At 39.7% G+C, this 240,814-nt stretch overlaps 1 protein-coding gene across 4 annotated transcripts; it reads left to right on the top strand.

The window, feature by feature from the left end:
- The first annotated feature begins 17,199 nt into the window (after positions 1 to 17,199).
- On the top strand, positions 17,200 to 215,788 carry GRM1 (glutamate metabotropic receptor 1). Of its 4 annotated transcripts, none has more exons than XM_074862920.1 (10): positions 17,200 to 17,933; positions 19,560 to 20,457; positions 55,892 to 56,141; positions 143,673 to 143,908; positions 169,223 to 169,469; positions 175,444 to 175,612; positions 177,480 to 177,606; positions 183,080 to 184,010; positions 201,260 to 201,344; positions 212,011 to 212,137. In XM_074862920.1, exons 2-9 carry the CDS (start codon positions 19,695 to 19,697, stop codon positions 201,318 to 201,320), a joined length of 2,784 nt encoding a protein of 927 aa, XP_074719021.1. In that variant the 5' UTR covers positions 17,200 to 17,933; positions 19,560 to 19,694; the 3' UTR covers positions 201,321 to 201,344; positions 212,011 to 212,137. The 4 variants fall into 4 exon arrangements, with proteins under 4 accessions (XP_074719021.1, XP_074719023.1, XP_074719019.1 ...); XM_074862922.1 differs by lacking the exon at positions 212,011 to 212,137 and adding an exon at positions 201,679 to 201,870; XM_074862918.1 differs by lacking the exon at positions 201,260 to 201,344 and having other exon boundaries at positions 212,011 to 215,788.
- Positions 215,789 to 240,814: the final 25,026 nt, after the last annotated feature.

Genomic DNA, 240,814 nt, shown 5'->3' with positions numbered 1-240,814 from the left:
CACTGGTAATGGGAATAATAGCGACCAAAGGGATGAAGAGTGAGCAAACTTTTTCATGGGGAGGCTCCTGGGCCTGCGGCTCGGTGGGCCTGTGGCTGGCAGGGCTGTGGGGAGCTGGAGACCGTCCCTGCTGTGGCATTGCTGGGACAGCAGCTGACAGCTCCAGGGGCTGATGCGGGGTGCTGGGCCGTGGGGGAGCACCAGGGGCAGGGACAGTCAGGGCTGGTGGTGCCCTGAGGATGCTGATGCTGGTGAGTATTTGCTGGTGCTGCAAGCACAGCTTTACTGCTAGCAAGTTTTCTGGTGACTGTATGAAGAAATTGTTGGGGAGGTGGCAAAAAAGCCAGTTTTGCTCGAAGTAGGAAGAAGGTCCTATTAGTTCAAAAAGCTTAAGGCCAGACCCAGATCACCCTGGGGCATCTCACCACAGGTCCCCGTGCTATGATCCCACCCCGGTGGTCCACGCCTCTGGGTGTGCTGTGTCCTGGCACACCAGGTCTGCGCGTTACAGCCTGCGCTGCCAAGCTGGTGGCTTGGGGTTGCCTTGGGAAGCTTTCTGTCTTCCTCCTAACGAGAAGGTCTTATTAAAAGATCCTCATCCTTTTTTTAATGGAGGCCTTTTATTTCTGGATGTGCCTTTTGGGATATAGCTGTTGACTCAGTAAGATAGTGAGCAGCTGAAATTATGTACATCTCTAGGAATTTATGAAGCTACCATGTTTCACTCCCACCTCCTGGCATGCAGCCATATGCCTGGGTAGGCAGCTCCCTTTAAAGGGATGACACCCAGGTTCATGTTGCAAGATGTGAACATCAGATTTTACCATCCTGAACTGGCTTTCTTGATGACAGGAGTCAGTGCAGACAGAGGACTACAACTCCTGTCATGGTTACTGAGGAGAGGGGGTCATAAAAGTGGTATGCTGTCAGTCTGAAGCAGCATCGTTTCCCCCCATGTGGGGCCTCAAATGTGGGGCTCTTCATGCAAGTGTCCTGCACCTACTGTTGACCTGATGCTGTGAGAAAGGCCCACCAGCGACTGCTGCTCATCCTTCTCCACTTGAAGCCTGGGCTCTACCAGCAATGGGAAACAGGAAAGAAAAGGGAAGTCTGCCAGGAGGAACAATCCCCCTTGCCTGCAGTGTCTAACCACGAGTACTGGGGAATATAGACTTCACCTAGTCCATTGTGGATTGCTTGCCTTTTTATTTTGGCTTTGGATGGCTCTGAAGACAGGTCTCTGCTGTAAAGTTTCCCCAGGAATACTAGCACCCATGGCAATGCATTGCATGACTGTCCAATTATTGTGATGAGATACTCAAGAGGTATGTCAGGCCAGTGACTTTATAAAGGGTATGGAGCGCTCATCACAGACATATGTGAAATGGGGCGAAACACAAAAGGTTTCTAGATTCTTGTCATGCTGAAGGTCAGTCCTGCTTAAATGCAGACTGGGCACAGCTCCTTCCAAAAGGCCTTAGATACAATACAGGCTGTGCCCCTTGCCCAGGAACTAGCCTGTATCCAGTGGCATGACTGATAGAGGCTACACAGGTGTAGCCTGAAAGGCTCCCTCTAAGGATCCATAATTGCTGTCAAATCTGATCCTAAGGTTAGTAATAGAAAACAGCTTTATTAATGTCCTGGGATCTACAACTAGCAACAAAGCTAGCAAGGAACACTGTGGTCTACTACCTCATTATAAATCTGTAAATCCTGCTTAAATGTGATGGATCTACCCCGACAACAACTTACAGTTTTCCAGTTCAGAACTGTGAGCCTCCCAAAAGCTCTTTGTGAGAGTGACTATTCTGAATTTCTGAAGGAGCGCTAAACTTTTGGCACAGGCTCCACCCACTTCTGAATCTAGTAGCTGATGAATCATCGAGAGAAATTTTCCCGATCTCCTTCAAACTGAAAAACACATTACAGATGTCATATTCTATCAGGAACTATCTTATCTAGCCCGTACCCTAGCTTCCCCAGGAACTGGTGACCATCAAAACATTAGCCCTTTCCCACTAAAAGCCTGAAGAACACTTTTTTGACTCAGGCTTCTCCAATACAAATACATGGCAGCACAAAAAAGAACAGACAAAAGTGACTGAACCAAAACATTACTTCGCATATCCTCCTGCGGGAAAAGAATGAAAGAAAAACACATGACAGATGGTAATCAAATCACTCACCCATTAGAAACTGCTCCAACAGCATACACTTCAAGAATCCATATAGAAATAGCAGACAGCAATCCATGCTTCAGCGAGCTCTGTTCACAGGCTAAGGATGGTGAATCTCTTAATAAATCCTTGTCTTTTAGTTAACTTTCGTATTTCTGTATTGCGCATGCCTTCTATTTAACCATTTCTTCTTCAGGGTTGTAATTTGTGCTTTCTTTGGGAGTGATGGTGTTTTTTTAAGACTTTTAATGTAAAGGACTTGTGAAAATGAATTTTATTTTCTCATCTGGATGTCATAAAAATAAATAAGCAAGATAGGAACCTTTCTGCTTTCAGAAGAGGGGAGAATAAAATGGCACCAGGAGGATGCCTGTTCTGCATAATGATTTCTGTCTGAGCCTCTCTTTTTCTCTCACCCCCATTCTGTAGGAAAAATCTTCCTTAGTTCTCAGGATAAATGAGCTGTATTTTGAAATAAGGGTCAAGAGCAGGTGGAAGAATGCCCATTTCTATTCAGCAGCTAATGACTAAGGATCCTAGTGATTAGTACCTAGTAATTTCCCTCCCATTCTAAAGAACTTGAATGCATGAAAGAAGATAATTGCAATTTAATTTAACAAAATAGAAAGGAACAGTATAAAGAGAAGAGAATATGACATAAAATGAGACCATGTGTTTTTTTTGACCACACTTGAGAACATATCCTCACTTGCCTATGGATAAAAATTCCCCTTTGCTCTCAGTAGCAACTCTTAAATACCAGAAAGAGTAAGCAAATAAAAGCAGGAGATATGCTACTTTGCAAAGGGTTTCTTTTTTTGAGGGAGGATGGAGAAGAGAAAACAGCATGTTAGTAGACTGGTATTTTAGAGTCCTTTCCACCGATATTTTAGCTGCAAATGTAAGCAGAAGTTTTCTAAAGAAAATGAAAATTGTATTTGTCTCCAGATTGGTTCTTGTGGCAGGAAATGTGAACGGTTGCAGCAACAGAATAGAACTGAGGGCAGATAGATTATATTCCCGGCACTACAATGATTATACATTGTGCTGAAGAGCTGAGCATCTGTGTACCTCAGCAAACTAGGTAGAAAACCACTCACTGTGTTAATCGGTTAGTTAACTAGTAGGAAAAATCTTTTGAGTTCTGTAGATAAAAATCACCATGGGATAGACATGAAAAGATAGACCCCGGCAGAGGCATAATATGGCTCCAGTCTACTGCAGATGAATAAACTCATGGTCAGTCTCCTGAGCCCTGGTAGGAAATTATGTTTGTAGGTTCAGTTCTACCCAACTTCCTTAGCGTTTGGTGTTTTAAAATAATTTAGCTATCATAGTGGGACTTTTAAACTGTTACCATATAATTGCTACCATTCACAGTGCATAATACTGCTTCAGACAAAAGAGTAGAAGATTTAAATATTTTTCAGAGAGCTACAAAGAGCATTTTTGTGTGCCAAAAGCAATCATGTAAGCCAGTAGGCTAACTCTTCGGCACACAGGGAACAATACCATGGAGCCACGGGATGGCAAGCCTCTCTTTTTTCACTTCTTCAGGGCTTCAGTTCTGTTTCTTCAAAATAGGGAAGTTCAATATATGACTTGTGCCTTTCTGCCTCTTAACACAGCATCTCCTGAAGGAAGCTATCTACACCCCAGTCTTCAGGCCATCTGTCTCAGCTCACGTGTATGCACAATTCTTATACACCCTTGTCCATCTGCCACTCAGCTGAGCTACGTGCTGGTTTTGTGAAAACCAGGTGATACACCTGACCTCAGGACTGACAATAGCAGCTGATCAGTCACTGGTGGGAGTTAAGCCCATCTCCCTTTTTCCAAGAGAAAAGGACAGTTAAAAAGACTACCTAAATATAGAGCAGAAAAAAAAATAACCATGTCATTGCATCTAGGACATCGTCTAGAGTTACTATGTAGGATTTGGAATCCAGTTCTTGGAGTTATTTAATAAAATAAGGTGTTTTCATTGCTTTAATATTGTTTTTATGAGCCTCTTTTTTTTTTTTTTTTTTTTTTTTTTTTTTTTTTAGAGCAAAAATGTGTAAAGGATAAGTTTCTGAGAAAAAGCAGGCCCTCTAATAAACCTGGAATTAAGTAAATAAAATGTTTCTTATAAAATCAGTAAAAGCTTTTGGAAATTTAGGCTCAAAATATAGACGTTTATAACATAATGCATGGCACAGTGGTTTGGAGGAGAACTGAAGGACAGTCACAAAAGATATTTCAGACATATTTCAGATATTTCAGACATGATCTATTAGAGATACCTTTCTTGGTGGTGAAAAATCTATTTTCACATTCTGGCAAGAGAAGATTTGAATTCATAGCTGCCTCTCTAATATAAAAATTAAGCAAAGCAAAACTTCATGCAGAATTATTATATGTGGTTCGCACTATGGATAAAAAGGCAATTTGAACTGAAATTGAAACAAAAATGTGCAGTCTTCTGGGACAATTTTCTTCTGGCCACTTTCCTCATAAAGAAGTGAGAAGCAGTCTTTGTATTTTCTGTCAAAGAAAATATGAACTTCATCAAGGATGTTATTTCTTTGATTTATAAAATCAGAAGTACAGAAGGATCTGCAGTACTCAAGCCACAAACCAATGTATTTATTTAACACAGATGAAAATCTGCCTCCAAAGATGTTTTCTTCAAGTTTAACAGGCTTTGATGTTAAAATTAGTTCATAAAGATTGATGTAGCTTCATGGCAGAAGATTAATAATTGTTTTCTTTAGAGGAGTGTCAATTTAATTATCTGTCCAAAATTCACCTTCAAGCCCACCTGGGTTATTACACTGACTCAGAGAAAGCACCTGGTTTTACACGGGGGTAGGATGTGTACTCTGCACCGCCCAGCCTTTGTTCTGATGCTGAGCTGAGGGAACAGGCAGTGCTGAATCACAGACTGCACAGGGCATGAAACAGCCAGGGAGACATCATGAAGCTGTCAGGCAACTACCCGGTGCTTCAGGGTAGTTAAAACTTACCTGGATGCTGCTAGAGCCAGATAGCATTTCTGGTAGAAGACAGGGATGTATCTATGTGCAGTATATGAGGTGGTTAGATACTACACCACAAGGGAATTTTGGCGAGGCAGTGCTCAGCTGGGCAGCAGAACTGGCTGCTTTGTGCTGCTGATGCAATGGGATCTGGTCCCTGATAACTTCTTTTCTCTGAAAGGCACAGTAAATCTGGAACAGGAGAGGCCCCGGTGTGGTAGTACGAGGCTGATGCTGCTGTTCAGGGAGAAATGTTAAGAGACCAGAAGCCTCTAGACCCCCAGCCATCTGGGGCATTGTGAATCCCTGGAGCAAGCTTCTGGTAGAGAGGAGCCTGAAGCATCTCTGAGCTGTCCTTTTACTTTGGCCTGGAGCATTAACTCACTAAGGCAGCAACGTTAACTAATGAGAAAGAATATTTTCTCTGAATATAAATGTCGTTGTACTTCCAATAATAATTACACCTACACTTTTATTAATCAAACTATGGGTTTGCATGTCTTTGGCCTAAATCTTACGAATTCCATGAGCAACGAGAAGTTGGTTTGGGGCCCCAAATGTGTGTTTGGTTTTGTTTTTCTACATGGTACCACAGGGAGCCCAGCCTAGTGGGGACTGATGGAACAGCCCAAGTAAATGAGCAGCTCTAGTTCGTGGTTCATAACCAACACAAGTGGTGCAAGCAATTTAAGTACTTTATTTTGGTACTTCCATACCTAGTCGCCTTTTTCCAGTTACAGAAATTTAATGTTTTTCTTTAATCTAGAGTATCTGTAGATATGCTCTTTTCATTAGTCTCTACTTTGTCTTTCCCCATCCAACCAAACCCAGCTGCATGGATTGTGTCCTAGCTGTAAGTAACAAAAAATAATTCCATGTCTACTGTACTCTCACCAGGGTAGATGCATAATCTGTTCTGTAGCACTACAGTTACCAAGTTTGCACACAAATTTCAACAATAAACCATGCTTCAACCTGATCTCCTTACTGCTCTCAGTTCTCTGAGGGTTTTTTTCCACTTGTTTTGTTCTAAGGCATTTTTCTACACAGTGTCCCATCCGTGTGCCACAGGACTGGTGATGCTGCTTAACTGAGGTTGGTAGCATCCACCTTCTCTGACTGGGGAGGTGAGTCAGCAGAAATGACTGCATCACTGAACACAGTCTCAGGGATAAAAAACACCTTGTCACACAATAAAACAATGAAATATTACACAACCCTGCTTGAGCAAAAATAAACTTTTTTAATTGAGGAGGTAATTGGGAAGTGAAAAGAGATGAGAGAACAAGCTTTTATTTGAAATATGATTGTGAGAGAAAGTAATGAGGTCAGAGCAAAATAAATCCTTTCCTCTTTTTCCAACCAAGTATTACTTTTCATTAACTTCAGCTTGTTTCTCTAGGCAATAGGAACAGAATACAAAACCGTTGCAAAAAATATTCTCCTAGGATGCTTATGGACTTGCAGATGTTCCTAATAGATGAAGTCCTAGGTCTGCAGCACAGATGGGATGTGATAAATGATTAAGATGTTGTAGCATATAAATAACAATACTATGATGTTGTGTGTAGAGATATCAGCAAAACAAGGAATGCTTATCTTCTGGCTTGATAAACGTCTTCTTTATGGCTTATCACAAATTGCAACAGTTCTGGCTCCTGCCCAAAGCATAAGTCAGTGTATTTCTGTCAGGGCCCTGGGGGCACCACCAGCCCTGACTGTCCCTGCCCAGCCACACCCCAGGGCTCTGCCCCTGGCTGCCCCACTCCTGGCTGGGGTGGTGGGACCAGTCCTGGCTGCCAGGCCCTGCCCCAGCGGACCCCTCTGGGGACTTCTCACTGCCACCGGCCCCCAGGAAGCCCTATGACACCTGCTCCACAGGGAGAGCAACAATGATGCTTGTACCACAGGCCAAGGATGATTTTTTCTTTCTCCTGTATTTGGAAACAGCATTTGTCAGGAAGTCTTCCAGAAAAGATTAGCCCAGTGGGAAATACCCACGATATCCAGTTTTAATCCAGATGCTTAGAAATGTGGCAGCGCTGTGCACAGTTGTTGGTGGGGTTCAACAAAGAGAAAAGGGTCAGGCAAAATTCCTGCATTTGCTGCTGCCCTACAGGTCAGTGTGTTGTTAATGAGCATGGTGTCAGGTGACCTGAAGGTAGACATTGCTGGTAACACAAGAAAGGTGAGATTATTTCCAGAGAACCAGCCATGTACTATTATTTGTAAATTATCCACTGAAAGTAATTTGACCCTGGATGCCAAGTTTTGTTTTGCTTTGCTACTCTGCTAACTCTGGAAGAATTATCTGCAGCTGCTAGTCTTGTTTCAAAACTCTGCTCCTTGTTCTTAAGACAAATAAACACCATCGTCTGAGATGGGAAAACAGGTAGCGTCTACACAAAGCAAACTCTCAGGGATTTTTTGTCCCAGCTTCTTGCAACTTCAGAGCCTTCCTAGGAGGGTCCTGCCCAGGCAGTTACATTTTCCAGTTCTGCATGAATAGGCCCAGCTGAAATTGTTCAGGTTTGAGTTTGGTTCACCAGATGAAAGTTTGGTGTGGTTTGACTTTTCGGTGCCACCTTTCCCAGGCAATACACACCTTCCACATATGCTTCTGCACAAGCAAGGTAGTTCCCTGATGAGCCAAGCTGATTCTTCGCCTTTCATGCCCTGCATTTCTGAGGGATTCTGGTGAAGTTAACATTGTTTGGTGCAAGGTATCTTCAATTGGAGTGATCATTAAGGTGTGTGTAATGTAAAGTAACATAAAAGACAATCTGCTCTAAAGTGGTCTTTATTCTTTATTCTTCAAATGCAGACACTTCCCTGTCTCAAAGCCCTAAAGTATTATATGCTAAACAAATAGCTTTCTCCTGAATAGCCAACTTCAGATATACAATTACCATAATTATTATAGGTATTATATGCTTGTGTCCACAGAGTAAGAACTGCAACTAATCAAAATTATCCCATAAATTATATAAAGATGTGATACTCTTTAACAGCGTTGAATGCAGATTGCCTTCAAAGAAAAGGTTTCTGAATGCATTATCTACACTGTAAAATTAAAAATAGCATCAAACTGAATAACAGCTTCCTCTCACCAACTTCTCATATCTCCAATCAAGACAGTTAAAATGGGCAAAGAGATAAGACAGTTTAATCTCAGCATCCGAAAAAGTACAATTTACAACCATAAAATGTTAAAAGACTCTTTTCTAACATCACTTAGAGCTCTTCCACGCTTTCATATGTACCCTGCAACCTCAAGGAGCCAGTGTGAACTCTAGTCTTCCAGCATCAGGTCTTTCTTGCAGCAACAAATAGCCCAGGATATCTCTCTCCTCAGCTGTGGGGGTCTTGAACCACAAAATATATACACGGGTGGAAATCATAGCTGTGATGCATGGGAAACATGTGGTGCTCCCTTCATAGAATAGTAGTTCCTCTGATTGTTTACTGGGCAGACCTTTCTTATTTATTTATTCATGAGGCTTTTACTGCATTAGAAATGAATAAACAAAATTAAAAATGAACTAGACAACTGAAGCTGAAGGCGGTCTTCTCACCACATATCCCTGAATTCCTCTCCTTACCCTCCTCAATTTCTAAAAAGAAAATTGTGAGGGTACAAACTTAAAAGCTGCATTAAATGAGGGTGGAGTTAAGTATATGTCCAAATACTCTTTGGGATTATGTTCTATACGTATGTCACCAGTCTATTTTCATGTAGCCACAAAATGAAAGCAAATGGGGAAGACTTTTCACACAGATCTAGGCTGAACATCCAAATTTTTAGATAATTTAGAAAGTAGGCTGAAAATGTTGTATAAATGACTTGAGTGACACTTACTACATTGTCTGGTAAAGGAGACTAAGAAGAAAGAACGATGTGCAGATTTGCTTCCTCTGTTGACAGTGGTCGGAATTTAGAGAAAAATAAAAGCCAGCTAGGACATCATATGTTCAATTAGGCTGAGAGATCTAACAATAGATTTGAAAAAAACAGTTTCCTGAGATTTGAACAAAAGGCAAAGAAGACAAACTAAGTGCAGGTACCATTTAGAAATCAGAAACACAATAGGAACTAAGGTGTTTATATGCAGCACTAGCAAGTGTCTGTTGAATTTAAATAAAGACATGGAAATCAATAGCTGCCTATTACAGTAGTGACAGCAGCTGTCAAATCAGTTGAGCTGGTTTGGGGTAATTTATTGGGGACTTACGGTTTGCAGTTAAAGAAAAAGTGCAATGATGATGAAAAAGAGTCTTTTTAGAATCTATTGCCAAGAAAAGGGAAAACAAAAACAAAACCAAGCATATGCTATAAAAACAAGCACATGCTATAGTTATCAAGAAAATATCCTCTAGAACAAAAATAAAAGGCTATGCCATTAAATTAATATGTGTTTATGCACCAGGCTTGTACAGATAATTTGAAAACCACAATGACACTTTGTTTTAAACTCATCAAAGTGAGTATTCGGATATTCTCTAAACAATACAACTAACTGCTATTTAGAAATTTTCCCATAAGTGAGTTCTCTTAATTTAGCAAAGCAAGTGTTGATTGCCTATGCGCTTTATTCACAGTATGGTGACACAGCACCTCAGACATGTGTTATTCCTGTCCCTTCATCCACTCATTGCTAATAAAGTTTCAAGAATCACCTTGTGAGTTCCAATTAATAATCTATACATGCGATTTACGTACGAGGGGATTAGTGGTTCCATGAGCAGCCCACTTTCCTACCCAATCCTGGTAATATGCACATACAATCATTCTGCCTAATGATCACTCCATCCTCCACCTCTGAAAATCATCCCTCTCTAGTACCCAGTTGTACCTCCCCAGGGCAGAGGCACACTGTTCTGCGGCTGGCCCAGACCTGCGCTGGCTGGGCACCTGGTTGCCACTGCAGGTTATTTCACCTGCCTCTCTTCCTGGGTGGGTATTTATGTAGGCCTACTTCTTCTAGTCAACTGCTGACCTTCAAGAACTTGAACAAATATATTTCTCTTCAAGACTTTTTTCAGATTTCAGTGATTTTTTTTCCCCAGCTGCAGACTGAATAGTTTTTGGTATTTTGTCAGGGGGGCTGTGGAGACAGTAGGCGCAATAAACACAGTGGCTTTATTTCCTTAGGCAACCAAGATAAAAGCGTTCTTTAATTAAGACTATGTGAGGTTGTTCTCTTTGGGTTTTGTTCACTGCATCTGGCCTTCGTTTTTGATCATTTTCAGTTCAACCCCATGGCTACAGAGAGTAAGTAAGATTTTTCAAAGAAACTAACGGTTTTAGGTGCATCCTTTTTCTTAATGTCCAGTTCAAAGCATATGAGAGGGTCTGGTATTTCAGAACATTGTTACTCCAATGTTTGTAGAACATCAGGATCTGTTAGTATCTTGTAACTATGTTTTGCTCAGCAAGAGCCAAAAAATTTGTAACAGCATTTAAGGAAGATATATGGGAGAGCAAACATCCAAGTATTATGTTTGAAGCTCTGTTATCTAATGCATGAACCAAACGTGAGCCATTAATCCTAAGTGGTCTGGAGATATAAATGAAGTACTACCTAGTTAGCGAATGACTGCAAAAGTCAAATAGCTGATGGAAATGCGAGACAGAAAGCATCTGAATAGACTTACTGAGGACCAGCATTCACAGTCAATTAATTCAAGCTGCTGTATCAGCTGGACCTCAGCCATTTCATCACCAAGGGTGGTGTTCTGCTTGATGTTTGTTTTCCTGCCTTAACAAAGTCAAATGTTTATGATAAATCCAGTGTTAAGTCAAGTAGAGTTGCGTAGCTGGACAAGAGTAAGAAAGTCTGATTCTGGATGGAGTTTGCAATACCCTAAGGACCAGCCAGTTATAGTGAGTGGTTGAGGAGCCAGACACCCCAGGTGAGGATCAAGGTCTTGGTATCCCTGAAATGGCAGTGGGCCAGTGAGACAGTGCAGCCGCTTCACCAGAAGGAAATCACAGAGGAAAAGCAATTAATGTGTCACCAAAACCACAGCAGCATACTGTCAGGGAATTGAGAGGCAAGAGAGTTATAACAATGATTCTAATAGATCCTGAAGTAATGAAATGCTTCCAGAAATGCTTTGACTGGATAAAAAGTCAAAATGATAAAGTCTGTGTGCAAATTCTGTTATCAAGGCAATTCCTCATGAGGAGTATAAATAAAAGAAGTACTTTAAAGAAACATATGTACTCCCGTACTGTTCTTGGATTTATTATAATACAGAAGATGTCAGAACGTGTAAACACTTAGTGCAACCTATGTTTTTACATGCTCTGAACTAGCCTCTCATTTTGTAGTTGTGGTGCTTTTGTGCATCAAGGTTTTGAACAAATACATCAAGCCATTTGCAAATAGTTGGAGGAGTGAAGTTTGTATGCCATATCTTCATGCCATTTCCGAGTATCAGATTTTTATTCTGTATGTCTTGCTTTAAGTAATACCTATGTATTAAAAATAAATACAGTATTAACTAGTATTTTATGTCATGTTTGCTGGACTGAACCATTGGATTCAGACCAAAGCATGAGAAGTGTGTAAACTGCAGAGGTATAAATATGTAAGCAGTGTTATAAAAATACGTATCTGCTCCCTTTTCCTTTTTCAGTGTGGAATATTTTTCTACGGCTGTTTACAGGATGCAGGGCATTGCCAATACCTTTTTATCTCTCATTCAGCATGGTATGAATCTAGACAGGTTTCCTTCGGTCTGTGCACCCATTGGTTCACTTTGCTCAGCCCATAGTGCTTATACACTATATAATCCAGGCAAGACCAATAAAATCTGAAAGAGGGCAAAGCCATGGCACCTCAGTCCCTTTGAAATCACTCATGCACAGCTCTGCAGCTCGATGTATCTCAAACCACAGCTCCATTTTGAGATGTATCTTTTCTTCTAAACCCCTTTAAACCATGTGTCTTCCATTATTTTATTAACTATGCAATGATGTGCTATTCTGTCACGTTACTTACATTTAGAAATACAATCAAAATAATGATTGTGAAGCTAGAACAATAGGCCTGAAGTTCCCCTGCTTGACACCTCTGAGTTCATTTACACCCATGTACAGTGAGAGCAAAGTGGATAAAACCCAACCAGGCTGATGGCAGTGATTTTAAGGCATCCTTTCCATCCATCCTGAACAAATGGAAATGCATAAAGAAGGTGCAGGGTAGAAAATGAGATCATTTCTGTTAAAGGTCACCACAAAGTCCTACTGTTCTTTATTTGCTATGCAGACTTCAAAAATAGGTATATATGGAAGCTGATAAAGTATCTGGTATACAGTGTTACATAAACAGCAATAGACTGTAAATGGGAAAAGTAATATTCCGGGGTATTCAACATAAGTTACATTTTTGATCCATTAATTTGGTCTTTTTTTTGAGCATTGGAAAGGTTCTTTAAAATGTGTTGGATATTTGTTACACATGGTTTGATTGCTAAAGTGATATTCGTAAAACCTCCATTGATTCTTTAGTCATGTGTAAAGCATTCCCATTTTGGAAAGACTGCTAGCCTTTTCCATCTCTGACATTTATGATTTTTAATATGATTTTTTTTGCTTTGTTTTGTTTTACAAAATATCTAGAAGGGGAATATGTGGTGAAATGAATGTTACAAATAATGGCCAGTAAATACAGAGCTGTTTTTTTCAGTGCTAACTGTAGTCATTGGGGAAATTTCAGAAATTACTAGGTACTTTCAGGTTTCCCTCTGAGCGGTAGAGAGATGTGTTGTTTCATAGTACAGTCTGAGAGTAAACTTTCTTTCTTCCCAAGTTACTTGTTCCTTTTGTAACTGAAATGTGCAGCGTAAGGGGTTACTGACCCACAGCTCCAGCCTGAAAGCTGAGATGGCAGGAGGGAGCAGGAACACCTTTCCCTCATCTACACAGCAAGGACTTCCTTTCCATATGTAGGTGTTACCAGTTTTCTATTGTACCAGACTGGATTCCTGGAGATCGTGGATTTACACAGAGCTGTCCTTGAAAATCACTAGGAAATTCCAGCTAGAGGGTGCTTTAGCTGCCATATTTTCCACAAACAGACCACCAAATCTTTCTCCATAGGGTGCAGTGACTTCTAGTTAAATTTCTTGTCCTGTTTGTTAGTTACAATCTAATTAAGTAGACTTATCTAGTTGATCTGTATTAAATCACATATATCCAAGATACCGTCTCCTCACACTTACATAAGTCCCTGTCTGTCGAGTTCAGCCAGAGTGATTCAGACTGACATTTCTGAATTAAATTAGAAGTCTGAGGACTTTAAATTGAGAGTCTGAAGCTCAGAAACTGTGGAATTTTGACTTTGGAATGCACTTTTCTCTTTGGCCTGATGTAGCGTAAGCTTGTTGGTATGCAAGTCCCAGCACAGATTTATCTATTTATTCAGGTTGTTTCTTAGGGGATGATTTCAGGGAAATCAGGGGATTTCAGGGCAAGAGAGTTTTATCAAAATTAATCGAGCTGGATAGAATTGGTGTGTGTAAGAGCATGTTGTAAATATTGTATAGCATTTTGGCCTAGAGGGCACCCTAAGTACATTTTTGCAGTTAAGAAATAAATAAATACAGGAATGATTTGAAACATTATACAGGACTGAACAGTCATGTTGTTTAGCAAAGGAGACATTCAGCTGACTTCTCGTTTGCTCTTTGGGAGCATCTCCATGGCCATCAGAGCACCAAAATTCGTTACTGAGTTTCACCAGAGTGGGTGCCAGGGAAATCTCCACTTTGAGACGTGCCCTTTCTGTAACGAAAGGAAACCAGGTGCTTTTGGCTATCGCGTGTCATTGCTTAGATGGCGCGGGTTTGTGGCAAAGAAACCATTTGTGAGATGAGTTTCCCTTGAGGAGAGGCCAGACCCTTTCTGTTCTGGAGCATGCTCTTCCGGGCTCTCTCCTTAACAGTCAGCATGAAGCACTTCTGCTGAGAGTTTTTTAATATGGTGTTACAAAAGCAATCACTTACTTATTTTAAAATGTAGAAAGAATTAATCTTACCTTATCAACAGCTCTGCTAGCCAGAGATGGAAACTGCTGAACGTCTGAATAAATCTAGTCTATTCATCACTTCGTGGAGTCTATAATCCTTAGAGAGTGTAAAAAATTTACAAGACATCCCCGAATGCTGAATTTTGCATTGATTTGGATCTCACACTTATTTGAAAGACATTTGAAATCATAACCGAGCAGGCAGTTTCCTCCTGACTAAATCTCTGAGGAGGGATTTTCATTATTTTAAAAGGATGTGAAATCTCCTAAGCCTGTAAAATATGCTTAAGATACTGTGACTTGAGACAGCGGACAAGAGACTTTTCGATGACTAGCAATGGAAGCTTTCAAATTTCTGGGGATCCTTGTGGTCAAGAGGTGCCTGTCAAAAAAGAAGAGCAGAGGAGAGTAACCCCATATAATCCCAGATTTGTGTAGAAGCTAATTGCTAGTTTCTAAGTATCGCAGAAGTGAGGCCTAAATTTCATGCATTAATCCTATTTAATTTTAATGGGTCTACTAGTACAAGGAACAGCTGAGCAATCAGACCTTTATGAAGCTCCATATATACTGACATCGATCCATTAATGTTGATTTCCTAGCAGATGCAGCAAGTAAGTGTAAGTAATCAAAACTGTTAAAAATGATGTTTCTTTCTTTCTTAACAGACAGGGTGACTTAAGAGCTTAGATAGAAGAAAGGGGGTGAGAATGATGTAGCTGGCACATATTTTAAATGAAAACCTATGAGGAACATTTGCTTTGCTAAGAGAAAAGGAGAAAATATATTGAATATATTAGGAAGATTAAAATCCCTGTTTTACCTGACCGAGCCTGCCAGATGATGAGATGACTCTAAATCCTTGTTCATGAGCAAACATTTCAGTATCTGCTACAGAGAGCTACCTATGCATGTTTTGCATGCACTGTTTATATATAGTAAGTGGCTTTTGTAAATCATGAGAGGAAAGCATCTGAGTGAGCAGAATAGGAAGGACTCTTGCCAATTTATAAAATAGCTGGTATATGTTTTAACTGATTTCAGAAAGGAACACATGAGCTTTCTACTTGTTTCCAAGGCGGAAAAAAAATGTATAATTTTAGTGTCATTGATCCTTGCAGAATAGCTTTCAATCTCCCCAATAATTTATCCAAAAAGTCTGCATGACTAGATAGTCCACCTGACTTTTCTCTCTTCATAGGAAGTAGAGGAGGAAGGAGCATGTTTGGGAAACAAAAAGTGGGGTGTCAGTAAACCAGGTTTCCAAGCTGCAGTCTTTGCTACTCCAAACCACACCCCACCACCCCACCACCCTTCAAACTGTTTTCTACAATGCACTGGCTTCTCTCATTACAGCTGACCAGAAGTTTTCCAATGGAAGATTTTCTGTTGAAAGAGGTCACTTTGATGAAGTAGAAATATTTAACTGGAGTATGCCTGTTGTAGCAAAAAGAAGGAAAAAAAATCTTTTGAAGAAATACTGGAACAGAATTTCCATTTTAAGATGATGATTGATTTCATCTGAAGTAAAAATAATGATACACTGTGCTACACTGTATAAAATGTTTAAATGGGAAACAGAACAAAACATTTTTGATGCCATCAAAATAGAATATTTCAATCAACCTCCAAGGGATTTTTAAATTGTGTTTCATGGGAGACTGAAAATTGTTCACTTTTCCTTCATTTCAGGAAAGAAAAGTATTCAACATCAGGTAATTTCTCACAGAAAACAAACATTGCTTACAAGCCAGCTCCAGCTCCTTCTCTGTTCTTGCCCTGATCCTCTGTTTGTCTGATGGCAGCTCATACCTGTGCAGCAATGCAGTCCTGTGCAGCGCCCCAAGGACGGTTACCAGATGACGAAGGTACCCCATGTGTTAAGAATTTTGGGAAGGCTGTAGGGATGTTTCTGAGGGGAGAAGCGTTAGATCCGTGGTCAGGGGCAGGATCACGATGTGTAGGAGACAGGGGCAGAAGGCAGTGGGGTGACTCTGGCCTCTTTGGGGGGACAAGGACAGCAGGATCACATGCTGCTCTTTCCCCATGGGGGAAGCCTTTGTTTCTCCCGTGACCACTGGGGAAGATTGAAGCCCCTGCAGTCCCAGTGCCCTCTTTCCCTAGCCCTTCCAAGAGCCTCCTGACATCCCAGATATCTTCTAATGGGTCCCAGACCTCTGCCAGTTCTCACCTGCTCCCACCTGCTGCTGCAGGGATTGGAGGGGCAGCAGTTGAACCTATGGCTGGGCATCAGGACCTGGTGACCTGCTCTCCAGTCTCAGCAAACTCAGGCCATCACAGGAGGGAGAACAGCTCTGTGTGGCAGCCGTGCATGAGCCTCAGCAGAAAGACCTGCTGTCTTTGTGAGTGCCAGGGTGGAGGGGATGAAGGCTACAGGGCGTTAAATGTTGGGAGGAACCAATGGGAGCTTTTGCAAACACTTTGTCCGCCAGAGCCAGCGGAGCAAACTTTTCACTTAACCGTTGGAATAATTTGCTGGCATGTTGCAGGTTCATTGTGTCAAGGGCAGAGACTAAAGTTTCCTTATTAAAGCATGGATGAAGGGGAATTTGTTCCCCCTTTATGTGCACATGGGGATGCCCCTCCAGATCTGCTGCCCTGACCTGGGTCTGCGGCGCCCTGGGGGAGCTTCATGCCCGGAGGCAGAGGACAGGCAGAGCCCCTCCGACCCTGGCTCCCTCTTTGGGAAACACGACCTGCGAGGAAAGTGGGCACCGGCAAACCCCTGGGCTGAGTCTTCCATAATGAACATGCCTCATGGATAAACACACAATGCAGGCAAACAACTAGCTGCGTGACAGTGAAAAAACCACAAATATTGACGCAGGGAGAAGACACCCCTGAGGCAGCATTCACTGCAAACCCTTCTCTGAATGAGCAATAGTTAAATGTTTGTCCTTGCCTCTTTCTTTCAAAAGTAGGGCAAATATCTATAGAGTTCCCAGTGGGGAGGTAATCTAACTTTAACTTTCATACAGTCAAGTAAAACACCCGAGACCTTGTGTTAGGGATGCAAGCAGGTCGTCTGAATTATGATTATTCAATCTGGTATTATTTTAATCTGACATGCCTCTCACGTGCTTCATTTAGATTCATCTTGACCTGAAAACTGTAATCTCGATGCCTTTATCCTTACAGGTGATTTCTCTTGTTGCAGTATCTTTTTTTTTCTTTTTCTTTTTCTTTTTTTTTTTTTTTTTAATATATAGATATTTATTGTAATAGCGAAACCCTGCCCGTGAGGCAGACCGGCACATTTCACTATCTCGGGTCTCCCAAGCGTGGTCTGGGTCCCCTTCGAGCAGCAGCCTCTTGCCTTTGCTCTCGCTCTTGCTAATTGTGGCAAGAAGATAATGAATTAAGAGCCGCGGGAGGTGAGACCAGACACCTCCCCTGCGGCCGCTGCGTGCTCCGGGCGATGCTTCCTTGCCGGCTTACAAGACAATAGCCGAAGAAATTAAGGAGGGGGAGAAAATGACTGATCCTTCTGTATGAGATAATGGATGAGCCCGGGATAACCTGTTTTTTTCCTTGCGCTGGAGCGGTGCTGAAGACAGAGGGCACCCGCGCCCAGCCCAGCGCCGTCGCCCCGCCGCCAGCGCGCCAGCTCGGGGCGGCCGGAGAAGCCGCCGGTGCCGGCTCCGCGCAGGCAAGGAGCCGCTGCCTCACCCGGCCAGGTACGTCCCGGGGGTGGCCTCCGAACGGATCGCGGGGCTCGGCCGTGGGGCTGCCCGAGGGGCAGGCGGTGCCGGCGAAAGGCACGGGGCGGGGGGGGGGGGGGGCGTCGGGCTCCGGGGCTGCCCGGGGGAGGCTACTTCAGGCGGTTGTGCCCGCCTGCCCCCGCGGTCGTGCCGCCGGGACAGCGGCTCCCCGCGGAGCTTCGCCTTTCCCGGGACCGCCCCCAGCCCTCCGCGCCGCCCGCCGGCGGCCCCGCCGCGGCCCCGGCCCCGGCCCCGGCCCCCTGCCCGCCGCCGGGGAGGCACGGGGGAGCGGCGGCCAGTCTGGGGCGGTGCGTGCCGCGGCCGGTCTCCGCGCCTGCGGAGGGGTGTGCGTGTGTCTGTGTGTCTGTGTGTCTGTGTGTGTGTGTGTCTGTGTGTGTGTGCCTGTGTGTGTGTGTGTGTCTGTGTCTGTGTGTGTGTGCGTGTGCGTGTGTGCGGGCGGGGAAACCGCGGCAGCAGCGCCGGGCGGAGGCCAGAAGTTTGGGGGAAAGCGCCCAGGGGTGCTGGCGGGCTGCCGAGCCGGCGGTGGCGGGGCCAGGACAGCGGGACAGCGGGGCAGGGGGGCGACGGGGCACCGGGGGCGATGGGGCACCGGGGAGGGGAGCAGTGGGGCAGGGGCCGGCGGACAGGGGACAGGGGACAGGGGGCCCGAGGGCCGCCGGCGGCTGCCGGGCGCTGTCCCGGGTGCTGACGCCGCCGCCGTGCAACAGGGGCCCGGCCCGGCCCGGCCGCGCTCCCGCCTCCCCGGGCGGTGGCGGCGGCGGCGGCGGTGGCGGTGGCAGCCGCGCCGCCCACCCCCTTCCCACCACGGCGTTTCAAGGCTGCAAGCCCAGCCGCCGGGCTGGCCGCCTCTCCCCGCCCGAAGCCTGCATGCAAGGCAGGCGTGCCGGTAAGGCACGTCAGGACTTTGCCCGCCGTTGCCTTAGTAACTAATATGTATTTTCCCCCGCTTGCATGTGTGTGTCCCTGGCTGAATTACAGTTTTGCCCCCTACACACGGAAAAGTTAATCTAAACTGTCAAGTGGCTCCTTTCTTCCTCCCTTCGGTGACCTTTAAATGACATTTCCCGTGGCTGGCAGGGCAGATTGCTCGCTCTCTTTTCGCCGCCTTTCTGTATTGGGAAAGGAAATTCCTGAGCTGCGAAGGATGCCTTCAGGTAGCCAGAACGCGAGAAGAGAAGCACTTGTCACCCCGCTTTCAGGGCTGGGGCCGCTGGGGCCAGGCTAGGGCGCGTCTCCCGTGAGCTACCGACCTCGTGAAACTTTGCGAACTTCCCGGGGGCGGAGGGGAGGGTGTGTGCGCCGGGGGGTGCGGGAGGCAGCCGCCTCGGCTAGGAGAGCGGCTGCAGAGAGGAGCATATGAACTAACGTATGTGAGCATGCATGATCGTACGTCAAGCCAAATAAACGCATCTTTTAATCCGTCTTGAAACTTCCTCTCGAGAGGCTCACGGAAGCAAATTGCCCTGGGCATTTGCGAAAGCGGTCAGCTCGAACTGTGCGGGGGAGGGTTGCTTTCTCGAGCTCTGGTTTGACATCGATTTCCCGATTAGCCTGTTTTATCCCTTATTTCTATGCCACCAGGTTAAAAGTCACTAGGATGACGGCTGCCCTGGCACCCTCGAGAGCGATGCTGTGAGGCTTCGCTGTGATGGTATTTGGAGCAACTTGGGCGCTGGCGGGGGGAAACGGATGCCATTTCCTACATGTCCTTAAACCATGTGCAGGCAAGAGGAGCCCATGAAATTCGTAACCTGGGTCTGGATGACATCGTGCAACAAAATGATTGGCGTCCTGCTTGTCTTTTTTCCTGCTCTGCTCCTGGAGATGGACGTGCTGCCCAGGAGCGCCGGGCGGAGGGTGCTCCTCTCCGCCGCCTCCTCGCAGCGGTCGGTGGCTCGGATGGACGGGGATGTCATCATCGGGGCCCTCTTCTCTGTCCATCACCAGCCGCCGGCTGAGAAAGTGCCCGAGAGGAAGTGCGGGGAAATCCGGGAGCAATACGGCATCCAGAGGGTCGAAGCCATGTTTCACACTTTGGATAAAATCAACGCCGACCCGGTCCTGCTACCCAACATCACCCTGGGCAGCGAGATCCGAGACTCCTGCTGGCACTCCTCGGTGGCCCTGGAGCAGAGCATCGAGTTCATCCGGGACTCCCTCATCTCCATCAGGGACGACAGGGACGGAGGCACCCGCTGCGTTTCCGACGCGCAGCCCCAGCCCCAGACCAGGGTGAAAAAGCCCATCGCGGGGGTCATCGGCCCCGGCTCCAGCTCGGTTGCTATCCAAGTCCAAAATCTGCTCCAGCTCTTCGACATCCCCCAGATCGCTTACTCCGCCACCAGCATCGACCTGAGCGACAAAACGCTGTACAAATACTTCCTCCGGGTGGTCCCCTCCGACACGCTGCAAGCCAGGGCCATGCTCGACATCGTCAAGCGCTACAACTGGACCTACGTCTCCGCCGTCCACACGGAAGGTAGGTATGGGGGGAAGCCCACAGCCTCCCCCGGGAGCCCCCGGCCGCCCCCGGGGCGCTGCGCCCTCGGCGGGGGCTCCGCAAGGACGCGCCGGCGCCGGGTTACCCGTCGGGACCGCGGGGGGCCGGGCCGCCTTCTCCCCAGGGACCGCCGGCCGCCGCCACCGAGGAGGCTCTGAGGTCATCGGGGGAATGTGTGTGCGGTTTCCCGCGGCGCGGAGGAGCCCCCCCCCACCCCCCACCCCCGTCCCGGCCGCGGGCGCCGCGGCTGCGGGCAACGGGAGGGTCTTCAGCAGCGCGGGAATCCGGCGTCTCCCCGGCGGTGCCGTCCTCCGTCCTCATGCACACGCACGAACAGGGCGGGTCGTGGATTTCCGAGCAAAAAGTGAAGGGGATCTGGAGCTGACAGCGGTCTCGGCTGCGCCGCGGTGGAGTGGGGGGGTTGCCCGTGGCGCTGGGGAGCGGGTGCCACTCGCGGGCGCGGCCGCCGCCGCCGCGGCAAGTTGGTGTGTTCTGCCCCAGCCACGCCGCGTCCCGCCGCGGAGGGGGCGCCTGGGTCAGCTGTTGGCTCCGCTGCGTGGGAAGTAATTTTCTGGGGGCTGCGAACGCAGAGCAAAGAAACCTGAAAATCCCTCGGTAGCCCCTGCAAAGCCACGTCCCGTGGGAAAGAAAGGGCCGCGGCTAGTTTGTCCGCAGGTCTGGGCAAGCGCGTTTTCATGCAGCTTGAGCAATAGTAAAACACCTTGCTCTGTACACTCTCTTCGTAGTCAACAGGTTTTATTAATTTTAAATATCAGACGAAAAATGTCCAGAGTAAGGTTTACAGGCAGGCGAGGTGGACCAACATAAATTACAGAAATGACTGCATTTGACAGAAAGCAAACTCTTGTGATGTATTATTGTGACGCTCCTATAGTCCAGGTATGGTCCTCCAAACGGGATTTTTCAGTACAAAATTGCAAACCCGACCGCATTATCGCTATAGTTTTGCAGCTGTTCTGTTTACCTGACTGTATCTCTTGGATGGATTTGATTTATGATTCCCTCTGGTTACTGAGCTGACTCCACACCTTTCATTCTCACAGAGATGACTAAGTAAAAAGAGTTAAGGACATATATTATGATGAATAAATAAAAGAATCTCCAGGAAGAATTGCATATACAACATTGAAAGGTGGATTGGATTAAACTGGACACCTGAAACATGAAAGTGCTGCAATTGGGGGGGGGGGGTGGGGGGTGGGGGGGAGAAAATAAGAGCAGGAAGCAATGACCTGACATTTGCAGTTCATTTGTGCCCTGTTCAGATGAGCAAACGAACTGCTAACAAGAGTTGGACATGAGCTATTAAGATTCTCTACTGCTGACAGATACGATTAGATCTTGTGGAAGGCCGAAAAATAAACATGAAAGGGGTAAATTCTTTGTTGGTGTAAATCATCACCTCGCCCTTCAAGGCACTTCGGGCAGCTGTGCTAACGCACAGTGTCCGAGGAGCTGCCTCAAGGGACCTGCTCTCGCTCCCTCTCGCTGTAGATGTAACTCGTGTTAACGTTAGTGGGATTTACCTCTCCTGGAAAAGACAACAGCTTATGAAGGTTATTTGTTCATTCATTTTTAAAAGATCATTATAAGGAGTAATTTCAGTTATTGCTTGTGGGAAATTTTAATTAAATATCTATTTTTATGAATATGTTACTGACTGATGAAATATGCTTGTTGCAAGGTATTTTTATAGACTTTGAAGTGATACTTTTGAAAACAGTAGATCAGTTCTACCCCACAAGGCAATGGTCTCCTCTTAGGAAACACCCCACGGATTTTATAGATTATGCAGCTCGAGATTCGTATTTGCTTTCTGAAATTGTTATTAATCTGTATCTGCCGTACCTTTTTTGTTAGATTCAAGCTACAAATTCCACTGGAAATACGTAGCAAGCTTCAACTTCTGTTTTTCTTTCCAGAAAGACAAGTTATTAACCCCATCCCAACTGCTGTTGGGTGGATTCCAGAGACCTTTTTTTTCCTATTCTATTCATACTCATGAAAACTGGTGTAAACTGTTACATTTGTGTTGTTTCAAACCCCATGCATTCACTGTGAGAGATCTGCTTTCTGGTTTCTTCGCAGACAACACAAAGCCACTCTGAATAATAGTCTCTGTGAACAGGAGCTGCTCCATCCGTGCTATGTTTGGAAATACAGGGATAAAGTGTAGTTAGAAACATTCCTCCTCCACGCTTACTCATAGGCCTCTACGCTGTCTTTACGGTGGGCTGCAAAATGTGCTGGGAGGAATTCTAGGGTATCATGGGTTGGAGAATTATTTCAGCAGGGACTGTGAGAAATGGGCATGTTTCTAGGAAATGCACATGTTGACACTGTGAAGACATTAACTGTTTCTTTCACCTTCCGAGTATTCCAGATCCAGTCTGGTCATCTCTTGAGAGCAGAAAAGCTGCGCAGGTCCTACCCAACCCCTTGTTCTCATGGGGATGGACAATCCTCAGCTCTTGGAGCCACCCAACCACAAGGGGATGCAATGAGACCACTGAGCCGACTGACTGACTACTTGTGTCAGCTAGCCATGCTCCTCAGCCTACACTGGCCCAGGGCAGGGTCACAGAAAAAGCCCAGGGGTGATGAGCCCTTTCTCAGACAGTCTGAACCATCCAAGTCCTCTGTTTACCCTTCTTCTACTCCTGTACTCTAGCTGGAGTTATTTAAAGGTCCCAAACAATATCAGTCTGCACAGTTATACCTTTAATGAAAATTGGAAATAAATACCACACAATTCAGTGCCCACGTTTCTTAACATGAAGCCTACACATGTCATGAGAATGAAGATCCACGACGTCACCCATGAAGCACAATGTCTTTAAGTAGTCCTCAATATCCTACTTTGCATTTGACATGAAAGTTTGTTATTCATGTCTTAATGTGATAATTAGTGTTAATTAGTGGTGACGACATTTAACTATATACAGTCTCTACACACTAGTACATGAAGTTGCATGGAGGTATGCCATCCCCGTTGGGGTTTTTTGCACAGTTGTTTATTAAGAAGTATAAACATTGGGTAGAAACTTCTTAGCTAGTGAATAAAATATGTTTTCAGAGGCCATGTAGCACATTGCTTCTTTTAGATTAAAATTGACACATAAAGCTTCACATTAAAGAACAAAGAAAGATGAGTTACTATGTTTGGTGATTTTATTATGTATCTCAGTTGAGCATAGTTGCACATCATGAGAGTGCATTTTTCCCCGAGTGGGCAGCAGTCATTAGATGATGTGCGAAATCTGTGCATCTGCTGGCGGAAGGCTGTGTGACTGTATTTCAAGGCATTTTCAAGGCTATTATTTTTTTAAGGATTCCTCAAAGGTAATTCAGTGTTGGAGTTCTTCACACGTGTACATCTCGGCTCTTAGGCTTGGAAGTCATTCTTATCTGGAAATGCACATAAGTGGATGCCAAGGCTTCCTATGGAAATCAAAGGCACGAAAAGCACGTTTGTGAAATTGGGCACAATCCCAAGGGTGATAAGAGCAGAAGGAGCTACACTTGCTAAGGGTTACTTTCCAAGTGAGATATTCTGATCTTCAGTGAGATAACTTCACTGAAGGTATTATTCTCCACTTACTAAGCAGCCACTGGTTATTTGGTAAAACTGTGAAGAACTACAAGGGGGCACTTTCTTCCTTGCCTGGAGAACAGACCCTGGGCTGCCTCTGGGATGAGGCAAGAAATGCTGAGCAGAGGTGGTGGGCACCACCTCTGCGCTGGTGTGATGCTGAAGGGACAGAAGTTAATAGGCTTGTCTCCAGAAAATGCAGAGCGGTTGTGAGATTGCTGTCTGCTATACCAACTTCCAGAACCCACAGGACACCTGCACCCTGGCTAGTGATCAGCACGGAGTCTCCACCAAATCCCTCACTTTTAGCTGTTCATCTTACACATGAAGCAGGAGAGATGATGGTGTAAGAAGCCTTGTTATCACCTCATCTTCCAAATATATCACTTCCGAATAAGTGAATAGAAATACTTAGTGGCTGTGCCTGGCTTTTCTTTTAAATTGTTGCTATGTGTTAGCCTTATAAAATGTATGTGAGATTTTTCATTCTGTGAAAACAAAATCTGAACATGCAGAACAGAACTGCTTGGGTGCCGTTTGTGATTTATGGACCACTCTTACACTTTAGAGTACAAATACCCCTTTATAAATACAATTTCCATTCCAACAGATTAACATGCAGACTTTGTGGAAACAGCTTTGTAAATGGAATGATTAAGTTAATTGGAATGAATAAGTTAATTTGGTAGTTTATAGATTAGTTTTACTAAGAGCGCTGAGATGTTTCTGGTCTTGATCAGTTTTGTCAGATTTGTATTGCCAGGCTGTTCCTTTTGCTTGAGTATAAAGCTTAAAATGAACTATGATGAAGCAGATGGCACAACTGTAAAGACTTTAAATCAAAGTTGGTGGTAGGTAGATTACCTTCACAATGATTTTTGATAACTTGACTGCCACATGCTCTCCATTATAGTAATGTACAGGAAACTCACAAGCATGGCTATACATGTTGGAAAGAGGATGGAAGGGAGTGAAGCTTACACTTTATTGCAAATTTCACAGGAAATAAGTTCTTTCAGTAGAACTCACTAAAGTAGCTTTAGAGGTGCTAAAAAATAATGCTTCTGTTTAAAGATAAGCAGGGCAATATCCATCAAATAGCTCAAAGGAATAATTTTCATACAATTGTGTTTAATTTCTCATAAGGTGTTCCTACAGCTGTTTCTAAGAATGTTGTATTATTAATTCTATGGTGTCACTCGATGACTGATACTTTCTGATAAAATTATGACCAGGAAATAGAGAAAAGCAGCTCCAATTCAGATGTTTGAAATTTCAGAGTTTACAAATATTTCTATAGGTAACAACAGTTACAAAGATGCTCTTAAAGGTTAATCTCATGAAGTGTTGTGAATTGTGCCTGAGATGTGTGTTCACAAATGCATATTCCAATCTATTATTTTTATAGTTTCTCTAGAGAGATATGTCCCAAGGAAGGCAGAAATTAATTTGAAAACAAGTTGGGACTAGAATATTCCCTGCATTGGACGCATGAATTACATTTATTAGAAGGTGGTGGAAGAATCATTTACATTGATTGAAGTTGACAAAATTATTGTGGGTGACAAACACCATGGAGAGCAAGAGAAATTATTTCTTGAAAATATATTGTTCTGCAGTACTCCTAAATTCACAAATAGTCTAGCTTTTCAACTACAAAACTGGCAGCTGCATGAGTTAAATCAACTCAAAAGACTCATCTAACCTCTGTGCCTGCCTTCTCAGCAATATTGCTAGAGTTCATATTTATCAGTCAATACCATGGATTCATTTGTGCTTTGCTTCTATTTTTTCTGCACCATGCCCTTGCTTTCAGATTTGTATGTCCCATGATCCTTGTAAACTCCTGCAGGATTCTTGTCTCACTGAGACTGTTTTAAAAATTTAAATGATCTTGGCTTTCTCAAAAATCTGTGTGAAAATGCCTCTAAAATATTCCTTTGAACATATGGTTCATAGCATGAAGGTGCTTGTGCTTAGGTTTCTCAGACAGAAAACCAAAAGCTATGTGAAGTGAGATCATATAACTAGAAGTAGTGTCACCCATTGAGAAAGATTCTTCAGGGGTCTGATGAATTAGTGAGCTGGTAACTGCAATGTGAGACCAGAAGCATTGCACCTGCCACACACAACCCAGAAAAGTACTGATCAAAGTCATTACTAACTGGTGCTCACTGACCCATGTGAAATGAAGCAGGGATTTCAGTATATTTTCTGGGTGGCAGGTGTTTGCCGCATAAGCCACCATCACAGATGGCCGTAATTAACACCTGTGCTGGCAGTCCGAATGGGAGGGCCAGAAACTGACTGAACATGAACTACAATAGTGTTTCACCTAAAGAGACCATTCCTTCACCTATGGGTATTTAAGGGATGCTAAGGGATAGCACCAGACATGGGTGGAGAGAGGTGTGCAACAAATGAGTGCCACGCAGTGGGTAACCAGCTCGGGTTTGCTGGCTAATTTTTCAGACTGGATCTTTTCCCAAACACTAATACTGCTATAATTGTTATTATTACTATTAATGTACAGCTTAAAGAACAACTTCTAGATCTTGTTTGCCTATCAACACAGCACAAAATTGGCTGTTGAGGGAGGTGGCTGGAATCTTGTGATCTTTGAAGCCAATGTAGCCATTGCTGCCTGTTGGGCTGTGGCCCCAGTTCCTGTCCAGTACAAAAGAGTGCTCACAAATGGCTGTTCGTGGACCCCAGAGCATCATAAAGTCACTGAATCAACTGAGTTTACATCAGTCTTAGTTCTTTACCAGTGGACAAACACTTACAGGATGAAGGCCATTTTTTAAAACCCTGTCCTGATTAGGATACCTCTCACTGTAGGCAAACGGCGTGCAAGAAGTATGCCTAAGAATGGTATGTATATAAAGGCTCTTCATAGCAATTGTTTTATGTGAAAAATAAACTGACTTTGGCTGAGGAAAGGAAATAAAAATTAAAGAGATATTAAAACTGCCCTACTGATCCTTCAACAGCCGGCTGAATATTAAAAGAAGCAAGAACTGGGCATGTACAGAGCATACCGTCACAGCTCCAGTATGTAGCAACTTCCCAAATACTAGGGCTATCAGCCACCAATGGACCTTTGCTTTATAAATTTGTCTAATCTTTTTTCGTATCTATTTATACTTCAGTCTCCATAGTACCCTAACAATGAATTCTATAATTTAATTGTATGTTGTGTGAACAAGTGTTTCCTGTTATTTACTTAAAACTATTCCTTGATGACTGCATTACCTTCATACATTCATGCAAAACTCTCATTGTTTGTTAATCCTGATCATTATACTGTACTTCTAATTTCAGCATGAAATGTGGGGAAACAGAGCTATATTCAGTATTGAGGATGGGGGTACGCCACAGTTAAACTTACTCGTGAAGTAACAGTCTCAGTATTGCTCTCAGACTTTTCCTAATAAGCTTCCAGTAGTCCATTACCTTTTTAGTTACCACCATGCACTGAATGGATGTTGTCAGAAAATACTTTTAAATTACTACAAAACCTTTTTCGTAAATGGTAAAGCCTACTTCAGAGGCCATTATACATGGGGTTTTCCTCATGTGTGTTACTCTTCATTAATTGACACAAAATTTATTTCCTAGATTTAGTTCCTATTTGTTAGGCAATTATTAATCCAGGACCTTCTGTCTTATCCCATATTACCTTTATTTCTCTGAGAGCCTTTAATAAGGGACCACATGAAAAGCTTTCTTAAATTCCAAGTACTCTGTAGTGATTGTATCATTCATATGGTTACCTGCTCTAACAAAAAAGGCTAATAAACTCCTGAGGTACATATTTTATCTGCAAAAGCTGTGTTGGTTCTTCACTAATATGGCATATTTTTTAATTTATGCGTTAATACTGCTTTTGTTATGGTTCCTACCAATTAGCTTTGTGCAGAAATATCTTGTCTGCCGAAATATCATGTCTGTTGTTCATTGGATTACCCTCTATGCCTCTGTACTGTCTATAAATTCTGTTAAAAAATGAAAACTGATATATGAAAATATAAAATTACTTTTTCCACTTCACTGCTTCCATCTGTTTTGGTACTAAGGCCAGTTTAACTGGTGGTAACGTACCATAACAGAAAATTAGCTGGTATTGGCAATTTGTTAAAGTCCGTCTTCTGGATTTGTTCTAAAATACTGACACTCTGAGACAACGGTTCAGTCTTATTCTACATAAGGAATGACCTTTGTATGAGAACCACCCTATCCGCCTTCATTGGCAGTGTAGACTGAGAGAATTAATTTAATGTTTCTGTTATGGTTTTATCTTTCCTGAGTGCTCTTTTTATATAACTGGTTATCACCGAATATCAGGCAAGTTTCTCATTTCTGGAATTTTTGAAGAATGGTGGGTATTAGATTCTATGCCTTTATGTCTCAACATTGTTTCTTCTTGTTTTATTGTGGTTTTGTATTTCATTTGTCAAGGTATATACGGTTCTCTTTCTGTCATTAGGTCACAACTTAGAGTTTTTAAAGTTTTTTTTTTTTATTTTATTGTGTTTTATTTTAATAGCTTTAGGAAATTTACTTTTCTGCTTTATCATGCTGGTTTTTTTGATCCTTTTGGAGGTTTGGTTTTCAGCCTCTCATATATTTCTGAGTAGTCTCCATGTAATTTGTTAGTATTTCACTCTTTTGCCTGTGACTTTTAATGTCCTTGAAATGAACTTTCTCATTTTTATATAATTTATTTTGCTTTAAATTAAATATTACTGTTACTGAATTTTTGTTTCACATACAGCTTTTTCTGTCCAAATATGACTAAAGTACACTCACAATTGCAGACTATTTTTTGGATAGTTAGGGCTTAATAAGCCTTGTATACTGCTCAAGACTAAATCAAGAGCTGTTTCTTCTTTTGTGAGTTCAGTGACCAGATGAATAACACACATGAAAAATAAATCAATACACATTATGTAAGATTTGCTTTCATCTTCCATTATCTAACCTACAGTCTGGCAGTAGTACCTACAGAACCAAGGTGTGTTAATAGTGTTTTGTGACACGTGGGGTGATTTTTAATGAAAAGTACTGTGCATCACAAACTGTCCTTTCCTCTTGTGATGTGCCACTGCCTAGATGGCTTGTGTCTATCAAAAACCAGTGTGACAGATATTTCATTTTACTGAAAAGTCACAGTTTGTTATACAGTTCCATGGTCTGAACAATTTCCATTTGTATTCTTTCTTGAATGTTTTTAAACAAATGAATTTCTTAAAGTGTATTTGGATTATATTAACAGCCAGCAATGATTTATAAGTCCCTTTGAAATTTGATAAAAATGTTGTAAAGATAGGCATTTGGCAGTTCTGGTTGACAAAGCAGAGAAGGTCATATCCCGTGCCAGTGCAGAGAGCAAGTGTAGCTGTAAAGCTCTTGATCCAATGCTCATTGAAGTTAGCTGATGGTCCTCTGTTGAGTCCAGTGGATCCTGAGTGGGGCTCAGCATGGCCATCACATGTTATTTTTTCAGGTTATGGAGCTGGCATTCCTCAGAAAGCACTAAAAATCCACAGGGCCTGTGAATCCCACAGCTAGAAGGATCTTGTAATTGAAAATAGTGTAAAATTGGTGTGAAGGCAAACGTTGTTTGTTGGATTTGCATAGATATTAGAGGATATTCATATACATAGTTTTTTCCTTCCAACTAGGAGAAGGCTGAAACTAGTTCACCTCTTCCCATGCAAATTTCCCAGTGAATTTAACTCTTGTTTCTCTTTGCAAATTGTTTGAGGAGCAAACTTTCATTTTCTTAAATGCAGAAACAATTTGCAGTTGTTTGACCAGCAACTTTCATCCTTATTCATCTGTGGATACAGATGTATTTGTACAAGCTAGTAATTTCCCAAACATTTATTCAAACAAAACTCATCCTGGCAAACAGCAATAAGAACCAGGCATGAATATTGCTGAAGTGACAGCTATTTGAAATCTGAATAAGTGTTCATAAATGCTTTCTTAAAATGTCTGGCCAGGCTCCATTGAACATTGAATGTATCCTCCTATGTGGAGTAGAATATAAATTTGTAATTAATTGTCAGGAAGTGAGAAAACCTTTCATGCTTATTTATGTAAGCCTTTCTTACCCGCATGGTGCTGTAGAGAGGCTTTAGCAAATGGAAATTTGGCATGTAGATCATTGTGCTGGGTACTGAAAGATGGTGATCCTCCTAGCGAGAATGTATTGCTCTGACTGCAGGCTCCACATGCGTAAATCTCAGTCTCTTGTCTGACCAGCAAATATGTGAAGCTGAATATTGACAGTGCTGTAAAGGAATGCTATATTATCAGCATTGCTAAAACTGGTAGGATGATTTGAGAGACTGGAAAGTTAAAATCCACTCCTACTGAACTGTTCAGAATGGGTTACAGCAGTGGGCCGACAGCACTCTCTCAGAGGATGCCCTTATTTGCAAGGCCATATTTCCCTGGAAGGGTAAACTCATATTCAGGATCAGATTAAAAACTCTACAGCTATATGAAGCAAAGTGCTGAGCAGAGACAGTCTTTCTGCTGGAACAAAAGTGTTCAAGATTTTGAGAAGGGGGAATGAGCCGGGCAGCAGCCCTGGTACCCTGGGTATCACAGTCCTTTCTTGTTCCATTCCTCCTTTAGGCACTACAGTTGTGGTCCTCAGGTGTCACTGCATTCCCTCGTAAAGAGGCTCAGACTTCCTCTTTCATGTGGATACCTGCCACCTCAAACCATTCTTTGTCCACTGTCAAGTTCTGTCAAATCTGTCAAATCTGACAGCTCAGTCTGTGCATACTAAGTGACACGGTGCCAGTCACCCAGCGCCTGAATTCGTCCTCCCTCCCACACAGTGCCAACCTCCAGGTGAAATTACAAAGAGTGACAGGAAGGTTTTCCAGGAGGTCCTTCTGGATTTGTCACTGACCTCAGAAAGAGATGGCCAATATTCTGTTAAACACATGCCTCTAACCATGCCTGCAATGGTGTCCTCCAGTGTTGGCATCCTACAAAAGGGTAAGATAAGGATGTAGTAAAAGTCTGCAGCGTGAGGACAGTAATGTGAAAAACTGATGTTATAAAGTTGAGTGAGGTGATAAATATTGATTTCAGTATATTATGGAACAGCCAAAACTGGACAGTGTTGAGTTATGTCAAAAATCCAAGTGCAAAAGACAAATGAGCTATGCCAGATAGCTCTGGCTACCAAGGCAGCAATCCCCAGAAAAATAATAAGATGATGATTCAGGATTCAGCTGACAAAAAAATTGTAATTAAATTAAAACCAATCAGTGTGACTCTACAGAATATAGGTCTTCTCAAACCAACCTGATTTTATTCCCTGATGAAAGTGCAAACTTGTTAGCTACAGATAATAGTGCGGATAAAATATCTTGGATTTCTGTAATGCACTGAATTAGAATTACAGGATATTTTTATTAAAATGCACTGTGCAATGTCAGGAAAACAGACGTTGTATAAATTAAAACTCAGCACGCTGACCTCAGCAAGTAAAGAATGAACATCAGATGAGATTATGTCAACTGCATTGCACAGAGCCTGACAAAGGGTCTAATGCATCACCGTCTTCATCAATGATATACAAAGCATAATTGCTGACAAGATATGCAGATTTGTGAAATGGCAATTAATGGGCAGAAAAGGGAAGATTCAGATCTCTTGGTAAGATAGGCCCAGTCTAAGAAAATGCATGCTAATACAGTTGAATGTCAACTATAAATACAGGAATAAAGCACCTATGCAACTTACATAGGAGAATTGTGTCCCTGAAAGAAGTCTTAAATATATTATATGGTTGTAGAGGAGCTGCATCAGAAAAACTCTAACCCAAGATACAAAAAGCTAATGTCATCCTTGAGAGAGTGGAAACTTTATCTCTGTCTAAGGATTATTAGTATTAATTTTGCTATTCTTTGTTCAGTTCTGTTGTCAACATTTTAAAAATAAAGTTAAACTATTTAAAAGAGAGAGGGATAAAACTCCAAATGATTTGAGGACTGAAAAAAATACCTTATAGCAGGAATCTACACCAGCTTAGTCTCTCTGGTTTGTCAAAAAGAGATACAGCTTGATTTATGAAAAAAATGTTTCATTTCCTCCAGGCAAACAAAACCAGGAGGAACTACAGGGCTCTGTATCCTAATGGTTAGATGCGTAACAAGTACCTCTTACTGGTGAGCCAACAAATTCCAATTAGAAAAAAGACAAACATTTTTACTTGTGACAGTGATTAACCACTGGGACAAATGACTGAGGAAAGTGATACGTTTTCAGACTTTTGATGTTGTCTATTCAAAATTTGCTGCAGATGTTCCAGAACAGTTTTATTCGAAATGCAAGTCACTGGACACCGCGCAGTGGGATCTGGAGTGAATGTATGGGCTGGCTTTTATAGAGGTGGTCAGATATGAAGAGCTGATGGTTCTTTCTGGCATTAAATCTTACTCATTTATGAATGGTTTTGATTATGTAAGCAGGCAGGAAAAATTTTAATTTAAAGAGTAGCTTAACATTCATGTGTTCACTCATCTGCTCAGCTGCCTTGGAAAATTCAAAGTATTCAGGGCTGTTGATACTGATTGTAGAGGAAGAGAAACTCAGGATGAAAAAATCCTCTCAGTCAAATTCAGTCCGCTGTTGCAGTTTACATGCATTAATTTAAGTCAGTATTTGTTCCCTTACCAGCCGTTGGTGCTTGTTATGCATTTTACCGTTAGATGACAGACCCCTTTAGTTCCTACTATTTTTGTCTGCTTGGGGGCAATTTTCAGTTTCATGCAGATTTTATACTGCACTTATTCCCTTACTTGTGACATAAATGTTGGCCCCTGTGACCAAAGGAAACAGCAAGTTTTCAAAAAGGATGCAGTTGACATTTTTCTATGGTTTCATTAATTGGAATACTCCTTTGTCCCTAAAATGATATAGTTCATCTGACAGCCCATGCAAAATAAATTAAAAAAACCCACTATGGAAGAAAATAAGAAGTTAGAGGCTAGGGTAATTAACATTTTTACTTAGCAGTTTTTCTAGAAGGGAATTCAGTCATGAATTTTGTGAATATTTGTTTTAACAGAAAATATGGGCATCGATATTTTCTGGTTGTTTCAGAACACAGCATGTTATAGATGCTATCCCTTCATGCAGTGAACATCTTAATGTCCTCTTGCAAGGCAATTTAGAGTATAGTCATGTTTGAAAAGCCATTGTCCTTGTCACACCTACTTCTGCCTTTTCTACTGAGTCCAAATCCATGTGAAATAATGTATTCCACTTTTATCATAGCTGTGGTGTTGCCTGTGAATTGTGAAGCAGAAATGTGCTGGTACCACAAATATCCAAAGTCACATCGCTGCTTTTTATAGTTCATATCCTGAGGACATACGAATAATAAAATGCTCTTTAAAATTCTGGCAATACATCTGTGTTTACATTCAGAACTATGATTCGGCTTTAATGAAGTCAGTGGGAGCTATTGACTGAAATTTAGCCATACATCTGACTCTATGGAAAGATCCTTTGAGGTGCAGAATACTCTTGCTTGCTCCCAGAAGGCATGTGAACACTAGCTTAACTTTAAGCACTAGAATTATGGAGGACAAGAATTAACCACACACTTACAGGACACAGTTTCTGGGGATTGCCCACATCACAGCAGTGTCCAGTGCCTTACAAGATTCGGTATGATGTGCTTATCTCACATTAAAGACAGACTTTCTACTGATAAAACTAGCATTTATAAGCCTTGTAAAGGTCTGTGTAGTGGGTTAGGCTAGGGGGGAACCAAACAGCCTCAGAACTGTGTATATCAGAGGATTATGAAAACTGATGAGTGAGTTGACTAAAGAAAGGCTGCAGCTGGCTGGAGAAAAAGGGGAGAATTTTGGATGTGCTGCTTTGAAGAGACAGGTAAAAGTTAGTTGCTGCTGTCTTTCTTAAAGTGGAATGCTGAAATAATTGATTAGCTTAGCTAGAAGCTGGACTACACTAGGGTAAATGTCACCTGGATTTTTTTCCTCTCTCTTTTTTAATGAATACTTTTAGAGTGCTGATTTTTATGTGCTTAAATTCACAAGCTCAGACAGTTCTTTTATCATAACACATGCAGGAAAATAACACAAAAAGCATAAGAAGAAAGGAACTACTTCTGTGTCTCCATCACACAAAGACTTCTCATGTAAAAGGCTACTGGCTTTTGGTGTTGCCAGCCTCCTTATAGTAGTACAAACTTTAACTTCCAAGGAAGCTATCTTAAGTTGTCTAGCCTCTAACAGATACTAACTTAAATTTCAGAATACACAATATTTTGTGAAACAGAAATTTAAAATAAAAATACAAATTACAGCTCATATTCAGAATAAGCACTATGTATGTTTCATTGCTTAGTAGGCATTCATTGTGTGATAGACAGCAGAACACAGAAGGTGACTGGGAGCTGCCATGAAACAGCACTGGGCTGCCTTCTTTTGGGGATAAATGTGTTGAAATGAAAGGATTCTTGTAGAATCATTCAATTTCACTGAATCAGCACCTTCCAAAGGAGGAAACATCCTATAGGAATCTTCTAACTGGCTTTTCCTCTAACTCTGGGTCTCATCACCCCATCACCTAATAATCACAGCCTGTACCTTTCTGTACCAAGTTCTTCTAGTCTTTCCTATAGCGCCCTCTCCCAGGCCTCTGTCTCAGAATCTATATTAATACCTAGAACAGTTTCTAAAAAGCTCAGTTGACTATTTATTTATTTATTTATTTATTTATTTATTGCCTTCTGGAAAACTACACGTTGCTAAACCACTCTTCTTCAGTACTGTTCTTTTCATGTTTTTACTATAAGTCACCACATTTTGGTAATTTGAACAACCAGGTGTAAGCATCTGTGGACCATACAGAACTGATGATCATGCCCTCAGTCACTGGGAAGTACATTTTCTTTATGCTGAAAAAAAAATAACCTGTCTGGGCTGACCTGCAAGCTTAGTTTTTAGACAGGCAAAGAATTTGAAAAAGGCTTTGTAGTCATTACAATTAGATCATAATTAGCCTTTTATTATTGTAAATTATTTTAATCTATAAATAGAATTGACTTTCAGCCTGATTCCACTGATGTCAGTGGAAAATTTGCCACTGATTTCTGTAGGAAGAAGTTTTGGGTATAATTATTACCTAATTTCAGTGAAAAAGTACATACATATGAGGAAAATGTACATTTATATGAGGAAAGAGGCTTATAAAATAGGGGAGCTAAGGGAAAGCCTGTACATCTTACTAATAGAAACAACATTTCTTCAGTTTGCTGTATTTTTATTTAGAAAGATTTCAGGGATACATTCTAAAAATGTAAATCTTTATAAAGAATTGCTTCATGGTAATGTACATTTGAATTTCAGTCTCAGGGAAACTAGGCTTTATGCTGCTACTAATTATCTTTGTGGTGACAAAGGCCATTGTTATTTAGGATAAAGGGAAAAGGATGTTCTCCATACTGTAATCAGGAGCAGCAATAGGCAAAGGCATACATTTTAATGAACAGGAGGGTGGGGATGATGCACACCTGCAAGCACAGATGTTTTACCCTTAATTTCTGCAACTATGATTTTATTCAGAACATTTAAGTTCTGCACGGATCAAGGAGTTCTGCTTCACTGCTAATTAGGAATAGATCCAGTAGACAAGAGGGATCCAAATATGTTTCACAGTCACATGAAGTAAACAAAAAAAATGGGGACATTCTACCTTAATCCTATCTCACCTTGAAACGGTGATTGGCTACAGCTCAGCTGTAGAGATAGGTGATTCATTTCTGTATTTATTATGGAAAAAGTGCTTTGGATATCCGAAAAGAAGTTATTTCAAGATTAAAAAATTGGTTTATTCTGTGGCACTGTTAATAAGAGCCAAGGAGGGAAACATGATGGTGGTTCTTATTTTATGTATTATCTCACTGATCACACTAACTGGAAGAGATTCTGGATCATCTTTTCCTCTGAGAAGACAGGAATACCATTTTGTGAAGCATTACTGTCAAATGTTACACTGCTGTATTTTGCAAGACCTTTTTATGTGTTCATTGTTCCAAGTGGTGGGTTGACCCTGGCCAGCAGCCAACCACCCACCCAGAGACTCGCTCACTCCTCCCTACTCTGTACCAATGGGATAAGGAGAGAAAATAGGAAGAACAAGAGTGGCAAAACTTGTGTCTTGAGGTAAATCCAGCTTAATAGATGCAGGAAGGGGGGAAAAAAAACCCATGTGAAACAAAGGAAATTGCTCACCCCATCTGACAGGCAGACATATGCCCAGTCAGTCTCCAAACAATGACCCCCTTGGAAGCCCAAACCCTGCTTCTACCTCATTTTTTATTGCTGAGCACATTGTCGTAGTAATGCACCGGCCAGTTTGGGTCAGCTGTCCTGGTTGTGTCCCCATTCCAGTTTCTTGCCCATCCCCAGCCTACTCACTGTGGGGGAAGGAGGAGGCGGAGTGGGAAAAAGAGAAAGCCTTGGTGCTGTGTGTGAGCACTGTTCATCTGTAACCAAAACACTGGTGTGTTATCAGCTGGTTATTGCACCAGTTTTAGCCACAAATCCAAAGCACAGCCCCATACAGGCTGCTATGAAGAAAGTTAACTCCCTTGCAGCCAGATCCAGTAGGGTCTAGCTCCAGAAACACTGTATTTCAGTGATTAAGTCACTGTCCTGTGTGAAGGATGTAGTTTCTTATCCTCTCATGTTGAAACTGAAGCTGTATTGCCCACTTCTCTGATGAGAGCTCTAAATGTTGAACCGCTTGACCTGAACTGCAGAGGCCTCGTTGAGTTTGTAATGTTGGCATACTGAAGCTTTCACAACTAACACATTAGAGATAACGGCATTAGCATTTCAAACTGTAACTAGTCAAGTGCTTAGAAGTGTAATATTATTTAATCTAGATTTACAGCCTAGAGCACTGTAGGGGACAGTTCCCAGGTTGGATGCTTCGTGCTTAAGTAGCCTGGATATCTGTGTGACCAACTGTGCAGACAAGTTATAAGGACATGTTACAGATTAATGACATTTTTAAGACATTCTCAAGTGTTCTAGAAGCTGTGATTTTACAAGAACTTCAACTGTTTGAAATAGGAAACATATTTTAGGAATGCAGAGTTGAGGCAGAGGTCCAGCTCTGGTGCCGTTTGAGCAGAAGTTTCCCAAGATACAGTCCAACTCAAAATCACACGGTTCTTCAAGCACCTTCTTCATGGACTCCCCACATTGTATAATTGTATGCGTACACTTAACCCATTTTAAAATCCAGCCCGGTAAGTTCCTTAATACCAATAGTTCTTTTGGAATGTTCTAGAATTTAATTCCTTCTACAATTAAAAGCTGCTTAATGCTTTGCTTTTGGTTGTTCCTTTGGAGGTATGTTTTTTATCCGAGAAGGAGATTGAGCCCTTGGAGAGCTCACTTCAAGTTACATCTTCCTGTCTTTCATGATCTTTGAAACTTCACCAGTTTTCCAATAACTTGTAGTACTGGATATTGCTGCAGAAGCAGCCATAATGATGTGAAATAGAATTAAATTAATATTATCTCTCTGTTACTACAGTATCACACTTACTTACATAACTAAACCCCCATTCTATTATTTTTTTAGCCACAGCATTACCCTCAGTGCTTATCTGTTATAATCCCCATGCCAGTAATTGCATCCTGTGATGGAGTCCAAAATCCTGTATGTGCAGCATTTGTAGTTCCTGAGAGTTTAAATTTATGTGTCTATTTAACTGCGTATTTCTTTGTCTATGCCCAGTTTACTGAATTACCTAGATCATACTGGATTAATAACTTGTCTCCCAACCTTTCTGTCATTTGCAAATGTTATTGGTAATGCTTTTCTATTTTTGTTTTTTCAGGTCACTGATTAATGTTAACTAGTAAAATCTAAGAACAGATCCTTATGGGACACAATAAAGAGACACCCATTCAATGAGTGTTCTTTCACTGCAAGTATATGTTGAAACTTACCAGCCAGATTTTAATCTATTTTATGTACGCAATACTGATTCTTATCATTCCAGGTTCATAGCCAAAATGTCATGCAAGATGAAGGTAGATGTCTTGTGGAAATCTCACTCTATTGCGTTGACAGTATTATTTTTAATAAGTAAGCTTGTAAATCCATTGATAAAAGATATTTTGGATAACTGAATTTGAAAGATCTAGTTTCCACATACACATAACAATTGGCACCTGTTATATTGCCCCACTCCCTTAATTTTTTTTTCTACTCAAGTTCCATGTCAGCTCCTGAGTTATTTTGTCTAAAATGGATGTCAGGCTGACAGACCTGTAATTACTCAGGTTACCTCACTTATCCTTGTAAAGTATTGCACAACCCTGCCTTTATTGCAGTCCTCTGGCACTTTACAACTTCCGACAGCTATTGAAAATCATTTCTAGTAGTTCAGAGAGCTCGTCAGCAACTTCTGTGGGAAGTTATCTGAACACATCCATTTTAAAATGCCTGCCTTTTGGAGCTGCCACTTGATTTCCTTCTGATTTGGAAAGGGAAATTGCCATTCATCATCACCATCAACACCGTCATCATCTTCTGGTATGTATACATTATGTGTCTGTTTCCCAAAATACAGAACATAAAAACTTATTAAATGCTTCTTCCTGTTCTGCAGAATCCCTTCTAGCACTGACCCATCATCATTATCCTTTATCAGTATCCTTTCTTCCTTTTCTTTTCTGAAGTTTCCAGCTTCTAATGTTTCTCTATTACCTTTTGGACTCCTATACCACTGACTGTAGCCAAAAGGCATAATTTCATTTTTTCCAAGACAGGAAGGCCAGTTCACATCTAAGCAAAGAACGTGTCTGGGAGGGTTTACTGGAAGAGGCAGAGGAAGGCACAGCTCTGCTGCCCAGTTTGTCTGTGCTTAGTCGGGCAGGCAGGGCTGGTTGGTGTCATTAAGGGCAAGAGATGATGTAAGAGACAGTAGCTGCTGCTGCTGTGGGAGTGACAGCTCCCAAGAGCAGCGGTCAGGGCTCCCAGTCTCTGCATCTTGGGAACTGCCAGGAATGACCAACCTACTGCTCCAGAGCTTTCACCCAGCCCTGCATCCCAGGGCCCCTCCTCCCTTCTGCTCCTGCTTTTGACAAACTTTGAGTCAGCTCCAGTGACACAGCTCCCTGTGGAGCAGATGGCTGTTGCTGTGTGTGTTCAGAAGATGGCAAATCTCTGATGGTGTTGCTCAGAAAGGTTGCCCAGTCAACATTTGGGCCACTTGAGCAATTGTTGTGCCTTCAGTTGTGCCTACAGTTGAGTTTTGCATTGAAGAAAGCCATAGTTTGTTTCTCAAGGATAGTAAGTACAGCAGATGTTTTAGGGGAAGTGTCTATTCCCAGTGTAGCATTATGATGGATCTCGACTTTGAGAAATGAAAGAAAAACAGTCATTTGTGATTAAAAAAATTTTTTTACAGCACCCCATAGGTAAGATACAAAATCATTCATTCCCCTCTTCTTGTGTATACATACATGAACATACAGAAGTGCTTTGGATGTTTTTCATTGACATACTGTTTTGTGTTCATTAATCTCTGCTAATACGGATATCCACTCAAAATAAAACATTATTTAGGAGGGGAGGAAAAAAACAACTAATCCACTGAAATCAAGTCATCAAGATGAAAATAGATTGCAGAGATCTCAAGAATTGTTAAGAAAACCAGAAAGCTTTGTGCCTTTGACTTTCTTTAGGTTTATTAGATTGAAGTGCAGGCATCATGTCAGAAGAGTAGCAGAGCTTGTGAAAGAGCATTTATCAAGTGCTAACAAGAACATGAAGGAAAATTGAAATGCTATTACAATCTTATTCTTCATTAAAAGTGAAGTACTGAATTTTCCACTAATTCGTTTTGACAGATGATGTTCTGACAGAGTTGACATCTATAACAAAATGTGACTAAAGTGGATGAAATTCAGGAAGTGATGTTTCTTTTTTTTTTTTTTTTTTTCCCTAGCACTGTGATTTCAGTGTAATAGATAATTCAGATTTGGATTTTTTAATTAAATCCATTTATCTTTGACCAGCAATACTTTTGTTATAGGCAGATATCTACCTACAAAAATAGCAAAACCATTAGCTTCTTAGATTCTAAGCAAAATGAAGTAACTAATCTGATTAACATTGCCAAGGAAAACTGTAGCATCTAACCTCTTTTCCCAGGCAATGTGTGAGGTGACATTTTAAAGCATGACTTTGTTAACAGTCTTTTCTGTCTCAAGTTGGATTTTTTTTCATTGGAAATGCAAACATTATTTTATTATAGCTGTTGATGAGATTTAACAGAAAATGGAGTGCTATGAGGGGAACTCTTGCAAGTTACTTTCTTGTAAAACTTCAGTTGCGGCTGTCTTTGGGATGTAGGGTTGAAAGCAAGGCTGGCAGTTGTGTTCCAACAAGATATTGCAGAGGTATTTTGGCAATGTATTTCAGACATAATTATTAGTCATGATATTTGTTTGCTGGTTATTGAGATAGACTCTAATCTGTGGCTGAGAGGTGCCAAGTGAAACTCATCACAACAGGATTTAAGTCTTGATAAAGGTCCTGCTGTTCCTGAGCTTTTCTTTAGATGTTATCATGAGTCTTCTCTAACACCTAGTGAAAGTGATTCCAAGGAAAGCATCAACCACAACTACTTTTAGCAAGCAGTACAGGGCAAAAAACATCAAAGCCACTGCACTAGTTGAGGCTGTTGAGTGCTTCCATGAGGAGAGGTGATCCTCCCTGGGCAGGTGTATGGCAGTATGCCACCAAACAAGGTCTCAGTGCCACTGAGAACCTAGCTGCTCAGTTGTCTTTCTGAGTGTGTTTCTTTGCCCACAATTGAATGACGAATAAACTTAGGGAGCAGAGAACAGAGAGGACAAAAAGAATTATCAGATACAGTTCCTTTGGCTGCAGGCTGCTATGCAATAAATTACTTCAGAAGGTTCCTGTATATTAATTCAGTAAATAAACATTTTACCTGGTTTTCCTTTTTTAAATAATTGCAGTAAGGTGTCAGACAATGTCTTAAAAATGCTATCTTTAAATAAGAAGTTAAATTTACCTCCAGCAGAGTCTAGTCATTTACATTTTTTATCAGATCCTGGTTTGTTTGCCAGGATGTTGTTTGTCTCTTCATTTTGTTTTTAGGCTGTCTTATTGGTTTGATAGGCCCTCTTTGTAAGCTAAAGAAGATGCAATAAAACAGTTTGGAAATATTGCCATTCTATATTGTAAGAATGCTCAGAGGTATAGTATAAGTCTGCAACCCTCAATTTTTTCAACAATTATTTGCTTGAGCCTCTGATTTTTAGAAATAAAATCAATAGAAATTCAGTCCAGATAATTTCTGACTTTTTTTTAAAGGAGCACCATTTAAAAGTTTGGTTTTAAGTTAATAAGAGCTTGGAATGTCTCAAAAAGCGCTGACCTAAGATTAGGGCAGGCAAACTACTTAGCTAAAAATGGAAATCCTTATGCAAAAATACTATACCAATAGTCATCAGTCAAAATAAAGTCTTTTCAGGGGTCAGAAAAAATAAAACAGTTATATACCTTTCACTTCAACTGACCTTTAGCAAACTTCAGAAGCTTCTTGCAGGACCATTTGTCTTTTCTAATTCCTTGGTAATCTTGACTTGGCTGTTTCACTCACTAATAAGATGTACTCGATGGTCCTCCAGAGTTCAGTAACGATTTCTGTGGTTTTTATACAGCTCTCAGCTTTTCCCATTCTGTACACTGAGGTTTTTTAAAATTTATTTCTCTCAGAAGAGGTAATCAGTTTATCTCCTAGGCTCCCAAAATCCTATAAGCATGCATTGTCAACTATGCATTTTTGCTTTTAAACATGGCCCTTCTGTACTGCTGTAACTATCCTGGCAACAGTTTCCTTGCCTCTATATAGACAGTGAGCACCAAAAGAATATATAGAGAAATGTTGGAACCAAGAAAGGCAAAATCTGGAAGACAGGTGTTGCTAATATTTATTAAAACACAGCTTTCATCTCTTGGCCTTTCTCTGCATCGAGTTGCAACAGCATTTTTAAAAATGTCAAAAATATAAGCCCTAAGTGCCTGGTTTTGTACTCATGTGTGCACGTAACTTCTGATTCAATCAGTGACATCCCCATCCTCAAAACAGTAGATTTTGGCCCTCACTGTGTCATTTAATGTGCTTTCCAACAGCATATAAGTAGTCAAGTTATTGAAGTTGAAAATTGAGATCTGCCTAAAGCATCTTCTTCTCATAATATGTTAATATGCATAACCATATGCTTTTATGATTATATTAAAACCTGGACAGATGTACATGGTAAGATTGTAGGTTTTTTGAAAATACCATAGCAATGTGGGATATGTTTTTAAGGATAAAACTAATCTTAGACACAAAATCTCATACACATAAAATACAAAACCTAACTGTTGTTATGGAGGAGGGAGGACCATAGAAAAGCCTAACAAATGTCCAAAGGAGTATATGTTCATACAAATTCTGTCTATGATTTTGAGGTTCTTTGTTGCCAAAGATTTTGCAGGAATGAGCTTGTGCACAGTTGTGCCAGTAATTCCTGTCATCAGGCTGACATTTCAAGAGCAGCCTTCTGCATTTGTACTCACCTTCCCAGATGCATCAAAAATGCAACCACCCCCTCTGTGTGGGGCTGCAGTGGCAGTGGAAGAGAAGCCATCACATTAACACAATAGAGCAAAGGCCAGACAGCCCTTGGTGGGCACCTTTCACTCTCTGTCCATATGGGAGAGTAACAGCTTGGAATGAGCTGTTTTGCATTGCTCATGGAAGTTGTTCATATTGCATACATGAGGGAGCTTCTTATTTTCTTATTCCTCTGGGTAAGCATCCTAGAGGGGTTTGAGCTGAATCCATAAAGGAAATATGCTGAAATCTGTGACAACAGTTTGTGTATGATTTTAATTATCACTAGCAGACTTTTCTCCCTCCCTTCGCCATTGATATTTTGCCTGTGCAACCAGGAAGTCTTGAGCTGGATCCCAATGGCACCAAAGGAAATGAGCAGTGGCTAATTTCAGTATTACCTTCTGAGGCTCCAAATAGTTTCAAAGAAGATAGAGAAAACTTTGCATTCAGATCATATTTTAAATAAAACCACTGTTCACTATTTATTGAACACATGGATGGGGAAAAATATTGCATCATTTTAGAAACAGAGAAATCCTGCTGATAATGAAACAACTAAACACTTCTGCGCCATTTAATTCCCCTAGCCTGTAAGTGGGATTTGCCCAGTCCCTGAACACCTCTGCTCTCATGTAGTGCAGACTCACAGATGCCCTGAACTTCCCTCTTCCTAGCAGATGTGGGTTTGTTTCTGTATGCAGTCACGTACAGAAACATCACTTGTTTAATCCAATCTAATCATAGCATCTAATAGAAGAGGGCTCTTCGAAATAGGTTAAGATAAATCTTATTTACTTAAAGATGCCCTGTAGGATCACTGCATCATGATCAACTTCTCAAATAGGCAAGTGAATGCAAACCATACAAACAAATGATTCAGTTGCATGACAAAGAGTGCTAGGAAAGAAAACATTTAAAATTAATTAAAGGGACATATCAGTGCCATCCAGACTGTATGTGACTGGTGTATCTCTTAATTATGTCTTAAGAAGAATCGTTAGCTTCTTTCTACAACAGTAAGTGTCAAGGTTTTTTATGTTCTCTTGGGAAAATCTTGGTTCTGTACTAACAATCATCAAATCTAACTTAAATATCTTGCTTACTATGGATGAGAGGAGATTATGTGGGACTTGTACAAAGGACACCCGGTCTTCACTTAAGTGCCAGAAATACTTTGTTGGAGAAGTTTATGTGAGACCTCAGTGGTATACAGAATTTGCAGTGACCTTTGCACTACTGATTTTTTTCTCAAGACCCATTTCTCCTCTCCAGCTATTTAACGCTTTTATGAACCTTTTATGAACTTGCTGTCATAAATAGCCTCAATGTTTTATTTTGTTCTTTTAACACTTGGCCAATTTAACACCTATGCTTAATAACAATTTGTGCTTCTGAAGCTTAATGGCAATTAAATTAATTAAAAGAGAAAATGAACTTTTCAGCCCATCTGAAAAAAATTAAATTGTCCAGTATAATTAGAAGCTGAAAATTTGTTTATTTTTGAATCTCACATGTGTTTTGGTATCAGCACCAGTTCAGTTGATTGTGATTGGATTAGATACAAGAAACAGATGATGTGTGGCCTGAAAGCATTCTACGCATCTGAAGGATTCAGTATCTTCTCACTTTACGTTGCTTACATCTTGTCATAGAACATTATGTTATTTCATACCAGAGGCATGTTAGTGCTGCTAGGTTATACAATGCCAAAATAGAATTTGTAGTGTCTTGTGCTTTTGGATCATACCCCATGGTGCTTGGTCAGGACTTCAGGGACTGATTTTCTAACACTCCCAGTTGTAGAAGCGTATTTGTTGAACTGCTAAACTCCTCTGTCAAAAATAGAGCTACTTGTTGCTGGAGAGAAATACATGGAGTATTTTAGTGCACAAGATTAAGAGGCATACACGTAGTCATTTATTGATTCAGTCAAGGCAGAAACATAGAACACCCTGAAAAGCCCCATTGCTCCTCTAAACCCTTGATGGAGACCCTCATCAAAAACCCTGGCACATGGTGAGGCTATGCTGTCTCACAGCACTGGAGCAACAACACATATGGCCAAGGAGTCCCTTGTAATGTTTTCGCCAAGAAGGTCACATCTGCACAGCTGCAGATGGATTGTTCCTGGCTCTCACAGCTGTGAGATCAGAGCCAGCCACGCCGATGCTGCCCTTTGGCTGCTGTCGAGGCCAAAAGCCTTGCTTTTATGCTGCCAGCAAAGTGCCAAAGCTGCAGCTGGTAGGCCACCCAAATCTGCCTCACAGTCTGCCATCTCACAGCCTGTTTTGACAACGGTTAATTACATTGTTCCTGGAGAGCTTGTACATGGCAAAGTGTATAAGCATAGCTGTCTTGCCCTCAGTGGCTGCTGCATTTGGATGTGCTCAATATATGCATGGCCTCAGCCTCTCTCCTCCTATTTCCCACCTGCCACCGCACCCACTGAGGGTCACCCACCTCCTCATGCTCTCCCTCTCACTCTCCCTCTCCCTTTCCCCCCCTTTCCCTCTCTGCCTGAGTTCCCATGTCAATAAACCAGACACGGCCTGGCAGAGATGCCTGCCCTGCCATCAGCTGCCTCTGGGAGCTCAGGCAGCCCAGCTGCCAGGGCACCAGCTCCTGCCTTGCGGGGCCTGCACCCCTGCTCTGCCCTGTCTCCAGGGCCTGTTGCCTGTGCCCTCTCAGCTTGCCTGCTTCACTGGTGCCTGGTTTCTCTGAGTGCTTTGGCCCTCACAGTTGCAATTTGGGAAAAGACAAGGTGGTGGGAGCAAGCAGGGCTGTACCTGTCTTCCCTGGTGCTTGCAGGAGGCTGTAGTTATTTCGTGGGCCTTTGGCGAAGGGTTGATCCCTTCCCCAGCACATCTTCCCAGGAGTATTTATTTATCTGAGGACTGATCTGTGGAATCCATGCTGGGATGACATGCTCAGGCTCAGATGGTTTTGAGCTGGGAACAGGAGGCTGCTGGGACCTTCTGGATGACCATGCAACTTGTGAGTACCCAGATGTCATTCCTCAGGAGCTATCTGTAAGCCACAAGGCTGTGGGTGTGGAGAAAGCAAAATTTCAATGTCTGGAAAGAAAAACACTGATCTTTTTTTCTTCCTCCAAGAACTGTCTTTTCTTCTGTTTCTTAACATAGCAAAGGGTCCTTCTTTTCTCCCTCCAATGAGCCATTTTACAGGTCTGAATAGCAGCGTTGCATAGATCACCCCAAGGATGCACAGTGCATGAAGAACTGCATCAGGAGTGCTGCAAGGGCATCTTGCCCCTGAGGCCTCCTACATTCGGTCCAGAAAGGGTGGGAGGTGATCTGGGAGCGCTCGCGGTGCAGGTGCAGACGCAGGTGTGGATGTGGGTGTGGGCACAGGGGCGGGTGCAGGAGGACTCAGGCTGTCTGAGGCGTCATCCCTGGGGTGCAGCCTGCAAAGCCATGTGGATGCAGAACTGCCACACTTCTCAGTCACTGTGCAACGTGCTGGCGGACGGAGTTGGTCGCTCCTGGCTTGTGAGGTCAGATAACAGTTGCTATCTGTTTTGTGAAATAGTTTTGTGACAGTTGTGGTGACAGTTTTGTTCTTTTTGGGCTTGGATAACTCAATACCTATGCTCAGTCTCAGTTTGTGCTTCTGTAGCTTCATTGCAATTCAAAGAAGAGAAGATAAACTCTTAATTTTGCTCTTACTTCACAAGCAGTATTTTTAAGTGCTCTACAGTATCTCATGTTCTCAGGCTTATCACTTTGTCCTACTTGCATTTGGCCATTTTTTTCTATCTCACAAGTGTGCCCTTCTAAAGTTCACTCTTTTATATTACCTCTGTGGGAGCTATGCAAAGTAAACTAATAATATGTTCTTTGCTTGTGGTAATCCAGCTTTTACATTCATTTCCTGTGCTAGCTCTGCCTGGATTCTCAGCATTAAGTCACCTTTTCATCTGCAGATACTACAGTAGCCTGTGGGGAAAGGTATTTCAAATGTTTCACCAACCAACATCAGATATGTTTTTTAACATTGTGTAATTCAGACATTTATATTGTGTTAATCCTTGAGGTTATGAACTCATTTGGAAATGCAGGCATGAATATCTCACCTCAACTTTATTGTTGAGATAACCACTCAAAATTAGGATTTTTTTTGTTTGTTTTGAATTTATTTCTGTCAGTCTCAAATCCTACAAACGCTTGTGCTGTGTATATAACTTTTCTGCTGTAAGTCTCTTAAAGCATCACTGTGAGTATTCTGCAGTGTTTGCAGAACTGGGACTTCAGCTTAGGGGTGAATGGAAATATTTTGACTAAATGCTTTGGGGAGGGATGTTACTGAAAAAATATTTATAAAGTTAAATTCAATCTTTTTGAAAGTGTTGATTCTGTGAAAATGAAACACTTAGATACATTTTATTTTTTCTTATGGATTCCAGTTCTCTTTTCCTAGACCTTGTTCTTAAATTGTTAAAAATGTGGTTTTGCTTACCCCTGGCTTTCAGACTCAGCATCTAAACATTTCTGGCTTTCTTTCTTTCTTCTTGTATCAACCCAAGAGGCAGAATTGTTTAATATGTTATTCCATTTTCTTCCAGCTGTGATGATATAATTGCTTAAAGATGATTGGTCATAATAGTAAAAATCAAAAGTAGGCTGTGAGTGAGGGTAGACAGTTCAGATAATATTATGAAATTATATCTATTTTCATCAAAATCTTTAATAGATATGTAAAGCAAAGCAGTCACTGTCTTTCTTAAACATATTTAAATTAAAGCACAATTTGTTCTAAAATCAATAATTTTCTTCTGAATAGTAAGATTACAATATCCAGGGATTTGGTAAAGCATACATCAAAAAGTCTATCTTAGCATTTGCAACAAAACCCAGAAGTTTACTTCATCTAGATGAACGGTTTCTCTGGTGATGGATAAGCTCTGATGAGGTATATATAGTCTTTTAGACAGAAGACTAAGATTTATTACTTAGATGTTATTCTAAACCTGATATAATTCACACCTGGAGCTGTGGCTCACATAAACAGAAAATATTGGTGTCTAAAAATCATATATAAAAGAAATTGCCGTAAAGTCCATGAACGTTTAGCTCTGGGTTTATAGTTCAGGTCAGTAGTTTTTTGAATATTTGTTTCAATGATGCATGTTAACAGACAGTAAGGAACAAAATTTAATAGTTCCTTTGGTACTTTTAAAAATTAATGAATAACTGATAGTGTAACCACTGAAATCAAGGACTTCAGTGGGAATAGGTCCAAGCACTAACTTCTCTTTAATGAGAAAATGAGTAGAAAATACAGTTCAAAAAGCAATCTCATTTCTAACATACTTTCCAGATACCTCCTAAAGCCATTGATAATGTAGGTTATCAGGAAGTGTTCATATCTTCCTGACTCTTTATGGAACATCTCATGAAGTTGCAGCCCATGAAAACATGATTTGTGAGTATCTTGGTTCACAAAAATAAAATAGCCATTTTTATCTCTCAGAACTGTAGGGAAAGATCAGAAACTGATCTCTCCTGTGCCCTCAGTTTCAGAAACCAGATAACCAGTAGAAATATGTTTTAAAATTTCCATTCATTCCATTATCTTCAAACCTTGATTCATAGTAGTACTTGTGTGCATGAGTTTTGATTGCTCAAGGTTGGCATCAATGTTTTACATCTTGTGCTTGAAATGTGAGCTAACCTAATTGCATAATTGCCAAAGTGTGAACAGAACTAAGCATATACTTCATTCCTTCCTTTTGAAATGTCTGCTCATATTAAAAAAGAATATTGTTCTCTTACTTTGATGTCCCTTCTGGGTATTCTTTCTATAACTATTTTTGTAAATGATTTTACTAACTGTAATATTCACAGCAAGCTTAAAAAAAATAGGGATTATTCATAGGAGAGTGTTGAAACTTAATTCTTATGTTTACTTTCTCCAGCCTCAATCAAGAAACATTAAAAAAAATCTGTGGCCCTTTGTTCAACCAATGCCAATCAAGAGAACTAACCAACAGTTAATGTTAGGCATCACTAGATTATTTTTAATACATTCTGAAGAAAACTGGAAGCTCCTTACTGATAAGTCATGAACAGAAAGACTAAGTTCAGCAAGTAAATTTGTTACAAGTACTGTATATCAGCCAGGGTTGGAGCTGAAATAGTTCCAGTAGAATATAACACTCTAGAGCTCCTTGTTAGACACATAATAAATAAGCAGCGAGTGTAGTCTTTGAATATATTTAGGAAAAAAAAATACTGGAATAAGACCACGTTTTGGCATTTCTCTTATTAGGGAAGTGTCATTTAGCACTAATACTCTCATTACTTCAGGACTGACTTCACCTGTGCTTGTATTTCTGACAAGAATATCAATTAGTTGTGCAAGATGATTCACCTGCCTTATTCAGGATGAAGGCTTAAATATAACCACTTTATTCAGTAGCAGAGTTTCACTTTTGTTTGGGTCTTTACTGAGATAATACATTGCTATGGTGAGCTGTTGGCAAAATGTGCATACTTTGTAATTAATGACAAAAAGGAACCTAGCATTTAATAAAATCATGTGGATTTTCTTATTTGAAATATAGTTTAATTTCTTTGAAAAGTTGGGTTATGGAAGGAGTAGTGTATTGTTCAATGGCTATAATGATCATTGAAGTTCATCTTTTCCTTTCCTGTTTTTACTTTCTTCCTTGTGCTCAGTTTTACTTGACTTCAGAAAATAAAAAGACTGGTCTGGTCTCAACAGCTCACTTTCTATATTTCTAAAAAGGCCTTAAGTTCTGAAGAAAATAGGCTGTGAGCACAGATGGCAGAGATCTGTAGTGTACCAAACATGACTCAGTTCATTCATTTAACACATCCTCCTTGGTTTTGTAATGCTAGAGTGCAGTTGCTTGGAAATCTCTGGTGAACCCAGAAAACTTTGCTAAGATAGTTTAAAAGAAGACAGAGTGTTTACAGTGCTATTTCAATTTCTAATAATGAGTTGTCCTCTCCCTAATAAGGACAGTGAAGCCTCTACCCCATGCAAAGTCTCCCCAGCAATGTCAAAATAAAATAGCTAGGGAAATGTAAAGGAAATGCTGACTTCCACAGAGCCATGAGTTAGCCTGGGAGGCAAACTGGTGGTGGTAAGGAGGTCTGTGATACCTATGGGCAGTAGCAGGCTAAAAGCCACTTTAGAACTGAAGCACTTGGGTGGCTGAACTTGATCCGAGCAACAGGGAACAGTGGATGATCCAGCTGGTCTCCAGGAGAGGAACACCTGTAGTGAGTATCTGTGGTGTTCAACCTCTATTAAAATGTTCTTAGGGGTCAATGTTGGTAGGACTTGTTTCTCTCTTTTTTAAAGCCATTGTACTTAGAGAAATTGAAATAGCTGCTTCAGAATTCTTTGTAAAGCAGGGGTTTTTTGATCATTTATCTGAGAACTACTTAGAATAAAATAAGAGGTAGTCTTCCTTTTAAGCTTTGCAGTTAGACTGGGATTTTAGATCTAGTGAAATTTTTTATTTTGGTATTTTCTTCACTGTTTTGTCCTGACTGATAACAGAAGTGGAGCCCACATCCATGCAGAAGTCTTCTTACTGTAAAGTGGCCAGTGCTTTAGGGTTTGTGAAGTACTCTCATAGCCTAAATCACCTGCTTTGAAGTTGTCCCTTAAAAACACCTGAGATGAGAGATACTCAGTGAAGAAGGAAAATTATATTGAGAAAGCTATCTGAACTCTAAAAAGAAGCTGTGTTGTAAAGGGCTTTAGATGGCAAAGTCAACATTAAGTGAAGAGAGTTCACTGAAAAAGGAAACACAAATCCTATTTGGAATAGATGATGACTAGTAAAATGCAATCCTGCCTGTCATCGGTGTGATTTTAGCCTTGAAAAAGGTATTCTAAGGAAACATGGAAGTATTTGATCTTTGCCTGTTCCAAAGTGTCAAAGTCTGGTAAAGGAGGGATGGTGTCAGTTCAATGGTCCTGGAAGCCATGTACCAAGAGCTTCTTTCCATGAGTGTAGTATTTATGCTTGGGATATACCAAAATAACATGCATGGGCAGATCCATTTCTACAACTTTTCATTTTTTGTCAGTCTGCTACTTTCAGGGAATAAATGTAGACTTTGGCTTTTATTTTTAACTCTCCTAGTCAAAGGTGTGGACAAATGGATGTAAATGGTTAAATTATTACAGTTTAGAAACTGACTGCTTGCCATCAGAGAGACACATTAGCTGATCATATATGTGTTGCTAACCTGTTACTAACATACTAGTTTAAATCTGATGGTTGAAGTTTTAAATTTTAGTTTGCAATGGACTAAGAGTATGCACATGATTATTTAATATGGTTCAACTGATAAGAAATACGTTAAAATTCGATAACTCAGTAATTTTCTTATTCACTGACCCTATTCAAAGATGCCCTTGTGGCATAAGGAAACATAGGATGTTACAGGAGAGAAAACTGGCACTCTTTTTTGCTTTTTCTTTTTTTCTGCACAGTGGTCCAAAACCTTCTAGTCTTCCTAGACTTGTATTTGATAACTCTACAGTTACTGAAATATTTAATATTATCACTAGTTTTTACAAATTAGTTGTTGCAACATACCAGCAAGTATCTTGATAATCAGATCATATCCTTGCTCTGCTCTTCCCAAATAATCTGCGTTTGCAGTAGAAGTTATTCCTTGCTGTTATGTCATGCAGTCCTCTTGTTCTCCTCTTATTTTCTCTCTGCCAAAAGCAGCTGAGGAAAAGAGATGTTTTACAGTGAATCAATACTGAACACTGAAGCAAACTTCATACCTCCAGCAATGTATCTACAAGCTGAGGAGCGGTGAACAAACAGATTGAGGAAAGAAGAGGACAGGGATTAGTTTCTTGCTTGTTATTGGTGAAGAGGGGAACCTTCCTGCAATATGACTTGCTTCTGCAGTATTCTGCAGTGAAGCTAGATTTTGTGGTTGTCTTATTGGTGCACTTCCTTCACTGTGTGTTTGCAGGGTATATGTTTTTTTGTGTTCACCTTTCATCTGGATTGTGGTTACTGCTGCTGATTAGAGGAATAAATGCATCAAATAAGCCCCTAATGGCAAAGAATATTGCCATTGCTCATGGCCCAGGTAGATGAAGTATCTCTTGCTCCCTGCCTTTTGTTATTTAAGTCCACCGGGACATTGTTCCAGGCACAGTCCTCTGCTGTGGGTTTTTGTTGTTGTTTTTGTATGTGTGTCTATAAAGGCATCTCTAAATATATAGGTGATATTTCCTATTGACACTGAAAGCAGAGTGAGAGAGAACAGTCTTAGTCTTCCTCTTCAGCATTATGCTTTTCTTTCTCTTTAAGATTTTTTTTTTTTAAACAAGTGCTAACCTGTATTTCAAGGGGATGTTCTCTGCAGCACAAATATTAACAGTTCATATATCCTTATGCTGCCCCCCAAATAATCCCTATCCTTGAATGAAATCAGACGTTGATTTATGCAGGACACACTGTTTTGGTTATAAGCCCCCTGAAAAAACAGCACTTTCTGTCATGTGGCTTGGGAAGACCCACACAGCAGCTCTGTGCATCCCTTAAGAAGACAATCTCCAGGGTTCTCATAAGCATCTCATTGCTAAGGCTACATTTCCGCTCCATTTCATAATGAAAAATAAATGGTTCTCTTGACAAAGAGAATGGGGCCGAATTTGCCAAACAGCTATAATAAAAAGAAGAGTATAAACCTTTTAGATGGAGCTCATGGGTTCTGCTCCCCACACTGCTCAAGTGTTAATACAAGCAAATAGTGTTACTTCCCATGTAGCTGTGGCACAAATGTAATACTTACTGTCTCACAGGAGCAATTTATGAGGCTAAATTTTTGGTACTTTCTTCTTTTGTCTGCCTTCTGTTGATCAGGATAATATCCTTGATTTTTAATACAGCATCTTAATGTTTTTGTTAAGATATTTAATGCATGCAATGCAATGAGTGAGAATAATTCCCACTACATGTAGCTTTTGCCAGCATCTTCAAATACGTGGATCTCTTTCAGGAACGGCCTCATCTAAGATTTTTACAGTGGTGAAGCAAAGCTGTCTTTGGCACTGAGAGAAGAGTGTAATGAAAATCCTCTTAGTAAAATTGCAGCCATGACAGGGTTAGAATTTAACTTTATACTGCTGTACAGACTCTGCTTGAAGCATATAAGGAAAAGATCTGGTTCTCTGAATAGGGTACGAGTTGAACACAGCTAAAAAAAAGACGAAAAAAATTTTTAAAAATTAGCAAGCTATTGTGGGTCTCAAAGTATGTTACTGGTTCACCTAGTTTTGGGTACAGGTCAGAACAAAAATCATCATGTTTGTAGCCTCACAATAATGAATGCTTATGCTTTTCACAGCTGATCCTGGTAACAAAAAACAGTTGCAGATAAGATTGGATCTTTTCTTCAATGGGTCTTTCAAAGGAAAAATGGTCCTCAGCCTGTGACCCTGTTGTAACTCTTCACTGACTACCATCTTGCAGAGATTTCTTTCATTACATGTTTCCTCTCTCAGCTGTTGCATGCTTATGGATTGAAATGGATGTACCCACCAAGCTGGTACAGATGGATATGTTCTTGGCTGTTGCTCAGAATTAATTAGCGTTTTCTGTTCTATATATGCCCTTACCTTGTGCATACCCCAGTAGCTGAGTGCATTGAACAATGTATCTAACATCTGTCACATGTTCATTTTCTCTCTGATCCTTTCCCCTGGAGAGGGAAGGTGTGCATCATGCTGTCTTGCTTTGGGAGCATGGCAAACAGACTTTGAGAGGACCTCCTGGGTCATCAAGTCTTGTCTCTGGCTGTTGGAGGCATCTATGTTATATAATGCTCCTGTGAGCTGAGCAAGCTCCGGTCTAACATCAGATTTCTTTCTTTGCGCTGCTGCTGGAAAGCTGTTCCACTAGTTTTGTATGGGCTAGAAAGCTTTCATTTTCAGCTTCAGATTGTTTCTGCCTGTTTCTTGCTTGTTTCATCTTGGTCAAAGTTGTTCTTGATCTTAATTAACTTTTTTCCTTCTAAGTTCCTTATCACACTTACTGAATTTATAGTCAACAGTCTTGCTTGCTCTTAGCCTATATTTTGGTAGGCTGTTGTATTGTTAGTACAGGTGTGACTATGAGATAATTGTTATTCCATCAAAATTAAAGCTGAGAAAAATAATTCCAAGTGGATTTAATTTTTCATTTCTCGAAATCATTAACTTGAATTACAGCAGAGTTAGTGCTGTACTGATGTGTGAGAAAATCCTATCCTACCTTAATATTTAGGTAGGAAACCTACTACATTTGTTTTCTAAAATGTATAGCCTAAACATCTAAGAGGATTCAGTTTAGTCCCCTGGCTCTCCTTAGATAAGACTTTAAGAATAATCCTACTGGTTTCAAATGAGTCTGTTTTGGAAAAAGTTCTACATGAAATTGGGAAATATATCCTGATTTCCTTCCAAAGCATAAGGTATTTGCTAATGGCAAATCAGTAATGAGGGTGTCCTGCCTCAGTGTGGGACCTGAGGCAAGTCATAAAAGTAGTACGGCTCAAACCACCCAGCTTAGGTCCTGGGGTAAATCCCCTGGTGACTGCAGGTTATGGCCTATAAATACATGGAAATTTCTCGACCTGTGTCCTTCTCAGCATATGACAATATGACAACATATGGCATCGAGTCACAGACTGGAAAAGAGGCCATTCTGCTGCGCTGCAAATTTGTGAGAAACTAGGGCAGTTTAGTGCAAAAGGCTGGGGAACTTGAGTTTTGTGTTTGGCACTAGACCTGGCAGGTTTGGCTGCATCCTAGTATGACTATGACTGTCATAGTGTGTCTGCATAGTGTGTCTGATCTGTGGCAAACAGTCCATGTTTCTGGAAAAATGAACTTATTTCTACTGGATTTATAAAGAATGCCTGAACTGTCTTTTGCTGAATTTTTCCTCTGGTGGTTACACCTTTTGAGTTGTGATTTTTTTGGGGAGGAGGTTAGGCTGATTCAGAAGTCTTCCTCTTTCCAATTTGCTATTTTAAACTATTGCTGCAAAGGGTGAAGATGGACCTCTTCAGTCACCCTTTGCTTGAAAAGGTCTGGGTCTAGAAGTGATCAGCATATCTGATGTTACTCCCTCAATAAGTTAATCAAACATTATGGATGTAGATAGCATAAAATTAATGCTTCTCTTCTGAACCATTTCTTGTTACTGTTCATAGATGGTTTTTTTGTAATCCATCTGCTCCTCTTTTCTGACTGATGTTCATCATAAATCCTGTGCTCATGGCAGGCATAAAATATTCAAAGAAAACTTGAGATTTCACCTGTCTCCATAGTTGAAGGCAGTTAAGAGTTTTGTAAAGCTGTTGATTTGGTTTCCTAAATGTATAAATAGAAAAGTGAAGGGAATTTGAGAATCAGTTTTGATATTGTCTGAACCACAAAGTTCAAATATTCCTATATTGGGAAGAGTTATTTCTGAAGTACTTACAGGTAGAAAGTCTCCTATTCCAAGAGAACACCTAAATTTTAGCTGTCATGAACACTGGTCAGCCAAATTAGTGTAAGTGGCTTTTAAAATACTACCACATCAGTGTGTTTTAAATTTACATCCCTCTTTCATTCACTTTTATGAGTGTGGACTGCATGTGGTACAGAACAGCTTGGAATGAAGTCCTTTTTTCTCTTCACCGTGACTGTTTTTCTGGACTAGCACAACTGTGATTTTTGCCATAGAAATGTTAATCAAACTTTATTCTTACTGTCTGAGCTGTCTTTGTCCCCTTTTCTACTTATCCATCCTTTGTTTGCCTTTAATATCCACTAGTAAATCCATGTAAGAAAAGAAACTTGCAGTCTCCAGGTCAGTTAAGACCTACTGATACGTGGATATCTTGTTGCTTCACTGAACTCTGAGTATGTTCACTTTTGTGGATCTCCTTTGTTCTTTCTTCTGCTAATGCTAGTTGATTTTTTGGAGGAAAACTATCCCGTTCTCATCACAGCCCCACTTAGTTGTTTAAATGCATGATATAATATAAACCTTTTTTTTTAAACAGGAAATTATGGGGAAAGTGGAATGGAAGCCTTCAAAGAGCTGGCTGCCCAAGAGGGTCTCTGCATTGCTCACTCTGACAAGATCTACAGCAACGCTGGGGAAAAGAGCTTTGATCGCCTGCTCCGCAAGCTGCGAGAAAGGTTACCCAAGGCTAGAGTGGTGGTTTGCTTCTGCGAGGGAATGACAGTGAGGGGGATCCTCATTGCCATGAGGCGCCTGGGAGTGCTTGGGGAGTTCCTGCTAATTGGAAGGTAAGGCTCTGAGTGTGATTTCTCTGCCTGTCCTCTCCCTCTTGTCCTGCAGGCAGTCCTTTCATTTCAGAACCCTGCAACTCAGGCTACCTGTAATTTCCATATTTACGTTTCTAATGAATGAAAAGAAGTGGCAAGATAGTAGAGCAGATGTCAGGAAGGGGATATGAAGACGTATGTCAACTTAATCGGTGGTGTTAACTATTGCTGAAGTAAATGTTAACTACTAACTCCTTTATACGGATATATAACATCAGTGCTTTTGTGCTTTTGCTCTTTTGCACACTCTAAGGAATGTTTCATATGCAGATTTTAGAACCAAAGTAGGGAGTGAAGAATTCTGGTTTCAGAATGTGATCTGGAAGTGTGACAGGTGACAAAATTTCATCTGTTTCAATAAAGAAGACTCCTGATAATTTGAAACCCCAAATTATTGAATGGTTTTGGTTACTTGAACTTTTTTCCAGTTTTATGATTACAACCTGGCATTCTTAGTTGTACACTTTGTTCTGCTCTTTGCTGTTGAAAGTTCAAGCACTGATATTACACAGACTTGTCTGTTTTTGAAAACATCAAACTTGCTGATGGCCAAGTCAGTATGTATGTGTGTTTTTATAATACCAGAGTAACAGTGCAGATGTGCATATTGGACAGGCAAAGACTGTCTTTATCAAAATGAGAACAGTTGCTTTTTTCTTCCAGAATTTATCTTTGTAGATATTCACTGAAATATGATCATTTTGGTTCTATCACATATAGTCTAAGCACATTTCCATTTTTGTGATAGTTCTTATTTTGAGGCTTCTTTGTCTTTCACCTTGATTTTTGCAGTATCTTTATGTCTGCTTTTCTGTTTTGATGAATCTTGTTCAAATGGTGAGGACTGACATTTTCTGTCTTCTCTGTTAGATTGATAATGTCTTTTTTAATCCTTCTATTTGCTTTTTGTTTCTTTCTTATCTATTATTTAAACACCATTCCTTCAAGGCCTTTAATAGTTGTTTCCGTACCTATTTAGCTTCTGATGCCTTTTTATTCTCATCTATCAGACTTCTTTTTGTCCCTCTTTCCCTGAAGTCTTTGTGTCTGTCAATGTCATGACTGGGATGCTCTCCTTTTGCCCTGTGCTATAATATTTGTCTTTCCCTGACTGTATTGTTCCTTAAAGCCCACAATTATGTTTTCTGTAAGTCAGTTAATCTGGCCTAAGTAATCATGTGAAAGCAATCAATGGCTCTCCTTTCACCATTAATTTTTGTTGCAGTCTTTGATTGCAATCTATTTGGAGCAGAGACTGTATCTCTAGAAGGGTGTATAGGTACGATATAACACAGGTAGAAGGGTGTGTAGATAAGATAGCACATTTGGAAAACCATCAGCACTAAAATGAAACAAAGACTAAGGCTGTATTGAAAATGGTATTATGTGCTAAATTTATGCATGTGTTTTTCATCAGCATCATTCAATACACATCATTTTAAATGAGTAACGAAACGTTTCAGGACTGACGTTTTATGTAGGTTTTTTTAGTGAATAGAAGAAACTGACTATAATAAAATTAGTCTGGGTGATAGCATCCCTGGTCTTTTTGTAAATGCCCAGCAGCTTTAGGCAATGCTGTGCTTTCTTCATGTATTGTTGCCATTCTGTACTGGTGTCTTATAGTTCACCTGACTTTGGTGCTCTCTCTTGATGCTGTCCATGTAGAGAGCCAAAGGAAATCAGTCTCCTACATTAAGCACCAAAACTAGGTACTTTGGTGGTAAAAACCTTAGTTTTCTATTAGGCCGTTTACTCGATCCCCTACTCCATGGATGTGTGGAACATTTCAGCTTGAAATTTTGACTACAAGCCTTTACCAAGCGCTATGCTACTCTATTTAGTTCAGTTGTTTGTCTCAGAATCTGCCAAACAGCGTTGCTCTGAGCTTTTTGTCAGAAATTCTCACCTATTAAATGCTAATAATGGAATTTCTTTGGAAATCACAGTGTGTTTTTCAGATAGGTTTTCACATATCCTTCTTTTATGTTGGTAATTGACTATGGGAGACCCCTTTTTAGGGCTGGGTGGTCTGTTCCGATTGTAAAACAGACTGGCTAGTGCTTTGCATAGCCTGGATTATGCCCAACAGCTGGTTGAAATAAAAAGTACTATAGGGCTTGCACATGTTTTATATGTGCTTGTGGAACTAAAAGAAAAGACATTTTCTTTGAATTGTCCTAATTGATTTTAAAAAATGGCAAATCTAGCAAACTTATTCACAAGTAAGTTGCAGAGAAACTGCAGTGCTATGAATTTGGTCATCTATATACAAACAGGAACCAAGGCACGCATTAGCATCGTTCTGACATGCTGTTTAGTCTTTTTTATTCAAGTACCCAACTAAGCAAAAAACCAAAAGCCTTTTAAGAATATTCTTTTAATTGAGGGAAGTGGGAGTGAATGTGAAATCAAGATATTTTTGCAATAATGAGCTAAACAAAGCATTTAATTTACCCACAGGTTTATTATCAGTCGCACTGTATCAACCCTGTACTCTGCTCTGACTCACTGTAAAGAGGAAGCCTTTACAAAGGAACACCTGGCTAAATAGCTCTCTTCCTGCTGTATCTTCAATATTGCTATTGATCAAAGCAGACAGGAACAGCTTAGCTTAACTAAATTCAAGGTATCGGAAAGAGAGCTGGGAATTAATTCGACTTCAGTTTAATCTGGGAATGATACATTGGGAATTATAGGGGGTTACACTGACCCAGGACTGGGTCATCAGATACTGGGGACTTTTCTGGGATGAGCTGACTCTTCTCAGGCATGGAGTTAGGACCTTATTTATGCTGTGTCTAAACAAGTGTTCCCAAAGTCCAATTGGAGATCTAACTAGAAGTCCAGTCTCCTTTGCTACTGAAAGTGGGAGTCTGTTGTATTAGTGAGAATAAAAAGAATTCCTATTTCTGAAACTGGAGGGAAGCTGGGATTAAGACAGGACAGGAGAAGTTACAATCCTGCCTCAGGGATAATGGCAGATGTTCTGAAATCAATACAATATCCAAATGTAGTGGAGAGTTCAGTGAGAAAATTTATTAAGCAATGAGATTAAGGATGATAAAGCTTTAAAAAGTGGCTGATAATCAAAAGAAAAGGAGAAGGTAAAATTTGATCATGACTTTGTATAAAAACAATGGTTGGAATAGTATTGGGGTAACCAAAGGCAAAAATTATGCTAAGAAAATAGACTGTACTCTTAAGGGAATTCAGGTGATAGCTCTTTTAGCAGAAATTAGTTTTGATGTGAAGAGATTATGTAGAAAGATGCTCAACATCATGTGTCTAATCACATTTATGCAGGCCATTGGGTTTTATAGTACTTAATAAGCATCAGTTAGGCTTTGTGAGAATCTTGCAAGATGGATGAGTCTCCTATATATCCCCTGGGATGATGCATCAAAACAAGGCATGTAAGTGACTTTCCAGCATCTGTGTGGCTAATGCAAAGCAAATTAAAGATACAAACAAAATTCCCAGTTTTAAGAGTTACTCTGAGATCATTGGAGAAGAGACATGTTAGATAAATAGTTGGAAATGAAAACGCTCTTTTGCAATTTGACGATCTCTCAAACTCCTACACACAATGGTTTGTGTAAACATATGAAGAAATTTAAGAAGGAAGGGATATATTAGTGCACTGTTTTTCAATATAACACTTGGTAATGGACTCTTTACTGCTTTACTTCCGTAGGCTTTCCAATGTTTTATGCTCTCGAATAATACGCTCTATGGGCTGTTGTAGAAGTATGAATTTTAAATGTTGGTAGGGTGACCTCTTCTGAAGGTTTGGACACTTGGCAGTGAAGATAGAGTTGGATTCTCTGCTGTGAACCCAGTGCATGACAGACGGCAAGTCAGTTCTTTTTCTATATCTAATAAAACCCTTTTAGTATAGGGTGACAGCTTTCAGTATGCATAGTGTGATGAATTTTTTCCTGAATGCCCTCCCTTCACAAGCCAATATTAATAATGGTGGCTTTGGTATTTAATTTCACACTTTCTAAAATATTGACAAGGCATTGTCAACATAAGCTGTTTGGTCTTGTTATCTGACATTGTTGGACATGTGGAACCTGATTTCATCCAGGTGAAAGAGTAAACAACTTGTTGGTGAGTTGACAGAGAAATGTACCTTGACACTGTCAATCACTGGATGGCAGGGTGTGTTGGACAATTTGGGCAGGTGCCTAGCACAGTTATCACCTTCCAAAGCCTCAGATTTTATGCCTGAACAGGCACATAATCCTGTTGACTTGGTACATCACTTGACAGAAGTGCCTTGCCTACTTGAATGAGACCCATCAGTTCCTAGCACTGTGACTACTAAGCTCCATCAGAGCAGAGGAAGGAGGGCCTCTAAATCTGTGGACATCATGGTTAAGACAGGGACCCAAGCCCTACCTATACTAATCACCGCAGTAGTCAAAAAGAAAAACTGGAAGCAGAAATTGTCAAGTCCATAACATCAATTAGTAAAGGAAGAAGAGTCTGATCAGGAAGCTGGTCCTTCAGCACGAAAACAGAAGAAGGAGGTGACAGAAATAACCTGGTCCCTTAGTGAACTTTGAGATATGTGGAAAGATCATGTCTGCCAGCCAGGTGAATGGATTGCTGCCTGATTGCTCAGATGCTGGGATACTGAGACTGACAGTCAGGAATTAGAAAGCAAGGAAGCCCAGAAGCTGAGATACCTTGCTAGGGACCAGGAAATAGACAAAGAAATTGGAAGGGAGGCAACAACCCAAAATCTCTGGAGGTGGCTCTTGTTGAGCGTGAAGGCAAGGCATCTTCTCAGGGATGACCTTGTAAATTTCCGAGGGAAGCAGATCACCACAGAGAAAGGTGGTGTTTTAATTTGTCTTTCTTTCTCACTATCCAAACCTATTTTAATTGACAAGAAATTGAATTCATTTGTCCCAAGTTGAGTCTCTTTTGCCTGTCATGGTAACTGTTAAGCAATCTCCCTGTCTTTGTTTTGACCCATGAGACTTTTTCATCCTGTTTTTTACCCCCGTTCTGCTGGGTGGGGATAGTTGGCAAGTGTCTGGGTGGGCATTTGGCTGCTGATCAAGGCTAACTCAGCACAGATGACATAGGTTGCACTGCTAACAGCACGATGAGAGGTACTTCTCTTTCTTTCATTCAGCTCTGACATCACAAATATCATAAATAACACAGAGTAACACAAACACCACCTCCGTATCTGGCTAAGAAGACTGCCTGCCTCTTCCTCCCAGATGAGTCCCTGGTACCAGTGGCTCATGCATTACTTACAATTTGGCTAAGAATATTCTGCTGCTAGACTGGGATGTTTTTCATAAAGAAGATGACCATCAGAGGATGTTACTGTTATTTTAAGTTGGACTAGCTGAAAGAAAGGTACTGTACTCTGCCTCCAATGCAGTGTCTTATTTACCACAGAGGCTGCCCCACATTTATGAAAAATCAATGAGAAATATCCATATTCTCCAAAGGAGCTGAAGTGCTTTGCAAGGCCAATGTGTTTAAATCCATCTCCAAAAAATACAATTAGCTATTTTTAAGTACATAAGAGATTATAAAGAAATCAGTAAGAGCCAACAGTATGTTATCAATGGGGAAAAAAGCTGCCTTGTGCTAGCCTAGGTTATCCAGGATGGGTTTGGTCTTTGTAAATCAGGCAGAAATAGTAGATATCACACAGTGTTGCTCGTGATAGTGTTTTATGCCAGCTTTCTATGAGTGGAATTGTGGTGTTAAGAAAACTGGTAGTAATCCAGCATTGCCAAATGGATGCGATAGAACCCAAGCCACTAGGATACCATGTGCTGTTTTGTTGGGAGGGTAGTCTGAGTGGTAAAACTCACAGTGATTTGAAAGCCTAAAATAAAGATGACAACACAAGTGGCATGCTGACAAATAGGAAGATAGTCATTTAAGCAGCAAAAGGTTTACTTTTCATGCTGTTTACAGCAGGAAGAGGACTGTTTCATCTGTCTGGTACCTCCATGGCCAAAGATGCTCAGAATGACTGTTACTAATGAGTCTGGTGCTGTTGATACTTCAAGTTAGTGGAAGACTCTGTATTTAAATAGGTGTTTAGATGTAATCAGAGGTTTAGCTGGGTCTGGATTCAAACTGCTGAATTAAAATTCAGGTAAATTCTGTGAAATGCTGAAACAATTCATGATCAATGTTCAAATACTTTCAAAGTCTAACTGAAGTTGGCAGTTAAGCAAAATATTGTCAATGAAGATAGTCTGACCTGCCAACATCAGCCAATTTCCTGAACATTATTAATGTTGGTAATAGGATCCATTGCTAATTTTAAATTTGAACCTCAGCACATGTCAGTCTCTACAAATTTATATTACTTATTCATTCATGATTCAACTTGTAGTTGCAGTCTAGCACTTGTTAACTATGGTGAGAATTTATAATCAGTGTGGATGAAAACAGCATTACATGATACAAGAAGACTATGAATAAGCATGTTTTGTTTACCCTCTAACCTAAAATAACATCACTTTGTGTTAAAATTGGATTAAATAGGCATATATTAGAGCAGAACTGCATTTGATTTGAGTTTATCTATAGTTTGCATTTAGAGCTTACCAATAGCCATTCCATGTCTGTTTCTTGTTGATAGTGATGATGAATTAGATATAAGATTAACATTTACTTAACTGGGATTCTAGAGAGCACTTCTGTGCTGATCTTAACAACAGGAACAATGTTCATGTATTTAGAGAAAGAGACAAGAAAATACAGGAAATGTACCTACTGGTTTTGATGGTAAAATGGGATTTAAGTATTACAGTGGGCAATTTTAAAGTTTGGTTTTTTTTTTTTTTTGTCTTTTCACTTCCTCTCCCTTCTATGTGACATGAGCTAAACTAGGTTTTGGGTATAATATATTATATTATATATAATATCTTTCTCTTTCATATGGGCATCCAGACTTAGTTTCAAAATCATATATTAACCCTTAGATATTTCTGTGGATACACTCAGTGTTTATAATGAGGGTGACATTTTCAAAAGTTGTAGGTGAGATGTTGGTGCTTTTGTAAATGTTACTCAATTTTACTAAACCTCCCTTTTTCTTGTAATGCAAAATAAGATAGTTTCTTCTTTATGCAATAAAAATAGGTACAAAATAGTAAATCTCAGCCATAGTCTCTTTGTGCTATTCCTAGTTCTTCACAGAAGACTTTAACACATAATTTCCAGTATGATGCTTGCTAAAGTGAATCCACTTTAGAGGAAACAGATCGCATCATCAATGATTATGAGACTGTGTTCCAGCAGTCCATGTAAATTCCTGCCCCAGATTGTCCAAGAGCAGTCCCATATTGACAGACATGAAATACTAGGTCTCCAATAGCTGGAAGACATAGGAAAAAGCCCATACCCTTCATCAGTATTTCCAGGTTGATTTTCCCATATGATCTTTAGAATTGTCAGTCCTTACGTGCCTAGGTACCCAAAGACTTCCTGAAAGGATTAAGTTTATAGGGATTTAAGGTTGTAGGCCACACAGATGTGAAATGGTATGTTTAAACTGTACTTGAGTACTTGCAGACTATCTGTGATAAGAAATAATTCACAGAAGATAATATTTAGATTAGATGCAGCTTTGCGTGTCTTTTGTTCTTGAGCAATGGTCATAGATCACGTCTTTGATTTCTATACAGGAGTTTGAAAGAAAAACAATATCCAGGGTATTATTCACAAGAAGACTAGATATCTTTGTATGGATTGTTAATATAAACATTACAAAAAATAAATACAACACTTTACCAAAACCTGAATACATGTGTAAGACTAATTAAAGTGGAAGCAGTATTGACTACTAAAATACAAATGTATAAGTTAAAATATTTTAATAAAGTAAATACTTACACAGCTTTTTAAAGTGATATGAAAAGTTGCTAATTTAACGAACAGGACATGTGAAAACGTGTTTGAAGGCAATGTACACTTTTTAATGGTAGTCATTAATGTACCTTTTTCATAAATGTTGATTGCAATGAGAGGAGAAAAGGGACTGCGATCTTCCAGTTTCTGAATGTGTAGTGCAATTGATTATCAAGGGAAAATAATGTTATCTTTCACTTGCTTAAGTCACTGGAATAGGAGAGGAGACAAAAGCATACAACTAAGTATCTTGAAGTGCCATACCAAATGTGACACTTAAACCTCATGATGGTAAAACTTGTGGGGACAAAATCCTCTTGTTTCTGGATTTCTGGTAAAAACTTCCATGATTCTAAGGCAGCTTATGCTTCTTACTTAACAAAGGAAAGCTAAGACTTGGTTCAGTGTTTTCAAATTGTCTTGGCATGGATTCTGTGTGGAGAGTTATCTAAGCTAGTAATATCCAAAACAGAATGCAAGGAAAGAACAACCTTTACAGAAATAATTAATCTTTAAATTTTCTGCAAAGTCTTCCAACACTGAAAAAGTGCAACAGTTCAATGTCTGCTTGTTGTCTATGAATTAAGATGGACATTAGAATCACTGAGTTATTACATAGTGCTATGTGTTGTTGATGGATTGTTTATTAGGCAGTATATGTTTTATCATGCCTCTGTAGAAAACAGTAGCTGGACAGCTGCTGCTCACCTGGAGTAATATGCTGTACTTTTATGTGAATGAATCATACTGAATGATGTTACTTCAAGGGTCTTTGCATAATTTACTTAGGGCCAGAATTTTTTGAGCATGTCTGTGTGAGCCTCGGATTCTTCATAAATGGTTAGGAAACAAAGCATTTTTTATTTTTACTAACAACAGTTAAAATAAGACCCTACTACTGTGAACTGTGGAATTTCTGCAGTTTACTTATGGTACTTTTCAGTGCTCAAATAGAAATGTAACTTAATGCAATTCTAGTAAAACCATGTGCAAAAGCCTCCCTCAAAATATAAAGCTCTATAATTTTTTTCCAGGTTTAATTTTTTAATTCTAAATGGTAAATTAATCACCTAATTTTTTCAAGAAAAACAAAAATTAAAAAGTAACCTTTCCTGGAATACTTCACTAATTTTATTGTTATTTAAGAATAATTATTTTAATGTTTCCTGCCAAGTCTTGGATAAAAATAGGTTTTCCTGCTCCAGTATAGAAATATATGTTATCACTGCTAATAGCTGTTCCAGTCCTTGGATCACCAGAAAATGTTGCCATTAGTGATAAGTTATTGACTGAAGGTAATCAGAAGTGCCTGAGCTGTGTTCATACAAACAACATATGTTTTGACAGGAACAATCACATCAAGGAAAAAATAATTTAGGTTGCAATTTAAACACCTTTCTACTGAATCCTGGAAAGCAACGACTGAAAAGTTTTAGAGTTCCTGTGAATAATCAGCTGGCTGCAATTTCAGTACATCAATTTACTGCTTGTTTAAGCCTTTGGCTCATTGACCAGAGGTGGTAAAATCAAGAGCAGGCTACAATGTTGTGGGGAAAGCCGATATATTTCCATATGCTACCTGATTTTCATTCATTTTTCCCTTTCCTTTCATAAATGCCCTCAACCTAATGGCCTTTCAGGAGAACCCCAGGTACCTTTCCAAGGCTGGAAAATGCTCTCAGCATTCAGCAGTCTGAGGAGCTGAATACATCTGAAGGGAGGCTAGCCCTGAAGCATCTGTATAAACATACACTGTGGAAGTTTTAGGTCATGCAAAGGTTGCAATCTGACAGACAAATACATAATGTTTCTAAAGTTGAAATTAAATTGGAATCAAGACAACTAGCCCATGGTGGTAGATCCTTAGTCTGTTGCTTTTCTGATGGAATTTTCAGCCAAGACAAATCCTTTCCATTTCTGAGGCACAGTAGTGCTTCAGGACCTGACATGATGTCAAGAACTCATTTCACAAAGTCAAAACTAGCTCTTTCATGTTACTATCGCCTCTTCAGCACCACCAGTCTGTTCTGATGTTGGACTGAAAGGCTGGCCAGCTCTTCACGCATTTCACTTCAGTCATTACTATCTGCATCTTAGTTCAGTTATTTGTACCTCAGAGAGGGAGAATCAAAAAAAAGAATTTTGTTTCAAAGCCTTGCAAACTGCTGCCTGATAACTGACCTGGCACTTATTTTACCTTACTTGAAACCCTATGCATTATTCACTATGAGCTATTTGTGGGTAAGCTTTGGTACCTAGGGCTCATACAGTTATTTTCCATGCTGGTGATTTGGCTGTATTTATTCGTTCTGTGCGGAGTAAGTTTAAGTTTTTTCCTCCTGGCCCTCTTTTTGTCAAAGACTGGAGGGATGAAATACAAGTCAGAGTTAGAAGGAAAAATATACTATTGTTGTTTAGTTTAGTAGAAATGGAATATGTTATTTTTCTGCTTTACAGAATAAAACTGAATTCTTTGGTTTCAATCCAAAGAAGCCATTGCTAAGAAGAGGCTGAATATCAGCTCTTGCATGTTAACATGTGGATTAGGAAAGCTGCATAATAGGTCAGATTAAGCACTTCTGTATGTAGAAATGACAACCTGCATGTGACTCCAGTTATGGTTTTTGCTGATTTCTCACAGCAGATTGAATCATTGTAAGTTGCTATTTCTAATGGGAAATCTCTAAATTTTCTCTACTCTTCCTCTAATACAACTCTGAATATACACTTTTATCTGCCTTGTTATTGTTATATATTGTTTGCATTCTTTATTTATTCCTTGCATCTTCATCCATCCTTTCTTTGTCTTCCTGTTCCCATTTATCTGAGTCTCAAGATCTTGCCAATTAACATACTGAACTCTTCAGCACCTACTACCATTATGGTGCTTTTATTTTTTGTAATAAAAAGTCCTCCTGTTGGCATAATTTCCTTTCTGTGAAGTCAGAAGGAGTTTTAGCATTTTCTTAATCAGAAATGGAGATAAGCAAAACGTGCTCTTGAAAATCCTACTCCTATTACAGAGATATTTGAGGAACAGGTTAATTTCACAACTCTTCTGCCTTATCTGTTTGCTCCTATTATGTTACGCAGATTGGTGCTCCACACCCTTTTTTTGGAAATCTCACCCAAAGCCATAATTAAATAAAGCTAGCAATTTAGGAATGATGTATCCTCTTTTTGTTTGTGATATATGATAACAGTCAAAAAACAAGAGGATGCCCCAGCTACCTCAAAAGTAGCTATGCAGCTATGTAAGACTGGCTCTTTTAGTGTTTTCGACTGTTCTTGATGGGACTTTGCACCACTATTGCCATTAAAAAATACAATATGAAACATTTGTTGTATTAGTAACTATTGCCTTTACAGACCTGAAATACTGTAAAGGTAATTGACTTGAATCTGGTCTCACATGTTATCATCAAAAATTTAAAACTAAATTATGAGGATAGGCAATGGTATAATGAGAAAAACTGAGCAGGTGTTCTGACTTTAAAGGCTGGCAGTTGATCATTTTCAGAGTTGCAAACTGAGTAAATGTGAGGACTCACTAAGAGGTAACATAATGTAAGCAAATGAACCAGACGCTGAAGTCTATTGAAAGTACCACTGCTAAGGCCAGTGCCCAGACTGATTTACAGCGGAACACCTAGAGTACAAAATTAGATGTGTTAATCTGCATGCATTTCAAATTAATTTGTCTCAGCAGTGTGATTACAATGTATGTTAAATGAATCCAGAATGGGAATGGAGAGTTTGAAGTCTCCATAAGAAACTTGCCACCATCTCTCTGGTAAACATGAGAATAGAAATAGGGGGTAATAGAGCACAATAATGTCTCTTGAGAGCTCTGTTATCCAAGTATGACTGATTTCTTTTTTCTGTTTGCCATTATATTTATGGGAAAACTTCTTAGATGGGAAGACTTGAGTCAAGTAATTGCACAACCTGCTACTCCAGCAGGGTAAGAGTTGCCATTGTAGAGAGATGCAGGCAGAATTATGAAGTAGGAAAGGTAAAAGGTTAAGAAAAGAGAAGAGGTGGTGCTAAATTGTGACAAGTTAAAACATTAGTTATAGGAAGAAGGCAGATAGAATGGGGAAGTGGGAGAGGATGAATTATAAGGGTCTGTATGTAAGAAAGAGATGGTAAATGATAGAGATTTGCTTTCGGGCAATGATTATTTTTTCTGATTCAGATTGAGATGTGTTAAGATACATGAAACAAGCTGTCTCTATAAATTGCACAAATGTAATGGAAGCAGAATCATGACTCCAAAGTGGAGAAAGTGGTGGACTGCTAGCCCATCAGAATTCAATACAAGAATGCTTCTGTTGTTACTGAAGCTCTCCAGTAAAACACCAAGGGCTGCATTCTGTTTTCTTGGTGCTGTGAATCATGAATAACCCTCTGGACAACAGTGCTGTTAAAGTGTGTGTGAAATGAGAATAACTTTCTAATACAAAGTGCTTGCCTGTTAAAACAGAAAAATGTCCATGTGTTCTGGGATTGTGTTTCTGTTTCTGTCAGTGGTGAACATCCAGTGCCTGCAATTCAAATGAAGATCTTCAATTTTTTTCTCCTCTGTGAAGAAATGTATCTCCTGGGAGTATCTGCTGACTAGCTGATTTGTTTCAAGCCAGATAATTGACATTCCTTGTAATTTTCCTCCCTGGTATGGAAATTACAGATGTTGTGCTTGTTTGTTAATGTCCGATTCTTGTTTAAAGCTTCCTAAGCTATTTACTTCCACAAAAACTCAGTGGCGTCTGTGAGTTCCACACATTAGTCTGAATATAAGAGGATGTCTTCTGTGTACATTTTCTGGCTTTTAATTGAATCAAGTCTTCCTAATGGAAAGCGAACAGGACTTTCCCTGGATTCATTTTCATCATTTATGTTGGACATAACATCATGTTTGTCCTCATGTCTCTGTCTAACTAAACCCACTGTTTTTAAGGTTCTGCAGACTACAAATGCTTTGGGGAGGGGACAATCTTTTAGGTCTGTGCAGTACCATACACATAGAGGGGACCTTGGCTCATAACTGGGTTTGCTGGTTACTACTGCAACTCATGCAAATAGTAATAATATTTTAAAACTGAGCAAAAATGATCTAGGAAAGAATGTACAGGAAAGACCAAACACCAAGCAGAAGAGAGGGATTTTTTTCCCCCTTTTTTTTAAAAAGAGACTTGCTGCGGTGTTTAGGATAAAATATATGTACTTACTAATGCCCCGTTTTGACATTGTATTGGAGCCATGACCTCACTGCTGAAGTGGAGGTGTTCAGGATCAGCAGGAGCAGCTGTGCCAGTTGTCCCAATGACCATGGAAAGAGGTTGTCTGGGAGCCTGGAGGGGAAAGTGTCTGTATCGAAGTCCTGTAGTTCTTTCAGATTGTATGGGCACACTGACCTTCTCTGAAAATTCCAAAAACAGATACTGCAAAGTGATGGAGACCTATCTCAAGTCGTGCTCCATCTTTTCTGGCTTGAGCCAATGAAAGTTGTAATACAGAATCTAGCCCTTCACCTTTTAAAAGCTTAGGTTTTCCTTAAGCCAGAATAGAGAAAACTATTTTTGTGAGCCATTTGTAATATTCAGAGTTCCATGTAATCTATGACTTTGAGATTGCAGTTCCCACTGCAGAACTAGGCTTTAGAGTCTAAGAGCTGCTGTTTCATTGCCAGGTATTTTACCAGATTCAAATTTACTTTTCCTGTTAACCCCAAATCACTTTTTGTGTCTCCAGGCAAGCAGAGCTTCATGTTCCTGCCCCTCACCTGTCCAGATTCTCTCTGCTCCCGGCAGTCTCTAAAATAAACTCCACACATTGTTAATGCCTAAGTCTTCAGCATAGTGAAAGCTGAAATAGTGGAGACATTGTAAGAATAAATTGAATTTAACATAAAAATAAGACATCAACTGTTGTATTGACTGCATTTTTCATGTTGTATGTAACTTAATATAAAGCTCTGTGATTCATTTAAATGAAACTGCCACAAATTTTCAAATTGAGAAGCAGAAGGAGCCTTGCTGTGTAACTGAAATTCCCCCATAAGGTAGGTAGTGATTTACATCCCTCTTGAAGGATCCAGGGTCTATTGACCATTATGGAGTATATGGGGAGCTAAATGATAGGGACAGATGTACAGAGGGAGAAACAGTGCTGTAGGTGATATGTATCTGCTTATCTTGGGTTTCCAACATAGGAAGTCAGTTTATGCTTCAGTGGGTAGCAGTCAAGGAAAAACAAACCTCAGAACTAAGGTCTTTGAAAGGTATGCATCTCCAGTTGCTTTTTTCCCCTCTTTTTTCAAAAAGCTGTAGGAATGAAAATTTTGTCATCTTTTTGAAAGTTTAGTGGCTGAACTAAACATTCTGGAGACAATGCTTGTAACAAGCTAAAACAACTTTTAATGACTTTAATAGTTTGTTTTCTTTTCTCAGCAGGAAGAAATATTTTATTGTTTGCCAACCTGAAACATTTTTGTTAAATCCAGAGCAATGTTGTGTCAATTTCAAAACAAATATGCTATTTCAAAATAGAAAGTCAGAATGTTCCTATTTTGAAAATATTGAAACTATTTCTTCTAAAGAATGTCAAAATAAATTGTCATAATATTTAATCCTTCATGCTTTCCAAATTGGTGAATAATTTTAATCTCCCCACAAGTGTAATTTCCAGAAGATGTATTATTCATCCGTTTCTTTGTAGCTTTAGTAATGCTTTTGAAATCCCTGCGGATAGTGACTCCACAAATCAAAATCTCCCACTATTTGCAGTAGTCTGAGACTCCATCCCGTTCTCATGGATAATGATAGCAATACAAACCTTTTTTTTTTTTCTTCTTCTCTGTGAACTACACAAACACAATATAATAATTATATAGACTCAAATCCTTAGGAGCATGGGACACTGCAACATGCTTTCTCAGTAACATGGGATACTCTGAGTACCTCAAATCCACCATCTGTTTGCATTGGCTCCCTGTAGAACAGTGACTTGCCTTCAAAATCCTTACTCAAGATCAGCTTTCCCTTTATCCTTAAGGAATGTGCAAAATACAAAGCTTCTGTCTGAGACTGGTCTTAGGATGTAGAGTTTAAGGTATGCAACTTAAGTGCTGGCTTATCTATACTCATAAAAATATATGCATGAGAGGAACGCAGAGTGAACACTCCCTAAACAAAAAACTCCTTAGCAAGCAGCTGCAAACATGCATTACAACAGAAAAGCTCCATGATATAGACAATGTTCTATCAGCAAGAGGACAAGAGAACCAGAGTGGAGGTTGTTCAGGCTCACAGTCCTCCCGTTAGAGGTTAGGTTCTTCCTGCAGTACCTGAGAAAGGAGAGCAGTCACCCTGAACTCTCTACAGATGGCTGAGTTACCTTCTGAAGGCACCTGTCTGTCTGTCCATCCCTCCATCTCCCTGCTCCCCTGGCTAGAGGGACAACACATATCCTAAGTCATGCAAGAGAAATCCAGACCTATAATTCCAGCATCAGACATGGAGGTTTGAAAACATTTATATATAGAGAAAGAAACAGGTTTTCTGTGAAACACTTCTGCCTTTCAGGGCAGAAAAATATCCTGTGCTGACAGCATCAGGTCTGTTGCTGAGGAAGGAAGGAATTTTGTCAGTAAAGAGGGAACAACCTCATTTCTCCTACCCCCTGGTAACAGAGGGGTCCCTGGTAAAGTAGATGAGAGCTGGAGGTCACCTTTTGGTGTAGATTTGCTTATTTTGGATCACTTTGGTCTTCTGGGAAATGTGGTGGTTCCTCCCATGTGGGCTTCCCACTTCTGTCCTCGCTTTTCTTATTGGGGTTATACAGGCTGGAGCAGGGACAATGTTCTTGTTTGCACAGATTTGTTTAAAAAGCACAACAAAGAGTAAGAAGTCATGTTAGGATGTCGGTAAATGATCTTGCACACCTTCGCACTTAAACATTGTATCCAGTCTTTCATTCTGCTGAATCTCCTCATGCTCTCTTTTTCTTACTTTTGTTGGCTATGGGCGTGTGTGTGTGTGCGCATCTCCTTTGTTGACGTGATCATTTTCACGTTATGCTTACTCACTTTGTTCTCCTTCACCAACTTATTTTTTCCCTCAGATTCTTGTATTTTGCCTCCTCTGTGTTACAGCTGCCTTTTTTCCACCCTAGCTTCTCTCTGCTTCACAAAATCCAGCTTACTGAATTGTGTACCCTGCACACCGAAACCTTCCCATTCATTCACAGTTCAGTTGTGAGATGATTACAGCCACTGCAGTACAAACACCTGTGGAGACCATTGATAGGCAAAGCTAGTGTCCCTCTTGTATAATTCTTGCAGTCTTATCCTAGTGATGTTTAAATGAAGTCAGAGTGTATCTGGCATGAAATAAGGTATAGAGCACTTCTTTCCTGGAGGCTCTGGTACTATGAAACTAGTCATGCATAGTCTTTGGCCCTTTGAAGGCATTAACTGAATTTTGAATCATAGTTCCTTCAAAAAAACCCGGATTCCATTTCTAGTAATTTTAAACCAGCTTGTACATCATATAAATTATTTTTGATGTTATGTTTTTAAACATTTTTTTTAGATTAGAATAAAATGCAGAGGGACACTGTTCTGAGCAGTGGAAGGACCAGTGACATCGGAAATATTTATTTCAAAAATGTTGAATCACAAAAAAAAAAATAATATTCTTAAATCTGAACTTGAATTAGGCTCTGGTTTTTAATGATTATTCCAATATTTGACATTTATCTCTTGACAGCTGTTATACTTGAGGTGTGATAGGAAAAGGTAAAGATTTTCCCATTACCAGATCTTCATAGTAAATAATGAAATTTAAGTTGATACTGTCCCTCAGTTTTGACCTGGCTGGCTGGTTATTTTGTTTACTGTTATCCTCACATCTAATGGTGAATTTACACTCCAATCCTCTAGCTGCATAACACAGAAAAGTAGTGACCATTCATAGAAATGGAGCTCCTTTGGGAACAGATGAGATCACTTGGCTGCTTACCACAGCTGCCACAAAATAAGTGTTTGGAAAGCAAAAGAAGCAGATTAGTCCCAGGTTTAAAAAAATCTGTTTTGACACCAACCATTTTCAGAGAAGCCACTTATTGTGAACTTCATGGTGTTTGTATTGGGTTTGCATGGCAAGATTTTGGTAGTGGCTACAGGCATGGCTGCTGTGAGAAGCTGCTAGAAGCTTTCCCTGTGTCTGATAGAGCCAATGCCAGCTGACTCCAAGATGGACCCACTGCTGGTCAAGGCTGAGCCCATCAGTGATGGTGGTAGCACCTCCGTGAGAACATATTTAAGAGGGGGGAACAACAACTACAGCTGAAGAGACAAGTGAGAATATATGAGAGCAACAACTCTGCCGACACCAAGGCCAGTGAAGAAGGAGGGGGAGGAGGTGCTCCAGGTGCCAGAGCAGAGATTCCCCTGCAGCCCATGGTGAAGCCCATGGTGAGGCAGGCTGTGCCCCTGCAGCCCATGGAGGTTAATGGTGGAGCAGATACCCATCTGCAGCCCATGGAGGGTCCCATGCCAGAGCAGGTGGATGCCCAAAGGAGGCTGTGACCCTGTGGAAAGCCCACACTGGAGCAGGCTCCTGGCAGGACCTGTGGGCCTAAAGGAAGAGAGGAGCCCACACTGGAGCAGGTTTGCTGGCAGGACTTGTGACCCCATGGGGGACTCACGCTGGAGCAGTGAGTCTGAATTTGTGATTGCCAAGACAGCATTTGATTTTGGTCTAATCTTTTTCTTTCTCTTACATTGTCTTATAATCACATATTTCATACTGCTGACATATGTGATCTCGTTGTAAGAGGCTGTTGTATTTCATTGTTCTTTATCTATTCACTCTTTGCTATGTTTAAGGTTTTATTTAAATTCTTTTTTGCCTCATGCTTTAAGAACTAATCTTTCTGAATGGTAAATTAATTGCACTTTCACAGTTTCTCTTATCATTTCCAGAGTATAACTTGTGGCCAAAAAAGCCAGTGATGGTTTGAGAGGAGAGGGCATGTCTGTACAGCAAAATATTTGTTAGCCAGCAGTTAAATTTATGTCAATAGAATATCCAGCCAAACCCTCTGAAGTGAGAAGGTGGCCATTTAGCATGTGCTTCCTTGTCATTGCTCCAGTCTTATACTTCATATTATCTACATTTTCATGCCCCTTCAGAAAATAAGTTTAATGTTGGAAAAGATGTACTTGTATAATTGACATACCTTCTTTGTTAGAAGTGGCACACAAGCTCTTTACTGGTACATAAGCAGAAGGTAGATTTGTGATGTTGAGACATTTTTGTTCTGGCTAAGCTTAAATTTACTTGTGAGATGGGAATATTTTTTCCAAAGACACAAGAGCCTCTAGGAGATGAAGGTGTACTTGACAATCCCTGAAAAAATCTGAAGATGGGACTCAGGGAAAGCAAAGCCTGAAGTTGTCTTTAGTTAGTTTCTTTCTCAACACTGTTGGAGTGGGAACTACTGGCCCAAGGGTGGGGATTCAAGAAGCTCTGGTTCATAGCTAGGTCCAACAAGTGTTGGAGGCTTTGCTGACCTCACAGAAGCTCAAGAGGGGATCTCTTGAGTGGTTGGTGTATCTCTGGGGCCTTGGGCAACTGTTTTGATACCTCTGGACTCCTTTTTGGTTTTTGGTTTCTGTTGAGTGGCACAGAAAAACTGACTTCTCTTATGTTAAAAGCTAGAGTGCTCCTGAAGCTTGCAAGCCTGCAGAGATAGAACCTGTCGCCGATGTGGTGTGTTAAACTTTCCTTTATTTTTTTTTCACTTGAAAAGTGTTAGACATTTTATACCAGCTTCTAAAATTTAGTATTTGAAGTTTCTCAAAGGGAACAAATGTCAGAAGTAATCTTGGGGCTATTTTAGAGAGACAACATGACCTAGATTTTTGATTAGGCTTTTATCTATATCGAAGTTAATGACTGGTGTCATATTTGTGGTAATAGAAAAGTAATTTGGCTTCACATCGACAATCAGCTGTGGTATGAATACACATTTTCACAGAACAGTGTCCTAACTTTTCAATTTAGAATATGACTAATTTCCTGAATCTATTGTTTGTATTAGAAAATTAGATGATGTACTTTTCTTTTACACCAGCATACAAACTATGCATACTTGATGCAATTAATACAGCTAGATGAAAGGAGGATGTATTTTGATACAAAGGCAGATGTGAATCAGTGATTTTCTGTCATAAAAGTATGTAATTAAGTAATCTTCTGCTCTGACCTACAGGAGAAACTGAACCTTGGCTGCAACAAAGATGTAAATAGCAGCCCTGTATTTTGAGGAACAAAGGGTGATATTTACAGCAAAGACAGCATATTATCAGTGTCATCATCTCTCTGTAGTTAGCAGCAACTGTTTCCGAAGGGTACCCCAATGTTACAATTTTACCTGGAAAACACTGAAGTTTTGCTTTCATTTTTTTTTTTTTTTTTTTTTTTTTTTTTGGTATAGAAAGACTTAGTGTACAATCATATATTTCAGGCTACCATTTGCAGAAAATCTGCCGATACCATTTAAAATATCAATGGCTCAGGTGGTGTTGGCCAGATAGAGCCTGCCCAAGTCTCACATCCTCTAGGCAAGGTCTCCTTGCCCCTGCACTGGGATTCTCTGCAGGGCACAATGCACAGTCCCCTCTGATGCACTGCTTGAGCCAAAAGATACGTTTGGTAAGTACATGTGGCTGTCTCGTAAATACTTCTAAATAATTCTCTTCTACCTTGAGAAGGAAAGTCGTAACTTTTCCTTCCTTTTCTTTCCATTTAACCAGTGTCACACCAGTTCGGATTTTAGCTGTGTAGGAGAGATTTCAGAACTGCTCAGCATCCCTAGCGATAGGTTTTCTCTGTGTGCTTAGCTCAGGGCTTCTGATCTACTGATCAGCAAGAATTTCCTTTCTTACATCTTCTTCCTTCTTGGTTTGTCTCTCATCAGACACCTCCCGTCTCTGTTGGAATTCACTGAAAGTAAGAAAATCTTACTAAGCATTTCCTTGATTACCAGTTGACACTCCATAGTTGCATCAAAATGAAAAACTCTCTTCATCAACACATTATGACTGTGATATTTGATACAAGATTCTTACTGGCTGACAATTTCACATAGCTATGAGGCTAGGGTTTGGTTTTTGAAGTGTTATGAAGTTAGCCAAACTGAAAATAATCAAACAGCACTTCCCCATTGTGTATGTGTTAATTTATAAGGTGAATTAACACTTTCAACTTTTTTTTCTATGTGCCAAGAACAGTACCAGAGAGAAAATCAGAGAGCATATACTAATTAACATGTTCTAATAATGGAGTGAGCCTGCCAGTCTCAAGCACAGAGGTTTAGATAACTATCAGTTTCTTCTGCAGTTGTGATTATTCCACATCAGTTGTTCCCTAACTTTCCTTTTTCACCAGATCATCATGTAGAAGCAGGACCTGATGCAAGGCTTGCTGAGCCCAGAGAATGCATTTGGCATGTCAGTGTTTGTGGTGAGGGAGGGATTGCAGTGCTGTGCTGGGGATACAGACATAGAGTTGTTATCATGGTAGGTTATGGCAAGGTAAGGACTATTTACCATGCTTTGCTGACCATGATTCAGCAACAACTGCTGACAATGATTAGGCCTGGCTTGTTTGCATGTTTGCTTCATAAGAAAGAATCTTTATGCCTTGCAATCTGGCATCTGTTTCATTTATGGCAGTGTAGAGTGCTTACATATGTAAAGGAGAACACATGCAATCAAACCACTTTTTTTTTTTTACAGCTTTTAATACATCAGAATACACATACCTCAGAGATTGTTTTTTAGGGTGTGTTCACACTCCATGGCTTCTACTTGCTTAAAAGGTTAAAAAACTGTGGCAAACGTGGTTTTTATTATTTCAGATAAGACTGAGTCCTGAGACCAACTTTCTGAATCCTGAATTTTGTGTTTGTGGTCAGCTGCTACTGCATTAATAGTGAATGTTTTTTGAATCACTGCTTGACATTTCTAGCACAGCTGACTTTCAGAAGATTTAGTGTCATTAAGATTGGACACCAGAAATCATGGATTAAGGGTTATTAAGAGAACAGAAACAAGTGTTGGATTTCATCCTTATTCCCATCAGCACAAACACCTGTTTTTTGTTTTTTCCAGCACCTTTTGGAGAAATAACCTTCAATGACTCTAGCTGTATCAGGCTATGGGCTACATTATTGACCTATTTTTCCTCAGAGGTTTTACAATTGTATTGCTACATCTCTTTGACTAATTTTTCTGAGTGCAGGCTGGGGACTGTATGTTGTTTCCAGTTTAGAGAAGGAAGATGGTCATCTTTAGCTGATAGGAAGCTTGATAGGAAGAAAATACTGATTTATCATTATTTCTACTTTGTGGCCCTGAGCAAATCACTCCTGCAAATGCCTGGTCTTTTTGCAGTCTGTGAAATGGGCATAGTAATGCTTTCTTGTCTTTGTTTCTCTGCAGGAGTGTTGTGAGAATTGATGTGTTTAGTGCTTTGCTCTTGATTTATAGATAGAAGAGCTGTGCTTTCAGGTGTTATCTATTATACTGATTGCATCTGTATATTTCCCTCAGTTGTCCTGAAGCTAAAACATGCTGAAAGTCAAACAATACTTTGGTTATATAAGGAAGATCACAGGGAACAAATGTGTGCTATCTAACTGGAGTGTATTAATAATTTTTTAAATTATTTTTGGAAAAAAATTAAAGCTAGTTTTCACATAGCATACTAGAGGGAAAATAGCAGAAATCTATGTCCTTTATGGGCTGAACAGATATACTGTAACACCCAACAATATAATGTTCCCAGTGAAAGAAGACAACCATATCTGGCCTCCTGAATAGTGATACCAAATGATATGCCAACATTTGTGTTCCAATGGCACTGCTTTTTTTTTTCACAAGGAACTGGATTCATATCAGTAAACAGTCAATAACAGACATACTTTGGTGTGGTGATCTACTCAACAAGTTTCAACTTTCAGTAATAAGGCTGGACCTGAATACTGATAGAAGTCTTCATATCTCATCACCAATTATATAAACACTTCAGTTCTTATAGAAACTGATTTTTTTAAAAAAAGATTATTTGAAAACACTAAGACTACTTTGTCTCTTACATCAGCGTGTAAGGATTTCCCAGTCATTATATGTTTGTTTTTACTTAAAAAAACTCTGTCATCAAAGTAAAAAAATGGGGAGAGAGGACAAAATATGGATATACAACATGGTTCCAAATTGAAGTACCTGGTATTGGCAAGAAATGTACCATCAGTCAGTAATAAGAAATGCTGTGTAAAATAATTCTGTAAAAGGCTGTTATGGATAGTGGTGAAAGAGATGCAAATCGAAAAATAGACATCTAGCATCCATTTGTCCTTAAAAATAAAAAGTAATAATAATAAAAAAGCAGTTGACTGTGTCCTTGGGAAGCTTAAGGATCTGGGACATTTCCTTGGTAAGAACTATTGCATTTATAAGCTTGCTGAAGTTCTTATTTCACAGCCTTGATGGAATGCCCTTACATGTAACACACATTTCCCCTTCACAAGGAAAAAAAAAACCAAACAACCAAATTCTGAGTACATTCTTTAATAACATAGTGTAACTTTTACTTCATGGACATTCACACTTTCTACTGGCAAAGCTAGATCCGGAAGAGATGAGCATCTGAATACTTGGTTATTAAAATTTTAGTTCTAAAAATGAATGTGAGAGGGAGTGAATTCAGCTGAAATTCACTCTTTTTCCTACCCTAACGTCTACAGGAAAAAACACCCTATATGATCAGGCCATCTGCCTGCCAATCAGGCAGCCTAGAATAAGTATTGAGCCTTTTGGCCAATTTCAAAAAGATTTGGCAGACAAGTAAAGTTCTTCAGGATTAAAGTTCCTACCAGTCTTACAATCAGCATCTGTGCAGAGGGGAAACCCCAAAGCAGTGTTCTTCAGCTCCGTGAAAGCTAAAGTTACCTCTTCTGTCTCCTGGCTCACCAAGCAGCACCTCTTCCCTGGCCAGGCAATCAACAGGGATGGGACCAGAGGTACTTCTGTTGAGTCTGAGGTCAAAGAAAAGAAGGGGCTAGCAGAGGCTCTGTGGTTATTCACTGGGGGACTATGTAGAAATGCAGAAACCAACTAGACAGGGAATCAGTGCTTATTAGTTGTGGTGTTTCTGGAATTAATTTGTTACTGAAATAAATTTGTGTAAATGACTTAGTACTGAATGCCCATTAGGAAAAGAGTTCGTTACTGCGTGACAACTGAAAAATGTAGTGAATTCAGGTGTAATGAGGATATAAGAAAAGATAAAAGTGATATTGTTCTTTAATGCAAGACAATTAGCATTGCAAATGGAGTTTATTATTTCTTCAGCTTTCCAGCATAGTATTTGCACTCAAAAAAAGTGGATACTGATCTTGGTTGGAAATATTTTTAACTCTTAAAAAAAGTTGGCGATTTCTTTCTTTTTACAGTTAGTATTTAAAGACCTTGGTAAGACCTGTTAAATTGGAAGGACATTCATTGCTGGACATGCAGACTGACAGAAAGAGAAGTCAAATACAGTAACAGCCTTGGCCAAAGTGAGGTGACAGATGGATGTTTTGGTTCAAAATAGAAAATATGACCTTGGCCACAATAAATGAGATTTGCTGACTGCCCAGAAATGGTGTCTACCCACTATGGCATAACAGGGTTAAAACAGGATTTAATAAAGCAAGAGGTCTTGTGTCAGAGAATTCTAGTTAAGGATTTGTCTAAATTGCAGAGTGTAGTGTCAACTGATGCTTAAGGCAGAATTCACCAGAAAACATACATACACACTTCTATACTGAATCTATACAGGAATTGGAATTAAATTCCCTTGAGCTAGTGAATTCTGAAAGTGATTAAATGCCTGTTGATTTGTTTGTTTTCTCTGAAGATGCGTTGCCTTCACATACTGTGTTATCTTGCCAAGTACCACAAACTACATCTTTTGCCAGTTTTCTTGGAGCATTTCCATTACTAGAGTAGGCTACAAAGCAAATTCACATTGACTGCTTGATCTACCGTGCTTTAGTAACATATCAGTGAAGTAAGACATCTTTACATTGAATGAAAATGAGCTGGACAGTGAATGGTGATGTGTGATGAACATGAGGTTACCTTTCATGGCACTGATAATGCTTTCAGTAAGAGTAGCTTGATTAGCATATGTTAGGAGCAACACTGGGCTTTTGCTTCTGTAAAGAGGATGGATGACAGTTTTGGGATTCCTTTTACCAGCATACAAGATGCACCTCACAGATTTAATCATTTGGCCATACTCTCTCAGTAGAACTCAGATGTTGGATTTTGTATTTTATGCTTACAACTGCTTCTCATGCATTAAGAAAAGGTAGTGATCCAGATGGCACCAGCCTTTTGGACTATTCTTAAAAATGGCATAGTATAGTTTCAGCCAAGCAGGATGCTGGATGCCCTCTGCTCAGGACTGGTGGGTGTTATTGGCCAAGATAATCATGTAGAGTGCATCAGAGAGATGTGCCTTTTAATTTTGTATGGCAAAAATGAGCACAACTTCCTAAGCATCTGTCAGTATGTATTCTTGGTACAGCTATAAGCAATAAAATGCTCAGCGTTCTTCAGTGTGAGAGGGCTAAATGATACCTTGATGACATTTCTGACATCTTGTAGTTCAGCATGTTCAAGACATGAATGAGTAAGCTAAATAGATGAATGGAATACGAAGGAGATGACTCCCTCATGTGTCATGTATCTCAGGGAACATCTAGATGAGCCTTTTGCTTTATCATATCAAAAGAATTTTGCATGTCAGGCTATAACTGATGCTAATTCAAGGTGAGGGCTGGTTTTCATAAATACCATTCTTGTTTGATACTTAAAATTACACTTAGAAGGTATCGGTGTTTGTGTTGCATCTGATAATTTGTTACTTCAATGTCAGAATCCCCTGCAGTGACATTTCAGAAACTGTGCCAAATACAGAAGCAAAACCAATATACAAATTCTGTTCACAAACATGAGCAACTTAAATTATGTGGGAGTGGTCAGAAAACTGTTTTTCTAACTGCTTTTGGGGAGCAGTAGTCATTTACAATCATTTATTGGAAGAATTTTATTGGATCTATTTGGCTTGGAAGATATATACCAAGGAACATCTGTCTTTAATCAAATAACAGAGGCTTCAAAATGTATTTTTGAATGTGAATACACAGAGTTGTGTGAATACACAATAAATCCCACAGTTCTATCTCTGAACTATGAATGGTTTTTGTTGCCATGCCAACAGTTTGTTTGAAAGTTCAAATGTGCTAGACATGACTGTCTTGGATGTGAAGGGCTTTTCCTTTCAATATTTTTGTCTTCCTATTCACTTTTCATAAGATCACCTTCTGTGAAATCTTGTATTATAAAGGACAATACCACAATGTGAAAATAAACTGATTCTTTCATATAGTACAAAGAGAGTAAGGAACAATTTGATACAGTAAGTTGGAGCCTTTGGCAGTGGACACTTTCTCTTTTTTTTTTTTTTTTTTTTTTTTTTTTTTTTTTTTTTTTTTTTTTTACAACCAGGCTTCCCCTGAATTTAAACAGAAAGCTTTCATGTAACTTAGAATAAATTATTCTTACTTGATGACCTATGAGTTTCCTTTCTACAAGGATTGCATCTTCGTGAAAGCTTTCCTGCAGTCATGCAGCCTATAATGGAAAAGATGCTTCTTTCCTTAGCAACCTGTTGGATATATAAATCACAGCTTACCTTTTTTGTTCCCATGGCACCTATGTGATGTTCATAAATATTTTAATCACAGACCTAGCCTAATATGGGCATGTTTTAAAATTTCATAGGTAAACAATGAAACTAGAAATGGACATAGATGGAAGGGGATGCAAACAGCAGGAAGGAAGTACTCCTATATGGAAGAAGTCACATGATGGTGTTAACAACATACTGCAATCAAGATAAGAAAAATCTTGCATGAAAAATTGTAGATCTTACCTGTCACACTGTAAAATGAAAAAATTTACATCATTCAAGTGTCATCTTGCAGTGAAATGAATTGTTTTGGGTTTGTGGTGACTATATAGGACCAAATAGAATATTAGAAGAGCAAGTTGTCTTTGAGATTTCTGAAACAAGAGTTCAAAATCTCTTTTAGACAGTTCCTTTGGTATTTGATCTGTTGGCTTGTTCGGCTGAGCAGATGGGACAGAAAGGGTTAGGGAAAGACTGGTATGTGTTTGTAAATATTATACATGTGCACCTTATTACTCTGAAGTATAATGTAGACAATTAGACATACAAATATATCCTTGTGTGTATATCAGTAAACAGGCATGACTCTTATGTCATTTCCTTGATCTTACACGGATACATAACTCAACCTCAGTAGACTTAACTTCAAGCATGATATTCTGTCAGCTTTATCTCACATATGGTGTTCAGAGGTAGATTCCAGATCTACTTTTGCTACAGAAATCTGTCACTGAATTTTTTCTATCCTAGAAACCACCAGCTAAGATTATCTTTGTCCTTTCAGATGACATATGTAACGCTGTAGCCCAGTAAATTTGGTGGTGTTATTGCTTGTAACAGGCCACAGGCTTTCTGCTAGGCTTTGTCTTGGCCTTCCTGGAGATTTGTTTTAGCTTGCAGCACCAATTTTCCAATGACCAGGTGACTACTACCTACTTTGTTTAGCTTTTGTTTAGCTCTCTATAATTGTGTGGTTGTGTTTATTATTATTTCTGCAACTAGTAGATAATAAAAAGTGCTTATTGTATGTAGAATGAACTACTTGTAAGTCTAGAATAAACTGCAGCACAGAGCAGTAAAGGCATGGGGTGATGGCAGAGGTCTTAAAAGTACAGGTGTACTGGATACATACTGGAGGCTCCAGTGCTATAAGCAACTCACCAGTGGCCAGCAACCTTGGGAGCTTGGTAAAACCTGCTTGAGGCTGTCTTGGTTTCAGCTGGGATAGAGTTAATTTTCTTCCTAGTAGCTGGTACAGTGCTGTGTTTTGGATTTAAGATGAGAATAATGTTGATAACACAGTGATATCTTAGTTATTGCTAAACAGTGCTTACACTAAGTCAAGGACTTTTCAGCTTCTCATTCCACCAGTGAGTAGGCTGCAGGGCACAAGAAGCTGGGAGAAGGCACAGCCAGGACAGCTGACCCCAACTGGCCAAAGGGATATTCCATACAATATGACACCATGCTTAGTATATAAACTAGGGGAGAGCTGGCCAGGGGCCGCTGCTTAGCAACTGGCATCTGTTAGCGGGTGGTGAGCAACTGCATTGTGCATCTCCTGTTTTGTGTATTCTAATTATTTTATCATTATTATAGTTATTATTTTCCCTTCCTTTTCTGTCCTATCAAACTATCTTTATCTCATGATTTTACCCGTGAATTTTACTTTTTTAACCCAATAATTTTTCTTTTTTTTCTGATTCTCTCCCCATCCACTGGCTGTGTGGTGTTTAGCTGCCTGCTGGGTTAAACCACAACACAGGCATAACAAAAAGAACAAAGAACAGTAAGAAAAAAAATATAATGGGAGTTTACTTGTAATGTGGACTTGCTGACCAATGAAGAAAAAACAAGGTGTAGAGTATGTTAACAAACATAAAAATTACTCTGAGTGAGGGGAAAGAAACCATCATCATCACTCTCCTCCTGGAAAAGTTCTCTGGATACTGAAGACTCCCATTCTTTTCTCCCCTCCCCTGCATCCTCTCATTGCTTTCCAAGCTTTTGACATTAAGAAGGCGGGCAAAACATCAAAGGCAGGCATGAATGTCTGGATATAAATAATTTAAGCTGTATATAATTATAGATATACAATAAATTATCCTATGTTTCATGCTATATTATGTATGTAATATAATTTTAGTATTATTGTGACTAGATTAAAAATAATTGATCAGGCTGTTAAGACTAATTAAACTGACAATAAATTATTGGGTTTGCATATAAGGTGTTCCTTTTGCCCATAACAAAATTTTTAGTGTAAGTGATGGGAATTAAAAAATCTGTAACTTGGAAACAACAAGTGGGCAACACACATCTATGATGAACATGGTATAACTGGTAGCACTCTCTGCATCTGAACCCTCTTTTAAAAGGAAGAGCTAAGTGCCATGATTAAGGTCACAGCTCAAAGATTCATTGCATTCGAGTGGGATCCGGGTGACTTCAGTTGAGCTCTCTATGGACATAGGTGATCTCACGCACAATTCACTGCTGGTTCAGTTAAATAATCTCTTTCATAAATAAATTACTGCACAACCCTGTATAAATAAAAGATTTCAGCATTAAATAAATCATGTGAACAAATCAAAAAAAGGAAATATTGGAATTTGGATGGTTTTAATTGAACTAGAAAGGAAACATATTTTGCAAAAGGATTTCGAAGGGAGAATTAATTATTTTTCACTGTGTTCTGCTAAGCCATTCTGTGCTATTCATTTTGGGAGGTTGCATTGCTTTAAATGCCATAGTAAATGCATGGATACACCGGGATGGCATCACTGCAATCACATATGAGTTGGCATTTTCTCTAAATCCTTCTTTAGAAGACACTTAGAATTTCCAGAAATGTTTGTTTTTCGTTTGACAAAATTTCTTACCTTTGGTGTCTAACCAAAACTGCTTATATTGTTAATTTTCATTGTAGCAAAGTCTGATAGAATATTAACCAACAGCCTTTACTTGTATTAATGTAAAAAAAAGAAAATTAAATTGTACAGTCTCTCTCTTACTCATCTAGCTGAACACTTCATTACTGAAGTTGGCATGATGACTTCAGTAGAAATATTCATGTAATTGTTCACCAGTGCAAGAATAACACATTCTAACCAAGAGAATATAGGATATTTTAATTTGCATTTATTTGAATAAAAAGTCATATATAATCTCCTTAAGCAAGGGAAATAATTACCTGATTGATTTTGCAGAATGTCTTAAAACTTGGTAGTCCTTAATAAACCATTAAGGACTACTACACATGTATGCAAATCATACTTTAAAATGTTTTTTTCATTTGAAAATACTGATAAGCTGCTTTCTAGTAGCTCGGTGATTAAAGAAATGTGATGCTGCTTGTTCAGTCTCAAACTCAAGTGTTTAAACCTGGTAATATAAAAGGAAATGTAGTCTTTCCTTTTGACATTTCTGAGCTAAATAAAGATAGTGCAGATGTGCTAGGTTGGTTGTTGCTTGTAATTACTGAATGGTTTCTGTGGGTTTAGGATCCATTTCTGGAACAGACAAAAGCCAGCATCTGCACTGGAACTGTATTCCTTCCTCAGAAAAGAAATATGCACTTGGAAAGTCTGTTTAACAGTTCTAGGAAAATAGTGAGTTTGAATATTGTCATGACGTAGAAGTGTGAAATATAGTGCTTGATTTTCTACTGTTCCTTTTTAAACTAAATTGAGCTGTGGGAGTAAATGAATATACTTGACGTTCAACTAAGCTGGTCAGAGCTGTTAGAGGGGGATGTAAGGATGGGAAGGCTCTTCAGTAGCTCATTCATTGCATGACACAAATTTCTTTAAGAGCACACTCAAGTTAGGCATTTTGCCCAGTAAAGCCACCCCTAAGTTCACTCCTTTGTAGGAGGCCACGCCAAGACCCTTCTTTTACAGACTTCTGTGTGTGAGCACTCAGCTGAATTTTCATATACTCAAACCCAAGTTTTGCCTTTCCAGATGAAAACATAATGCATTATTGTGTAAGAGAGGAATAATACCCAAGCATAACACCTGTGTTTGCTCCTACTGCCTTTACAACTGCCCCCTTTATTATGTTGTTTTAATATGGAATGATTAAATGCTACTTTTCAGCTATATGGTTGAGATGTATCTACAGATTAAGACATCTAAACTGAAGTGTCTCAGTTTAGGTCTCTACATGTATGTCATATGACCAAGATCCCACTATAGTTACCGAAGAGCAAGTCAACACAACCTAAAAAGCAGTTTGGTCTCCCTAAAGCAGAAACATGCTGCCCAGACATCTGAACCACTGTTTTGTCTCTGTTGCCTGCATTTGATTAAATTTCTTTGACTGTAACGGCAACTTCGACATCTAGTTCACATACAGGCATATAAGTAAACATGCCCCCTTGTACACACATAAATTAAGGTTTTGTACTGTGAGACTGAATCACAACCACTATATCTGTTTTGAGGTTTTGTAGCATCCAGTACAATGTGTGGAATTTAAGTTGCACTGGTTTTAATGAAAGTGTTTCTGAAAGATTTTTGGAGAGACTAACAGTAGTGAAATTATACTTTTAGACCTATGAGACAATGGAGTCTTACTTTCTCTTTTCAAAACAACTTAAAAAATTTAAATAACAGTTTGCTACAAAATACTAAACAAAAATGAAAAAAAAAAAATTGTATAACATCATTTTCCTCAAAAGAGGAAAGTTTCAAAATGTTTTTTCACAGAGAACTTTCGTGTTTTTAAGTTTCAAACCTGCATAGCTCAGAACTAAATTCTGAAATCCCCTCTATAATTGCCTTCTCTCATAACTGTGATGACAATTTCTATACAGAACCATGCAAGCATAAAAATGTGCTTTCATTTATAAACGTATCTTAAAAGGGGCCAAACCAGGTCTTACAGTTTCTTTACTGTGTCTCCTCTCCTGAACTGCAAATATCAAATGTTGCATACTCAAAAAATGTAGCATGCTCAGGGAGTATAGCCCCAGAGAATGTGAGCTTTACAGAAATTCAGGGTGTAGTGGCAGAGTCAAATCCACAACGGTCTCTTAGGTATTTTCACTTTCATGTGAGATTTAAATAGGAGTATGTCTGTCTGAATGCTCACTTGCTGGCTTGGGGTTTTGTAAGAAATGGGAAAGTATGTGAGCAGCCGATAACATCTAAACGCAAATGGAATGGAGAGGCATAAAAACCATGACTTGGACTTTCTCATTTAAGCCACTGTGAAGGTGCCCACATGTAAGAACACTCTGCTCACTTCAGATATAAGAGTAAGTCCTTCACTAGTTGGTGTAATGATCTGTTTATATGTGTTGAACCACAGGAAAAGAAGACAGTGATCTTATGAAATCCACTCTTCTTAGAATATAGATAACTGACTCTCTGCTACTTCTAGACTCCAGAAGGTAAAAGGTATTAGGAGTTTACACTTTGGCTGACAAGCTATTTATCAAAATTAGAAACAAGCAGATCTCTAAAGCTTTTCAGTTGCCTGGCCTATGAAAAATCCAGTTGTGTTTCCATAGCAACTGCAATGGGCCAGTAATGATGTCATCACTCAACAACCAGCTAAAATGCATATCACCTTATTGCAAATACTGGATCCAAATAAACATTGAATCATCTAATTACTAGTATGAATAATGTTCCCACCTTTACTACAAAGAAGAAAAGGACTCATATCTGACTGGTCAAAATAGTAACCACACGCAGTAATTTGAAAGAGGGAGGAAATGTCTTTGTTGTCAAACTCTGTTCTTTTCAAGCATGTATAATGTAGATAACTACTGAAAATATTTTTGATGTTTGTAGTCAACTTGGAAAACTTTCTGTGGTGCTAGATGTAAATTCTGGGACATATCTGTACTTTTGCTGAAAATAATCACTCAGACTGAGTCATTGGCACACCAGCACCTGGCTGGCTCTGTAGAGTGGAGCTCTGTGAATGATGTGTAAGCCCAACACTGGATACAACAGCTGCTGCTTGATATTCTCTGCCGGCTACCCTTGAAAGAAAGGACTTGTTTTATCTCCAAATTTTGGAAGGAGCTGTTTTCTTATGGGAGATGGAACTATCATTTTTCTTTAATTATTTTCCATAAATCAATGGACAAGTGCAAAGAGTCAATTAAAATTTGAAGCAATGTTTATCATGCTTTTTTAATTTATTATCAAGATGATTGAATATTTTTCTGCTGAGTTTGTATAGAAGAGCTGCATAACACTTCTGGTAGGAATACTTCATTCTACCCCCAAATTACGGGCTTCATTGTTAGTTGTATCTTGCTGTCTGGTATGATTTCCACTGGGCTGAATATCTGCAGGCCTCCATTTTCAAGCAGAGACTAAGACAAAGTTTTAGTTCTTCTGGCAGGAATTGTTCACTGCCATATGCCTATAATTCTCCTGTATCTGAAAAATTACCATCTTTTTCTCAGTTATTTCCATAAATCTGCTAAGAAAAATCTTGGTGTTCATGATCAAAGTCTGCTTGACTCTTCCAGACCCTTTTGTTTGTGTATTCATTTCTGAAAAATTAATTTGTTAGTTAATCAGTAGTACTATTAGCCTGTTTGGTGACTGTAAGTATTTGAAGAGGTATGTGGCTCCTATTTGGACAGACTTTCTGTCTCATTCAAAGAACTCTGGTTTCTTTCACAGTGGGGAAGGAGAAATGCGAGTTCCTCGTCTTTTTGTATTTCTGTTGACTCTCCCAGAGAAGAGGTTTGGACAAGCTGTAATGCAAGGTGGTACATAGGCTTTCCTCTGACCACTGCAAGGTGTCTGCCCACTATTCCTTCTTCCTTGCTTCCATTTTTGTCCTTAACTTCCTGATCTTGCTGTTTCTTTGTTCCTGCCTTCAATCTCTGCTTTGAACTTGCCTCATCTCCACAGCTCTTTGCTTCTGTTCTAGTCCTAGGTATAAGTCAGCAATTTTCTCCACCTTGGCTTTTCAGTGTCTTTCTCTAGCCCTGCCTTGGCTTCCTAGCTGCCTGATCTAGTCCTGCCTCGGTTTCTTTCTCTTAATATCAAATGCAACAACTACTGCCCTCTACACCCTAACATTGTGATTCAGAACTTTTTCTTTATGGCTACCTCAGCATTCCCATTATTGCATTAGTCTGGGGAAGAGAATACAAGCAGAATGGCAAACTGCAAGTATAATGATGTGATCTTTGATGTAAAGGGCTTATTAAAAAAGAAAAAAATGCTATAATGTAGAAGGTAACCAGAAGAATGGAGATGATACACAGAGAAGATGATATATCTGTAAAATTACAGTTTGCTTATCAAAGTCATAGCATAGCGAGAGAGCTGTCTTTTTTCCTGTATCCTAAGAATGCTGTGATTTGCTCTGTGCATTTGACAAGCTGTAGATGGGCTTTTGTGAACACACGAGTGGCAAAGATAACATACTTGCAGAAGGATGAGCCTTGGGGAGAAAAGCAGAGAACAGGATGTGGGAAAGCAGGGTACTGAGTCTGTTGAAGAGGAAAGAACTAGCTAATATGACAAAGGACAGTCAGAAAAAAATGGCTGCAGTGTAGAGGAACTGGTAGAGGAACTGAGTCTAACACGATTAAATCAACCAACTAGTAAGGTTGTGTTGTACATTTTTGATTGAGCAGGGCAAAGGAAAAGTTAAGCAGCAGCTGGATCAGGATTTGAGCTCTGTGGGCAGATATGAACTGAATCCTTAGGAATGTTGTGTGAGCAGTGAAATAAATACAGGGGAAAGTTGAAAATGAACATAGACTGGGGACTGGGGCAGCAAAGAAGTGTTGAAGTACTAGACACCTTGTGTCTTCAAAATCTAAATTGTAACCTTGCTTTAGTCTTTTGTAGTCACAAGAACTGCTGCTTACAGCATGTCCCTGACCAAAACTCTGAAACGAATGTCATTAGTGTTTGATCCATTACAGTACATCTCATGACTTCTGCCTCCTTTTTCATAGTTTTTATTTGAAACCAGATGTTTTCCCTAGATGAAATCCATTACACTTGCTCTTACCTTAAGCTGAAAATAGGTAAGAGACCTTATTATTCCTAGTATTGACATTTTAATTCGACCCTCATAATTGCTTCAGCAAGTTAAACATTTTTCTGGCTAAGCATCGGAGCCAGCTGTTAGAAGAGTCTTCAGTATTAGACAGCCAAAGCATAAATTGTCTGTATTGGTTTTACAGTTTCAGCTAAAGCTATTGTCTGTCTTTTAGCAGATGCTTTATGCCTTTTTCTCCATGGGATATCATGGGAGATACTGATACATGTTCTCCCTCACTGCTGATATCTGCTCAGGATGAGCCTTTGTCTCTCTTTGAGAGGCATATAATACTAGAAATCCCAGGTTAAAGGTTTTATGAGTCAGAGCACAAATTCAAATGAGAAAAGTTTTATGTGCTTATTTGGAAATTTTCATTGACACAGTGAACAGCTCACAAATCTGCCCCACTCTGAAGAAAAATAGATCATCTAGAGATTGGACTTGTTGACGTGTGCCAGAATTTTCTATGTGTGCAGTCAGATACGTTGTTGTTCTAACCTGGAGCAGAGTTAACCTAGTTGGTAAATTGGGAATGATTCTACCTATGTTAATTTCTTCAGCTAATGAGTATTTCAGTATTTGGGGTTAAAGCACTTGCAGCAATATTGCTATGTTATTGTATTGTTGTGGACTGTATTGCTTGAATTTTTTTTTTCAGGTACACTTTCTTATTCTGTTCTCTGGTAAAAAATTAAAATAATGAAAAGCCACACACACATCAAATATCCACAACATGTGACATTTCCCATATGTTCCTAAATCAAAAAAAGCTATTAATTATGCCTCTAGTAACTCATAACCACCAGTGAGGTCCTTTAATTCCTGCTTATTCCAGAAATTCTCTTGACTTAGCATGATTAAACATACAAAGTGAAAGGTCACAGCTTACAATGTTCCAGAAGAGTTTAAAGTAGAAATAAGGACAAATGCTAGTTTGATCAAAAACTATAGAGAAAGGTGTGAAGAGGCAATATGCATCTGCCATGTTTACAACTGGACAAGAGAAGTAAAACATCAAGGATGTTTCAGAAAAACCCCAAACTGATAATGCAAAAAGTTATCCAAAGAATGATAACAACTATATGATACATTATAATAGCTATGAAACATTTTTTCAGGAAAAATATTTGAATTTTGGATATTTCTGCTTATTCACATGCTAAACATCTGTATTTCTCAAAGCAGCCAGATTCTGCTGGGAAGTTCTGTGGAGCTCCTGAAGATGCTGAGATAATTTCTCCCTCCAGTCATTCACTTCAGGGAGAATTAAGGTGTTCACCAGGCCTAGGAAATGTCAGACATGTCAAATACCAGTCAATATTGTTTTCATACCTTCCAATAGGCTGAGACTTATGGGTTCTCTTCATATTTGTTACCAACACAGACCAGGCAATAATAATACTTTTAATGTCATCTAGCACTTTATATTTTCAAAGAAGCTTATATTACCATTAGTTATAAGAAGTTGCCTTCCTTCTGGTGACTAAGAAATGGAGGTCATGAAATACTTCCTCAACATTTATTTATATGACATTCCTTCTCATTAATTCAATAATTTTACACCTCTAAATTGGCTAAATGTCTTCCTCAGAGAAGAAAAGTTTATAAGGTCCCCCATAAGTTTAAAAGGCTTTTTAAAGGTTAGGGTATTTTCATCAAACAATGGTATAGCTTTGTTGGACTTTCAGGGCTGTATGTTTTATCACAGAATTTAGAGCTGAAAAACCTTCATAAATCATGCAGTGTCTCTTCCTGCTAGGGCAAGGAAATGTTCCTTACAGCACATTTTCTGCATTTGCCAAACCTTGACGCATTGCAAGCAATGGTATTGCTGGTTTCTGCCATTTCCTTTGAGCTGTTCCACAGCCAGATGGACTGAACTGTCAGAGAGGCCCATGGTATACATCTCAAACTTTCTTTTTGCCAGTTCCTTTCCACTGCTTGATATCACTACATTTTTTAACTATTATTTCTGTTTAGTATATTTTTTGTTTATATATTTGGTTTGTTCTTGAGCCTTTCCACATGACTATAGCTATCTCAGTCTAGCTGTTCATAGGCAATTATTTATTCTTTCCTCATAATTAATCCAGTATAGGCTTGTTGGTTTCCCTTCAGCCCTCCAGTTATCCCAATTGTCCTCCAGTTCTTTGGTCTTTCTGATGATAAGGTTAAATGCCAGAGATCAAGGGATAGATCTAATTAGAGCTGAAGCAGGAGACTCTTCAATTTTCTGCCTGCTCTGAAAATGTGACATCCACTGATTTGTTTGTTGTCAAAAGCTTGTTACAGTGGTGAAATTCCCACTGGTAATGGTGGACTTGTGCTGCTTCCACTTTCACCTCTATTTCTTCTTTCCTGATCTCTCTAGTTTTGAAATTGCTGTTAAGTTTTGGAATGCTGTATCCTTTTAAAATCCTTTTTTTCTTCTCTAAATAGATTAACAACTTCATTTTGCACTGCTGTTTTCTATTCATGTTTTAATAACTCTAGTTCAGTTTGTATTATTTTTCTATCTTCACTAGTATGCATGACTTCTCCTACTTTGTTACCATTTTCAATTTTCATTAGCAAGTTCTTGACCTTATCTCCAGGGTTGTTAGTGAATATGATGATTAACACTGTTTTTTGAGTTATGCAGAACTCTCCTCTTACATCATGCTCGGTAAACTGTTTGTCATTATTCTTTGGGCAATCCCTCAGCTTTTAATCAAAGGAACAGCAAATAATGAGCCATGGAGCACCCTGATATTGAAAAAAAAAAAAAAAAAAAAAAAAAAAACCAAAAAACACACAGGAAAGAGAGAAAAAAAACTTGCTGACTTAGGTGAGAAGATAAAAGTAACAAAGTTGCTCTGTAAGTCTGTGCTCTGAAGTCTATTACATTTAAAGCTACAATGCTTGTATAAGTTCCCTTGCTCTCAGAACTCTAACCTCTAAAATAATTTAATTGGATTTTAACGCATAAAAGTATTTCTAGCATTGCAGCTCTCTTTACCTGAAGAAAAAAAGTTTTGAAAGGTGAAGTATGTTAGAATTTCCAGTTGTTCTGTAAACATTTCCTGAATGTTTTTGTACTATGCAGTAAGTGTGATTTCTGTTATATCAAGTATCCTGAATATAAATACTGCAAAATGAAAGCTAAGCACAACTGTATGTTGTTCTAAAAATGTGTAAAAACATTAAAATGCAATGACCTCTGTATATATATATAAGTATACATTTATAGACTTATTGAAGTTAATTGATTGCATAGTTCTAAAAGTCATCCCTAGCATTCCATAAGGTTGCTTACTATTTAAGGACTTAAATACAATTCACAAATCTCTGGCAGAGCAATTTTAGGAAATGCTGAATAACCAAGGTGGTGAATCTTCACTCTTTTCAAAATGAAATAAACCGAAATTTAAATGATTTTTCTCCTTTGCTATTACCAGCTGAACCTGTTGCACAATTATGTTCTTTCACCTTACAGTCTCATTAGTCGTAAGGGAAGAGATTAAAGGGTCATAACAATTTTTTGACTTACCACTTTTAAGAGCTTCTGAATTACAGGTTTCTGAATTAAAGAGATAGGAGTCACTATAAAAACTGTGTCATATTTGTTGCCTTTTCACAATGAAAAGGTTAGAAACTCCTTGCTGTCATGAATGCTACATTCATCATAACTGAGCCAAGAATGAATCCTTGTCTGCAAAAAAAGTGAACATAACAATTTTAGGATTATTTATTCAGGCAATTCCTCACATTAGTCTAAGCCAGAAGCAGAAAAGCAAAATGGCAAAGGAAATCTTGTCCTTGAAACAACTGAAATATGGTGTTGAAATGGGTGACAGGGACCATCCAGCCATTTCTTTTGCACTTATAAATTTTGCGATCTCTGACGTATTTTTATCTGGTGGTGCTTAGAAACCTTCAGTGAAAGAAATTCCATGACTTCCTGAGTTGATTTGCTCCATTTTATTTTTTACAACACTTATTATTTAAGAGTATTTTCCTAGTACTTAATCTATGTTGCAGAAATTAAGCTGACTACTTCTCCTTACTCCTCTGGATATGGAACAAATTTCTGTGCTATGCTTTTACTAGCAGATTTTACATATGGGACATTGCTAACATGTCTCTCTAACCCTTAGTCTTCAAGAGATTAAGTAAACCATTACCTTTAACCACTGATCATAGGTTATAATCTGTATTTTTGCTCTTGCTCTGCCCTGGAATGCTAGAATTTTTGACACTTCCTAACATTATGGTCATGACTGGATGAGTACGTTGGTTAGAGCTTCAGAGTAGCAAGTTGACTGCAGTAATTATTTGTGGTGTCTTACATACAACATGTCAATTAATATGTCCCAGAAAGTTTTATCCTATCACTTGATATTGTTGTCTCATTTTCAGTCTTTCATTTAATATTCACTAGGTTCCTTTGCAATACATTTTTCCCCCAGTTTATTACTCTGACTTTTGATTTCTCCCTGGGGATGCTACTTTCAGTTTGTTGTTAGTAAACTGATTTTTTTTTTCAAGATTACTGTGGATTCTGATTCTGCTTTCCAGTGTGTGTGCAATCCTTCTCAGTTTGGGGTAGCCATAAATTACAGACCTATTTTCTCTTTGCCAGACTAAATTAAGATAGATAATAATAATAAAAAAAGGAGTATCACAGAATTATCAACAAACATATTTGGATCCCTCCACAGCAGACACACTAAGTGCTGTTTGAATTAATTTTATATAGTCTGTACAATAATGTCAACTGGACCATATTTTGTAATTTGCATACATGAATCTCACACAGGAGACTGCCAAAAGCATAATTAAAGTTAATATATCTCACATGTGGTACTTCATTCTAACACACTGATATATCTAACCTGACAAAGTAGGAAATTGATTAAAGAACTTTTGCTCCTAAAAAATATGCAGTCTGTTCTGATTACTTTGTTATCTCTTTGTGCTTATAAATGGGCCATTTAATAATTTGTTCAAGTGTCTTTTGGGGTCAGTTTGACAGTTCTGTAATTCCCTAATTCTCCTTTTTTTCCCCTCCTTTTCAAAATAGGCGCTGTGTTCATCCTTCTTCAGTCCCCTGAGACTTCCCGTGTTCTTTCATGGGGTCTTCAAGACAACTGTTAACAGTGCAGGGACTGCCTCCATCCATGAATTTCATCACACTTTGTAACAGGAATACCCATAGTTTAATTTACAGTTCCAGAAGCTACTCTTTCCTTGGCACCAACTTTTCTTATTTCCTTTTGTTAAAATTGTGGTCAGCACTGATTAATCCTTTGCTGAAGACAGAGGTCAGAAAAATATTAGGTGACACATCATTTATTAGTTCTCCTATCCTGTTTAAATAATAGTCTTAATCTTCATTCAAATGGACCTGCATAATCTTTTCATTCCTTTATGGTTTTTTTCAATTTGAGTTTTATCCCTTCATACCTGCACTGCTCTTTATATTTCCATATTTGACACATGCCATTTATCTACAACTTCTGCTCAATTTTTCTTGTTATTGGAGAGTTGTGAGATTTTTACCATTTTCCACAACACCAGAAGGTTGTGCCATTCTGCATTTAACACTGTCTCTCTCAGTAAATGGCACTTTTCACACTCTTTTATACATTACATTATCCTATCAATATACCTATCTGTTCCCTGAGTTGATTTAAGCTCATTCAATGAGAGCGGCAGCTCTCATTCCATCCTTTGTGTTATGATAGTACTTTGTATCAATTCATGAATGCTTGGGCACAAATTTATATCTCTGCAGTCTCAAACAATTCTTCATTATTAGCTGGAAACAACTTTAAAATGACATTTGTTGAGTGACTTCATCCACCTTCCCAAGAAAAGAATACTATCAGTATCTGTCTCCACCCTCCATAAGTGTCTCAGCCACCACCTTTGGATCAAATGGTTTCTAGTCAGTAGGCTATATATGTATTGTTCTAATTCCTTTTATATCGATGCAAAATATTGGACAAGTCTTCCTCTTACCACTTCCTGAATTTTACATACTGTTCTCAGCCTGGCCAGAAATAGGAATTGTCTGTTGCTGTGAGATTTGCAGATCATTCCTGTATATTTTACAGGTTTGAGATTCAGCCATACAACATCTTGACTATAAATAGTAAAAAAAAAAATATTTAAAAAAATATTGAGATTTTTATTAGTTGATCCATTATTTTTAAGTTTCACTCGCATCACAGTGTCCATATGCATAGGTATATTTGTTTACAGGATATAATAACACAGAGTAAGAAATATCTCTGTCATCTCTGGACTACATTTTTCATCATATTCCCAAATCTGTCTCCATCAGAAATGTGAGATGGGACAAAACTGATCAGATGTCACCTGTCATAATAGTTTAAATAAATTATAGTTTCCCTTTCTCTAGAATATACAAACAAAACAAAACAAAATCCCTAATTTTGAACAGACTGTTATACTATCTTTTAATAGTTTTCTGTAAATATCCAAACTTGTTAGTGCAGAAGCTTTAGTGAGTGTGTTAAGTTCCTGTATGTCAATGACATTTATTCTAATCTAATATAATTTGATAGTTATATGAGCCTCAACACAGTGCCAGTCAGTGCCAGTTCTATATTCTCATGTAAATGCTCTTGTCAACAGGAGAAATCATTGAAAAGAGAAGCAGAAGCAGGATGCTCTTGAATGGCTCATCCTGAAAAGGCAACAGACACAGTTAAGAAAAGCTAGTAAGGTCCTTTTGCTGTACTACCTAACAGCATTTCCAGCAATTAGCTTTACAATGGGGATCTGAAAGAGGAGAAATTCTGTTTCTCTGAGCACTTTAGTAACCCTTTATTCCAGGCAGGAATAGAAAATGAGCAGCAACTGTTTTCTGTTTTACTTCATGTTGATCAAAGGCCTGTGCTTTGACAAGTATTTAATTTTGATTTAAACTCCTTTAAAGATATTTTCCTAATCTAGGTGCTTTCACTCAATCATACTGTTGTCTACTTTACAATGGGAATACTGGAGAAAGTTTCTGTAGCTTGTTTCATGCTAGAAAACCAGTGAAAATTTCTGATCTGGAAAGGAGGACTGCAGAAAAGAACAGGCACCCACAAAAGAGACAGCGAGGGAAACTCTGATTGTCAGTATTTTGAAACTATACTTACTTTAGATCATAACTCATGCATGGTGTTGACTCAAGCATCTTTTTTCATTACATGTGTTTTTCCATTATCAACAGATAATGCTAGTTACTACCTTTTACTTAAACTGGAGTATAAATCAGAATAGTCTGTTACTGGAAAGATAACAAATTCAACTGTCAGCTTACAGTCAGGGATGGTACATCACTAAAAGATCTCTAATTTAAAGTCCAAATATTATCCAAAAGTCAAAACAGTATCAAAACACAAGTTCTTTATTTAAGCCTCAGATAGAATTGCTGAAGTAGTACAGAATGTGTTTGCTAATAGATATGCCTCCGATTGTAGGAAGGTTAAGTTAGCCAGAGGTAATTAATAATTTTATATAAATATTAATGTTTTGGAGCTGATATGTAGTACAAATTGAGGTCATATTTTAATGTCAAAGATGGTATTTTATAATTTTACTGCTACAGCTTAGCTGCAATCCTTAGAACTATGGAAGCCCCAAATGTTGATTGATGATGTCACTTGAGAGGTAATTGAGTTTTTAAGCAGACATAAAACACTGCCCAAAGAGAATGAAAAAAAGTTTATGGAAGCTCAAGTGACTACCACTTTGTAATGTTTTTATTTAATCTGTTCTGAGACTAGAAAAAATCTTACATCCAGACACATTTTCCACCTTCTAAAAATGTGCCTGAAATCTCATGGTATAGAGAGTTCCATAATTTTTCTGATTTTCTTGCTCTGCTTTAGTGAATATGCAATTGGAAAGTTCAGTGCTGAATAGTTTCAATTAAGAATTTCCTGGCTTGTTTCATTCTTTGTTTAAAAAAAAAAAAAAAGGAAAAGGTCATGTAAAATGCATAAGCAATCCAGGAAACAATGAGTGAAAGCTAGAAGTCTTTTCCCTCACCTTGTAGCCTGATTCCAGGCTACAGAAATGGACTCCACTGCATGCTCTCCTTTTTACTTTCTTTTCCACACTTCTGTCTAGCGGAGGCTACTAAAATTGAGAGTGCCCATTGGCTTCACCCATGGCTTGAGACACACCTGAGAAGGAATGTGGGCTTTTCAAATCTCTTAGACTGAGAAAGGACATGAACCCATGCTTCTGTCACTGCCTGCATGAACAGCTTTACCAGTAGGTTAGTGTGCAAAGGTGGATGATGCCTCTGCTTAATCAGATTCTGCTGTCCAAGTGCCTCCTGCCTGCCTAGAGAGGCCTGAAGCAGGTATCCTCTGAGAAGACCAGGTTGACTCAGGATGCACTGAGGAGCCATCAACTGCCCAGCGGAGATGTTTACACCTCTCTTGACTACATACAGAGACTAACTTCAGAACTCAGAACCACTCTAATGATGTTTTCTTTCCTTTCTTCTTTTCCTCTGCAGTACAGAATTTGAATGACCGCTATCAGTGCTCTGAATTTGGCCCTTATTATAACACACATGTGCTATAAAGGGCTGAGCAGTCTAAAGAGATGCATATTTACTCTAATTCCAGCTCTGGGAAAGAGCTCTAACTTGTTCAAGCTGATTCTGGCAATAATTGAAGTCTGGAATATAAATTGCTTTCTGAAAAAGTAGCTGCTGCACATATTACACTTTTCTTAATGTTACTGACAGTTTTATGGAGAAAAAACATGTTGGAGACTAAGGTGCCTGACACCTGATTGACTGACACTAGGACCACCTGATGAAACATTGCTGGCTTTATTGGAGTCAGTTATGACTTGCACAGAAGGAAAAGCAGTTCATTACTTCTCACCACAGTCCCTCGTGCACCTCCCTTGCATATTGCTTTAGATTGAGACAAAATTGAATTGAAATGTCCTTGCAACTTTACTACTGCTGTGTTTAGAGGTCTGGCAGCCAGCCAGCTGCTCAGTTGCCCATCTGATGCATATGCACCACTAAATTTTCCTAATGTCTGTACAGTCATTAAGTTCTTACAAAACACCCCAACAAATTAAGAGTTGGCTGTAATGATTACTGTTTCTACACTATTAACAGTGGCTATAAAAAGCTTTTCTAGTGATACTACTGCTGGCTCTCGCTGACAGGGCAATGACAAAACTGTATAGGAACACAGCTGTATAACTCCACGCATCTACATTTGCTGTTATCTCTTATAGTCCCATGAAACATTTTTCTGTAGAGAGAGTTATAGAAAATAATTTCTGAATGACAAGCAAAAAAAAAAAAAAGAAAACCCCCACCTTTCTGGAATAAAATTACATGTTTTACACGACTTTGTCTTTGGTAGTGCTGTTGTGCATTCTTTATATAATTTCTTTATCATTTACAGTTTTTATAAAATGTGAAGAAAAATCTCTAGGTCTATTCATTTAAGAACTGTTTTTAATGTATATCAGAAAATATGTTTCTTCTTTTACTGTTGGAACCAGATCAGAAAAGACATTTCACGTAATCCATTTTCTGAGGTGAGTGCATCTTAGTTCCCTTCTGCAGAAGAAAATTTTATCCTAAAATGTCATCTCACAATGTGGTTTGAGAATATGTGGGAATCAAGCTCTGTTTTGTTGACCATCAAAGAAACTGCAAAATGTTTAAGGCATTATAGTTAGAATTGCAGTCTTACATAGGAAAATTAATTAAAAAAACCCCACCATAAATCCACATGCAGTCAAAGTGACCTGTGCTGCAGTGGCTCAGCTTTGGACTTGAAAGAGATAGACGTCCATCATTTGAATACAGATTTTCTATGGTGCAACTCAATTGGTATACTTGATGAAGCAAAGTATTCAGACAGGCCTCTATATTGACTTATACCTATGTCACCACTATTACTTTTTTTTTTTCCTAGATAGCAGTTATTAAAATTCACTGTGTACAAAGCTTTCCAGGCAGATTAAATGAAATCTGCTAACTCTAGCCGTACCGTGGTTTCAAGCGACTTAATCTTTCAGAAGACTAGCTGAGCTAGTCATTGTGTTTTGACTTGGGAACTTTCACTGTCTGCAGGGTATTCTTGACAGAAACATGATTACTATTAACCTATAGTCATTTGTTAGTATTAGAAGAATATTAAGCTGCTGCATATTCCTTCTCATATATTTAAGAGCTGTAGCCTGCAATTTTAAAGCTTTCTAATGTATTTACTCAAACATACAAATTAATTTTTATTAGCAATTCTCCTCCTTTCTATTTGTTCTGCAGAGACACTCAGCTGACGCTTACCTGCTCAGAGCAGACAAAATATATATACATATATACCCTTGAGTTGAAGGCCAGTTGAAGACATGTGTGTACCTTAGGTGCTTTCTTTTGAAATATTAGCCTCTGTAGTGTGAATTGGACCTTTGCTCTGCATAGATTTTCCTCCAAGAGAAATAAGGCTGTTTGTTTTATAAACTGCAGATTCTGTCATGCCAAGTTGCAACCCAAACTGCACATATATGCAAAGCTTCAAATATGTTATTTAAATCACTTTATGGTCCCTTCAGCATGCCTGTTTTCTGCAAGCTATCTCTCTTTTTGCACAGCAAAATAATAGCCAATATTAGTGCTGCTATGATGCAATAGAATGCTCACTGAGCAAAACTAAACCATGCAGAATTCAGCTAAGGCAGTTTTAAGATGTCATTTACTTGCTAAGGAGGAAAAGGGAGGCAGACGGAAGTGGTGGAACCTATGGACATCTTTGTCTTGAGTAGTCATTGCTAGTTCATTTTTCTGGGCTTCAGTTCAGGTGATATTTTGTTGGGCATAATCTGAGCACAAGGAATAGGACAAAGATTCAGGTTTCACAAATTCTCCAGCAGCAACACAGCAGTGATGAAAGTATGATGCAATAGCAGGGTCTTTTCAAACCCAGTAATGTGCCACAATGGTTTCTGCCACAAAGGAGGACGTTCAATCTCCATAAAACAAACAATCATTGGGATTCCTACTAAATGGTCAGAAAGGTGTAGTTACAAAACTAGTGCTAGCAACACTGACACCAGTGACTTATAATTCATTTTTCAGCTGTCCAAATAGTGATGGTATTAGGCCTGGTGCAAACCATAAATGTTAAAGATGTGCCATTACCAGCCTCCTTTAGTGTTCAGCAAATTATAAGCAGTGAATAATGCACAGGAAAGAGCAGTTTCAGTCAACCCAAAATTAATTTAGGTTTGATTTAAGTTTGGTGAGCTAAATTTCATTGATAATTTCAGGTTGAATAAAGTGTTTGGGGACTTAGATATCATTCACAAAGCTAGCTAGGATGAACTGATAAGACTGCTTATAACTCAGACATCAGATCACTCATCTACGGTTAACCAGACTGCTGCTACACACATTAGAGTTAGAGGAAGGATGTGAACTGAAGTTCTCCACTCTTCTTGTACTGGGGCATTTTGCTCCTGTTGGAGATGAAATTCGTCAGTGTAAAAATCTGGATGTTGTGTCCTACAGGCAATGGAATGGCCCAGCCTATCATCTTCTGCTGAGATTGTTTCACTTTGTATAAACACCTAAAAAAATCATTAGTAGGGAGCCTGATGTGCAGTCATGATTACCATGCTTTAAAGCAAATCTCATTTACTCAGTGAACATTTACTTTTAATGTTTAACTGCATATTATAAACAGTGTGAGTTAAAAAAAGAAAAAACTAGCACAGTAATTAAATTTCTTTCTGTACATGGCAGCATCCTAATCGCCACTTCAGATTCCTGCTCTGAATTGGGAGGGGTGAGGTTCCGAATATGTCTTCCTATGGCAAGTAAGTGCCGTTATCATATACAGGCATCTTTGTAATGTTACATAAGTCCTCTTCTGCATCCAACATTTTGCGTTTAGTAAGAAGATCCAAAACCAAGTAATGTTTCACTCAAAAATATCATTTAAAGTTTTATGATATTCCTGAAAAGTTTCTTTTTCTGCTTTAAAATTTTTCTTCTTGATGTTGAGTACAATTAGGACACATCCTTGTCAGTTATTCCTCACTAAAGTAAGAAGCTACGTGACCTCCAAGAAAAGGGCCAAAGATGACTAAAAATTAATAAAGATGAAAGAGCATTTTAATAGAAACATTTTAAAGTATGCTTACATTTTAGTAGCTTTCCTTTATTTCTACAATACCACATGTGCCAAACCTCAAGTACAGTCTTTGAGTTATTTTAACGAGAAGCCAGGAAACAGTTATCCATCTACTACACTTTAAATCAAGCCAGGAACTGCTACTTTGGCTTGAGGCTGACAACATTGGTGGATACCGGGATTTGATATACAACTGGTAGCTGCTGCTCCTTTAAATGCATTACCTGCATACTGTTTGTGTCTGCTGTGGCAGGGTTGGGGCCATCTCCACAGCAATGCTTGGAGGAGGGAAGGAGAAAAACTGCTTTATACTCTGCTTACACTTGAAATATTTTTACTGTGTAGAAACAGATGTGTAAATAAGGAGTGGATACAAAGAATGTCTGAGAAGGTGTGAAAACTTTCCAGATTGGGGTGTCCTCCTCAGGGAGCCCAGTGATCCGGTCACTTGTAATGCTGCTGTAGAGAGCACCCGTGCTGGGGCTGCAAATGCCACATGGGGGGCTGGGGGGGCATTTGGGATTGGGATGGGCTAATTCTGCTCTGAGGCTGCACTGTGAGCTCTGCAGGCTGGGCATTCGAGTGGTGCTGAGCACGCCACCTCTTCACAGTCTCTTCTAAACTGGGGATTAAACAACTGAGTGGGGGTACACGGGGAGAGTTACAGCTTTTCCTGCAGCAGCTGCTGTCAAGCACTGTTAAAAAATAAAATTTTGAGCTGGTTTAACCTTGCTCTCTAACAGATCTTTTTTTTTTTCCTGTGAGATACATTGTCTTGCATGTAATTTATTTTTCTGAGTTGGTATGAGATGTCAGTTCCACTTGACTGCACTTCTTGTAGAAAACAACTTCTTTGCTGCAGGTTCTCTGTTGGAAATCATATGGTGGTAACAAGGAAGACCTTGCACATCACCACTGTGTGCATATAATGGAGCCATTTACACTATTAGCTGGTGAAGTAATTACGTTTTTCCTTTTTTTTTTTTTGGTCTCATTTTTTTCTTCTTTTATGTTTTTGTTTTAAAAGGAAAGAAATAACAGCTTGTCTCTTTGAGAGCAAATAACACTCTTTAAAAGCAGTTGCCAAGCAACCTACGTTTACAGTTTTGGTGGGCTGCTGCATGTGCACTAAGCTCTGAACAGCAATGAACCCTCCCCTTCCAGCCCCCAAATAAAATAAAGTTGAAATAACAGCGATACAGAAGACCAGCCATTCTAGGGCTCAACACATTTTTGGTACCACAGAGTGTCTCTTTTACAGTGATATTTGCAGTGGAGCAACCTGTTAATGTTGTGGAACAACACGTTCAGGTCAATGAAGGAGGGTTATTTTTTCATCCTAAATTCACTTGTTTACCACAAGTTTGAGAGTGGAATCAGCAAAACTGTTGATATTTTGCCAGTCAAACACACAGAAGATAAAAATTGCATACCAATCCCCAAGAAACGCTGTGAATCACGACTCCTCCTGGGAGGTGTAAGTACTTGTAGACTCCAAGCAGCTCTCAGCATTTCAGCCTGTATCTCTGGGTCACACATTTTTCCCCAACAGCCAATCTGAGCACCTTGCACACTCTAGGGCGCTACGAGGGTGCTGGCTGGGAGCCACCTGGGATAGGGAACTGCTTCTCCCACTCTTTCGCATGTTTTTTGGCATGTGAATTCTTTTAGCAGAGCTCTAGATGGAAATATGAATAGATGAGAAGTGAATAATGTGAGAAAAGTGTCCGACTATGGCAGTGCCAAGAGAACCAACACAGAAATTGTTGAGGTAGATGTGCATGTACACACAAAATTCCTGTATTCAGTCGTGTAATTGTGGTGATTTACCTCTGTGCATCGCGGAGACATCAGAATATGAGCAACAAATGTTAGTATACATCATTTTGCTTTTCCAAAGGGCAGAGCAGAAGGACTAAAGATAGCTGTTAAGGTCCATCCTAGGCCTTGTCCCCACTACAGAGCTGGACACAAGCAGAACATTCACCTGAGCTCTGGAGCTTGAAGGCACTCCAGGATCTTGGAGTTCAGGTGGAGCTATAAGTGTCCCAGATTTATACTCTTATCTACCATTTCTCTGCAGAGTAATATAAGCCTGTACAGAGTCCATAGAGTCTCCTTTGAACCCTCTACATGAATTGCAACGTTTTGTGTAACTATATCATATACCTTTGAAATGTTGTCATGGAGTGTAATTTCCCTTTGTTTTCTCTTTTAAACTGCTGTATAGTCCTTCTGTGTACGACTAAAACTGTCTGTTGTATCCTAGAAGTACATTTCAGTTAGGAGGGAGTTTATTACAGTTCCTGGCAGGTTCTTAGCCATTCTGGACTGACTAAGCAGTGAGCTATTCAAAGATGATTGTTTTCAAGGCCTTGAGTCTTCAGACTACCAGAAAGAAGACAATGAAATATAAAGATCGTAGAAGACTAAAAGGGTCTTGTTTCCTTTGGCTGCCGAGTGCTCTCTATTGATGTCAGTAGTGTTCTTTGTTGAACATATCCTTTCTTAATTTCATTTTATTATCAGTTCCCCCTGCTCTCTTTTCCACAAGAGGAAGGCACACAAAACTGCACAGATTTTAGTTCTTCGTTGGATTGCTTTTGCCAACATTGAAGCCGAGGGGCTCATGGCCTCTATTTGACATATTTTAAGACTAACAAATCCTTAGGCCAGGGGGACCAGATAGACATAGCTCATTGCCTTTCTTTCTTTTGAGGCAGGTTTTTGTCTGTAAAATACAAGAAGCAGAAGCACATCGTTGTCATGTTACCTCCTTGTGGTTCTGTCAAGGGGCATGAAGACTGTTGTTTTTGCAGTCGCTTCAAGGTAAACTACATTTTGCACAAACCCCTCAAGCCTGTCATTGATGCCTTCTCCAAATGATTTCTACACATGACAAATAACAATGGGGATGGATCCAGATGTGAGCCTGATAAAATATTTGAGCTCACATGGCAATCCGGAGCACCCAGAAAGCGCTGTGCTAGTGTGCCTCCTGGTGTCAGCAGTGCAAAAGCAGTTTAAGAGACAGGGTCCCACATTCTTCATGGTATCTGTAGGCTTAGTCTGCTTTCTGCTCAGTGGACAGAGGAGGTCATGAAATAGTAACCAAAGACTGAATTTGTATTGCATCAATAGGTTTTTGTCCAAGAACATTTCAGAAAAGGCTAGTGGAATAGTAATAGTTAAAGAGGGGAATAAGAAATTCAAATTCAGAGTTAGTACAGAATCACAGAGTTGATGAGGTTGGAAGGGACCTCTGAAGATCATCTGGTCCAAAGCTCCTGCTCAAGCAGGGCCACCTAAGAACAGGTTGCCCAGGACTGCATCCAGACAACTTTTGAGTATCTCCAAGGATGGAGACTCCAGAACATCCCTGCACAACCTGTGCCAGTGCTCGGTCAAACTTATATAGCACAGCTCAAACTTATATAGCACAGCTGAAGAGACAACTCAGTGATGAATTTGTTAAAAACTGTTGAATGGCACTTTTAACAACTACACAGTCTTGCTAATGTAAAGGTTTGGAAGTATGGAGAGCCTCTTAGAATTTCTTCTATCAATTGTTTGGTTTCTTCCTATATGTTATAACAACACTTACAAAAAAATCAAAAAAAACCCAAGGTCTTCTGGGAAGTCACATAGTTAAGACAGATCAATTACTATTACTTTTTAAAAACCATGTTTCTTCTGTGTCTGTAACACTAAGTATTCTATAATGATGCATTCACAGAAACCTCAAAATAAATTAAGTAGTGTTTTGGGTTTTTTTGAAAGACTTTTATGCCAGTTTTATGTTAAAAATGATCAGTGGATATGGAACTTTGTCTTCTGAGGGTTAAATCAAATGTTACTATCTAGTTTTTCAGCCACTGAGACTACTTTTATCTCAGTTAGGTTTCTTCAGTTCTGGTAAGGCTGCCATAAGCACTGGAGGAATCCTGTTGTCCTCAGTGGTGCTTGTAAACACCTAGATACTGCTTTGGAGAACAGAGCCTGAACTTTGAACTGCTTCGCTTTTGCTATTAACGTTATTTAAGATAAACTAAGGGTTTATCCTCTGCTGTGAGTATAACATTGGCTAGAAAATCTGGTCTCTTCATGACATTTCAGCTGTACCTGCAGACTGCAAAGCTGATAATTAACTCTGTTCAAGCTTGCAGGGGTGGAAAGGTAATCACAGGGGCTGTGTTCTTTGCAAAGTCTGCATACTGTTCATTGTTTTGCAAACACTGAAGTGTACTGTCCTAATGTATAAGTGCAATCTACTAACATATCTGTTCTGTGGAAGGGGAAACAGCAGTTGCAGATACCCACACAGCAATGTATGATGAGATGCTGGTGGGGTTTCCTTCTGGCTGCTTGTAAGTGCTTATTGTACAGACCCCTTGTATCTTGCTCAGATGCAACTATCATGCCAGTTTGTTACACCACAAGCAGGAGACATGAGAATATGAGAACCTTCAAGATGCTTTAACTAGTTATGGGCCTTAGCGGTTTTAAAATTATTTTTTTCCAGCTATTTCAACTGTTCCAAATACTATGTTAGGGTGTTGTAGCAGTACCAGGCACTTGTAGTTCTGTGTATTATTTACTACTGCGACTACCACTGCAACTGACATACCATCAAAACAATCAAAATGCTGACAATTCTAAATGAAGTGTTACAGAATTAAAAAGAGACATTGAAATGCTGACACAGATTTTATGAGTCTGGCAACTATTTCACTGGAAAGTTTTTAGTATGACGAGATGAAACTGGCCTTTGATTTATGCTGTGATTGATGCAACTGATTTTTGTAGAGACTTCAGCTGATTACATAAAGGAGCATAACTGCTTTTGACGTTTATTTTGAACAAAGGACAGTTGTTTTACTTTGCACTGCAGTTTTATTCAATTTGTAACGGTCATATTAAACTCAAAGACTCCTTCATTTTTAGTAGTTTGTGGATTATTTGTTTTGACAAGTTCTTGTATTTTTTGCTCTGTCTTCCCAAAGGTCTTTCTATTTTGCAGACTGATACAGCATCCTTATCCTCTGGCTGCAAACCAATTGCATTAAAAATATATAAACCACAAAATAAATTTTGTGGTATTTTGTGTATCTTCCACTTCCCTTACCAATAGAAATGTCTTATTTTAAAGACATTCTGTGGGTAACTTTTTTATAGCAACCTTTTCCAAAGTGCTCATATGAAAAATTAAAATGAGAGATTTCACCTTTTTTTATTCAGTATTTAGCTAGTCCTGGAAAGGCTTTCAAATTAACAGTTCTAATTGTACTCTATTTGCAGCCCCAGGTATTCCATTGTTCTCAGAACAGTTACTAAGACAGAGTAAGTCACTATTGAATCAGCTTAAAATATCCTGTTTCAAATTTATTCCATTTTTAAATTATTTCCATGTACATTTGTCTGAATAAATTTTGAGAACTGGTGTTTCTTTTAAAGTGGTTAGTGAAAATAGATGGGTCATCCTGGGTCATCTTTTCATTTGTTTCTAGCAAATTTGTCTGAAACAGCAATGCAATAGCAAACTTTGTCATACTGAAGTCCTGTGAAAAATGCCACAGAAATGCTGTTTTAGACTTATGTTTCCAACAAACTTTTTGGAAGGTAAAAATATAAATGTATTAGGTCAAATATAATCTGACAATTTTTAACCAAATCCAACAATTTAGCAGTAGTATGAGTCACAATGAATATTCCATATTCCTAGCTACAGAAGAGAAATGTGATGTACTGGCATATACAGCCAATGTCCCAACTGAAATATCTACCCATAGTCAGTAAAGCATTTAACTCATATTGATTCTGGAGGGGCTTGAGTACATGCCTAGAGTTGAGTGCTCTGATGAGTAAGTATGGATTTAAGTGTGCTCTTATATATTCTGCTGAGCACAGACCTGAACTTGTAATGTAATAGTGATCTATTGAATATGCCTGTAGAGAAACCACTGAAATCAGCGAGTCTCTGCAAGGCCATAAAGGTCTGTCCATGTGGAGGTTTTTTGCAGAATTAGACCAATATCAGAAGTAACAAGTATTCATCTTCAAAACTCCTCAATTACATGCAAAGATGTCTTAATATTCATAGTTGGAAATGTGTTTAAAATTTCCTGTAGTAATAAAAAACTATACTTGGAGCAAATTCTGCAACAGAATTCCTTAAAATTATACACATATGCTAATATTTTCCAACTCTTAAATTTTTTGGTGTAGGGTAGGATACCAGTTGCAGCTGTGGCGTTCCATGATTCAGCAGAGGTCTCTTTTTGGTTTTAGTATCCAGCTTTTATTTTTACAATCAACAGTTGTTAAAAGAGGAATGTGATATAAATACATCTATTTTTTAAACTATAATAACTATAGTTTAAAATTTTTAGATTATGATTTTTTTACCTTCCTTTCCAACTTTCCTTGGTATTGATTTCTTTTACTTCATTCCATGCACTTTACCAGCAGCTGTGTAATCTGAATGTCACTTTCTATTCATTAGTCCTAGGTAGTTTCTGCTTTCTCAGGCTGATCCAGACCTCTCTCAAATCAATAGGAAAACTCACATGGGCTTTGAATCCAGTCCCATATCTTCATACTCACAGAATCACAGAATTGTCTAGGTTGGAAAAGACCTTGAAGATCATCTAGTCCAACCATTAACCTAACACTGACAGTTCCCAACTACACCATGTCCCTAAGCTCTATGTCGACCCCACTCTTAAACACCTCCAGGGATGGGGACTCCACCACCTCCCTGGGCAGCCCATTCCAATGCCTAACAACCCGTTCTGTAAAGAAATGCTTCCTAATATCCAGTCTAAATGTTCCCTGGCGCAACTTGAGGCCATCACCTCTTGTTCTATCGCTTATTACTTGGTTAAAGAGACTCGTCCCCAGCTCTCTGCAACCTCCTGTCAGACAGCTGTAGAGGGCGATGAGGTCTCCCCTCAGCCTCCTCTTCTCCAGACTAAACAACCCCAGTTCCCTCAGCCGCTCCTCGTATGACATGTGCTCCAGACCCTTCACCAGCTTCGTTGCCCTTCTCTGGACACGCTCGAGTAATTCAATGTCCTTTTTGTAGTGAGGGGCCCAAAACTGAACACAGGAATAGAGGTGCGGCCTCACCAGTGCCGAGTACAGGGGTAAGATCACTTCCCTGTCCCTGCTGGCCACGCTATTTCTGATACAAGCCAGGATGCCATTGGCCTTCTTGGCCACCTGGGCACACTGCTGGCTCCTGTTCAGCTGGCTGTCAATCAACACCCCCAGGTCCCTCTCTGACTGGCAGGTGTCCAGCCACTCCTCCCCAAGCCTGTAGCGCTGCTGGGGGTTGTTGTGGCCCAAGTGCAGCACCCGGCATTTGGCCTTATTGAAACTCCTACAGTTGGCCTTAGCCCATCGCTCCAGCCTGTCCAGATCTCTCTGCAGAGCCTCCCTACCCTCGAGCAGATCAACACTCCCACCCAACTTGGTGTCATCTGCAAACTTACTGAGGGTGCACTCGATACCCTCGTCTAGATCATCAATAAAGATGTTAAACAGGAGTGGCCCCAAAAGCGAGCCATGGGGGACACCACTCGTGACCGGCCACCAACCGGATTTAACTCCGTTCACCACAACTCTTTGGGTACGGCCATCCAGCCAGTTTTTTACCCAGCAAAGCGTGTGCCCATCCAAGCCTCGAGCAGCCAGTTTCGCCAGGAGAATGCTGTGGGAAACAGTGTCAAAGGCCTTACTAAAGACAAGGTAAACAACATCCACAGCCTTTCCCTCATCCAATAAGCAGGTCGCCCTGTCGTAGAAGGAGATCAGGTTTGTCAAGCAGGACCTGCCTTTCATAAACCCATGCTGACTGGGCCTGATCATCTGGTTGTCCCACATGTGTTGTGTGATGGTACTCACGATCAGCTGCTCCATCAGCTTCCCAGGCACCGAAGTCAAGCTGACAGGCCTGTAATTTCCTGGATCATCCTTCCGACCCTTCTTATAGATGGGCGTCACATTGGCCAATTTCCAATCTGTTGGGACCTCCCCGGTCAGCCAGGACTGCTGGTAAATGATGGAAAGCGGCTTGGCGAGCACCCCAGCCAGCTCCTTCAGCACCCTTGGGCATATCCCATCCAGTCCTATAGACTTGTGTATGTCTATGTGATGCAGTAGGTCACTGACTATCTCCTCCTGGAATGCAGGTGGGTTGTTCTCCCAGTCTCTGTCTTCTGGCTGAGGAGGCTGGATTCCCTCAGTACAACTAGTCTTGCTATTAAAGACTGAGGCAAAGAAGGCATTAAGCACCTCAGCCTTTTCCTCATCACTTGTTACCATGTTTCCTCCCGCATCTAGCAAGGGATGGAGGCTCTCTCTGGTCTTTCTTTTGCGGCTCACATACTTAATAGAAACATTTCTTGTTGTCCTTGATTGCTGAAGCCAGGGTAATTTCCAGATGGGCTTTAGACCTCCTGATTTCCACCCTGCACAGCCTCACAGTCTCTTTGTAATCACTGTGAGTGGCTAGCCCCCTCTTCCAAAAGCTGTAAACTCTCCTTTTCTCCCTGTGTTTCAACCAAAGCTCCCTGTTCAGCCAGGGTGGTTTTCTCTGTCACCGGCTTCTCTTACAGCACCTGGGGACAGCCTGCTCCTGTGCCATTAAGACTTTCTTCTTAAAGAGTGCTCAGCCTTCCTGGACACCTATACCCTTCAGGACCGTCTCCCAAGCGATCCTGTCAAGCAGGTATTTTCTCCTGATTAGGTGCTACTTTCCAGTTAAGATTGCCTCAAATATGGGTTGTTGCTAGTCAGTTTTAAAAATTCATTACTTGTATAAATTAGGGAAGAACATCTGTCCAAGAGAGATATCTAATTTTCTCTCTATGAGGAAAGTCTAGAAAATGTCTATTTAAGCCACAGATTTTATAGATTCCAGCATTTCTATGATTAATGTGTTAAAACAGCTAATAGAAAGTCTTACTTCTCCCTTACTTCTTTGTAAGACAGGCAGACCAGGCATAATTATTCTCCTTATATTGCAGAACTTCACCCAGCTGCATTATTTATTTATTGATATATGGCACTTTCAAACCTTGCACAAGGTATAGTTTGTAGGTGCTCTAGAGCTTCATTATTGCTCACTTCTGTATATTCCTCATGCATTATATTGTTTGCCAGCATGTACAATGAGAGCATTCCAAGGGACAAGCAATCTCCTTACAACTATAGGACCATCTCAGCTTTCAACATGTCCAAATTCAACCAGAAGCAGATGCTGCAGGCTTCTCTCTCACGTACAAAAAGCAATTTCCAGTTTTTCATGTAACAAAAGTTCGCAAGGGTAAGTCCTCCTTGGAAATCACTCTGTAATATTTCCTGGGACTTCATTTTCAATTTGTTCTTTCCCCGGATAAAGAAAGGAACAGCTAGCAATAAATATCTCTCTGTACTGGTATTATCCAGAAATCATTCTCATCAACTATTCTGTACACTTATTCCATTTGATAAATTGATTGTGGCTCACAAAGACCACTGCAGACACTATAACGGTGCTACATATTTTAGCCATTTGATTGCCAAGTGGCGAGGGCAGTTCACAGAGAAAAGAGCTCATACACAGGGGATTGTCCTAAAAGCTAATTTTGAGGGATGACTGTTGCACTGGATGATCTTTGATTTTACCCACTGTAATTTAGTGTTGTGAGAACTCATGCTGTCTCAGTAACCTTGAAATCCAGATCCTATGCCAGTACTGCCCAGGCAATTGATTCTCACCCCAACATTTTCAAAGCAGTGCCCAAGGTATTAGATCTTTGACTCCTGCTGATTTTAATATAAGTACAATAGCTTAATTTCTCTTTATTGTCCATGTGTTATTTTGAAAATCCATCCCCACAACTGAATGATAAACATAGGAAGAACCCTATTTGCTAGACAATAGGCTATTCAAATCGCTGGATTTTGTTATTCTTGTTAGCAAGAGTTGCTTTGTAGTAAGAAAAAGAAAAGGTCAGTGTGAGAAAAAAAATCTTAAACTCTTTTCTGAGTGGTGTATAAGCATTTCAGCCTGATAATCATATCCTTTCCTGACTTGTATCCGCTTCAAATGTTTCCTAAAATAAAAAAAAAATATGCATATTGTCACTGTTAGGTATTATATGCACTGTCAGATAGTGTCAATATTTTTGCTTAGGAAAAAGTTAAACACATTCTGAAGCTGATTACCATGCCTGGAAGCTGACACAGTCACCATTTAGCATGCAGAAAGTGCTTGGATTTTTTTTAACTTTGGTTAATAATAACAAACAGAAAAAAATAAATAAATTTTGCAGTTTTTAACGATTTCACTTACACACTTCACCTGAGAATCAATTTCTTTAACATAGCCATAAGCCATATGTCAAAGGTGTTTATTTATCAGCTGTAATTTCCTGTTGAGTCCCTTCCTTAAATATCCCTGTATTGATGAAAGCAGCTGGAATTTGATTTTCTTCTCACAATATTAGTATGAGTCAAGACCAGCAACTTTAAATTTGTGCTGAGGAGGTGGAAGTACATAGCAACAAAGTCATGCAAACAGCCTGTAGCAGTCAATATGGAAAATGGAAATGGAAAAATATTTCTGGACATTGCTATTTATTAATTAGTTGGTATGAGTTTGTGAAATTATCATGCAACTTTATTAGCCTAAGCATAATATCTATTTTGCTGTCATTTACTAAAGCAAGCATTTTACTCATTCATATAAAAAATTTACTCATTAAGGACAGACAAAGCAGCAGAAAATGGTAGTAAGGCATCAGTAGATGCTGTAGAGAAAAATCTGAAGTGAACTTCCTAATGTCATGGACTGTTCCAATGCATATGTCCTATTAAAAAGAAGAATCTGCTCATTACCATCTGTGGTAGTCGGATTTGATCTGAATGAGATAGGGCCTTATCGCATTATCAACTCTAAGTTGATAAAAAAGACTGTAACCTACATAAAAGATTGAAATGCTGGGGGTTTTTTCTCCCTTACTGCACTTTGAAGAAAATGGTTGTTTAATTTTTTAATGAGAATCAAAATTCAACAATGAAAAGGAAGTCAAAAGAAGAAAACAAATAAAACCCAACACCGTCCTTTTCCTAATTGCTATACCCTAAGCAATACTTTATTTTCTCTGTATTTCTCACATGAATAATTAGAAACGTTTTCCTAAACTGAGTAGATTTTCAGGGAAAAAAAAAATTATGCTTCCTTTAGAATTTTGATGTCTAACTCAGAACATGAAACTAAATCTCCTGAGCTTAAGACCTGCATTTTACTTCTGCATAGCACGGTTTTCCCATTTCATTTCACTTACATTTTCCAAGCTTGCTCATCCTTGTCATCCATGGCAGTCAGCACTGAACTTTTCTTCCACACTATAGTGTTGTGAGTTTTGAAGGTGTTTCATGGTACAAGCAAAGAAATAAAAAGATGATTAGATCTGAGAATAGTAGATGCCCTTAGATAACATGGAGCAATAAGCAATCACCTCATAATGGCAGATAAGGGACTTATTTCAATGATGTGAAGCATAGAGGGCACTACTAACACCAAGAGAACCTGCGTTTATGTAGGACTTGTCTTCCTATAGGGAACATACAACTGTAGGCAGGCAGTGTATTCAAGGCTGGAAAGAATCCTTAGGAAACAACATATGACAACATGTTACATAAGACCAAATTAATGCACTTATACATAAGAATACTTAGTTAATAATGCTAGCATGGAACAATCTGTCTGCCCAGTGAACAATAAAACCAAAGCAAACCCAACCCCAACACCTGCTCCTTGCTGGTCAGTGGGCAGTTGCTATCCATCAAGGTAGGGATCAACTACCACCTACACCTTCTCCCAAGCATATCACTACCTGTCAGCACCCTGGGAGACATTTCATTCATGCAGAAACTTGAGCAAAGATAAGAGATTATTTTTTTATCCTGATAGACGTTTTCATAGTAAATGGGCTTTCCATTTTAATTTTCTGAACTGTCAAAACTCATGTTGTTCACCAAATGATTATATTTACAGATCAAATGGATTCCCCATGGAATATGGGACAAAATCTACATATTCAATGTCATATACTTATTTATGCTGGCCTGCATATACTTGGCCTGATTTCTTGTTATGAGGATCCTTACTTATCGGTGTAAAAATAATGAAAGCACGAAAAGGATCTGGAACGTAACTGTGCAGGAATAGAAAGATGCATGAATCATCAAAGCTGTGTTCAAATCCTTAATTTATTTCTTGCCTGATATGGTTTCACAAGAGGAGAAAGCATACAGCTTATTGTATTCTATTACAGGGGGTTGCTGGGAAATATTTTCTTAAAAAGAATGGCAGAAGAGGATATCCATGATGCGCAGGTTCACACACACAGAGATGCACGCACAGAGAACTCCTTCAAACATTTATTTCTTAAGTTATGAAGTAAATCACTTGGAAGTTAAGAATGCAAACAAGCACTATTTAATTACTTAACCACAAGGTTCTTTCTCCATAAGACACTGCCTTACTCAGTACATGCTCCAGACCTCCTCTGGGTACAGGCCAGGCTGTGTCAGAAGGCTACTGCTGTTTGGAATAACTCTGCCACGGGGAATACTGAAATAACATGGGTATAGTAAACAAAACAGAGGACGATAGGACAAGGAGGGAGAGTCAGTTGCTTAAGACAGTTCAATGCCACCATTTATAATAAAGTTTTTTTTAAAAATCTCTGTCTCTGCCACAACATCACACTTCCATCACATTTCTGTGTGATGCTGACCAAGTCATTCAGAATAAGATTTTAGCAGGTGGCCAGGCTTTGAAGCCTTGTGATTTGCAAAAATGCTGAATGCATTACGTTGTAATAAAAATCAATGCAAAACATATACAGAGCATATTAAAAAAAAAATTTAAAATTCTATGTAGTCTGAAAGATTGGGTCCTAGGTGTCTCTATTGGACATCTAAATTAATCTGTATTTACTGTCTTACTCTCTCTTATGTATCAGTTCAGCTTCTATTAAGAAGAAACAACTAAATGCCCCTCATCTTCCAAGGGCGTTGTGAAGGTAAATTCACTGTTAAGAAATTCTTCATACCCTGTAGCTATGCAAATGAGAAAAATGCATGAGTAATGTTGGAAGGGGTTTTTTTTAAATTTTTAATACTGAAGCTGGTATTTTGGGGGAACCAAAAATATATAGAAATTTCTGAAGGTTTGTTGAACACCATTAGGTAATGTTTACTTTGAAGACATAAAAGTAAATATTTTTGACTTTTCTAACTGAAATGTTTTCTCTATGAAATACTGAATTATTTTAATTCAAGATTCTTCTAAATTAAACTTCTGTCTTTTGTATCTGAGAGGAATTAGTGTTTTAAAATTGATCCTAGAAGGAAAAATGATTAATAAAAATGTTAACCTAAAACTGAAACAAAACATTTTGATTTGAAAAGCATTTTAAGTTGACATCACATAAGAATTTCTGTCTTTTTGGTATCCTGTAAAATCTGAGAACTGGGAGCAGGGGATGATCTCTTTTTAAGATTTAGACACAACTGAAAAATGCATTTTGTTGCCTATGCCTAACCATTGGAAAAGTCCCCATTCTGTCTTCAGAGTGGGATTTAGTAGTGCATCCTGAAAGGGGCAGTGATGTGTTCAAGAACTTGTAACTCATTACCGAATTGATGCCCTGATTTTGCTGTTCTTTTACAAATTCTTTTTCTGGGAGAAGGGAATGTAATTCTTAGGTGTCTATACCAGCAAACCCTAGAAGCAGATACCACCTACATAAATAACAGTGACACTTTTGGAGGTGACTGTTTGGACTGAGGAGCATTTTGAGCTACCACAGAAGTGTCCTGTTTGAACTCCCCGCTCTGCCCCTGATTCCAGCACTTCTTAGTGTGGGCCACAGCCTGGTCTGACCTCAGAGCTGACCCTGTTCTGGCCCCTCCCCTGGCCTCTGCCCACTTGAGAGACTTTATGAGCATCAGCTGCAGAAGGATTTTGAGACAACTGTCTAACAAAAATGTTGTACGCCCTCACAAATTTCAAGGTGGAGTTTGCAAAAGCTTTTCAGAAGAAGGTTATCAGAGAATTTTTGCAAAGGCGAAACTATCTTTTTCTGAAGCCATTATAGTAGAAATTACAGAATTGTTCTGAATGACATTTAAAGATAAATAAATAAATAAGAAAGCCTGAGGTAAACAGCAGACAAAGAGAATTTCCATTCACACAGGTATTTTTCCAAGTTACAAATTACTGTAAACAAAATCTTATTCTAAGAAGTAACGGGCAATTTTAGTAATAAACAGAGATATCAGCCCAAGTTTTAGTAAGTGTCTGGGATGTGCTAGCTGGAGAAAAGGATTTGGTGGAAGCTATTACCAGTGGGATTAAAAAGTGTGAGATAATTCAAGCAATCTGTATTTTTCAATGGTGACCAAATTAGGAGGGTTTTCTCATGTTAAGTCTGGATGTGTTGGTTGGTTTATTTACTAATTTTTATTCAATTTTCTTATCTGGACAGTTTGCCAGATTTTTCGTTGAAGTCTGCTCAAAATGAGACCTTGTTGACTGGGGAAGATTACCTGTGACTGATTCAGAGAGAAAATGAACTTGACCTTCAGGAGAGAAGTGTCAGAAATGAGAGCAAAGAGTTAAATAAAGATTTGTTCCTAATCTTAATACTGATGCACATGTGATCTGGTGAAACTGTTAGGAGGTGCAGACAGGAAGCCCTTTCAAGTGTGTAATCACAAGAACTTTGCTGTGATTACATCTTGATAAATTCAGCAAATGTTACACTTTCATATTCCACTTGTTAGCTATCTTCATACATACTGGCTAGTGTGTATCTATACACACACCACATTGCATAAAGTCCCCTGGTACACATGCCCAGGGAAGCATACTGAACAGGGAAGACTTTTTTCATAAACTATTATTGAAATGACCAAAGACAAAATAGAATCAAATGAACTGAAGTATAAAAGATGTGGAATTTTTGTTCTGTAATTTGAAAATACATCATTATGGTACAAAAATGATGAGATTGATTTTCTTTGGATTCTTCTTTCCCTCGGTACTCAATGTGATGGAAAAGTACTTGTTTTCCAATGCTTGTAGGTGGCATTTTTTTTATATGGCTGTAGACCATTATTTTTATAATCCAGTGTTATTATGATTTACTTGCATCCTGTGTGTTTCATGGGCTTGATATAGGTTGGATGCATCTCAGGTTCTGAGATCCTTGCTCTACTTTGCAACTTGCCAAGAAGTTTGTACTTTGGCATGCCCTTCTCCTTTGCTTCTGTATGATGCTATCAGATTCAGCTATGCAGCATTAAAAATATCATTAATGTCACAATTTCTCTAGCTGGGCCACATCAAGGTTTTATTATGATGGATTTGGATGGTGAGCTTTCATTATGTTAAGCTATGAGTGTCCCATAGTTTTATAACATTAAAACAGAAATAATGTTACTCATCTCTAAATACATGCGAGGCTTTTCCTCTAGCATTTCTCTCTATGCATGATTTCTTCTTCAGATGTTACTAGTCTAATCATGTTTTGCTAACCTTGAATCTACCAGGTCTGTTTTACTATTCTCTATGATATGAAGAGTTGCAAAGCGAGATCTCTGGTGGTTAAAAATAACACTGTGAGTCAGTTAACACCTCTGTTTTTATAAAGGTCAGATCCAGGCAATTTTGTCTTTAAGGGGTCTTTGTGATTCATGTTGTTTACAAAACCCTGTTTATACAAAGTGACAGTATCTGAAAATCTTAGTGGCACTTGACTGTCTTAACACATTAGCACTGTTTTAAAATCTTTACCTTGGCTTTATATGAAACCTCATAGTGACCTTAAAAGCTTACTAATACTAGAAACAGGCCTCTAGTAGTAGTGCTCCAAATAGCTGACTGGATTTTATCACCTTAGATCTGCGGATGCTTGCTCTATGTTGTTTTTTGCAGAAATAACTGTTTCTCAGCTGTGCTGTGTTAGCATCTTAGATCTGAAGAATTTTTTTCTAAAAAAGTGATTTAGAAGACAAATTTGCTATTGTTTTTTGAGTAGGTGTTGATAAAGTAGCTCAGTTTAAATATGTTACACATCTTTGTCCTTCTCAAGTTGGAAATGGTTAGTAAATTTAATTGATGCTTGCATGTTTCTGCAATTTTGCTTATAATCTGAACATGTCAGAAAAGAGGCCTCATTTTGCTATATTTGCAATCAAATGTAAAGGAATAGGTTCTGGAAAGCTCAGTTTCCTCACGTAAGATTTTGAGACATGGATTACAAGGTTTGCATTATTTTGGTAGACTTTAATCCAAGGAAATACTTGTATAACTGAACCTTTAAACTCTGCTGTTATTATCTTTCATAGTGGTTGTTTTTTATTGTATAGCTACCAGAGATTTTAGTGAACTGCTATGTATATCAGTTATGTTCTGCTTGGTCCTTGGGACTGTCAGACAGAGCTTTATCCTTGACTATAAATTAGTGCAGCATTGAAACTCAGTGATTCCCTTCCTCACTGAACAAAGTGGTTACTACAGCTTTTCAGAAAAGGGTCTGGTGTGAGAGTGTATCCTGGTATAAATGGAGGGAGTAGAAGGAACATTAAATCTGTCTCTAGCACGATCTCACACATTTGCTTTCTGGGAATTTAGTTCCATTTAAAGATGAATAAATGAATAATCATATGGTGCCCCAGCATCTTGGAAAAAATTGTGTGGGTGTTCTATGTGTTTTAAATTCATTTAGCTAAACATATATAACTGGTAACATGCACACATTCAGTACTTACTCCAGACTGTTTTAATGTTTCTGTCAGGAAGATCTTCTTCTCAAGCATGCTTTCTATTCAATTTCACATTTCAGTGCCTAGATCAAGTACATATGCAGTACTTCATAACCTAATGTAATGCTTCCTAGGACTGGGCAGGTCACAGTATATCATTACCCATTATAATTTTCTCTCCTCTCAGAGGATGTGCTTTATCTTCCTTCCCCTAGAATTTCTGCTGAGAAGACATAATGTAACTGTGGTTTAAATTCCTTAATTCCAGATTTAGTCATCAGTTGGTTATAACCTGTGGTCTTCTTCAGGTTAAAAGTGCGAGGCTCTGCTTCCTTAACACAATAATTAGGAATTTAGTGAGTCTTTTCAAACTCCTGCCAGCCTCCAGGAAACAGTTTTGATTTTCTTATAGGAACATAGACACCTCTGAGACAGCGAAGTCAGCACTGTCCCTTGAAAAGCAGCAGAAGTGGATTAGGCAAACTCTTTTGGGTACAAACTGCACAGGCTTTGGAAGATCCAGGTGAAGGAGGGAATGGGGCTGAGTATTAGCTGACTAGGCTGTCTCACTCTAGAGGAAAACAAAAAACTAGGAGTGGAAGAAATATGCATATCTATGAAAGATCTGGAACTATGGCTATGGAATGACTCTATGAAATCATGAAATTAAATCAACTTGGTTTTAATCCACTACTAGACTTGTCTTTTTTTATTTGCTCCCTTTTATATGCTCCCTTTTATATGCTGCTACAACCTTTACTGGAACTTTTAAAGTTGGCCAAACTATCTTTGAATTCTGTTTCATAAGGGAACAAAAATGCTGGAAGAGAGTTACTTTCTCTTAATTTGCTGTATATGTCATCTATCTTTAAATATAGCATCACATTATAGATATTCTACCTGTTGCTGCTGTCCTTTCACATCTAAAGCTTATTAAATGAATTATGATTTATTCTGTGATTTTCCTCAGTCATATATTTTATGATCCTTCGTCCAGTACATACTCACTTATAGTTACATGCTGTCTTTCTAATCTTCAGCTTCCCATGCTAAGATTTTAGTAATTCATCCTACAGGTCACATTCAGAAAAGTGGGACACTTATTCCTGTAAGGTTATTCTGCTATTTTCAACCTTCATGAGATGGTATTTTTATCACTGATCTTTTATGAAGACTCGGTTGTTTTTTTGACATTTAATCATCCTGACACTGCCCAGTAAAGCTTTTTCTCCCTCTCTCCCTTTTTGTATGCCTGGTTGCTATGTTTCATGATGCCACAAGTGACACTAGCCCGGATTCTTCTCTTGGCTTTTTAAGATTACACACACTTCCATATTCTGAGGTCTTGCTGGTTTTATCATCTCAATATTTCTCTTTTCTGTTTCAAGAGCTGACGTAGTTCTTCAGCATGGGGATAGATATTTTCTCAAGATAGCATGATTCTACCTCTGCTCTTCTACATGTATTTGTATTAACACATTATCCCCTAGATAACCTAAGCATATATTCTCCACAAAGGAAATGTCATGCTTATGGGAAAGAAAGGAGTTTTAAATGCCTGATCAAGCCCAAAGAACACACTAGCAGCAGCCATCATAATCCGGCCCTGCATCTGTTTAGTGTCTTTGAATACAATTTGCTGCATTGTGCTATCCCTTGGTTCTGGGCTGTCCCGAGCAGAGACAGACTAGACAGGAGGTTAATTCCAAGTGCAGCTGAATGCTAGGGACTAATACCATCCTGGTATATTGTTTCACCTTCATCTCAGGGAGCTTTTGAAGTCTAAAGTTAAAACAAAACCAATTTTGTAGGGAGATGTAAGTCTTGATACAATTTCTTTTACTACATTGTTCTGTAACTTCATTAGTTTCAGCTGCTCCTCAGTGACTTTAGTCTCGGCAAGGTGAGAATTCAGTTTACATGTTGGATATGCAGTCAAAATGGTTGCACAGTTCATGGGAATTTTTCATCTCCCACCATTTTTGAATGAGGACCAACTATATAATTATTGCAGAATTGTTTGAATCCAACCAGTTTTACATTTCCACAGCTGCCTGATCCCTGCCAATAATGTCACATCAGAGTAGCTTGGTTGAAGTACCCAGTGAATCTTTGCTGTACACTGGTGTTGGAGAGATTACTGATGTCAATTCAATTTTCTAGCTGCTGGGGAGCAAGGCATCTGCTTGCAACCAAGGTCCAAGTGGCTTTGCAGCTAGAGCTGTATGCAAAATTATATTACGTATTTGGCCCATGCTGGTAAGCATCTTGACTGTTGTCGTTTGGATGTGCTATATTCATAAGACAGAAGCCAAGTACACTACTTAGCAGGCAAGGAGTGACTAATCACTGGGAAGCAGCAAGAAACGGTTTCTTAAACCATCTCTCCTGTTTTCAATGTTGTGTGAACACAGCTCATCTGCTTCATCCCAAAGAAAAGTCATATGGGAGTGTTTAAACTTTCTCTTTGTGCTGGACCAGAGAAGAAAAGAAGCACTTACAGGGTCAAATCACACTCACCTGGCAGTTGGCAACTAAAAGCCAGCTGATGATTGATGAAACTTGTCTTTGTCATCTCTCCATTATCAGAGTTACTCTTTCCTGTGAAATTTCACTATCCACAGTATAAATAGAGGGGATCCAGATTTGTTCTCTTCTGACTCTAACACACTTTCTGCTCAGAATTCACTGTTTTGATTCAATGGTTTCAAGTCATACACTTCGTTCCTTGTTATTTTACTCTCAAAGGGACTTTACATAAATTCCTCATGTTTCCTTTTTCTTTTTTGAGACAAAAACTGATCTCACCCTAAATTTTTTTTTACAGGGGTCATAAGAAAAACATTAAACTATTTTAGTAGTGCTCTACATGTTCTTGTTGGTCTTCTAAGAGCACTTTAGACTTTTACCCATTTTTCACCACTCTGCAATCCTCTAGCAGCTCTGCGTACTATCCTGCTTCCAGTTTTCTTTCAGGGAAAAGCAGTTTGTCTCCTCTCCCCCACACCTTTTTTTTTTTTTTTTTTCTAGAAAAACACTGTCATGATTCCAAGCTTCCTGTAAAAGTACGTTCCCAAGTTTGTATAAGATGAAAAGTTTGTATAAGATGAACAAAGTAGTTTCCTGAGTCAGTGCCCCTTTGCATCCACAAATGCCATTATGCATACAGTCTGCATCTCCAGGCTTCCAAAATTTTAATACCCTAGAACTCCTGTCATATTATGTCTGTATTATTTTGCATTCAGAATCAAATAATAATTCAACAGTATAGTTTCTGAGATGGACTTTTTGTTACTATTTCTATGTGCAATAATACTCCATTATTTTTGAGAAGTCATCTTGAGAGTGCCTCTATCAGTACATTTCCTGGTTCATGCTATATTTTCAAATACTGTAATTGCAACTGAAAAAAACTTGCCCTGTTTGGCAGTTATATTTAACCAGTGCCACCTTTGCTGTGAGCACAAATGTTATGTGACTAGTTCCTGCTATTGCCAATTTTCTGTAAGTTAATATGTAAAAGTTTTTTTACCTACCCTCTTCCTCTCTGCTAGTGCACAGGGACATTCTGATTTGATAAGTGCCTATCCTGTATCCCATACTTCAGCTATTTTCCTAAACATCTGAAAATGCTTAGGTCTGTGTACTGGTATCAAAATACTTGAAGACAGGAACTTTACTAACCCTGTAAGATTTGAAACTCTCTGTCCAAGCTTGAGTAATATTGTGTGCTCTTCTTTATAAGTGCTTGACAACTACTAATAAAGACTGTCAAATTTGACATGAATTTTCCCACAGATTGTACCATCCCTCCCACTTTGCACACTCCTTTTGATCTTTGAAGTCTGGAATAACTTGGAGTTTACTGCCTTCTTTGTATCATCTTCTTTAGCCTTTCTTTCAAACATTTTCTGGAGCCTGAAGCTCCACATTTGTTGTATAATTTGCGTCCTGTTTCATAGCCCTGTAAAATGCACTTTTTAGTCTTTTGTGATCTTCTGCCACTGTTTTCTCACAAGTCAGATCATCAATATACATTTCAATAGATTCAGTTCCTTCAAGTAATATGTAACACTTAGTGAAAATTCTCAGGAATGTATTTTAAGCCAAAGGAAGCCTGTGAAAGTACTACATCCTGCATAGTGCATTGAAAGTGGCTTGCCTTGAACTCCTCTTATCTGGGGAGATTTGTAAGAGCAAGACAGATGATACGTTTAAATTAGTTAAAAGATTAACATGTCAATTCATGGAAAAAAACCCACAATCTATTTAGTTCTCTTAGATCTAAACACAAACACTAATGCAGATTTCTTTCAATGTTAGTACTACATATTCAATGGCCTTTTCTAATCTGTCTCAATGCATGTTAACTAAATGGTTGAGTTTCTCTTGGAGTTTCTAACTCTATTTCTGGCTTAGAGATTTCTAAATGAACAAGATCTATGGCCAGTGTACACATACCATAGATATAGCTGGTCTTCTACATTACCTGTTCTGGGGTCTTTCATGGCCTGTTCATCTCAAGCTGGCTACAGCATGTTTTAAATTAAAAACTGAGTTTGGGCCAAAATATTTGTTCCCACTGATTTTAATAATTGAATCAGTTTTATTTTTACTTTTAATTCAAGACCACACAGTCCCTTACTTTAACTTCCCACCATAAGCTCTCAATTCTATTGGACTTTCCACTATGTATTTTGGTTTCTGATTCAGATGTTTGGAGCCCCCTTTATGTTCTGCTGTTACAAACTGGCCCATAGACGCTGTCTTGTTACAAAGACCTGCAAGTACCTTCAAGGTTACTTACTTCGGGAGCAAGTGCAAATTTGAGATGGAGTAGGACTGAGAATATCACAGGGAAGTGTTGGGAACACACACTTAAGAATAACCCAGACAAAAGCCATACCAGATAACCGGCATATGTGCCAAAAGATGCACTGTAGACCAAGCCCATAATATATCAAGAGGGAATGGCCTCAAGTTGCGCCAGGGAACATTTAGACTAGATATTAGGAAGCATTTCTTTACAGAACGGGTTGTTAGGCATTGGAATGGGCTGCCCAGGGAGGTGGTGGAGTCCTCATCCCTGGAGGTGTTTAAGAGTAGGGTCGACTTAGCGCTGAGGGATATGGTATAGATGGGAACTGTTAATGTTGGGTTGATGGTTGGACTCGATGATCTTCAAGGTCTTTTCCAATCTAGACAATTCTGTGATTTGTGATATTGGAGTTCGACCGATTAAGCCTCCTGCAACACACACATCTGCCTAGCAGCCAACCTCATCAGAGCTGGAGATGTCACTGGTCAGTCACAGGCTGCTGATGTAACCAGTGCCCTGCTCTTGCATATCCTAATAATGTTTCAGTAGCTGACATGGCTGCTGCTTACTTGGGTCTAACATGCCTTGCCAGCCTCACAACAGAGGGCAGAACAGCCAGATGTACTCGGGTTTTGTTGTTGTTTATAAAGGAACTGTGCTGTCCACAGCCACACATGCACAAGGGCACAAACTCTTAGCTAGAGATAAGGTAAAGAGGAACGGACTTTATTTGGGTAATCCCTTTGCCCAAGACTATCTCCCCTGCCACTATCCACTGACCTTCCCTCCCTTTCTCTTCATCTCTGAATTTCACTGCCTAAATGCTGTAGAGAGGCCAGGTAATCTACAACCCCACAAAACCCCACAGTTTGCTTTCTATCTTTCTCAGAAAAGAGAAATGGACTGTGACTGAGAGGGCCTGGGCTTCCTCCTGAGCACAGCACTGTCCTAATGGATTGTTTTTCAGCTCTGTGACTAAAGTTCTGAAAAGGAAATATTCAAAGTCAGTCACTTCATTTTTTCGAGGCCATTTAACACTAGCAAAGAGCTGGAATCACAAAACCCAAGTATTGAAGTCAGTGATTTCCCAGTTCCCATGTGCTGTACCTCTTCAACCAGGGATGCAAAAGTGCCAAATAGGAAAGTTTGTTCCAGATCTTCTTCATCTTCCCCTACCCCTTTCCCCATGAAACCAGACCTCTCTGCATGCATGGTAAGAGTTTAATGTACATTTTGAGTTGACAGGGAGGAGAACTGAGCAGGGTTAAAGTCTGCAGCTTTGGTTGGGGCATGTTGTGTGTTGGAGATACGCTGCCAAAAGTAATGTCCTGTAGTTCTTCTTTCCATCTCCCATGCAAGAGCAAATCCTTTTGAACACAGGGGAAGCATGGCAGCACATGTGCTGGCACTCACTGAGGCTTGGTGACTTCTCCTGCCAAGTCCAAGGCTAACAGGAACAGAGCTGAGCTGAGTGGTGAGATGTCTGTGTAGCTGGGGAATGTAGGGGCTATTCTGAAAGAAAGTACTACAGTAAGTAGGTAACCAGTTTTCTTTTTTTTTTTAAGTACAGGTGCATAGAAATATATATTCAAAGACATAAAAAAACATATACAGAAATATCAATACAAAAATCACTAGGTCCTCTCATTTGAAGGTCCTCTCATGTGTTTACAAAATTATTTGCTTAAAGCTTGCAATGCTCCTACAGCTGTTGTATGCTCAGGATTCCCACTCTCTCAAGTACTAAGTCATATACATATGCCTGAAGATTAAATCAAATATGTATTAGAAGCACTGCTTCTGATTTGCATTATTTCAAATTAAATACTGAAATTCCAAAGAGAGGATTTTTCCTCCTAGGAAGTTGCAGTATAAATTACAAGAGCTATTATTTCAAAATGTATATAAGAAATGCATATCAATAAGGTGCTGTGCATAATGAGGAATATGATTTGTTCAGCCTGGCTATTTGAACATTCTTGTTTTCTGCCAAGAGGAAGGATATGACAGTAAGCCAAACAAGAACAATGTGTGAAGAAAGGAAATTACAACACATATAGAAGGAGATAGCTGATGTGTTAAGAGAAATCGGAGAAGGTTATACAATTACAATTACAATGAAAAAAAAATAGCAGGAAGTAAGTAAACTAATGAATAAAGATGGAGAAAAATGAGTTTAAAATTACTAAACTAGCTGCTGCTTAAATCTGTCTCAAGAGAAATGAAGGTGAGGTATGCAGGCATCTAAAAAGTATTGAAGGACATTGCAAATATAGCTGCTGATATAAGAGAAAGAAATCAAATATAGAAATGAACAAGGAAAAAATGTCAAGGATGTAAACTGTTACTCAGAAAAAGAAAGATTCAAGTTTATGTTTTGCATGTAAATAAATTACAATATAAAAATATACTGAGGGAGATCATTAGTCCATGTAAAGAGGAGGGGATGAGAAGAATTCTGGGTGTATTTCTATGTAAATGTTGAGAGGTTTGAAATTAACAACAATTTTTCAGCATAAATTTTTCATCGTGCAGCAGTGAGAGAGTCCTAGTGTGTTGAAGAACAAAACCAATCACTAATAGTATTTCCATCTCCTTTTATTTTTCTCCATAATTTTTAGATGCCAGATCTCAGATGCACTCTTGGTTCCAGACATTTTTTTGAACAAAGAAAAAGAAAATATTTTTTTTCTTTTCAACTTGGGAAAATAAATAAGGTTACATTTTACCCCAGACATTCTTGGGGTATTGGAAGCTGTTGTCTTTCTGTGATGCCAGGACACCTGTGGCTGCTTCAGATGCATGCCCCAAAGGAGTTTCCATTAAAAAGTTGAATAATTAGGACTTTAGTAACACATTGAAGGGAAGCTGCTGTCCTGTCTTTCTGGTCTGCAAAACTGTGATGAGTCTGTAGGACCAGTCTAAGAATTTAAGCCACTTTGTACTATGAAGATGGAAAGATAAGATCAATTTCAAATTACTTTATATTGTCAGTGCAGTACAGAGCAGCAGGTATATCTTTCACGAATGTTTCTGCTATTTGTGAATAGATTTTCTGGGAAATTAACTTGAACAAACTGTGGTATGAAACACTGGTTTCCTCTAGCTCTAGTGTTGTGTCTGTACTTAGCTTATTAGGTATGCTTCTCTGTCATTGGTGGGAGGAGCAGAGAAGCCTTTTTTTTTTAGTGATTTGTGGATTATTTTGTATTTCTATTCAGTTCTTGTTCCTGAAGGCATGCAGCTGTATAAGAATCTTCATTTGCATTTAACATAAAATAATTGTTTAACTCTTATGATTTCAAAGAATGAAATATGTAAGCCATGAAGACTCTGAAAAGTCTCTGAAAATACTATGTGTTATAAAATTTCTTAGTTTGTAAACGTCTTGCAATTTTATAGTCTGTGCTCATCAAATATTTGGGTTATTTGTAACGTAAAATCACAGGGACAAACTACTTAGATAAGGTGTGAAGAGCCAACAATAAACACTTCAACACTTCTAAGGATGAAGCATCATGTCTTTCAGTACTATGCATTAACATAGACATGGAAGAAGTTACTGTTGTATGATAGGTAGATTTCCTCACCTCAGTGAGGAAAGGACTAATTTTTCCTGATTTTGTTTTTGCTTTTAATAAATGATAAAATAGTAAGGTCTTTTCAAAGCAGCTAATGACCAATGTGGGCTAATATCAGTTGGTTTATATTGATGAGATGGTGAGTGGTAAAGGTAGTGTCAGAGAGGAGAAAGAAGAAGCAGCAGTATCTCCATTATTGTTGAATGGGCTCATTGTCTTTAAATGAGCTTACATTTCAATACAACAAAAAACCCAGGCCTGGTTAATTAGACTCTGGGATTTTATAAAGAAAAAAAAAAAAAAGAAAAGCAAATCTGTCCTTATTGAGCTTCATTATTTTTATTTTTATTTTCTTTTAAGAAAAAAAATATTTCTACAGAGAAGGCTGTCGAATTAACACTGGTATGTGCTTCTCTAAGGATTTCTTGAATATACCATTTTAAAAGGTTATCTTATTAAACCAATTCCCATTAGATCCTTCCCTGTCAAACCATTCCTGCAAAATAATCCATGCTATTTCTGGCCATTATTTAGACAGGCACGTAACAAAGACATGACTCTCCTCTCTTTGGCTATTAGAAAACATAGTCCTAAACTGGAATTCATTGATGCCTGTGGATTTTGAGTCCTGAGGTAGAGATGTCCTCATCAAGGTAATAAAAACTGAGCTAGCAAATATTACTTTAATTGTCTGCTAATTCTGTTAGGTTTTTTTTTACCCAAAGCGCTTTCTTACCTTTCTGTTTTCTTGGCTGGCAGAATTACATGGCACACATATATAATATCTATACATGACTACAATATGACAGAAGGCTGTCTTTTTTGGGAATGATATTTTAGTTCCATCATGATGACATCCAGTTTCTCTTCTATTCTCTTTGCAAAAATATAGTTTCAAAGTCAACTGAGTCCCGGTGAAAGTGTTATTATGTTATGATATTCTGGCAGTTACATTTTAGACAGTTCAAGCATCTCCTTGACCATTACTGGATCAAGTTCAAATTTATTAAACAGACGTATTTACTTTTAAAAAAATTATTATTCAGAGCACAAACATGCATTTATTATAAGACCAGTAGTAGCAATAGGGAATTGTAAAATTAATATGTTTGCTGGAGTTCACATTTCTTGTAGCACAGTTAAACTGTATGTTAACGCAGCAAAGGAAATAAATAACATTGTTGTAGTGATCTCATTCTTTGTACTGGGTCAGTCTTCCAGGGACAGTTCTGTTCTTCCTCCGCCAAAACTATGTAGTTCCCATTAATACAATGCCAGTCTTTCACAGCTAATTCTTTTTAACTGATGTGGCATCCTTCTACTTTATTGTATTTCAGTAGGGATTAAAATGTAGTTTCCAGTGTGCAGTTGCTGGCTGTGCATATGGAGAAACTGTCTGTCACAGAAAGAATAGTAGCTAATAAAAGATGTCCTTTTCTTCATGTAGTTGGTGAGGAGTTTTATCTTTCTCTGTCATTTAAATCATGGCAATATCTAGAGGATTTCATCAAATTAAGTCCTGTTAGCTAGACAGTGTGAAAGGGTGGAGGTCATGCAGGGTAGAAAGGAAGAATAACTGGGAAGGTAACAGAGAAGCAGATGGGAAAAGTAAAAGCATGGAGTGACAAGAGATTGCTTGGCTGTAGCAAGAGTCAGTGTACAGGAGACATTAAGTGGCTCTATAGCACAGCATGGGAGACTTTGTGGGCAAGTGTCACAGGATGAAAACTGATTGACAAATAGAATTCATCCCCATTCATGTGAATTCCCCTTTGACTTATATCTGTGGTTACTGCATTAGATGATACCTGAGTTTCATGTCTGCACAGCTCTCCCATCTCCTCCCTCTCCCCCCGATAATGACTATTTCTAATTAATTAGTAAACAAAGTCTGATTTTAAATAAGGGTTAATTTGCTGAAGAGCTATATTTTTATTCCATTTTAAGTAAAAACATAATGCTGCATTTCATAAAGATACTGTAAAAAACCCACTTTTTTTTCCTCTTTCCATCAACATTGTTTCCTCAGTGTTGTCAGATAGGGCATTGGGTTAAATAATTCTCCTTTTTTACAACTGGAAATAGGATTAATACCTATTGTATAGATTATGAACTATTTATATTTCAAACAGCATTGACTGTCCTGTAGTAATTTGCTACTTTCCCTCCTTTCTCCCCCTTCTCCATTAGTTACAATGTCATTTGGAAAATTATGGTATTGACAATGTATTTATATATCTGTATTTATATATTTATATACTCTTCTTACTTAAAAACTCTCATATCTTCACATCCACATTCTTTCTCAACAATCGTGTGCTCTGCCTGCCATGGACCTTCCAAAATGGTGATGACCCATAATGAAAGTGACCTTGATATTACCCTTATATTCTTTCCTTTCTCTAACTGATGAATATTTACTAATGCTGAGCAATCTCATTTTCTGTTGTATCCCTCAGATAAGTAAGTGGTACTAGACCACACTTAGAGGATTCAGAATGAATCCCATGGTATTCACTAAGGGTAAGTCATTTGCTCCATGTAGAATAGCTGGTTCCTCAAGGCTCAGGCTACTCTAAGACTGTCCTCTGTGTCCACTCCTTTTGCTTGGATACATTAAGCCTACCCATGCTTTAGTTCTCAGTGAGGTGGGAAATAAGGAGTTTTAATGCACCAGGAATCAAGTAGAGGGGAAAGTAGAGGACTAGGCACAGGTAGCCATCAGAGGAAGGTAAAAGGCATCCTGGAAAACTCAAACAATTTTCCTTTCTAAGACAGCAGGAAGCAGCTGAAAACGCTGCGCCTGTTTGGCTTTTAATCACATCCCAGGTTTCTCCTGAGGTAGTACCAACTGTGCAGTCTTCCTTTACTTACAGCTCACAGGTTGTAATACACAAAATCTACAGATCTCTTCACCTAGCTCTGTCCTTTCCACCAATTTTTCTTCCTTCATCTCTTCTGTCTTATTGTGAGCAACAGTCCTTGGATCCAAGCTATTCAAAAATTCAGACTGATGTTCTTACATTTGTCTCACAACAGTATTTTTATTGAAAAGCTGTTTTCCTTTATTTTTTCCACTGTTCTGTTTTGTTTGGTGTTTGGGTTTTTTTGTTTTTTAAATGTGCATGTGACTTACCTTGAGGTCTGTAGGTTTTGTTGGTATTTCAATGGATAAATAGAAGAAAGTATTTTTTATTTTGAATGCTTCTCCAGAAATAACTGTTTTTTATCGTTCTCATGTATAAACATAGATTTAAAATTTTGCTTTCAGATTTTGTTACTAGAGGTAGACTAGTTTTAGTTTCTTTGAGATGGGTTCTTAACCTTTCACATATCATTCAGCCATAGAGTAAAAGGAAATAACAACACTGGGGACTTGTCAACTTCTCCATGGCTTTGAATTTCCTTTTCTTTCTGATCATCAGGAAATGGCAGTCGGTCCCATTTGTTGTCATGATAGTCATTCTCTCTTCTGTCTGCATGTGTTACATGTTTGTGGTGACTATAGTGATTGTATTTGTAGAACAGAAACATTAAGAAAGCAATGATTCCTGTCTCTATTTAAGAGATTTTAAAAATCACTCAAAAAAGCTGAAAACAGAAGGGATGCTTCTGCTGTGGCATCAGTCGGCTCTTTGATTAATGCCATCAGATGCTCTGCCCAGTGATGTCAGCTCTTGGCTGAACCTGGCCATGACCTCTGGGTCTCCCCGGCTCATCTGTTCTGGGCAAAGTCATACTAGAGCCCTGGCTGGCAAGGTTCTGTCCTGTCCTGCCCTGCCCTGGGGCCCCCCTCAGCTCCCAGCTCCCCAGCCCTCAGGGAGCAGCTGACCCATGCAGCACCCTGACAGCGGGCTTTAGTTGATGGTATTTGGCTTTTACTCTTCTGCCTTTCCTTGCCCATAAACACAGCAGTTTTACTCAAGGGAAGTTTCTGCACAGTACTTTTCAGATTTTCTTTGCATATCTCCCACGAGTGCATGAAGCAAAGTGACAATTATCTATTTTATGTGAGTCCATACCCGTTCCTCTTCTCTGGCTGGATTCATGAATGGAAAAGGAAAAATATTTCTTTCTCACTGTGTCGTGTAAGAGGAGAAGCAGCTTACACACGATTGTGCCCTTGTGTAAAAGCTGGACAAAATCAGGTTCAGTTTTTAAAAAGCTTACTTCATTTTTCCTTTAGTAAGTTGTGACATCTTCACTAATTAATAAAATTTGATCCTATGAACACTTTGATTGTTCTGGGGTCAATAGATTAATAAAATATAAAAGAAGTTTTGGCTTCCTAAATAAAAGCATAAAGCTTATCTTATAGTAGCAGATTTGTTGTCTCCTTAGTTACACAACTTGTATTTTCTCTAATGACCCAGAGATAATGACAGGAATGAGCCAAATTACTTGAAGGGAGATTGCATGGACCATATACCTTGCTGAGCTATAAGGTCTCCAGGAGTCCCTTCCAACCTAAATTGTTCTATGACTGCATAACTAAGGGTCAAAAGCATAACCTCTACATCAGAAGCAAAGCCTCTATACTTTCTTGGGAAAGATGAGCATTAAGAGAAGTTTCCATCAGGAAAATGTATATCAGACCCATACCTATTGCCTGGAAGAAGTCTTCTGTTTCAAGTACAGCTTGGGATCTAGAAGAAAAACAGCTGCTCCCTCAATCTCCAGTACAGAATTAACAAAGTTAAATTAACAAAGTTTGTTTCATCTATTTTGAAGTTAATCTGATTATATTGTGCATTAATTTGGTGATTTTGTAATTTAGACACTTTTTAGAATGGAGGCCTTCTCAGTGGTGACTTTGCTGATTTTTATATTCTTATTTAGTCTAATGAAATGTCAGTAGTTTATTCAGTGTCAGGCTGACAACATAGGTTGGCTTGACCATGTAAAAAGTATATGGAACTATTTTACTCCTGCAATTTTAAGCATGTTTCAAGTATCTGTAAGAACACATGTACTCTGAACAAGATTTTGGCAAAGCACTCTACTCTTTTTCTAAATGTGCATCTGTTCACAATTTTTTTTTATTGTTTATGACAGATCAGTGAGTTTTATCCTTTTTTTGTACTATCTTCAATATACCTTTCTGATTGGCATAACTTACAATGAAGCCTATTGCTTTTAGAAAATATTCACCTACATTGTTCTTCCAGACACTTGGATAAGTCTGAATATTAATCAATTTTTTAATGGCAAAAAAAGATTCAATGGGTGCTTTTTATAATTCCTAGATAGTCAGGCTGGTAGACAGGTATTGCTGCATACAAACTCTGTATTTAAGTATGCATGTCTCTATGGCTATTCCATACCCCAGATGCCACAAAATGAGGTTACTGTGGGATGCAGTGTAATACCATTCAGCTGCTGCACGCTAGCAGGAGCCTGTGTGGACATTTTCCTTACATCAGTATCTGCCATCCTAGCTCTCTCGGTGATGCCACCATGATACCTAGAGGGGGTAACACTTGAACAATCTGAATGAAAAATTTATAAACTAGTCTTTAATAAGTAACATTTAAACAAGATGGCACATTGCAGTGGTTCCTCTGAGCAAGATACCTGATCATTTCCAGTTGTATTTTGAACATATTTTGATTTAATATGGATTGGATACCAGACAATAATGCCTAAAAGGCTGCTACTGTTCTACTGTAGCTCTGCTTGACAAGGCAGATGCTCTTAAGGCATAGAGGTTATCTGAGTGATGTTGAACTAAGTTTGGTTTAGACAGGCGGATGATTGTACTTAGATTTCTTTTCCATATCTGTGTAGCTACATGAATAAACATTTATGACTTTAGTACAGCAATAAGGGCAGAAGAGTAAATCAATAATACTTTTATATATTTTTAAAATGCTCTATCACTGTTGGTTTGGGTCAATATAATACTATATAATAGTATTGCCTGAACAAAGTGGATTATTAAAAAAATATTCAAGGCATTAGACCTAAAGTTCAGCAACTGTTTGTGAAAAGATTGCTTAATGTTAGGTGAATTAATTATTCAAATTATTCATCGGTTTCTTGGTTTGCAAGTGGTTCACAAACTGTTCATTGCATACACAATGCAATGCTGTGTTAGCAGGTTACTGAAATCTAATGATTTTACTTTATTTATTCCAGGGGTTCTCAAGCTTTCTTTCATCATGGACCCCCTTTAAATACCTTTTGAGGCTGCAGACCACCAAGACTTAATTCAAGATTTAAAGCACTAGACTGTATCAAATATTTATTTCAATTTTGTCATGAAGGGTCTTCAAATTTGGAGAGAAGGGGAAATAAATTAATCTGTTAATGCACACACTTATAATATCTTCATTGCAATGATTCCATATGAATTTAAAACAATAGCATCAACACTCTTCTTACTCAAATGGCCCATTTTATGGTCTGAATTTGATGCTGATTACATTAAAATTTGATGAAAAGTTTTTACAATTCTTCTCACCTCCCCCCTTGTTTGTCTGTGTTCAGTCACCATATATTTTGTTGACTTGTCCAGGGCCACCACTTGGAGGAACAGACTTCAGCCCCATTGTGGCCCTAAAGAGGGCTGCTGGGTCAAGAAAATATCTTTAAGAGAAAAAGCGCCTAGTTAAAGTGGGTCCCACCAACCATACTAGCACCAAATATACTAGTGTGTCACAGCAGGCATGGGGTGGGGCGGAGGGGCTTGAGTATGAGATGAGCATTGAGGGGAGGGGGCTGTGGGAAAAGGAGGCGCAGTGCTTGCTGCGGGACAGACCAGATGTTTCTGAGCTGGATGTTCCCCACGCCTGCTTTAAGCCTTTGCAGACCCCCTGTGACGACATTGTGGCCCCCCAGGGGTCCGTGGACCACAGGTTGAGAACCACTGATTTACTCTATGAAAGTGTTAAAGTATTACTTGATTCTCTCACTGAAAAGGTTTAGGTGCTTACACAACTCACTAGCATGGTATGAATTGGGTATTTTCCATATCAATATATAATTTCAAATGAACAATTTATGAATATTTGAGTGGAAATTATCTTATTCATAAACATTCATAGTAATCTGAATGTTCAAGTATGCACAGAAAGTGAAAAAGAAAGAATGGCAGATATGGCCAAATTTAAAATAGCTTTGGTAGCAACAGAACCAGCTGTTTATGGAAATATTCTTCTAATATATGTTAACTTTGTCTAATAGCTTCACAAATTTTGTGATTTTATCATGGGTTTAATCATATTTCACCTTTTGTTTTGCATTTTATTTGATCTGATGTTTTGAAGCCCATGTTAGTATGCTTTGGTATGGAATGGATTGTGGACTCTTATCTATGGCTACCAGTTCCTCTGCAGACATGGTTTCATTGAAGGGCTATCAAAGCAATAAGCAGTTCCTGCATAAATATGTGTGTAAAGGGTCAGTTTTCAAGCATGAGTGTGGAAACAGCATTCCAGAAACCTTGTACAGGTATAGAAATAGGATATATGCAAATCAGTAATAGCAAGATGTAGGATGTCCTCTTTAGGTCTGCATATTTGAAATTTGATTTCCGTTGGAAAAAGGCCTATAAACTCTGTGTATATTTCTCTTAAGCATTATCACACGAGATGGTTACTGTAAGGGATGACTAGAGGGAATCACATAAGAATATAAAACACTGAAGGAACATTCTGGACTATCCTATGAAAGTCAACATCTTGGAGAAATCTAAAGTCTGGAATTCAAGGTATTTTTCAACTCAGAACAGTTTGTGTGAAAATGGAGATGGAAATTGTTTTTAAGATGTTTCTCTATTTTCCTGTTGCTCAGCACCTCAACAACCAAAGCAAGGAGAGAAGAAAGGAAATGTGCTGCTCCTTTTTCTGCTTGTGGTTAAGAAAGACATCTGTGAATTAATCTTTCAGGAGACACAATAAATTCACATCCAAGCATCCAGCAAGCTCTGCTGGAGTGGCATGGAGCAGAGAGGCCCTGTTCTCTTTCCTGTATGTATACCTGTAGTTTTCCATGTATTTCCAGCCTGTGTCCCCTCCATATGGTATCTCTCTTTACAGTCCTTTACATCTGGCCACGAGACTTGAGTAGTTTGTAGTTGGCTGGAGAAGGGTTAGGAAGCACTCTATTCCCCTTTATGCCTTTGCATGGTTGCACAGAAAAGACTTCAGTCTCTAAGACTTTCAGACAGGATGGAAATCTTAACAAGAATATTTCTTTCTAACTATCCTCCCTGAAAATGGGCTACAGTTGAGCTCTCCATGGCAGGAACTACCTCTTACTATCCATATTCATTCTTCAGTGGAGTCTTCTTGCACATAATTTGCAGCACAGCAGCAGCAAGGGGATAAAAAAAATATCCAGGAATTGGTACAGAGAAGCAAAGATAAACCCCTCTACTTTCAGATTTAGGTGTAGTAAGAAGATGTTAAAAATCTTGGATTTGGCTGCATGTATTGGAGCCTGGGAGCACCTTATATGAGGCACAATGCTAAGATTAAGGCTTCCTATTTGTGTATGTTTGTTTAAAATTGGATACTACTCCTCCCTACACACGTGCTTTCATTTGGAAAAGATACTGCACTTTCACGATGCCTGACGTTGTGAATTTCAAATATGCAGAGCAAGAATTCAATCTACTTGTCAGTCTGGGGTGAAAGCATTTGTACACCTTTTGAAAAATCAGCTATTGCCTTAGAGAATATAAGTATGGTTGCTGATTTTCCAAGATATGCACCATTGTGCACCCTTGAGAATGGTAAAACCTTTCCTGCATAAAAACAGCAACTACATTTACAAAAAGCTGCACATGCCAAACGTGTCAAGAATCTTCACAGTAAAGACTCCCCAAGATAACTCCTGCATGATAGGCAGTTAGATTACATTATGTAAATGGCATGCAAATATATGCACCACATACGGTAATTAAAACCTTCCTAAATACATATTTGCAAAATACAATCCATCATGGTCCATGAGGTTATAATCTACATTTTTTAAATGAACGGTACAAAAACTCTGAAAATTCACACAAAAGTGAATGATAATAATTTGAAACATAATGACCTATCATTTATCAACTTAGGTTCTTCACAGTGTCACTCATTCAAAAAAATCCACTGATTCACTAAATAAAAATTGGAAGCCCATACCAACGATTTGTACTTGTGTAAAATGTAAGAACTAATGTGCTACTGCGACTGCGTGCCTTCAGTAATCATGGATGGGAAATGAAAAACTGTGTATGAAATGTTATGAATCAGAACTGGGCAAGAACAGAAAATTTGTTAAGAAATATGACAAAGAGCATGCAGAAAATGGCCTTGGGAATTATTTTTAAACTTCATCTTTCAATTTATCTCAGAAAATAGCACCTCCTGTAGGGCATTAGAGTTCAAACTGTGTTGGGTACATGCAGCTGTCTCAAAAGGAACAGAGTTAACTGATAAATCATACCGGTCTCTTCCTGAGTCATGCTAGTGCTCTCTAGAGATGTGCAGCCCAAGTCCGGACCAGGTTTGACATGCTCTTCAATTTACAGTCCATGGCAGAATTACAACCCACAGTGGCATAGTAGTGCTGTGTGAGTTACGAGTTTAAAATCAGTAACTGCACAGTCTGGCACCAGATGCTCCTCTTGTACCTTCTCTTGTGTGTGTGTGAAATTGTCAAAGCAGCAATCTTCTGTCTCCCTTTTACTTTCCGTTTCCCTCCCAGAAGGAGCTTCAGTGGTTTTCTCCTCCTGCTTCCAGTGTGCAGAGCTGATATTTCCATGATGCTTTCAGCTGATTTGAGTCAGGACTGGCCTATGAAGGTCAACAACTAGGAGAAATCTAAAGGCTGGAATTCAAGGTACATCTGAGCCCAGCACAGTTTGTGGGGGAAGGGAACAAGTACAAATCCCACAGTACCTTGTGATGCCTGCTGCACAAGGCAGCTTGGGAAGCTGATGACTCCTGCCTACCTCCATCTATGCCTGCAGGAGCAGAACTACCAGCCTATATCACTCCTTTTTCTTTTCTTTCAGCTGACAAGATTTAGTGAATTTGATTCTTCTGGTTTTAAGGTCGGTCAGTGCTCAGCAAGCCTCAGGTTATAGCATGATGTTATACAGCCTTTCAGCTTGATCTTGCCAGCAGTGAGATACAGGCTTATCTGTGGCCCTGGGACTAATTTCCTAATCTCCTAAAATTGCCAGGATTTTCCCATGTGTAAGAGTAAAAACTATGCTTTTTAAGAATTTATGGTTTGGCGACTGAGGAAAGCTCTCCCACCTTTCAATGCAAGTATGCTGTACCGTTGAATTAGCTGAATGAATAAATGCAAAAATGGCCTTTTGCTTCTCATGTTCAATAATGCTCAATAACAATAATGATCAGCACCTTTCAGCTGACATTGGTGACTACTGACATTGACTGATAATGCATAAACCTAAGGAGGAAAGTCACTTTGCCAGTTGCTGACTTGTGAATATGGGACAGTCTCAATTTTCTTTACATGGCATCTTCTGCTTGAGGCATGTATTACACAGACACTGAATATCTTTGGTAGAGTTCCCTATTGCCAGAGAATAGGTCTATCCTCCTTCACAATATGATAATTGTGTTGTTTCTTTCCAGTACATCAGGCTGGCGAAGTAGAGATTTTTTAAAAAGTCTACTCCCAGAAGAGGGCAGCTAAGCAGCCAGCTACAATACTGTGCGAATTACTCTGGGCCTGATTCTGCCACCTCTGCCCCTATCAAGTAGCAACACTTTTTTTTTTTGGTGGAGCTGCCTATGAAATTATTCCACCTGCCACACTGGTACTTTCTGGGTTGGCTTTATGCTGAGCTCTGAGTTTCCGTCCATTCCGTCAGAAGGGCAGGCAGGAGGCCGTCACAGTCGTACAGCTCCTGCACTCAGGCAGGAGAAACCATGCTGGATTTTCCAGTGGTATGTTGTCAGAAAAGACTTTTATAAAAAGAGAAAATGAAATTTGCAGGCTTCCAGGTCTGACCAGCTCTGGAAATCCAGATTACTGGCATTTACCAGAATCAAATAACAAATTATTTAAACTCCACTTATCACTATTTAGGGGTTTGTAGAATTTTGAAATGCCTCTAAATAAGCAGTGTCTGGGGCTCTAAATAAGCAGTGTCTGCCCACCACACAGAAAGATGGTTTTGCAAAAAGCACTTTCCAAGTAAAATGTTGAGCCATTTATTTATATGATCCAACATATAACAATTGTCCTTAAAAATAAAGATATTGCCATATATAAAAAAATGGCATGACACTTTACTGAATGTTGAATTCTTTGAGTGGTGCTGTCCTCATATTTAAATCTATTAGAAGTTTAACATAACAGCAGGCCAGCTGGCAGCCTTGAAAGCAATGGTAAGAAGGCATTCAGAACTATGCTCCGCGGGGATGTATATTGACATGACAGGGAGGGTATATTGACATGGGCTTTAGTTTTATGGAAAGGAGAGACAGGCAAGAATATAGACTCTGATCCTTTTGTGTGACAGTTATGGTCACCTGGTGCCCTGCTATGCTACCTGAGTGGAGCAACTGCAGGGAACCTCTGCGAAGGTTGAAATTTTGAAACTAATGTTTCCAATTTACATAGGTATAGCTACATGTAAGATTGTTTTCAAAGTGGATAAAAATATCTGCTAGCACAGGAACAGAACCTGTTTAAAAAAAAAAGATGGAAATTATTTCAATATGATTGATTTATTTGGTTTTACAATGACAAGAATATCTGCTGTAGGCAGAAGGATTATTGCAAAAATAATTCATTTAGCATTTATAAAGGGCTTTTTGCTCTTAATTTCTTTTATATATTTTATGACTTGGCCAATACAGCAGAAAAAATATCTTATCATGAATGCAAACTTCTTAAGAAAACATTACCTTCGCTAATGCAAAGGGAGTTGACAAAGCTGCCAATGATGCAGCCCTCCAGACAGAGGAGTCTAAATCAGTTGCCCTCTACAGCTTTGGTCCATCAGATCAAATCTTATAAGGGTGCTGAGATCAAACTGCCAGTCAGTTACCATGACTGACAAATGTGTTTAATTTTCTTTACCTGTGAAAAGATGCTACCTCCCACAATAATCACAGGGCAAGTAGTCCTCATAAAAAATAGCATGTTTACTTTTAGTGTGTTTTTGACTATTTGGAAAAAGCATCTGGAATAGTAATTCTCTGAGTGCTGTGCTGGGAAGCAGAGCAGAGCTGCTGCTACACAGTTTAAGAGTTAAGTCCTGAGGAGATGAAAATAGAAAGCCTGATTGCTGGTTGTCTCATCAGCCCTTGTGAAAAGCAGCTGACAGTGTTCATGTTTGGAAGAAGAGGGGAAATTGGAAATCCATTACATTTCTCCTGGTGTTTCAGTCACAAGAATATATGTGACTGCAGTTCAGAAAATATAGGGAGGCTAAGATACTTAAGCCACAATTCAGAGATGCTCACTGTCACACATTAACAGAGTAGTAAACTGGTTAAGAAAAAAAATAGCTTTGTTTCTTCAAACTCAGTCTGTGATAATGGGAAATAGGACTTCTGAAGCTAGATGGGGTAGCTCTGGCCTTTTTCCCTTTCTTCCTGATTTTTGTTTGTGACTGAATGCTGAAATTTGGATTTGGCATCATGAATGCCAGTCACCAGACTGGGACTTGGACCAAGAGTAGCTTGCAGAATATCAGTGACCATTTTGATTATGATAAACACCACAAAACCGTAACAAAAGCAGTTCTTTCTCTCCTAAGAGCAGGGTGGTTGCTAGTTTGACACCCACATGCTTGTCCCTCCCTCATTGTTTCTGTCTTCACACTTTAAACCTCCTCACAGAGCTTCAGATCAATCGTTGCACAAGATACCTGGCATGTTTCAAGGCCAGACTGTCACACAAAACCTACAATGGACAGTCATCAGGGAAGGCATTTTGGGTGATGGATATTTGGCCACCTCCTGAAATCTGCAGTAGAGGCACACAGAGAGATGGTTTTGCAACAAGTGCTATGTGTGGTGCTACTTGCTACTCAGCAGGATAAAAGAAGGAAAGTAGGTGGAAAGTACTCGATTCTGACAACAAAAGAATAGTACATGCTGCCTTTTTTAAATGAGATTTCATTTTTCCGTTGAACCAGCTATTGGTCTTGTGATTCTGTCACTGATATGCACACTGTCATCTGGACTTTGGTATCATGCTGTTGCCCAGCATTAGAAATGTCCATTCTTTTAACTGTCTTCTGGAACACTATCCATTTATTCATATGGCACTAAGGATGCACAGTTCACAGATAATCCTTTTTTCTTTTATTTTTTCTTTTCCTTTTTTTTTTTTTTTTTTAATATAAACAGTAAAAAGGAATATAGGCAGAGATTACAACAGATTTTAGGTTTCTGATAATCCTCCCACTGCTGCTGATAGGGCTGCATGGCCCCCTTAGGGCACCTTCAGCACATCCAGCCTGCAGCTGCCAGGATGGCAGGTTTCCCCTAGGAGACCAGAGGACTCTTTGCTTCATTGACTTCACTGAAAGTAGAGCAAAGCTCCCGTATGAACTTCAACACGTATAAACTTTTTTCTCTGATTCCAGCACCTTTTCTTCACATTTCACTACACACACAAAACTTGAGACAGATCTAACAATTTCAGGAAGTTGAAGAGAGAAGAAAAAACATTTGGGGCCAGAAAGAGACAAAGAAACTTTAGATGACAATCTGTGTTCCAATTTAGGGAAACTTTTCCATCAGCTGCCCTCAGAGAACTTGAAATACACTTTCTCTTACCTTTGCAGAATTGCTCTGCTTTGCCTTCAGAGTGAATGTGACAATTTTCCAAGCCAAACTTACAGGGGAGGGGAAATAAATCACTCTAATGTTTGCCTGGTAGGAATCCAAGCAGTAGAGAAACTACCTCCTTTCTAGAAAGTCTTGTAAAAAATGGCCTCTTTTACTTAATCTTTTCATCTCACTAATGTTTCTGCTTGAGTCTACAGTTTGCAAGCCATAAACATTGTAACAAATAATGAAGTAATCACGCAATTAAGGACTCGAGTACTTAAGCTTACGAGTGACCTCTTGCCTTTTTTTTTCCACCACATAAGAAGAAGTAAATATTTTATCTGTTTCTCTCCTCTGGTGCTAATTTGCAGCTTGAATTATGTGGAATCCAGAAAGTTTGTTCTCATGGTTTTAACTTTGTAGGGTTATCTAAACCGTGGTCTGTTGCGAGGCAGTCCAGGTGCATGGTACATTTTACTAGTTGCCCCCAGCATATGGACAAGCAAGGACTGGGGAATGCAGCGGGGATGAGCTGTGGCTTCTTTCCCGCTCCAAAACTCAAGGCTGTCTGGTGGGGCAGGGACTTATTGAGGCTTTTGAAGTCTGTGCACTCCTGTGGCAATTCAAGTGCAGCTGTCAGGCCAAGGCTGTGCCATGTGGTTATCATTTGGGATATATTGGCACAAGGACAGGAGTTGGGTAACCTGCATGGCTGGCCGTGGGAAGAAGTGACCCAGCAGATGCTGCCGGGTTCAGCCTGTCATGCCCACCCATGCTCCACAGCGGGACTCTTCAGCCATCACTGTCTCCCTCCTGTGACCTGCTCCCTGCACATCCCCCTGCTCTCCACTCTTATGTCACATGTGAGATGCAACATGCATATATGTGTATCTCATGCTGCTTGGCTATACAAAGATATTGGTCGGTGGTTTGTAAGCTCAGAAATTTTAGACAGTTCTACTGCAAGGCCTTGGCAAAGGGGGAAACGAAGAAATCCTGGCTTGGAGGTGCCATGTAGTGTCATCTTAAAATATATCTTTGTGAGTCCCTGGGCCCAGGTTGAAAGCAATCTGTTTGTCACTCAGTCAGGGGGCTGCCAGATATCCCATGTCTTAAATAGCTTCCTGTAATAGAGGTTTAGGTCGTGTGTCCTGTATGAAAAGCCTTCAGTACATGGGTTTTCCTGTATTTCCATGGAGACCTGCCATTTTTTTTCCAGGTGCCTACAGCACAGATGCAGCAGTTAATGTGAATGTCAGCTAAACCATGCAGCTGTTCAGTCTGGTGCCTGGGGACCAAAGACTCACACGTGCCCAATGCATAGTCACTTTACAACTGTTTGACTAGGACTATGACAGAGCTTGCTACTTCAAATCTTGTCTATTTCCCATTGTGGAGTCCCAGGTACATATATGCTGAGTGTCTCATAAATGCCCTCAGCTTGTATGGGCTGCACCTCAATGGTCTTCTCAAGGCTGTGTGTAAGAGGCTCCTAACAGGACCTTCTTTCAGTCTGTCTGGAGTTCAGGATGCAAGCCTCTTCTGGGTGAAACAGAGACTTCTCTTACAGTGGTCAATCACCTTTTTCCTTCATCTGTCTGCTTTTCACAGCAGCAGTGCCACTGATTTGATTCTGAGTGGATAGAGCTAGATCTGAGAGGTCAGAATAATCTATTTCTCTCATGACATGCCCAGCATATTAAAATTGAGCAATGGCTCACTTATATTTGCACTTAAATTAGACTGTAATAGCACTGTTCTTGGGGAATCCTAATAAGAACTGGAGAATGACACTAAATCAATGGACTTCTTGTTAAAAGAACTAAACTAAAATTTAGATGTTAAGCCCAATGGACTTTGTTCAAACCTGTTAAAATAGACTTTCCATGAATGATGTCAAGAAAGAGTTTTATCTTCAGGTTCTTAAAAGTATCCCTTACATGAATAAACAGAGAAGTAAAATAGAAAGCCATTGTTTGTTAAAAAAAAAATAATGAGGAAAATAAAGCATGTTATCACAAATCACATGCGGTGCAAGAATAGCATGTGGTTTTCTTTTTAGTCTGGTCTACTTTATCAAGTATTCTTATTCCATTCTCTTCCAAGACAATGCATTTCTCATTTTATGTTTGATTTTAGTTACTCTTCTAGCTGTAAGATCCATGCATGCTGAGATCTCTTCCACAAAACACCCAGGATCCTCGCTCAGTTTCCTTTCCATAGATACTAATTCTTTCAGTTTCCACCCCTTACAGGACAGCCTAAATAAGGCAAAATCTCTTCAGTCATAAAGACATCACACCAGAAGCTATGCCCAAAAACCCTTTCCAGAGGAACAAGAATACATCCTCATAATTCCAGATGAGTTAATGAGGATTCTGCATGAAATCAGTCAGACTGCTCCATCATTGTGCTTTCTGTTTTCCCTCTCTGCCCGAATTTTAGATGTACCTTTATATCCTGCCTTAATCACTTGCTTCTGAGGGTGCTGGCCTGACTTTGGCTGGTTGTTTTTTGAAAACAAGCTTCCTGTCTTTGTGTAATAAGTGGGTTTTTGCCTCTTTTCAGTGATGGTTGGGCAGACAGAGATGAAGTCATTGAAGGTTACGAACCTGAAGCAAATGGAGGCATCACTATCAAACTGCAGTCTCCAGAGGTCTTGTCATTTGATGACTACTATCTGAAGCTGCGTCTGGACACCAACACCCGCAATCCCTGGTTTCCTGAGTTCTGGCAGCACAGATTTCAATGCCGCATCCCAGGGCACCCGCTAGAGAATCCCAACTTCCAGAAGAACTGCACTGGTAACCTATCAACTATTTTCCTGTTTGAATCTGTGCTCTGGCAAAAATTTGTCTTTGGGTTTTTTGTTCTTTTTTTTTAAAAAAATGTATAGATCACCAGAAAAAAGTGCCAACCCCGAACTGTATATATATAAATCTGTACATATATATATGTCTGGTGCTGGTTGCACAGCCTCCTCTCAATTTAATTCTGCTCTGTTATACAGTGACTTGTTCCCTTTTCAAGTTTTAGGGCTATACTGAGGCTGACAGGAGTGTCCAAATTTATAATATGGCTTGCAAAAAATAAGTAAACATTAAATTTAACAAAAATAGGAACAAATTTAAACCTTTTTTCTCAAAGTCAGCTTTTATGATCAGCTGAAGAATCAGGAAATTTGCAGAAAATATTATGGCAGAAAACAAATTTTAAGGAAAATTGATGAGTCTTAAAATTGGCCATTCATCTGCTTCACTCTTTTTTTTCTTCAACCATTAAAACATTTATAGTTTGTTTCCACTATGTAGCACTCATATAAAAAACACGCTGTCCTACAGATAGAAGTAACTCTCACCTCATAGCAAGAGAAGTGTATCTGTGCACAGAGAGTTTTCTCTTCCATGGCATAATCTGAGAAAATAAACTAAAATGTTGCAGTGAGATTAAAGTTATTAGTAAATGGAGTGAGAGGTTATCACTTTTCTGTAAAGTACTTGTTGAATAATTTTTGCAAATATTTCCTTTGTAGTTTGTAAATATTTAATTTCTAGTCAAAAAAGTATACTCTGATAGTAAGGAAGTTACTCCATTAGAAACAAAACTAATGAAGCCTGGTTTCCCATGGATTTTTGTTTATTTATTCTTTTGTTTATTATTCTTTACATCTCCACCTCTTCTATCCCATAGCAGTAACCTCAGTTGGTCTTCATGTGCTCCCTGAGCTGAATTCCCATAGTGTTCCTAGTTCTTCCCTTCTCCACCACTAATAATTTTTAACAGCACCTTCCACATTACCTTTTGTTTCCCCCAATTCTCTTATTAGCAGCTGAGACATATCATGAAATACTGTCACTGACTCAAAATTGGCCTGATGTGCTGACTGGCAGACAGACTAGCCCGTCTGGGTGCTCAGGGGCTAATGGCAGACCAGACAGGCTAAATAAATGTTGAGGTTATACTGATATTTTTCCTCAAAGTAGTCATTAACTTTGTACTCTACCAAAACGTTGATTTATGGTGTATATATATTTAATTGGTTTTGAGACTGCTTCAGCTCAGACAAAGGAGTTAATATAGGCCAACAAGGGCAGAAATTACAAAGGAGAGGTTGAATGATGGATGCACACTGCAAATGCATAGACTTTTTTCTTAAGAAAAGAAGCTTAAAATTGCTTTTTTTTTGTTCATTCCATTCACATAAATAAATTTCATGATGATACTCTATAAAAAGGTCTCGCTTCTGAGGAATCTCAGCAGCTGTTGTAAACACAGGTAGTTTGTTATCCAGCCATTGTTGGGTTATGAAATTAAAAACTTCAGTCTGAACCAGTATAGTCAGTCTTCATCTGCTTCATCAAAGGCAAAAATACCAAGTGACAAGTTCAAAAGGGCCAAGATGGGTACGTCTACACAGAATGTGTAGATGACTTTTCAGACAGAAGCTGCTGTAGATTCTGAAATTGTACTTGACCCAAAAAGCAGTTAAACAAATTAATGGAAGAAAACCAATAAGGGCTGTTTTGTGGAAGAAAAAACCCACCCCAAACTGGCTCAGGACATCCCAGGGTTGAAGCCACTGGACATTGGAGAGGGTGCTGCAGAGGTACCATTACATGCCTACCCTGGTTTTTTGTGCCTCTCAAGGTGTCAGGTATCAGAGACAGGAACTGCTATGTTCTGACAATACTAGTGAAACACAAAAGCATTTGTCTACATTGGTAGAGTGTGACAGTTAATAGTCACAATTCAGGCACTCAAACACCTTTCCCTCCTCTAAAAAGCTCTAAGTTTTTGCATGAAGTCTCAAAATGTGTGATACTTTTCAGGCTTTGCTGAAAAGCAATCAGCTCTTAAATTTGGTGGTGAACCACTGATAACCCTCAGGCTTATCACACACAACTAAGAAGTTCATAAATCACCAAAGGGAAGCACCACAAGGTATCTATTCCTGATGAAGGCATACCTACAGAATCAAGAGACCTACATGTCCCCAGTGAGTCTGGGGGCAGTAAAATATCATATTTATTTTCCTTTAACTTCACAAATCTGACTGGTAATTGTCTGGCATCAACAGAGTTTTCTGCACACATATCTTTATCTGACCTTTCTGCAGGGTTAAGAATGTCACTTCAAACACTAACAGCTTCAAAGCTTGCTGATGGAGCCTTTCTCTCCAAGGAGATCTAGTATGACAGTGCCAACTTTCTTTACCTCTCTCACAGATTTGGACACAGGCCTTTTCACAAACTCTCTGTAGAAAAAGGAGTCTGAATTGCCTCTTCCCTCCCTCACAAAGTATATTCAAGCACAAATTTGAAGGAGAGAATCCATGCTGCTTAATAAATAATAAGTGCTAATATTTGAAATCCATTAAAGTGCCAATAGATGAAGTTCTGACTTTGTGGTACTACAAATTCAAGTACTGCTGCTACTACTGCATCACCCCAGGAAAATTATCAGTATTCAATACTGGTATCAAACGCCTTAACTCCATTATATCTAAGAGCTTTCACTCTTACCTCACAGTATTCCATCAATAATCCTGTAACAAGGTACATAGTGTCCTGCATTATGGAAAAAGCTGAGTCCTCTGTGGTCCCAGGTATCCATGCACATTATTAGCATGCGTTATGACCATCTCTGGGTCCTGATCTGTTCTGTATTTCAGAAGTGCACTAGTAGTACTTACTGAGAGCAAAGCACACCTACACTTTTTCACGGACAGAATTGATTCAAATGCAGTAGACTGCTCAAGTTCATCTTCCTTGTCTGGAGGATTAACATCTCAGGAAGCTATCTAATGAAAAAGAAAACCAAGGACAAAAATATTTAGGGGAGCATAGTGTATTTGTATTTACCCAGCAGTGGGTTGCCTAGGAGCAGTCAGAAACGAAAAAAGATAAGGCAGTGTTGTTCTTTTACTACCTTATTAAAAAAGATTCAGAATACTTGGACCTATCCATTTTGAAAAGGAGATTAATTACAAAGTTTGTACTTGAGAATCTTCAATTACTGTTTGCCCAGTATAATTTTCTCATATAGAATCTAAACACTTTATTGAGTGATTTATTCAGAATTGCCACTGGAATGTGAAGTTCAATTTTTAGCATTCATGGATACACAAGGACTTCTCAAGCAATTACAGCTGCTGCGTTTGCAGTTTCTCACACCCTGTTGAGTCAGCACTATCTTGGGATTGCAGGCTCTCTACGAAGTAAGGGAAAGCCAGTTCCTAGAAATCCCCCTTCTCTGATGACAGAAATTGCCGCTTGAATTCCCTCATTCAGTCACAGAATCACAGAATCACAGAATCATTCAGGTTGGAAAAGACCCTTGGGATCATCGAGTCCAACCATCAGCCCTACTCTACAAAGTTCTCCCCTACACCATATCCCCCAGCATCTCATCTAAACAACCCTTAAACACATCCAGGGATGGTGACTCCACCACCTCCCTGGGCAGCCTATTCCACTGTCTGACCACTCTTTCTGTGAAATTTTTTTTCCTAATGTCCAGTCTAAACCTCCCCTGTTGCAGTTTAAAGCCATTCCTTCTTGTTCTATCGCTAACTACTTGTGAGAAGAGACCAGCACCAACCTCTCTACAGTGTCCTTTCAGGTAGTTGTAGAGAGTGATGAGGTCTCCCCTCAGCCTTCTCCTCCTCAAACTAAACAGTCCCTGAGAAGATTGATGTCCTTCAGGAATTCCCATGTTACACTGGGATCTGAATGTACATGCATATTTTTTGGCAAAAGGTCTATCTGGTCTAAGCACTGCTGGAAGAAAACAAGTCCAAGTGCGTTCTACTCTGTGGGATGCCTAACAACTGGCTACATTTTCAGAATAGCTTATCTGGATGTAGTAGGACTATATGGAAGTAGCAGATATTCTTGGGAAGAGAAGACAATCATCGAGAATTTTGCAGTGATTGCTCTTTCAGATCATCCCTTCTTGCAAAAATGAAACAACTTTTCCCACTTCAGTGGCAGCCAAATGAGTGGGAACTATTTTTGACTCATTCCTTGCTAATGTTGTAGCCAAATGCCTCTTATAAGGAAATACCTTTCTCCCCCTCCCCTCCTTTGTCTCCCTCTTTCTGTCTCTCTGCTATAGGAGATATTCTTCTTCAACACAATAGGATTCAAGTCTAGAAATTTTCTTATACGTGGATGTATTTGATCTGGCTGGGATGGATTTAACTTTCCCCATAGCAGCCCTCATAGTGCTGTGCTTTGTATTTGTAGCTAGAAAGGTGTTGATAACACACCAGTGTTCTGGCCAGTGCTGAGCGGTGCTTGCACAGCACTGAGTATGTCTCTCTACCCCTCCCAACCCCCACTTCAAAGGCCAGTATTCTGGGAGTGGGCAAGAGGCTGGGAGGGGAGACAACCAGGACAGCTGACCCAAACCGACCAAAGTTTCCCTACCATATGATGTCATGCTCAGCAATAAAAGCTGAGAAGGGGGGGGGGGGGGGGGGGGGGGGGCATTCATTTTTAAGACATTTGTCTTCCAAAGCAGCTCCTACATACTGAGGCCCTACTTCCCAAGAAGTGGCTGGACATCGCCTGTTGATGGAGGTATAGAATAAATCTTTTTTTTATCCTTTACTTCCATGCATGGCCTTTGCTTTTCTTTATTAAACTGCCTTTATCTTGACCCATGAGTTTTTAATTTTAATTTCTCTCCCCTGTCCTGCTGAGGAGGAGGTATGAGAGAGTGGCTTGGTGGGCACCTGCCAGCCAGCCAAGGTCAACTCACCACAATAGAAGAGAAATATTTGTCTATGTTCATTCTTCTGTATCTTTTCTCGATACCTAGCAGGCCAGAACCACTTCTAGTACAGAGTTGTACCACTGTTTATGCCACTAAGGTACTTTCAGTGTTTTCTACATAGTAGCCACATCCTTTAGGAAACAAAGCATGTTCTGCAACTCTGCATGGACCCTGACTCATCATGTGGTTCAGAACTTCACACCATTCTTCATGCCCTTCAACTGAAAAGTCAGAACAGAGCAGACTGTTTTAACACTAACAGAAAAAAAGCTGTTTCTGAATTTGAGATACTAAGAAGCTACCTAACTCAGGATGGACCTGACACTAAGTTCCCTTAGCTCACAACCTCAGACACTGCCCCAAGCAACAGTCACAACTTGTCTCAGTTCATCAAACAGCTAAGCCTTTTCCACTTTTTGGAGATTGTACGGAGGTTGTACGCTGACAGCAAGATTAGGTAATAGACTGTGTATATCAGGCAACAGAGTTCATATACCCTTCCAACAGTTCTGTAAGATTTTTTCTCTTCTCTGATCTGATAGAAATAGCCCAAATGGAAGTGTTTTTCTCCCAACAAAACTACAGTTACGAATATTTCTCTGTTGAACTTGGTTAACCCACATAGGCCAGAATTAAATGCAAGTCACACTCACACAGAAATGGTGTAGAACTCAGTGAAGTGCAAACACTTGTACGGAGGTCTAACTGCTCTTTAACAGAATGTCTTATTCACCTCCTGGCAAATAATACAACGGCTGTAGTTTATGTAAACCAGGTGGGATGAGTACTCCTCTGCACCACAAGAGACAGTTACAAAATTGATTATGGAACTGATGTAAACATCATATTATGCTCACAGCAGTTCATCTGCTGGGACAACAAAATACATTGGCAGGCAATCAGCACAGACATTTTTCAACTGAGTGAAGTTGAACAAAGTGGGCAATTCGTGATTCATTCATTGATTCAATTGATCTTTGAGGATAAGCATTATTTGTCAGTGAACGTATTTGTGGTGGACAAGAACAAGAAATGTAGATTTTTTGTTCCAAAGGAGGTCACAGTCCAAGTTACCTGTAGGATGCTTACTCATACCTTGGTTATGCCATAAGGATTGCTTTATCTGCTAATTCCTGTCTTGGTCCAAGAGAACTATAAACAATCAGTCTGAGTGCAGCCAGAGTCACAGAATCACAGAATCACTCAGTCTGGAAGGTAGGTCAGGGAGACTGTATTCCAACTCCTGCTCAAAGCAGTGTAGGCTATGAGTTCAGACCGGGTTGCTCAGGGCTTTATTCACTGGGGCCTTGAAAACCTCCAAGGATGAAGGTGGCACAGCATCTCTGGGTAACCTGTTCCACTGCTTGAATGTGAGAAAGTTTTGCCTCATATCCAGTCTAAACCTCTCTTCTTTCAAGTTGTGCCCATTGTCGCTTATCCTCCCATGAAGAACTTGTCTCTCTCTTCTAAATAACCACCCCGTAGATATGAGGGGCTGTTGTAAGGTTCCCCTGCAGCCATTTCTTCTCCAGGCTGAACAACCCAAGTCCTTCAGCCTGTCCTCAAAGGGCAAGGACTGCAGCTCCAGATCACCTTGTTGGCCCTCTGCTGAATGAGCTCCAGGTTATCAACGTCTTTCTGTATTAGGGGTCCACAAACTGTATGCAGTATTCTAGATGCACCCTGCTGAGTGCAAAGTAAAGGGTGGTTGTAGTGGGGAGGTAATCACGTGCTGCAGTCACTGGCTGTGCTATCAATACAACCCAGGATACTGCTTGCCTTCATTCCTGCCAAGGATCTGTACAGCCACATATTCCTGTGTCGAATTTGGTCCTAATAAGTTGTATCTTTTCCCATCTTCTTTCTGTATCAGCAGACTCACTCAGAAAGAGGACATAAGCTTTCATCACACCTAAGTAGCTCTGGATGTCCACATAAATCTTCACAGCATGTCAAATCATGGGCAAAACATATAAGGATAGCAGAAAAGAACTTGTGAGGAAGACTAATATTCCAGAGAAGGCTTTTATGCTTTGGTATGAATAATGCAGAGTCATACTTCTTGAGACAAAAATTGCAGTGAATATTGATTGTTTTCTCACTGTAAAGACCCTGAATCATTCAGTTTGCTTGGTATAGCCATAATTTGAAAGAGATGTGGAGCGTGGTGCAGAGGTGTCTTAGATGTCAGAGACCCACACAACAACACATACAAAGAGCAGGGCAGTGTTACATGAACATATCAGTTTAAGTACAGGAGTAGTGTAGTTATGTCTTTTGGACATTATACCCAAGCTACTAAATCAAATCATTTCAATAAGTGCTTCTGGAGCCAGCTTGACTTTTTTGCCTCTAGTTAAGATTTCTCTGAAAAACATCCTTAAGTGTTCGCCACCATTATCACCCACTCATTAAAATGTAACTGGTTTTATCTCATCCAGATATAGACAGAGTCCGTATAGTTTTAGTGAGGTTGGGCTTTTTCTGACATAGGATAATAATGTCATTTTAGAAGATCTACAGAGCCTCTACTCACGCCTGTTGTGATGTTTGTTTTCCTGTATTTGTCTGTGAAGTTCTCATTGATTGCACCACTTACAGCACCAGATAGGAAGCTAGAAGACTGATGGCTGACCTATTCCCATCCTTAGACAGTTTTGTACTTGGCTAATGAATCTTTCAGATTACATCCGGTCCACCAGTAATGTAGTTCAGAGCTTCTCTTAACGAAGGATTTTTTTCTAAAGAGCCATCTGAGATTTAATGAATTTATGTGAGATAACACGGGGCCTTAATTTTCTCGTGTCAGTGGACAAAGCACTCCAGGATGTGTACTTGTCTTTTTCTACACTTTAGTGAAAGGGTGAATGCATTTCTAGTGAGAGCTGATCTCAGTGGTTTTCAGAGTGTTTCAGATTGTATTGTGAGTTAGACAAATTAGATCCAGCAGACATTATTAGGGCTCATTCTGCTGTGTCAGAGGTGCTCGTAGGTGCTTCTCTGAGACCATTCCTTCAATCTCAACATCTGCAAGGCTTCCCCATGGAGCACCTGTCCCATGAGGCTTTGCATCAGCAGAAGCACCTACAGTAGGACCTCCTTTCACTACAATACATCGGAAAAGTTAATTATAAGACAATAACCTGAGCGCACACTCTACCAGATCAGTCACTGCTTGTAAATCACCTGTGCAGTATATAGGAGACACATTCATAAGTTTTGAAGAAGGAATCAAGCAATTGACATGTCATGGCTTCCTCGAGATGTATTGTGCCTTATGTATCCTGTGACTCGCCCTCCCTAACCCCTGTTTGGATTCCCATTATATACTTAGAACCCTGTGGTAGAGAAAGAGCTGAGTCCTGTGTCAGTCTCTTTGTCCTCAGTATGAGGCAGGAGATCCTAGGATTCATCCCACACTAGTGATCAAAACTGATCTCAATTTCATGGGCACCTAGAATGAAGCCTGTTAGGGAAAACTTGTCTGAAAGAACTCTAGTTGCTATACTCTTTAGTCAAGGCTTTTTAACAGCAGGTAAGACAGGAGAGCTGTAGTCTCATTTTATTTTGCAGATGAGGTTACAGACAGCTTTTAAGGCTTAAAGAAGAGGAAGATTAATAATGTGCTTATCTGTGACAAATCATATGAATTATTCAGAGAAGACATTATCTATGGCCAGGTTTTTGTTCATTTGCTTCTAGCTTCTTATTTTTGTGTTTGAGAGAAAGCAGCTGCTTTTATCTAATATTTTGTATTTCCAAAAATACTTCTAAACCAGGCTGTCAACCAAAATACAATAACAATAAATATTTTTCTTCTTTTGGGATCCATGAAAAAATTAGAGCATTGTCAAATAAAGGAAAGAAGCAGTATACGTATACCTTTATACACCGCATAGAAGACACTTTGCAGAACATACACATATTACAGCAGGATATGACAAAAGTTTTCCGAATGTAATATTTACATCTACATTTTCCATTGTGGGTTTTAACAGTCAAAGTTTCTGCTTCTGGGATTAAAACAATCCTTGGGCAGGCTTCTGACATTCAGCCTTCTCCATTACACAAATAAACTAATGGCGCTGCAAAGGAGCAGGACACATGAATCATGCTCCCTTGTGCCTCTTTGGGGCTCCTGTCTCCTGTGCCTGGAGAGCAACGGGGGCACTCCTGACTGCTCAGACTGTCACAGGTGCTTTGAACTTCTGTCAGAAGTGTGGTGAAGACAAAAGCACACAGTTAAAATTAATCGACTTGTTCCTAGAAATCAATTGTTTGTGCAGGTCAAGCATCAGAACTAATTGGGTCAAGCCTAGATCTAAGTATTTCACTGAATCAGTAAGTAAGACAGATGAAATAACACAGGTAACTGATCTGAAAACAAGGCCAACTGCCTTCTGTCAGCCTTCCTGGTTCCTTTCCTCATTTCCCTGTAGGTGGAAAGTTTTTAAACTCAGCTTACAATTTTACAGGTTGTCATTACTGGCAGCATTACCCCATAAATACAGGTGCAAAGGAGATACAGTAGAGGCCAATGTGTGTAGGTGCAAACCCACACACACACATGTCTAGCTGCAGCCCAGAGATACCCTGTGTGCACAAGCATATTTTCTGAAAAGTAGCTAATAGGGTTCTTAAAATAAATGGATTCCTCTTAATAGATCTTGGGCAAGCAGTGGTGTAAACAACAATAGATGATGAGCCTGAGTAGTAAAACTCAAACCATACAAACCACAAGCTTTCCTAGTCAGAATAAGCTGTATTGATACTCATAGGGAGCATAGTCTGATGGAAGGCATGTGCTCCAAAGAGTAGTGCTGCCAGAATAAACTTCTGTTTTTCCACTCACACTGGGAGGTCTGGGGGAGCGCGGAAATCTTCTAGTGTGGAGGAAACTAGGGAAAAATAATGAAAGCAGCTACTGCAGCTAAGCTGGGCTGCTGGCTGAGCCAGAGAGGGCCACTGCAGCACAGCAAGGTGCGAGACAAGATGGTTTCCAAAGGTTTCCTTCAGCTTATATTTTTTAGATTCATATAATAGAGAGCAGCTTCGGAGGAACCTGCAAGTTCAAACCTTTAATTTAGCTCTGGATTCAGGCTCAGCTCTGTAGGGATAGAAGATAAAGGCTGTTCTCTTCAAAGCGATAGCACTCTACACATCATGCTATGCAACGTACTGTTTGCTTTCTGCAAAGGCCAGTTTACTCTGCCTGTTTTTCCAGGTTTGTTTTGTCTAAAAATTCACAAGTGCCCATTTTCTTGTGAGTTCTCAAATACTTCAGTAATTTGTGTTTGTCTGGACTGGGTAGCCCTTTTTTTCTGCATTGTCACATTTGGCTACATCCAGGAAAAAAGAAGGTATGCTGAAATTAATGCTTTTAAAATTCTTTCAGATCTGAAAGAATCCTGTTTCTGTTTTTCTGTTGGATTTAATGTGTGAATAAAGATTAGGGCCAGTTATTTTATCTTCTGATTTGCTTAGCTCTAGTTCGCTGCTAATCAGTGATACATTGTCCTCATGCATATGTCATTCAGAAGCTTCTAATCTTAGCTAAGCTTTAAAATGAATCTTTTCTGTGATACTGTACTTGAACACAGCTCTGGGCATATGCCCAGTTAAGGGGAAAATAGAGTGAATCTTTGTGATCTGTGTATTTGCAATTAACATATTGCATATTGAAAGGGTTACAAGGGAATATTTGGATCCTCCTAACAATCATTTGATGACTACACTTAATTTAAACCAAAAACTGAGAGTGTGCTCTGTTAAATTATAACATGGTCCAACTAGGCACTAGTTAGGGTGGCCACTTTGCTCCTCAGCTCCATAGCAGCTGCAGCAGCTGCCCTTGATCCCAGGGAGCAAGGGGAGTCTCTGGGAGCAACTGCATGGCTGCAGGGCTGCTGCCTAGTCTGGGCACACAGCAATTACTCACATGGCATGTCTGAAATCCACCCCATCGGCATGCAGCCATGTGGTTGCAGGAGCTAGCCCTTCAGACAGAAGGTTTCTTGTGTGAAGATATGGTCTATGTAAAAAAAAAACAACAACCAAACAACGCAAAACCAACAGTAAACTTGGCAAAGGAGAAATTTGGAGTGAGCTATATTTCTGCAGAAGTGAGACACATTGGTGTCCATATTGATTTATACCTGAGCAGCTAATGCTGGTGTTCTTAATACCACCTTAACATTAAGAAGAGAAGTGAGGAAGAAGTGGTTTATTCTTTCAGAATAATAATAAAAGAAAAAGAAAACCAATAGTACTGACTGATGGGTGGTACACTGTCATGTAAGAATTTTGAAACCTATCTTAAATCAATACTGTTTTAAAGCATGATAAATATTAGATATCTTTCCTGACTATTCTTCAGACTCAAACAGAACCACTGGAATTTAAAATAGAAAAGGATCAGTTAGGCCAGCTGGTCTGTGCCTGCCAGCCACAGGCTGGTATCCTACCATGAGGGGAGTATTTGGTCTGATGTTAACGTGAGTTATTGACTCATATCTTTGAAGTCCTCAGGATGTCATGCCCATACACTGACAACCATGAGCTAGTACTTAGATGTTTACAGGTCTAGATCAATGGACAGAAAAGACATTACGCGATTTGTTCCATTTGTTGTCTCCATGCCAGATAGGAGCATACACCTCCAGAGAGGATAGGTTAATGAATGTGTGTATTTTATTATTTTTATCATATTTTTCCACTCTGATATAAAGACCCTGACTAGTAGTTTTGGGTGCTATTCTGGTGCCAAATATTTAACATATACTAAGACTAGATTTCTATTAACTTCTTTGCCCCATTCAGTGGTAATACATTCTATGGTTAGTATGAAGGTTGCTAATTTTCAACTCTGAACCAGCATTTTCTGATGAAGATGCTGAAAATTAGGCTCCTGAAGTGCATGCTCTGAGACCTAGATAAATTGGCCTGATTTTTAAGGGTACTGATCTCCCATAATTCCCATGAAAGACAACAGCAGCTAGAGAAGTTCAGGTATTAATCAAGTCAATTAATTAGGTGCCTGAATATGTATTCAGGTTCCTAATTTAAGTATCTAAGGTGGTTAATGTTCTGAAAGCTGCAGCACAATTACTGAGTTCTGTCTCTTTCTTTCAGATAAAGTCTCAGGCTTCATATGAAAAACATGACACTTGAAATTTAATCAGTCTTGTTTCCTGTGCTTTTAATTTTTCCATCATTGTGTGTTATAATAGGATACTTGTAAGGGTATCTAACTCAACTTTTTTTTTTTTTTTTAAGAGTGAAAAGCATGATTGAAGCTAGCCAAATAACATAAAAATCTGCAAATATTTCTTTAAATTTGTGAATGAATGTGATTTTAAGTGTGTTTGTTCCTTTCTCAGGTAAGAGTAGCAGCAATTCATTATCTGCTAGACTTGTTCCAAATAACAGATATGTTAAGAATAGTAGTTCTAAATATGTCTTTAATGAAGTGTGTGAATAAGGCAGCAAGGTTACATAGTTACCTGAGGGAGAGGGGAAGACTGAAGGCTGAGTTTTTCTTTTTAATCATTTCTCCACAGGAGTTCAGGTCATGTTAAAAATGGGCTCTGTGGAGTCCTGTCCTTAGAGAGACTGGATCAGGATCCAGGAGGAAGGCTGTAAAGAAAGCAAGAGAATCAGTCACATCCAAGGTCTCTGCAATAATAACCAATTGCATTTAAACAGTGGCTGAGGCTTTGGGAGCGTAGGCACTTGTGGGACCCTGTAGAGTCCGAGAGAGAGTCTCAAAGATAGTTTATTGTCGGATTGGGAGTGACAGAAGAAGCTATAGGACACATGGTAAGAGTAACAAATTGAATTCCCTGTTGTCATATTCCCAAGGGGACAGAAGAAAAGAAGAGAAAATAATTTTTAAAAGAAAGAATCAAAGTCAAAGAATAAATTGGGATTGGGGGATTGTGATGCCAGATCAGAGTATGGCCTCTGACCAGGATCAGACAGGGCAAAACCCTCCTTTCCGTTGACCCTGTTTGTGAATATTCCATTAAAATAACTGTGTTATTGCCTATGTCCTTTAAATGCAAAGCCTGAGCTTGACCATTCAAATGCCTTTGTCAGCATTAAATTTCAGCTAATGAAATAATAAGATGGATTTCAAATGCTGTATCTGGATTTGAAATCACTGTCTTTGCTGATTACATGTACAAACCATTCAATCAAGGAACAAAAAAATTAAATCAGCTGGCATATTTTATTCCTGTTTATAAGATGAAATATTCATTTCTAATTAAAATAGGATCTGAAAAATAATGTCTTGCTGCAGAAGTTAAATAATAATTTCAGATAAATAATAGAACATGTTGTGGTCATTTTGCAAGCAGTTTGTACACAGTCCAGCTTTTAAGAAAAACAAATTAATCATAATAATTATTTGTCAAGCTTTCATAATAATTACTCTCTGTGTCTAAGAAGCGCACTGGAAGCACTTCAGATTATCTTCTATGTTGCCTGTTTTTAGAATGAACGTGTCATTTAATGTTACGTCCTAACTACCTAAACTAGAGTAGATTTTTTTTAAGCCTAAACTGCTTCCGTCTTGATGGAATCCTCTAGTTCAGAATCATAAGCAGAATTTTACTGGTTTCTAGTTTTAAGCCTTGAATATTACATTTGGGTATTTGACCATAGGTACTAATAAGCCTTTGTTATTCTGTGCCAGATTCCTGCTCAGTTCCATGAGTCTTCCAATCAGTGATCACAGTATTGTATTCGGGGATGAATTTCCATAAGCTAGAAAAGCCAAATATTGATTTTTTTTTAATGATCCTCAAGTAGGTTAAATATCTTTACAGCTTACTCACTTCATGACAGAGTTAATTCCAAACATCTTCATTAGAATGTGCATAATAATGAATGTTCATCATTTCATGCATTATGGCAGTTGTTAGTCCCAGTTTGGTGCATGAATGCAACCATGAAAAGGATGGCACATAAATACAAAGTCATGTTTCTTTTCAAACCATTTGAACTGATACTGAACTGTGTTTGCCTGGGAGTCCAAGATACAGAAATTGATTTATCTCAGATAGGGACAGTTATCTTCCTCTGTTGTTTTCCAGTCTATTAATTCCAAAGGATGGGAATTAAGATAATAGCCAAAAGGAGGTAATCAATAACCTTAAAACTTAACGTTCCTGACAATTTTTGTTATGTTACTTCACTATTGGACTGAGTGCGCCCTCAGCAAGTTCACCGATGACACCAAGCTGTGTGATGCGGTCAACACACTGAAGGAACAGGATGCCATCTAGAGGGACCTTGACAGTTCTGAGAGGTGGGCCCATGCAAACCTCATGAAGTTCAAGAAGGCCAAGTGCAAGGTCCTGCACATGGGTTGGGGCAATCCCAAACACAAATACAGGCTGGGTGATGAGTGGATTGAGAGCAGCCCTGCAGAGAAGGACTTGGGGGTAGTAGTGGATGGAAAACTGACTATGAGCCAGTAATGTGCGCTCACAACCCAGAAAGTCAACCGTATTCTGGGCTGCATCAAGAGGACTGTGACCAGCAGGTTGGGGGAGGTGATTCTCCCCCTCCACTCTGCTCTTGTGAGACTCCACCTGGACTCCTGTGTCCAGTTCTGGGGGCCCCAACATAAGAAGGACATGGACCTGCTCAAGCAGGTCCAGAGGAGGGCAGTGAATATGATCAAGGGGCTGGAGAACCTCCCCCGTGAGGACAGGCTGAGAGACTTGGGGTTGTTCAGCCTGGAGAAGGCTCTGGGGAGACCTTAGAGCAGCCTTCCAGTACCTAAAGGAAAGCTGAGGAGGGGCTCTTTATCAGGGAATGTAGTGATAGGATGAGGGGGAATGGTTTTAAACTGAAAGAGGGTAGATTTAGATTAGATATACAGAAGAAATTCTTTACTGTGAGGGTGGTGAGACACTGGAACAGGTTGCCCAGAGAAGTGGTGGCTGTCCCCTCCCTGGAAGTGTTCAAGGCCAGGCTGGATGGGGCTTTGAGCAACCTGGTCTAGTGGAAGCTGTCTCTTCCCTGGCAGGGTGGTTGGAACTAGATGATCTTTAAGGTCCCTTCCAACCCAGACCATTTTATGATTCTATGATTTTGTGAATTGTATTTCTCAAGCTGATCGCATTGAAAGAACATATACAAATATCATGGGTGTGGATCTTTCTTTCTGTTATGAAGGGGGCCCATCTTTTTACCCTGCACTGGGATATACTCTGTATATTCTTCAGTTTCTATTTCATTAAAAAACAGTCTTCGCTGCAGAGCTATTTCATCATGATCATTCCACTAAAAGTGAGGAACAAAGAAGCGATGCTAAAATTTCCTGCCAAGACTTTAACAGCTTATAGCAGTGGATATATACAGAAGAGATTTCAAATACCAGCTTGCAGGTCTGTTTAGAGGAGAAAGAATCTCAGCAAATCATCCTCATAGGGCCATAAACCCTAGTTTTTTTCTTAAGTAAAATTCCTTATGAAGAATTTTAACCCAGTGGGAAGAAACACAGAGGCTTCAGGCCATAATATCATCCCCTACAGAAGCTTTATTAGGCTGGTGAGCTTCTGTCAAGCCATCTGCTATAAGTGTATCTCTCCAGACCTTCATTTGACAGCATGTGCCATATACATTAACTTGTAGAGGAAGTTCTCTGCTTATTATCCAGTTTCCTGTTCTTTTTTCCTGTTGCTATAAATACTTTCTGTGGACACCTGTTCTTGCAGCTTTCAACTCTGTGATCAGTTTCCTTCAGCTCTCACTGATAGGAATGCGTGGGGACAATATGTTTAGGTTGCCAACCTGTGATGGTACAGAGCTACACCTTGCCAGGGGCAGCCTAGTGAAGGAAGAGACAGCCCTCTCCTGGGGTGGCTGGCATGCAGAGAGCTGTGCAGTTAGCATGGCCTTTAGGTGATGCATTATATTTCCCTTTGAGTCCTTTCTTTTACTGCTAGCCAACACGAGGGACAGAGCAGGCAATGCAGATTTATGGAGAAGGGGAAGAGGAACTTTTTCTCCACCACAGGCCTGTTTTGCACTCACCTGCCTCCCAGTGATGCGGTGCTGGCAAAGCCATGCTGCCAGCTGCTGCAAAGGTCTCCAGCTTCCCTCTAGCTTCTTCCAAAGGCAGACAGGGCCTGCAGCACTGCATATCAGCTGAGAGTGTTTGTGAATATATAATATCTCACCCAGATGTGCTCTGCCTGCTTGCCCCAGCACTGTCATGTACAGACATCAGGCATGCCCAATCTTTGTATTCAGTTGAAGTTGCAGCCAGCCTTTGGAAAATGACAGCCTTCTCATCCCCTACTTAGCTCCTTTGGGTCACTAGAGAGGAGACGTAAGAGGAAAGCTCTCTCTGCAATCTTGGTCACAGGCACATTCGAACACAGCTTTGTCATCTCCCACAGCGTGAGCATGAGTTATGTGCATTGTCACTTGGTATTTACATCTTAAATCTGCCTTTTCTGGTGTGAGAGTCTGAATGTCCATGGGGAGGGGCAGAAAGGCAGGGAGGGGAAGAGAGCTTCAGACTCTTGTGTCTGCTCAGCAAAGTTTGCAGACTGGAAAATACAGGAGCAGTTAGAGATTGGTTTCCTTTTGTCTCACTCCCAAGTTGCATGGTGGATGGGCTGAACATGCAAGTTCAGACTTTACGTAGGGCTGGCAGCACTGCTCACTCCCCTTTCTCCTGCCCAGTGCTGAACAACTCTGAGACTCCCCCTGCATCTGATTAATGAGTGAGTCAGCAGCTTGTGCAGTCATTTTTTCTCATAATATTTCAGGTTTGCTGTGGCACTGTTGTATTTTGTGTATGCCAACCTCATTCCAGAGTCTTTGACACTAAGCTCTTAAAGCCCTAATGTGCTTACATAACATGATATGGAGAACCAAGAAAGTAAATTTAATTAAAATCTTCCCCCATTGCTTCTGACACACAGGGAAAAACAAAGGAAGACACTTCTTTTTGAATACTGAAGAGTAATGTGGCATCCTCACAAAACAGACAAGGAAATTGAATAGACTGGTAGTGTATAGTATATCTAAAAAGGGGACTAATCTTCTGAAGTTTAGGTGTTAGACATCTGAAATGAAGGAGAACCCATGCCTTGATGGCTGAATTTGTGTTTTGGTTTCTTTTAGCCATTGAGTTGACTTCTGTGAAAGATATATTCATAAAAGTAAGTAAAAAAACCCCAAACACTTTTAAATTCAATACCAACTTTATTCCAGGAGAAGAAGGTTCATTAGTTATTTGACGAACTTTGCTAGTGAAAAAAATAACCCATTGCATACAAATATTGCTGCAATCAGCTTGCTGTTAATGACTTAGAGAATTCTAATGCAAATTTTTGAGGAGCTTTTGCTGAATGCCCAGCTTTTGAATGGCTTTCACTTCTTTCTGTAGTTTTATAGAAGAATAGAAGTACACTTATCCCGATTAAAAAGCAACATCCACCAGATGTAACAAAGCAGTAGCATATGGGAGACCCATAGATTTCTCTGTGCTCAGAAAGAAAATAGCAGGGTATCTCAACTGGCAACTGTAATTGTATCCTAGCTTTTCAGGGAAAAATACATCAAATATAATTGCAGGAATTGAATCTCTTTGCTTGGGGAAATAAAAACCATTTGGAGAATGGAAGCGAAACCTTTCTGATTTAATGACATCCTGAAAATGAAGTCTACAACCCTGTGAACTCCATCTATTGCTTCATGAGTACTGTAAGATGTCAAATGTTTATCAGCATGTTTTGAAATCCGGTGTAGAACCCACATATTGTAAGATATTTCTTCCTTTTAGCTGTCCCAGTAAATGTTCTGCTTCCTCTCTTCTTGCCAAAGGCCAGAGCAACTTGAAATTCTATAGAGTGTTGCATTATTTTCTATAGATGGGTGACATGATGCTCAGGAGGCAGTTAAGGAAAGATCCCTTTTCTTAAATAATACATCCTTTCTCACCCTTACCTGACAAGTAGCGGAGCTTCATCTGTTCAAACATAATTCACATACAATGGGAATTGAGTTACCTGTTTTATCTTGTGTCTTTTTGATAGCTCTTCTACTATCCTCCCTGTATGTCCTATCTCTCCTCTCTTTCACTGTATTTACCTTGCCTCCCTGCTGCAAAGAGGCAGACATCTAAGTAGGAAGTGAAGGGGTAATCGTTACATATATGGTCTGCTTTTGTTTGAAAACAGTATAATAACTGGTTTCCTGGGAGGAGAAGCCATACAAGAAACGATAGTTTACCATGATGGGATTATTTGTTGTAGGTTGATTGAAGCATTTATTATGGTCTGTGACAAATTATTCAGCCTATCATTCTGTCTCATGAAAATTACAAATCGTTTTTTTAACTGAGATTGAAACAAAACCTCATTTTTCTGACCCTCTTTTGGCTTGAGAAAACACATAAAAATGAAATCATTTTTCCACAAATTTTTTTGCGGTCACATTAGCTTGCACATAGAGAAAGCAAGGTCACTGAGACAGCCCATGGCAAGTGAAGCCAGCAGCCCTTATACACAATTGCTTGTTCTGGTCACCAGGTAGTATTCCCTGGCCTTTCCCTCATAGTCAGTCAGCAACAGCTGGAATTGCCTGGAAAAAAGGCACGCGCTTCTGAAAACACAACTTCAGAAATTCTTGTAGCTGTATATTTGATTGCGGGCTGAAAGAGATGGGTGTTTGGATGTTTTCAAATAGAATAACTGATTTTTACTAATCTGACTTGTTGCCTGTGACTTACATTTGGACATAATGAGTGCAGTGGCATGAACAAAAGTCCTCTTTATACCATCAAGATGTGAGAATTTCATTCAGCCATTCAATATTAATGAACAGAATGTACTTGTTATTAAGAAGGTGATATGAAGAGAAAAAGCCAGTTAGTACACAGGGTTTGAACACACCATCGTTATACTAATTACATTTAGAGACAGTATAAGCCGTTACTCATTTTGCAGTGCCTTAAAGTGAAATTTGTTAAATAATTTTGTTATCTTTGTTGTTATATAATATAAAAGATGTTATAAACAGAATATAAGAGGGAGTGAACTGGTAATATTTGTAAAATATCTGAACCAATAATGGCAAATGAGTTTAAGCAAATGAAGCTCTTTGCAAAAATTAGTTCATAGAATCTTAATTTGGCATAGTTATTCAGAGGATTAGCCATTACTAAACAAAATGAAAAAAAAATTATTTCAAGGAATTGGTGACAAAACAGAAATGTAGAATTGATTGCATTTTCTCTCCCATGTGTCCAAAGACAAAAGTATAATTAGTTAAACATCCAAATAAAAATGCTCTAATTTTTCTAAGAAGCCAAGTATACTAAAATTTTACTAAAATCACAGTAAGCCAAGACTGTTCATCACCTTTCATGTGTCATTTAGTTGCCAAAATAATCTTTAGCTCTAACCTTTAGGGACCCAGATTTGAAATGACTGATCAGTTCAGCATGTTGGCCTTCTGCCCTGCTCCTAGCAAGATCCTGTGACACAAATTTGTTGCAGTCAAAGTTTGTCAGGTCTTCTCTAACATGAGACACTGCAAGATATGTGACTTCCATTGTTTTCCAAGGACATGCTATGTCACTAGCGCATCTCTACACAAACTCATACAGAGCCAGATGGGCACGTTTGCTCAGTCATTGGGGGGTCTTTTGTTTTGTTGTGTTTTGTTTTTTTTTAATTCACTTCAGTTGGAAGGGACATACAATGACCATCTAGTGCAACTGCCTGGCCACTTTAAGGCTGACCAAAAGTTAAAGCATGTTATTAAGGTCATTGTCCAAATGTCTCTTAAACACTGACAGGCTTGGGGCATCAACCACCTCTCTAGGAAGCCTGTTCCAGTGTTTGACCACACTTTGGTTAAGGCAGGATATGTTGGGACTGAGGGAGAGCATAAGAAATCTGCCGCCATGATTTCTCCAAAGCATACGGACATTTGCTGCGAGCCTGATTACTGCTCTACCAGTTCATGGTGTAACCCCTGCTCAGCCACCTGGCATTTTGTCGGGGGAGCCCTCTTTTTGGCACGGCTTTGTGTCAAGTTGACACACACACAGGCCAAGTATGGGAAATTTCTTTTATTTCACCTTCCCAGTGAAATTTAGCCCCAATTGTGCTTCCAGAAGATTTTTTTTTTTTTTTTTGGCTTAAATGAGTACTCATATTAAATGTAAACATCACCATATTGTAACTTGCAACAAAGCTAAAACCTCATATGGCCTACCTACAAAACATATTATTCTTGGGAAGGACCACTACAAATCAAGAAGGCAGTATATACAGTTCCTAAGACCTTCAGGCCTCTGTCAGGACTATCAGAAAATATGATAGCTCTCATAATAGTTGCTAACTGGACCAAGACAACAAAATCTTTTTTATGTGATCTTGAATATTCAGCAGATGACCGTTAGTAACAAATCATAAAACTATTCGCCTATTCCAGATGAAACATTATCGTTTATAACAATTTTATTCAACAGATTTTGGCTTTTTATTCTAATCAAGAGTCATCTGTGAACAGACTGTGCTCTTTACCAAATGTGTGTGTTTGTTCAAAATTTACCAACTGGCTAAGTATTGATCAGATTCTCCAACCAAAATGTTTTTACATTTCTTTCTTTCCCAAATTCCTTCCTGCCCTAGCCTTTCTGAGGACTGCAAATGAGTAATCCAAAGGATTATTTTTATGCTTTATTTCTTATTGAATATTAACATAGACTTTTCCTATCTTACTGTATACATGAATGTTAACTCATTTCTAGCCATAATTCTGATAGTATAGTTTTTCTTAATTTCAGTTTGTCTAGTGGGATTTGCAGAAGTACCCACTCTACTCTTGAGAACACTGTTAGCCCCACTCTGACTTCACGGCAAAGGCATTAGACTACATTCATGGTTACTTTACCTTCAGGTCCTTCTAAGTACCTAGCTGAAGCTAATAATAGTTAGATATGAAGCACGTTATGGTAAAAGGAAAAACTCGTGAAATTTTGGTCTGTCCTCTCTACCTTCCCGCTCGACTTAAATACTGCTTTTAGCAGTGTTGGGAGCATTTTTCAGTTGTGTGCAGCCAGGGTGTGGTGTTTGGGGTTTTTGTTGCTTGGGTTTTTTTTTGTTTTAGTAGTGTATGTGTCTATTACCCTCCTCCTTTTTCAGCTTTAAGATTGATTGACAGAAACAAAGACTAAAATCAAAACTGTGATAAGAAAAATTACCCAGACTATTGAGGAGCTGTTAAAATGAAATTATTAAAGGAAGATTTGCATTGCATCCAATATAAAAATAAGTAAGTATGAAATTTAGGACACCTGAATTCTTCAAGGTCATTCAAAAAAGTGATGGCCTAATTCGAGTGACTTCAATTAATTCAGTACTCACGTGTCTTACAATATTTCTTTGCTTAGTGAAAGCTACGGTCCCTAAAATTAAAACAAAACAAAACAAAACAAAGCTAACATAATACTTTTCTATTTTTAATACCCTAGTGTTCAAATTAGCCTTTGTAGATCAATGGTAATTTTTCCAAAGGATGAGAGAGGAATGAAAAATAAAAGCTTCACAGTCCAGAGTTCTGCTTCACCTTTCATTACATTTCAAACACCTACTGAGGAAAAATACAACTTTACAGAGAAGCCCCATAGCAAACATAATATAGTTCTTGCATTTATTGAAAAGCTGTCCTGTGAAAACTCAATTGAACATTGATTGCCTTTGTTTTTTCTCTGGCTGAACATAACTACATGATTTCATTGTTTTAAAAAATCCACACATTTCTTACTGATTGTTATAAGTGAATTTTTACAAGCTCCAATGCATAAGTATATCAATAACTTACAATGATGAAAATTAAATAAAATGGATTTTGACTGCAGGAAGTTAAGTTTAGGTAAAGCATGGCTTCTCACACTGGTTTTACTGGAAAATATCTTATTTACACATAGAGATGTTTATATTACTGACCTGTAGATAATTCATTACTATATGATGTTTCACACATTGCTTTCTACTGCAGTACAACTACTTCTATAGGTGACGTTAAGGCAGTCACCTCTGCAGTGTGGACCGTATGCTTGGAACCTTAATGTAAACTAGATGTTCAGTCCTAATTAGTCAAAAGCAAATCTTCCCACCATCAAATATTTATTCTCTTTGGAGGTATGCATATTGTGTTGAAATATGAGAAACCAAATGCATGCTTTGCTGAGTTAATACATACTTGAGGGAAATGGCCTCTTTTTAAACACTGGCAAGTTCTGTTACATTTAGTTTTCTGCCTCCAGCAGCCACATGAATGCTTGCCTCAGGAAACACATATGGATGCTATCATTATATCCCAAAAGTGTCATTGATGTTTATATTCCTTTTTTTTAACTAACTGAGAAATTAAAGAGGTATCTGAGATAACTTTCAGGTAGAAAACAGTTGATACCGAGTGCTGTGCATTATCAGTCATTTTGTGATCTCTTCTGTGACTTGCTGCCTAGAAACTTCACAAGAAGGAGAGGACTGCCATACTGAGCTCAGGGGCTTTCCACCTCCTTTCACATAGGGATGGAAAACACACTACAAGAAAGCAGAGTCAGTGATAAATTCACAGTGTGTTAATCCCAAAGGACTGATCAGCAAATAAAATATACCTAGAAATAGTATATTCAGACTGCACATTAACATATTCAGGCAACAGATGTCTAGACTATGCTGTACATACTATATGCAGTACATAAGTGAGGGTAGATGCACTGGCATACTCGCTGCTTCCCTGGGTAAATATTCTGTCAGCTTACATATAAGGTTTCTAGTTTTTCTGTGTTTCTGAACATGGATCTGAATGGTGTTGGTTTCATGCAATTTGAATGGGAGCTATGAACCTTCTCCTGCAAAGAAAGTGACAGATATGTTGCCTCTGGGAAGTATTTCTCCAGCTGCTCCTTGCTTGGTGGTGTTGGTGGTGAATGTATGGCAGTGAGAAGAGCACATGAACTCATTCAGTCAAATTATGCTATTTTCACAAGGCTCTTTGAATTCACCATCACAATTGTTTGCTATGTTCAGCTCATCTGGAAAATAGTTACTGAAGCAAGATTTTCTTGCCTAGTTGCATTGAATGTCCTGTATGAAGGAGACCCAGAGAAAGCAAGCTAGAAATTTCTGCTTTGGGATATCTGTTATCTAAATGAATCCCCAGTTGACATTTCTGAGTTGTAGGGCAAATGAGCTGAGCAGACCTACCAAACCAGAGCCACTTCCAAGGATAAATGTAAGGCTGGTCTTCATGATTTTATTTGAAAGCCATATCATATCTACATTGGGGGAAGGAACTATATTTTAACTTGAAAGTTTCAGTGAACTTGTAGATTTTCCTCTTGTCTTCATATTAAAATGACATCTTCTCCAACCTGGATTTGAGAAGTGTCAGTTAACACCTAGTCTCTCACACATCCTACTTCCCTAGCGTAGACAAGGTGTTACATAGACAAAGTAATGGAGACTGGATTGCAAATGCCTGTTAAACACCAAGTAACGTGGGAGGTCTACAGATAAAAGCATCTTGCAGTTTGGAGCATATTGTGCTAGAATGACTCAGGGGAAGGAAACAAAACAGGGAGGTTTCTTACTTCCCTTGGGACCCCTGCAGCACAGGTCCACCATGACTCGGGGTCAGCACTGACAGTGTTCAGCAGCTCATGACAGGAAGCAGGGGAACAGCCCAGGACTCAGCGGGAGCTGATGTGAAACACAACCACAAATGGCACCCTCTGACAGTGCCTGCACATCAGCCGATCAGAGCTAAAACCTATGTTTGGGGAAAACCCTCACTGCCACATTTTTTCTGATCAACAGACAGAGAATTCAGTGTCTGCTCATGCTGCAGTCACATAAAAAGTCTTTTAGTGTTTTGAACTTCGTCTGACATTTTGTGGCAATCCCAAACTGGCATACCTACTACTACACTTAGCTAAAATGATTATTCTGATAACATGAGAAGTGATGCTGATTTAGGTTGTTTGCTTATTAACACTGAAGGTATATTGCTATCTTGGCCCTCAAAAACATGATATTTAAAAAAAAAATCTTTAAATGTGACAAAAAAATCAAATTTACAAGCAAATTGCTTTCAAAAATTATTCTAGCTGAAATGTTCGAAAATGATCTGGACAGGCTGGAGCGATGGGCTAAGGCCAACTGTAGGAGTTTCAATAAGGCCAAATGCCGGGTGCTGCACTTGGGCCACAACAACCCCCAGCAGCGCTACAGGCTTGGGGAGGAGTGGCTGGACACCTGCCAGTCAGAGAGGGACCTGGGGGTGTTGATTGACAGCCAGCTGAACAGGAGCCAGCAGTGTGCCCAGGTGGCCAAGAAGGCCAATGGTATCCTGGCTTGTATCAGAAATAGTGTGACCAGCAGGGACAGGGAAGTGATCTTACCCCTGTACTCGGCACTGGTGAGGCCGCACCTCGATTACTGTGTTCAGTTTTGGGCCCCTCACTACAAAAAGGACATTGAATTACTCGAGCGTGTCCAGAGAAGGGCAACAAAGCTGGTGAAGGGTCTGGAGCACATGTCGTATGAGGAGCGGCTGAGGGAACTGGGATTGTTTAGTCTGGAGAAGAGGAGGCTGAGGGGAGACCTCATCGCCCTCTACAACTACCTGAAAGGAGGTTGCAGAGAGCTGGGGATGAGTCTCTTGAACCAAGTAACAAGCGATAGGACAAGAGGTAATGGCCTCAAGTTGCACCAGGGAAGGTTTAGACTGGATATTAAGAAGCATTTCTTTACAGAATGGGTTGTTAGGAGTTGGAATGGGCTGCCCAGGGAGGTGGTGGAGTCCCCATCCCTGGAGGTGTTTAAGAGTCGGGTTGACATAGCGCTGAGGGATATGGTATAGTTGGGAACTGTTAATGTTGGGTTGATGGTTGGACTGGATGATCTTCAAGGTCTTTTCCAACCTAGATGATTCTGTGATTCTGTGAATGTATCATTCTGATGCTGGGCTGTTTAACCCTTCTTAGCATAAATAACATTGTGGAGTGACGAGGAAAAATTCCAAAAAAGGAGAAATTAAAGTTTGGAATTTGGTTAAACTGGTGCTTTCTCATGAGGCATTTCACTCTCAGTGAATTAAAAATTTCTGGGGAAAAACAAATTGGTTTGGGTTTTTTAATTTAATTACAGTCCCTGGCTGGCACCTTGTTTATGCTTCTAAAGCTTTACAAGAGGAATAAGAAAATCCCTTTTTATATCTCATTGCTTTTTCATATTTTCATATTATTTCATCATTTTTATAATAACACTTTTCTCTTACTATTGTAGGCAACGAGAGCCTAGAAGAAAATTATGTGCAGGACAGTAAAATGGGATTTGTCATCAATGCTATATATGCTATGGCTCATGGGCTACAAAATATGCATCATTCCCTTTGCCCTGGACACGTTGGGCTGTGTGATGCTATGAAGCCGATTGATGGCAGCAAGCTCTTGGACTTCCTTCTTAAATCCTCGTTCATCGGTATTTCTGGAGAAGAAGTTTGGTTTGATGAAAAGGGAGATGCCCCTGGAAGGTAAAGAGATGTTTCATCTCAACTAATTAAACCAGATGTTGGGAAGGGGGAATGTTGCTGGGTTTGGTGATGGAGATTTCTTTGGATGTTTCACTGAAGCATACAGCATGCATACTGTGAGACATAAATGGCGTTATCTGGATTAGTTTTACCAATAGCCAGGAATAACACTGGTAACACATGATATGTCGATTGTATTGGTACAGGAACTACAGTACAGCCTGTAAAATTTCTAGTGTTTCAGGAGAGGACAGACCTTGTAGCTCACAAACTTTTGTTGTCTGAGGTACCACTGGGGTTCAGCACCAGGGTTTTATTATGTATAAAGCCTAATAGACGTGATTGAAATTTAATGAAGCAATTGCTTGCTAAGGTTTTGAAGGTAAGGCTGTAGACCTCTTTCTTTTCCAACTGGAGCTCTGCTGCCTCCTTGCCAAAGACTATTTAGGTCTGCTTGGTGAACTCCTGTGTGCTTGCCTTAACTTGTTTCACTCCAACTGAGATCGACTGTTCCAGAGTTTACACATAGGTCTGAGTAGAGCAGGACAAATAATTTTTTTTTTACAGAAGGTACTGTGTTTTACTCATTTGGGGTCTGGTAAATTCCAGCTGTGGTAGCTGCTACTGTCTAGCCCTCCCGAGCAGACTCAGTATGTACCCAAGCAATGGGTGAGACAGCAACTTTGTGGACTTGTACGTCACCTTTGTTTCTCTTACAGGAGCCAGCTGACAGAAATCTTTTCCTCTTCATTTAGTTCTGTGGACTCTGTCCAACTACTTTATATGTGACACCTCCCAGATGAATTTATTTTTGAGTTTTGGGGGTTTTTTATAAATAAGTTTAATTGAGCTGCTGAAGTACACAATCCATTATTAACTTAAACCAACTCAGGGGTTACTTCACTGAAGTTAGTTTTCCTGCTGAGCTATTAAAGTGTTATAAAAGACTCTCTCACTCCATCTTTGGGCTTACTGCATAAATGCATCTGAGTGCCAACACTGCACAGCGTGCTCTGAAACACACAAGAGTTTGCAGTCTGGCATATGCCTTCAAAGCGTATTTGTAAGACACAGTGGCCTTAAAGCAACTCTTATGTCTATTACTAGCCTTTATTAGCAAAACTGACCACCCTTTTTTCCATTTGCTATTTGCCTTGCTTGTTATATTTAAACAGTATATAAATTTAAACAGTTTGTTGCAATTAAATAGTAATAAAAAGCTGGCCAGTTTGGTCTTCTTGTTGAGCGTTGTATACTTGAGATTTTTTTAGTCAAAGATATAGAGGAGTTAGGTCAGACTTTGTAAATAGAGGCAAGCAATTCCCTTGCAGTCAGACACATACTTATTAACACAAATGCATAAATCAAGTCTTTGCACATATAATTGAGATAACAAAGAAAAATTACTGCTTAGTGTAGCTTTAAGTTTATTACACACTATTTATCTCTGTAAAAGCATTAATCCAGCTTCGCATATGCTGCATTGTCTGCCTGTAGTTTGATGTTTAGGTGTAATTTTCCAATTTTTGCCCAAATCTTATTTAATATCTTGTCATCTGAGAGCATTTCCACAAATCTCATCAGTACCAAGCATAGAATTAGAATGAAGAATTCCTGAATTGAAAATATAGGAGAATTTATATTATGATATTTCTCTTAGTAGGTGAGAAAGATGGAATTTTTTCCATCCATCATTTTGGTCTATAGCAAGTTCATTTCTCTTGATTCCCTGGCCTATTTAGAATATGATGGGTTATTTTAGGTAGGTTTTTTTTCTGTCATTCCTCATTTATATATTCACAGCTGGAATTAGCAAGTTTGGCCGAGAAAATTCAGTTAACCTTTTTGTTTTTTATGCTGTAGTCCTTGGATCAGATATGGGCAATATCATATCAGAGAATGGTGATGTGTATATGAAATGTGATCTGTACAGTCTGTCAGATCTTTGTATACCAGTGGTAGTTTATGCCCATGCAGAATTGTATTTCGTTCCATAGTTCCACATCAAAAAGCTTTGTGGATGAGTGAATGGACCATACCACTATATCAATACCAAAAGAGCTTTTGTACCTTAACAAAATGAAAAGATAAACACCACATACAACACCTAAATACAGCAAAGACAACCAGATCTGAAATTTCGTAGTTTTTTTAGCTTTTCTATGCCAGCGCAAGAATGTCACACAAATATATAAGTTTTTTGATATTATGTTACTGTATCATGTGAACAAATCTACTTCACAAGATGGTATAAGTCAATACTCCTTCTTAGAAAGCAGCAAACTTCCTCATACTTTATTTTCAAAATATCTGCGAGGTTCTTTGAACAATTGACTCTCACAAGCTCCTAGTGACAATCATCATGGGTAGAGCAGATAGAGATACCTGTAGTTATGTTTGTCTGACACACAATTTCCTGTTTTGAACCTGTTACAGCTTCATCAGACCTTAACCATTTGTTCAGATATAACTCTTTTTTCTATCTCAGGCTCAATTCACGATTTCAAGCTTTTATCAAAATGAGATTAGGAAACATGAAGCACTTTTTCAAAGGTTTATTTCTCTGTGCAGAATCTTTTCTTTGAAGAGCTTTTATGCAGAAATGTGAAGCAGACCTTTATCAGAAGGGCACAAATGCAGTCACTTAACTGACTGCACTGCCTCTGGAAAAATTATGTGGATGTAGCTCTGGAAAATCAACAATATGTGCTTGCTATACTATCATTAAGAACATGCTGGTAAAATTGCTGAACTTTTTACTTTCATTGAGTACCTCCATTTCCTTTCTCAATATTAATCATATCATTCAAATTCCCAGAAATATCTGGACAAGGTGTGAGGGATGCAGTAGTCAACACCACATCCTTCTCTGGGCCTGTGCAAGGGGCAGGGGACAGATCCATTTCGAGCTCTTGCCTATTCTAGGGTAACTGCCTACTTTTAGCTTATGACTGGTATGAAGAAACTTGCCTCTCTAGGAAAATTTGCGTAGGCCTTTTGACTATAAAACATTATGTGATAACAGGCAGGAGAACTTTCAGCCCTTACAATGGACCTCTGATGTGTAGAGAAATGCTGAGGTTCACAAGCCTTCATTTAACCTTAACTAGACTTGGACATAGACCCATATAAGTCTATCTAGTTCCAAATTTCCAGTACCTGTTCTGGCTCCAGACATGGCAACTCTATCAACTCCAATGCTTTGAGCAAATTATCAAATGCATAATGCAAAGACTTCAAATTTGTATATAAAGGAATTTTTTGTCAAATGTACGTGGTTATTTTGGAGTTTGGCTTCATGGGTGGTTGTTTTGGCCAGTTACATCCCAGCATTGCTCAGCATTGCTATTTTCCATTCTGCCTTCCAGGATAGCAAACCTCACTGCCGGTCTGGTATTATGGCTATGGAAAAAGGTAACTTCATCTATCTCGGACTAACCTGAGTAAGAGCGTGCCAGTGACCAACTGGCTAAATGGTCTGGCTCACCTCACAAGTAACTTGCTCATATAACACCACCTATTTGGTCACATCATTTCCCAGTATACCAGAGAGCTTGCTCTTATATTAAAAGAAGGGTTCATTTTCTTACCTGCAGAATGTTTTCATGGCTTCTGTAAATGCTGCCATATGTGTGTGAAATCCAGTTGCCTCCATGGTCCTCACAGCTCTTGCAAAACCCACTTCTTTTGGGATAATAATTTTTAGCTTGGACACAGCCCAAAACTATTAAAGTTGTACATATGTGAGCAAGGGGATGGGGTAGGTATTCCAGCACTGAACTTGTCCTTACTCAAAGCAGAAATTTTTCATTAAGGGAAAGAAGGAAAGGATAAAGAACTTAAGCACATCTTCATGTACCAAGTGTATTTCTTAGACCACATTTTTCCACTTAAAACTCAAGCTGCATATAAAAGCTGCAAGCACTGTACTACTACTTGTCATATGCAAGACTGCGTAAGAGCTTTTATCTGCATACTTTATTTTTTGACAGATAACTGATAGAAAAGGGAACAGTGTTATAAGAAAACATAAGAATGGCTTTCAGCCTAAAATCATATTCTTGAAATTGCCAACTCTTGATTGATATTGCATTAATGCCACTCTGTGCCTTGTAATATATTTTTGCAAAAATGAAAACAATCTGTGCAGGCTCAAAAATTCCATTAAGGGAATGGGAGGTTTTAGTAATCTTTTATTCCCCTTCCTGAATTCATTTTCAAGCCCAGAGTAACTGATTTTGTGTCAGTCTCATAGAAGGTCACATTAAAATCCAAGCAGGTTCTTCTTGCTAGGAAGAGGCATGTACATGCCTGCTCAATTTTACTCCTGTCTGTTGAGTATACATTATAAAGTCCCCGGCTCTTATTGCTTCTTGCTATACTGATTCTTCACAATCCTGGAAACAGCATTCCATTTTTTTTTATGTTCTTCCTTTGCAAGAACTGGGATATGAGAAAGAACTGTTTCCTGGTGAGTTTGAAATTTACCCCTTTTCAAAGCAACTCCTCAATTAGTAGCTGATTGCCAACCAATGAAGCTACTTCCTACTTGGAGCTCCATTGAACTCTGTGGCAAGAGTCCATTTCCCCATGTAATTCAGTGAAGCTCTACAGTGGCACTGACACTGTTGAGCATGCATATTTACAAGACTGCTACAGTCTAAATACAGCTGTAAATATGCACTTCTTTAAATCACCTTTAACTAGAGAGATTCCAAAGACTCCATTAAGAAAAACAGACACCTAGAGAGTAATTCTAGCACCTCTTTCCTCTGTGAAGTGCAGGGAGAGTTGAAATTTTGCATGTTTGAACCTCAAAAGGGAAAAGAAAAAATGGATATGTCTCTCTCTTTGCCCACAACCAAGCATCCCAGTTTTATTTATGGCTCATAATTTGCTTACCTTTCATTCCTAAAGCACATACAAGCTAGCAACTCATTAGAAATAAAAGATTTTTTTTTCCCAGAGACTGAGACAATCCAGTAGAGAAAAACAAGGCAGTAACTCCCAGGCTTGGAAAACACAAGATGCTTTGTGATTTTCAGCTGCAGTGCTGATTTCTGGTTCTCAGCCCTCTTTCTCTTGTCCTCTTTTAAACAAAGCCCTCCCTCTTCTCATCGTAAGAAGCCAGGCTGTAGGTCCAGCTTCTTTTGTGGTTCTTCCTCTGTGTGCACTCTCCAATATTCATTCTCCCATTCTTGCTTATGTCCTACTAAGAAATCACCACAGTTAATCACTGCTTTGCACAAGCCACATTCTGTGGGTTAAAGAAGGAACAGAATAATTAACAGTAAGGGATGTGCACACACCAGGTCCAACATATGTAAGGCAATGATTGAGTCAGGGAAGCTGAATGTTTATTGTAGCAGTGGTTTATGTTTCCTTTGCATGAGGTTTGGGAAGTTCTCTCCTGCTTGCCTAGGGCAAGGAAGTAAATTCTGGGCCTGAGCTGCTAACTTTTCCTGACAGTCTCACTGGGCTAGGTAATATAAACAGCTGAACTAGTGCTTGCAGTTAACTTACGGCATACCAGTTCAGTTAATCTGAGCATTTCTATTGATTACTCTAGAGCTCCCAGCAGCAGCTATACTGCAACCAACGTGTATGTGGGCACCAAGCTAATGTTAAAGACATCTTAAAAAATGGCTGAAAAACACACCATCTAGACAGTGCCTACATGTGCATCTTTAGCAGAGCTTTCTGTCTTTGGTGTGCAGTTCTTCCTGGACACACAACTTTTTATCCACAGTTTTATGTAAGCAGGGCAGGCAATCAGTAACTGCATGGCAATCAGAGCTGTCATTTCCCATGATTCTGCTGCAAATCCTATAGTATTTGGTGTTCCTGCGAAACTCTAGTCCCTGGTCTTAAGGGATGACATGAATATTTACAGAGAGAGAAGGAGAAGGGCAAGGTAAATTTTTATCCTTCGTGTTGCAGGACAGTGACTCACTTTCTCTTTTTTCACTTGTAGGTATGACATCATGAACTTGCAGTACATAGAGCCCAACCGCTATGACTACGTCCTCATTGGCACTTGGCATGAGGGCGTGCTGAACATCGACGACTACAGGATTCAGATGAATAAGAGTGGAATGGTCCGATCAGTGTGCAGCGAGCCTTGCCTGAAGGGCCAGATTAAGGTGTGCCTCAGACACTTACTTTTTGATATAGAAATGTGAACAACCAGTCAGTGTTTTTTCCCTAAACACAAGCAAGCTTCTTTCAAGCCAAGGGATAGGACACCCTTTTCTTCAGAAAAGCCAAAAATATAGAAAGACTCCTAAGGTTAACATCTTACTTTTACAATCCCTTATACAGGCCCATGTTTTCTAAAATTACCCGTCGTAGTGATGCAGAATCTTCAAGTGTGACAGGATTTGAATTTCACCTTATGCGAGAAAGAGCAGGATTTTCACTTAGTCATTGCCTACAGCATTCAGTGGCTGTGATTCACTTAGGGGCTGATCCTGAAAATAATGTGACCCATGGGAATCCAGTATTTTGTTCCAGCAATAACACCTGCAAGAAAAAGGGGAAAAAACAAAAAAAGCCTATTTGTCTCATGTTCACAACAGGAGGTATGGAAACACAAATGAAATCACTCTGTGTTTACTAAACAGTAGCACTTGTATCAAGCTAGAAATAATTTGCCACCTGCCATGTCTGGATGACATAAAGACATGTTCCACCACTATCAAAATGGTATGGATGCAGTAAGTTTAACATGGCAAGAAGCCCATTCAGGAAAATCACCTTAGAGCAGACCTTCCTTTCTAATTGCATTTAATAAGCACATTTGCAGCTTTTTAATTCTATATTGCTACTCTAACCAGTAAGTGATTGATGATTTGGCAAAGGCATAGTGACATACTGCAACAGTCTTGGAGGGGAAACATTATCAGTATTTACTACCCTCCAAAACATCTTTTCCCTGTTTTTGAGATTGTGCAGTTTGTGTATATGTGTATATGTAAACACCATGCATACAAAATGCCAGCTTCATCTCCCATTGAAGTTTATTGGACTCTCTCCACAGACTGCAGGAGGAAATGTTAACAAAAAAAAGCCCACAAAGCCAGCACTCAATAAAACAAACATTTCGTATTTCACTACTGCACTTAGCTCTGCATATAGATGCATAGGAAGATCCTGGAGAGAAGTCTGGATTCCTCCTTTCTGGCAAACAGAGCCAGAGTCTTTGTTGGAGCCCCATGAGCTGGAGATATCCTTAGTCTTTCTTTCAGCCTCAGCATAATGGAACTAGGAGTCAAGACAAGGAAACCATCTTTTCAACACTGGATCATTACACTTAGCAGCCTTCACAGCAGAGAAAGATACAGCTTTCAGGGACGTTTGTCTCCAAAAGAGCTGTTCCGAAGCATGCTCTTGGTCACCGCGTATTGGTTTTATTTTCTACTAGGGCCCATTACATCCTTTTAGCAGTACATTTTTTAATTTGCTCTTATTTGAATTTCTATTTACACTAGTGTAATGAGCCCCAAAGAGACTTCCATGTAAATTGGAATTTATATCTGTGTGCATGTGCTTGTGTGTTTATATCTATGTATATGCATGAATCACTCTTTGTTCTACCCTTTGACTTTGTTTACTGCTTTTTACTATGCAATAGATATTAAGTGTGGGCTGAGCTACTTGTCCTGACCTGAACCATCTCCCAGATTAAGCCTCTTCTCAAGTTTGATTGCAAATATAACACTCACTATGCCTCTGTACCAGAGGGAAAATGGTTTTGTACTTTCAACTCAGAACCGCTTGCCACAAAACAAAATACAATTGTCCCCAGATATTATCCTTGAACTCCTAAGCACAAATTTTAATACACAGGGGGAGATACAGAATCAGGATTCATGTTTTCTAGTTGCTTGAAATGTGCCATACACAGGAATTCTGTCATATTTTAAACAGTGCAGGTGGTACCTGCTTGCTGGGGGGTCTTCTGTGTTATCTTATAGAGGATCATAGCTGAGGATGCATTTTGCATTACAGGTGATCAGGAAAGGAGAAGTGAGTTGCTGCTGGATTTGCACTGCTTGCAAGGAGAATGAATTTGTTCAGGATGAATTCACATGTAAAGCCTGTGAGCTTGGCTGGTGGCCGAATTCTGACCTGACAGGTAGGGATGTGTCCTCCAAATGCATTCCCATTTTACAGGGCACAAGGAGAATGGTGTGTGGTGGAGAGTAAGGTGGCGACATGCAGACATATTAAAAGTACATACTTAAACACACATCCCAATGCAGTTTAGGGTGAGTGAAAAGTGCTATATCTTTTGGCTCAGTTCAACAGCAGTGACAATAAAGACAGGAAAATGTATACCAAGAAGAAATGACATAGTCTCTGTTCCTCCCCTTCAGTTAGCATAAGCATTGATAAACCTCTTAAGACTACTAATGAACTTAGCAGCATTTGCTGCAATTTTAGCAGTGATTATCACAAGAGCTCACTGCATCCTTGTCAGATTGACTTGATACTCTTTCTGATCGTTCTACCATGCAATTAGTAATACTTTATCTGGGATTTCAGGCCATTCAGTAACTGACTACCAGACATTTGTTTGGCATAAAGATCATTTTCACTGCACCTGCCAGCAAGAGGAATGTCAACAAAATCTTAAGAAAGTCTGACAGAAGAAAGGGAAACATCTAGAATTGCCCTCCCCTATGTATGTACTTTGAATGAGTTGTATGCTATGGCATCTTTCTTTTATTTTGTACTTATCAGGGTCGACCTCCACACCTGCTCTGGGCTTTGCAGTAACCATTACCCCAAGAAAATAGATTTAATGCTCTGAGAAGCACCACCTTGACCTTGGAGTTTGCTTTGTATCACTGTAAAAGACTACTGGCGCTTCTGCCCCATGCTGCATCTGCAAATCTTGGCTGCCAGTATTCAGCAGGGCATAATTCCTAGTTAGAAAAACAATCTTACTACCTAGCTGAAGATCAAATGTGCAACTTAACACATCTTTGTCCTTTAATATGACTGGTTGGCAACTAGATGTTGCTGCAGCATTTAACATATAGACAAAGTACTCAAACCTTGATTAAATAGTTCTGAGAGATAATGGTTAAGCTAGCCACTGAAGCCAAGGAGCTTTCAGAGGATTTATTTTGAGAGGGAAAGCTGGCCACTACTCCACCTAAAAATATATTATCATTCGCAATAAACTGGGAAATTTGATCCATTGTCTATATTGGTTTTCTATGGAAAATAAGCTATGGTCATGCCCCAGATGTCTGTGTATCTGTCTATATCCCATACTTCTCACCACCCACCCCTCTTCTCTCTCTCTCTCTCTGGTGTGCAACTGAACCTACTTCAAACAGATTTGTCATGATACAGAAATCTCAGTGATCATTCCGTTCTTCAAGTTTCATGTAAGTGGGTTGTAGGAAGAGGAGTTCTTGAAAAATACCTTCTGTAAGGGCCCCAGCTGTGGAAAAATGTTTTGTATTACTAGACACCGGAAAATCCACAGCACCCTTCATAAATGTCCTGACCATTGGAAAAGCTCCTATTCAACTCCCACCTCCTAGGACACCAGTGTCTGCTAATTTTAAAGCAGATATCCATAGACAAAGAGGTTCTGTTAGTTTTGGAGGTTCGCAGAATTGTTTGTATCTACTGTTCAGGGAAGAAAAGTGGGACTTCTTTTTAATCAATAAGGCAGAACAAGAACATGGTGAGAGATCAATGTGCACTTGAGCGAATATGGTTCAGTGCTACCAGCTGCCCAAAATAGCTTAAAAGGGGGCATGTCAAAATGACAGGCACTGCTGAAAAGAGTTGAGGAAAGCATCAGTGCTGGAAAAAATCTCAGGGGCATGTTGCAATCTATTAACTTTTAATGAAATCAGTAGATGACCTGCTGATTTGTGTTTCTTCTCAGCAAGGAGACTGGACTGCTGCTGTTCTGAAATCACAGTAGCATCAGCCAAATGACAGCATAGTCATTGACTGATTTCCTAGAGAACATCAAAATGGCAGTCTGCTCCTGCACAGCTTCTTCATTCTGTCTTATTGAGGAAAAAACTTTTTTTAACCCCTGCAATCCATTTACTTGAATCGCAGTACAAAGTGCAAAGTTGTGAAGAGAAGCTGATGTCATCCTAACCTTAGAAAAGGGAGATTGAGCTAGATAAACTCTGGTGCTTGTACTTTGTGGGAGTCACTACTTGTACCATTTAATTTGGAATTCTCTTTTCTTGCCAGGATTTCTCCCATCAGATGTGTTTTTATAGCTTGCTTTTTGTGTGTTGTATTCATACCCTGCCAGTCACCATAGCATCAGATTGTTTTTCCCTTCACCTTAAATCTTAAATGCTAAACATGTATGCAGTTTTAGTCCAATTTTCCATCACAGACAGAGGCTCTAAAATCCTTAGTCCCTTTAAGAAGCGTGAAGCACATACTAACCCAATTCCTAGGACATGCTTTTCAGGGTGCTTATTCTCTTCATTTGAAATCAGTCTCTGTTGCTCAGCAATCCTTTCCTGACATTTTAATTTTATTTTTAAATGTACAAATTTTTTTTACATTGCTTCCTCTAAATATGTTTTCAGTGAAGTGGAGTCAGCAGGCACAAAGGATTTCTCATCACAGATGATAAAAACCTGACCTGACAAATAGTCACTAAAACCAGTATCTTAAGGCCTTGTGCCAAGAAGAAGAGATATCTTTTATAGTATCAGAATCTAATATAAGAAAAATGAATGTCAAGCTAGTAAACCTAGTTTATATAAATCATCTTAAATAAGCAATAAAACAAGATAGGACAGGAAGTTTTATAGAGTTATTATGAAATGAATCATAAAGGCTTGTGCCCATCAGTTACCTGGGATGTGTTAATGACCTCAGAAAACATCCTGGATTGTCTTACTGGCCTTACAGTATGAACATAATTTAAAAAAAATAATTAAAAAATCAATTAACCTTCTGCTCTAGGAAATGATCCATGGTTAAAGTGCAAGGAAAATAGCAGATGAAAGCTGCCAAGCAGCTTTTTACTAGAAACTTTTAACTGTGAAACTTTTGCCACTAATTCTCTTTGAGGTTTGGGTTAGTTGTGGGTTATTTTCAGGATTTTTGTGTTGTGGTTTTTTTTTTCAACCTGTAAGTACACCATTTCCTGAGTATCCTCCCCCAGTCTTAACAAGGTTCCCTAGCCCACTTTCTCCTAACTGGGAAATGACCCACCTTCACAGGTGCTGACAACTAACGACTGTTTGCTGATATAAGCAGTGCAGGCAGCTTTTGGCAATGTCTGTAGCATATGTGGCTCTTGGGACTTGCTGGTGCACAGGAATTACACTGATTTAATGAAACAGATTTCTAAGATCTTACACAGGATAAGCTTAAAGCAATCGATAAGCTTAACTACCATGATGAATCAGGGCTAAGGCTCCCACATTGAAACTTAACCCTTCCAGCAACCACAGACTGGCTTCTTGTTTAAGAAGAGCTTTGCATGTATTAACCAACGAGCAGGAGCTTCTGATTCTTAGTCTTTTATTAAATCAAAGGAGCCAACTTCCACTCAGGGCTGCTGTGGCCAATGGCCAGAAGTTCCCACTTCTAATAAAAAGTTTTTCCTTCATATTTCACCACAAATATGCTGGTTGGAAGAACAGGTTTCCTCACCTATCTGAGTTTTGAACAGACCACTTTGAGCAAAACAGAATTCCTTTTCTTTATAAAACGAGACCTCCGTTGCACATACTATCGTTTCTATTGGTTTTGATGGTACAGGTACCTGTAACATCATTATCTACAGTTAAGTAGACCTCATTACCTGTAGTTAAGTCAGCCTGGTACTCTTAGAGACGAAGAGTAGAGAATAATAAGACATTCTTTCAGTTCATATGACATTAGCAGACATTAAAAGTTCGAGCAGAAATTTTCCATGTCAGGACTGTGCCCCAGGCTGATTTTTTTTTAATTTCAACAAAAAAATATTTTCTTCTTCTGTTTCTCAAAATGAGGTTAAACTGTTCAACCCTGATCCATACCTCTGCTTCCTTCTCCTATATTTGGAAGGAAGAACTTTACATTTTGGTAGAGGTATCAGTTGGTAATTTTGTCACCTTATGGAAGATGCATATAAATTGAGCAAAACTGTGGGCTTCATAATCTTTTAGTTCATAGACGTCGGTTTCTGCAGATGTACTCCATACTGAGGAGGAAGGGGCTGAGCATGACTTTTGCTCATCACAGTATCAGGGCCCTTTGTAAGATTTAGCAGCAAAATTGAGAGGTAGAAAATGCCTCTCACAAGCTTGTTGACACTACCACCTTTTCCCTGCACTTCTCAGCCGCATCCAACAACCCAGACAGGCAGAGGTGATGAACAGCTGGCCCAGGATGTGAAAAGCTGGACCAGCAGTGTTTGTAATGGAGACATCTGAGTGGAGAGGTTAGGAAAACACTGAACTGGAAGGGAAACTGAGACAGAGACAGTGAGGGACTGGGCGGAAAGATACTTGAGAGGTGGGGGAAAGGAGAAAAAGGTGAGCTGGATCCAAAGGAAACTGGAGGAGAACAGAAACAAGAAGTAAAAGAGGCCATGGATAATTTCCTTGGGATATAGAAACATGTTAAAAGCATTTTGGCATTATTAAGTCAAGAAGAGAAATTAGGAAATGCCAGAATGAAGGTTTTCAGTAACTCAGCTTCACAACCGTAACATCCTATTAACACAGAAGATTTTATTTTCTCTGTAATGTTTATTGCTGGCATTATATCTTCAGCACAGTGAGGAATCTAGCCAGACATTCTAACTTGAGTGTGGGAGAGAGCAGCTAAGTACCATCTTAACTGATACCTATTTTGGCACATCTGTCATAAAGAAGAGCCTTTCCAGTTATTTTTTGAAGGCTTACCTATTTTGTGGGTTTGACTTTTCCATAAGAATTAAATTACATCATTTAGTGGAAAAACAATGAGCAGAGGGTTTGACAAAATGAGACTAAAGTAATGTTAAGAGAAAAAAAAGCAAAAATATACTAAGAAGGTACAGTATCTATGGTGTAGTTCCATTATAACTTTGGATTTATTGCTGCTTTTCTGCCCATAGATCTGAAATTAATTTCTATTATTTATAAAATCACCCTCACAAAAATATAGTGGGTCAAGTTATAGTGATTTTGATAAAGATTAAAATTAGTCTGAGGAGGTCAAAAAGCTACCCGTTCTGATTTGTAACAACCCTTTCCCTGCTGAAATGAAGTTTCAGGATGGTGCTGAGTTTGTCTAGGTTCTGTTCCCAGCTCTGCCTTTGATATGTTGGGCCTGTCAGCAGATATCTCAAGAAAAATTACAAAAAAATTTTGAAATCTCATTTCCCTTTGTAGCATACCAAGCAAATGTTTGGGACACACAAAACTGATGACTGTTTGTTTTGTTTTTTTTTTAACATATTCCATCCAAACTTTTCCATGCTGCAGTTCATTCCTTTGTAAAATGGTTTTAATAATCCATGGCACACAGGCATAAGCTAATGTTTGGATTATATTGGGAGCCAGAAAAAAAAAGTTCTTTTTTCAAGCAACTACCTTTCTAACACTCTCTTTCTTTTCTGTACACTGCAGGCTGTGAACCCATCCCTGTAAAGTATCTCCAGTGGAGCAATATAGAGTCTATTGTGGCTGTGGTCTTTTCCTGCCTGGGGATCCTGGTCACCATGTTTGTCACCCTTATCTTTGTGCTCTACAGGGACACCCCTGTTGTCAAATCCTCCAGCCGGGAGCTCTGCTACATTATCCTTGCTGGCATCTTTCTGGGTTACGTCTGCCCTTTCACCCTTATAGCTAAACCCACCACGACATCCTGCTACCTCCAGCGCCTTCTGGTGGGTCTCTCCTCTGCCATGTGCTATTCTGCCCTTGTCACCAAAACCAACCGCATTGCACGCATCCTGGCAGGCAGCAAAAAGAAGATCTGTACCCGCAAGCCACGTTTCATGAGCGCATGGGCCCAAGTGGTCATTGCCTCCATTTTGATCAGTGTGCAGCTGACACTGGTGATCACACTGATCATCCTGGAGCCCCCGATGCCCATCCTCTCCTACCCCAGCATTAAGGAAGTTTACCTTATCTGCAACACCAGCAACCTAGGTGTCGTGGCTCCTGTGGGCTACAATGGACTCCTCATCATGAGCTGCACATACTATGCCTTCAAGACTCGCAATGTGCCTGCCAATTTCAATGAGGCCAAGTACATTGCATTCACCATGTACACCACTTGTATCATCTGGCTGGCCTTTGTACCTATCTATTTCGGGAGCAACTACAAGATCATCACCACCTGTTTTGCAGTGAGCCTGAGCGTGACAGTGGCCCTGGGGTGCATGTTCACTCCTAAGATGTACATCATCATAGCCAAGCCCGAGAGGAACGTCCGCAGTGCCTTCACGACCTCAGATGTGGTGCGTATGCATGTCGGGGACGGCAAGGCACCTTGCAAGTCCAACACTTTCCTCAACATATTCCGGAGAAAGAAGCCAGGGGCTGGAAATCCAAAGTAAGTGATTGACTGCAGGTACACGTCTATCTGTATATGTCCCTCTCTTTGCCATCCTCTCTTGGTTGACCGTAGTCTGCTGAATAGTAAGGTATGTAACAGTTTTTCATCTCATGTGCAGCAGAAAAGGTAAAAATGATCCTTTAGATCTAAGCCTCAGATAGCTATTGACATGTTCCTTCTTATTTTCCTCTCCTGCTCTAAAGGCAGCCTTGTACAAAACTCCCTCTACCTCTGGGACAGAGCAGGCAGTGGTAGAGTAACCAAGCTCCATCTGCAGCTTCGCCCATCTCTCTGTGCATGTGATGGGGATCTCACACCCCTATGTGCAGTTCCTCTGCATTATGTTCAAACTGAGGTGCTATTGTAGCTTTTTGGGAAAGGGACCAGAAATCTATGTCTGTGTGGTTGTATATCACATGTACTTGTCTAAGGCCTCTGGGATGCGTGTGTGAAAGCTTGGGATTGAACATTAGTTTTTAAGGTAGTGTATTGTGACAGTCCTCATGATTGTGATCCAAAAGCACCCTTCATACTATCCCTCTGCTTTGTTTAATATTCAGAATTATGAGTCATACTCTTAATCATCATTAGTGTAAACTTGTCCATGTTCTCTAACCCAGTGTTGGTGTGAAAGTTGCAGAAGTCAACTGATGGTGAAAATGAACTTGCATCCACATCTATTGAACGTGTTATTTTCCTTGCTCATAATTAAACGCAAACCAGCTGCAGGAGAGGGGGAGAGAGAAATGTTACTTCAAACAGCATCTCCCTGTGAGCAGCTGTCTGAACATTTGCATTCTTTATTACCTTATTGCTTTTTAAACTTTAAAGAAGCACCACAGGGCTAGATATGAGCTTAGATTATTTTTGCCCCAATTAGAAAAAACTATCAAAATAATCAAGAACCAGTGAGGTCTAAATTTCTGAGCTTCCTGATAGAATTAAAATTCAGTTAATTTCCAGCTCTTTGGGATCTGTAGGTTTCTCTGAGTCACTCAAGTTGGTTTTGATTCAGTTTGCATAAGAACCATTTTTGTATGTCCTGGAGATGGAAGGGATAAGGATGGAGGTAATACTGTAGAAAACCCATGCTGTGATCAATTTCGCCTTTATGCTACTTCAGTACTTTTTATTTTGTTGCCAGACAGGGGATCAGAAGAGATGGGAATGGAGACATAAGTAACCCAAATACACAGCTCAGTGTGCCACAGAGGCTGTGATAAGACTGCCAGCTCCTGAGCTAGACAGAGAGGGAGCTGGGAGTGGCAGGCAGCCCTGAGAGCCCCCACTTGCAGGGAGATGGCCAAAAATCTCTGTAGCTCAAGAGCTTGAATTCCATGCAAATAGAAAGATGGAGCCTGATCCACCTTCCTCTGACTCTATGGAAGTTGGATGCGGTCTTGCATGTCTGTAAGAAACTAGTGTGGTGTCTCTGCAGTGTAGTCTCTGGCTAAGGCTGTTGGTATCTTTAAGATGATCTCTGACAAAAATAGGGCTATTAAGTATTTTAGATCATGAGAAACTTAGTAACTAATTCTATGTTGTGCTTACTGTTCTTCCACTTTCACTAAAAATCCTGTACTTTAAAAGATCCAAATGCATTATATTTAGAATACAGTTCATACTATGAGAAAATATTTCACCCTGTTCAAAAAACGAGCTTTTCCCTCAGCACTGTCATTAAAAAAAAACCAACAGGGCTTACCTGAGCTTTTTAGCAATTTGTTTGTTGCATAATTCTAGCAAGATTTTTCTTGACCTCTCTGTTGAGCCTGTGAGTGGTATGAAGCAAAAAAGCCCTACAGAGTTTTAAGATGCTCTTCTAAACTAAAAGCTCAACACCTGGTTAATATGCTTTTTTGTCTCATGTCAAGCCTCCAGATCTTTTGCACAGCAAAATCCCAACCTCTGACCTAAACCTCTTGTGCAGTTACTGCTATGTTCTTCACCTAAACCAGCACAGATGAGGAGGCATGCTAGGCTTGCTGATGGAGAAGGACAGCATACCTCTGCACATGGACATGAAGAACTGAAAGCAGTATAGTATTCAAACATACAGCTTTGGAAATAAAGTCACAAAAGCACAAAAATTCATTACTTGGAGGGTATTTTAGCTCCTAGGAGAATCCATTGCAAAGCTTGTGAGGACATTGTGCTGACACAGATAAAGAAGCGTAAGTCACTGAGGAAACCAAGAAGGAAAAAGTAGAATTTACTGGAGCCTTTGAAGCACCTAAATAACTCTAATGTGTAGTCAGGTCCTGAAACAGGGCTTGAAACTACTGGAACATGCTTAATGCCCACAGGAATGGCCTCCAGGCTGATTTTCAATGTTTTTTTCATTTCCTATTAAAATCTGGGATTTATTTGTCAGTTTTTCAGTAATTCAGATCCCTAAGTATGTTTCTCTGCTGCTTGATTCTGTAATTGTCCCTATGGCCACACTTTTCTGTCTGTAAGTGGCCAGCAGTGCTTCACTCAAAAGATTTCCAGCTTTCTTACACAACTTTCCATCCATTTTCTTGTTGTCTTTTCTCTTTCTTCCTAGCTTGTATTTTTTTCTACTTTTTAATTTTCATCTCTTTTCCTGCCTCTATCAAACCTCTCCTCTGCTAATCCAGTGAACTCCAATTCCTAAACAGAAAAGTGGCACCCATCTAAATTAAATTGCTGTGCAGACACAGAGTTAAATTGAGTTTTAAAAATGGAAACTAGTTTACATTTACAAGGGCAAGTCAGACTTATATAAGTCTTGATAAAACATTCACATACAACATTGCGCTGTTAGTTTAACTATATAGCTTGGGGACTAGAGAAAGCCAAGCCGCTCTTCCTTCCTCCTTCCTAAAGCAGAGCTAAAGAATTAACCAGGGAAGTCTATTAACACAGGATCTATTAGTCAATTCAAAACCTTCAGCTACATCTGGTGCTGATACATAGGTCAGAAAGTCCTCTCGAAAAATGTCTGTCCCAGCTGCATTACCCACAGAGTTTCAATGAAAATGACTTGTTTAGTAACACTGGTATTCACTTAAATAACAAAGCACGCTGCTTTTACTGATCTGTTGCACTCTAAAGATGCCATCTGCGCTCATGAGGGTTTGCACTCTATCTTACTTGGTTGAATTAAACTATAATCAATTACAGCCAGCACTCTTTTAAATAGAGCTGGCTGGGAAATTGCCAATGGAATATGTTTTCTCATCAGAAAACTCTGGCTTCTCAAAATGTTTCATAGAATTAGGCTTTGATGGTAGGGATCCTTTCCGTGTTGTTTTTTCTCATGGAGAGATGAAGGCATTTGGAAAGTGTGAGGGAACTTTAGCCCAACAGACATGAGTTAAGGCACTCACTTAGGTTAAGAGTGTCTCCTTAACTTCCCAGGTGAACACCCTATAACCAGACTATGCACTGTCCCAGGGTAAGTCTCCTCCTTTCTCTCTGTTCTTGACCAGTAATGTGTCCTGGAACAGAGGAAAAAATCCTGATGCAAACCCTAGAAAAATACTTTGTATTATTTTGTGAGAAACCTTGAATCTGGGTCTGAGAGATCCCTTGCAAGTGTCTTCAGTACCAAGCTATTGTCAGTCTCTCTCTCTTGTCAAATGAATATTTAAATATGTATAAAAAATGTAATCATTCCATCAAGAGAGATAGAGAGACAGTGATATCTGCTGCTTTTATTGAAGTCTTGTGGGGACATTTATTGTTAGAGTTTTCATCTTGATGACATTATGAGATCCTGGCTGTTACAGGATGATGACATAGGAGTGTTTTTTAGGAGAGGATTTTTAATCTTTTCTTTTTTTTCCCCAGCTGTGAGATTGTAACTTTCAGATATAGATCTTGCTGTGATCATTAGCCTTGTTCTTGACCACAAATGTTACTTTGGCCTATGAGGGTCAATCAGCTTGAAGAGTAGCACTCCTGTACAGTGCCTGTACGATTGCTTCCCTGAGGAAGCAATGCTCCTTTCTGTACTACTTGCAGAAAAAATAACCAGTGACATTGAAGATGCTGCTCTTGAGGAGGGTTCAGGAAACACCTTCTCCAGTCACTGCTTCAAATGTGCAGGAGGCACACTCAGTGTGCAGGAGGTTGAAGCCAGGCCTGCAGCCTGCAAGTCTTTTGTGTTGCTTTTCTATAGTCCACACACACACTTCAAATAGAGTTTGAGCCACACAGTAAGGCTCACCTCTTCACCCATGCTTCTCGTGGGCTGCAGTGGCATGAGAAGGATCGGTGTGGCAGAGGGGACCACAGGGGATAAGTTTTTTGGGCATCTTTGGGTAATTAGCTTCAGGTTTGGCCTTGGTCTTCACATATAAATGATTTTAAATTTATGGTTGAGACCTCAGGTCTGGACACCATTTTAGTGCATTTTGAATCAGAATAAATAAGGATTTAGTTGTCAACATAAATTGTGTAGCAAAATCTGAGTTGACAGGAAGGCCAACCAGCAAGACTCACTGAGTGGCCAGAACTCCACATTAATGCATAAGCCACCTGCTTCCCTGCTTGTAATTTTAATATATTTGCATTCAGTTATTTTTCCTCCAGCTGTCTGCCCTCAGAAATGAATGGCTGATTTTAAATATTTCCAAACATGTATTTTTATTTATGTTTTTAACATGTTTTGGCAGTCCATGCCTCTAGGCTGCTCTCACAGGCATCCACTCTAAGCAGTGTCCAGGCAGTCACCTGGCCCAAGGATCTCTCAAAATTACTTTATTTTATTCCAGTAAAAAATGTCAGGCAACCCAAGATCCCCTAGTACCTTCTCCTTGCTTCTTTTACAGGAGCCTGCTCCTGTTTTTTGTCCTCTCAACCCTGTATTGGGTCCCTACATACAGTTTTTTAACTGGCAATCAGGTTTCTCAATTACACCTAGTAACACATGTCTGTTCCCTTACCAAGGCTTAGGGAACCATCTGCTTTTTTGTCTTGCCAGTTATAAAATTATCTCTCAGTATTCTTAAGTTACTCTTTCTCTTTAAACTGACTTGCTGAGTTGCCATTTCATCTTGAGCAAGCTGTGCTGACATGCTGCATTTTTCTGGGACTCATTTCTCTTGGAGACTCACAGTCCACAAAGGTTTTTGGGCTCCTCAGCTCCTTCATTTTCAAAGCCTCCCACAGACAGTGAGGGGAATCTTAGCATAAGTACGTCCAGAAGGCAGGACATTTAATTTCCCTGTGTTTTTGTGGTAGTGGGAGGAGGCAAATGCACAATGCAGCATGTCAAGAGTTGGAGCTTCCAGAAACAGAGAGTAAATGTTCAGCATGTTCAGTTGCAGTCATACAAATGCAAATCTTTTGTAGCCTCTCACTTGATTCAACCTGAGTGCCTTGTCATAGGAAGAGATGCTCAGGAGTATTTCCTCTTCTCGCTCTCAGGTTCCTACTCCATGCAGTCAATATGCTATCATTAAGCAGGGGGTTATGGAGACAAGTGGGGAGGGGGGAGAAGTGTGAGCAGGACATGAAAACTCTTTTACTGTAAGTAAAACAATGGCTTTTGTCCTGACGTCTGCAGGCTAAAGTGTGTGAAATTGAACAAAACCAATCTCAACTTGGCACAGCCTCCCAGGGAATATTTCGCTCTTGTTGAAATGCATTAAAAGATCTGAAACAAGAAGATTTAGTGGAAAGTGTAAGGAGGATTAATAGTAACTCGTCACTATTGTACCTTCTCCTATAAAAGAGAATATATTGTTAAACTCCTGCGCTTCAGGACACGAGCCCAATCTGAGAAGTCTACAATATATTTAAGTATTTTCTTTGGTCTTAAATTTTGTCACCTTGCCTTCAGCATGTAAGAATTATCTTTAAATGCTTGTTGTACCGATTACTCTCTAGTGTAGTTTTATCTTCTTACAGCATTACCAAAACAGTATAGAGACAATTGATGAATCTAATAGGAAATGGTAGGCTAGCTTGCTTTGCAATTTAGAAAACTGATGCAGTGGGTAAACTTCTCATGTCCTGTAGTAGTATTGCATACACAATAAGACAGACCTTTATTTTTACCATTACAGACCTTGGAAAATACCAAGATCCAAGGCAGTTTCACTTAAACCTGCTGGGCCTGCACAGCCATCCTGCTGAGGCTTACCCCAAAGGGGAAAGGCATATTACAGAAGAGAGTTTTGGAACAGCAGAAAGGTTGTAAGATCCTGCAAGTGGAAAATAATACAAGGATTAAAAACAAAACAAAAGATAGTGGGAAAAATGATACAGTACAGGTTAGGTTTTTATTTAAATCATTTCTTTGCCATTTTATATCTGATCTCTCCATTAACCTAGCAATAAAATGTTGACATCCAGGCCCTGTTTTCAGTGCTGACTCTGTAGAGCAGTAGGACCACGGGGTGCAAGGCACAGTCTGTGACTGTGCAGCTCCTGGCTCCCTGTCAGGGCACGGGGCTCCACAACCATGGGGCATTTTGTTCACCCTTGCATCCCACCCAGGGCTTATCATGGAGGATTCTGCTTACTTCACAATGCAGATGAAGATGTGGCAGCTCTGGCGTGGCTCCCTGGTGCCACAGCTGTCACAGGGAAGGCAGGTGGCACCCTGGTCTGGCTCGACTCATCTCCCCATCACAGCCCGCCCTGGCATTTGCCTAGCTTCTGTATTCAGTGTAGTCCTTCACCCTTTTCTGAGGTTGCAGTGCATTTTTGGGAAAGCAGCTTGTGTGCTCACAAGGATAGTTGGAAGTTTTAATGCCAAGCATCTCTCTCAGCAGTTGGTACATTTGCTGGTTTTGATGGGCTATTTACTGGATTTAAACCATTAATGATTTTCTGAACACATAGCACTGTGGCAGGTAACGACTCTTACCCAGTTCTCTCATGTATGTGATGTGAATTTCAAATAAGAAAATTCAGCAAACTCAGTCAAGCTGTTCAGTCCTTGTCAGTATATTGATTTAAGTGAATATTTAAAACTCCCAGAAGACAGTTACATGTTTCCAAAGGGACTCTTACAATTGATGTTAAAGAATTGGAAAGAAACACAAAATAAGGGAGACTAAGACTTAATAATCCGATAACAATCTCTTCTACGGCTGCTGCAGGGTTGTCCATTAAATTCGAGCTATGTAATTATATGTAATATTGTTCTCTGTAGCCTTGAGTTTGCATTTGCTTTAATAGATATGATGTAATTCTGTCCCATGCACCAAAAAAGCACAGAATATGTGATAAGTAACTCTGAGATGTCACTTTCACACTTACATTCTTTATAGTTATTTAAATGAATACTAAAACATATTTATTTAAAAACCAGGCATGGCAAATGTGTATACAAAATTGTGTGTCTGTGTATATATATGTGCAAGATAATTAGTCTGGGGATAGAGAATTTATTTTTTCCTTCTAATGAGAAATAAGGGGCAAGGCTGCATAAGGCTGCATAAGTCACTCTAAGTTTTCCTTGCAAATATCCCAGCTAAAGGGAGTCCCAGCACATGCATAACCAATCACATGTCACTCCGAAGGCAAGTTCAGGAGCAGGGACAGATCTACAATATGATTGGCATGGTTGTCATCAAGTACAAGCCAAGAGGTCTGTCAGTTTAGGCTTATTCCTCTGGGTTTCCTTCGGTGACCAAACAGGGGCTGCTCAAGACTACATTTAAGGGAAATAAATTAGAAGAGCAATGAGGTTCTGCAGTGGCCTCCCAGTTTATCCCAGTGGGGGTAAACCCCCTCTCACACAAATCCCAGGTTATATTTGATTAGTTTACAGGGCACAGGACCTGCCCCTTGCGCTCCCATCCAGGCTTCTGCTTCTTTGTCACCAGTCAGAGCCACATTTTATTTGGATGGTCCTTTTAGATGAAAGGGTTGTTGTGTAAGGTTTGATGTAATTTCCTCCCTTTCTCAGAAGTTCCCAGTCCAGGGCAGTTTTGCCTCTTTCCTTCCATGGATATTCACAACTATGTTCTCCCAGGGGATCTGACAGGGCATAACTCCAAGGAATGGTCTCTGAGTGCAGCCTGGCTCTTACCAAAGGACTCCCAGAGAACTTCGCTTTACAGCTCCTTCTCTTATTTTGTTGCTCTCAGGATGCTGAATCACAAAATGTTGTTTTACTTACGGGCACTGCTGTAGCACCAGGCAGCTTTGTATAATGAATCTCAATACTTCAACACAATGACGCATAGATACACAATCACATCAGAGGGGAGCTTTACGGTTATGTACCACAATGTCTCCTTCCTGACTGAAGGGAAGCAAAGGCAGTACTACAGAAATCCCAGGGAAGGCTAGTATCTTTCTTGGCATAAAACATGGGAATAAGGACACCACTTGTAATTTAATTTCTTGCTTGACTGGATCACTTATTACATTTCCTTGTATTTTTGTATTTGTATATATTATTTATTGTATTTTTATTCTGAAATGTAGTCATAACAATCCAGTTGGGATGCTACAAAAATACACCAACTCAACAGTGAGTGACTCAAACATAAATATAAGCAAGTGATGTTTATCTGCTTATCACCATAATCTCACATTGCTTTTGGTGAAAATTCTCTATGTGAGAAAAATGAGGAAGAAATGTTCTCTTTTTAAGAGTGTCAAGTAAATAAATAAATGTTGAAGGTTACATCCAGATAAGCACCTAAAAACCTGGATATTTCCCTGTATTACATTACAGAAGTCAGACTCCAACTCTCATAAGCACATACTGAGGAAAAAAACCAAAACATCAACCCATGTTTGGGGGGGTGACCTGAAATATAATTCTAAAGTGCATAACAACCATTTATTTATTTAATTCAGCATTTTAACATGGAATTGAAAAAAGAACTAAAATACAAATCTCCTAGAGGCTACTTTAAGATTTTTAAAGTCAGGAATGCATTTTACCTCCTTCTTATCCTCAAAGGTGTGATGTTTCAGCCCTGTGCCTCAGTATTCACCTCCCCTCAGTAGAAGCAAACAGAGCTGTGATATTTCATGAACACATGATAATTCATGTACAAATACTTGCTAGAATAAACACACAGGATATTCTGCAAGTGTTTATTCTGCAGGGATCTCTGAGCCACCTTGTGGTTTCATACATCTTTGAGCTAATTTAGAGGTGAACAAAAATTTGGGTACTGAAGGATATCATGTGGATCTTCAATATGCTCTATATAAGGATAAGGCTATAAAACAGCACAAGCACTATACACATCTATATGCAGTTAATACACGGGTTTGGTTTGTTCCTCAAATTAAGATGTAGTCTGTAAAATATTCTTAATTCATCCCAGCAATTCAGTGCAAAGTTACGAACATGAAATGCAGAAGTACTGCTAATTTATTTAATCCTTTTTCATGCTTAGGGAACACAAGTACATAAGAGCCCAAGAAGAGGACAGCACTGTTGGATGTCACCTCTTTCACTGACGTGAAAGGCATCTCGCATTCTGGCTTGTCCACCGAGTTTATCCCTGCCTGCAATGAGCTTATTTCTTTGCCTGGGGATGCCCCACAAAACAAAACACTGCAAGACAAACTACAGATGCAGCAAACACATGCTAACAGAGCACCTGATTTTTAGCAAGACTCTAATTCATAGGCAAATCACACCCCCAGAGAGAGAAGATGGTCCATCTCTGTTAAGGGACTGTAGGCGTGTACAGTTTTCCACCCTGTTAGAAATTAAATTGTCTGAGCAGGGGTTATCCTGATTATACAGTGTTAGTCTCAGTCCAGTACTCCTCTGTTTCATTAGAGAAATATCTTTGGTGGATGTCACTAGCACATACGTTTTGTTTGCTGTGGGAAGAGGTCTGCACATTGCTCTGTCAGTTGATCAGTAATGTGTTTCAAAACAAATTTGTCAGGATGATGTCTGCTGTCACCTAGGCACAAACACCTGACTATGGTGACTTACATCAACACTGTAATTTGGGAAAGCTCTCCCCACTTCTGCCCTATCCTGAGAAAGGATTTGAAAAAAATTCTCACCAGCAGTAGCTCAGGTTAGCTCCCCCACACTATTTGTGCTTCCAGAGCTGGGAGTATTTTTGACAATGGGAGTTTTACTAAGCTTTGGAAACAAAAGTCAAGCAGTTTCACCTTACATATGCCTCAACGGCATGAACCACTGCTGATCACACTAGCCTTTGTGAGACCACAGCCTGCACACCTTTGTGCCTTACTATCATCAGGAGCTGAGTTACAGTTATTACAGGGACAGGACACAGCACACTAGCCAGGCACCTGCAGAAGACTATTTTTCTTAAAATAATCCAAAATTCAGATGCATTAATTTACAAACACCTGTTCTACCTCATACAACATTTAATGCCATCCTGATTTTTCCATTCTTCACATCACTTTCATAGAACACAGAGAAGATGCAGAGACTAGTGCTGGATACAATGTGTGGCAAAGCAGAGGCTAACTTCTGCTGCACTACTCAGTCCAAAATCTGGATGTAGTTTTTGCTAAATGCCTGTCCCACTGATGTTTGTAATGGAGCAACTTTCTTTCTTCTCTTTATGTCAGTCTATGGTGATTTAAGAGTTTGTAAAGGGAAGAGAGGAATTTAAAAGTCTCCATCTTTGCTTCCTGCTTGACTTTGATTTTCTTTTAGCTAGTATGGTTTGATGCTTTTTTCACCTGTCTTCTGATACTGTTTTCCATCTGTCCCAAATGCACTGAGAACCACTCACATCCAGAGCAGAGATCTGACCACATTCTCCTCTGTTCTCCCAGTTCTTAGCTCTGTGCCGCAAGGACTCTGAATGGCAAAATCAGCATTGCCAGGTCCAGAATTCTGCAGAACAGACTGTTACTGATTTAATATCCACACAGGAGACATCCACTGTCAAAGAGCCACTAATAATCATGACCAGCAACAGAAGTTATGTTCTCGGCTATGCCAAAGGACTCTAAGAAGCCACTTTAAGTGTGGGTTGAAAAGGAAAGTATATTGTATCAATAGAACATCTGCCTCCACATGAAAGTTGTTACAGACTATTTAATTTTGAAATAACAAGTCAGCTAATTCTTCCGAGCATGTATGTGCTCTGGCATTCAGCCTCCCACACCTAACAAGGATGGGTTAAAAGGCATTATCACTGTAAACAGCAAACAGTTGTGCAGGCTAGAAGGAATCACACAATTTGTCACTTTAAAGCCCACTTGAAAACTAAAAGCCCCAGGTTTCTTATTACTACATTATGAACAATTTACCATCTCTAGCTTACTGCTTCACTTATCTCTTAAGCTGTTTCCCCTTCTCTGCTCAGTGGTTCTTCTTTTGTGACATGCAGGATGTGGTTTTCTTCCACACTGTAAAATTAACCTTACAGAGAGAAAAAAAAAGAAAAAAACTGAATTATTGTCTGCTGGATTGTCCTTGAGCTAGATCTCAAGGTCAGATAAACATTAATGTCAGCACCAGAGAAGGTGTCCCTGCTGCCCCCGGTTTGGGGAACAGGGCGAGAGTTGTCCCTTTCAGCAGCAAATCATTAGATTAGCTCAGCTGCGTTGCAGGACCACAGCCAGAGATGTCAAAGCTGATCTTAAACTCTAGCAAAACAAGTGCCCCCTGACCTGATTCTAGCAGCTCCTCACCGGTAGATGGTTTGCTGGTGTTTGCAGTTTCAGTCTGAGCAGTCCCAGCTACCCCCAGAGAATCACAGGCTCAGTTTAAGTGCCCATCTGCAAGCCACCTTCTAGCTAGTATATCCACCTTCTCTTTACCCAGTGCTATTAATCTTTCCTCAACCTTAGTGTGATAAAGCCAGGAATGTCTGCTCTTGTTGCTTTCTTACTTAAAGCTCTTGTTAGACTTCCCATCTACTTCCGTTCTACGTTCTCTTCTGGTCATTTCTTTTCACGGCACAAGCTAGATCATTTCAGATGGTTCAGTTCCACCTGTTTTGTCTGGCTTGCAAGTCTTGCATTCCCAGATCAAGGATTGTCTGGAAATTGGGACTTATTTCATGCACTCATTTTTTTGCACCCCAAAGCTCCCCAAACCAGCCAACCAACCAGACAGCCAGCAGCAAAATACCCAAGAAACAACCATACAAACAAAAAACAAGCAAATCCAGGAGTCTGTGTAAGCCCCCATGGAGGGATTATCTACCTTGAGCAGACCAACAAGGACTGACAAGGGGCTATGCTTGAAAGCATAGCCACAGCAGCACAAACGACTGCAAAAAACGCCCAGTGAGCAGACGAAGCATGTGGGTGGCGTTAACCCCACCGAGCACTGCCGCTGGCTCTGTCCCTCAGCTAGCAGGTTAATGCCCTGAGCATGCAGGGACACCCCAGCGGCTCCCTGGGGGTCCTCGGGAGCTCACGTGTGCATAGCGTGGGCTCATGGGGGTGTAGCAGGGGCTTGTGTGTGTGGGCAGTAGGAGCTTGTGTGTCTGAGCAGTACAGGTTCCTGTGGGGTACAAAGTATGGCCCTAGGCATCTCCGTGCTCCCCAGTCAGTGAGCAGTCCTTCCTCCTTTACTTTCTCATATCTTCTGAAACATAAGGCTATATACATTTCTTAGTCCTTAGAGTTATATAGGTTATCTCAAAAATCTCTCCTGCCGCCATTCTGGACAGCCAAGAGATTTGCCTGTGGCTACTTTGGGCTATGATAGCCTGTAAATCCACATATGCTTCAAGCTGCCCTAAACCAGAAATTACACCTGAAGCCTTCTTTTACCCCATGCTGTCCCTTCACTTATGTAGGGATGAGGGCCTGGATGGCCGTGTCGCGAACTGGAGCAAGGAACAGATAATATCTCTTTCTCCTTTCTTTTTCTGGTTTAGCTGTGACCCAGATTAGGTGTCCCTGTCATTCCCTGTCAGTTGATTGAGCAATTGCACCAAGGATTGTGCTGGGGCAGAGGGGCATGTGGAGCAGCAGGAGGGAGCAGCCGGGGAGGGCCAGGGTGCTCCCCTGGGCGCACAGCTGGCTCCTGCTGGCCCCGGGTGGCCTGAAGTGCAGCCTTAGTTCTGTCTCCACCGTGCAGCTCAGCGCTGGGTCTTTCTGGGCATCCTACTGGGACTATGTTCTCCTTGGCGACTGTGACTGTTCTGTCCTATTTAGCAGATGCGCACACCTTGACAGAGAGGGGATGTGCTGTGAAATCCGCCCTGCTCCTCAGTCCTGCATGGGTGATATTTATCTGTATGTCTCACTCTGCCTAGCAAGGGTGAATGACCCTATAACCTCCCTCCTACTTGCAGTGCTTTTTGCTCCACAATTCTTAATGATTTCTTTCTCTCCAAAAACTGCCACTGCACCATTGATTAGCATAATTAAGTTAAAACTCAGAGAAATTATTGCCAACCATCACTTAGATTGGAATTCAGGACTCATGTTTTAAAAATGAATTTGTACTGAAAACCTGACCATCTTCCCAACTTCATCTATTGGGTTAATGTAATATATGGCAGAAATCTTCTATCAGATCCCGGCTTAAACAAAAGGCATTGAAAATGCAGCTCCTCTTCCTACAGGAAAAGGACGTGGCCTTGCTTCTTTTTATGTAGCTATATCTTGATCCAGCCAAGACAACCATGTACAAAACCTGACCTTTCAAGGACACAAACGTCAGAAGATGAACATGCTTCTGCCTAGGAAGATGCTAGATTTAGAGAGACAAGAGGATTTGGGATGAGTTTAGTTGAGCACTTTACTGATCCAGTTCTAAATATGAAGTGTGCTTACTTCCCCAGTCACCTTGCAGACTTAGAGGGTTGAGGAGGTGAAACGCAGGCTAGAATGTTTCTGGTGTTGCTGAGTTGTCCCTTAGGAGTGGGGAGGGCAGTCAGTCTGAATGCTGGAGCAGGAACTACTCTAGGATGTGATGGCAGTGTACCACAGGGCACATGGCACAAGGTTTCTCCTTTCCTGTATTAAAGCTAGGGGTTACACATAAAATCTAGGAGATGATTCAGGGCTATCACTGTAAGTTTCAGGATGACGCCATCATCACTTCTCTTGAATTTCCTCCCCACCTTGCTTTCTTCCTAATGTTATTGATGGTCAGTTGTTTCAGATTAGATTGTATAAAATTTGGGGCTGTGCTTTTCTGCATGTTTTTGACCGTGAGGAATGTGAAAGCTTTTCTTACAGCTGGGACAACATCTAGGGTGGAGGATCTCTGACTGTGGCTTCAGATGATAGGTAACACAGTGTCCTGTCCTTCAGTTGTCTTTGACACCAGACAGATTCATTCAATTTGCATCTGTTTGGAGAGTCTGGTTGAGTAGAGAGAATAATTCCAGAGCAGAAGTTGAATGTTTCTAGTTCCATAGCTGTTCAGATATAAAACATTACAGATAGCAATTTACACTTTCCTACAATCCTGACACAGCTGTTTGCCTTGTGGGATGATTCATTTACACTTAAGAGAAAAAATAGTGGCAAGAGTGACTCTTGCCTCAGATCCTCTATATTCCTCACTGCCGATTTCAACAGGACTGTTACCTACCCTGTTCTGAATGTCTGGCTAGAAGCATTTTTCTGCTTCAAAGAACATAAAGAAATTAATGCACTTCTTTCAGGAACCCTCTGCACTTCCACCCTGCTTCCTCTGCCAGACTCCCTGTTACTGCACCCAGGGGTTCATTAGAAAGCAGTTCAGACATTTTCATGATAGTATGCCAACTTCTTGTTCAAATGCACAGAAGATCCATCCTGCCTCTGGGCTCAGGATACAAATAACCACTCAGCAGGAATTACCCATAAGAAGACTGCCCCAAAAATGACCCATTAATCCTCATCTTGTAAAGATGGGCAGGCTACCTAATTTTTTGGTAACCACAGAAATGTACGTGAAGTACCATCACTGACTCCAAGGCTAGGAGGAAGAAGAGGGGATACACTATCATAATTAAAAACAGAAGGGAAAAAGAGAGGTACAGAGATCTGGAAAGTTATTCTGAATCAGGGATCTGCAGTATTAGCACATGCTACTACTAAGACAAAGCAGGCCTACAAGGATACTTCAGATTGAATGCTTCAAAACAATTTATTGTTATTTATGCAGTTGACAATGATTTGATAATTGCAAAATAATTCACTGAAGTATAATCAACATATGCACTACATTTCCCATAACACTATAAATCTAAATTTCCAAGTTCAAATCCTATTGAAGCATGAACCTTGAGATTTAGAGATGATTTCTGTAATGTATATGCTGTGTATCAGCATATGGGGATCCCCCTTGACCTTGACCAAAAGGCAGATCACTGCTTTCATGTAGCTTGGCAGCATTTTAACAACAGCCTCCCACAGAATGCAAACCTGGTGAGGCATTTGGGGGTTGCATACTCTATTACATGTAGTATCTGTGTTTGGTCTTGGCTGAGGAGCACAACTGCAGCCACAGTAAGGAAAGAGGTCATTATATTTTGAATATGATAGGAAGCATTTTGGACTGCTTGAGGAAGAAGGCTTCTTTCTTCCTTTCACATAACAGGATTTCATAACAAGACCTACAGATGCCCAAAGTTTGGAGAGCAAAATGTTCTGAACTCACTCCAGGGATATATCTGGGGGGAGCAAGGGGTGCAACTAAGTAAGCCAGAAGTGACTGCAAACTGCAGTAGCTGAGGGACAGTGGCTGACAAAGCCTGTTGACTCAGAAAGACGCAGGTCCCAAGCAGTGCTCTGAAACAAAAATCTTCCACCTTTTCCAAGGTCCCTGAGCAAGGCTCTCCATGTCTGTGTTCCATCTATGTGCATACACCACTGCACGTGTGTGAAATACATTTAGAACTGGATTTTTCTCTCAGATAATCAACTGCATGTTGCTACTTCTTTTGTAAAATTAGCTCCTGTGACTGAATAAACTACTAATTTCTGAGTTTGAACAAAGCAAGCACAGAAAGTCAAAAGCTCTTATTCTGCCAATAGATGAAGAAAACTGGAGTTCTGTAGAAATGTTGGGTATTCTGTTTAATCAGAAGCTTAATAATCTCTGTAACATTAATAGGGTGTAGGAGAGAACATGATAGCTAAGTTCCTAATTATGATTGCCTTTAAACTGTCAAATCTCAGAGATCTCATTACACCTGGTAAGGAATTTAATTATTCTAGAGACTTCAAAGTGAGTAGGTTTACAAAATTGCTCAGCAGTATGTCTTATTTGTGTTTTATTCATAATAGTTCAGAAGTCATCTCAAGGCATCTACCTCTCCAAAATGGGTATGCATGTATTCTGTGTACATCACGCTGTGCTCCTGTGCTTTAGTATGTGGTGAGAAGAATGGCTTGTTTAGCTCATGAGCAGCTGTACTGAGTATGTAGTACATGCACATACCATCCATGAATCTGTTGTTTTGAGGTAAATAGAAGTCTGGCAAGCATGCACTATGATTGTTTGATGGGGATAATTGCTGAATTTTGATTTGCATTTTATTTGCAATACAATGACAATTTTTTTTTTTGCAGAAATTCATTGATACATTCCATGTGCAAAAATACCTGAGATTTTTGTCAAAGCACGCGTGTGTGTATATATATTTTTATTGATACTGGGGAAGACAAATGAGAGTTTACATCCGCTTGGTAGGGTAAGGAAGAAGAGAAAAATGAAGTGGAAATTGTCTTATATTAATGGCCAAAACTGCAATTTGCAATCCCTTTTTGAATTACCATTGCAGATAGAGCATCTAGGAGACCGTTCATTTTGTGTCTACCTCAATAAGGCCAACATTTCCTTGAAAAAAAGAAGTACATACAGTGAAATCACATATAATGAAAGCTAGTGACTATTCAGCTACACCTCAAAAGTAAAAGAAAAGAAATGTTTAGAAAAGCAGATTAGGGGAATAAGAGACACAGGAAAAAGCAGGAGCTGAGAATATATTAAAAACTCCATCAACAAAAACCTTTGGTGATGCTTTTGTAAATAAGATGTGAAAGGCAGATGCTCCCTTTTCATCATTTCACCCTGCGTTGAGAATACCAGGAGAGAACTCCCTCTGACAGCTAGATGCACAGCAGCCCTTGCTATCTGCTATGTAAAGCGCATCAGGGCTCAGCAGAAGAAGCAGGAACGAACACCATGAGAACCTATTTTAAACAGTACCATGCTGGAGCCAAGGAAAAATCCATGTGGAAGTCGAGGTGACAAGAGGAGAAAAGATGGGAAAGCCCACAGTGACCCTTAGGCATAGGTCAGGGACAGGCACCCTATTGAGTGGTATAGCCACCATGTGTGCACATGTGTATAACCACTCACTGGGTGTCTTTTTCTTTTCAATCTTCAGGAAGAGGCAGCCAGAGTTCTCGCCCACCAGCCAGTGTCCGTCGGCACACGTGCAGCTTTGAAAAATCCCACACTGCAGTGAATGTGTAAGAGAAGCTGCATGACAAAGAGTGGTTTTACCCCTTGCTTTCTCTTTCTCATTGGTTTATCATGTCTAATGATGGGACAAATGTGGTGCATGCCATTAAAGATGGGAAATTTGCTTATGTCCCCTGTTTCACACAATGCCTTAATCTGATTGTCCGGATGTGATGACGAGGACACTGAATAATTTTTTTTTGCAGCTTTTAGTATTTTTTTCAAAGCCTTCGATTTTATTTGTAAATGCCTACAACTTTGCAAATACATCCTTTTTTTTTTTTTTTTGTACTAATTTTATCTTCTTTTTCCATTTAGCCAACTTTTTTTTCTTTTTTACAGTTTTGCATGGAGATGACATTATCCTGCGTGCTTTAAACAACAATCTAGTAGCTGTCTCATGGCAAGAAACCTTTGCTGTGCACAGCTCCTGCCAGCTGTGCTTGTTAGTGAACTGCTGCTGCAGAGCCAGCAGAGGGAAGACAGAAAACACTGGTTTGGTGGGATTTGCAGAACAGGGAAATCATGAACAGGCACATGTGTATAAAACCACCAGAATCTGGCCCAGGAACAAACAGTTGCCCTAAAGTGTCTTTGAACAATAGCAGAGAAATTTTTCCTGTTAGAATTTCTGAATGATGTTCAGATTCTGCATGTTCTCTGTTCAGTGAACAATAGCGAAGTTCAGCTCTTCAGAAACAAGAAGTGCAAATACTGCCCTCTGAGCAAACACAAAGCTGCTGGAGAAAACATGCTAGCTGTTGCAGAAACAGAAAGGCCTCGCCTCATTTCTTCCAGGACAGATTTATACTCGTTTCCATCTGATAAACTACAGATGTGAAACAGTCCTGCTCCCTGCCTCAGGGAAGGTTGTGCAGTGACTAGGTGAAAAGTTGCCTGTGATCCACTGACACAGCATTTTGAGCGGCACCGTCTTGCTACAGCCAGAGGTGCTGTTCAGCTCTGCTAATCAGCGACAAAGCATTCTAGTTCTGTACAGTCTCCGACAGTCTGTGCTAGTTGCGGACACGTAACAATGATATTAATCAGATCTGCCCCTCTGATTTGCAGATCAGAAGAAATACATCAAATATGTCATACATTTGGAGCAGTTGTGATGGTTTTACAGGGCCTGTGCAGCAACCAGATTTGCCACCCCGAAAAGCAAACTTTACAAAGCCAGTGTAAAGAGCAGTACAAGCATTTTGTTATTAGCTTCCAGTCCTACAACAATATGCCCTTCTTTTCTGATCTGGAACAAGTGCTGCAGATTCCCAGGGCACAGATCACCAATTGTCTGTCTGGAAAGACTGACGATGAAATAGGAGCCCAACACAGGCGTACCATTAAGAGGCAAACGCGAACGCAACAACAGATTATATTCAAAAGGCATGGGAGCAGGCTGTAAAACTCCTGAGCACAGAGAAGGCTGAACCTACTGCTTTTTGCATGACAATGCTTGGGATTTTTTTTTTTCATTTTGGAAAAAAAAATCCTCATCCACATGAGCTCCTGAGAAACATCTCTGTTGGGACTCCAACCAGTCAATAGGACTTCAACTGCTTATGGCAGCTGCACTGATAAGAAAGGCTTTAAAAAACAGCGGAGCTTTTCAGACCTGCTGAGCATGAAGCTTGCTATTTTGGCTTACCTGCCTGTCCCTGCCCCTCAGGTTTCCCTCTCCCTCCAGCCAGGACTGATGCTTTCAGAGGCCCACAGTGCTTCACTGTGGCCAGGGGAAGGGCACATTCTCCATCAGCGACTGACTGTCTGAGCTCCCTGTGGCCATGCAGCCCGGGCTGAGCAGTAGGCCATACCACTGGATGCCCATCACCACTGCCTGGCCTCATGCCTGAGTGTCAGTCACCAGAACTGCAGTGGTTTGTGAGTCTGGATTTTCCTGAGGAAGCCTTGCTTCACTACCCCAACATGCTAGAAATCACCATGGCTGCTATGGTTTTCCTCACCTTCCAGTTACAAGCGGTTACATGTAGGGACTTGAAACTGTCTTGTGTTTTGATGTACACAATACTTAGCATCAGTTGTTGTGGTAATGTTGATCTCCGTTCTCCGTATGACCCTGGAGATGGTCAGAAATGCAGAATTATGAAAATATAGAATCATAAAAATTTATTATCCTATTAAAAAACTCAGAAACATCAGCTTTGAGTTTCAGGGTTCTTTTCTTCTGAAGCTGTACATTCATTACCATGGAAACTTTCAGATACACCCAGAAAACCCACAGGCTTTACTAGCTTCTTTATCTACTGCAGCATATTAGGGAGAGCTGTATTTTACATATGAGGCACCTCATGACTAAGCTTCCTGTGGCAGCTGGGTTAAGTTTGCACTCAAAATGCGGGCATGCTAAGCCAAGTCTGATGGCTCTTCAAGCACTGTTTAAACTGCTTGGAGTTTATTTTATTCTCAAGTATACCAGAGAATCTGACAAGTTACAGTGAGAGAAAGACCTCATTGACCACTACCTCTGCAAGGGCTGCACGCTTTTTGGCAGCAAGTATCTAGAGCAGTGGGCTTTTAATGAGTTCATTAGGAATACATTCCTGCTCTGATACAGCTATTGGCTAGGAAATATTCTGGATTTTCAGTATAATTTGTCCCTTTTGTAATTTCATTTAGGGCTCTTGGTTGTGCTACGTGCTATGTGAAATACCTTCCAGCCTTGGTGTTAATGCCTTTCAGATGTTTGAAATCAAACAGACCATATTCAGCTATTTTAACTTTCTCTCACACAATCTCTTCTCTGTCCCTGATGGGTTTTTGTTTCTGTTCTGTATACAACTTCCAGCTTGTCAATATCTTTCTGGTAAAAAATGTGGTGCCCCAAATCATTTCCATCAGAACCACAAAGGATTACAGAAAGCAAGGAAAAACCTCCAAATGTCTTAATTACTATTAACCTGCATTCATAGGAGAGACCTCTCTGTACCATGGTATGGTGCTTTTGAGTGGGTAACACAGAATTCATGGGCTATTTTTGTCATTTTATTATATTCAGAGTTCATTAATTAGTGTTTCTTATTCAACAGCAGCTCTTGATCTTTTTCCATGGTATTTTCTTTGATGCAGTGTTTTTTAAAGGTTGTTGATCTTCACAGCCTTCCAGTCCTACAGACTATTTTGTATTAGTTGCACCCACGTACAATTTTTCTAAAGTAATCTCATTCTATCATTTTCTTTCCATGTTCCTAAGCTTTCCAGGTCCCTTTGCTCAAAACATCATAATTTTCAGTTTTCAGGTTCTATTAGCTGTGCTCCTTTTCAAGCCTGTCTGAATAAATGCTTCAGTTCAAGTATTGTCATTGGCTGCATTGTCATATACATGTATTAGAATGTGGAGCACAAGACGCATCTTCAGATAACACAAATGTACTTCTCCATTGATAACAGAGGATCTATGATGATGTACACCATACTTTTTCCGTACACTAACTTTAAAATCCTTTAAAAAAATTACTAAGGTGATCCAGTAGGATGTATTCATTCTGAATATTTGGTAGGGTTTACTTATTAATAACAACAAAATAAACATATTCAAAAATTATTCACTAGCAAGAGCACTTTTTAATTTCACTTTGATTTGCAGGTTTCTGATCTTCATTTCCTGAACACTGTGAGAATTTGCTTGCTATTTGCGACAAACTCTTTATTATCCTGCACTTCATATTTTCTATTAGAATAAGTTGTTTTCTCCAAGCAACACATCAGTATCTATTTGATACCTTTTTCAAAATACTTAATGAACACACTGGTGAACCAAAGTTTCTTCACTAATGATTAGATGGATGGCTGAAATGCAACATGGCTTCTATATTTCAGATGAGACTAAAAATTTATAGTAGTAATTATAATTAGTAGTCAGCCCTTCATACACTTTATCAGTGTAATATTCTCTCACCTTTATTGAGCTAGGTAAGTAAGATCTGTGATACATGCTAAAGTCGTAGGACTTCAACTGCATTGAAACACTGAAGTGAGCATCTCGCTTGTCCCCCTTCAATTTATAATTATATAAAAGTGCCTATGTACATATACATAATTATTCAGTCGCAAAGTGAATAAATCTATTTATTTATGGATGTTTGGATATATCTGACCTGTTGGATTTGGGAGTATTTCCCTGCCTCTCGGACCAGGTGTGAGCCTAGCAGCAACCCAGTTCCACAGTGGCACAAGCGTAAAGCGTGTGACCCCACTCCTGGCTCCTGCTTTCCCTGCCTGGGTGATGAGGGCGTAGAGGTGGGAGTAGGGGCTGGCACCCTCTGATCCTGCCCTGAGGGTCTGATCCCAACCTGGTGACCCTCTGGGTGGAAAACAGGATCACGTCACAGAGTACTCAGGCTAAACATAGCTACTGGATCCACATTACAGACTGTATAATATTAACATTTCAATTTAAAAAAAAAAACCAAACAAAACAGTTATCAGTAGGGTCAATGTACATTAGAAAGACTACGTGTAGCTCAGATCAAGTTATATTTAACTTTTGCAGCAGAGTAACTAATGAAGAAAATTAATAGGTTGGATTTGCTTGACATAAGCCAGTGGCAAGATGGAGGGTTGGAAAGGTGACTCTGGGCTTGTGCTCACTCACAACAACCTCAGGTCTCATCAGGTTCTGCCCCTGTGAGACAGCCTGACAACATTATATTTTTCCTGTATTTTGTGTAGCAGTTTCCATCATACATTTAAAGTAGCTCTCTAATTTACATAGAACATTGTGTCCCATGCCTAAGGCAATTTTGTCCTAAAAAAAAAGGGAGGGGAGCAACAAGGAAAAGTTAGTTCAGTAATTTAAATTTTCAGAAACACAAGTGGGAGGTTAAACTTTGCTTTAATTATACAGCACCACAGAAACCACTGGAGTCACACTGTGAGAACTGTTGTAAGATCCTCTTATCACCAAAATAGAGATTACACTGTAAATGGACTAGGGCTGAAATTAGTTTGTGATTTATTTTTTTTTTTCCTTTGGGTGATAATATCAGGCAAAAAACCTGAGCATACTCCAGATAGGGACTGTGTTCGATGATGGCTCCCTCACTCCTGGGTGAACCATAGAGAAGTTAAACCTGGGTTAGTAAAAGAGATGAGTCCCTAGAAGCAGTGCTCCAAAAATTAGGCTTGCAGGAACAAGCATGACTTGCTCTGCTAATGAGTGGCAGAGCTGACTGCTGCAGCTCCAAGAGGAGGTCCTGGTTAGCACAGGGAGATATCACTACCCTGGATTAAAACCAGCTCACTCCCCTAATCAAATTTCATGCCCCAGTGGCCTTACTGAAATGGAGACAATAATGGAAGAGACCTTGGGGATACCAGCAAAGCACCTGCAATGTGCTGCAGTGCAGGTATTAGCCTTAAATTTTAAGCTTGTTAGCTTGGGTCCAGGGAATGGTGAGGCCGTAGCGGGACAGAGCTTTGCTCAGGCTCATTACTGCTTCTTACGTGACTGCAGGATTGGAGAAAACTTGTGGATGGTTAACTGTTTCTCTGTGGGCAGGGCAGAAATTCCTCTGCTGGCTTCCCTAGAAGGGCATCCATCAGAAACTGCTGTTTGGGCTGAGACAGCTTTTGGATGGGGCTTTTCCTTCGCTCTGCTTCCCCACTGTCTCTGAAGGCTGGCCATCTCTGTGTAAGGGCACAGTCATGGCCCGGTGCCTGCTGCTTTCTGGACCACAGTTGTCAGCCATCCAGTAACACTGCCCTGCTCTGTGAAGGTGGAAACATAATTTGTTGACTGTACCCACCACTGACCTCATCTGGTTGCTAATAAGATAGTTCAGGGTTTGGTTTGGACCTATTTTTTGCTGACAAAGTTGATAGGCCCTTCTCAGGTTGCATTTAGTGATCATTCCTAAGATTTTATCTTTGTAGAAGGGACCACTAGGTTTTCCCAATGCCTCCTACTAGCTGTAGCATTTCAGTTACTACAGTGACTACAAGAAGGTAGGTTTGGCCAAAGCATCAGTGTGACAATGAAAGAAAGACAACATATATCACTTCTCCTATAACCTCTTCCACTGGTTAATTGTCATTACTGCTTAAAAAAAAAAAAAAACAAAACCAAAAACGCAAAACAAACAACAGCCTTATATCATAAATCTGTGCTCCAAATCTTGTCTAACAAACACCACCAGGACTGGCCCAAATGACTGTATTCCTCATCTCAGCAAGCTTAAGATGCTCCCTCAGCTCATGGCCACTTGGAGAAGATAACAGACCACAACTCTGGCATCCTAAAGGGATGAAATTGGACGAATTCTAACAGATCAAGGAATGTCCCTTCCTTTTTAACTGGAAGGGCTCTTACGTACTTTGCGTGACTGCATCTCCAGCTGTTTCACTCTGGCAGTGACATGAACTACATCAGATGAGGAGCCATTTCCCAACATGTGTGTTCCTAAAGTTAACCTCATCAGAGCACATATCACTCTGTTTAACCTTTTCATGTTCAAAGCAAAAAAAGACAGGCTCTGGATCTCAGGCTATAACTTCACTGGTGAGAGGATCAGAGAGTTGCACAGACTAGCTTACCTTAGACCACCGGGGCAATCATCTTCCACCTCACGAGCATTCAGCCTCCAAGATGTAAAGAAATCTTTGCAATCCAATGCCTAAAGCAACACATCTTCAGGACCCTGCAGTGTGGGGAAGAACCACCTGCTGTGGGGTCCTCAGACTCGACATTGCTTCAAGAAAGCCAACAAGGTCAGATACTCCAGGTGCTGGCAGAGCAGGACTCTCTTCTCGGCCTGTGGCTGGACTTGAGTCTGGGGCACTCCTAGTCACAAGCAGGAGTGGGATTTTGGGCAGGTGGAGATACTTCACAATGAACAGTGAGCCAGATAACAAGGTGTAGGTATGTCCTACAGCTGGACGGGGGTATTTTGGACCACAGTTTCAGATTTGGGTATATCAATTCTTTTAAAGACTTTCTACAAGTAACTATTAAGGTCTGAAGTTGTTTTCTGGCTTCTTTAGTGTCTATAATCATCAGCTGAAAGTATCTGAAAATGACTGTCCCAGAGTCATGCAGAGAGTACATTGTAAGGATCAGTGTATGTATTAAAAACAACACTTTGAATTACCAAAAATAGTGACAAACCTGTTCATGGAAGTAATAAAAATTCACACAAGAAATACACTTTTGTCTATTCCCCCAAAATACAAAAACCCTAGACAAAGCTGTGGTGAAAATTGAGAAAGAGCAGCTAAATTCAATGTATGTTCTTGCCTATAAAGCAAAACCAAACCCATCTTATGTGTTGGGATATGCAAGAACCTGTCTGAACATTCAGGCTAGATACAAGGATTTGAAGAAATAGTACATGGACTGTTACAGCGGGTATACACAACTACAAAGATCCCTTAAGATCCCTTGAGACTTCAAGGAGTTTACTTGTAGGCAGTAAATGTGAAGTCTAAATCCTATGGGAAATTATACAAAGGAGAAAGTTAGAAAAGCCAAATACATGATGGACATTAAATGGTTAACCATCATATTGATAAAAGCAAGAAAACACCCGTTAGTCCCACCTCGTCACTGTGCAATTGAATATCACGTTTTCAATACCCCAGCTGTAATCTGGCTTGATGCCCTCTCCTGCCTTTGTGTGGAAAAATTATCCTTTCTCCCATTATACCAGGCAGATTATTTAGATCTTCACCTTCTCCCATGGATGCTTCCTTCAAACAAGAAGGTGACAATCACTTAGTGAATGGTGACCATGCATCAGGATGGTCACCACATGCAGTCAGGATTGTCATCAATGCTTTGCACAAGTGAGTTAACTCCTATCTCGCCGAGACCCAGTTCAGGTCTGATCTTTTCCAGCCCCATCTCCACTTTTTGTCTAAATTTCGATAAATGCCATTCAAGATGTCTGGTCTTTGTTCCAGGATAACAAGCATTTTTCTTGCATGTTAATTGTTAATTCTGCCTGAATGTGTCAATCTTGGTGTGACTCCCTACCAGCTGTCCAGCAAGACAGAGCCCAGGTATTTCTATGACAGTCTTGTGACTCCATCATTCACATGACTCATTAACAAGCTAATGATGCACAGACACAGCAAGGAGAGCAAGTTGAGGGAAAGAATTGGAACAAGAGACTGAGGAGAACAGTAACAGAACAGAGAGAATTCTCAGTGGAAATCAATAGACTGACCCCACGGAGACCTGCTGTGGCTCTAAAGCTGTTTGTCACAAGGCCATAGGAGCGGTGAGCAGTGAGGTCTGGCAAGCAGAGGCAAGGCCCTTCGGCACCACCAGCTTTCCCTGTAGAGCAAGTCAGTAACAGACAAATCCTGATTAAGTGGTTCGTTTCCGTTTGGCTATTGCAGTCCCAGCACAGTTTGATTTAAGTATGTCTGTTGACTTTGGGCTCAATTAAGTACGTTATGGAGAGTGCTACAGAAGAAAGAAGTCAGAAGAGCAGAATTTGAGAGTGAGGGGGAGGAAAATGAACTGAATAGGAGGAAGATCTGAAGACAGAGGTAGTGAGTTCCTTAAAATAGCAGTGCTTGCCTTTGATGTAAAATACAAAATCTTGAGAACAAAATGAGATAAGAGACTAAACAGATGGTATGAGGAGGGATTCAAAAGTGAGATGATGCACCAGAGCTAGATATGAAGAAGTAAATGATGCAGAAGTGGACTTAGCATAAGAGACAGCAGATAATCATCACGGGTTTTTTCAGAAAAGCCCTTTGCAGTATTTGTAAGCTATACCATCAGCAAAAGAGAGCACTTGACTTGTTTTCCTCTCTACAAGAAGAGACTTGTTTTGAAGTTAAAGCAGATAAAATGTGTTTCTGTATGAAGAGTTTGTAGATGTTGGTATGTTAAAACATTACTTTAAAAATCTTTCACGCCCAACAGTTACATTCATTTGCTTATCTCTATAGCACTTCAAAAAAAAAGTCGTATCACAGCTCATTTTGATCAAAACAGGAATGCTTCTAAACCATTCTTATCTTTTCATTGATCACTATAATATAGAGGTTTCATTCTTCAGCTGGGAACTTGGCTTTTTTCCCCTCTAGGTTAAAGCTCTAAATCCAAACAGCTCCAGGTCCTACCAACTACATGCTCCAGGGAGTTATGAATTTTTTAGATTGGCCCTTGCTTGTGAGCCAGTTCCCACGAGGTGGTGAGTCACAGGTCCAGCATTTGGAGTCTGGAGTTGGAGATGAACTTCCTAGCTTGGATCCATCTCAAATTCTTTTTTTCTCCAGGAATGTTCGCTGCTCAGCAGAAAAGTGCCACATTGTCATGTACATTTCTTTTTCGCTTTGCCAGATTTACGACATTATCTGTGTTGTACCAGTTTCTTCCAGCTGTGACAGTCAGTCAATATTTTTTTACAAAATTCAACTGGTAATTATTTACTCCCTGAAAAAGAGAAGCACATGAGTCTGAGCAAGGAAAAGCAAAATGCTTAGAACAATATTGCAGGCTGTATGTAAGGGAAGAGATCTCCCCCGGTGTGTGCAGTAGCAGGAGGCAACACTGCTGTGCCAGCCTCCCACCCAGATTGCCTCCCACCTGCACTGCAATCACAGGGGCTGAAATTCAATCCTTTGTTTACTTCTGCCCCCTGAGGGATGAAACCCTGAGATAAGGCTGCTTCGCATAAATCATCTCAGAATTTCTCTCCGTCTCGGGTTTCCACCCAGGTGATGTATATTATAATTTGTGAATGATCTCTACTGCCTGACCTGCAATTAAACAGTTGCTTGGTCCTCTTAAGTACCGCTCAGCTCCCTGTCCCATGAGCCGCTAATAAGATACCACTCTGCTTTGAGTGCTGCTCCCTGCAAAGGTACAGGGAAATGCAAAAAAACCTACAGTTCCTCAGGGACAGACCTGACCCTCAGGTCCTCACCCAGCAAAACAGCCCAGCGTTTTGATGGGATCCAGCCTGCATGCAGAATTGGAGGGTTCAAGTACCCATGATCATGTCACTACTTGTTCCTCCACCTGCACAAACCGTTTTCATTCCCAGCATTTTATCCTGGTTTGTAAATAATAGTCACCTGAGAAGAAGTATGTTTGCCTCCTACCTGATGCAGGCCCTGGGAGTCCTTCATTTCTGTAATAGCTAATCTGTTCCTAAATGCAAAGGGGACGCAGAGAATAAAAAGGAAAGAAGAGATTAGTAACAATTTCTCTCTTTACCCAGAGTGCTAAAGGTTAAGGCTGTGAGTTGTTTTTCTTCCAGCGGTTTGGAAATATTTTCTATAAACTGCAAATCAGGTTTAATTACAGCTCTTCCTGTGACTTTTTTCCCCCCCTTTTTTTCTTCCCCCCTGCAAGGTGGGGTGAGCAAACCTATATACAAAATGACATAGCTAGAGTACTCCAAACACAACCACCCCTCCCAGAGCCCTTCCCACGGGCTAGGCTTTCCAGGCTGGCTGTAGGGTGGGTAACCAGCAGGGAGTAATTGCCTTTGGATGGAAATCACAGTAATTGCTGCTGTTAAAAGACACTGTTGTTTCCTTCTGTAGTATTTCTGGGAGGACATGAAGAACTGGAAGGGGGAGGCTTATTAATGAGGCAAAAGCAATCAGTATTTTTGTAGGCTTGTTTGTTATACTGCCCATGTCTGTGTAATGTAAATGCAAATAAACCCATCTTTATTTTATTCATAGTTCTAATGGAAAGTCTGTGTCATGGTCTGAACCAGGTGGAAGACAAGCTCCCAAGGGGGAACACATGTGGCACAGACTCTCAGTGCATGTGAAGAGCCAGGAGACAGGGTGCAATCAGACAGCGGTGATCAAACCCCTCACTAAAAGCTACCATGGCCAAAGCAAGAGCCTGACTTTTACTGACATCAGCAGTAAGACTCTGTACAATGTGGTGGAGGAAGAAGATAGAGAGCCCATTCGCCTCAACCAGCCTGGCAGCCCCTCCATGGTGGTGCACAGGCGGGTGACGACGACCCCTCCACTGCAGGCCACAGCAGAGGACACTCACCTCTTCTTGCCTGAGCAGCCCCCCAAGACCCTGCCCCTGCAGCCGCGGTCTCTCATGGACCAGCTGCAAGGAGTGGTCAACAAGTTTTCCACCGGCATCCCCGATTTCAACGCTGTCCTCCCTGCTCCCGGCTTGGGGAACGGTGTGCGTCCCCCTTACCAGCCCCCCCCGCCAGAGCAACCGCCCCTGCCACCTCTCCAGGTGGCTGCCTTCAGCGAGGAGCCCGTGTCTCCCCCAGCCGAGGAAGTGGAGAGTGAGAAGCTGAAGCTCATTCAGGGATATGTCTACGAGAAGAACCCAGAGGAGGAGGAGGATGAGGAGCCAGCGACCAGCAAACTGACTCTGGAAGACTCTCCGGCGCTGACGCCCCCATCCCCTTTCCGGGATTCGGTGGCTTCGGGCAGCTCAGTGCCCAGCTCCCCTGTCTCAGAGTCGGTGCTCTGCACCCCCCCAGATGTGACCTATGCCTCTGTCATCCTGAGGGATTATAAACAAAGCTCGTCCACACTGTAGAGGCTGCAAGAGACAAGACGAGAAGGACTTTGGCAGCTGCCTTCTGGGATGTTCTGGGGAGACAAGTCTCCCAGGCCTGGAGGGAGAGAGAGCAGAGAACAAAGTCACATATGACAGGGCAAAAACTTCATCCTGCACTTCAGTAAATAAAAGGAAAGAAAAAGAAAAAAAAATCCATTCTGAGGGCTTAAAATTCTCTAGCTGTTAAAAATAAAAATACCGTACTTTGAGAAAATGATAGGAAACCATAACAAAGCACAAACCCAAGAGACAACTTCTATAGCAAAAAAATGAATAAACACACAGGACAAAAAAATAATAACCACACTTAGTCACACCCTCTCTTGGCAATGCTTGAAAAGGACTCTGGGAAGCGCGACCTGGAGAAGTCATTAACACATCTCATGACTGCTGTCTGTCTGCTACAGAAGCAACACACCCAGGAGTTGGAAGAGCGGAGTGTGGTGAGGAGGAATGAAGCTACTGGTATATGAGACATATTTTTTCCTGGTTTCTATAGGTGGTATAACTGCGTAATGTGTTTGGAGGAGAGGAGCTGAGATAATCTGAAAGCACATGTCTCTTACTGACTTTTGTCTGAACAATTTGTTCTTCATACTAGGCTGCTTTTTTGGGGGGATCTGAGCTTTTTTTAACACTGATTGTGAACAGAGCAAGAAATATGATCAAGTTAAGACTCAAGAGGTTTCTGAAGAAAGCCCTTGCTGTAGTACTTGTAATATGATAAGGACTGAGAAAAACTGCCCTTTTGTATAAGATTGCAAACCATGTGGCTAAACTGTTACACAACATTTCCTGTAGCAGAACAATATTTATTGACTAACTTTTCATAATACAACATATTTGCCATGTGATTACATCATTCCTTTGTGTTACTTTGGAATCAAATACATTGGAAAATAGCTGTATACTTAGAGCAACAACTATTACTCTGAAAGAAAGGCAGTTCCATACTGCGGGTTATAGTCAGTCTTGAACTAAGAGCGTGAGCGTACGTTTGTGTTTCTGTATGCGTGTGTATGGTACGTGTGAAGTGTAATGTCCAATAACTACCGCCGGAAGATTGTCGTATATACTATGAATATTTTTATGTTTAAATCATGTTTTATATCACATTGTTACAAATATTCAATAGATCTTTGGAGGTTTGTATGCTGTGCTAACACATTTTTTTCATATACAAGCTGAGACAATTGTTACCCTTATAATAGGGTGCTTTATTTTGCAGATATTTTATGAAGTAGACATATGATATTAATAAACCAGTGCATTGAAAACTTGTTATTTTACATGTTCGCAGCAAGTGTGGTTAACAAAAAAAAAAGAAAATGCAAAAAGAAAAAAGTCTGGTTTAGAAGTCTTGCACATGCCAGTATAAAGGAGAGACAGGAAAGGTAATTAAACTACCTTTTTGCTTCAGATAATTTAAAATAAAATCATGTCCAGACAGGAAATTTCATCAGTGCTTAATGTGTGCATAAAATCCCAGGGTTTGTTACAAACAGTTCTTTTAATCTCTTTATGATGTTTCGTTGTGTGTTCTTTTCATGCGCTTTCACTTCTATTTAATATAAAATATTGTATCTTCTAGGCAGCTGTAGTTCTGTCATTCATTTCTCCTCCTTTATCCTTCAACAGTTTCCTAGAGATGGGCCTAATCCAAAGCTCCCTAATGGCTGGCATGTTCAAAGTCCAGGTCTAATTGCTGTGGCTTGAACTTAATTATACTTATTATCACCCTATTTATAAATGTGCGTATTATACATATACAGAACAGGATTTTAGCTGTTATGAACTTCTATTGTGCTGTTGAATTTAGTTGAGGATCTGTCCCACAGTTCTACACTTTATTTCCAAAGGTATTTTTAAGAGATCTCTTCATGTTAATACAGTTGCAAAACCTGATTTTAACCATGTTTGTTGTGAACATTCTATTAGGGTTTTTCTGATTTCAGCATATTTCTACTATTTTTCTTTCTTTTCACTTGAATTTTAAGAAGTCCTTCTGCCAGTCACCAATTCTTCTCTGAAGATCCAAATCTCATTGTTTTACTCTAATTATACAGTAGTGGTATTGGAAGGTTTGGCTGGTGCTCAAAACCTGATAGAGCCTTTTTTCCTCATCCTCTTTTCACGATGTTTTCTCCTTTCAATATGACTAGTGGCCAATTGCTATCATTGTCCCGATGTGAAAAGCATGAAATGTCTTTGCCCAAAGACATGGTTATATCTTTGTCAGCAGATTGATGTCTAAAACAAACTAAAGACACCTGAGGGTCAGTTGGTTGATTTTTGTCTGCTTGGGGCTTTTAGGGGGATATTTTTTGTTGTTGTTTCTTTTTTTTTAATGTTGATTACTCATTAAAGCAATGAGAAAAATGCCATATTTTCTTTACTGATCACCGCACTGGCAATGAATTATGTCTTCTTATAATCTTAGTATAAGATTTGTTGTGCTGTTTCCAAAAACATATGTTGTCAGTAACACAGAGCTAGTACTGGGAAGCTGGACTTTGAAGGAATGAGATAGATAAGAAAAAGAAGCATAACAGATTTGTATAGATGGGGAGATGGCAATGTGGCAAGGTACTGTATTGTTTTCATATCTGTCTGTTTTGAACATATTAAGCACTGATTTTATTACTGCAATGTAATTATATCATGAGTAGAAGTTTTCTTGAAATTCAGTATATTAGCTTTTAGTTTGTAGTTGTTAAAACTGGAAACATACACATACGTAAATATATCTAAAGAGCAAGATCTCACCTTGTGTATGTAGTTGTATGAGCTATGAAGCTTCCTGTAAAAGTTCTTTCCTTTGGTCTGTCAAATGCTTGATGAAAACTGCCTTTTTGTCAAAATGATCTTGAAAATGCTGTAAAATAAATATTTTCTATTTATTATTTAAAAATAGAATGCCAAGATTTTTAATTTTTACTTCCTAAGTAAAAAATAGCCATGTCTAGTAATTGTTCCAGAGCTTTTCAGCGTCCTGTGAGAGAGATGGTAGGATGCTCAAATGGAGGTAGGTATTGATTAGATTGTGGCATGTGGGTGAGATAGTGGAGGGTCTGAAGATTTTTGTTTAGAAAACAAAGAACAGCTTTTTGGCTTCCTAATAAAAATCAGGAGCATCATAAGTATGCATTTGGGCTGACATCTTCTAGAGGAGAATTCAATAGGAAATGACAGGAAATTTTTCTCCCCAAAGACATGGGGAAACACCAGCCCTTCACTGGAAGTATTCCATGTGTTTGTGAAGGATCAAGGAAGCTCAAATATGTTTTCTTGACAGCTATAAGCAATAGGCATTGATCCATTCCAGACATCTTGTGCCTTCTTCCTTTACTGCCTCTGTGGAGGGCAAAGTACTGGGGCTCTTGACACCTGCTCTGCAATTCACACACACTGTGGCTTTTTGGAACTGCTGCATGCCTTAGCTTGGGGCTCAGTGAGATGGGAGTATAAATGCTTTTTCTGGAGCACTGCTGAGATTTTCAGACCCAAAAGGCACTAAACATAGAAAATCTAGCTCTTTTTCTCTTTACACTTGTGAATAGGCTTGTTTCTAGTGGCTCCTTGGTTTGGATCTGACCTTGCAAGAGCCCACATCTGAGGAGTCAGTCCACCTACAACTACAGCACTGCTGGGGTACAGAGAATGACACTTCATTCAGTGGTAAGTGCCAAAAGTTTAGTGTCTTTACTTGTAGAGGTTTTTGGTTTTGGTTTTTATTTTCCTTCTCTTTTTATTTTTTAGTTAAAGTCTAGGCAATCTATGTCTTAGTAAAGGTTCTGCTGATCAAGTGGACTCAGTTATAAAAGCATCCCCAGGGTAACACAGCAGTTACTCCCCTCCAGAGCATCCAGTGCAGCATTGTTGCCGGCACCATTCTTGTAACTAGTTACTGTTTGTGGGACCCACCCACAGCATCTTAGCCTGAGCCCACTGCACATCCCAGGAGTCACATGTGGCATTTCAGGATACACTGTGGAATGAACATGGGAATAAGTATGATGGTAACATCTGAGAATCATCTAAAAAATATTATAGCAATTGTTATCTGGTCTCTAACAAGCTACGCATATGTTGTGCAAATGAATTAATTTTCAAACTGCAGTATTCGCATAGGAGGTTAGTACTAATTGTTTTATGCATGAATTTCCAAACAGTCTGACTAGCATAACAAGCCCAGCAAGTCTTACTTTCTTTTTGATGCAGTTTCAATTTTTGTTTTGCTGTGCTGCAAGCTTCCAGCATGGATGAGGATCATTTCAGTTTAAGTCATTCTAGACAACATAAATATTTCAGTTCATATTTTTCTTTTTTTTTTTTTTTAATTTCTCCACATAAACATACAACAATATGAACATTACCAGAAAGAGCAGATTGGGCAAAATCTATATAAACAGACTCCAGTAGATATGAGCAAACAACAGTTGGTGGAAGTGCTAAAGGAAAATATGTAGAAGGCCAGATGCTCCAGCCTGTTAAAGCTGCTTTATTAGTCTCTAGATTTCCAGAGCAGTTCTTAATGTGCTTTAGTGTGACAAAGGAAAAGACTACTCTGGTGCTGTAGAGTCTTTTTAGAGTCCTTTGGCCCCAGCGTCAAGGGCAGATAATGTGACAGGTGGAAAGGGAACAAACTTATAAGCCTTCATCTTCATTTCTCTTAATCTAACCTAAGAAAAAGCATAACAAAATCCAAGGCTGCTGAGAGACAAGTATGAAAGCTCTAAATTAGAAATAAGCAAATCTGAATTGTCATGAGTACTGTAGCAGATGGTTGGAAGATTTAAGCAAATTTTCTTTAAGTCTTCAAACCAGTGAAGAATTCACAGGATAGAATTGTTATGCTTCTGCTATGGAGGGGGTCAAATTAAATGATCATAATATTCACAAACTGCCAAAAAGGCCCATGTAAAATAGCTTTACATTGAGTAAATGGATGACTAGTCCAGGACCACAGAGCAGCAAAGCAGCTTAGCATACTTCAGCTTTAGTCTTCAGCCTCCTGCCAAGGACAGAGCGTTGGCAACTCCACCAGCCCAGTCCATGCCTATCCGTCCGAGCTCTGCTCAGTAAGCTGGGTCTCTGGACCCAGGCTACCGTGTCACATCCACTTTGTATGGAATAAGTGGCTACCAGAAGCAAAACACAATGGAAATTGGGCCCCTGGAGTTGTATTCATCACTCTTCAGGGAAGAACAGAGAAGCAGGTTGCTAATAGCTGTTCTACACAGGGTCTGAGCGGCTGTTAAAAATGTTTCTCACATGGGAGTGGGAAAAGTGTGGTTTTGCAGATTGTATTGTTGTGGTGGGTTTTTTTCCCAAATAAATGAGTCACTAGACACTTGGCAAGTACCTATCTGCAAATCACTGGGAAGGAGAAGCAGACTCTGTAGCAAATATCAAGGCCTATTTTTATCTGTGTATGATTTCCAGCAGGGATATTAGCAAAAAGAGAGATAAGGAATGTCATGCAGCCAAGCACATGGTACTACCACAGGCCCTACATCTGGACCTGGGCCCACATTTTGGCGAACACTCCAAGCTCCCAAACAGAGATGGTAGATGAGAGCAGGAGTGCCTGGTTACTATTTCCAGTGCTACAGGTAAAACCTATCCAACTCAAAAAACAAGCAGAGTATCCTTTGCCTTTGCTAATTCAACTTCCAGTTCTCAATAAATCACACAAAAGAGGACTGCTCCCTACCTGAGAGAGCAGGTCACTGTTTGGTACCAAGAAAGAGCATCTGTCATCGATTCAAAAGTGGGAGTAAGCACTATATGTCTACAGAAGTAAAATATCATTGTGAGTTGTGGGTTTCCATAACCAAAAGGCCTCTAGGTAGGTGGAGAAGCAGCTGGCACAGATACGAGTGCAGACAGATAAGAGTTTAGGAGTGGTATGTATCTATGACATTCAATCCACCCACTTATTTATTGCACACCGTGCAATATGTAGGTGGCATGAGATCCATCCCCCCACCCACGCCACGGTATGGTGTATGGGACTCCTACCTCTCTGTACTCTGAGTCTGTATCAGGAAGAGGGATCTGCGAGACCTCCTCGCTGGAAGGGTGGTGTGCCTGGGGGACTGGCTGAGGGTAGATGGGTCTCTGGTTAGCTCCCTCTGACTCCCTGTTTTCCTTACACAGGGTGTCTTTCCAAGGCACTGGGAGTTTATTCTCCTTGCAGGCACTGCCTAGAGATGTGAGATTTCAGTGCTGTGGAGGGCCTTGAAAGAAGTAAATCTTTTAACAAGAGCTTTTTCCCCAGCTCCCCTCCAACAGACTGCATGAAGGCTGACGTGAGACCAGTTTCCCCCACTGCAGCTAAGCAGACCTGTCAACCCTATGGCCCAAATCTGCAGGGTGATGAACCACTGATTTCCTGAATGACCAGCAGCACATGCTGCCAAATGTCTGTGGTGTGAGTACAGCCCCTGCACACGTGCTCGGTGGAAACATCTCACCTGCTGCTCCCTGAGCTGCCAGCGCTGGGAGGTCTGAGCGGCACAGAGGGGGTTTGCTGTAGTCTTCACTGTCCTTAATGACACAGGGAAAGAGAAAGAGCAAAAGAGAGAGAACAACTTGCTTTTATCTCTCTTACAAGAAAAGCAGGCAGGACTGTGCTGCAGAGCCAGCAGTGTGTCCCTAAAGACTTCAGCTGGAGCCTCTCTTCTGACAAAGCCCCATCAGCTCCTGTGACTTGCATTTGGACAGACCTGAAGATTTGGCCCTTAGTTCCTTAGCTACTCTTGTTAGTTAACACTAACATAGACAGACTGCAAAATTGTCAAAACAAAATGCTTAAATACCACCTCTGGGAGTGATGTCTCTCATGGGAGCTAAATCTGAACAATGTTTTCAGAAACTTACAGTATAGGAGATTTTAATGTGCCTTTTAGACTTAAAAATGCACTGTCAAATAGATGTCTTTGTTTGGGGAAGAAGGCAAGAACTGATGTATTTTCCTGGGATGTATTATATACATGTTACTTGAACACTTAAGCAAAACAATTAAACTGTATTTCAATTTTGCAGGTACTTTGGCAATTTTGGGGTTTTTTTTTTTTTGGTTTGGGGTTTGCTTTGAGGTGCTTTATCCTGCTTAAAAATAATGCCTGGAACACCTAGCAATATTATTAACTGTGCCAGGATTTTCATGTGCATCTGTGCAATGCTAATTTAGAAACTGAAGCCTTTAAAGTGCTGAGATCCTCAATGTGTATGAATCAGCATTAAGTCCTGAATTATGTCATTTTCCTCAAGAAGCTGGTCCAGTACCTGTGCTATTAACTTTTGAGCTTCCTAAAGATTAATTTCCCACCACAAGCTCCATTTTGCAGTTGTGAGGATCTTGGGCATATCCCTGGTTTTGCTGTCGCTGCTTGCTATTCTCATCATTTTGTGCAGTGCCTTTGCACCACCCTTTGACAACTGCAGGGTAGAAGTGCCTGTCAGGCTGTAATTCCCCAGCAGTGCTGAGAGATTGTCCTTCTGAGCTCTATTTTTCTTTTTGAGAGGTGGCTATGCTGCCTGTCCTGCCCTCCATCCTGCTCTTTGCCCTTGGGCAATATGGTTGTTCACTTTAAAAAACACAACATAAGAAAGTTTTGCCCTCCTGTTGTCCCTGGCAACAGGATTTGCACAGACCCATGGATCCAGTGCTCATACAGGGCAGTCTGGCAGGAGTCACACTGTTGGGGATGAACCCAATGCCTCACAGCCTGGCCCCAAGCTCTGTCGCCAGTTCAGCTGTTTCATTTAATGACTTTGGAACATTCATCTACCCAGGGGTATTTCAAAGCTGCGTAAGAGAGCTGGATGCCATTTTACAGTTAACACAAGTAAAAACCGGGCACGAAAATCCTTTAGACACCTTTGAAAACTCAGCCTGTCTTTCCCTCCATTTGGTCCCTCATGGGCCAAGCTCAGACGTTCCTGTCAGCTGAGGATTTTCTTTGAGTTTGTTTCCACTGCCACAGTGGATCACATTGAAAAAGACAACAGAAGCAAAACAGAAGAGAAGCTACATCAAGCAACAAGGGCATCTCTCAACAAGAGCTAATTCTTAAAAGATGTATCTGCTACCAAACTTAATAGCCAAGATGTTACAGGTTATGTCAAGATTCTCCTCCTAATGCTTTAGGCTCAGTCCAGCCAAAGGGTGAGAGTAATGCTTAGCAGGATATCAAGAGATAAGAAGCCTTGTAGTATGCCAATCCTGTGCCAAGGATTTCTCCATCTTCTGCTTTTTCAAGGAAATATGAACTCTTTTTAAGAATTTTTAAGTGGTGTCCAAAGACCCAAATTTCACAAGGTTGGTTAATGTGAAGTGACCAGGACAGAAGAATCAGGGCCCAGCTTCTAATATAAAAGTTATAGGATATAGTGGCAAAAAGTCTTTTTCTTCTTTAACCCGGATTTGAAAGTATCACTGCATCTGTAAAATACTTCCAAAGAAACTTGTATCACTCCCTACAAGGAAAGGCCCACTCAAGTATTGAAATATTTATTATTTAGTATTTTAGTTTTATTTATTATTATTGCAAAAAAAGAGCCTCCTTCAGACCATCAGGTATATATATAAATTGTATCACAGCTCTCATATCAGCTGTTGGGCACATGTTATGTACTACTTGACCTAAAGAAGAAAAGGGAAAGGATTCTCCAATTATGAGCATTTTTCCTAAGGCTCTTAGTCATGTTTCCTTCTGTACTAAAGCAGCTGCATTTAAAGATGCAGTATGCAGGCTTTCTGTGTTGCCTGGCTAAGGCTGAATAACTGATGTAGTGAGCTAATGCCTGATGCTAATCATCCAGTCACGCCAGTTTTACTAACTTTTTCAAAAGGTAGCTCTCTTACAGGCAACTCATAAGTGTCATGAGTGGCTTATATGCATTTAAACAGGTTCAGATGAAGGAAAATATTCTTAACAGAAAATTGGATTTAATCTATTTCCTTTATTTTGAGAGGAAAGCCCTACATAAACCCATACAGCAGTTATACTTTCTACTGCATATTTTCCTAGAAATATGTCACCTGTTTGTCAACAAAAAATGGAAACATGCTTGCCCTAAATAAATAAATGGTGTAAAGCTGGTTCCTTGGGGGAAAAGAGAGATTGAGAGATTTTGCACTTGAACAGAAAGCCTGATATTTCTAGGACAGTATCCTGCAGCTAATGATTGTGTGGTTCAGTTTTCATCATTGACAGACACCTCAAGCTATCCAGGAAAAGTAGTTCACGGTCTTAATCCAATAATTAAGAGACATGAGTCCACCTTTTAATTGTCAGTAAGCAGCTTTATTATTGGAAAATATAAGAGGGAGAAACAAACTAACCTTCTCATGCCTCCCGAAACACTGAAGTTACTCAAGACAGATTTAAGCATCACGAATATCTGCATTCTCTCTCACAAGTACCTCCAAGATTTTTTAAACTGTAAGATGGCATGTCATCATGCCATCTTACAAAATACTGTGTTCACACTTAAACAGCTTAGTCCCAAGTCCTTTCTGCCTCTGAGATTTGTGTCATTATTCAGCCTGGTACAAGACACTTGGACTCTTCAAAGGCTGGCTTCTGGAAGGCTATGAACACTCCTCTCCTAGATCTTTACAGAGCATAAATAGTCATGGATTCAGTCTGTCTGTAATGCAGCGTGTTTGTGTGGGATGTAGCACTGTCCTCCCCATTTGGCAGGTGAGGAGGCTGACACATCGTATACTAACACCAACATTTGCAAATATTTTCCTAAAGCTAAGCACTAAGTTCTTATTTTGACATTTAAAGAAAAAAAAAAAAAAGAAGCCTATTTCAGTTCTCATCTTCTCCTGAAGTTAATGGCAGAAAAAGATATTAAGCATATATATGAAATTTGGGTTGTTGATCTTCTAACAGATTTAAGTGCCTTTCTGAAGAAATTTTTCAAACAATTGCTCCAAGGGGAAGATCTTGTTGCATGAGTGGGTATCTGTGGCACTGAGCAGAAAGAACAGGGATTATTTATCGATACTCATCTTGAACATTAAAAGCTACACTAATGACGCTTGGTACCATCTAGCCCCAAATCTAGCATTCTGAAATAGGACATGGCCAACATAAGACTGCTTATTCATCTGCAGTTCTGATTTCTTTTTAGACATTCCTTAGGACATAGCCTTTAATTATGTCACCACGTAACCATCTGCCTTTTACAGGATGTTTCCCTCTTTTTCAGTGCAGGGAATGGACTGTGCTCAGATAGTGAGTAGGTTCTCAATATTTTGTTGTTCTTCACTGATGAGAAGGTGAGCAAGCTTTCTTTACTAAGCATCATTCAAATTAATCGAATTAATTTTATTTTATAACTCTCCTATGAGACATGAGGACACTGTTGGTCCCACAAAGCTATATGCAAAACTGAGACAGAGAGAAGGGTCAAACCATTAACTGTGAGTCCTCAGTTTGGCCAAGCTACTTCAGTTTACACAACAGTATAATATTATATAGAAGTCACACATAAAATCACAGCTTCGTTACTTCAGTACCACATATGCCTGCCCAAAGCTGGAAATCAAGCCTAATATTTTAAGCTGCCTTCCCTCAAAATCTTGTCTTCGTTTACTACATGATTTTCATTTACCACATGAACCTGATTCATTCCTAAAACAAGTTTATCCTGTTATTGAATAGAAAAGTAGCCAATGGGAAAATGGTGTTTACTCCTGTCTTTGAAAACTGTCTTCACATGTCTATACAAAGGGAACAAAACAAAGTTATGCTTTTTAAGAGTTTAAGTTTGCGAATGTTACTACTGTTCCTGGGGGCAGAATTTACCATCTTTTTCAAGCTGCAACACAACCTGGGGTTTGCAGCCAGCAGCAGAACTGTAGCAGCTGCTTGTGTCTTGGGCTGTGTTGAGTCATTGCACAGTCCTTGCTGTAACTGAGTGGCAATGAGAGGGCACCAGCCCCCCAATAGCCCAGTGCTACAGGGTGGTGGGATACTTTGCCAGTGAGTTTACAGCATGTGTTGGGGCCACTGGCTCACTCTGGGAGGAGTGATCTCTGTGTCAGGTGTGGCTGCTTCTCCACTGACCTCCTACAACTTCCCTGCTCAGAGAAGAGGGTCCCAGTCTCGATGCCCAGTACCTTGTACCCCCTTGGCAGACACATTGCAAGCCTGATCCCCATAGTAAATTCAGACTGAATTTCAGTGCTTGTTAAAGAAGCTGTTGGATTTTTATTTTTTTAACTGACAAAAGGAAATATTTTATTTTACCTTTCAAAATTTGAGATTGGTTGAACTGTTGGAAAATCACAGCCCAAACAATCTAACAAAATTTCAAGCAGCTGCAAGTAAAGTCTTACAGCAGGAGATGCTGTAAAGCTTTAAAACAATGCCAGGGTAGCAGTCCTTAGTGACACATGTTGGGGTAGACCGTCAGCCAAATTCAGAAGTACAGGAAAGCATTTTTGCTGTTCTTATTCCTGTTCAGTAGGATATGTCTTGCAGTTTTAAACCACTGTTGAGCAGCCTGTCTGGTTGAAAATCTAGATGCATCCATTATCACCTGACATTTATTGTGACTGTGTGCTATTTAGATGAAAGAAAAGTTATTCATCTGGGAATCACTTGACAATATAAATGGTGTTATTCTGGGCTTTTGTTGCCACTACAATTAATCAAATGAGAGGCAATCACATTTTTTTGCTAATGCTATAGTTCATCTAAGAAATCTGGCAACTTCCTTTGCTAGGCAGTGCTAATTTTGATACTCTGTTCCATTATAAGGCCAGTTTTCATCAATTTAGCAAAGAGGATTCTGCAGTAGCTTTTAATAGTGTCACGTGCTCAGATAAAATATGCCAGACAGAAAACAAAGGACGCAAACTGTGCACCAAAGACAGAGAAAGTTCCTTCTTTGTCATAGCTCCTTACATATACACGCACTGGCAGCCACGCACCTCCAGCCCTGCTCCACCTGACAGCATGTCCTGTACTTTTTGGTTTAAACTACGTGCATGTGCAGTGGGGCCTCGGTGTTTCATAAGCCACTTTCTGTGGAAGGGAGCGTAAGCTGCTGTGGGTGGTGGGGGTCAGAAGCCACAAGAGGGGCTGTCAGAGCTCTGGTGTCCCTGTTTGTGTGAAATGAAGGACAGATTTATGAGGACACCAGAAATCTCTAATATTTTAACTCATAATTCACATTATTTGTGAGGATGTACTACTTACCCAATGCAGATAGATGTAACATAATAGTCCCTACAACTCATTTACATATGACAAATAATTGGTATTGCCAACTTGTTCTTCTCTCACATCCAAAATAAAATTCAGTGAGCTTCTCCATGGCAAGCAAACACCCTTGCTATCTGCAATCTGAAAAGAAAGAAAATTCAAATATTCTTATGGTTCAAAAATACGATAAAAGATATCCCATGTTTGTAAAGACAGCCAAGCATCTCACTGTAGCAAAACAGGGAGAAAAAAGAGAAAATGCTGTAAAATCTGGTTATCTTAGGCCATTTCCTTATAGCTTTAGCAAACTATCTGAAATAAGGGACAAAAATGTCAGGATTTTTAAATATTTTAATTAAACTTTTCATCAGCTTAGAAATATTCCAATTCTCCCCTGTTTTACACATCTGAACTTTTAAAAAATGTATATATCAACAAATAGGAAAGAAATAAATAGCAAAAAAAAAGAAGAAAAAAGGGCATTTTATGTAATTAGCAAGAGCACATCAAGCAGTACTGGGGGTAATCACGAAGAAGCTGAATGCATGTTTGTATCTTTTGCTTAGATGCTTCTTCCTTTCTTTTCTTCTCCCTGAAATACAAATTTTTATCCTATAGACAGGGCACCTGGCACTTTTTTGGATTCCATTAATATAGAACTTACTATTTCTGCATAAGTAACAGAGCTTTCTGTTATTGGAAGATAGAAAGAAAACAGTCTCTTGTATGAATCCATTTCGACTGGGGCATCTAATCACCGTTGGATCTACAGGGTCAGTGGGAGATACAGGTAAATCACGCACATTCAGTAGTCTTCATAAAAAGGTCATTCATCAGATGCTGTGGTCTCATAACATCACTAAGTAGCTAGTCTTTTATTATCCCACAGTGATGCACAGACACCCCAGTCATCCATAAGAAGTCCTTGAGCATGTTCTCTCCATAGGATGCCAATGCACATGTGCAGTTGAATGCCAGACCTCTTTCCATCTGGGGTTGTGACTATATATCACAAAGCATGCTTGGTGATATATAATGCAAGGCTGACAAAGCTGGCAGTATCCTTTTTTTTTTTTTTAAACAAAAAAAAAAAAGAAAAGATACTCTGAGATGAAAAAAATGAAGTATTTTCACAGTTCAAAAAAGAACTTCAAAAAGATTTCAGAAAGTCATATCTTGGCTGCACTCCAAAGCACTTCAGAGTTGACTGCCAAAGGATTAAGTCTCCAGTAAGATAAAAATATCTGTGTATACACACACACACAAACACAAACACATTCAATATATGTCTAAAAATCTATTCAAATAATATTAAATGATTCAAACTGGCACAACCATGAAGGCTACAGACAAGATGGCAATCCCTCAACACCTGTTGCTTTGCCCTTGTTTCTGAAGTCCACAGAAACTTTGCCAGAGTGAGACTCTGTAAAAATCCAAGCTCAAACACATCTCCTGCCTTACTGTCACAGCACAGGAGGCATCTCCTCCAGCAAGACTTAGAGCTGCTTTCCAGAGTCAGGGTACCATGTACCCTGCAACACCTTATCTCCCACACTAATAGGGAGACTGCAAACACAGGTAAGGCTATTTTTCAACTATTAGTTTTTAATAATTCTGGAAACTTGCTCTGAGTTTATTTATTAATTGATATTTATTTGCTAAGTTTGTTCTGAAGTCAAGTGTTGCTTTTGCCACTACCCAGTTTCCAGTGCCATTTTACTATGACACCCCTGGAAAATCCTGTTTTCCCGAAAAGGGGATGAATACTGTAAATATCTGGCAAAGGGATACTGTCTAAAGGCACAGATGGTTCTTCTCTTGGTAAACATGGAGCTAAATAGCAAATGTAAGTGTAATTGTGGTAACTAATCAAAATCAGCCTTTGGCCAGAACATGTAGCTTGGCAAATGGCCAGGTGGTCATGCCCATTAACTTCACACCACCTTACTATTTATTGAATGTCTGTCTTCTACACCTAGGAGAGAGAACATGGGTTTAATGAAGGAGTGAGGGACCTGGAACTGACAAGGCAATATCTTTTACTCCTGATTAAATATTTCATTAAAAGCTTCATGCCATTCAGTCACTTGTAAGTTGTGATGAGACAGGGAGGAAGTCCATGCTATCTAGCTAAATATTGTGCGTGGAATGACCTAGAAGAAATAAGAGAGTTTAATTTCAGCACGTGCTATTTAAGATTAATATAAGAATAATTCTTCCTGCAGGTGAACTTTATTATTAGCCAACAACATTCTGGTTATCCAGTGACTATTCAACAAATACTCGATTCAGCATTCAGTTAAGCACAGTCACTAATGTGAAAGAGGTCGCTGGTAAAACTAGCCCAGCTAGATCATTGCATTGACAGGCATATTTTGTCAGAACACAATGGACAATTCCACAGCTGCTTGTGGAATGACATAGAAGGAAAGAGGTGATCTTCTAGGGATTTTAAACTGCATTTTTTCCAGTACTCAAAATTATTCCAAATGCTTAAGTGGTGTAGATTTTCTATGTGAAGCATAATAGGAAGATTATTGGAGGAATTCTGTCAGGGTTGGACAAGTGACTGAAGTCAAAAAATGAAATGTGAACTTAGTACAGCTCAGGGTTTCTTTTGGTGAAGGTTGGATAAAGATCTGTCATTTAAATATATACAAACAGAAAATGGAGCCTCCTGGTTTGATGATTTTGTAACTTCAGAGTGGTGAAAGAACACATTCAAGGGAAGCTTAAGAGCAGTTTGTGAAATGATAAGTCTTGGCAATACTACCGTGATACTTACCACTTTGTTAGATCATAGGACACCTCATAACTTAAAAAATTAAATAAGAGGATAAGTAAGCCAGAGAATACTCCATGCTTCCAGGCCAAGTAGACCACTGTCTGCTCCATTAAAATATTTAATTGTAAAACTTCATAAATTTATCCAGAATTTGAATGTGCATAGGGGAGTATATCTCTGAGTAGAGCTGCTCAGAACTGTGCATCTTGATTAATTTGAATAAAATGAATTTTCAGCACAATTAAAATTGTCCACATGGAATATACCTCAGTACTGAGGAGCTATCATCACCTTCCATGAAGAAACTATGGGAGTGTGTCAGTTTAAAGTGGCTTAGCTACTAATCTGCATCTGTCTCTGCCCGATGAAAGCTGTAGTTTGAATGCTTTGAGTTTACCCTCTGCAGGCAAAGCCTCATAGCTAAACCTCCATCTTCCTGCTATGTCATGATTTCCATTCTCCATGTTTTCTGTAGAGTAAAGGAGACATCTGACGTCTCTCTTTCACCATCTGCAGCAGCAGTACGCTATTTTATGGCAGCCCAGGCTGGAATATACATTATTGCACTACTGGTACTAAGGTCGGGGAGGCTGTATGGATTTAGCATAAGGTAAAATTCAGATAAAATCTATGAGACATAAGAAACTGGAAGATGTTTATGATCTTTGTGTAAACACTTGGAAATTGGGATTTATAATGACACAATTGACAGTGTATTAGCTAGAACACCTGTTGAGAATAAGATAAATGGGCAGTCTAGACTAGACATGAGGCTATTACAGAAATGATGGATGATCTTACTGCTTTCAGAGATTAGCTTAGAACTGCTGGAACCCCCAGCTACTGTTTGTTGTATTTCCAAATTGCCACATGATCCTGATGGTGAGATACTGAGGCCTATATTACATGACCTGTCTACAGACTGCATAATGATAGAAAGAAATACATTTTACATTCTCTTTTTAGTCTAAAAATTGAACTTTCAAAACGTTGATATCATTTAGATTAGATAATTAAAAAACTCATATAGTGAAAGAAAAAAATCATTACCATTCTATCTTTTAATGCTAAACTCGCTAAAGGTGAGTATGATTTAGTTGTGTGCTGTAAGTTGGACACCAATTCAAGCATTCAATTTTTAATTCAGCCACTCCATTTTGGTGTTCAGATAGTAAAAAAAAAAAAAAAAAAAAAAAAGGAAGAAGTCAGAAATCAGCTTCTGTTAGCTAAAATACAATTAATTTCACAGGATGATTGAAAAAGACACAGATCTCATTGGATTGTTAATAAAACACAGTATCATTTGAATATAAGCTGAACAAAATCAACTGTCAAAAGCTTTTGTCCTTCTGGTGTCAGTTCAACAGATTGCAATATTAATATGCAAATGTCACAGACCAAAGTACACAATTAACAGTGACATTTGAACTAACATTTTTATTAATGTTATCAGTATTCTTTGAAAGCTGATTCCAAACATAGGCACAGAAATAATTTAAAATATGATTTAAAGAGCACAGAGTGGTAAAACACAAAAAAAATTTTCTGTAGAAAAAGGCCATTAGCTTTTGCACACAAACTGCTTTCATAAGCCTAACACAGTCTAAGTTTGCCCATGCTGATGTTCTTAATCATGTTTCTTCACCTATTACCCTAAAGGACAATTTATTCTTGAGTTTGGAAGCTGAGTTTTCAGACTTGCACCAGAGTTTGGGTGAGGATAAAGCCTGTTGCACGTGACAAGGCGGCTCAGCGTTATGGAGCTCTCCTCATCACAAGCCTCTCCAATGAGAAGGCTGAGGAGATGATGTGGGTTAGATCTTGCTTCTTCCCAATTGCACAAGGTTGACCGGTTCCAGGGAATTTGCTTTCAGAGTATGCGGTACCATATGACCTTTCAAATTCAGTCCATATTCACCACAGCCATCGTGTGGAGCAGGTCAGCAGTGTTCAGAGCATGGTGGCTGCAGTCAGACTGTCTGCAACAGGCAGCATATATGACAAGCGCAGTTTTTAGGCCCAAATGTCAGGCAGCAGCATGCAGCTCACGAGTGCTTTCTGCACAGCAGGAAGGGGTGCAGGCTTCTGCACATGCCAGCTCCACATTTGCTGCTGTTTGCTGCAGCCCCAGTGGCTACAGGAAGCTAAACAAAATAAATGAGACCTAATCTCTGGCCCTGAAGCATACTGGCATGGCACAGCTTGAATCCCTACAGCTAAAATCCCTTACTCTCCAAGACAGAGTAGTCATACTTGGATTGCCTTTGGGGATGGCTCCCGGCCCATGCTGGCCCTTGCTCAACACCCAGGAATTGCTTGGGAGACTCCTCATAGGCATGCATCAAAAAACATGCCAAGAAAGGACTGTGCAAACAGTTAATGGTACTAGCTGTATTAGCTCTGCTTAGTTTTCTAGGGCAGATCATCCATGCTCAAGCAGTGAACGAGGGCAGCATGATCTCTGTCATCCCAGATGGTCTCATTCATATGCCACAACCTGGTGCTCCCTCACCTGCTCTGATCTGGGGAGCTCCCAACTTTTCACTTTCTAGCCCCCCTCTTCCCTTTCCCCTTATGCAGGAGGGTCTCACCAGTTTTTCTCCTTAAGGCCTCTCTGCACAGGCAACACTGAAGGAAGCTTAACAAGATGCACAAACTCAGCCACAGTCACATCCTATTGAAATCAATGTCCTGCTAAAACCAAAAAAGTTACTGAAGGATGGTCTGCTGCTCTGTAATCTCAGAAAGTAATTCCAGACATACAATGTTGTCACTCTGTTTTAAAAATGCCACACAAGACACAGCAATTAGTATTTAAAGGTAAGTGCAGAGTAAAATACATTGCAGATTACTTTCAAAAGCTCTCATAGTAGAATGAACAAACTGTATCTTTGCCAGGTCCTACACAACAAAAATTTTGAGCTGGCTGAAAACTGCTTTGCAGAGGAAAAGAAGAAAAGCAATATGAAAATATTTCATTTACATAAATGAAAATATTCAATTTATGAAATATTGAAAAGATAATGAAAAACAATGTGAAAATATTTCATATTTACATAAATTAAAATATTTCATTTACAGGGTCCAGTGTTTGAAAAATGTTATTTTCATAAAATCCCCAAAATTTCTCATATTAGACATTTTTGAAATGGCATCTTGCTTAATTTCTTTTTCATAAGAAAAAATCTGACCAGACCAGCTGATGGAGTTCCTTATTCCTTTAAAATGGCTGGTTTGAGATTGGCAAACTAAAGAAATGCAAAGATTTCTATGTTAGACTGGGGATGACTGTATGGTGGTGGGAACATGATGCTCTCGAGTTTGCTGTATATTTTAGTGCCATGCACAAAACTGAAATTTAATTCTGCTCAGTCATTGGCCTTTTTTAGAGGATATATGACAATAGGTATCAGCTGCAGTGAAAAATTCAATGAAAGCTTGCTGGAAGCCACAGCAGATAGCAACACCAATCCATAGATTAGCATTTCAGTGTTATTATTCTTCAGGCTGTGCAGATGGTGGTTTGCTTAGTGCCTGCTCTTTTCAGGCTCTGGTCCTAGTTTCAGGCACTATCTATGCCTTGTCTCATTTGCATCATTTTCATTCAGAATAATAGTCTTTAAATTTCACAACATTTTCAAGCTCAAGGGTGCCAGAATGACCTAGACAGTAGCAGACATCTGGAGGAAAAAGACAGACAGACAGATGGAAGTGTTATAGATTATATTTACTCAAGATCTGAGTTTTCCAGTCCTCTCTGGTTTAAAACTTTCTTCTCTTCTTAGCATATACTTCAGTGCTCTTCTACACTTCTGAATCAGCTGAGATCAGGAGCAAAGCAACTTACTTTCTGAATCAGTCAAATTGGTTACTGGACTCAGTACTGAATGGGTGCTATGACCTATGCTATATAGGGACCGGACCAGATACCCTCTACTGTCCTAAAAGTCTATAGATCTTTTAATTTATGAAGACTATTACCTTGATTTATTTTTATTGACACTACAGGATTCCAACGTTTGCCAAGAGGTTGAAGTCCTGGAAAAAAATTGTGGCCAGCTTGATACAAAGCTCCTGGACTCGGGAGATATTGTAGATAAAAGAGGAAGACAGGTGCAGGAAACAAAGCCTGGCATGACAGATTATCCATCAACATGTGGCAGGGACAGGAGATGGCACAGCTAACAGAGCAGCAACATCCAGCACCAGTGGATGGGCTACGCATGGGCCTGGCGTGACTGCAGTTGCCAGCCTACATCAACATGCTGTTGAGTGAAAACGGGTCTCAGATCCTCCTGCTTTCCATTGTGCTTGGATGAAACACTCACCACAGTCCTCATCAGAGATTTTGCAGAAAATGATTCCTCTTTATCTGTTTTTAACCTACCTTTTAGCTCAGCATGGTTCTTTTCAGCATGTTGTAATTTTCAACCCGAACACTAAATCAGTGAGATTCTGTGCCAGGTGTGAATTTAAGCCAGTAAATATGATTGCCCTTGGAGACAGGTACACAGTGGCATTATTTACAAGTGGCCAGACTGGGCTGTGCTTTATCCTCCTGGGGAGTACAGGCATCTGCACCCTCTCCTCTTCACATGAGCACACGAGCAGGCAAGGCCAGAGGGAAGACATGGAGCCTTTTATACCCTTCTGCATAAGTAGGTGGGAATTTTCAGCTAGAAGGAGCAGTGCCAGTGGTATTTTTAGTTTTTAGAGCATAGTTCTAGCTTCTCCTGCTTTTTCAAGAGGTAGAGGCCAAAGACACACAGATGCTGTAGTGTGTTCAAGACTCTCACCTTGAGTGGGTGTTAGGAGCTGCTCATAAAACGTATCTGCAGGGATATTTCTCATGTTAAGTGAACTCCACAAGATATTTGGATGAGAAACTCAGCATACAGGAGTAGCATACTGAAATTCATTGCATAATGTATGCCATTTGCTTTCTTCTGAGCCATATCATGCAATGGGCTATATGACTTGGTACAGGACAAATTCAAGACATATAAGACCAGTACCAATGGGAAGAGAAACCTCCATCTTTCCTATCTTTAGTCACTTAGCAACTGAATATTTGATTTTTTTTTTATACAAAATGTATCAGTTTCCATATGAGTCCTCGGCCATGACTCACCTTGCGATAAGAAACAATGCAAGAAGCCTTCATTCAAGACCCTGTTCTAAATCAAGAGGTTCTCCGTTCTATTATATTGCCTATACTCATTCCCTGGCAATTATACATCAGTGATATTATCCTGATTCTGAACAGAAAAACTACGTAGGCTTAACTATTTTCTCATCAATGTTTTATCAAAACTGACATATTTCATTGATTTCTTACAGTTTCAACTGATTAGTTTCCAGTGAAATAATTCTTTTCTTAAATACCTTCTCAGTCAGTGCCATCTAAAAATTAATATTATCAAGTACCAAATAATACATATATAAGCCTTAGAATCTGCTGAAAGACCAGGATTGTAAGACTCTTGGACTCCAGGGTCAGTATGGCACTGGTGCCACATTCATCTCCTAGCTCTGAAGCTCACCTTCTGGTCACAAATAAACATGTCTTTTCTTCAAAAATATTTGATTTGGGTACATATCCATGTTATAAACATATACAGGTTTAACTATTTTGCTATTTGTTCCAAGAAAAAAAAAAAAAAAAACAAGTGGAAATAATTAGAAAAAAACACAAACTCAAAGCACTTTATATAATCTTTTTCAAGAAAGTCTTAATTCTGTAAGTGTTAGTACTTTTCTTAACATTCTGATAGTTAAATGGTTTGACTTTCTGATGTAGAGATCTTTCACATAAATTTTCTTCTACTCATTTTTCTAAATGTTCAGAATACTCAACATGGGTTTTTAAACCTTCTTTATATTGTTATTTTTCTGGAAAACATTTTTCAATGGTCCAACCTGCAAGTGATTTGAAAATCCAGTTTACCACTGTTTGTTCTGTTGATAGCTGACTTTCTGCAAGTGACATCATCTGGTGTTTAGTTTATCTTCTCTCAGATGAGACCAACAACCATTTGTAATCCTTTTTCTCTCTTTGTCTCTTTGGTGGAGAGACTTCCCCTCACATTTGGCACAGCAGAATGAATGCCCATCTTCCAAGTGCTGTTGGACTTAATATAGTAATAAATTTAATATCACTGAAGTGGAACCAAACAGCCTTTCTCTTGTCTAATAATTACATGAATGATGAGAACCTAAAACTTGATCCCCAGATCAAGTATTTTCAGAGAGGTTCTCAGTATGTTTAAAAGTGAGTCATTTTACTCTTGTGAGGCAACCATTCCAGATTACAACTACTTTATATTGACCTTATTTTCATAATGCAGTTAAGATTTTGTCATACTGGTTTTCATTAAACTGTATGGAGTCTTCAATTTATCAAACTGTGATTCCCTTAGGTTAAGAGATACAGGAATCAAAATGACATGTGAATATTTCCATGTTAAACTGCATTCTTTGTGCTCAGAGTAATATTTTATTATTTAATAATTTTAAGATTCTCTCCAGTGACAAGAAATCCAGTTTCTTCATGCCTACAAGCTTTAACTGTAGACATCTTACAAAAATAAGAGCTGCAATATTAAAAAGCACCAGAAGGCATATACACATGATACTCACCTAAAGATACATGAGTGCTGCCTGGCTTGGAATACTCTTGTGATCATCCACTGGTTACAGTACAGGACTGTGTCCAGGTCCTAAATTTTCCTTGGACCTGCTCTGCAATCTTTGCTACATCACTATAGCTTTTTGAACACTAATCTATCCATATGTGAAAGGGTAAGACTGATAACATCTAGGTTATGAAGTGCTTTTTTGACTGTATCTGAGATCCAGTTCTTCAAGGTGTCCATTGCAATTTCCTGAGCATCTGTACACTAAAATGGATTTTGTGAATTCTCAGTAAGATATGCACAGTATGTTGCAACATAAACTCCAGAAATGAAAAGGATGTTGCTGGGTGACCTTATTCACTAAGTAGATCAAAATGCCTGTGTAAAATCTTTTGATGAGGGTGACTTGGTACACAATTTGTCTCTCTGGGCATGATCCAAAGCTTATTTAGCTCAGTGCTCGGTGTAAAGACTGACTACATCAGTTTTAGATTATACTCTGCATCTCCATTGAATCTTTTTAACCACTCCTCTCTTTCAGACAATCTCAGGTTCATTTATCTGGTACTTGTTTCTTGTCGTGTCTTAGCTCCCCCTTTTGCTTTGAAGTACCTGTGTCATGTTGTCTCCCTATTCTCTTCACAGAATATTTCTGTTGTATTCCCTGAGTCCAGGAGACATTTAAAAATAAAAAAGTTCAAATATTTATTGTCACAGTAAGCAGTATGCAATTTTATTCACAAAGTTTCAGTAATAATAAAGCCAAGAACAAAGGCAATGACCTGATCTAGATCACTGATTCTCATCTTTGTGTGGCTCAGATCCACTTGAGAAATGCCTTCCTGAGGCTCAGAGTTCCTCACTACACTGAGTCCAGCTCCTGTCTCATTCCCCCAGGCTACCTAGGGGCTACTGCCTTGGCTCCTCAAAGCTCCCCTCCAGATGTGCATGGCAGAGGCAGCTGAGCTGGTCTTGCACACCCCTTATCACTTGGGAGTGGTGTAGCAAGAATCTCACGCTTGCTCTACAGAGATTCTACTGCTGAAACTAATTTACATTGTGGGAAGTCATATCACAACAAGTGGATGTCAGCATGTTAGGGAGAACTGGGGTAATATTATAAATAACGGTAATCATAACCTTGTCTTGCTCTGAATTGACATATAGGCGGAAAAAGCTTATCAGAACAGATGGCTTGATATATACAAACAATACTTTGTGAATATGTGATTAGACATGACAGTCCTTATTGTTTCACCCACCCAGATTTTGATGGGAGAAGCAATACCAAAAAATTTGAATTGTGAACAAGTCGTCTTCTGCAAAGCCCCTGAGTGGAAAATCAGCGTATATGAATAGCTTCCCTGCTGGTCTGGTTACATCAGCTACACAGACAACATAAGTGGAGCTGACAAAAGTTGTCTTCCTTCTGTACAGTTACATCTGCCAAGGGGGCTTGGCTGCATATTGTCATCCAGTAAGGTGGCATAACTCTTTGCAGCACCAGCTGACACTGCTACCCTGGGCAGCTCATACTAGACCTACCCTCCAAAGGAACAGCGTACAGTCTGGACACATCCACGGGATTCAGATCCATTTTTAACCTTGGTAGTTCACAGTAAAAGAGTTAAGTCATCCTATAAAACCAGCAACCATAATTGATTCATCATTCTCAGAATAATTTTCAAGTTATTTGACCTGACTGCTGTGAAACTAGAACTTATCCCATTAAGAAGTCAAATGTTTTGTTCAAATGCTCTGTTCAAATATTTCTACATCGAGAGCTGTTTAGCAGAGCAATGGCTGACCTTGCACCAGCAGAAGATCCTGTCCCATTTTACCCAATAACAAGGAATGTAGGAAGGTCAGGGAGGCAGAATAATGGTTGAGAAAAGATTATTAATCAAACAGAAACGCTGGGATCCTCCCTTTCTCCAAAAACAATATACCGCTATGCAAATAAAGTCATAAAAGTGATGGTGAAAAACCAAAGGACAAGGAACACTTTTTGTCTGACATATACAATAGGAAGTTATAAATGTGTTGGTTTTGCTAATGTGTTGGTTTTGCTACAGCTGATCATATTCGCAGAACCTTTCTCCTATGTGGAGATCTTGTGTCCGTTTTTTATGTGAGTGGGGATACCCCTTTGTGTAAAATAGTCTAAAAAAGATAAAAAATGTCATAATACTTTCAGGAGAAAAGATGGGAAAGATGGGAGAAAGCTGGTGAGTCATTACTATTACAATTGCTTTTTGCATGTACACTGTTTTGGTTTTAGGGAAAAAAGATCACAGAAACAGGTATATAAGTCTTGTGAGAATGAAAATACGTTCTAATTTCCTACATTCATAATGCTTAGACACAAGCTTGCTTTCACCTGTTTTAGACATTTGAAAAATTATCATTGCCTGACAGTTCTAATATGGAAAATAATTAACAATATTATGGCTCTTCTCCCCTGGCTCTTGACTACAACTCAACAGTTGGATGTATGCACATAAACTCTGAACACAGGTAATTAAATGACAATGTGGTATATTACATGATAATTAGTTATGCCATTGGCGCTTCAGTCTTCTGTAAGTCAGGTCATAGTGAGAAGATGTCAGATTACTGGAAAAAACTGAGATACTGTGAATTAAAAATTATCATAACATGGTCTTGCAGTGAACTTCAAAAAGGGTGAAAAAAATCTTTTGAGAACAGGGGCCTTGAGCCATGTAAGTAATGATTTGTGCTTCTGCAAGTAGACATTATATGCTTACTGTTCCACACTGTTTGGTGGAAATTGTAGTGTAAGCAGTTTTAAATTAAGAACAAGGATTATCGTTCTTTAGAACTGAGGAAGTAACTGATTCATTCCAATAACTACATCTTTTTACAAGTGAAATAAAGAAATGTGATTAGTTTACAGAGAAGAACTGGAATGTGAGAAAGACTTACACTCTCTATAGACTTCTTACAGCTTATGAGTTTCATCTTACTCAGATCATTATTAAATAGAAATAGGTCCCTGCAGGCTTGGTTTTAATTTAAGGGTGACAAAGCTGAAAAACATGGTGTACAAGCAAAAGCTTGCAGAGCAGAAATGAATGATTATGTAAAGAAATTACATCCTCTGGCATGAAGTTTCATATCTGCACAGTCTGCTCATTACATTTCACAGCAACCCTACAATTCAAGAAATTCATTGTCAAGTAAGTAAGAATAAATCAAGCAAGGTCCATAATTCAACAGGAGAAGTCATTCCTAGTCCTGCTAGTCCTTCCTAGCAGAAAGGAGAAGAGAAAAGAAAGGACAACCACCCCTTGTTTATTAGTTGTAGAATGGATTTGTTTCACTGCAAATAGTGAGAGCTGTTACAGACTAACAACCTAGCAACATGTCATGCTGTGTAGAAATGTTTTTAAATGCTTCCATGCACATTGTACGATCTCTCTCCAAATAATATGCTCCTTAAATTCTTTGGGAACATTTCCTCTTTAGAACTCCCTTTTTAATCTTATATCCATGAGCCCAATTCGTTTAAGGGAGTGAGGTTTTATTCACTTGTGAAATGAAAAACAAAGCAAAATAGATTAATAAACAATGTTCTTTATGTTAGAATCATTGTATAATTCTGCTCAATTTATCCATTGGCCCTGTTAGCATTGTTCATAGCATAGAAGTGCCCTTCTTGGTGTCTTCTCTATGTGCAACTAGGCTGGAAGTTCTCGGCAGTTACAATGGCAGTAATTTCCCCTTGTAATTGTAAATATTTCCACTGCTGTGAGGTGCTTCTCCACTGAGTGCTCTGTGGGTGTCATTAAAGAGGTTTATTTATATGCCACATATATGCTACAGTCTCTAGTTCCAGTCTTTATACACAGGCTGCATGAACTTAAACCCCAATAATTTAAGTATTTCATTTGGGGGATGTTTAAAATACTGTAGCAAATACCAGAAGCCCCCAAACGATTGTTCTCACAACTGTTCAAAGTTCTCACAGAGCGAGGATGCAAAATGGAAAAGACAGGTGTAATATAGTGTTAGCTTAAGGCAGGCAGAGATGGTGAGTTCGCATCCAAACTCTGAGCAATATCTAATGGCACAAGAAGCACTTAAATTCAGGACGAAATTCTATGATAATTCAGTGGCATGTTTTGATCATTGTGAACTGTTTGGAAGAACAGTGAGCATAGCACGAGATAGACAGCAAATGGACCTGCTAGTCAATGATGAACTGGGAGAAGGTCCAGGTGTCTTCACTGTTTGTTATGTCTTTCACACAGACTCGTTCTAGCGTGTTGCCAATCTCCACTAAAGGCTAGAGTTTCCTCATGTGCAATCATTATAGTTATCCAAAATGCCTGCAAATCAAAGCTCGTTTGATCTAATGTTAAGTTTTAAAGTCTCATCTGAAAAATCTCTGGGGCGTATACCACATCAAACCCAATTATCTACTTCCAAAAAGATGAAGGGTTTGCTAATTATCTGTCTGAGCTGTTATGCTATGAACATGTACATTCTAGACAAGTCCAGGAAATGGGTCCATTTTCTGAAATTGCTTTGAAACATATGCACTCCGGACATGCTGAGGAAGGCATTTTGGCAAAAAATGAATGACCACCATGCATTTATCATACTGAGATTATTATAGGATATTCTACTTTTATTCTTTAACAAGTTAAACTAAATTATATTAACGAACAGGCATATTTTATCAGAAAATCTAAAGAAACTACATGACACCAGGCACTGGTAATAAAGTGCAGAGCTTTTAGTTTCTAGATTTTTTTTAAAAAACAATTTATGTACTTTTTTGGTGTGTGTCTGAAATCCATTATTTCTGCAAGTATCTGAGCAGCTTTCATGTAAAGGTGGCTGAAAGAGCAAAACCTCTTTATGTAACTGCAGGTATTTTTGCCCTCTCAGAGCTAGAAACCCTTCTCTTGTTAAGGAATTTTTGTAGGAAATGGGTATTGCTCCTGGTTTGCCAAGGAAAGATGGCCTATGTGTTTACATGGTCTGCATGTTCATTTGCCCATCAGTCTCTCCCATACTAGGTGTTGAACAAGCTGGTTCATTTCAGTCATACGTAGAGAGGCTTACAGGCTTAAGTCCTGACAAGTTTCAAAAAAGTCAGGAACTGGATTTATGATATGTGCCCACATCCCACCACAGGAAAGCGGATGAAATTTTGTCCATTCCACATTCAGTTGGGCAGCAGTGTGCCAGTCCATCAGTGGTGACACCAGCTCTGGCCTAACAGTCGGCCCGAGCGTAGCTCTCTGCCATCCCTAGCACAAGTGGTGCCTTCCCTAGTGGTACGCCATAGGAGTCACAAGGAAGAAATGCAGTTTTTGAAGTGAGAAGGGGGAAGCATTAGGACAATGAAAATATGCAACTTCATTCTGTTTCATCATTTCATTCAACAGCTTGTTTCATTTAGGTGTTTGGTTTTGTTGCTTCAGGGGCAGAACTTTTGTGCCTGTTTGGGCTTTTATTTTCTGGTTGAGCTTTTTAAGATTAACAGTGCTGTGAGTGTGAACAGGAACTGTGAATGCTCAAAACTGCACAGTCAATGAGAGCCGAGGCTGCTCAGCAGTTCTCAGAGGAAAGTTATTTGATCCCGGAAAATGAGCACTGGATTGGGCCCCAAATTCCAGTTCCAGTTCTGCCATCAATTCCCTGCACGGTCTCCAGAGACAGATTTTGTTCCACTTCCATGGACAGTAAATGGAGGTAAAAAGATACATTTCATCTCATAGCAGGGATATAATCTTTAAAGTTTATGATTCATTTGGGCACTGTTGTGAGGAATGCTCTAGAAAGGATCACAGCAAAGGAATAATTCTGCATTTATTCCATAGCATAACCACTGGTTGAGTAACAAGGATAAAAATAGTGAACAGATGTTGGATTCTCTAAGCATACTCCACTAAAGTGAATGAAACTGGGAAGGGGGAAGAATATGGTTGTGTTATTAAGGACTGGCACACATATATGGTGTCAATTAAAGTTGGATGGACAGCCTCATTTCTGGTATTTCATAACTTTGAATGCTTGGCTTTTTAAGTGGAACATTATTTCTTAATTAAGTAAAAATGTAGTTTCAGTCACCTGTACTGTGCAAGAAAAGTCCGCTGAAAAATATCCACCATAGTGACCCACGTGGTTAGAATTCGCACTGTGTAGAATGGGCAGCAGTTGGTGGCACATTAAACAAAGAGGTTAAGAGATCACTGGATGATGGGTTCTTCAATCCAGCAGATGAGTGGCATGGGAGAAAGTCCCATTG

This window comes from Strix uralensis, chromosome 3, assembly GCF_047716275.1.
Source record: "Strix uralensis isolate ZFMK-TIS-50842 chromosome 3, bStrUra1, whole genome shotgun sequence".
Classification (NCBI taxonomy): domain Eukaryota; kingdom Metazoa; phylum Chordata; class Aves; order Strigiformes; family Strigidae; genus Strix; species Strix uralensis.
The sequence above is the reverse complement of the archived record's forward strand: the minus strand, read 5'-3'. Positions and strand labels throughout refer to the sequence as shown.

Coding starts and splice junctions, on each gene's coding strand:
- GRM1 (XM_074862918.1), top strand. CDS start 19,695: ATGTGCAGGCAAGAGGAGCCCATGAAATTCGTAACCTGGGTCTGGATG. Junction 169,470..175,443: donor AAGGGAGATGCCCCTGGAAG/GTAAAGAGATGT, acceptor TTTCACTTGTAG/GTATGACATCATGAACTTGC. Junction 177,607..183,079: donor GCCGAATTCTGACCTGACAG/GTAGGGATGTGT, acceptor TGTACACTGCAG/GCTGTGAACCCATCCCTGTA.